The sequence below is a fragment of the Bos javanicus genome, chromosome 10, assembly GCF_032452875.1.
Source record: "Bos javanicus breed banteng chromosome 10, ARS-OSU_banteng_1.0, whole genome shotgun sequence".
Lineage (NCBI taxonomy): Eukaryota > Metazoa > Chordata > Mammalia > Artiodactyla > Bovidae > Bos > Bos javanicus.
The window spans coordinates 33,457,090-33,742,739 of NC_083877.1; the positions used below are offsets into that span (position 1 = coordinate 33,457,090).

The 285,650-nt window shown below is 38.5% G+C and overlaps 2 protein-coding genes and 2 non-coding genes across 4 annotated transcripts; 2 read left to right on the forward strand and 2 right to left on the reverse strand.

The window, feature by feature from the left end:
- Window positions 1-36,930: 36,930 nt before the first annotated feature.
- Window positions 36,931-159,921, forward strand: SPRED1 (sprouty related EVH1 domain containing 1). Its single transcript, XM_061430716.1, has 7 exons — window positions 36,931-37,947; window positions 97,618-97,792; window positions 122,607-122,775; window positions 124,942-124,991; window positions 143,184-143,336; window positions 151,340-151,441; window positions 154,095-159,921. The coding sequence occupies exons 1-7, from the start codon at window positions 37,916-37,918 to the stop codon at window positions 154,743-154,745; spliced, it is 1,332 nt and encodes a 443-aa protein (XP_061286700.1). The 5' UTR covers window positions 36,931-37,915; the 3' UTR covers window positions 154,746-159,921.
- Window positions 58,053-58,186, reverse strand: LOC133256294 (small nucleolar RNA SNORA70). Its single transcript, XR_009739168.1, has one exon. It is a non-coding gene; the product is annotated as a small nucleolar RNA SNORA70 (small nucleolar RNA).
- Window positions 159,922-239,117: 79,196 nt separating the features above from the next.
- LOC133256332 (U6 spliceosomal RNA) lies at window positions 239,118-239,224 on the reverse strand. The gene has a single exon (XR_009739196.1). It is a non-coding gene; the product is annotated as a U6 spliceosomal RNA (small nuclear RNA).
- A 9,123-nt stretch (window positions 239,225-248,347) lies between these two features.
- On the forward strand, window positions 248,348-281,636 carry FAM98B (family with sequence similarity 98 member B). Its single transcript, XM_061430717.1, has 8 exons — window positions 248,348-248,463; window positions 255,657-255,802; window positions 256,912-257,046; window positions 262,907-263,085; window positions 266,418-266,498; window positions 268,112-268,228; window positions 278,491-278,658; window positions 280,820-281,636. Exons 1-8 carry the CDS (start codon window positions 248,393-248,395, stop codon window positions 281,189-281,191), a joined length of 1,269 nt encoding a protein of 422 aa, XP_061286701.1. The 5' UTR covers window positions 248,348-248,392; the 3' UTR covers window positions 281,192-281,636.
- Window positions 281,637-285,650: the final 4,014 nt, after the last annotated feature.

Genomic DNA, 285,650 nt, shown 5'->3' on the forward strand with positions numbered 1-285,650 from the left:
GTCAGCCAAACCCAGACAGAAGCCAGAGGTAAGGAAGCCCAAGTCGTTCAGTCCCTAGACATCAACCTCACAGGGCTCAGCTCAGGGAACAGTAGGGTATGAGTCTGAAGGGGCACAGAATACACAGTACAGTGAAACAGGGATAAAAGGAGAGTACCAACCCTCCGAATAAGAAGAGGCTCTGAAGGAACCGTTCTTAGAATTGAGACTAAACCTTCTTAAGAACCCTCCCCAGTGTAATCACATACTCATCAAGGCAGAAAGGAGCTAAGAAATTCCTCTGTCTCCTCGGAGGCACGAAGGGCCCTCCCTAACTCCGTCATCCAACACGTCTCCTCCTCTGACTATATTCCCTCATGTGCATTTCAGAATCCTCAACACCTGGCTTCTGCCTGGGTGGCTGCTCTTTTCTCCTTCAGCTTCCTGGAAGCTTAAAATTTTTTCTAGAAATTCTATCTCCAAACAAGCTCTGATGACCCTATCCTACGATACCTGGGGGGTGAGTTTGATTTCAAATGTTTTAGAATCTGGTGCACATCTGAACACAATTCAGGGAGGAAAGAATTAAGATCTTTTGCTTTTTCTTTAACCTGTGTCCTGAATGCTCTACTTTGTTTTCTGTTAGTCATTGAAGACTAATGGGACTTTGATCATTTTCATCTTGGAATGTATTGCAAAGATGTTGACTTTGGGATCTAGTCCCCTTGCCTCCACCCCAGCGGATATGCACTCATAAGTCTTGTTGACATTAATGAATAGTTGTGTGTGCACAGTGCAAGGATAAGAGAGACAACCAAGGGGTCAGAGCAGCCATTTCTTTGCTAGAAGCGAGAGCAATAAACTTTGTCCAACCAAGGAACCAGGGGAGTAGCAATGTAGGCTATTCTGTTTTCTTTATTCTATAGGGAAACATTATAAGTTCTCCTAATTAATAGAATCTTTTGTGCATCACACTCAGAAGAGCTTTTCCCTTTCAAGGAGGAATCTAACAGTGCAGCAAACATATGCATTTTTGGCTTCTTTTCAAGCCATATTTATTAACTAAGTGCTAGGGTGGAGGATGGTTTTCTTGCCAACAGGATTCATAGGACACAGCACTTGAAAGCACAGCAAGGAATGAACCATTTCTATGACAAGCACAATCGCTGCCTGTAACTCTAACTGAGCTGGTGCTGTCAGCACTGACCGCATAAACCACAGACGAACTGAAGAGCTTCAGACACCTGGGATTAAACACAGTCTCCCAGTATTAGGAGGTGCCGGGGCCGATCCCTGGGGCCACTTGAATTTAGAGAAAATAGCAGCTGGTCAGACAGAGACCATTTCCGACTTCTCCCCACCATTTTGGACACAGTGATCTTCCTGGGGCTGAACTCTCCCATATCCTGTTGCTGGAAAGGAGTATCCTATTCACCAGAGGGCCTATGCTACTCCACACGCCCTTTGCAAAACAACGTTTCTGGAAGAAATCCAATGACCTATGAAACTTAGGGAATCTGCCAGATACTTAAGACACAGGCAGGTTTTCTCTGGTGCCTCCTTGCCCCCCCTCTTCTGCCCACCTTCTCTCTGGTCTCTCTCAACTTCCAAAGTCAGAAATTTCTCCTTCCCTCGGAGGCAGCCTGAGAGGATGAGGTTGGAATAAAAGGTAGTTACAGAGTTCATGCAAGGTGACAAAGCTGGCACACACTAAACACTTAGCATTATGCAGCCACCCCTTAAGAGTGCTCCAAATCCATCAGTCATCATGGAAAAATTAGAAGCTTTACTGGATTCCTGCCTCTCCAAACAGATCTTCTGAACTTCTTAATGGACTCCGTAATTCAGCACTTGAGCATAGAGCTTCAGAGCAGCAAGTCTGTCTCTACAACACACTGTCAGGCAACTTGGAACAGGCAGAGAGGAACAAGTCAAAACAATCAGCTATTTCATTAAGGGGATAAGATTAACCTTGAATAATGCCCAAGTCTGACTCACGTCGTCAAATATTATATATGATCTCTATGAGCAGGCCATTTTCCCAATTCACTGAAACATCTGCACATTTCAATGGGCTGAGCTTTACCCTGTCCACTGCCCTCTGGCTGTTTTTGTTGGAGATTATATAATTTAGTGAATGATGCAATCAGAAGAATGCTTTCTACCTGCGCTTTGTACATCATGTCTGGTGATTACTGCAACAGGCTAGATGGCTCGGAACCTTAGATTTCAACACCCTAAACTGCTCTGTGACCTTGGGCCTGTTACTTCCCCTCTCCTGGAATCCACTGTAAAAATGGGAAGGAGCACATATTCTTGCCTCTTTCACTGCTGGATTTGAAATACATGGTGAGTGCCATGAAAATAAGTACTAGTCTAAGAGACCAGTGCTCAAAGAAGTCAGGCTAAGAACCCTGGAAAGGAAGCAGCAGGGATAATTTAAAACAAAACTGTTTTGCTTTTTTTATTTATTTGCCTTTCTATTTAACTATGTGAGAAGCTCCGTGTTTAAAAGAGGACTCTGACTTAGATTTTCATTCAGAGATGTGAATTAAGAAAAAGAGAAATTAGAAAAGATTGGGAAGTAAAGAGTTTGCTTTGTTAGATATAAAAAAAGCTCACACTTTACCCTAAAATATATTCCACAAAGATCAATAATTTAAAAGCAAAAAAATGATGTAATGAAAACCCTAGAAGAAAATGGAATATTTTTAGAACTTTGGAGCCTTTCTAAAGATGTCATGAAATCCAGATGCCACAAAGGAAAAAACATTGATGGAATTACTACATAAAATTGGAAAACTGCTTTATAGAAAAACATTAAAGATATACAGAGTCAATACATTAAAGAACAAGAGACAATGTTTCATTCACATGTCAGAACAGTCAAATGTCCTCAACATACAAAGTCTTCTTTAAAAAAAAGATATGAAAATTATGAATATCAAAATGAGCAAAGGAAATGAAAAGGCAATTCAGAAAAAATATTCAAAAGACCAATAAATGTATGGAAACACGTTCTACCATGCTCATAATTAAAGAAACATAAACCAAAATCATATACACATGGATACATGCATGGTAAATCACTTCAATTGTGTCCAACTCTTTGCGACCCTATGGACTATAGCCTGTCAGGCTCTTCTCTCCATGGGATTCTCCAGGCAAGAATACTGGAGTTGGTTGCCATGCCCTTCTCCAGGGGATCTTCTCTACCCAGGGATAGAACTGCTGTCTCTTATGTATTCTGCACTGACAGATGGGTTCTTTACCACTAGCGCCACCTGGGAAACCCATATGTATATGTACACATTATAATATATACATTTGGCATTCCACATTTTTAATCGTTAGAATAAAAACTGATATATTCAAATTTTATTTGTGATTCAAAGTGATTCTTCTAGGAATTTGTTCTGCAGATATGTTCCCAAAAGTATACAAAGACTCTGCTTTAGTATTGTCATAACAGAAATCTGGAGATGGTCAAGTGATGCAATACTCTAGTGAATTGTACTGATGTATGATACAAATTGTCTAAGATTTATTCTTAAGAAAACAAACTCTAGAACAATAAACACTATATTTCCATTTGAGGTCAAGAAAGGATCTATAGTATTTAGAAGTGTGTGTGTGTGTATTGTTTAAATGGACTTTCCATTGTATCAATCTGGGCTGAGGTTTCAACATTAATAATAGTAAGCAATATGTTTCCCCATATTTTAAATAGCATTATTATTCATTCAGAACTTACTTAAAAGTATAAAAAACTTTATATTTTGACTTAGCTCTTCACCCACCTTCAGTCCAAAGGATGATCAGAGTGAGGAAGAAAAAAATTGATAGCATTATAGTTCCATGTGATTCCCTTCCTCATGAGGGAGGCTGAATGGAATGCCAGGAAGAGAGAAAGAAAGAGAAAACCTAAGAAAATGGCAAGCTCACCAAAGGGAGAAAATGCATCTCCCTCATCTCATTGCTTGTCAATCTGCAAAAAGTCAGAGGGACCCCTTCACACTGCTCTTACAACAGAATGTGGTCAGAGAGCTCTTGGGTGAACTTAATCTGTGTTACCTGGAACTCAGGAGCACAGAATGAGGTGTCTGCCTCCCGCCTGGAGAAGAGTAAAAGCCAGAGATGGCGTAGAATGACCTGTAATAGCAGAGCAATGACGGCGGGCTACAAAGGGAGTAGCCATTTTTCCAGGGTTTGGTGGGGCGAAGATGCTAAATTTTTGCATGAGCTAGGCCATCTGTAAGTCAGTCAGGCTAGTGCCATCTTGAAAAGATCTTGCCCCAGAGCTCTGCCTGCTGGGGCAAGATAATTCCAGCAGTAATCTTCTGAGAAAGGAGAGGAATCATAAGACTGCTCTTGAGGGAGATTCGTGAGAGGCGAGGCTGAGAGAGAGCATCTCCCACCGCAGGAACAGTTCAGAGAACAGAGAGCGGAGTCCCTGATTGGGCAGAAGTCTCTGAAAAACCCACAAAACTACTTCATGTAAGAAAAAGCCAGCAGTAAGTATCCACCGCCGGAGGGTTTAGATTTCTGATTACATACCACGCTTTGAGCAAGTCCTGTCCTTTACCTCGGATCCGCCTCCGCCTCCGCAGCCTCCTCCTGGAGGGGCGGGGATGCAGGGTTCACTGCCGGAATCCAGGAGTGAAAAGCTCTTTACAGGAGGGAAAGCCAGCGCGCACACTCCTGTTTCTACCTGCAGTTTTCTGAACCAAGATCAGGCCCAAGGCCCAGGAAGGGGAGAGATTTTAAACTAGATGTGAGAAGGAACTTTTGATTTGGATCATATTGACATCGAAATCATCCGAATTGACATCCAGTATAGTGTAGGGCTGCACTCTAGTTGCAGTGCTTCCTGGTGCCCAGGTTTCTCACAGCAGCAGCTTCTCTTGCTGTGGAGTAGGAGCCCTACTGTGCTTTCCCCCTTGAGTAGCTGTCGCGCAGGGGCTTAGTTGCCTTGCAACATGTGAGATCTTCCTGGACCAGGGATAGAACCCATGTCCCCTGCATTGGCAGGTGGATTCATAACCACTGGACCACTAGGGAGATCCAGATTGACCTTTTAAAAATATTTAAAAACACACAAACACACTGTTTTTAGCATCTAGATGTATTTGTAAAAGTGACAGGGTCTGCCCAATGTATTGTCCAAGGGTTGTGCAGAGATCTGAAGAATGACTCTGAAGTGTTTGGGGTAGAGGAAGAAGAAAACTACTTTTCTGATTTTACCCCACTTAGTCTAGCTCATTCAATATATACCAGTTAGCCATGGTTAAAAACTCCTGAAAAGATAAACAAGAAACTCTTAGCTGTGTTACACAGCTAAGAATAGGGTGTCATACAGGTGTCACACAGGTGGGGGCTTTACTTTCATTCATCTGTACTTTTTGCATTTTTTATAATAAAGACAAGTCACTCTGAAAATTTAAGATGTTTTCAATATGGAGCTAATATGCATTTTGTAGCCAGATGAATTTATGACAACTCTCTGCCCTGGGGCATTTATATTAACAGTATCTTTCTTAGAATCTTCTCCTTTACCTTTAACACAGTTAACTACTGCCTACTTGGCCTAATCAGCTAGGATTGGGTGGAGTTCCCTGGCCACATAGTTGGCCCCATAGTGCACTAGAACTTTCTGGCCTCTATCCTTGGAAGTGTGCTGGAGAATAAATACCCGCAAAAAAAGGAGGCTCCAGACAGCTGATGCAGCGGCCAGTCAGGCTCATGGAACTAGGTGAATCTGCAGGGGCATTCCTTAAGTCTTTGAAGATGCTGATACGTATATAAGGTACCATGAGGCGTTCCCAGGGTGAACAAGTGCAGGTCTACAGAGTTTTATGTCTTTCACTGAGATGCTTATTCATCCTCCCATCAATTCATCCTCCGTTCAATGTATTTTGACAGTCTAGTATTGTGACTGACCACGATGTACCTTACAGTTAGAAACAAATTGCTGACAATGCTGAGAAGAGGAAAGAGAAATTCCCCTCAATGGCCCTTTTTCCTAAGGACTATTTTGTTTTTATTTCTGTAGTCCTTTCATGTCAAGTCGATGGGGTATTTGGTCTGCACTGTGTGTGCGTGCTCAGTGGCTAAGTCATGTCCGACTCTCTTGTGACCCCCATGGACTGTAGCCTGCCAGGCTCCTCTGTGCATGGGGTTTTCCAGGCAAGAATACTGGAGTGGGTTGCCATTCTCTTCTCCAGGGGATCTTCCTGACCCAGGGATTGAATCAGCATCTCTTGCGTTGGCAGACGGATTCTTTGCCTCTGAGCCGCCTGTGAAGCCCTTGATTTGGTCTGCATCTCATGAATACCCATGGCTATGGGAAGGTAGTTTCTTGCCTTCAGATGAATTGGCCTGTGAGTGGGCTGCTCACCTGCTGATTCCATCAAAGAGACAGAAGGAATCTAGGAAAGACCTTGCTCTAAAGTCCAAGCAAAGGCGTCATGCCTTTGAGTTACAGTAGCAAAAAAAAGACAGTCCATCTCAATTTTGTCTTGCCTTTCCATGGAGGAAAAGTTTATGTATTTCACTATATTTACTCTTCTAAAAACTGGTTAGAGAGCTAATCCTTCAGGCTCAGGGTGTAACAACCAAGGACCCCTTTGTATTTGCTCCAGAAAATGCTGAGGAGGCAGTGAAGGAAAGGGGCACCGCAGAGGCTGTGCTGTCACCGTGCCCAGCCCAGTCCTGCCAAGGCCTCTTGACATCCGAGCACCACCCTGGGGTGCCTGCGTGTTGGGTCTTCCCGGCAATTATCACTCTGTCCTATGATAAATCCAAGGCAAGGTGAGAACCATGGATGAAGAGAGTCAGACACAGGGAAGTGAACAATGTAGGGAAAGAGGAAAGAATCAGGAGTCATTTCTGGTGGTAGAATCCATACCGGTGGCCATGAGCCAGGATGACATAAGTACCTGAGGTCAGTGCCGGACAGCAGAGGGCAAAAAAGGTGATGGGGGAAGGCAGAGGAAGGTGTGTCAAGAACTTGATTTGAAAAAAAAAATGCAGAGGCAAAGAAGAAACTTGAAGCATGGACAAATTCAATGTAAGACTGGCAGCCTTTCCTCTTTCAGCATGTTCTCAGTCTACTGAAGACAGCGTTCTGCTAGGTCGTGCCATGACCACCCGCTGACCCCCACACCCCAGTAGGAGGCTGTACTAGTGAAATAACTAAGAGGATCATTAACCTGGATTTCAGAATGTGAGTATAAAGATAAAGGTAGATCCTAACACAGCTCTCTCCAGCTAGTTATGTAGTATGACAAGACTGCTGGGAAAGGAAGTTGCCCAGGGCTGAAATATAACAATTAATTAACAATGCAAAAGAACAGACTCTGAAAGGTAAGGACAGGAAGCACTCTGTAGTCCTATAAATTATTCCTGTTTATTGAGTGCTAAAAGCACAAGTTCCAGACATATATAAATAATATATTCGTATAAATAATTGAAAACACAAGGAAAATTACATAAGCAAAAACCAAATCTAAATTCAGCAAGGCCGCTGGCTTTCAGAATTCTTATAAACTGTGCTTTCACTAAGCCCCATCCCTCATCCAGGAGAATATCGAGATGAGAAATATTTTACTGTTGTGTGTCTACCTCGCCACAGCGTTTCCTTTCTTTGGTTTCCAGTTTCCACACCTAAAAAAAAAGAGGAAAAGAGGAGTGTGAATAAATGAGCTTCAACATCCCTTCCAGCTTTGTGACCATATTATTTCCTTAAAAATTACTATAATATTCACTAACTTGGATCCTGTTTATACTTTTATAGTTCAGGATAACAGCTTGTTTTAGGCTTGATTTTCTGTCTTCATTGTAAAAATCTCCTGTGTAAATCCTAACATCTCTGAGCATGCCAATCATCTCTAAATTTCAATTTTGTAATTTATGGTTTGACTTATCCTTAAACAGCACGTTCTCAACTAACATTGGTAATCTTGGTTTGGTGCTATTTAAACTTACAAATTACTCTCTTTGGCAAAAAGAGTATACTGTAACTACAACCTTAGTTCATGAATTGGCTAAATTGTTTCTCTCTCTTTGGGACATTAGCTTGTTGGCTGTTTCCTCCAGAGGAAGACTTTACAGGATGCCCAAGAGCTCAGGTGTAAATTAAATAAATGGGCTTCCTCTTCTGAGTTGTGCAAAATGCAGAAAGTGCATGCACTCCCTAGTCTTCTTTCCTTTAGCAATGGTTACACTCGATTCTAATGACAAATTCTCAAGTAGCCAACCAGAAGTCCTAGGTAATGAGAAAAGGGAAAGTCAGGTGCTTTCTGAGTTTGGCATAGCATTCAGCATTCTTCCTCGATGACTCTGTTTAAACTCAGAGATAACAGTTAAATCAAACTATCATTTACTGAATAGTGACCATGCAGCAGGCACACATTATCTCTAACCTAAGGCAATTTGGCAAAGTAGATACTATTATCTATACCCTTAGATACTAGTACTATAGATATCAGTAACTACTATAGATACTATACTATAGATATTAGTGTCTATACTACTGACCTTTGAGTCTCAAAGGTTAAATGCCTAGTCTATGGGCACATAAGAGACAAAAAACAGGATTTAATCCTGAGTCTCCTATGACTCCAGTATTCACACACTACTTCTGAGATCCTTTTGAAGCAACACACTGCAGGGGTGAAGCCTGTCGGCCCTAGAAACAGAATACTTGGTTTCAAATCCTTGATCTAGAATTTACTATAATAGCTCTGAGGTCTTGCACAAGTTTCTTAGCTTCTTTGAGCCCTTCCTTTATCATCTATTGATACTACCTACCACATAGGGTTAAACGATACAATATTGTATAATACAATAATGCTAGTCCATGCACTTAACATACTCCTTGAAAGTATTAATAACAAGCAGCTTATGGTGGTGGTTATAGTTGTTGTCATATTGTGCTCCCCCTAGAAGCAGAATTAATTCAAGTTCTGCAATGAAGCAAGGGCCTTTGCCTCAGTATCCACTAACAGCAGGTTCCTAATATGTTTGTTAATGATCTCTGTGGTTTGTTTGCATGCTCAGTCACTTCAGTCATGTCCAACTCTTTGTGACCCTATGAACTGTAGCTTACCAGGCTGCTCTGTCCATGGGATTCTCCAGGCAAGAATAATGGGGTGAGTTGCCATGCCCTCCTCCAGGGGATCTTCCCAACCCAGGGATCAAACCCATATCTCCTGTATCTCTTGCATTGCAGGCAAATTCTTTACCCACTGACCCACCTGGGAAGCTTAATAATATATTTTTGTCTGGGCAAGGGGCTATGTGTTTTTATTTTACTTTTATTTACATTTCCTACATTAGAATGAATATTTTTCTTTACCTTATGTGTATGTGTGCATGTGCATGCACATATATATGTATGTATGTTCTATATATGCAGAGTCACAGTTTATCACAATGCCACAGAAATGTTTTATTCTAGAGTTTATCGTGTGGTATAAGGTAGCATTTCTACATCTGAAATTGCTTATTGACTAGTATCAATACAATACATGTACTTTGAAGAGTAACAAAGAATAGGTACTTTTCATCTTCTATTTTTTAATAGAAATGTTATGAAATATTTATTTATATTTCTCAAACTTTACCTGGAAGGCAAAATTTACATCTTCAAAGACTAGGTTTGGGATCAAAATGTCACATAGTGAAAATATGTGTGTGTGTGTGTCTGTGTGTCCCATATCATTCATTTACTATGTCAGTAGGATGCGGCCAGGAGAAGGAAATGGCAACCCACTCCAGTATTCTTGCCTGGAGAATCCCATGGACAGAGGAGCCTGGTGGGCTACAGTCCAGGGGGTCGCAAGAGTCATACACGACTTAGTGACTAAACCATCACAACCAACATGATGCTGCCAAATTCATCAGTTCAATTCCTGGGGAGATAACAATTATCCTTACATTATATCCAACTTATAGTTGATAAATACAGGCAGTTAGAAACAACTGTTCCCTCCCAAGCTATTCAGTCTAACAGAAAAAAATTAGTATCCATAATTGAGTTGGTTCCCTATGCTATACATGTTCAAGGAGGCAAATGAGATCCTTAAAATATTGCCAAGACTGGTCACAGTCACTTTCTGAGACAAAAATCACAGATATTTGAGGCTTTAAGGGTTATGAACCTTGAATAGAAAGCTGAGGAAAGGTGTATTTATGTCCCAAACCCATGAAGTGGAGTATAATAACCTCTCCATGAGTAGAATGCCATTCTCCTTAGTTAAGAAGATAGCGAAAGGGAAGGTGAAACTCGCTCAGTTATGTCCAACTCTTTGCGACCACATGGACTGTAGTCCATGGAATTCTCCAGGCCAGAATACTGGAGTGGATCAGATCAGATCAGATCAAATCAGTCGCTCAGTCATGTCCGACTCTTTGCGACCCCATGAATCGCAGTACGCCAGGCCTCCCTGTCCCTCACCAACTCCTGGAGTTCACTCAGACTCACGTCCATCGAGTCAGTGATGCCATCCAGCCATCTCATCCTCTGTCGTCCCCTTCTCCTCCTGCCCCCAATCCCTCCCAGCATCAGAGTCTTTTCCAATGAGTCAACTCTTCGCATGAAGTGGCCAAAGTACTGGAGTTTCAGCTTTAGCATCACTCCCTCCAAAGAAATCCCAGGGCTGATCTCCTTCAGAATGGACTGGTTGGATCTCCTTGCAGTCCAAGGGACTCTCAAGAGTCTTCTCCAACGCTGTGCCCTTCTCCAGGGGATCTTCCCAACCTGGGATTGAACCCAGGTCTCCTGCATTGCAGGCAGATTCTTTACCAACTGAGCTATCAGGGAAGTCCAAGAAGACAGTGACACTTGTGATAATACTGACCTTAGGACCTTTGCACTGACTGTTCCCTCTTCCTAGAAGGGCTCTTCCTATAGAAGCCGCATGTCTGACTCTCACTTCCTTTAAGATTTTGCTCACATTTTAGGTTCTCAATGAAGCTTACCCTGATCATTTTGTTTAAAGCTGCAGTAGTCCCCCCTTAGCACTCCCTTTACTCTGCTGTACTGCTTTATTTTTCCATACTATATTCTTCTTCCTTAGGTTTGGTATTTATTGTCAATTATCTCACACCAACATGTAAATTCCATAAGGTCAGGCACCTCTATTTTGTTCATCAGAGATGATGAAAAAAATATTTGTATCTCAAGACCCTAGAGAAGCATCTAGAACATAATAGGTGCTCAACAAATATTTGTTGACTGTAAGCAGATAGTTCCCAATCCACCCTTCTCCCCTACCCTCCCCCTTGGCGACACCAGTCTGTTCTCTACATCTGTGACTCTTTCTGTTTCATAGATAAGCTTGTGTGTGTCATATTTTAGATTCCACATATACATGATTTAATACAGTGTTTATCTTTTTCTGACTTACTTCACTTAGTACAATAATCGCTAGTTGAATCCATGTTGCTGCAAATGGCAACATTTCATTCTTTTTATGCCTGAGTAGTATTCCACTGTGTATGTGTATCACACCTTCTTTATCCATTTGTCTATCGATGGACATTTAGGTTGCTTCCATGTCTTAGCTATTGTGAATAGTGCTGCTATGTATCTTTTTGAATTATAGTTTTATCATTGTATACATTTCTTGGGCTCAGAGATCCTGGCGTAGTGATCCAGTCACACATAGTGGATCCATCTATACATGCATAGACCCAATCACACATACATTGCGATAGTCTGTTCATTTCAAGTATCTGATCAACCGAATCACACACGGTGGTCTGTCCTATTCACTTTGGGGTGATAAGCACTAATCCTCATACAATTAGATCTGTCTCAAACTGTATCACAATTCTCCAGGATTTTTATCCATGGCTTTTGCAATCTGCCTCACACAGAATCCTAGGATTCTGTGTTAAGGTGCTGTCAGAACATTTCACACCAAGAGCACAATAAGTGCAGTATGAAAGAGCTGCTCCCCTCTGGCCAATATTTGAAGTTTATGTGAGGATATAATTTCAGAATCTAGTGCCTTTCTCTGTTACTGTTTCCAGGTTATACTCATCCTTACCCTGTAGGACAGCAGTTCTACCCAACCACAATTAAGGATGATGCCTCTGGCGTCACCTGAGTATCTCCACCTTGTTATCTCCATCTATATAACTGGTATTGTAAGAAGAGAGGAAATATATTGGATTACACCACAACTTACCACACTGATTCATGCTTCCTCAGGTTTTTACACCTTCCCCTTAAAGAGGACCAAGAAGTACAAATGTATATCTTGATTATCATTTGTCATGTACATTTACAACAATTAACTAGATGGGTAGATAGAAATGTTACATCCTTGATCATTTTTAAACAGAATGTAAATGTTGTGCATTTCAAAGCATTTGAGAACTTCTGATTTAAGAATCATTTGAAAATTAATTCTGTCTTCCCTAGAATGAATTGGATCTAGCCCAAGGTGGATGTTAAAATCAAAGCTTCTTCAAAAAGTGTATCTAATTCAAGTGAGAGTAGGCATATATACCCTTACTAAGCATGGATCTAAAATCACTGGAAATGCTGAATGGTTGTTACAGTATTTCAAGCTCTTCGTTACTATAGAATCACTCACAGTACTGAATGGAGTATTACTAAGATAAAAAATTGTTTAAATCTCATGCAAAAGTAACAGGATTAAATGTGTCTTTGATGAATGATATTTAAAGAAAAAATTCTTTAACAAAAAAATCTTCACTCATATAAAACCGTCCAGTCCCTCTTGGCCGTCGTCACTGTGATTTCCTCATCTGTGGCTTCTTTGTCTCCATCTCCATGCTCTGATTGCAACTGTCACTGAGTCACACAGCATGCTCTAGGCATGGAGCCAGTTTGATTACAACAGCTGCTTGTGTGACAGAGAAAGGTGGTTTTCAGGGCCCTAGCAAATGGCTCACCCAAGCTTCTGACTCTGGGGCATACATTTTGACTGTCATTCACAAGATGGAAAATAAATATCCGCCTAACCTAATAAACCAACAACCTGGAAAATACATATGGACCCAGAGTTTGACAACCAGGACATGGTGGGAAGGATCAGATTGATCCCACTCTAGCCTTAACATAAGCACAAATGAACACAAACACATTCCTCAAAAGCAGAATTTCCATGTATACTTGATGTATTTGCAATCATTTTCATTTTCCAAGGTCACTGTTGTGGCTTGCTCATGTTTTAATCCCTCATAAAAACAGTCGCTATTTTTACTCTACATGACTAGTTAATTCATATTTAAAATATTAACAAGTCACCTAAAGGCAGAAAGGTACCTGCTAGGTAACCTCATCCACCCCAAAACCTGCTAATTCAGGAGGAGAAATTTAAGTACTCTTTTAATCTCTAAGACTAAACTGCTCTGTTTTAAATTAGTTTTTTAGTTTCATGGAAACTAAGCCCTGTTTTGCTTTTCTTGGTTTTTACTTATCAAATAATATGGCATTCTATCAATATAGTTAGTACAAAAAAAATTTATTTCTGTAGGGAAGTCCCTGGTGGTCCAGTGGTTAGGACTCTATGCTTCCATTGCTGGAGTAGGGGTTCCATCCTTGGTCGGGGAACTAAGATCCTGCAAGCCACATGATATTGTTTAAAAAAAAATGTATTTATGTAAATAAGATGTCCCTACCATGATGACAACTGTGGAGGATATCACTTTGTATTTATTTTCATGTCTTTATGCTTCCTTTTCTGGTTTGCAACTAAAGTATAACCTGGAACATGGAAAGTCTTTCAGCCTTTACTTTCTTTCATGGAAAGAAGTAAACCTTTTCCTGTGATATATCTGTTACCCTAATGGTGGTTTTCTTTTTTTTTTTTTTTGATTCATATCGTTCATCTGACCAAAACCTTATTAAACTAAGTACTTAGGTATTTTTAGGGGAAAGAAAAATAGACTGAAAAATAATCATTGGAGCTACTATATAATGAATATTTCCTAGGCTCCACGCCTATGCTAGTGCTTTACATGTATTATCTCAAACAAATCTACATGGCTGTTATTATTCTTATAATTACTTTCCAAATGAGCAAAGTTACAGAGGTTAAATTATTTCCCCAAGGTGACCTAATAAGTAGGGACTTCAGCCCAAGGCTCTTTGACCCCAAAAGCCCAGTTCTTTTCCGTTCACATACACAGTTAAAACCAAAGGAAAAGATGCATTTTGCTATTCCAGCCAGCAATTAGGATGGCAAATGAGACACATGTGCCTGAAACAACTTGAATTATTCTACAGGAATACTAGAGGAAATACAAAATGGTTTAGACAAAGGACCACTTTCTAGTGAAATAAACCAATGATAAAAGTAGAACTTGGGGAAGTCAATCCCAGACTGGAAAGAATCTGCAATTTTTAGTCATCCTCATTCTTCCTCCCTCTAGAACATTCATCTCCCAACTTAGCCAGCTTTTTTTTGTACTTTTGTTTTGCAGCTGGGATGGCCCCCAGGGTACTCCGCTTTCCGTAGATTTCTGGTCACAGTAGAAACTTACTCTTCTTTCCTTTTAGCTGAATCAAAGCTGGAGGTTTCCAAAAAGTATTCTGTGTGTGTGTGTGTGTGTGTGTGTGTGTGTGTGTGTGTGCTCAGTTGTGTCCGACTCTTTTCGACCCCATGGACTATAGCCTGACAGACTCCTTTGTCCTTGGGAAATTTTCAGGCAAGAATACTGGAACGGATTGCTATTTCCTCCTCCAGGGCATCTTCCTGACCCAGGGATCAAACCCGAGTCTCCTGCATCTCCAGCATTGCAGGTGGATTTTTTTTTACCACTGTGCTACCTGGGAAACTCTCAAAAAGTATTCTACTAAGAAACAAAGGGAAAAATTAACAGTGAGGAGAAAGAAGGGAAGGAGAGAAAGTAAAAAAAAAAAATGGAAAGAAGAAAGAATATTTGAAATTACAGAAATCAGTGTTAACAAATGCCAGATTTATTTTTTAAGTTTTTCTTTTCTGGCTTTGTTTTGTTATCCAGTCCTAAGGAAAGTCTACTCCATGTCTTTTCAATTTAGCTAATTCAAAGATCTCAAGTTTCTTTCTTTGCCTTTCTTTGGGGGTGGGAGTAGGTGACAGCTAAGGTTTCTCTGTGAATAAAGTGCATACATTATCTTATTTCACTAGAAGGACCAAATACAGAATAGGAAACTGAGGTTCAAAAAAATGAAATACTTTTCCAAGGGTCTTGGGCCAATCAAGAAGATCTGAGCAGGATTACAGACACTTCTCTCACAGTTCTGCTTTACACACTTCAGAATTCTCCCCTTTTTGCCCTGAGGTACTTCCTCCCACTCAGTCCTTTACCTTCCCTCCTCCACCCAAAGGTTTTCCAGGGGAGGAAGCAGAAATTCAGTACTGGGGTAGTACACTTATGACTGGGGCTGAGGTCACATGCAGAGACTCTCAGAATGCTTGGGTTCAATTCCTTGTGGATTATATGTGTGTAACTGTGTGATCTTGGGCAAATGCCTCAACCTTCCTGAGGTGAGATTTCTTCATCTGTAAAACAGGGTTGAATCCTGGTGCTATCACCTTAAGGGTGAGCACGAAATATGTAAATACCCAGGTGAAGTGATTACAGCAGGCACAGATAGGCATTACATAATTGTAAAATGCTGCTATTAGGGAAGTTGCTGTGTGGGAAGGAATAAGAACTTAGAACTTTAACACTCTTCCTAAAACATGACAGAGTGTTACTCAATGCGTGAGTAGTGGGTCAGCTGATGGGTCATCTCCATGGTTTGGAACAATATTGATAAAGAGCAAGGAATATCTCTGAATTCCTACACCTTGGAATTGTCAGTTTAAATACAATCTACTATGTTGATCTTTGAAGTATGAGGAAAGAAACCACATCCTGTTGTTGAAAGATAAACTGAGGCATATCAACATTTTAAGAGTTTATTTGAGCAAAAACTGACTCAAATCAGGCAGAGACAAACCAGAAGTGGTTAGGAGTGCCCCATCAAAAGAGCTAGTGGAAAGACTTTTCTAGACAAGAGGCAGAAGCAAAGCAAGGAAATTATTGATTGGCTGTAATTGACACCACTCTTATGGCAGAAAGTGAAGAGGAACTAAAAAGCCTCTTGATGAATGTGAAAGAAGAGAGTGAAAAAGTTGGCTTAAAGTTCAATATTCAGAAAACTAAGATCCTGGCATCTGGTCCCATCATTTCATGGGAAATAGATGGGGAAACAGTGGAAACAGTGTCAGACTTTATTTTGGGGGGCTCCAAAATCACTGCAGATGGTGATTGCAGCCATGAAATTAAAAGACACTTAGTCCTTGGAAAGAAAGTTATGACCAACCTAGATAGCATATTCAAAAGCAGAGATATTACTTTGCCAACAAAGGTCTGTCTAGTCAAGGTTATGGTTTTTCCTGTGGTCATGTATGGATGTGAGAGTTGGACTGTGAAGAAGGCTGAGAGCCAAAGAATTGATGCTTTTGAACTGTGTTGTTGGAGAAGACTCTTGAGAGTCCCTTGGACTGCAAGGAGATCCAACCAGTCCATTCTGAAGGAGATCAGCCCTGGGATTTCTTTGAAAGGAATGATGCTAAAGCTGAAACTCCAGTACTTTGGCCACCTCATGCGAAGAGTTGACTCATTGGAAAAGACTAAGGGGACGACAGAGGATGAGATGGCTGGATGGTATCACCGACTCGATGGACATGAGTCTGAGTGAACTCCAGGAGTTGGTGATGGACAGGGAGGCCTGGCGTGCTGCGATTCATGTGGTCGCAAAGAGTTGGACATGACTGAGCGACTGAACTGAACTTGAACGTTTGCCTTATTTGGTGAAGCCAAGTTGGCTGTTTGTGATTGGTTGTTCTTAGGCTTCTGTTTCTTAACCTTGAGGCATTTCAGCTTAAGTTTGGGTTTGCTTACAGGAGCTACTAAGGCATTAAAGCCACCTCAGGGACATCCTTGGAGGCTCCAGTGGTTAAGACTCTGTGCTTCCACTGCAGGCGGCATGGGCTGGATCCCTGGTTGAAGAACTAAGATGCCGCGTGCACAGGAGGGCCAAGAAAAAAAAAAAAAAAGGAAGCCACCTCAGTCTAATAGCCTTGTTTAATTAATTTCACATGGTTGGCCGTTTTCTTTTAATTTTTAATTGGAGAATAATTGCTTTACAATGTTGTGCTGGTTTCTGTCATAGAACAATGTGAATCAGCCTTAAGTATACATATGTCCCTTTTTTTCTTGAACCTCCTTCTCATCCCCCCCACCCCATTCCACTCCTCTAGGTTATTACAGAGTACCAGATTGAGCTCCCTATGTTATACGGCAACTTCCCACTATCTATTTTACATATGGTAATGTATATGTTTCAACGTTGCTCTCTCAGTGCGTCCCAGCCTCTCCTTCCCCTACTGTGTCTGCAAGTCTGTTCTCTACGTCTGCGTCTCTATTCTATTCCTGTCCTGCAAATAGGTTCATCAGTACCATTTTTCTAGGTTCCACGTATATGTGTTATTACACGATATTTGTTTTTCTCTTCCTGACTTACTTCACTCCGTATAACAGGCTCTAAGTTGGCCATTTTCTTAGTGTGTATATTTCTTTGAGCAAGAAAGAAACTATACAGGTAAACAGTTGTTTATCTTGGGGCTGGAACAAAATGCTTTCATACTCAACCACAGGCTTCCAACTATCTTTCATTCCAATATAGATGTTATGAAAACACACAGAGAGAAGAAAGACTGAAAGACAGCCCTAAATGTGAAATTCTTCTCCAAATGTACTGTTCTTCTTGAAGGAAAGTGTTATTTGTTTATCAAACAGATATCTATCTATCTAGAAAGAGGACTGCATAAATTGGAGAATTGACATTTCATAATGATGTCCATTTAAAGAAAAGTTCAGTGAATGAGATGTAGCTTCAAGTCAGGTCTGTTTTCAGTGACCTGAAGGATTTAAATGGGTCCTTTTGAAACAGATGAATTGTTTGTGTGATAGATCGAATACGTTTCCAAGTCTCTGATACAAAAAATAATGCTTTAAGAAAAAATAATATTCCTTCCATAAAATGCACTGAGTTCATATGAAGCCTAACTTCTGTCTTACCTATTGACCTTTCCAGTTTTAGGATAGTTTGGATGGGGTCTGGGAAACTGTTTTTAACAGGTTAAAAATTTTAAAATAATTCTGATGCACAGCAAAATTTGGAAACCACTAGCATACTTTTAAAAGACTGCTAGTAGTATATATTCTAGAGGAGGAAATGGCAACCCACTCCAGTATTCTTGCCTGGAGAATCCCATGGACAGGGGAGCCTGGCAGGCTACAGTCCATGGAGTCGTAAAGAGCCGGACACAACTTAGCGACTACACACGCTGTAGTATATTATACTGACATGATACTATTTATTTCATCCATCTCCTTGTCTTGTGCATCTAGGTTTAATCTAAGTTTCCACCACTATAAACTGTGCTGTTATTATTTTTCTTTATAGTAACAGCTAACATTTATTGCAAGTTTCCTAGGTTCCAGCCACTATCCTACACACTTATTTCCTTAGGACAAATTCTTAAGAGGCAGAATTATTCAGATAAGTTTCATATATTTGAAAGGTTTTTGATGCCCACTGCCAAGATGCCACTCCAGAAGGTTTGCTCTGTGGCTGCTTTTGAGTGGGAAAACACTGACAGTTATGTTCCATGAAAACTAGTATTCAGCTATCAGCACCCACAAACAGCGGCTCATTCAAGAGACTTAGAAAAGATGCAGCACAATGTTCTGACTCGGTCATCATATCTTAGCTGCTATTGTTGCTAAAAGTAGCACTCCTGAGTGGCTGCTTCCAGGAATGGCTGTCCTGATCCGGCCACAGAGACTCTATGCCATTTCTGGGAACTGGCACATTTCACAGGCTGTCCCTTCCAGGGCCCATCAAGGCACAGCCGTCTCCGGTAGTCAAGGGAACAGAAGGCAGGGTGGAAGTGCTGGATCCAAGATCTTTTTTAAAAAATACAATTTAATATGAAAACGTTCTGATAGGAGACCAAAAAATATGTACTGACCTATGTGTACAGGTAATGAAGACAATAAAGCCCGTCTACAAAAAAGAATCAGGTAGGCATCCTGGAGACATCCAGTGAACAAAAACGAAATGTTTTTCTCTCCATTGCTCTCTTAATTTTAATGGAATGAAGTGTGTGGAGAATTCTGTGGGATGAATTACATAGTCATACTGCATCTTAGCCTTCTAACATGGAAAGGGGCAAAAGAAAGCATTTGGAGGGCTGGCATTTTTCCATGCAAGGCCAGTGTGAGATGTTTTGGCTACCTAAATAGATATTTTTAAAATTACAGCAGCAACCCATTATAATGCTAGCACTGGGAGACAAAGTCATCCTGTTTTCAAAGAAATCTGGTTGATTTAATTCATACAAATTAGCTCATTTAGGATCTCTGTACAAACAGCAAAATGTAAGCACTGTTTCACCTTTGCAAAGCAGAGGGAAACCACTTGGCAAAAGTGTGGGATTTTGAAACTGGAATGGATTTTCTTTTTCATTGGCTTCTCTAATCTTAAGAATATGGTAACAATAGAAATAATAAATAATTTCAATAGAGATGATCTAGTCCCCATTCTTATAAGTTAGAAAATTAAGACACAGAGAAGTTAAGGAACTTCTGAAGTTCACAGAGCTGGTGAATGGAAGTGTATTGTCTGACTATAAACCAAGACTCAATGTACTGTCGATTCCTTTATATTCTTTCCCTCTTGGCATTCCCATTTCTCAAGGAATTCAATATTGTACATTTAAAAGTTCCTCCTTTGAGGAAAAGTAGTCAGTAGAGTATTGCAACTACTAGCTAAAAGTGTTTATTTTTTCCTCTCTACTTACAATGTGCCTGCTATATGATGAAAACATCTACTCCTTCAAAAGCCTGGTGCATATTAAATGTGTATCTTATGATCGGGTGTGTCTCAGAGCAATCACTTTGTATGGATTTTAGAAAAGCTAATACTGGAATCAATTGGTGTGTGAGAAAGCAATGAAGAGGCAGAAAGAATGGGTTATTTCTTGAGTTTGCAATCAGGAAGATTAGGAGCAGTGATTAAAAACAACAAAAAACTAAGCTGTTTAGGAGAAGGTAATCAGAAGACCCGGAGAAGGCAATGGCACCCCACTCCAGTACTCTCCTGCCTGGAAAATCCCATGGATGGAGGAGCCTAGTAGGCTGCAGTCCATGGGGTAGCTGAGGGTCAGACATGACTGAGTGACTTCACTTTCACTTTTCACTTTTCTGCATTGGAGAAGGAAATGGCAACCCACTCCAGTGTTCTTGCCTGGAGAATCCCAGGGACGGGGGAGCCTGGTGGGCTGCTGTCTATGGGGTCGCACAGAGTCAGACACGACTGCAGCACCCTTTATGTTTATTTATATTCTAATAGCTCTTTCATTTCTAAAAGTTGAAAATTTTAAGGACTATGAAGTCTGCAATGTAGCCAGATAGGAACATGATACTTTGATAGGAAGCAATTTAACCAGGGCAGATGTGAAAATATGGGCTTCTGTGGCAGCTAAGATGGTAAAGAATCACCATGTTGCAGCAAATGGAAAAATTTCCTTCCTTTATATGGCTGAATAGCATTCCATTGTATGTATATAACATATAATTACATATCCTATATATATATACCTATATATACATACATATCCTATATATATTTATCATTCCTTAAGATGATGCTGTGAAAGTGCTGCGCTCAATATGTCAGCAAATTTGGAAAACTCAGCAGTGGCCACAGGACTGAAACCACAGTTTTCACTCCAATCCCAAAGAAAGGCAATGCCAAAGAATGCTCAAACTACCACACAATTGCACTCATCTCACACGCTAGTAATGTAATGCTCAAAATTCTCCAAGCCAGGCTTCAGCAATATGTGAACCATGATATTCCAGATGTTCAAGCTGGTTTTAGAAAAGGCAGAGGAACCAGAGATCAAATTGCCAACATCTGCTGGATCATGGAAAAAGCAAGAGAGTTCCAGGAAAACATCTATTTCTGCTTTATTGACTATGCCAAAGCCTTTGACTGTGTGGATCACAATCAACTGTGAAAAATTCTTCAAGAGATGGGAATACCAGACCACCTGACCTGCCTCTTGAGAAACCTATATGCAGGTCAGGAAGCAACAGTTAGAACTGGACATGGAACAACAGACTGGTTCCAAACAGGAAAAGGAGTACGTCAAGGCTGTATATTGTCACCCTGCTTATTTAACTTATATGCAGAATACATCATGAGAAACGCTGGGCTGGAAGAAGCACAAGCTGGAATCAAGATTGCTGGGAGAAATATCAAGAACCTCAGATATGCAGATGATACCACCCTTATCGCAGAAAGTGAAAAGGAGCTAAAAAGCCTCTTAATGAAAGTGAAAGAGGAGAGTGAAAAAGTTGGCTTAAAGTTCAACATTCAGAAAACGAAGATCATGGCATCTGGTCCCATCACTTCATGGCAAATAGATGGGAAACAGTAGAAGCAGTGTCAGACTTTAATTTTTGGGGCTCCAAAATCACTGCAGATGGTGACTGCAGCCATGAAATTAAAAAACGCTTACTCCTTGGAAGAAAAGTTATGACCAACCTAGATAGCATATTGAAAAGCAGAGACGTTACTTTGCCAACAAAGGTCCATCTAGTCAAGGCTATGGTTTTTTCTGTGGTCATGTATGGATGTGAGAGTTGGACTGTGAAGAAAGCTGAGTGCTGAAGAATTGATGCTTTTGAACTGTGGTGTTGGAAAAGACTCTTGAAAGTCCCTTGGACTTCGAGGAGATCCAACCAGTCCATTCTAAAGGAGATCAGTCCTGGGTGTTCATTGGAACGACTGATGCTGAGGCTGAAACTCCAATATTTTGGCCACCTCAAGAGAAGAGTTGACTCATTGGAAAAGACTCTGATGCTGGGAGGGATTGGGGGCAAGAGGAGAAGGGGACGACAGAGGATGAGATGGCTGGATGCCATCACTGACTCGATGGACGTGAGTCTGAGTGAACTCCGGGAGTTGGTGATGGACAGGGAGGTTGGTGTGCTGCGATTCATGGGGTCGCAAAGAGTTGGATACGACTGAGTGACTGAACTGAACTGAACCGAACTGAACTGAAGACTTAGAGGATGAAATGGTTAGATAGTATCACTGACTCAGTGGACGTGAATTTGAGCAAACTCCAAGCGATAGTGGAGATAGAGGAGCCTGGTCAGACACAATTTAGTGACTGAACAACAATAGAGGAGAAAGTTAGGTATCTGTTTCATAATACCTTTTGAAATAATGCTGGTTTTATTTAATATCTTTGGCTGGGGAAACTGTGCTAAGGGAACAATATGGACAGAAATGCATTTTATACTAATGGAACATATGTAGTCCTCCTTGAAGTATATGTATTGTTATTGCTAGTCGAAATACAACATATACGGTGTTGCTGTGTGAGTCGAGATAAAGCAAATTTTAAAAGTACATAATTAAAAATAGAATATCAAATACAAGAAGAAAAATTTGAAAAGCTTTATCTGCATCTTGAACACCACAGGTTTGCACTGTGTCAGTCCACTTATAAGTGGATTTTTTTCAATGAGAAATAGTACAGTACCACACAATCGGGTTGATTGAACCTGTGAATGTGGAACTTTCAAGATGAGAACTGACTGTGAAGTTATAAGTGGATTGTCTACTGTATGGGTTGGAGTCCCTAACCCCAGCATTGTTCAAGAGTCAGCTGTACTTCTATTTTTTTAGTCTATTTTTCTTAGAAAAGACAGTGACCCATTCAAAATAATGTTTAGTAAATGAGGATTTTCATAACAGTTAATTCACAACAATATTCACCTAAGGGGAACAGCTAAAGAAACTGAGGCATATAGAAATTAATGAGAAACAGTTGGACTTGGAAATTCATTGAAGAAGAAACATGAATAAAATTAAGCCTCATGATTAAGGAAATACAAAATAAAACAGCAATAAGATAACATGTTGGGTGTACTAGACTGATAAAAACTAAAAGAGATTGTTAATAAACACTTTGAGGGACCTCCCTGATGGTCCAGTGGTTGGGATTTCCAGTGCAGGAGTTCTGGGTTCCATCCCTGGTTGGGTAGCTAAGATCCCACTTGTCTCATGGCCCCAAACCAGAACATAAACAACAGAAGCAATACTGTAACAAATTCAATACTTGAAAAAAACACTTTGAGTGAGAGTATAGAGAAAAGGGTACTCTCACACACTATTGGTGAGAAAACTTGATGAAAAAAAATGGAACTGTGTTAGGGAGCTTGGGATCAACAAGTAAACACTGCTATATTTAAAATGGATAACCAATAAGATCCTACTGTATAGCACAGGGAAACTCTGCTCAATGTTATGTGGCAGCCTAGAAGGGCGAGGAGTTTGGGGGAGAATGCATACATGTATGGCTGAGTCCCCTTGCTGTTCACCTGAAATGATCATAACATTGTTAATTGGCTATATTGCAACATAAAATAAAAAGTTTAAAAAAATTTTAAAATGTAACAGTTTTTGGAAGACAATTTGGTATTATCTTTCATTATTTAAAATGTTTATTCTCTTTGACCTTGTAATTTCACTAATATAAATCCAAGAGAAATCTTCACTTTTAAGCTCAAAGATAATTGTATGAGGGTGTTTATTAAAGGATTGCTTCTAAGAGAAAAATCAAAACCTGCAAATAATTTACGACTGATATCCATTTATAGACAGAAACATAAATTATAGTGTGAAAGTGTTAGTCACTCAATTGTGTCCAACTCTTCAAGACCCCATGGACTGTGCCCTGCCAGGCTCCTCTGCCCATGGGATTTAACAGGTAAAAATACTGGAGTGGGTAGCCATTCCCTTCTCTGTCAGGATCTTCCTGACCCAGGGGTCAAACACAGGTCTTTTGCATTGCAGGCAGATTTTTTATCAACTGAGCCACCAGAGAAGCCCAAATTATAGTATACTCACATATACCATATAACCATTTATAGAAATGAACTCTTACTGCTGAAAATACACTCGACATGTTAAAAAGGAAGTAGAATAATATGCAAAACCTGCTTTATTATATGAGTATGTCAATAAATACATAGAAAAGGATCTGAAATTATATATTCTAAACTGTTAATCATGGTCAGCTTTAGGTAAGTGGGATTGGAGTCCTCACTTTTACTTTTGTACTACTTAGAGTTCTAAGTTTTTACAAGAGCACTTGTTTTAATTAATTTAAAACTGAACCAAAAAAGGTAGCTTAGTATTTTGTCTTTCCACTTGAGGATTACTGTGATGATATACGGAAAAGTCTATATAAACTTTCAACTCTGACATATTTAACTTGAGGTAGTTGGTTAAGTCTGGGGATTTCTTCATTTTGATATTGTTTTGTACCGTTTAAATGCACAGCTCTGACTTGCACATGGTGTATGATCACCCAGCTTCACGTGAGCTCCCTTCAAATTCTGAAGAGGCAGTGAGTAACTTTTGTCAACACTGTTGAGGGTACAATCCTAGACATTTTGAGAAGATAAAAGAAATCTTAGAAAGTAAAGCTCCCATTGTCTTAACATGATATACAGGACTCTAAGAACATTTTGGAATAAAATAAACACAACAAAAAAATGTCGGTATAGAGTTATTGCATGCGTTCAGAAAAGATGAGAAAAATGGAAGGCTCAGTGAAAACTACAAGCAGCAGCCTTGGGCATTTAGTGCACAAAAAGCAGACACAGACAGTTCTTGAGTTGGGAATCAAAACAAAGTACATTATGTAAAAGATCCTTTTCTCGGAATATTTAGGTATTAATTAGTAGATTGCTGAAATAAACCAAAAGGACCTAAACAATAAATAACCACCAGAAAACATCATTGAAAACAAACAAGCCAGCTACATAAATACTCATTAGGTCACGGGTGGTATCAAACAAACATACTCCAGGGAAAGTGAAGGTAGGTATCAGTGAAATGGGTAAAATATTTAAATAGGCTGAAATTTGGGGAGTGACTGAAGAGCTTTATCCTCTGGGGGCTTCATCTTCAGCATTGACCTTGCTGTCATATAAAAATGTAAAAAAAGAACCAAACATGTATCTAATTGTCCCTTTGAAGGTAGAAATTTTACAAATAAAAAACATTAGCATTTTTTTTTTTCCTTTTCACGCTCTCCTTGAACACGTGTAAAGACATTTTCAAGAATGGTTTTTCATTTCATTGTTCTTGCTTATGTTTCAAAATAATGTTTTATAGTAACTCAATGTGACATAAATAGGGAAAAAACATGATAGATGGATAAACAGATAGACAGATCTACATAGATTAGATATATAGTGGTCTCTGCCCTTGGTTTCTAGCACAGAGCTCTAAAACCCTTGTAATTTCCTAAATGATAAGAACCCTAGAATGATCTCTTGTTCTAGTGTTTGTCTTTGGCCCCTGTCCCTGACACAGACCTCCCAAAACTCTTGTAAATTCCTATGTGATAAAAGCTCTGGGAGCATCCTTTATTCTAATAAGGTGACTCTGGGTAGGTTCCTGGACAGCTCCTGAATCAGGGACAAGTCATGATTAGAAGCTTGGAATTTTTGGCCCCATCCTCTATCTTCTGGAGAGGGGAGGAAGGTAGAAACTGACTTAAATATTGATCATGCCTATGTGAGAAAGTCTCCATAAAATCCCAATAGTAGAGAGTTCAGAGAGTTTCTGGTTTGGTGAACACATGGAATCTCCACCCCTTTCCCTATACCTTGCTCAACATATCCCTTCTATCTAGATATTCTTCTGTATCCTTTATCATATCTTTTTATAATAATCTGTTGTGCTTTGCAATCCTATGGACTGTAGCCTGCCATGCTCCTCTGTCCATGGGATTCTCCAGGCAAGAATACTGGAGTGGGTAACCATTTCTTCTCCAGGGGATCTTGTGACCCAAGGATCATACCCGTTTCTCTTGCATCTCCTGCATAGCAGACGGATTCTTTACCATCTGAGCCACCAGGGAAGCCCATGATAAACTGGTATGAGTAAATATTTCCTTAATTAGGAGAGCTGCTCTAGTAAATTAAACCTGATGAGTGGCCCTTTGGAATCTCCCATCTATAGGCTATTACCTGGGCTTGCAACTGACATATGAAGTTGAGGGGGAAGTCTTATGGGGCTGAGGCCTTCACCTGTGAAATCTGATGCTACCTTCAGGCAGATGGTGGCAGAACTGAGTTAAACTGTAGGACATGAAGCTTGTATCATTTGTGTGGGGGAAAACCACTATATTAAAAGTGAAGTATTCTGTGTAAAAGTAACAGAGACACATAGAAGAGAAATATACAAGGGAAGAATTGCTTTTCCCTACACAAAAGGAGAAAACTGATTTTTCTCCCCTAAATACTCACCTACTGTGAATCCTCTATTTTAAATAAAGCAAAACCAGTTGTTCCTGTAGCACTTTGTTCATAACTCTTACAGCACTTACCATGGTGATTTACCAACTTACATCTTATCTTCACCAGACATGAATTCTTTGAAGTCAAGGACTGCTTTAATTTCATCTCTAGTACTTTGCCTGGCATATAAATTAATTGATCAATTAATTAATACTTCTAATATAGATATCTTCTGTGCACTTATCAAAGATGGATTTTTTTTTTTTTTGAGAGGTGGACTTAACACCACTCTGTGATGAATTTTGATGACAGGTTTTCTGAAGTGTCTCTCTCTATTCCTTACTGAGTACTTTTTGTTTTATAAAAGAAGATCAATATCAGAAGTGAAGGTGATGAAAAAGAATAAAAAAATCAAGAAATGATTATTGTTAGAATTAAATGAGTTACATTTCAAGTGATTGTCAAGGAAATTTGACATGTAGATATATGAAAAGTATAAAAGAAACTGGAATTATACATAAATAGAATTTGTGAATTTGAATGAAAGCTTGACACAACCTCTAATGTCATTTATACATTTGACTGGATAGGAGCTCCAGAGATAAAAATTTAAAATATAAATTAAAAGTTGTCCTTTTGGAGTAATAAATTACTAACACCATGTAAAATATTTGATAAACACCTATCAGACAGCTCACATTATGTTATTATACAAAAGTAATTTGATACTTGTGAATATTGAGGTTTCATACAAACTTGGAAATGATGGATAACTAAATATAGATATTAAACAGATATACAGAGTTAACAATAATGTCATGGGACTATCAAGAATAACTATATTTCTTTCATGTAGACTAGATCAAATAATGTAGGATTGTAGAAAACAATTTTATTTTACCAAATCAATTCTAAAAAGCTCTATGAAAACTATCAGGGGATATACTTAAAATAAACCAGGACAATAAGTTAGTAAAGAGAGATTGTTCAAAGTACTTGGCACAGCTTGGCAGGGCACCCAGAAGGAAGACTGGGATGACCCAACAAAGGAAGGAAACTTGAAATAAACAAAGATTGGCTAAGACCCAGAAGATAATAAGGGTGTGAAGTGTTTTAGGGCTTCCTGATAAACAGCATTAGAGCTGAGGGTGGCATTCTCTAGTATGAATGAAAGTCAGTGTCTTTTTAGGATTTTAAATCTTAGGGAGAATGAAAGCATCTCTCTCTAGTGATGTAAGGACTGGGCAGATATCTCTGGAATCGAAGTTTTCAGCATCTAATGACTTCTAAACACAGCATTTTTCAATATGGTATATACTCTAGATTTTATCAAAGATACTAAAGGTATTATCATAGGATTCCAAAATGGACAAATTTGTGGATGCTAATAAGGCTACTGTCATGAGAGGTAAACAACAGCAATCATTTTTATTACCTGCCATGACATTTTCTCATATAACATTTTCTCTTGTATTTTCTAAATGCTTCCTTTGGATTGTCCATGTCTCCCTAGTTAGAATGCAAGTTTATGGGGAAAAAAAAAAAGGGTTCACTCCCAGAACTTAAAGTAGTCCTGAATATTCTGTTACTTACAGGTATCAGGTTGGGCTACAATGTTCGTTAGGGTTTTTGAATGCTGTTATGGGAAAACCCCAATGAACTTTTTGGCCAACCCAATATTTGTACCCATTCTCTTCTCTCTAGCCCCTGACTAGTACCCTATTTTCTTATGTAGACCATTGCCAATGACCTTTTTATTGCTCTCCAAAATCCTCACAAATATATCTAGGAAGACATGGAAAACCAAAAGGAAGTATTTAGATAACATAAGATATTACACAAAGCAGATAATAAAAATACTATCTTTTCCCTCTAATACTGACATTTCATCTATAGCTTTCCTTCTGTCACTATCACCTAACCTTCTGCAGTCTATGAACCCTAACTATTAAACTATATATTATATATGTGCACACACGCACACAGAGGCACACAGGTGGGGGCTGGAAGGGCCAATGTTATATGTAAACATAGGATCCTAAGTTTGTTCTTACATGATAGTAGAGCAAGGAGAAGTCAGGACAAATTACAAAGTTTTAAGACTCCCTGAGTGGGTTGTGTAAAACTACCAGGGTTCACACATGCTTAGTAAAGTGTGACAAATTCCAACTGAAGTGCAATCTTGCAGAGTGAGAAGAGAAGGGAAACTTCAGCTTAGAAGCAGAGAGTTGAAAAAAAAGAATATTTTTTAGGAAAATAGGAAGACTTGAGAGAAGAGGGACACAAGGATGGAGAAGGAAAAGAGTAGCTCTCAAGGGCATAGTCCTCTATCACAGAGTCCCAGCACTGCAAGGAGCTCAGAATTCATGGTAGGCTTAATCCAGAGAGAAGCAGAGATAAGATGCTGAGTGGTCTAAATACTAGACCAGAAGGAAGAGGCTAAAAGGAATCAAGAACAAAAATCCTCTTTGGGGGACCAGGTAAAAGGGTTGGAAATAAAGGGGGGAATATTTGACTTTTATACAAAAGTCTGAAGAACAACAGATCTGTTCAAGGTTAGGAAGGCCCATTTTTAGAAAGAAATCTATAGCAGGACTTAAGTTTCAGTGTGCAGGTGAATACTGGGGGATCTTGTTAAAATGCAGACTAGAATTCATCAGGGCTGGGGTGGAGCCCAAGAGTCTACATTTCTAATGAGTTCCCAGGTGGAGCTATGCTGCTTTGAGTGGCAAGGATTTATCTGGTATTAAATAAGGGTATTTAAAGCACTTTTATAAAAGAACAGATCAAGGAATTAGTGCTTTCCAATATAGAGAGCTTCAGTGGGTTTATCAAAGACTTTAATTATGAAATTATCCTCCCTTTAACCCTTAGTTGAGGGCACTGAAAACATATTTAAGATCAAAAGAGGGAATACAGTGCCCCAGTTTAAACCAAAGATAACATTTGAGAACATAATTATTATTAAATGTCTACTTTATTAAGAAGATCACTGTGTTGTTTACAGCTACACATGGGCATGTTCAAGTGCCCCCAAAGAACTTTCTGTGATGAAAGAAATGTTCTATATCTGAACTGTCCAATATGGTAGCCACTAACCAGCTGTGGCTATTGAGCACTTGAAACAAAGCTAGTATAACTGAGAAGTAAATTTTTAATCTTACTGAATTTCATTAAATTGAAACAGCCACAGGTGGCTAGATGCTGTTGTTCAGTCACTCCGTCATATCTGATTCTTTGCGATTCCATAGACTGCAGCATGCCAGGCTTCCCTGTCCTTTACTATATCCCAGAGTTTGCCCAAACTCATGTCCATTGAGTGAGAAGGGGATGACAGGGAATGAGACTGTTGGATGGCATCACTGACTCAATGTAGCTAGTAGCTTCCATAATCATTAAAGCTGCTGGCATCACCAAAGACAATCAGATGATTTTGCCTTCAGATGGAAGTAGTTTTCCTATCAAGGCTCTAGAATTAGTTGCTGCTGCTGCTGCTGCTAAGTCGCTTCAGTCATGTCCGACTCTGTGTAACCCCATAGATGGAAGCCCACCAGGCTCCCCCGTCCCTGGGATTCTCCAGGCAAGAACACCGGAGTGGGTTGCCATTTCCTTCTCCAATGCATGAAAGTGAAAATGAAAGGGAAGTCGCTCAGTCGTGTCCGACTCTGTGCGACCCCATGAACTACAGCCTACCAGGCTCCTTCCTCCATCCATTGGATTTTCCAGGCAAGAGTACTGGAGTGGGGTACCACTTCCTTCTTCCTATGCCATGCTATGCTATGCTAAGTCGCTTCAGTCGTGTCCAACTCTGTGCGACCCCATAGACGGCAGCCCACCAGGCTCCTCCATCCATGGGATTTTCCAGGCAAGAGTACTGGAGTGGGTTGCCATTTCCTTCTCCAATGCATGAAAGAGAAAAGTGAAGTCGCTCAGTCGTGTCCAACTCTTAGCGACCCCATGGACTGCAGCCCACCAGGCTCCTCCATCCATGGGATTTTCCAGGCAAGAGTACTGGAGTGGGGTGCCATTGCCTTCTTCCTAGCCAACTCTTTGTGACCCCATGGACAGTAGCCTGCACCAAGCTCCTCTATCCATGGGATTTTCTAGGCAAGAGTACTGGAGTGGGTGGCCATTTCCTTCTCCAGGGAATCTTCCCAACCCAGGGATCAAACCCAGGTCTCCTGCATTGTAGACAGACACTTTACCATCTGAGCCACCAGGGAAGTCCCTAGAATTAGCTGCTGCTGCTGCTAAGTCACTTCAGTCGTGTCCGACTCTGCGACCCCATAGACGTCAGCCCACCAGGCTCCCCCGTCCCTGGGATTCTCCAGGCAAGAACACTGGAGTGGGTTGCCATTTCCTTCTCGAATGCATGAAAGTGAAAAGTGAAAGTGAAGACGCTCAGTTGTGCCCGACTCTTAGTGACCCCATGAACTGCAGCCTACCAGGCTCCTCCGTCCATGGGATTTTCCAGGCAAGAGTACTGGAGTGGGGTGCCATACCAATCTGCAAAAGAGACCCCAGAAGTATTCAGATCACATTCGGAGAACTGATAGGATAAAGGAATACACGTGCCTGACACCCACAGAACGCAGCTAAGAACAGCCAGGGAATTCAATCCTCCTTTTATCAAAAGCAGAGTTCTCCTACCAAGTCATCATCTATAGTAATACTAACTTGAAATAGAAAGAATATCCCATGAAGGATCCTGTCTTTGATAATAATATAACATTGATATAATATAATATTATGTTTTATAATAACATAATACACAGACACACACATACAGGCTTTCAAAGGAGAAAATTTGAGTTTCACCTCTAGCTGCTGCTGCTGCTGCTGCTGCTAAGTCGCTTCAGTCGTGTCCGACTCTGTGCGACCCCAGAGACGGCAGCCCACCAGGCTCCCCCGTCCCTGGGATTCTCCAGGCAATAACACTGGAATGGGTTGCCATTTCCTTCTCCAGTGCATGAAAGTGAAAAGGGAAAGTGAAGTCGCTCAGTCCGACTCTTCTCGACCCCATGGACTGCAGCCCACCAGGCTCCTCCATCTATGGGATTTTCCAGGCAAGAGTACTGGAGTTGGGTGCCATTGCCTTCACCTCTAGCTACATTCTCACTAATGTATGGCCTTTGGCAAGTCACCTAACCTCTCTGATCTTCAGTACTAATTCTGTCTGTAAATTGGAGTTAATAAAATGCCTAGTGGATAAGAGTGTGAGGAAAGTAACTTCCTGAAGGGCCTTGTAAGTTTTAAAATTCTATGCAATGGCACATTATTTCTCACTAAAAGGAAGTGATATGCCATATTTAAAACAGAATTCAAGGAACTGCCCAGATTCTTTTGTTGTATTGAACTTGTGTTGCATGCACGTGGCCTTGGAAATGTTATGTAACGGATATGTCAATCGTTCATTTTTGTTGAAATGGGATATAACCTTCAAGGAATGAGCATTCCAAAGCCATTTGGGAGAACGATGGTTTAAGGGAGGAGTGCTTTATTTAGTAGCATGGGCCCCCGTAAGCATCCTCCCTGCTAAGATTATACTGAAAAGAAAGGAAATCACAGACTGCTCATTTCCCTTGTACTGCTTGTAATCTCTTGGAAACTTCCTGTAAAAGGCAGTTATAGCATTACATGTAAACTGATTTCACACTTACCGGATACTACCAGACCAACAATTGCAGTCCTTTGGGAGAAAAATAAAATAGCATACTGATTCTTTATACTTTGTATTAGTTTGGAAGAACATGGAAACCCTAGTGATGGAGAAACAGACTCATGCCAGAGGCAAGGAAACTATTTAGAAACATGGTTACCATTTAGTAATTCCACTGAGAGGCCAAGCTCATTAGCCAAGAGACTGGTTACACTTAAAAAAAAATTATTCATTAAACAAAGTACAGCATGAAGAAAGAGTTCCCTTTGATCTAGGTACATATTAACTACAGTTTTAAAATACAAAATTTTAATAACATCTGCTAAGAAGTAATGTTAAGAGTAATTTTAGAAATGGCAATGTGTACATATATTTTATGTACCGTTAGAACTTTAAATGTTGGCATGGCTGTCTCCTTTTGGCTTTCCAAAAATACAAATACCTGCTGAGAGCTTATTAGTGCAAGGAACAGTGTGTGTGAAACACTGAAGTGCAGTAGTGTTGAAGTCACAATCGGAAGCCAGAAGGGACTCCTGATTGCCATCGAAGTGTCAGTCAATACAGCTTCATCTTTATACATGCATAAAGCCTTTGCATGATATTTGAAAAGCCTCCATTACTGAAAATCACTGCTAAAGAGAATGCCAAAAAACATGAAATGCAGCCTCTGCCTTCAAGCCTTTAAAATAAACATGAAGTCAAAAAAGTTGATTAGGAAAGGGGAGATGGTTATCAATACAAGTATAAAACAGTGAAGAAAAAAAAAGAACTTGTGAAAACAAATTCTGAGTACAGAAGAAAGATAATCACTATGGATCAAGTGGTCTCGAAAGACGGAGAAAGCCTTGGAGTGCTACCTGCCATCTATCAGCGCCTCCACAAGAGCAGGACACTTTTCCTCTGCTTGTGAACCCTGGTCTGACACCTGCATGGAACCCAAAACCCACTTGTACTTTGATAATGCTCTATACTGGCAATTAGTTGGCAACTGTGCTGTTGGTTCATGGATGCTTTCGGTAATTAATCGTCTCTGGTCACAAAGAGTTGGACACAACTGAGGGACTTAGCACACATACACACAACAGGCTAATTCCTGTTAGCCTGTGGCTGATTCCTAAACCTGAGGACAACAGTCCCAAGAACCACCTGTGAGCACCAGCTATTGTGACTGGCCTCTTTCCAAAGACCCACCTGAGCAAACACAGCCGAGCAAACATGTGTCCCCTGCCCTGCTGACCCTTGACTTGGCCATTGACTCCTTCTTGACTAGTGTTCTCTGGAAGCTATACCATCTGAATGGAGTTGGGACTTAGGTGAAATTTCGGTCTATATTTATCTTCTCATGTGGCTTGTCAAGTCTTACTGGATCCACCCTCCCTGTTGAACCAGCCCTCCAGCCTTGATCAATATATGCTTTAGCCTGTGATATACCTTGGACTACTCTTTTTTGTGTTCTCTGGAATGAACTCTCAGTAAGCGGTGTGTTCAGAGATGGGGTGACACAAGTAGTTGCAAGGAAAGCGGGAGAAGACAGTGAAGAGCTAAGAAGGACCAGGCACCTGGCATGCTTCTGAAAAAGCAGATTTCTCTGTCCCACTGCCAATCTGCTGATCACAATCTCTGAAGTGGGGCCTAGGAATCTGCCTTAAAGCAGTGCTTGCAGTGTAAAAAAATTTTTATGATGGAAAATTTCAAATATATAAAATAGTACAGAGTAACCAATATTGTTTCATTTAAACACTTGAATACTTCTCTCCACTCCTGATCCCACTGGCTTATCCTGAAGCCAATCTCAGATATCACATCATTACATATTTCTGAAAGATAAGGATGTAAAAAGCACAAACACAACACCAATTCTTTATAATCATCAGTCTCCACTTCCTCAATCTCAAATTTGAAAATATTTGTTTAAATCGGGATCCAAACAAGGTCTCACACAATGCATTTTGTTGTTATGTGTCTAGTACCTCTTAAGGTCCTAACACTGGGATAGACCAGATCAGATGAGATCAGATCAGTCGCTCAGTCGTGTCCAACTCTTTGCGACCCCATGAATCGCAGCACGCCAGGCCTCCCTGTCCAGGGCAGTTGCTAATAGTCAGTCAGACTAGAAGACCTCTGGGCTCTGAACCTCATTGTAGGACCACTTTTGATGTTTTCAGGGTAGAAGACTCAGAGCTCTGGCTATATAGACAATTTTTCTTTTAAAGTTAGTAAGATCTTCACCAACTGGTTGAGAAGACAGTTACAAGTGTACCCTTTAAAGAAGGGCACTAAAGTGTCCTGAGAAAGACCTGGGAAACTCTAAAAGCAGTGACCAGATTGGCGACTGTGTCTTGGTTATGCGATTGAGAACAATTTGGAAAGCCTTAATTCAAGCTGTTGATCATATCTTGCCCCTTAGGTAAGGAACATGTGTATAAGTGGCCAGCACAGTGCCTTGCACATGACAGCCAAGATGGTTTACATATCTTTTCTCAAACCCTGTAATTGATACATTGCCTGATGGACTTGAACCTCAAAGACACAAATCTTCTTCAAAAGAAAAGGAGGCTTTTGCAAGTGATCCAACTTATATTGTACTCACCCATAATAACCCCAAGAGCTATGATTTATTGATGGCTTATTAGGGACCAGGCCATGTGTCCAGCAAGTGTGGTACATGGAAGAAAAGCAATGGTTTTCTGTTATAGGAAGCAACTGGCTACCGAACACTTTACATTGAACTTTCAGAGCAACTGCTACCACCTTGTCATGGAGTTTATTATTATCTCTGTTTTACAAAATCACGGTAACAGTGAGACTTACTGAGTTCTAAGTCTGTTCTAAGTGCTTTCTGTATATTATCACCTCATTAATCAGTACAGCTACTCTAGGAATTAGGTACTATTAGCCCAATTGACACAGGCACAGAGTTTAAGGAACTTGCCTGGAATACAAACTGTCTAGAACACAAATTAAAACTGATGGGACTTGATTCAAATCGGAGCTGCCAAAGTGGTGAGCAGTAGCACTGGAAGGAGAGCCGGCTAGTACCAATACCCGCAGTTAAAAGTTCCTTGCAGAAACAAGACCAAAAACGCAGGTTCAGAGGTAACAGAGGTAACCTCTAACTATGGAGGATCCCTTTATCTCTTCCTGTAATCAGCACAGCCCCTTCCTCCCTCTGAGAAGGAACAATTCTGCTTTGAGGCTGGAAGCAAGAGTTACATAAAGAAACCTTAGAAATCAATAGAGTAGTTTTCTGGGCAGACTGACTAAACTTTATTCCCCCAAACGTTTATTAAACACCTACTGTGTCCAAACAGGCTTCCCTGGTGGCTCAGCAGTAAAGAGCCCGCCTGCCACGACAAGAGACTGGGATTCCATCCCTGAGTCAGGAAGTTCCTCTGGAGAAGGAAATGGCAACCCCCTCCAGTATTCTTGCCTGGGAAATCCCATGGACAGAGGAGTCTGGTGGATTACAGCCCATGCGGTCGCAAAGAGTCGGACATGACTTTGTCACTAAAATAATAACGTCCAAAACACTGTTAGTAGGCTAGTGTGGGGCTCCTGAGAACAGCGACCATGACACTTTCTGGAGATAGCAAGAGGAGTGATGGTTTGTTGAGGAGTTCTCCCACTTTCTTCTTCCTCAGGAACTGTCCTACCCTTCAGGGTGGCAGGAGCAACGACCTTCATTCTCAGGTCGCACAAACCTAAGAACGACAGACAAGCACTGCGTACAGAGCTAGACTGATACCTAGGGAAATGAGTCAGAAACTTGGGACTCAGTCCCCCAGGCCAGATCATGTATAGGCTGGCTTTCTAGGTAGAGAAGGGATAATAGAATTTGCAGACAGGAACTCTGAGTCCTCCGGTCCCGCAGACCTCGACTCCAGCCCGCAACCCCAGCAGGTTTCTGTGCAAAAACCTTTTGAGCTGAATGCACACACTGCCCTCTAACAATGCAAACGTGACAGCTGCCTATTGAATAATCGTTCCGCCTCCGTTAAGCAGTTCGTGCGTGCCACAGAGGCATCTTCTGCGCTATAGTTATGCAACCTCACTCGCAGCGGGAGTTATTTCCTGTGCTTCTGGCTGCGCCAGATTCTTGTAACACGCCTACCCAGGGTTTCAATGGGAGTCGTTCTCCATTAACAACCAGTCTAGCTTACAGAGATGAATGCCCCGCGCAGCATACCCCTTGCGCAGTAAGAATCCAAGGTATTAAAACTCTTTCTCTTCTCGCTCTTTCTCTCTCTCATACACACACACTCTGGGCATGCACCTAGGAGACTGCAGCAGTGCAAGCAGAGGGACAGCAGGCGGAGCTCTCTTTGTACAGTCCCTCTCTCCAACCCCCACCAACTAAAGATGAACTCATGCCAGTTCCATTCTTTGCAAGGAAAACACACACACACACATACAAACACATAGCAGAACAGAGCGGCCTCCAGTTTCCTCCTGGAGCACACTGTCACTCTAGCTTTTCTGTTCAAACAACCAGGATATTCCAAAGCAAGTAACGGGGAGCAGCGCGCCGCAACAATGCAACCTCCCGAGCGGCTCCCCGTGCAGCTCCCACCCCCGCCCCCTTTCGCGGCGTGCCAAGAGTTTGGAGCGCGCGCACGCACACGAGCACGGTGCCTGCGTATCCCTCCGCCTCCCTCCTCCTCTCCCCGCTCGGTGGCTCGACAACGATTTGGGAAATGAAGGGAGGAGGGAACTACTTTCCTGAAACTTGCTATGCTGCACACGACTTCGAGTTGCAGTGATTCGTCCGGAGGTCGCAGCTTTTAGTCCTCCTACTTACACGCCCTCTCAGTCCGGGCACCCCGCGCGGCAACCCCGCCCCGTACCCGCTCTGGCCCTCCGGGAAGCCGGCGGCCTGCAGAAATCGCCAGGGACTACTTCGCCTCCTTCTCCCGCGGGCGCCCCCGGTTCGGGCAGCGGCGGCGGCGGAAGGAGCGGGCGGCGTGAGCGCTTCCGCCGCCCCCCTCGCGGCTCCCCTCTGGCGAGCGTGAGGAGCTGGCCCGCGGAGCTGCTGGTGGGCACCGTCTGGTGGGGCACCCGCGGCGGGTCTCCTCGCTCTCCCGCCTCTTCTCCGGACCCTGCCCCTCGGGCGTGCCGCTCTTCTCCGACCCGGGTGAGGGCGATACGTTCGCCCGACCCTGCCTCACACGCGCCCCGCCGCCCCCTCCTCCCTCTTCTGGAGTCGTCCCGGCCGGAGCGTGTCTGGAGGAATCCGCCGCCGTGAGGCCCCTCTCCCGCTTCTGCTCGTCCGGAAGGACCGGCCCGATCGCCGCCCGGGGCTGAGCGGGCAGCCGGCGGCGAGGCGGGAGATGGTGGGGTGGGCTCCGGCAGGACCGCGTCGCCGCCGCCCGGAGCCTGGCCTCGGCACCCCCCCGCCGGCCCCCACCAAGCGGATCCTTGCTTCCTCCTCGCCGCATCCCTGAGGGAAGCGCCGCCTCTGCTCCTGGGTTCTCAGTCCTCCTGCCTGCTCCTTCCTGGCCGGACCCCGCCGCGCTCCACCCGTGGCCCGAGGAGCCGGTCTCCAGTCCACCTTCGCAGCCCCCCCTTCCTTTTCTGCTTGGCTCCCACCCTCCCCGGCCTCCTCGGATCCTTTGGCTGGACGCTGAGGCGAGGGAAGAGGCTGGGGTCGCCACGGTGGAGGTTGTCGCCGCCACCCCCCTGCGGGGGTGGCCGGAGTTCCCGGCTGGGGGGGCACCATTCCGGGTGAGGCATCCACCATGGTGAGGCCCCTGAGCCGCTGCCCCCGCGCCCCCCCGGCCGCCGCTGCCTCCTGCCCCTCAGTGCTGCTGCTGCTCCTCTGCCTGCTGTTGCTCCTCCATCTCCAGATCGGATCGCGGTGAGGGAAAGATGAGCGAGGAGACGGCGACTTCTGACAACGAGTAAGCACCTCACTGATTTTGATTACTAACCGCCCCCACCGCCCCATTTTCCCTCGACGCCTCCCCAGACCTCCTCGGGGACTTGGGTGCTTGCAACCGTGGAGAGTTCGAGTGCATCTTGTTCTAGAGAAAACATTTGATTTCTTGAGCCATTTTATTTAATGGCAGGAACCCCGGACCCCCACCCCCAGCATTTAGTTGCTTTCTTCTGGGAGAAGGTATTGAATTTGGCCTGGGATGGCAATTGTTTGTCCATGAGATGGAATAATATGGATGGATGGAGGAGGGGTAGCAATTATCCCACCCGGTGACTGGAAGACCTCTGGCCTGTCCTTTTTCACTTTAGCACACCAATCAACATACCTTAAATATCCATTTTGCCTCCTTTATAGCTGTTTCACTTGGAAACTAATGTGTGGGAGCACCTCCTGCATCAAACTGCACTTGAATCTTAATTCGATGAGTCAGTGTTTCTTAAATACCGATTAAGCCTCCCCCCGCCCCTCACCCTTTTTAAACTTACGACCTGTAAAATTTTTGTAAAAAATGGAGCTAGGGAAGCATTTTTATAATTTCTGTAGCTTTGGGGACACCTGAAGTGTGGGCGATGTTGAACTATTCTATTTTGCTTTTGCGAACGCTGGACTTGTCTTTATGAGGAGCATAGGAAAATTTTGAAATCTAAATTTTATCTTTCAGCTACATTGAAACACACCGTTCACGTCGATTTAACAGTGTTTACATTGCTGAACATGTTGATGACTTCATTCATTAACTTGTAGAACATCTCAGCTTAAGTTTTTGTTTATTTGGGCTGTCCTTATGTTTTCCAAGCAAAATACTTTGCCTTTTAAATATTTTGCTGTAACATAACAGCTGCCTGGAGGAATAATGAAGCTGCAACAGTTTTCTATTGAGACGGAATTTAATTCCAAGAGAATATTAGTGTCCGTTTTCTTGTTATTAAATTCAAGTTTTGTTTATCTTCGAAGGGTTGGAAAGAGTTAAGTGAGTTAGGACTAGTCCTAGGACGCATTCCTTTAAGTAAAGAGCATTCCTCGAGTCAGACCTTTCTGAGAGCTTTAAAGTCCAAAGCCTAGGCTTGTTTAACATAAAATAGCTTGAGAAATGCAGAGCAGCGTCCCCCCCAGCCCCCATCCACAACACACTCTTTTGAAGAGCGGGGTGTGGGAGAAGGTGGATTGCTGCAGTGTCAGTGCAGTCTAGAAGCAGAAGTGGCCGCCATGTTCTCTCTCTTTTTGTGAATCGCCCTCATTTGCATAGCACACTTTTCATTCATAAAAAAATAATTAAACATCCATCACCTTGGACATCTTGAAAGGATTTCCCAGGAAGAAATTTGAAGCTCAACTGCCAGTCTTAATGTAAAGTTTTGAGTTCAGAAAGTAAGGAGAAATCGAAGTTATAGGTTAAATTCAAAAATATGCGCCCACACAAACAACTACCCCTGTTCTCAGAATGTTGACACAGTTATGTGGGAAATATCAGTTCGGGGAGGTGCTGGGATCACGTGATCGCCTCCATTCATAAAATACCTGGCTGGCCATTCACAGTGCTGTACACTGTCTCACAGCCTTCCGCAGATTAGACCTACTTTGAGAGAGATCAAGAAGTATCTCAGATAACGCTTAGTTAAGAGAAAAACTGCTAAAACCCGTGAACAGAATGACGGTACTTTTTGCTGATACCTTCTTTTAAGAAAGTAGCCTGGATCAAAATGTCAGGTTCTATTTTGGGGGTGGGGGAAGACTAATTACCATATTTAAAGTAAAATATTGAATACCTCCTTTTATGGATGCAGCTGATAGAAACGCTAATATGGAAATGTGAATTGACACACTTGTAAAATACAGTTTTTAAGTGGACTCTTGTAATACTTACCATGGACAAATTGAGAGTACAAGTTTTTTGTTGTAGTGACTACCAGTGAATGATAACTGCTTTTGCACTAAAAATGAATATAAATATTCCCGGTGATTTAATCTCAGAGATTTTGATATTCGAAGCTCCTAATGACAATATTTATTAATGGTAAAATTGCCTTTAAAATAATTAATGTACTTAGTATGGGACAATTTGGAAATTATCTCTCTCAGACTTAAGAATTATGTTTTCACTAATTTATCCTGGTTTGTTATTAAATTTTTTCCTGCTAGGGGCTTTGTTATGTTAATTTTGATAGGTCAAGAATAGTGTGTTTTAACATACCATTTTTGCCATGAGATGTTAACTCTTCGTGGGGACAAACTCTTGTGGGTTTTACTTTTTTTTGTTTTAGAAAGTGATGTGTTCGTCTGATAATCAGTTTTATTAGAGTCTGCATTGTTAGTACAGTAGGTAAATCAGAAAGAGTGAACTTCTTTGGAATGTAGACTTTATCCTGATAATTTAGGTATCTGCTCTTTATAATGTTTTCAAGTGGAAAATTTATTATTTATAATTACATGTATTAGGAAGAAACAGATGTTATGGTAGATGCCCTTAAAGCCTTAGCATAGTTTGAAATTGCCCTAATATATGGTTTTTATTGGAGTCTTATGTATATTTTTTCCTTTTTCTTTTCTCTCTTTTTTAAAAATCCATAATCAATAGGTAATTAGAGACTGTTCTTAACACTTGTATGTTTTTCACCTGATTTTGACTTTTAAAAAGAGTGCAGATTACCAGTGTCTTAAAAAACCATTAACCTTTTCTAGATAGTCATTGTGGTAAAATCAAGGCCTTTAGAGGCCTCATTTTGAAACCTTCTAGTACATGCTTATTTGAAATTAGAGTTATGTGTAGAGAGAGAAATAAATAGTTCTCAGAGGTTGATTGTGGGTATGTATTTAATCAAGTAAGTAATGTATTTAAACTAAGTAAGTAATTCTGTAAGCCTGTAACACTTCGTCTTACACAATGCCACACTTGGGGAAGGTTGGTGAAAGTCTGCTTTTCTTCTCCAGCCTTCAGTAGGAACTGTAACTGCGTTAAAAGTGTTACTAAAAACAACAAAAAATCCTCCATGCAAGAGTGATAGTTTATTTCAAATGATGCACAAACTGGTCTTTAAAGTGAATAAGTAATGTATTTGCATTTCTGCCATTCACATAACAGTATTTAAACATTTGATACATAGTCAAACTCTCCATGAATCGTGTTCATTTATCTGGTTTTTACTATGTGCCAAGAGTAAAAATCTGTGATAAATGCTTTACACATGTATTATGTAATTTATGTATACACATGTAGTTTCAGCAAAGTAGAGTTGCATAGTAGGGTACTGTCATACCTTAATATATATGAATATTTTCTGGTATCATTAAATATTTCCTAAAACATAATTTTTAACACCTACATTATATTCAGTGTATACCATATTTTAATTGATCTACTATTTTTCTGTTATTTCTGAACAGTGCTGCCTTTGATCCTAAGTTGTGTCTTCATCCAAATCTATACCTTTTTCTCCTTGAAATCGTCTAGAGATTGAATAAAATATGCAAATTTTAAGTTGTCCTACTCTTTCTGCTAAATTGCTCTCTAGAAAAGAAGACTCAACGTATGAGACTGCTTATGCCTTGAAATGTCTGTCCAATTCTCTTTGAAAAAAATTTTTGCCCACTTTGAAGGTGGAAATGAGATTGTATTCCTATTTTTTAAATGTCTGGATAATAAAATTGATTTTTTAGGAAACAGAAAACTTGTTAGTTGGTTGTAGAGCAACTGCACTGTTTTTAAATATAAAGAGGATTAAAATGATCATATAAAAGGCATTAATAATTTATGTAACTCTCACCAGCTTTTATGCGGGGCTTCCCTGGTGGCTCAGATGGTAAAGAATCTGCCTGCAATGTGGGAGACCCAGGTTCCATCCCTGGGTTGGAAAGACCTCTGGAGAAAGGCATGGCAACCCACTTCAGTATTCTTGCCTGGAGAATTACATGAATGGAGGAGCCTGGTGGGCTGCTGTCTGGGGTCACAAAGAGTCAGACACCACTATAATGTAAAGAACATTGGTCTTGGACTTGGGAGTTGAGTTTCTGTCCTAACTGTACCTAATTTATTCTCTGATTCTGGGCGAGTGACAGCCTTTGGGGCCCTCAGTTTGCTAACTTGTAAATCAAGGAATTTGAACTAATCATCATCATGGGCTCTTCTTGTTCTAAATTATCCTAAAGTAATACAGAGATAGACACACTGTAAGTCAGTCTAATGTATTAGACTGCTGCTGCTTCGAAGTCGCTTCAGTCGTGTCCGACTCTGTGCGACCCCAGAGACGGCAGCCCACCAGGCTCTGCCGTCCCTGGAATTCTCCAGGCAAAAACACTGGAGTGGGCTGCCATTTCCTTCTCCAATGCATGAAAGTGAAAAGTGAAAGGGCAGTCGCTCAGTTGTGTCCGACTCTTAGCGACCCCATGGACTGCAGCCCACCAGACTTCTCCATCCATGGGATTTTCCAGGCAAGAGTACTGGAGTGGGGTGCCATTGCCTTCTCCATGTATTAGACTACATAGGCTAATACATGTAACATATGTATTTGTTAATTGGTCAGTTTTATTAGATTGTTGATTTTGATATGTTTAAGCAAATGAAAAACTTCCAGTAGATCTCATAGGATGATGAAGTAGAAGCATGAATTTTGAAGAACCAAGATACATTTGGAAACAGTTGGTGCATTCCTAATCTCTAAAGGCTTCCTCATTTTGAGCTTAATTTAATAACCCTGTGTCTTTGATAATATTCATCACAGATGGAAAACTTTTATTTTCTTAAATAAATGTGGTCTTTAGATGAATAAGTGAACAAAAGGCTTTTGGGGTAGATCTTAAGAGGAATGTATTAAGATACCAGCTCTCATGCTTTACTTACTGGCCTAAAAGTGTCAAAAGTCAGTCTTTTCATTTGGTTATTCACACAAATGTTAATCTAACACTAGAGGATAATTTCACATTTATTCAGTGTAAGAAATTAACTCAGATAATGAATTGTTCTTTTAAGTTTAACTTGCTGTTTATTACAAGTTTTGTGTGATAGTGGCATCTCATTTTAGAGTCTAGAACCAAAGTCTTAACAGACCCACAAGGTGGTGTTTTTGTGGCACTCAGAATGGTCTGTAATGGGAAGGAAAAAAAATTGTTGGTATATTTTTGTTTAAACATAGTTCATTATTTTTGTTAAAGCATAGTTAATGAGTACTGGATCTCAGACTGAGATGGTAATTGATGTAGACATAAGGGCTTATGTCTCAGAGTGCTTTTACTAATCTCTACCTGAAATATGTCTGCATTCATAATTGAAGAAAATACCAGCAACCATAGCAGGGTTAGAGGTACTTGAGACAGCAACTATGTTAGTTTCGCAGGGCTGGTCTAACAAAGTGCTACATGTGTCTCATGGCCATCTTCTCTTAAGGACACTAGTCATAATGGATTAGGAGCCCACTCAACTCCACTATGACCTTCTCTTAATTAATTACATCTATGGTGACCGTCTTTCCAAATGAGGTCACTTGCTGTGGTACTGGGGGTTGGGACCTAACGTCTTGTTGGAGAGATTCAGTTCAGTGCATAACACCAATAGATTCATGTTTTTTCCCCATACAGTACATTTCCTGTTTGGTTGTTTCAAATATCTTGAAATAGCACTTACTGCCATCACTAGTTTGAAATTATTATAGTTATTAAGCCATTGGTAGAGCTTGCATTTTAATATGTTAATACAGGAACATTACTACTCTATTAAAATTAAAAATATTTTAGTATATGTGCTGCCGAAGAAAGCACCAAAATTTAAAATATTTTGATAATTATTTCAATATAATTATAATTTTGTAATCTTACGTATTTTATTTAAAATCTTTAATATTCTGAGAAAGGAGGCCATTGACCTCACTAGAACTGCCAAAGAGGTCCATGGCACAAAAGGTTAAAATCTTCCTACTATGACTGAGGTCCTAAAGACTGAACCCAAAGAAAGAGATATAGAATAGGAAGGTTAAGAAATGTGAACAATAAGATGAACAAGTCCAAGATGCAGCTAACAGTTCCAAAAGAAGAAATAATGGGGGAGAGGAAATACTGAGAGATACTGGCTGAGAATTTTCAAAAAGTAGCAAATGAAACACAATTCAGTGAACTAAAAACAACAAAGCCTCACAGTCAAACTGGATTTATTGTGAGATTGCAAGAATGTCAACATGAGAAAATCAATATAGTTTGTCACATTTGAAGAACAAGGAAAACGAATGATACAATCTTAAATGCCAGATTGTCATTTGGTCTCTGCTTATAGTAGGGAAGTGAATGTCCATACTTTATAGATTTATAATATAAATGTTCATAAATATGGATTTATATTATTTTTCTGCTTCCTAGAATTTTACTTTTTCTGATTTAAAATGAGATTGTATTTGATCCACTTTTTAGGATTGCTTTTAGTTCAAGAATCCTGAGTGACTTTCTTTGTACTTTGCAAATCCACATTTAATAGATCATCCATGTTGCTTGTAAATGTAGGATTGAACAGTAGAAATTACCTAGTATATGAAATTTTAAAATTACTTTGGAAGGCATTTTCTTTCTATATTTAGAGTGTGAAGAATAAGCATTTCTAAATTTAAGAGTAATTGGAAATGAAATTTTAATATCAGTTTTATCATTTTATTGCTAAATGTTATCTGTGAAACAGGTATTATAGTTTCAATAAAGGGCATTATGACTTGGAATGCAGAATTTAATTGTCTCTTGGTATTATATAATGACACTATACTTATGATTAGACACATTTTGTTTGTCTCTTCACTTGATTAGAGATTAATTTCACAAATACGCAGTATTTGTTAATGTTTTAGTATCCAGTAGTTGGATTACCAAACTTTAGATGGAATTTAGTGAACTTTGACTTTTTTGATGCTACTTTTTCAAAGTTATAACTTTTACCACATCAGAATGTTAATGATTAACTTTGGCATAAAATCACCAAACTTCTTTCACTGTTCTGTTGTGAATTACATTGGTATTTTGAGATTGGAATTAGGGATCAGTTCTGGGTTTGTCCCTTTAATTATATGTAAAAGCATTTCAGAATTTTAGTTGCTAAGTTATATATATGGATTTCTTAGTTTTTCACGTCAGATACCATTAGTAACTTTTTCTTGAAACTCAGTTCAGTGACATTTGAGTGCCTATTAGGCACTTGACTTTTCTTTAGCCCTGGAGATACAAAGATAAGTAAAACCTGATAACTGCTTTCACTATCCAGCAAGGGAACTAGATCCCTCTGAAATGTGCTGAGTGCTCTGGTTATGAAGTCTTCAAGGCTTAAGAAGAAAGTAATTTTACCGTTGATGAACTGCAGAGTGGGAGTTGTGTGTGAAGGAGGCCTTCAGAAAAGAGATGGTATTTAGGAGTCAGCCAGAGATGAGGGCAATGGGAAGAGGAGGGGCATTCCAAGAAGAGAGGCTGGTGGGGAGGGGGAACTGAAAAACAAGCATAGAAGATATTTAAGTAATCTGAAACTGAACTACAGTATCTGCAAAATATGCCTATAGTTGAAGCCAGTGAAGAATTGCCCAAGGATAATGTTAAAAAGTAATAGAAAATGAATAGTGAGAATCAGGAGTGTTTTTAAGGGAGAGTGAGAAGGGAATGGCACCCCACTCCAGTACTCTTGCCTGGAAAATCCCATGGGCGGAGGAGCCTGGTAGGCTACAGTCCATGGGGTCGCTAAGAGTTGGACACGACTGAGTGACTTCACTTTCCCTTTTCACTTTCATGCATTGGAGAAGGAAATGGCATCCCACTCCAGTGTTCTTGCCTGGAGAATCCCAGGGACTGAGGAGCCTGGTGGGCTGCCGTCTATGGGGTCGCACAGAGTCAGACACTACTGTAGCGACTTAGCAGCAGCAGCAGCAGCAGCAGCAGAGAAGGGACAATAAAAGACAGAAAAGTCTTGAGAGGTAGGAGAGAAATTAGACAAAATGGGAAGTGATGAAATGGCGACAGCAAAAAGCAAGATTATGTAAGTTTAGGGGGAAGTTTGGAGTTGAGATTATTTATTAAATGAGGTGATGTTGATAATGGAGAAGAGGAAAACAAAAAATAAGGGAAGGTTGTTAATTGGGAGAGCACGGCCCAGGAAAGAGGAGTCTTGCAAACTGTTTAATTGCTTGGGTCAGATACTGTGCTAGATTTAATCCTCCTAATGACCATGTGAACTAAGTATTATCCATAGTTTACAATTGAGATAACCAAGACTTAAAAGAGTTTTAGTAACTTACTTGTAGCCATGCAAGAGAGTGAGTGGTAGAACTGAGATTCAAATTGCACTATATTTATACCACACTGTACCTCATATCGGAGAAGGCAGTGGCACCCCACTCCAGTACTCTTGCCTGGAAAATCCCATGGACGCAGGAGCCTGGTAGGCTGCAGTCCATGGAGTCGCTACGAGTCGGACACAGCTGAGTGACTTCACTTTCACTTTTCACTTTCATGCATTGGAGGAGGAAATGTCAACCCACTCCAGTGTTCTTGCCTGGAGAATCCCAGGGATGAGGGAGCCTGGTGGGCTGCTGTCTATGGGGTCGCACAGAGTCGGACATGACTGAAGTGACTTAGCAGCAGCAGCAGCGGTACCTCATATATTTCATGGCCAGACTAGATTTTGAAGAAAAAAAAAATAAGCTTGAAGTGATAGGTTGACAAGTAGAAGTGACAACTGTTTTGAGGGATTATAAGTTTTGATAAAAAGAACTGGTAGAGGGCAAGTGGGGAAATCAAAAGATAGATTTTGATCAAAGAACACAGACTCCAGAGTGGTAACATGATGGAAGATTAAAGTAGAAACAGGTTGTTGGAGTAGAGGAACCAGGATTTTTTAGGATATTTTAAAAGTTCACTAGTATGGCTGTTCAGTTTCCTGGGTTGGTATCAGAAGTTGAGGTGGAGAGGAATCCTGAGCCAGGGCCATTGTATTTAATTAGTGTGTGGGATGAGCTGCTTAAAATTGAGTATGACTATTGACATCTGCCACTGCAATTTTAAGAAACAGGAGTAAGGGTTTTGGAATTGGAAATTGAAAAGGAGGGTGTCACAGAGGATAAGAAAAGGGAAGGGCTTATCCTGGAGGAGTTGGGAGTATTGGAAGTGATAGGATCTCATATAATAATGGTGTTGGTAATTAGGAAATAGAAAGGAAGCTAGACATGTGAATAAATTATCCAGATTTGGAACTTACCATGAACTTAAAGAATTTTCTGAGAGACTGACCAAAATGTTGACTGATACTATAGGGCTTTATCCGAATAAATGATATTGTCTTTGACAGAACATTTTGTATTTTGGGGATACTTTAATCCTAATACGGTTATAAAGATCTTTTTGAAACAAAATTCACTGAATTTCTATAATTGACTTGGTATTCATAATTAACATGATCTGTGGTTACTACTGACTGTCTCATTAAGACTTCGGCAAGTCATGTAACCTGACTTTGTGCTTGATTTTCCATCTGTAAAGCCAGGATAACATGTCCCTACTTCAGCGGGATGTTAAAAGATAAAACGTAACCTTCCCTCCTCCCTCCATAACATTTTTTGATTAGAGATAAGAGAATATTAAAAAGAACTTTCAGTTCTTGAGGAGAAAGGTACTATGTTCATGAAATAATCAGTACTCATTTTCATTTAGCCTTAAGGTAGGGTTACTTTTTGAAAAGGATTACGGACCTGATGGAAAAATTGTATTTGAGTTTAAATGTTGAAAAGCTGCTTTTCAGAAACACTTAAAATTTAAACATTCCAACACAAAAAAATAATATAAATCTCTATTGTGTATATTTTTCAAAGCAATTTTAGCATCTGAGCACATTTTGGAAATACGTATAAATAGATTTGATGTCTCTCCATCAAAATTGGCTTCCCTGATAGCTCAGTTGGTAAAGAATCCGCCTGCAGTGTAGGAGACCTGGATTTGATTCCTGGGTCGGGAAGATCCACTGGAGAAGGGATAGGCTACCTACTCCAGTATCCTTGGGCCCTTGTGGATCAGCTGGTGAAGAACATGCCTGAAATGTGGGAGACCTGGGTTCGATCACTGGGTTGGGAAGATCCCCTGGAGAAGAGAAAAGTTACCCTCTCCAGTATTCTGGACTGGAGAATTCCATGGACTACAGTCCCGTGTGATCACGAAGCGTTGGATATGACTGAACAGCTTTCACTTTCATAAAAATTAGCTAATTTCAGTGGGGAAGGGAGAAGGCAATGGCCACCCACTCCAGTACTCTTGCCTGAAAAATCCCATGGACGGAGGACCCTGGTAGGCTGCAGTCCATGGGATCACAAAGAGTCGGACATGACTGAGCGACTTCACTTTCACTTTTCACTTTCATGCATTGAAGGAAATGGCAACCCACTCCAGTGTTCTTGCCTGGAGAATCCCAGGGATGGCGGAGCCTGGTGGGCTGCTGTCTATGGGGTCGCACAGAGTCGGACACGACTGAAGCGACTTAGTAGCAGCAGCAGCAGTGGGGAAAAGTCATCTTTTGCAGAGTTGAATGAAGGAACTTTCAGATTATATGGAGGGGGAAAGAAATTACTTTCATGGGAGATGGGAGGAGGAGTCTTTTTTTCAGGTTATTAAAGATTTAGATTTTTAATTTTTTGCCTGTGTAATCAACTAGGAACTCATAATGGGTGACGTGAGCTAGATCTGCTAGCTAGAAGTTTGTTGCTGTGTCTTAGTGCTGACTTTGATTTGGACAGCTAAAGGTCTGTACGCTTATATTTAGTTCATTTTATAATCATCAGCAACTAAAGCAAAAATTTGTTTATATTTTGATTTAGCCTGATGTTTAACATTATTACTCTGATACTGTGTCATTTGTTATTTAGAAAATAATAGCCTTAGATATGTAGTTACTAAAACTTGGTTTAGGATCGAGTTTGAAGTTATCTATGAATCAAAGTCCTAAATGAACATAAATTAGGAGCTTAAAAATACGAGGAAAAATGTGTATGCTTTTTCTCTTGAGAGTTATTTTATTTGATCCAAAAAACTTAATCAACTTAGAGTTAAGAAAATATAACAAATAACTTTAATAAGTAGTCTATCAAATTAAGATATTTTTTCAACTCTATGATAATTTTTTCAAAAAGAAAGGGGAGAGAAGTAGATGAATGAGTGGACAAGCTGGCCTCTCTATAATCACCTGAGTTTTCATTTGCAGTTTTTCCTCATCTTGATACTTCGGGAGAGAGCAAAGTTAGCTTCTTAGTTTTATCAGTTTAGCTCAGTCATGTCCGACTCTTTGTTGACCCCATGGACTGCAGCACACCAGGCTTCCCTGCCCATCACCAGCTCCTAGAGCTTGCTCAAATTCTTGTCTATCGAGTCGGTGATGACATCCAACCATCTCATCCTCTCTCACCCCCTTCTCTTCCTCCCTTCAGTGTTTCCCAACATCAGGGTATTTTCTAATGAGTCAGTTCTTTGCATCAGGTGGCTAAAGTATTGGAGTTTCAGCTTCAGCATCCGTCCTTCCAAAGAATATTCAGGACTGATTTCCTTTAGGATTGGCTGGTTTGATCTCCTTGCAGTCCAAGGGACTCTCAAGAGTCTTCTCCAAAACCACAATTCAAAAGCATCAGTCCTTCAGCGCTCAGCTCTTTATGGTCCAGTCACATTCATACATGACCTCTGGAAAAACCATAGCTTTGACTCAGCGGACCTTTGTTGGCAAAGTAATGTCTCTGTTTTTTAATATGCTGTCTAGGTTGGTCATAGCTTTTATTTCAAGGAGCAGGTGTCTTTTAATTTTATGATTGTAGTCACCATCTGCAGTGATTTTGGAGCCCAAGAAAATAAAGCCTGTCACTGTTTTTTGATTCCCCCCCACCCCATCTCTTTGCCATGAAGTGATGCCATGGTCTTAGTTTTTTGAATGTTGAGTTTTAAATTATATAGGTCCTATTGAGTCTGAATCTGTACTGTGTACTCGGTCCCAGCATACATCATACAAAAGTAGTTTGACTTAATAATTACTGGCTAATGTCTAGTCATTTTTGGTTTTACACTATTTCAGCTAGGTCCTTAGTAGGAAAACTGAGCTGAATCCTTTTAATTGATTTCTGATATCTGAATATCCCCACCAAACTAGTATGTTGAAATCCTAACCCCCAGAGACAATGGTATAATGGTGTGGGGCCTTAAATCATGAGGACGGAGGTTCCACAGAGTCCCTTGCACCATGTGAAAAGTCCCTAGCTGTGAACCAGGAAGAAGGCCTTTACCCAGCCATGCTGGCATCTCGATCTTGAACTTCTCAGCCTCCAGAGTTGTGAAAAATAAATTCCGGTTGTTTATTAGCTACCTTCCCCATTCTGTTGTATTTTGTTACTGCAAGCTGATGGACTAAGACACTGACTTTGTTTTGGGGAGGACAAAACAAGAACAAAACTCAGCATAGTTTTCAGTTGTTTCTAGTACCGTACAGATATATTTTTATTCGTTTTAATAGTGTATATATGAATATTATTTATTTTCCTCAAATGTACTTAATTTCTATACTTACACATGGGTTTTTTTAGTAATCATTATTTTAATGTCTATAATAGTTCATCAAGTTGTACCATAAGTTTACATAGGTATTTTCTTGGTAGTGAACACTTTGGTGTCCAGCTCTTGGCTTATCAATAAAATTGTAATGAGCATCTTTTCTGCATACATTTGTTTTTTTTTCTGTTCAATTAATTTCTTAGGTACATTTATGGGAGTGAAATACTTAATGTCAAAGAATATGTGGCCTTAAATTCTAATTATGAAGTGTTGATTTCAAACAATTGTATTTTTTGCCTATTGTGGATTATTTATAAATGCATTCTCATATTTCTTAGATTTCATCTTTATTCTTTAGTACCTTGTGGGTTTTTTACATAGCTCCCAATATGTAATTAAGTGACAGCTAATGTTGGAATGAGTAGCAGCATTGTCTTAAAATCATTTGATAGATTTAGTCTTGATAACAGCTACTTGAAATGTTATTACTGTATTACCTGCAATTACAAAGGTGAGAAAACTGGGACTTAAGGAAGTTGAATAGCTGGTGGAGACTCCAAGGCCCATACCCTAAAACAGCTTTTAAACTCTTGATTGTAATAGTAACAAATACTTTCTATTTTTTAACAAAGTGTGCATAGGTACATACATGCATTCATACACACACACACACAAAACCTTTTGTAAAACAACTTGGACTTAAGATGACACAAGCTGATTTCTGTATTCTATAGATTAGAATTATAGGATATTTTATCTATTCTGTGTAAAAATAATGCTGCTTAAGACACTTGTAGTTAAAGTGCCAGGTTCTGAACTACAGTGCAATTTATGGAATATTGTCCTTTAAGGATGTGTCTCCTTATTGGTACTAAAGATTTATATTTATGTTCAGCTTATTATTTCATGAAAATAGATAATATGAAAAGGTATAGGATTCTCAGGGCAGTGCATTTCAGGGTTGAGTTGTGAGGCACTGTAGGGGAATTCATATTTGAATCACTGAAGCTAGGTTATAGATAATAAGCGTTACATCATTGCGTCTCAGATTTCTTTCACTGAAGTGCCCCAAATTTATCATTCATGAATTTGGGAATGTATCCCAAAGCAGCTTGTAAAAAGTATATAGTTATTTTGAAATCTGATAAACAATTTCAAAGATACTATGAATATTGCATTTTAGTCAATAATTGAGTTGTTTTTTCAATATGAAATGGAATGTTTTTAATCATTTATATTAGGAAAAAAAGAAAACTTTTAACTGTAAAGTCTTTGTGTATTTATATCCTATGGCATTATATGCCTCTAACTTGTGTGGCACATTTCTGGGAGGAAGTGTACTCTGGTTAGAGGCAGCATTTAGAGTACATTAGGGTGTTGCTCAAGGGCAAGTCATGATCGTGCACTGTAATTACAGCAGATGCCATTTTCAAACAAAAAGTAAGAACGTAAAAATCCAGCAAAGATTAATAGAAACTTTTTGAAGTACAAAAAGAATACAATCACATTGTAGGAAACTTGGAACATAGCAGGAAATTACCCACAGAAGAAGTTTTCTTTTTTGCACTCATGTTAAAAGTTTTATAAAGGCAAAAAATACATAGAAAGGATTTTAAGATTTGTTTCTCTAAAAATGTCACATAGATCATATGATTTATATATATAGTGAGTTACCTGTATCAGAAAGAATAGAATTATGCCAGTTGGCACATTATAAAATCTGGAGATCTATATAGAAAAGAAAAGAAACTCAGATTCTAGTCTCAGTTTTGCCATTTACTTATGTGAGTTAGAGCAAGTCTTTTAGTGTCTGAGCATCTGTGCTTATGAAGACAGTAATCTTTTCTTACCCATAAATTACTTTTTGCATGAAAATTATATAAAAATGGATTTGTGTATGTATGAGTTTTGATTTACCAATGGGGAGAAGTAGTGTTTTTTAGATGATTGGGGGGAAAAAAAATAGAAGTAAGCAGAGAAGGCAGAAAAAGGAAAGGTTTTAGAAGACTTCAGGAAGAAGAGGAAAGCCTAGGAATTAGAATCGAAGTGTGTGGGCCTGATTGGGGAACTAAATGGTATCGGTACATATAAAAAGTATAGCTAAGTTAAAGATTATTTGTTGTTGTTCAACCGCTAAGTTGTGTCCAACTCTTTTTGACCTCTGTGGACTGCAGCACGCCTGCTTCTGTGTTTTTTAGATTTGGTTTCCACTTCAGGAAACGGGAAAGAGGTTAGTTTAGTGTGAGGAGATTTTAAATCTTGAAATGTGTTTTAGTCTATAAATCATAGGCTTTTATTCTACGATTTATTCTATACATCGTATGAATTTTATCCTGATACGTTCTTCCATTTTGGATAATATTAATTGCTGAAGTGTATTAAGTATTTTGCTGTATGTCAAACATGAATTACCTCATTTGACCTTTCATTCCAAAGCAGATTATGATTAACTTTCAGTTCCTTTTTTAAAAACCTTTGGTGCACGAAATTAGACTAATGATTATCTTGGTTCGTACTGTCATCATTGGTTTATGTATGGACCTCTGTAGTCTGTTGTTTTTACTTTTTTATTTACTTGACAAGTATTCACTTAGTATAATCCAAGAATCAGGACATTGATGATAGCTAAAATCTACCTAACATACTGCTGTTATATTCCTTTGACCTCTTCCTCGAGGTTACTTTATCATGTGTTGTGTATATCATTTTGTTGCTGTTGTTCAGTCACCAACTTGTCCATGAGGTTGACTTTGCCACCCCACAGACTATAGCATGCCAGGCTTCTCTGTATCCACTATATCCAGGAGTTTGCTCACATTCATGTCCGTTGAGTTGGTGATGCTATCTATCTCATCTTTTGCCACCTGCTTCTCCTTTTGCCTTCAATCCTTCCCAGCATCAGGGTCTTTTCCAGTGAGTCGGCTCTTCACATCAAGTATTGGCCAAAGTATTGGAGCTTGAGCTTTAGCAGCAGTCCTTCCAATGAACATTCAGGGTTGATTTCCTTTACTTCCTGTTAAAAAAAACCTTTATCATGTATATGTACGCCTAACAGTGTCTCATTATTTTTGAAATCTATAAAGGGGATATGGGCTTCCCTGGTGGCTCAGTGGTAAAGAATCTGCTTGCCAATGCAGGAGACACAGGTTCAGTCCCTGGACTGAGAAGATCTCCTGGAAGGAAATGGCAACGCACTCCAATATTGTTGCCTGGAAAATCCTATGGACAGAGGAGCCTGAAGCTATAATCCATACGTCTAAACAACAACAACAAAAGGAATGTACTTAGTGTATATTAACTCCTGAACTGATTTTTTTTATGCTCAGTAATGTCTTAAGATGTCTCCATTCTTTTTGTTATAGTTTTTTATTCATTTGCCCTGCCATATAATACTCCATTGTGTTACATTACTACAATATAGACAGTCTGTTGTCTAAGAATATTTGAGTTATTTTTAGGTATTTGCTATCATGAGTGTTACCACTGTGAACTTTTTTGCAGTATTCTAATGCATATATGCTAAAGGTTCTCTTTAATGTATTTGGGGTTAAAATAGTTGGATTTAAGTTATGTTGTAAATTTTCAAGTTTACAAGGTAATACAAAACTGTCCCCATGCAGTTCCAATTTGTACTCCTACTGGCAGTGTAAGAGAAGAGGTATAAAAACTACATTTTTATAACAGATGATATTTGCTAACATTTTTTTTTTTTTTTGCTTACTGTGTGACAGACACTGTTCTAAATGCTTACATGAATTAATAAATTTTTAAATTCCCACATCCATCCTGTTGGGCACTGTTACATCTGTTTTATAGATGAGGAAGCTGAGGCATGAGAGGACTAACCTATTAGTACATGATAGGATTCAAACTTCGTTAGGTCGGGATATCTTACCTTTCCAAATGCCCATTTATGGATTTACCTTCTCCTTTCCTTTTCCTCTGTCCCCATCAGTTTCTTGGTCTTTATTTGCTTTTGATAGTGAGTTTTGGTTATTGTTTCTTTATATAATTTTGTGTTAGTGTTGTCCATTGTGTAGTCTTCCTTTAAAAAGCAATTTCTTAAAAAACCAAAGTTTTCTCATTTGTAGAATGAGTAAGATGGTTCAGATGATACCTAGCATTTTTGGCTCTAGTATTTTGTAACTTGACATAGTCTCCTATGTAGAAAATTTTCACATTTTCTGTTTCTTAAATCTTAAGATGTGAAACAGTTTAGAATGCTTTATTTCATTGTAAAATTTCACTTAAAGTTAATTGTTTATGTTTAATAGAATATTGTCAGCTTTCCTGGTGGCTCAGACAATAAAGAATCTGCCTGCAGTGTAGGAGACCTGGGTTAGGAAGATCATCTGGAGAAGGGAATGGCTACCTACTCCAGTATTCTTTCCTGGAGAATTCCATGGATAGAGGAGCCTGGGGAGCTATAGTCCATGAGTTGCAAAGAGTCAGACATGACTGAGTGATTATCTGTACATCAGCAAGCTATTAAGTAGCTAACAAAATTCTGGCATGGACGTGAATGTATACTGATTTCAGCATAGGCTTTTGTGTATACGTCTGTTGAGCTGAATGAAATTTTTTCCTTTAGTGTTTGTAAGTATTGTTCTTGAGGGTTTTTTTGTTTGTTTTGTTTTTTTAAGCCAGTCATCTTTGTACTCTGCTGCCACTTGATCTGTAAATGTTTTGTTTTTTGTTTTACCCTTTAGGTACTGAGTTAAGATAAAATATTATTTTAAAATTCTGATTCTAGTGATAGATGACAGTTTATTTGACAGTTTATTGGGTTAATATTGAATGACAAAGTTCTAGACCCAGTTGTATATACTTAATTATCTGTATATCTTGCCAAAGTAGGATATTATCTCAACCTCAGATCTTTAAGTGTTTAGGTGCTGTAAAAATAGCAGTTAGAACTGTTTCAGTAAAGTCTGTTAATTCAAATCCATTATGTGTGTGCTGCACATGTAGTGGTAGTTAAATGTTGCAGTGCAGTGAGCCCTATAAGCATCAGTCATACATGTGTGCTGAAGTGGCAGGCCGATAGAAACAGCCAAACAGATGGAGATCAGGGTGTTGCAGCATTTCTTACTAGTCAAATTTAGTCCTTCTTCTGGTTTTTACATTGCTGTTAGCTTTGGCACAGTCATTAATATTGATTCTGAGTGAAATAGATAAAACAAACATTAATGAGCATTTCTTATTTGCTGGAGAAAGGATTGGAACTAAATTTTTTTAAGTTTTCTGGTGTTAAGCTGATAAGCTTTGGGGATACAGATGAGTAAAATCTGAGTCTTTTTGCCTTCACAGAGTTCTCAGTCTGATACTGGAAATACATGATTGGTTCTTTGGTAATGAAGGACTTGATTCCCTGCTATTGGAAAAAATAGTCCCAGAAGAGTGAGGAAAAACATTGAAAGTAAAAAGTACTTCATTTTGGAAAGACATGTTTACATGTTATGTATATAACTTTGTGTGTAGTTCAGTAATCTGGTGATTAAAGTAGCTACAGTCTTGTCTTTCAATTCACTTTGAAGTTTTTATGGTAGGATAGATTGTGTCTGAATGTGGAAGTGTTAGTCGCTCAGTTGTTTCTGACTCTTTGTGACCCAGTGGACTGTAGCCTGCCAGGTTCCTCTGTCCATGGGATTTTCCAGGCAAGAATACTGGAGTGAGTTGCCAGTCCCTTCTCTAGGAGATGTTCCCCACCCAGGGATTGAACCCAGGTCTCCTGCATTGCGGGCAGATGCTTTACCATCTGAGCCAGCAGAGAAGCTGTGAATTTCTCCAGGCAAGAATACTGGAGTGGGTAGCCCTGCCCTTCTCCAGGGTATCTTCATAACCCAGGGATCAAACTCAGGTCTCTGGTATTGCAGTCAGATTCTTTACTGTGTAAGAAAGGTAAAAGATTTAAGGACTTCCCTGGTGGTCCAGTGGCTAAGACGCCAAGCCTCCAACACAAGAGCCCTGAGTTCCATTCATGGTGAGGGAACTAGATCCCAGATGCTGCAACTAAGTTCACGTGCTGGAACTAAAGATATAGCATGCTGCAGTTTAAAAAGATCCCGCATGCCGCAGTGAAGGTAGAAATCCTACATGCTGCAACTAAGACCTGGAGTAGCCAAATAAATAAAAATAAATTTTTATAACAAAGGAAAAAGATTTAGTGTCTTAACAACTTAGAGCTGAGAGTAGATGATTATTGTGAACTTAGCCTTTTTATGACTTTAGATTATGTATTATAGATAGTTACATTTATTGATGTTTACTTAAAAGATATGAAATCTTTATATATAAATCTAATACATATAAATCTAGTCTATATAAATAAATTATATATATGAGTGTTTACTTAAAAATACTTTAATCTTTTCTTTTTAAAAATCATTTCTTTGGTTAGCAAGAGCTTTGAAATGAGTCATTTGTAATATTTTAGTCCACGTGGGTCAGGTTTTAGTGTAAGAACATGAGCTGTGTTATCAAAGCTAGATAAATGGTGCAAAAAGCCTAAATTTGATAGGAAGACAAAGGGGGCATTTTAGGTGAAGTACGTTGTTGCGGTTCCAAACTCCTCAAGTAACTTGCCATGAACTTAAGCTACTGTAATTTTTCTCCATTTCTTCTTAATTATTGTATTAAAAACTATAGATTTTATGGGCAGAGAGGACAAGGTAGAAGCATTGAAGGGTTTACATACACATGCTGTTTGGTCATTGTCTCTCATCAGCCTACATCATCTTGAGAATTTTTCTCTATTGTATACTAAAGAGCTTTCAAAAGTTTGTGGCAGATACTGGTAAAGCAAGCATAAAATAGTTCTCATATTGCTGTGTTTCCTCAGAAATTTCATGTGTGTGTACAGTCTTAATTTGAAATAATTTTAGACCTACAAAAAGGTAAGAAAAAATGTACCAAGAATATTCATATATTCTTTGACTGGCTTTCTAAAATGTTGGTATCTTAAATAGCCAAACAGGAAATTAACACTGATAATAATATTATCTACAGACCTTATTTCAAGTTTTATCAGTTGTTCTATTAGTGTCCTTTTCTAGTTCAGGATCCAATCCAGCATTGCGTGTTGTAGCAAGTATTCACGTCTCTTTGTTTCCTGTAATCTGGAATAGTTCTTCAGTCTTTGTTTCATAATTTTGAAACTATTTTGAAGAATACTGACCAAGTATTTTGTAGAATGTTCTTCAGTTTGCAAAATTCTGATGCTCAGTCTTGATTAAATCGAAGTTAAACGTTTTGGGTGACAGTGCTGTAGAGTGAAGGTGTGTTCATGCTTCAGGAGGTCTGTGACGGTGATACGTCCTGTACTAATGATATGAGCTTTGATCATTTGGTTAACGTGATGTCTGCCAGGTTCTTAGTCAGGGCTTCAGTCAGTTGCTTCTTGTTCTGTAGCTTGGCACAGATGGACATTATGCCTTAACCAGTGTGGATACTTGCCAGTGTGCCCTGAGGCTTTCCAAAGGCATTGTGCATACCTGTCTGGGGCCTAGATTGGGGACACTATGCCAGTCATGAGTGTCCACTGGAAAGGGCTGTCTCCAGGGTCCCTTAGAGCAACCCATATAGGCAACATGATGCATACACTGCGAAGAGGCTGTTGTTTGCAGCCATGGTACACCAGGCCCCCTCAGGGAAAAGAGCACAGTCAGCTTAACTGACTGCAAATGAGTACTTCCATTTTGGCTTCACAATATGTTCTACGTTCATTTGATATTTTCCCTGCCACAGCTTTAGAGTCATTGTATTTATCCAAGGAACTCTAGTTTCTTTTATTGGAGACTTATAATGAGAAACTGTTACCTGAGTAGTAGGTGTGCTTATGGGCTTGCCACGTGGTACAGTGGTAAAGAATCCACCTGCCAGTGCAGCAGATGCAGGAGACGCAGGTTTGATCCCTGGGCCAGGAAAGATCCCCTGGAGTAGGAAATAGCAACCTACTCCAGTATTCTTGCTTGGAAAATTCCATGGAACGAGGAGCCTGGTGGGCTACAGTCCGTGGAGTCACAAAGAATTGGACTTGACTGAGCACATGTGTACACACAGATGTGCTTATTGGCATTGGGGTGAGGCTGGTGGAGCAGACCCCATTTTACAAATGAAGAGAGCTAAATTGAAGGTTAAAAGTCAGAAAAAAGTGATTGAGTTGGGACATAAACTCAGGCCTTTTCAGTCCAGAATTCAGATTCTTTCCACTTGCTCTCCTGTATCACTGTAGTTCCTTCCTTACACTTATCATTTCCATTAATTCTACTATTTGTCTTTTTTGGAACAGATAGGCACACTCTAGTTCTTAATATTCAAGAAAATTATTAAATAGTCAGTTCAGTCATTCAGTCCTGTCCGACTCTGCGACCCCATGAATTGCAGCACTCCAGGCCTCCCTATCAATCACCATCTCCCGGAGTTCACTCAAACTCACGTCCATCAAGTCACTGATGCCATCCAGCCATCTCATCCTCTGTCTCCCCTTCTCCTCCTGTCCCCAATCCCTCCCAGCATCAGAGTCTTTCCAATGAGTCAGCTCTTCACATGAGGTGACCAAAGTACTGGAGTTTCAGCTTTAGCGTCATTCCTTCCAAAGAAATCCCAGGGCTGATCTCCTTTAGAATGAATTGATTGGATCTCCTTGCAGTCCAAGGGACTCTCAAGAGTCTTCTCCAACACCACAGTTCAAAAGCATCAATTCTTCAGCGCTCAGCTTTCTTCACAGTCCAGCTCTCGAATCCATACATGACCCTGGAAAAACCATAGCCTTGATTAGACGGACCTTTGTTGACAAAGTAATGTCTCTGCTTTGGAATATGCTATCTAGGTTGGTTATAACTTTTCTTCCAAGGAGTAAGCGTCTTTTAATTTCATGGCTGCCTTCATCATCTAGAGTGATTTTGGAGCCCCCAGAAATAAAGTCAGCCACTGTTTCCACTGTTTCCCCATCTATTTGCCATGAAGTGATGGAATTGGATGCCATGATCTTAGTTTTCTGAATGTTGAGCTTTAAGCCAACTTTTTCACTCTCCACTTTCACTTTCATCAAGAGGCTTTTTAGTTCCTCTTCACTTTCTGCCATAAGGGTGGTGTCATCTGCATATCTGAGGTTCTTGATATTTCTCCCGGCAATCTTGATTCCAGCTTGTACTTCCTCCAGCCCACCGTTTCTCATGATGTACTCTGCATATAAGTGAAATAAGCAGGGTGACAATATACACAGCCTTGACGTACTCCTTTTCCTATTTGGAACCAGTCTGTTGTTCCATGTCCAGTTCTAACTGTTGCTTCCTGACCTGCATATAGGTTTCTCAAGAGGCAGTCAGGTGGTCTGGTATTCCCATCTCTTTCAGAATTTTCCACAGTTTATTGTGATCCACACAGTCAAAGGCTTTGGCATAGTCAATAAAGCAGAAATAGATGCTTTTCTGGAACTCTCTTGCTTTTTCGATGATCCAGCGGATGTTGGCAATTTGATCTCTGGTTCCTCTGCATTTTTTAAAACCAGCTTGAACATCTGGAAGTTCTCATTCATGTACTGTTGAAGCCTGGCTTGGAGAATTTTGAGCATTTCTTTACTAGTGTGTGAGATGAGTGCAATTGTGTGGTAGTTTGAGCATTCTTTGGCATTGCCTTTCTTTGGGATTGGAGTGAAAACCGATCTTTTCCAGTCCTGTGGCCACTGCTGAGTTTTCCAAATTTGCTGGCATATTGAGTGCAGCACTTTCACAGCATCATTCAGGATTTGAAATAGCTCAACTGGAATTGCATCACCTCCACTGGCTTTGTTTGTAGTGATGCTTTCTAAGGCCCACCTGACTTCACATTCCAGGATGTCTGGCTCTAGGTGAGTGATCACACCATCGTGATTATCTTGGTCATGAAGATCTTTTTTGTACAGTTCTTCTGTGTATTCTTGCCACCTCTTCTTAATATCTCCTGCTTCTCTTATGTCCATACCATTTCTGTCCTTTATGGAGCCCATCTTTGCATGAAATGTTCCCTTGGTATCTTTAATTTCCTTGAAGAGATCTCTAGTCTTTTCCATTCTGTTGTTTTCCTCTATTTCTTTGCATTGATCACTGAGGAAGGCTTTCTTATCTCTTCTTGCTATTCTTTGGAACTCTGCATTCAGATGCTTATATCTTTCCTTTTCTCCTTTGCTTTTTGTTTCTCTTCTTTTCACAGCTATTTGTAAGGCCTCCCCAGACAGCCATTTTGCTTTTTTGCATTTCTTTTCCATGGGGATGGTCTTGATCCCTGTCTCCTGTACAGTGTCAGGAACCTCAGTCTATAGTTCATCAGGCACTCTATCAGATCTACTCCCTTAAATCTATTTCTCACTTCTACTGTATAATCATAAGGGATTTGATTTAGGTCATACCTGAATGGTTTAGTGGTTTTCCCTACTTTCTTCAATTTAAGTCTGAATTTGGCATAGTATAATATTTCAAAACAGAAAATAGTCTTTACAGTTCGAAAAATATTTTATTATATGTTTACTGTGGTTAAGGCAGTATGGTGGACATTGGTAGTATTTGAGTATGTGCTTATATGTTTTGGAAAGACATCATGCTGAGATTTTTGTTTGTTTGTTTACAATGGTATTTTTTTCCCCTCAATAAATAGCTGAAGGGTTGAGGTAGATGAGGGATTGGGGCTGTTGTGAACTGATTCATTGTCCAAGAATCTAAATGGCTTAGAGATTTATATATTATATATAAATCATGCTAAATAAATATATAGTATTTAGGTTAATATATATTTATATATACCTCTTTTTAATGTACTGCCACTTAATAATTTTAGTAATGTTATGCAACCATTAAACAATATCTGTTGGCTGAGCACACTTAAATACACACTTTGTTGTTGCTTCTAATTCTTGCATTAACTTCTTGAATTGATACTATTTTTCCCATATTCCATGTGAGCAAAGAGAAGTGACTTGCCTAAGATCATAAAATCTTAATAAATACCATAAAGTGGTTTTAAATCCAAGTTGAACGCTGCCCACTGTGTGAAGCGCTGTTTATGTTATATATGTATTCACACTTTCAGAGTGTCCCTTAGTTCTCAGGTTGAGGGTGTGATGAAAAAGTTTATTCTATATACCTACATATGGGATTTTGAGGTCATTCTGCCAAGGTAGGAAGCCCAGTTCTGTCACTTACCAGTTTTGTGATCCAGGAGTTTTTTTAAATCATGTCTGTAAAATGAGGATAATAATTATATCTGCTTTGGAGGGTTATCTTGAGGATTAAATATAACTCATGGAAAGCATTGAACTGTGCAAATAGCAGGTACTGAAGTGTTAGCTGCCTGTTAATAATAGTAGGGGTAATAGCAGAAGTAACTAATACATTGCAAAGAAACATCAAAAGTTCAACAGTAGAATAAACACTAATAATTGACAGATACTATGATGGACTACTTGGGATAATTTTGTGACTATTGGATAATTCATAGAATCAAAGAAATTGGGAATGAGAAAGGGATTTGATTAAATAGCATCTTTATCTCTGATTTTTTTGAAAAAGGGTACTAAGGCCATAAAATGAAGATCATGGCATCCGGTCCCATCACTTCATGGGAAATAGATGGGGAAACAGTGGAAACAGCGTCAGACTTTATTTTTCTGGGCTCCAAAATCACTGCAGATGGTGACTGCAGCCATGAAATTAAAAGATGCTTACTCCTTGGAAGGAAAGTTATGACCAACCTAGATAGCATATTCAAAAGCAGAGACATTACTTTGCCAACAAAGGTCCATCTAGTCAAGGCTATGGTTTTTCCTGTGGTCATGTATGGATGTGAGAGTTGGACTGTGAAGAAGGCTGAGCGCCGAAGAATTGATGCTTTTGAACTGTGGTGTTGGAGAAGACTCTTGAGAGTCCCTTGGACTGCAAGGAGATCCAACCAGTCCATTCTAAAGGAGATCAGCCCTGGGATTTCTTTGGAAGGAATGATGCTAAAGCTGAAACTCCAGTACTTTGGCTACCTCATGTGAAGTTGACTCATTGGAAAAGACTCTGATGCTGGGAGGGATTGGGGGCAAGAGGAGAAGGGGACGACAGAGGATGAGATGGCTGGATGGCATCACTATCTGGGTGAACTCCGGGAGTTGGTGATGGACAGGGAGGCCTGGCGTGCTGTGATTCATGGGGTCACAAAGAGTCGGACACGATTGAGCAACTGATCTGATCTGATCTGATCTGAACTTGCCCAAACTGTTAAAGTTGCATTGTATCACTCTCAGTGGAAACTTTGACTTTATGGCTGTTAATTCAATGTTCTTTCCACTACAGATTTTTCCCCTAATCTCTGTTAAGGGAAATGATTTATGTGGAATATCATTCTCTTCTTTATTTTTAGGAGTCCTTGATACCTACTGGTATCAAACAGTAATTCCTAAAATATAACCAATTAAGTTGGAGGATAATATATGATTTGCCTCTTTAGAGGGGTTTAATAGGAACAGCAGATAAATAAAAAAGCATCTCTGAAAGCGTGGTTTAGTTCACTTGCTGGGCAGCAGAATATTGGCATGAAATAGTTTATTTTTAGCTTTAGGGTGAGTTCTTTATTTTTAGAAAAGTAAAAAACAGATGCAAAGAAGATAATGATCATCTATATTCTTATCCAGAATTAATCACTAACTTAGTGTATTAAAAAGCAGAGACATCACTTTGCCAACAAAGGTCCATACAGTCAAAATCTGGTTTTTCTAGTAGTTATGTTCTATTGGTTGTGAGAGTTGGGTGATAAAGAAGGCCAGGCACCTAAGAGTTGATGCTTTCAAATTATGATCCTGAAGAAGACTCTTGAGAGTCCCTTGGACTGCAGGAGATCCAACCAGTCCATCCTAAAGGAAATCAGCCCTGACTATTCATTGGAAAGACTGATGCTGAAGCTGAAACTCCAATACTTTGGCTACCTGATGTGAAGAACTGACTTACTGGAAAAGACCCTAATGTTGGGAAAGATTAGAGGCAGGAGAAGAAGGGGATGACAGAGGATGAGATGGTTGGATGGCATCACTGACTTGATGGACGGTAGTTTGAGCAAGCTCCGGGAGTTGGTGATAGACAGGGAAGCCTGGTGTGTTGCAGTCCATGGCGTCGCAAAGAGTCGGACACGACTGAGCAACTGAACTGATGCCTGTTTCCTAGTATCAATGAGAAATGTATTCTTTACATCTTAACTGTAATCTTTTACTTACTACAGCTTTTAAAATAAAAGCTTATAATTTGTGTGATGATGATTAAAATTTGTTTGGTGATGGCTGTTTTCATTTCAGCATTACCTGTTTTTAATTTCACCTGAGGACCATGGCTTGTAGTTTATAAGAGCCTTAATAGCACGCTGTTTTAGTTTTTAAAACACTGTATGAGAACCACGATGCTGATTTAAATCCAGTATTGCTCATAATTTAAAAGTGTCTCCTAAGTTTTAGTGTGTTTCCATGAGATATGAACATTTTGCGGGGCAGGGCACGAAGTAGTATTAGGCTTTGTATAAATGTGTTGTGTTGTCAAGGAGGACATGTTTACTTTGTGAAGTTACAATTACAGATTTGAAACATTTTTCTCTGCAGAAGGGGGAGTCAAGATCATGGAATAATTTTTTTTAATCATTTTTTTTTAAGTAACTGCTATACTTCTACATTTAGACTGATAAAATTGTAGAAAAATGAAAAATATAATTGATAAAGAATATTCCAAATACTATTCTTATTTTACATAAATGAAGCTGGGGATAAAGAGCAGCTTTTTTCTTTACCTTCTAGTCACAGCTTTTTAAATTGCAGAGAAGAACTACAACAGCATAAATTTTAAATTCTTGTTCAGTCACTTATAAGAAAGTCATTTATGCTTACTTAACCTCTTGAAACTTTAGTTTCCTTACCTGTTATATAGGATTAACACCATTTTGCAGGGTTATTGTTGGAATTAAAAATAATAACTTTACTCCAAATAGATTGGGTATATAGTAAAAGCTACATAAGTTTTGCTGTTAAATGTTGTTAGACCCTGGATTGCTTTGTTTCGTTTTGGTACTTTGATTGTTTTTGTGATTATAAAAGAAGAGAATAAAGGTTACCTCTGACTGTTGTGAATTTTTCTAGAATTTTTTTAAGGTATATTATGCACATTTTATCTTACTATTTCTCTAAAACTGGGTCTTCAGGATTTGGCCTCTTACCATGAGTGAAATATATAGCTCTTGCAGAGTTTTCAGCAAGAGTCATATGACCTGACTTACGTTTTTGTTTTTATTTTTTTGACCACATCGCAGGTTGTGTATGAGATCTTAGTTCTCCAACCAGGGATCAGACCTGCACCCCTTGCCTTAGAAGTGTGGAGTCTAAACCACTGGACTGCTAGGGAAGTCCCTTAGGTTTTTTAAAGACCACTCAAATGGTCTTGGCTTCTAAATATGCTAAAGACACTTTTATTTTTAAGTTACCTTCTTCCTCAAAAAAGTCCATTGATATTTTAAACTGAATTTCCAGTAGATAAACAGAATTTAGACAGAATTGTCATCTTTGTAATATTGAGTTTTGCTTTTAGAAAACATAAACTGTGCTTTTATCTGTTCAGGTCATTTATGCTCTTCATAAACATTTTAAAGATTTCTTTCTGTTGATCCTGCACATTTCATTTTAGTAATTTTATGTTTAATTGTTGTAGATTAGCTCTTCTAATAATCTTAACTCACTGGTAAAGAAGAAAGCCAGTTAATTTTTATGTATTTTTTTATATCCAACTGCTACACTGTGCTTTCTTGTTTTTTTTTTGTAGACCTTATTTTTTAGAGAAGTTTGAGGTTCACAGTAAAACTGACGGGGAGGTACAGATTTGCCACACACTGCCTGCCCAAACAGGTACCTAACTGTTACGTTGTCAACCTCCCCCACTAGAATGGAACATTTGTTAGAATTTATGAACCTACACATCAATCATCATTATCACCCAGAGTCCATAGTTAACATTTAGGGTTTATTCTTGGTGTTGTAGCATAGTAATCACAGTTGTTTTAAATTCTTGGTTTGGTAATTCCAACATCTCTACCACGTCTGAGTCTGGTTCTGATCCTTTGTTTCTTTAAATTGTGTTTGTTACCTTTTATTATGATATGCCTTGTAATTTTTTCTTGATAGCCAGACATGATGTATTGACTGAAAAGCTATAAATAGGCTGTTAGTAATGTGGTAAAGTGTGTGTGTGTGTGTGTGTGTGTAGGGGATGGGTAGGAAAGTGTTTTATAGCTCTGTTATTGTGTGTGTGCACATGCGCGTGTGTACCCACGCACTCAGTTGTGTCTGACTCTTTGTCACCACATGGACTGTAGCCTGCCAGGCTCCTCTGTCTATAGGATTTTCCAGGCAAGAACACTGGAGCAGGTTGCCATTTCCTTCTCCGGGGACCTTTCCCACCCAGGGATCGAACCCGCGTCTGCATCTCCTGCATTGGCAGTTGAGCCACAAGGGAAGCCCCCCAGTTCTGTTATTAAGTTTCAGTCTTTTTTTTGCTCCAGCTTTATTGAATTATAACTGACAAAAATTCTTTATACTTAAGATTTACATCTTAGTGTTTTGACATCTGTATACATTATAAAATAATCACAGCAGTCAGTGTAATTAGCATATCTATCACAGCATATAGGTATTTTTTTTCTTTTTTCTGTTAAGAACATTTAAAATGAACAGTTAGCAAACTTCAAGTATATAATTCAGTATTGTTAATTATAATCACATTGCTGAACATTTGGTCTCCAGAACTTAGCTTTTTGTGATCCTGTGTCTCTGGATTGTGAACTTCTTAAATGCTGTTTCTAAGATCTTACCCCTCTTAAGGAGGACAAGATGGCTGAATTGGGTTGTAGTTGGGTATTTGTTTACCTTCTCTTAGGTCAGTTAGGTTCTGATACAACTTTAGGTGGTTATTGTTGTTTTAGTCAACCAGTTGTGTCTGACTCCTTTGCAACCCCTTGGACTGTAGCCCACCAGGCTCCTCTGTCCATGGGATTTCCCATGCAAGAATACTGGAGGGGGTTGCTATTTCCTTCTCTAGGGGATACTCCTGACTCAGGGATTGAACCTATTTCTCCTGCATTGGCATGTGGATTCTTTACAAGCTCTCAGAAGGAGCCACCAGGAAAACCCATTTAGGAGGTTAAACTCTGGTTAAATAATTTCTCCTGAAGTCAAGCTTTGTTAAGAAGAACAGTGTGCTCCAGTGTATTTCAAAATGCTTTCTTTCCCTCTTCTGGAAATATGAGGGAATTTTCCCTGATATTTGCTGTGAGGACTTGTTAGAGTGCCAGGAAGGAAAACTAACAAAAGGGGGGGGGGTGCATTTTGAGGACTGAATTTTTAATCTCAGAATTGTTCACTCCCAGTCTCCAGCAGCCCATCAATACCCCCACCCCCTGCCACAGCACTGTTTCCCAAAGAGCTCTTTGCCCTCAGGCTTCTGATCCGATAAACTGTCATTCTCCACAGTCTCTGCCTCTTCAAGGTTGGGGGCAGTAGTTTGCCCTGTGACCTCACTTTTGTTACTGATCCCAGGAAGTGTTGATTTTTCAGTTTGTTAAGCTTTTTATTTATTGTTAGCATAGATTGGTGGCTTCCAAGCTTCCTATGGGCAGGATTAGAAACAGAATATCCTTATTTTTCTAATAAAAAATTTGTGTTAAAAGCAATCATATAATTTTAAATAAGGATAATTTTTAAATATGTACTTCATTTCTCTTTTCCTCCCTCACTCCTCTTTAATCATATTACTGTAATATTAATTTTTTAACTTCCTCAGAAATGTCCTATAGCTGGCTATAATAGAAGTGCCTCAGATATTTTCACTTAGCAGTGTGTAGTAATTATGGAGCTTTTTAATAGCCTTTACCTGTTAGGTAAGTATTTTTCTGTATTAACTTTGTCGACAAAGGTCCATCTAGTCAAAGCTATCGTTTTTCCAGTAGTCCTTGTATGGATGTGAGAGTTGAACTATAAAGAAAGCTGAATGCCGAAGAATTGATGTTTTTGAACTGTGGGGTTGGAGAAGACTCTAGAGAGTCTCTTGGACTGCAAGGAGATCCAACCTGTCAATCCTAAAGGAAATCAGTCCTGAATATTCATTGGAAGGACTGATGCTGAGGCTGAAACTCCCAATACTTGGCCACCTGATGTGAAGAACTGACTCACTGGATGCTGGGAAAGACTGGGAAAGACCCTGATGCTGGGAAAGATTGCAGGCAGGAGGAGAAGGGGACAACAGAGGAAGAGATGGTTGGATGGCACCACTGACTGAATGGAAATGAGTTTGGCCAAGCTCCAGGAGTTGGTGATGAACAGGGAAGCCTGGCGTGCTGCAGTCCATGGGGTCGCAAAGAGTCAGACAAGACTGAGTAACTAAACTGAACTGATTTCTGTATTTCTTTAGCAATATATATTCTTTCAAGAATATTTTCAAGAGTTAATGTTGAAATTTTTTTTAGCATCTTTCAAGGTAGTAAAGTCTGAAACAATGTATTTTCACTCCCAGATTAGTTTTTTTTTCAGCATTTGAATCTTGGGCTACAAGCTATGTAAAATAGTGTTTTCCTTTTAAAACTCTGCTCATGTTTCTATGTGTTTTTATTTATAGTACACATTATTATGTTGCTATCTGTATTGTCTATCATGCTCTTTAATAATGCATTTTAGATGGTGAACTCCTTGAAGAAAGTGGTGTCTTTTACAGAAAGTAGTCTTCAATAAGAAAAAGCACTATCCCTTCCTTCATGTTTCCTCTTCTTTCTAATTTACCTCCATTCGTCCTTAAGCTCTTAAAAGATCCAGAGTGCACTTGTTTCCTGGGAAGACAAATCACTCTGAGATCCTTGGTAGTCTTCCCTGAATGACACGTAATTGAAACAAGTTTTAATTTATATCTTTTGGGTTTTGCTTGGATTGTAAGAATGTACTTGCTTGCAACTCTCAATGTTGTTAGAGTTGGTTTTGGAGGCTCTTAGACTTACCTGTCCCAAATTAAAATTACTTGACCACAAGGGTACAGGGGAATGACTGCTTCTGGAGGAACGGGCTCAGAGGAGAAAAGTAGAGGAAGGTAGATAATGAAAATTTCCCATTTTAATCTTGCTTAGTACTAAAAATTGTATAAAACAAATATTGTCTTCACAGAGGCTTATCAGTGTGGCATATTTAAAAGTAAGATGGGGTTGTATGTTTTTCTGTTCCTTTACTCAACAATTACATACATACTGATCACAAACTACATCTCTAATTACATTCTACTCAATACAGTAGTAAATGAGGAAAACAACATCCCTGCTCATGTGGAATATAAGTTCTATTAATAGGAGACAGACAATAAATACATAAAGAAGTAAGTAAGATAATTTCAGATAGTCATAAGCATTATGAGGAAAATAATACCAAGAAAAGAAATAGAGTGTAATACATAAGAGTGGAGGGAAGCTGGATGTTGGAACTAGTTTAGATTCAGTTCAGTTCAGTTGCTCAGTCGTGTTTGACTCCTTGTGACCCCATGAATTGCAGCACACCAGGCCTCTCTGTCCATCACCAACTCCTGGAGTTCACTCAAACTCGTGTCCTTCGAGTCGGTGATGCCATCCAGCCATCTCATCCTCTGTCATCCCCTTCTCCTCCTGCCCCCAATCCTTCCCAGCATCAGGGTCTTTTCCAATGAGTCAATTCTTCGCATGAGATGGCCAAAGTATTGGAGTTTTAGCTTTAGCATCAGTCCTTCCAGTGAACACCAAGGACTGATTTCCTTTAGATTGGGTGAGTCTAATTTGAGGAGGATTCATGTTATCTAACACTTAAGGAGGAAACCAGTAGAATATCTCAGAGGAGTCGCCAAGTAAGTGCAGAGGATCTGGGGTAGAGGGAAACCATTTAAAGAGTGGAAAGAATGCTGTTGTGGTTGGAGATCGTGAGTGAGCTAGGAGAGGTAGTCAGAGAAGTGCTGTTTTATGTCTTTTATAAGTCATGGTAATGAGCTGTTAAAAGATTTTAGATTGCCAAGCTGTTTTAAATCAGTCGTTTAGTTATGTATATTGAATTCTTGAGTTAGTGCTTTCTTTTGGAACTTAATTTTTAAGATTATCTAAAGCTGAATACAGGAGAAGGCAATGGCACCCCACTCCAGTACTCTTGCCTGGAAAATCCCATGGATGGAGGAGCCTGGTGGGCTGCAGTCCATGGGGTCGCTAGGAGTTGGACACAACTGAGCAACTTCGCTTTCGTTTTTCACTTTCATGCATTGGAGAAGGAAATGGCAACCCACTCCAGTGTTCTTGCCTGGAGAATCTCAGGGATGGGGGAGCCTGGTGGGCTGCAATCTATGGGGTCACACAGACTCGGACACGACTGAAGTGACTTAGCAGCAAAGCCGAATACAAGAGTAACCTGGCTATATTGCCTGAAGTGATAGGGAATAAAGTATTCTGAATAGAATTTATGTGATAGATTTTAATCAATTTATTCAAAATGAAGATTAGTTTTATAGTTTATTAATATTCTGAGTAAGTAATTATTCCCCAATAGAGCTACACATCAAAACTCCTTCAGAAAATTTAAAATACAGCATTCCTAAGCCTCATCCTTTTGGAATCAAGGCAGTAGACAGTAGACTTTGGGAGTCTGTTTTTTAAAAAGATCTCCATATAATGCTTAGAGAATGAACATGAGTTTTGGAACCTCTGAACCAATGGATTTTTTTTTTTAATAGTAACTTTATGGAGATATCATCCATATAGCATACAATTCACTAATTTAGAGTCTAAAATTCAATGGGTTTTGGTATATTTGCAGAGATGTAGTCATCATTGCAATTAATTGTAGAACATTCCCAGCACACCAGAGGAAATCCCATCCCTATCTGCCATCTCACTGTTTCCCCTCAACCCTCTCCCCAGCTCTAGACAACCACCATTCATACTTTGTGGATTTGCCTGTCTGGATATTTCATATAAATGGAATCTTATAATACACGGTACTTCTATGACTAGCTTCTTCATTAGCATAATGGATTTTTTTGTTTGATTCTTTTTAGAAGAAAATTTTTATTTATACAATGATTTTTTTTTTTTTCCAAAAGAAATAAAGTACGATTGTCAGGAAAAAGCAACTGAAAAAACTGCTAAAATTGGTATTTTATATCTCAGGATTTCTAAAATTAGTTAAGTAAATTATAGCAAAATACCATGTAACAACAGTTGCTAAGTCCTGTCCAACCTCTTCAGCCCCATGGACTGAATGAAGCATGCCAGGCTTCCCGGTCTTATCACTATTTTCCAGAGTTTGCTCAAACTCATATCCATTGACTCGGTGATGTTATCCAACCATCTCATCCTCTGTCGCCCCCTTTTCCTCCTGCCCTGAGTCTTTCCTAGCATCAGGATCTTTTCCATTGAGTCGGCTCTTTGCATCAGGTGGCCAAAAGTATTGGAGCTTCATTTTAGCATCAGTCCTTCCAGTATATTTTCGGTATTGATTGCGTTTAGGATTGACTGGTTTGATTTTCTTGCTGTCCAAGGGGTGCTGAAGCGTTTTCTCCAGCACCGAACCAGTGAAATTTTTGTCTGGAGCAGGTTTGGCCATTAATTCCTTGTCATTAATGTGCTCATTATGAAAGAATTTGTTGGATTTTGCAGTTTTTGTGTTTAAGACCAAAGTGTAATGAAAATAAATTAAAGTGACGTTTAGTTTAGGGACTTAAAGATAAAGTACTAATTGGTTACTTGATGTTTCTTATTTCTTGCAATGTGTTGGAGATCCCAAATGCTGTGTTTATTTGCGTAGTTTTTCAGTTAAAAAGAAGTACAGTCATTAACGTGTATAAAAACTTTTTATTTCTGTTCAACTAAAGATTCACTATTTAAGACAGAAGATAAAAACTGCAGGTGAAACCAGTCTACATAGAAATGAACCAGTATTTAAGAAATCAAGGGACTTGATACAGGCAGGATTTCCAGCTTCTCTGAAAAGATCAAAATATTTTCATAATACTGAACTTGCATTCCTGCAAGGCAGCTGCTAGAATGGAGTGTTATATATTCCCTTTAGATGGCCAGAGTTCCCACCACGACAAGTATTATAAGCACTTAAAGTAGTAATCTTCATTCGTTTTTGACCTTTACTTTAAGATCTCAGATACTATTAGAGGTGTCTTATAGGCCGAATCTTGGGTCTTCTGTGAAATGAGAAGAGAGAAAATTCAAACATTTATTTATAGTTAGTAATTCCTTTCTAACAGTCTTAAAATGCTTTAACAGAAAGATATTAACAGAATCTGAATTATTACTTTAATTCTCTATTCCTAGAGAAATGAGTATTCTACGTTTAGTGTATCAGTCCATTAGTACTTTTGCATTCAAATCAAATTTCCAGTAAACTAGGCTTCTCTTTGGCATTTTAAGACAAAACCATTGTCTTGGTTTTCATAACATTGTATTCCTCAAATTTTCCTGCCTATCTTGGTACTTGACCCATATCACTGACTCCTTTCTTCTTCCTTTTAAAAGGAGGAGTATTTCTTCCGAAGTTTAGTCTCAGTATAGCCTGCTTTTCTTTTTTACAGGCTTTTAATGCATTTTTGAAGCTTCCATTACCAGAATTAGTGGTAATTAAAAAATTACTGCTCTTAAAATTCAAGTTAGTTGTATTGTGATTTCTTTGAGAACAGGGGCTGTGTCTTACTCATTTTTTGGATACTTTTTAATATATTTTCTTGTAAAAGACATCCAGTCTTCTTCCTTATTTCTGATTTTTAAATCAGATATCTATTATATGCTTGGAACTGTTGGATTACTTATGTTCTCCATGGCTTTTTATTTCCTTTGAGTGTTCTCACTATAATTGATGCCAACTCTTATTCTAGATTGACGACAGATTCTTTTCTGCATCCTTTACACTCTGTACCACCACTGGACTGAACCTTTACAAGCTTACAATCTTGGACGTTATTTTTGACTACTGTATTTTTTGTATCCTCTCCTTATTTTCATGAAATTTGATCTATTTCAAAGAATAAATTGAGGATTCTACCTTGAACTTCTACCTGTAAAGACACTGTTGTGTTCCCAGGTTTCATTATTGAAATAGCTTTTGGATTCAAATAACATCTTCCTAGCTGCCTTTCTCTCTCTGCTTTCTGAATCTTCCCAAGTTTCCTGATCGATTTTTCCATATAATTACTCTTAGATATCAATTTAATTGGCTTCTCAAGTGATGCTAGTGGTAAAGAATCTGCCTGCAGTGCAAGAGAGGCAAAAATCGCAGGTTCGATCCCTGGGTCGGGCACATCTCCTGGAGGAGGAAATGGCAACCCACTCCAGTATTCTTGTCTGGAAAATTCCATGGAGCGAGGAGCCTGGCGGGCTACAGCCCGTGAGGTCCCAAAGTGTTGTACATATCTGACCATGTACATACACACACCAATTTAATTATATTCTCCCTGCACAGAAGTCTAGAATAGTTCCCTTTTGAATATGCAAGGCCTTCACCAGTAGGATTCCTGTTTAGTCTAATTCATTTTTGTTGTCTTCAATAATCTTCCAACTCAAGCAAGACGTTATATTGCATACTCTTTTGGCCTATTTTATGACATGCAACCCATTTTGAATAATTTTTTATCTTATCTTGAATCCCAGCTCATGTTATCTTCTTCAATATTGTAATGGTCATCAGTTGTCTTATTATGTCAAGTACACCTCAATTCCTCTTCTGTTCAGAGCTCTGTATTTTGGGGGGGTTGGAAATTATCCCTTTACGTTTAGGCCTTTAGGTTTGAGTGGGTTCATGGATGTGATTGGTTTAGGGCAGACAAATGAGAGACAGTGAGACTCAATTCTAGGACTTTTGAGAATGCTGAAAAGAGGCATTCTCTGCTGCAACTATAAAAATTTTGATTTCTAGAGCTAATTGGGTTGGTGGAGATACATAAGGAAGCTTAACCAGAGCCAACTTTACAATGAAGTCAGTTTTATTTAAAATTAAAACCCTTCCTGTTTGAAGCATTATCAGCATACTGCAAACAGCTCAATAGCAGGGATCCTGGTAAATTCCCATATTAACATTTGTATATTGTGTCCACACGCAGCTAGTTGTGTGTGTGTGCGCACATGCATGCATATGTACACATGCAAGAGAAATTACTTAATGTACAGGAATCCCAACAGCTTTTTGGAACTGTGAAAAATGAGATTAAAAAATTTATTTTTGAGTAAATGAATACATATAAATGTGAATATCATTTTTTATCAGTGAGCTATATCAATCGTGCATTTGCTTGGTTGTAACAGTGATAAAAAGCATAGGATTTCTATTCAGACCTTCGAATCCTTGCTGTCACTTACTGTCTAAGTAATTGGATATGGAAAAATTGAGGAGCTAAAAAACTTCACTACAAGGGAAGAAAAAGTAGTTTGGAAATTGAATCTTAGTTATTTTAGTCTAACTGGAGAAATATTGAGAATGTCTTTGTTTTGATCCCCAAGGGGAATCCCTGTACCTTTTGTTAATTGGCAGGTGCCAGACTTTCTCCTCAGAAGGCTTGATTTGGAGGAGCATATGTCCTGTCTTCCCACTTTTAAATTCTACTCTGCCAACACAAATTATCTGGCACTTATAAACTTTCTCACCTGCTCTTTGTCCCCACAACTCCAGATACATATCAGATGGTTATTTCTAAATGTTCCATCACAGTCCACTTTCTAAATAAGGTTTTACTAGAGTTTTTTTTGCCCCATCAGTGACATTTCAGTTGAGATGTTGTTGGAAGATAGTTTGCTTGTTGAAAACAGCAGTGTTCTCACATTTAGAACTTGTACTATTAAAAATACATGTGTAAGAAACTTTAGTCTTAAACAGAATATTGTTATAATTTAAGTTGCATATAATTAGGTAATACCCGTTTTCTGATCAATGATACCAGTAAGGTGAATTACATTGAGCAAGCACTTCCTTCTGTAAGTGTGTCCCCATCTACTTAGCAATTTCTCTTGTTTTGCATAATAAAGACCTAACCAAATCTTTTCTCCTTTATGAAAAATGACTTTGGGTTCAGCTCTGGCCCTCAGGAATTTTGGTGAAGATAGAACATCAGTTGTGTTAGTAGGCGACATTGTGCATTGTACGTGCCTGTGTGCTTAGCTGTTTGCAGCTCTTCTCTGTCCATGGAATTCACCAGCAGAGAACACTGGAGTAGGTGGCCATTGGCCTCTTCTAGGGGATCTTCCCAACCCAGGGACTGAACCCATGTCTCTGTGTCTGCTCCATTGGCAAGTGGATTCTTTACCACTGGTGCCACCTGGGAAGCTCACAAGGCAACATTGCTGATTGGTAAATGGCATTTGCCTTGGGAGGATTGTGAATGAACTAAGTGTATATACCTGGTGGGAAGCCAGAACTTTGATTTGCCTTGAGTGGGGTATATTTGTTTACCTTGCCAGGACTTGAGGAAGCTATGTCCATGGACTGTAATGACATATTTCGGTTCTTCTTTGGAATGTGGGGCTTATAAACTAAGAGTGTTTCCATACATTCACAATTGTATACCCATGGGATTTCATTCTGTTGTAACTGAACTGAGGATGTTGCAGTTGTCCTTTTGGTATCATCATTACCTGCATGTGAAATACTGTTTATTAGGCGTAGTAGGGGAGAGAGTAATGATGAAACAGGAAAATGTTAACTGTTAAGTTCTTGCTGTATACAAGGCACTGTTGGTGGTACAGGGAAGTTTAAGATGTGATAAATGGGAGGAATAAAAGATAATCTTAGAGGAGTCATAAAGTTAATAAGCGCCTGGTGAAAGATATGTAATGAATACATTGAGTTCATCAGAAGGGGATTTTATAGTCTTTAAAAGACAATAGGAGAGTTAAGTGATGATCTTTTACCAATCTGTAAAGACAATTTCAGGGAGAAAATATGATTGAAGGTAGGATTATACATACATTTATTTATTTCATGGCTACTTATATTTGTAAAAAAGAAAGTACTAGAGATTACCCACAAGTGTTTTAAGATAGAAAGTGAGTATTCCTAATTTTAAGAATGTCTTGTTTCAATAAATTCTTACCTGACAACTTATTTTTGTAATCTTTTTAATAAGATTCTCTGGCCAGTAAGGTAGCTGTTGGCTCCATATAACTATTGAGCACTAGTCAGAATTGACATGTGCTATATATGTTTGTCAGAGAAGGCAATGGCACCCCACTCCAGTACTCTTGCCTGGAAAATCCCATGGACGGAGGAGCCTGGTGGGCTGCAGTCCATGGGGTCGCTAAGAGTCGGACATGACTGAGCGACTTCACTTTCTCTTTTCACTTTCACGCATTGGAGAAGGAAATGGCAACCCACTCCAGTGTTCTTGCCTGGAGAATCCCAGGGACAGGGGAGCCTGGTGGGCTGCCGTCTATGGGGTCACACAGAGTCGGACATGACTGAAGTGACTTAGCATAGCATAGCATAGCATATATGTTTGTAAAATGTGCACCAAATTTCAAAGACTTGGTATGAAAAAAAAAGTAAAATACCTCATTGATTATTTTATATTACCTATTTTAATGATATGTTGGGATATAATGGATTAAAGTATACTATTATCATTAATTGGAGAAGGAAATGGCAATCCACCCCTGGACAGATGAGCCTGGTAGGATACAGTTCATGGGGTCAGAGTCAGATACGACTGAATGACTGACACCTTAACATTAATTCCACCTGCTTTTACTTTTTTTAAATGGAGGTTAAATTCACATACAACATAAATTTAACCATTTAAAGTGTACAGTTTAGTGGCATTTAGTATGTTCATGTTGTGTGCAGCCACCATCTCTGTGTAGTTCCAACCCTTTCATCACCCTTAAAAAAACAAATTCATGGGAATTCCCTTATGGTCCAGGGGTTAAGACTTCACTTTCACTGCTGAGGGCCCAGGTTCAGTCTCTGGTTGGGATAGGAAACTAAGATCTTGCAAGCTGCAAGGCCAGAAACAAAACAAAACAGCTACCAAACCCATATCCATTTAGCAGTTACTCTGCTTTACCCCACCCCTAATCCCCTGGCAACCATCAGTCTGTTTTCTGTGTGTAGATTTGTCTCTTCTGGATGTTTCATATAAACGAAATCATACAATATGTGATCTTTTTTCATTTACAATATTTGTGAGATACCACTTTGCAGGATATCAGTACTTTGTTCTTCTTTATTAGGTGATGTTATGTTCATTATTAAAAGTATGGTAGACATTAAAGTCTCCAACTATTATTGTAGGTCTGTTTCTCCCTTCAGTTTTTTTGGTGTTTTCTTCATATAGTTTGGGACGCAGTTGTTTGTTGCATGTATGTTTATAAGTGTTACATCTTCTTAATGAATTTACTTTTTTATCACTATATGATGACTTCTTTGTCGCTTATAATAATATTAATATAGCCACCTCAGCTCCCTTGGTTACTGTTTCATGGAATATCTGTTTTCATATTTCCATTTTTAACCTATTTGTAGTTTTGGATGTAAATTCACTGTCTTATAAACAGTGTACAGGTAGTATACAGGTTAATATAGTTTAAATTGATACTTTAAATTGATACTAACTTGGCTTTAATAGCCTGTAACAGCTCTGCTCCTGTTCATCTCCACTACCTTTTATGTTGTTATTGTCACAATTTACATCTTTGTACATTAATGGGCCCCTTACATTATATAGATTAATAATTATTGGAAGCAAAAAGAGAAGTTACAGTCCAAAAAATGATAGTTTTATGTTTACCTATGTAATAACCCTTACCAGAGTTCTTTATTTTTTCATATGGCTTTGAGTTACTACCTGGTATCTTTTCATTAAGGATAGTTGCAAACTCCCTCAACCCTTTAGTTATCTGAGAATGCCCTAATTTACCCTTCATTTTTGAAGGATAGTTTTGCTGTATATAGATTGGTTGACATTGTTTTTTCTTTTAACACCTTAGATATGTCATCCCACTGCCTCTGGCCTCCATTGTTTGCAGTGAGAAGTCAGCTGTTAATCTTATTAAGATTCCCTTATATATGATTAGTAGCTTCTCTGTCACAGCTTTCAAGATTCTTTGACTTTCAGCAACTCCAGTTTCTCTCTTCTTTTATCCCTTTATGAATTTAATTTCTTGGATGTGCAGATTTATGTCCTTATCAAATTTGGAAAGTTTTTTGGAGACTAAAGATATTCTTTTTAAAAGTTTTAATTGGAAGATAATTACTTAACAATGTTGTGTTGGTTTGTGCTGTACAGCAATGTGAATCAGCCATAACTTCCCCTTTCTCTTCTTTTCTTCTAGCCTCCCCATTACATATACATATAGCATCCCATAGACTTCTTAGGCTCCTTTCATTTTTCTTTCTGCACCTCAGACTAGGTCATTTCAGTTGGCCTATCTTTAAGTTCACTGATTCTTTAGCTTGCACGTATCTGCTATGAAACTTTCTAATGCAGTTTTCATTTCATTTACTGTACTTATCAGCTCCCAAATTTCTTTTTGGCTATTTCTTATAATTTCTGTCGCTTTAATAATATTTGCTACTATGTTGTTTTCCTGGGTTCCTTTGCCTGTTTGAGTATAGTGAAGACAGTTGACTTAAAGTGTTTGTGTCGTAAGTCCAATATCTGTGAGTCCTCACAGACAGGTTTTGTTAATTTCACTTTTGAATGGCCATACTCTCATTATTTCTTTTCATACTTCGTAAATTTTTGTTAAAAATTGAACAGTTTGAATATTATAACGTGACAACTCTGGAACTTGTATTCTTCCCATTTCAGTGTTTGTTTTATTGCTGGCTATAGGCTGTGGGTGTTTTGTTTGATTGTTTTTCTGAACTGTTTTTTGTTAAAAGTCTTTATTCTTTGGTATATGATTCCTAAAGTCTCTGTTCCTTTTGTGTTTTGATGAAGATTTTCTTAAACACCAGGAGTTTAAAAAGAGAGAGACAGGGAGGGAAGGAAAATTCTGCTATTTGCAGATTATCTCTGTATCAAGGCACTCCTTTAATGCTTAGTCAAGCTGTTTACAACTCTGCCTTACCCATTACTTCCTGCTGTGCTGAGCCCAGATGAAAACTGGTTTTTCGCACATCTTTTCTGAACATGTGTCCTGCCCTGGGTATGCACATGGTTTTCTTAATTTCCTAAAAGACTGTCTCTCCAAGCTTTCTCTCCTATGCTTTTGGTATATCAGTTGTTGGCCTCTTCTGTGATAATTGCCCTCAGCAGAGGCTGGTCGTTTGTTGCCTTACCATGTGTTTGAGGAATACAACTTTAAGACTAAGGTCTGCTGTGCCCTTTGGAACCAAGGACCAGGATTCCATGCTGAGAATGCAGACTGACATTTAAGTGCACTGCTGAGGCGGAGGTGGGAAGTGGGGTTAGGCCACTGGCAAGTAAAAGTACCACAAAGCCTTCCTACCATTTTAAAGTTGCCTTTTGATTTACCATTTGCTTCATCACTGTTAACCTCTGATTATTTTCTAGAGCTCTGACAAAGTTGCCTGACAATTTTTTTTTTGTTTTAGTATTTGTGTTGTGGGATATGCTCTTTGAGCTACTTTTTCTGCCATTTCACTGCCATCCTCCTCCTTTACTGTCTATTCTCAACTACCAGAAAGTTGAAGACTACATATATGGCTTCGATTGTATTTTGATTGGACAGCGCTGCTGTAGGATGCCACATTTTCAGTAAAAGTTGAATCTATTTATGTTGAATTTGAAAGGAAAAAAATGTTCAAAGGTCCCACAATTGCACAATTAGAATTAGCTATTTATGATTACACTTTTTATTCCCAGATTAGTGTGACATTTTCAGAGGAACTCTGTAAACTCCCCTGTATAGGATAGTGTTATTAACATTGTGTATCTGTGTACCTCCTTCACTGAAGGCGCCTCAATTTTTACTCAGTTAGCATTTGATTAAGTGTTTAAGCTACCTTGTGCTGTCTGCTTCTCTCCAAATGCACTGTTGATAAGAAGACCTGAGAACTCTTCATACTTCTTCATTGGATTTTGTTTTTTATTTCTGGATTCAATTATACACATATTTGCTAAATGTCTATTTTATACAGGTACTCATTGGACTTACTTTCACTTGTTAGCCATAACCCACACTCTGAGATGTTGGTGATTTTTAATACTGAGTGTGGAGATACTTATTTTCCTCAGCAGATTATTCTAGTGGTTAATTTGGGTCCATGCCACTGATTCCATATCTTTGGTGTCTCAGCTTGTTGCTTGACCCCTGAAGAACTGGCATTCTGGATTTACGGGATTGGCAGCTTACCCTTGTTACTCCTCTATTCCTTGCCGTTAGATGCCAAAGTGTTATGTGCATTCTTAGTACGTGCAAAGGTTCTACCTAAATACTTGCCTCTAGGTGCGTTTGAAAAGTGAGTGCTCTTTCCCGCTACTAAAAGTAAGGTAAGATGAGCAGAACCATACTCTGGCACCATATTGAGAAGCTGTGGATACTAAATGTAAGAGAATCTTGTAGCTTCCTTAGGGAAAGCTATCTTTTGTTGTCAGTGAAATAATTCCCTCTTCAGAAGTGTCAGTTGAATTTCCCTGAGCCTATTCCCTGACCAGAGAGAGCAGTGATCTCACTGAATGTTCTTGCTATTGCCCCGATGCAGTCAATCTCAGGCATAAACAAACAAGGTTTTCGTTAGTGTCTTTGGTAGCACAGTTGAGATCAGACAGTAGGAATTTACTGGAGACCCTAAGAAACTACAGTAGTAAATTGCTTTGCCTTCTTCCTACTTGGTAAAAGGGAACTTCTCATATAACTACGTCAGTCAGTCAGTTCAGTTGCGCAGTCGTGTCCACCTCTTTGTGACCCCATGAACTGCAGCACGCCAGGCTCCCCTGTCTATCACCAACTCCTGGAGATTGTTCAAACTCATGTCCATTGAGTCAGTGATACCATCCAACCATCTCATCCTCTCTCCTCCCCTTTTCCTCCTGCCTCCAATCTTTCCCAGCATCAGGGTCTTTTCATATGAGTCAGCTCTTTGCATCAGGTGGCCATAGTATTAGAGCTTCAGCTTCAGCATCAGTCCTTCCAATGAATATTCAGGACTGATTTCCTTTAGGATTAACTGGTTTGGCCTCCTTCAAGTCCAAGGGACTCTCAAGAGTCTTCTCCAACACCACAGTTCAAAAGCATCAATTCTTTGGCGTTCAGCTTTCTTTATAGTCCAACTCTCACATCCATACGTGACTACTGGAAAAACCATATTTTTGAAAACTAGATGGATCTTTGTCACGAAAGTAATGTCTCTGCTTTTTAATATGCTGTCTAGGTTGGTCATAACTTTTCTTCCAAGGAACAAGCGTCTTTTAATTTCCTGGCTATAGTCACCATCCAGGGTGATTTTGGAGCCTCCCAAAATGAAGTCTGTCACTGTTTCCACTGTTTGCCCATCTATCTGCCATGAAGTGATGGGACCAGATGCCATGATCTTAATTTTCTGAATGTTGACCTTCACACCAACTCTTACACTTTCATCATGAGGCTCTTTAGTTCTTTACCTTCTGCCATAAGGGTGGTGTCATCTGTGTATCTGAAGTTATTGATATTTCTCCCTGCAATCTAGATTTCCAGCTTGTGCTTCATCCAGTCAGGCATTTTGCATGATGTACTTTGCATATAAGTTAAATAAGCAGGGTGGCAATTTACAGCCTTGACATACTCCTTTCCCAATTTGGAACCAGTCTGTTGTTCTGTGTCTGGTTCTAACTGTTCTTGACCTGCTTCTTGACCTGCATACAGATTTCTCAGGAGGCTGGTAAGGTGGTCTGATATTCCCATCTCTTTAAGAATTTTCCACAGTTTGTTGTGATCCACACAGTCAAAGGCTTTGGCGTAGTCAATGAAGCAGAAGTAGATGTTTTTCTGGTATTCTCTTGCTTTTTCAATGACCCAATGGATGTTGGCAATTTGATCTCTGGTTACTCTGCCTTTTCTAAATCCAAATTGAACATCTGGAAGTTCACAGTTCATGTACTATTGAAGCCTAGCTTGGAGAATTTTGAGCATTACTTTCCTAGCATGTGAGATGAGTGCAATTGTGCAGTAGTTTGAACATTCTTTGGCATTCCCTTTCTTTGGCATTGGAATGAAAAGCGACCTTTTCCAGTCCTGTGGCCACTGCTGAGTTTTCCAAATTTGCTGGCATATTGTGTACAGCACTTTCACAGCATCATATTTTAGGTTTTGAAATAGCCCACCTGAAATTCCATCACCTCCCTTAGCTTTGTTCATAGTGATGCTTCCTAAGGCCTACTTGACTTTGCATTCCATGATGTTTGGCTCTAGGTGAGTGATCACATCATCGTGGCTATCTGGGTCATGAAGATCTTTTTTGTATAGTTCTTCTGTGTGTTCTTGCCTCCTCTTCTTAATATCTTCTGCTTCTGTTAGTTGTCAGTTGAATTTCCTAACTGACCTGTATAGACCTAACATACAACTACATAGCGTACACATAAGGATATAATGTACTAATCTAAATCAGAAAAATGGAACAGCATTTCCTTTTTGCTTTAAATAAGAATTATCAACCACAGCTGACTGTCAAATATCAATTGAGTCCCTATTCACACTTTATCTGGTCGAAACATTTATAAGATACTAATCCAGTGGTAGGCATCGGGAAAGACTTTCTGGAGAGTAATAAATAGAGCTATATAATGTATTATAATTTAGTGCTTGTCCATGTTCACCTGGGCATCCGTATCACCATATTCAGCAGGGCATACCGCTCTGCTAAACCTATGTCTGCTTTCAGAGGGTAGAAATAATTTTTCTCTTACCACCAAGGGACCCCCTCTTAAGCATATCTTTCCTTCCCAAAACCTTGTTCTAAGGTGTGAGAGTAGTCTGGAATCTTTTCTCCTGTCTCTCCACCTTCTGAGTTTGTATCTCCTCTCTTAGGACATGTCCAGTATGAGAATATCTGGTTTTCTTCAGGCAAGACCTTATTTGCTATCTACCCTTCTACAGAGCAGCTTCTTTAGTAAAATGAGCCAAGCATCTTTAGAAGAAATATATGCATATGAGATGATTTGTGGGATATTCTGCATAAATATGTGAAGAGAGCTGGGATTCCAGTCCTTATGTTTGAACAGGTGTCTGTGACTGAGGAGAACTATAAATTGTAAGTAAGTGGGAACAGAGCAAAGGTATTTCTTCTGTCAGGTTGATGGGAGGAGTATAGAGTACAGCAGGTTTTGACAGGGAGGGGAACAAGGCAATTAGATTAATCTGTGTTCCGTGGAAAAGTTGTCATTTTACTCTTAATGGCAAGTTCTAACTCCTGTTAGAGAGACAAATACTGTTTTGAGATCATAGCCCTTCAAGGCAGGGCGGGAGGTGGGGGGAGAGTGTGAGTGTGTGTGTGTGTGCACGTACATGTGTAAGAGTTTGGTAAATGTGTTTTTGAATGGGTTATATGTATACATGGTACAAAATTCAAAAAATATAAAAGGCTTTAATGGAAAGAAAACTACCCTTGTACCTCTCTTATTTCCCCTCACTAGAGAGACAGTTACTACTTTTATTATGTAAAGTGAAAGTGAAGTCGCTCAGTCGCGTCTGACTCTTTGCGACCCCATGGACTGTAGCCTACCAGGCTCCTCCGTCCATGGGATTTTCCAGGCAAGGGTACTGGAGTGGGATGCCATTGCCTTCTCCAGGTGATCTTCCCAACCCAGGGATCGAACTTGGGTCTCCCACATTGCAGGCAGACACTCTACCGTCTGATCCACCAGGGAAGATTCTATTCATATATAAGTGTATGTGTGAATTTGTTTTCTGCCACAAATGGTGGTATACTAAATATACATATGTACCTTTAAAAAAATTTAATAGAACCTAGAGAGATCAGCTCACTTTGATAATATAAAGAGCTTGCTTATTTTTGTCATGGCTATTTGCATTGAATAGGTGTTCCATAATTTAATTTCCTATTGCCTCTTTTTAGATTGCTTTCATATTTTTTTTCTGTTGAAAACAGTATTTTTCTTTAAACTTTGCTTATAAAGGTATAATTTCATACATGTAAAAAAGTGGGTAGAAGTAGCGTTTGCTGAGTCATAAAGTATGTACATCTTAAGTTTTGATAGGTATTTCCAAATAACCTTACAAACAGGTCATACTTCTGTTCTACTCACTAACTTTTGTGTTAACTTATTTCTTGCTGCTAAGTCGCTTCAGTCGTGTCCGACTCTGTGCGACCCCATAGACGGGAGCCCAGTAGGCTCCTCTGTCCCTGGGATTCTCCAGGCAAGAATACTGGAGTCCCTCTCCAGTGAACTTATTTCTTGGTATCTGCCAATCCGATAAGTAAAAAAGGGCCTTTAATTTGCCCTCTTATTTCGAACAAAGTTGGGGGTTTTTAATATATGTATTTCATGGCACCTATATTTTTCTTCTGTAAATTTTGTTCATGAGCTTTGCCTATTTTATTCTGGATTGTTGGTTTTTCTCTTACTGATTTTGAAGTTATTTTTAAGGAAATAGATACTGTGCTTTATTATCTGTTGTTTGTGTTAGACAGAATAATGTGTTGGTCCTACCCTCACCCATAGCCCCCATACTTCAAAGATGTCCTCACTCTAATCCTTGGAACCTGTGAATGTGTTAGGACTTTGCAAATGTGATTAAGGTTATGAACTTTGATATGGGGTGATTATCCTGGATTATCTGGAAGGGTTTAGTCTAATCATACAAATCCTTAAAAGTAGAGAACCTTTCCTGTCTGTGGGACTGCAGTCAGAGAAAGATGTGATTTTAGAAGAAGAGTCAAAGAGAAAAATGTACCTGGCATTGAAGATTGAAGACCACAAATCAGGGCATGTGGATGACTTGTAGAATTGGGACATGATGAGGAAACCCATTCTCTTGCATGACTTCCTGAAAGGAATGCAGCAGTGCTGGCACCTTGATTGTAGCCTTGTGACGCCCTTTGGACTTCAGCTTATAGAAGTGCATACATTTGTGTTGTTTTCAGTCACTAAGTTTTGGGTAATTTGTTACAGCAGCAATAGAAGACTAATACATATTGTTTTACATTTTCCCCCTCAATTTGTTACCCTTTTTTCAAAAGTAAACTTTATGGTATTTTTACTGTGCAGGAATGTTTGTATAATTGAATTTATTTTTTTAATGGCCTCTGAATCTTAAGTCTTTTCTACTACAAGATTATTTTAAAATTTACCATATTTTATTCTAATGCTTTTATCTCATTATGAACTCTAGTATTAATGTTGGTTCCCTGCCTTCTACAATCTGATTTCTGACCACTAGTGAAAACTTTTATTTATAGTTCAGCTCTTCTGACATAGACAACTTCCAAAAATGAAATGATAGCATCAGTGCTGGTAATCAAGGAGTCAGAGGAATGGATAGTAGTCATGCCAGAAGGCAGGGATATACTAAGTGTTGGAGTTTTAAACTACTTTGGCAGGTTGATGATAACTGTTTAGCAGAACCTAGAATGGTTGATTTTAAAAGAATGTTTTGTGAATACCTCTATGTATATCCTTCAGATTTTAGTTTTATTTTTCATTTTTGTGGAAGGCTTCCCAGATTCTTATGACTAAATGTAAATGCTTCCGTTATGTAAGCAGTACATGGAAGATTTAGATAACTGATACTTATGTGTTTTTACTCAAAGAAAAAAGTTCTGATGCGGGCTGTCTCCTGGGTTTGTTATATAACACTACAGGACAAAACAAATTTAGACCATTTCAGAACACAGATAGTGGAACATCATAAAGTTAGTTTAATATATTAAGTCATTATAGAAGTAACATTTATTGAGCACCTAACTATGGACTTCACTGGTGGCTCAGACAGTAAAGTGTCTGTCTACAATGTGGGAGACCTGGGTTTGATCCCTGGGTCTGGAAGATCCCCTGGAGAAGGAAATGGCAACCTACTCCAGTACGCTTGCCTGGAAAATCCCATGGCGGAGGAGCCTGATAGGCTACAGTCCCCGGGGTCGCAAAGAGTCGAATAAGACTGAACGACTTCACTTCACTTCAACTATGAGCCAGGCACAGCGCTAACTAAGCATTTTGCACACATTTCCTCATTTAGTTCTCAAACCCTGCCATAGATGCAATTTACAGACCAGGAAAATGGAGGTACAGAAAGTTAAGTGAATTTGTTCAAGATTATAACTTTTAAATGACACAACTGCCTTTGGAATTTAGGAAATCTGACTTGCTATTAAAACACAGTGTTACTAACTGCCATGTGGTTGCTTCGGATTGATGATTACTATGTAGGAAATTATAACTTATAGTTTTTAAAGTTGCCGATACAAAAGGAGTCTTTCAAGACCTTTGTCTTTTTAATGTGATTCCTTAATTTCCGTATCTGTAAAATGAAGAAATAACCCATCTCATTAAGGTTGATGTAGTAAAAGTTCTGCTAAAAACACAAGTCAGAGTATTCTACTCCTTTGCTTTTTTCACCCTGTGGTCTCTTCACTGTGATAGAGTACTAACTTTGTGCATGATGTGCAAGGCTTGATACGGTAAGGTCTGGTAAGTTAGTTCAGTTCAGTCTCTCAGTCGTGACCAACTCTTTGTGACCCCATAAACCACAGCATGCCAGGCCTCCCTGTCCATCACCAACTCCCGGAGTCCACCAAAACCCATGTCCATCAAGTTGGTGATGCCATCCAACCATCTCATCCTCTGTCGTCCCCTCCTCCTCCTGCATTCAATCTTTCTCCATGTCAGGGTCTTTTCCAATGAGTCAGCTCTTATCAGGTGGCCAAAGTATTGGAGTTTCGGCTTCAATATCAGTCCTTCCAATCAACAACCAGGACTGATCTCCTTTAGAATGGACTGGTTGGATCTCCTTGCAGTCCAAGGGACTCTCAAGAGTCTTCTCCAACACCACAGTTCAAAAGCATCAGTTCTTCAGTGCTCAGCTTTCTTTATAGTCCAACTCTCACATCCATATATGACCACTGGAAAAACCATAGCCTTGACTAGATGGACCTTTGTTGGCAAAGTAATGTCTCTGCTTTTTAATATGCTGTCTAGGTTGGTCATCTTTCCTTTCAAGGAGTGAGCGTCTTTTAATTTCATGGCCGCAATCCCCATCTGCAGTGATGTTGAAGCCCAGAAAAATAAAGTCAGCCAGTGTTTCCACTGTTTGCCCATCTATTTCCCATGAAGTGATGGGACCAGACTCTCCTCATTCACTTTCATCAAGAGGCTCTTTAGTTCTTCTTCACTTTCTGCCATACGGGTGTTGTCATCTGTGTATCTGATGTTATTGATATTTCTCTTGGCAACCTTGATTCCAGCTTGTGCTTCCTCCAGCCCAGCGTTTCTCATGATGTACTCTGCATAGAAGTTAAATAAGCAGGGTGACAATATACAGCCTTGACGTACTCCTTTTCCTATTTGGAACCAGTCTGTTGTTCCATGTCCAGTTCTAACTGTTGCTTCCTGACCTGCATACAGATTTCTCAGGCAGGTCAGAAGATGGTCTGGTATTCCGATCTCTTTCAGAACTTTCCACAGTTTATTGTGATCCACACAGTCAAAGGCTTTGGCATAGTCAATAAAGCAGAAATAGATGTTTTTCTGGAACTCTCTTGCTTTTTCCATGATCCAGCGGATGTTGGCAATTTGATCTCTGGTTCCTCTGCCTTTTCTAAAACCAGCTTGAACATCTGGAAGTTCACAGTTCACTTATTGCTGAAGCCTGGCTTGGATAATTTTGAGCATTACTTTACTAGCGTGTGAGATGAGTGCAAATGTGCAGTAGTTTGAGCATTCTTTGGCATCATCTTTCTTTGGGATGGCATTTATTTTATTTCTTACCTTTCTTTTGCTTATGCATGCCATCCTCTTTTGAACTTAATATTGGTCCTTAAATATGACATTACTCGTGTCATGCTCCTCATGCCCTCCATGGTGTGCACTTTGCCTTTTTCTACCTATGATACTGCTATTTCAAAATCCACATTGGATATGAAAATTAGTCATTTCTTACCATGTACTCCCATCTTTGGTAACATATCTTTGTCCGCTAACTTAGGAGTTTCTATAAGCAAAGAAGCATAACTTTAAATTGTGTTTATGTGTGAAACATATAAATAAATGCTCGCTGGATAAGTGAATAGATGAGTGAGTACTAATGTGGTTATCTTCTGAATATCATCTGCCTTTATATTTAGCTAAGAAAACAAGTTACTGACTACACTGTGAAGTGCTGTATGATAAAATACTTCTATTAAATGCTTCCTTTTTCTCTTGTACCCAGTCTATGTAATAATATTTAATATTTGGATGATAATGTTTACTTAAAATATGCTAGCATGTGAGATGAGTGCAGTTGTGCGGTAGTTTGAACATTCTTTGGCTTTCCCTTTCTTTGGGATTGGAATGAAAAGTGACCTTTTCTAGTCCTCTAGCCACTGCTGTTTTCCAAATTTGCTGGCATATTGCGTGCAGCACTTTCACAGTATCATCTTTTAGGATGATAGGTCCATAGTGGACTGGAATATGTTAGATGGATCCGTAGTGGACTGGAATACTACCTTTCTTAGCTTCCCTTACAGGTGGGTGTGCGTTGTGACAGTGTGATATAAACTGATATGTCCATATAACTATGTTTATTAAGATACTTTATTATATAAAGTTCATTATAATAACTTCCTAGGTATTTTCTCTGCCCATAGTCTGTCTTTGCTACGTTTTTTTCCTGCATTTTGAAGCTGTGTAAATCTTTATTGAACACTCTCCTTCCTCCTTTGGTAGGAAGCTTCTTAGATCAGGGCGTAAATGATGTGTATTGGCAACATTGTTGTAATAAGTGGTCAGTTTTTTTGGTGAAGGTATAATTGAAAACTGTTTAAAGTAATGTTAAATACATCAGTCAAGTTTTAAAAAAATGTGCACTTAGAAGTTTTAAAGCATGAAAAGGTAGGAAGTTGGGTTAAGCTTATGGAAAGTTGGGATGGAGAAATTATCTGGAACAAATCCACACTAAACCAGGATGGCCCCTATATACAAAGAGAAACTAATGAAAATAGATTGCAGTTCACCAACCCTGTACAGCAGCTATGAAAACCTGGTAGCTGTTCCTAGTGGAAACAAGGTCATATATAGCTGAGAAACAAAAACCAATTTGGATTTAACTTCTGGATAGTGGAAAAGAATGTGTGCTCTAATTTAGTAAATAACAGGAATACTTGCTCTGCCAGACATGGGTGATTTTAGGGACTTTCTTACTGTCACAGAAAATAGAATATTCTGTTTGCTAAAATGACTTTAAAAAGAAAACAAAGTTTTATCTCTTAATTGGATGTAAAAAGCTTTAAAATAGGTATGTATGAGATCTTGCAAAAAGTTGCCAGCACAAATCATAAAGGAAAGAAATGTTTGACCATGGTAAGATAAAAATTTCATTCTTCAATGGACATTAAAAAATAAAAGAAGCCATAGTTTGGAAGAAGATATATGTAATTCACATAACTGGCAAATGATTAGTATATGTAATATGAAGCGTTTATGCAAATCAACAGAAAAGGACAACCTAGTTGACAATTGGGATAATATAGAAGAAATGAAGAGGGGATAGTTGAGTGAATATATCATATAATCAGCTTGGTAATCAGAAAGCTAGAGGATTCTCCGAGGGAGAAAAGAAACTGAAAAAGATTATCTTGTGTATTAGACTATTGTTGTTTAGTCACCAAGTTGTGTTTGACTCTTTTGCCACCCCATGGACAGTTGCCCGCCAGGGTCTTCTGTCCATGGGATTTTCCAGGCAAGAATACTGGAATGGGTTGCCATTTCATTCTCCAGGAGATCTTCCTGAACCATGGATAGAACCTGTGTCTCTTGCATTGGCAGGTGGGTTCTTGGCAGGTGGGAGCCACCAGGGAGGCTGTTTTAGATTTAAAAATTCTTCTATAACTGTACTCTTTATTTGTTTTAAAAAATTGCCAAGTTGCATTTGAAAATTCAGTCATAATATGTATTTATTCACAAAATGTAGTAAAGTATAACTTAAGAATTATTCTGGATCATATATAATATGGTACTGCTATTTCAAAAGAAACTACATGGATCAATACAACTGAAGCAAAGTTTATCTTTGTGTTTGATCATCTTTTGCTCTATTGAAATAATAAATTCTAGATAATGAAGCTGATGACTGTTAAGAATTATAGATAATTATCTAATTAGAGATAGTTCAGAATACATCAACAGATCTTCTTGGCTTTTCTTCCAAAATAGAGCCCTGCCCCCCATCAGTCCATCCCTCTTTTGTCTGTTATCATTGTAGTTCAGTTCAACATTACCTCTCACTTAGACTTCTGCATTAATTGTGCAGTTCCCCTACTGTGAGTGAAGGATATATTTAATGTAGCTATTCAGATAAGATCAGAAATTAATGGTTGAGATACAGTTTAGATTTTGCATAAAATAAGGGAAACCAAGCAGTTTATTACAAGAGCATCTTCATTTCATTAGAATGAAAACTTGACTTGAAAAGTGGTTATTATGTAGTTCAGTACCAAAGGGACAAATAGAGCTTTAGATTTTAGCCATTTTGGAAAATAATATTAAATGGTTGTTGTCATATTTGACTTTGTATTTATTTGTTTTTGAAACAGCAAGCTTTTAAAAATTGACGTATTTTGTTTGCTTTGTTTTTTTTGGGGTTTTTTGTTTGTTTATTTTTGTATTTTTTGCTAAGCCACGCGGCATGTGGGATCTTAGTTCCCCAACCAGGGATCAAACCAATGTGCCCTTTGGTACAAGTGTGGCATCTTAATTACTGGACCACTAGGGAAGTTCCTAATTGACATGTGGTTGAGTTACAATATTATGTTAGTTTCAGATATACAGTGTAGTGTTTCAGAGTTTTTGTAGATTGTATTTCCTATAGATTATTACATGATAATATGTATAAGTCCCTGCACTATTCAGTATATCCTTGTTGCTTATCTGTTTTACATATAGTAGTTTGTATCTGTTAATCCTATACCCTAATTTGTCCTTCCCTCTCCCGTTTGATAACCACAAGTTTGTTTTCTGTATCTGTGAGTCTGCAGCACATGGCATTATTTTACTATTTTATGACTGAGTTATATTCTTTTTTATATATAATATGTGTGTGTGTGTGTGTGTGTGTGTGTGTGTGTGTGTGCATGAACACTCAGTTGCTCAATCGTGTCCTATTCCCGTGGACTGCCATCAGGCTTCTCTGTCTATGAAATTATCTAGGCAAGAATACTGGAGTGAGTTGCATTTCCTACTCCAGGGGGTCTTTCTGACCTCGGGATCAAATCTGTCACTTTTGTGTCTCCTGCACTGGCAGGCTGATTCTTTACCACTATGCCACCTGATTAGTGTTTGTATATAATATGTTAACATATGTTATATACACCCACTATCTCTTTTTAATCTAGTCCTATTGTTGATGGGCACACTTGGGTTGCTTCTGTGTCTTGGCTATTGTAAATACTGTTGCTGTGATCATTGGGGTACATGTATTTTTTTCAAATTAGTGTATTCATTTTTTCCAGGTATATACCCAGGAATGGGTTATAAGGTAGTTTTTTTTTAGTTTTTTGAGGAACCTCCATACTAGTTTCTATAGTGGCTGCACCAGTTTACATCCCTACCAGCAGTATACAAGGGTTCCTTTTCTCCACATCCTCTTCAACTTTTTAGATAAATCAGTGGGAACAAATGCTTTTCAACTGTTTTAAAGAAGATCCAGAATGAAATTCTGAGATTTTGACAATAAGAGTAGATTGTCAAGTAGCAGCTGTTGTCTCAGAGACTAACAGATTGCAAATATGATACCAGAGAGAGTAAAAATCCAACAAATGCTAGAATTTTAATTCCATGATGGAAAATACTATTTTTCTTTGTTTTCCACATTTACTAGAGTGGGCATCTATTGTTTACATGACCAGAAAAAAGAAAAACATTTATTGTTATTTTAAATAGGAGACTGATTTCGTTCCTTGCTCTTAAGTCCCATTTATCTAAGGAGTGGACTACAAACAGATTTTTATATGCTACAAGGCAGAGTATGATAAAGTTTGTAAGAGCTGCCACTAATGTCTTTGGGAGTGGTTGCGTATTTGAAACAAAAGAGTTAGTGATTTTATGTGGAAGAACAAGATGACATTTGATTAAAAGCACAGGTGAAAAGATTTAACTGTGGCACTCGGAAGGGTCTGTCAGCTCTCCCCCGCCCCAACATTTACTAAACAGCTTGAAAATTTTTGTGTTAAGTATTCTAGTCGTAGGTCTTAAACTTGAAAGCTGAATTGTTAAATTATAAGCTGATGTTTGTATATGAAATATACAAACTTATACAAATATACAAATGTACAAATTTATTTACATAAGCTTCCGGAGTACTTTAAAGTTTGAATGATCAACTTGGATTAATAAGGGAAACATTTATTTGGTTTGCTTGAAAACATGAGATTCAAAAAAAAGTTTATGTAAGTTATTAGCCAGCTTTAAAACCTCTTTGTTGTATTAAGGTGAACTATGAATCAGGCAACCTTATTTTTTCAGTAATGAAATCTTTATTTTATCTAACTTTCCTAGAAAGGGCAACACATCTCTTTTAGGTGGCACTCTGATAAAACAAAAACAAATTGGGAATAGTGAGGGGAATTATGTCAGGGATTCTTTTGTTTAAAACATATTCTTACACTTATAAGTAACATTCTAAAATTTTTACAGTATTTTGAGTAAAGCCAAGATATAGTTAAAATGTGATTTTTTAATTTATTTAAATTACTTTTATCAGTATTATAATACTTAAGGGACTAGATCTGATAGAGTGTCTGATGAACTATGGAAAGAGGTTCGTGACGTTGTACAGGAAACAGGGATCAAGACCATCCCCAAGAAAAAAAAATGCAAAAAAGCAAAATGGCTGTCTGAGGAGGTCTTGGAAATAGCTGTGAAAAGAAGAGAAAAGGAGAAGAAAGTTTTACCCATTTGAATGCAGAGTTCCAGAGAATAGCAAGGAGAGATAAGAAAGCCTTCCTCAGCGATCAGTGCAAAGAAATAGAGGACAACAATAGAATGGGAAAGACTAGAGATCTCTTCAAGAAAATTAGAGATACCAAGGGGACATTTCATGCAAAGATGGACTCAGTAAAGGACAGAAATGGTATGGACCTGACAGAAGCAGAAGATATTAAGAAGTGGCAAGAATACACAGAAGAACTGTACAAAAAAGATCTGCATGACCCAGATATCCACGATGGTGTGATCACTGACCAAGAGCCAGATATCCTGGAATGTGAAGTCAAGTGGGCCTTAGAAAGCATCACTATGAACAAAGCTAGTAGGGGTGATAGAATTCCAGTTGAGCTATTTCAAATCATCTTTCAAAAAGAAAGATGATGCTGTGAAAGTGCTGCACTCCGTATGCCAGCAAATTTGGAAAACTCAGCAGTGGCCACAGGACTGGAAAAGGTCAGTTTTCATTCCAACCCCAAAGAAAGGCAATGCCAAAGAATGGTCAAACTACTGCACATTTGCACTCACCTCACACGCTAGTACAATAATGCTCAAAATTCTCCAAGCCAGGCTTCAGCAATATGTGAACCGTGAACTTCCAGATGTTCAAGCTGGTTTTAGAAAAGGCAGAGGAACCAGAGATCAAGTTGCCAACATTCGCTGGATCATCGAAAAAGCAAGAGAATACCAGAAAAACATCTATTTCTGCTTTATTGACTATGCCGAAGCCTTTGACTGTGTGGATCACAATAAACTGTGGAAAATTCTGAAAGAGATGGGAATACCAGACCACCTGACCTGCCTCTTGAGAAATCTGTATGCAGGTCAGGAAGCAACAGTTAGAACTGGACTTGGAACAACAGACTGGTTCCAAATAGGAAAAGGAGTACGTCAAGGCTGTATATTGTCACCCTGCTTATTTAACTTCTATGCAGAGTACATCATGAGAAACATAGGGCTGGAAGATGCACAAGCTGGAATCAAGATTGCTGGGAGAACTGTCAGTAACCTCAGATATGCAGATGACAACACCCTTATGGCAGAAAATGAAGAGGAGCTAAAGAGCCTGGAGAGTGAAAAAGTTGCCTTAAAGCTCAACATTCAGAAAACAGATCATGGCATCCGGTCCCATCACTTCATGGGAAATAGATGGGGAAACAGTGGCTGACTTAAGTTTTTGGCGCTCCAAAATCACTGCAGATGGTGACTGCAGCCATGAAATTAAAAGAAACTTACTCCTTGGAAGGAAAGATGACCAACCTAGACAGCATATTAAAAAGCAGAGACGTTACTTTGCCAACAAAGGTCCATCTAGTCAAGGCTATGGTTTTTCCAGTGGTCATGTATGGATGTGACAGTTGGACTATAAAGAAAGCTGAGCACTAAAGAATTGATGCTTTTGAACTGTGGTGTTGGAGAAGACTCCTGAGAGTCCCTTGGATTGCAAGGAGATCCAACCAGTCCATCCTAAAGGAGATCAGTCCTGGGTGTTCATTGGAAGGACTGATGTTGAAGGTGAAACTCCAGTACTTTGGCCATGTGATGCAAAGAGCTGATTTTTTGGAAAAGATTCTGATGCTGGGAAAGATTGAGGGCAGGAGGAGAAGGGGATGACAGAGAATGAGATGGTTGGATGGCATCACAGACTCAATGGACGTGGGTTTCGGTGGACTCCCAGAGTTGGTGATGGACAGGGAGGCCTGGCATGCTGCGGTTTGTGGGGTTGCAAAGAGTCAGACATGACTGAGTGACTGAATTATACGATAATTTTGGAGAAACTGAGAAATGAAAGGAAAATACTTAATTTTACCATCCTAAAATAACTGGCAGTGTTTTTATGTATTTTCTAATAATCTTACAGTTTTATATTTTTAAAATATAAAATATGCTAAGAAGCATTATACAGATTGTAAATGAGAATTAGTAGTAATCACAGATGATAAAATAAGAGTCTGTGCTCTGAGGAGGATAACTGCTTCTGCACTCAAGTTAAAATGTACTCTGATCTTCTAAATTGGGTTATTTTACTCCTTAGATTTCTCCAGTCTTGCAGAATCTAGTATAAAATTCTCAGTTTCCAGTTTACTACATAATCAGGTGAGAAGAGTCAGGATCCTGTAGTGAAATAAACACTTAAATGATTATTGGGACCTTGAATTTTGGTTTTGATCAAAGTTCCACCTTGTGACTTTGTAACTTCACTGAACCTCAGATGTGCTGAGCTTTAAATGCATGAGTTCAATTCACAGATATATAATTTGAAGCAGATACGTCTAAGATAATGTGCTGTTTCTGGATATCCTTTGATTAAATTCTTGGTTAACCAAATAACCTTCATTTACTATTACTTCTATCCCGCCAAGCTTCTTGGGATGATACTTGTTCCAGCTTAGCCCATGAGGAGGATTAGAATTAGATACCTAATTCAGTCTGGTCTTTATGTACCCATACCTCCTCTGGCCAATTCTCTGAATGGAAGATTTTTAACAGTTGAGCCCAGATAGGTAGGAATCAGAGCCTGTAAGTAACTGAATCATAAAAAGCTTAGAATGGTCATATGTAAATTTAAAGACTTTTAGAACTTCTTTGCAAAGAATTATTTTGACCCTAGTAATTAATAGAGAGTTATGTTTGAATTTGCAATTTCCCCCCCCAGCTCCTACCTGGCTTTGAATTACCAGTATGACAAATACTTCAATTTTAAAATCTTTGTTGTAGTACTAATAATAAACTTAAAACGATACATAGAGTCGCACACGACTGAATGACTAAGCACAATAATACATAAGTGTTTATTAGGTGTTAGGCTTTGTTTTAGTTTATTAAAGGTGGGTATTGTAACTCTCTCAAGGACATATAGGTAAGATGCTGAGCTAGGATCCAACTTTATAATGAAGTTTGACTTTAGACTTCTTACTCGACCAACACGGTGCAACTTTCAAAGAATACAACTCTCTGACAGAAAACCACTTGTGTTATGAAATATGAAGAACTTCTAAAAATCAGTAATAAAAGGCAACATAATACAAAATAAGCGACTTAAAAAGAAGGCATACAAATGGCCAGCCAGCATATGAAAAAAAAGCACGACGTCACGCATTCATATACTTACTACAGTGAGTATGGTTTAAAAAGTTGAAAACACCAAATGTTGGCACAGATGTGGAGTAACTGAAACTATCATACGTTGTTGATAGGAATATAACGGTCCAGTCACCTTGGAAAACAGTTTCTTATATAGTTAAATATACTCCCCTATGACTCATCAATTCCATTCCTAGGTAATTATTCAAGAGAAATGAAAACATCTACAAAAAAACATAAGAATGTTTATGAAAGCCTTATTCATAATAGCCAACACCTCGGAACATGAATTGTGATGCATATTTATTTATTCAGTGAGAGGACTGACTACTTAGTGTTGACAGAGAATGAAGCCCTCATGTGACAACACAATAAGTGAAGGAAGTCAGATAGGGAGGGTGCAAGTGGTGCTTCTGTTTGATTCCATACATAAGAAGGCCCAGAGCAGGCAAAACTAATGTGTATATTGGAAACCTTGTGTAGCAGTGGTTACCTTGGTTACCTATTTGATGGGCAGGAGGCCTCAGGGAATTTTCTGGAGTCATGAAAATGTTCTTTATCTTGATGTTGGTTGTGTAGATGTGTATGTTTGTCAGAATTTGTGAAATTTTATACTTAATATCAATATATGTGATTATATATAGAGTATACAGCTCAGTCAAATAAATGTCGATATATAAAATAGAAAAAAAACAAGGAGTGGGTCTCAGACCCAGAGTGCTCAGAGGCACTCTGACAACAGAAGAGACAACTGGCAAAGAACATTCAGAGATATTAAGTAGCACAGAATTATTATGTTGCACCTCAGTTGATAGTTGTAATAACCAAGACATGTGTAATTTTCAGTGTAATTTTCTAAGAAACTCAGTGTAATTTTCTAAGAAATTGGCAAGATATTTGACTTTTAGAAAGAATATAATGATTATTGTATTAGAAGTTTTAGAACTAAAATGCTTAGATGTCAGTTATCTAGAACATTACTATATGAAACATTTCTTAGATTTTATGTAAAACATAGTTGTGGAATATTAGGAAGTAATTTTGAATGGAACTGGAATGTGGTGTACCTCAAGAATAGTTTGCCAAAAAGAGAGCATGAAAAGACCAATTTGCCTGATGGGTTAATAAAACATTTCTTTATATATGTTTGTGTGGTTTAGATTTCTAGTTGTTAGGGAAAAATTGAAAATGTACCTGAGCTAAGCATGTTTGTTTCAGCATTTTGTTTATAATATATTTCAGAAATGTTAGAAGCATAGCGGTGTCACAATTAAATGTGCTAGAATACAACAGTATTTTGTCTGGTTATATGCTAGGAGACGGACATACATAGACAGGTTTGATGGTAGTCTCTGTAGTTTGTCTTTGCTACTGCCAAGTCACTTCAGTCGTGTCCGACTCTGTGCGACCCCATAGACAGAAGCCCACCAGGCTCCCCCGTCCCTGGGATTCTCCAGGTTGCCATTTCTTTCTCCAGTGCAGGAAAGTGAAAAGGGAAAGGGAAGTTGCTCGGTCGTGTCCGACTCTTGGCGACCCCATGGACTGCAGCCTATCAGGCTCCTCCGTCCATGGGATTTTCCAGGCAAGAGTACTGGAGTGGGGTGCCATTGCCTTCTCCAAGTTTGTCTTTAGGATCCTTCATTACTTGTTCCATGGCAATCAAATTTGCTTGAACTACTCAAGTGGTGGAATAAGAGATCTGTAGTCTTTTATTGTGAGATTGATCTTCAAAATAAAAGTTAAACTCTAAGTTAGTTACTCTGGGTTTTGACCTTTTTCAATTAGATTACTTTCTCTGGACTGTCATGGAAGTAGTAAACACTTAGGTACCACACGTTAAGTGATGTGGTCTTTGGTTTCTCAAAGAAGACTGACATATTGGCTGGTTTTTTGTTTATGGAAAAGCTAATTTCTAATCTTTGCATCTATTTTAGTAATAGTTATGCACGAGTGCGAGCTGTGGTGATGACCCGGGATGACTCAAGTGGTGGATGGTTACCACTTGGAGGGAGTGGACTAAGCTGCGTCACTGTCTTCAAAGTCCCTCACCAGGAAGAGAATGGCTGTGCTGACTTTTTTATCCGTGGAGAGCGACTCAGGGACAAAATGGTAATGAATAATGCATCTTTTGCTATAATTTTAAGTTGTACAGAATGAATTTTCTGTAAAATTATGATTAGTATACTGTTATTTATGGCAATTGTTTTTGTCCTAGATTGATGATTGTTTCTGTAACTCTTTTAAAGACAGCACAGTATGCCTGTTTTCTTTGCATGTGGGACTGGTATTATTGTACACATGTTGAAGGGGAGCTGCTTTTCTGATTAGGTTTAATGCAAGAACATTCATGAATAGTCCCCCTAGTTTTAAACCAAGTGCACTTTCTCGCCTTCTCCCCACTGTTACTTAAATTGGAGATTGGCGCTATAGTCCACGGGCCAAATCCAGGCCTGTCGTGTGTTTTTTACAGCCCATGAGTTAAGAATGGATTTTGCACGTTTAAATGACTGAAAAAAATCAGTAATGGTTTTATGAACATGAAATTCAAATTTCAGTGTCCATAAAAAAATGTGTTGGAACATAGCCAAGCTCATTTGTTAACGTTTTGTCTGTGGCTGCTTTCACACTGCAGTGATAGAGTTGAGTAGCTGTGGATATCTGGCCCCTACTCTAGACTCTTGTGTTCTCAGATTCATGCTCCCTTCATCCTCTATCAGCCGAGGCTCATCATGTGACTAGTAGGTGGCCATCCTAGGTTATAACTCTACTATCTTCTACACAGATAAGTGTTTCCTTACATTCATATGTTTTAAATTTTGAATCCAACCTTTGGTAATTTTAGGCATCTACTCTCTTAATTAGTGTAGAAAACTGTTTCTCCTTTATATCATTTATGAGCTGAAAAATAATCATATCTGAGAAGCTGAGAAATGTTAATGTCATTTCTGCATCAAGCAGAACTTAGAAAATGAGAATAAAGTTCTCAAAATTTCCAAGGCTCTTGAAAATAGCTAGAATTCCCTTTAACTATTAATATGTATTTGTAGACTGCTTTGTGAGCTCATTCAGCATCTATAATATTTCTATTGAAAATGTGTTTTAAGTTTTGAATAATATTCATATATAAATATTTTGAATAAACCTACTTTTAATTTTGATTCTTGGTTTCTGCATATTTTTTACTCCTGAATTATTTCAGTAATTTAAAAGGTTAGCTAACTTGTCTGTGCTCCAGTTTCTGTCTCAGTTAAATCTGATTTAATGACTTCCCTAAATCATCTTGAAAGACTTTTAACTCTTAATTTTTTACAAATTTAGGATTCCCTTCTGACGATGTATCTCAGTTAATCAGAATGTGGTTTTAGGCTTATAAGAAACCCCAGTTGAAGTCAGAAGTATGTATAATAAAGTTAACATGTCATCTCTAAAAGTGTAAATGTTTAAATGTGGTTCTGACCTTGGATAACACACTGCCCAGCATATACTGATGCTTATTTAAAATATAGCCTGTAGACTTCTAAGAAAGAGCCCATGGTGACCTGTACTTACATGTAATGCTTTTTGTCCAAGCTATTGATGACTGGGAAGTGTTGGAGAAGTTGTAGGTTTTAGAAACTGAGTAAAACAGTCACAGTCTAAGTGGTTAAAGAACCCACCTGCCAGTGCAGGAGATGTAAGAGATGTGGGTTCGATTCCTGGGTCAGAAAGATCCTCTGGACGAGGGCATGGCAACCCACTCCAGTATTCTTGTCTGGAGAACCCCATGGAGAGAGGAACCTGATGGGCACCAGTTCATAGGGTAGTGAAGTCAGACACGACTAAAGTGACTTAGTACACAGTACACAAAGGCATTTCTTAATAGTAGAGATGGAAAAAGAGAAGAAAGATATCAAAGGTGGAGAAAGAATTGGAGAAAAACATCTTGCCGAGAAAGCATAAGAACATGGAATGATGACCTAGATATGAAATAGAGAGAAAAAAATCAAAATGAAACAGAACCCAGTCAGCCCTACATATCCATAGGTTTCACATCTGTGGATTCAAACAACCACAGATGGAAAATATTTGGAAAAAGATTCCAAAAAGTGAAACCTAAATTTGCCTTGTGCTGCCAACTATTTACATAGCATTTACTTTATATTTGGTATTATCAATAATTTGGAGAATCATTTAAAATATATGGGAGAGGGGATGCATATGGTTATATGCAAATTCAATGCCATTATGTGAAAGAACTTCAGCATCTGCAGATTTTGGTGTCAGCAGGGGCCAAACAGACAAGGCAGATACTGGAACCAGTCCCCTATGGATACCAAGGGACTACTGTATTGGCCATATTAATGAATGTGGACAGTTTACTTGAAGATAATTAAATAAGGAACCAAATTTGCATCACTAGGAGTGAAGGCTAGTCAGAGAATAAGCTCAGATTGATGTTTCAGGTGGTTGCTCAGAGTGTGATTTTTGACATAAAGCTTAGTGAGAATAAGCCTGGGATTTGGACATAATCCAAACTTACTTTCTGTGATGAGACATAAAAAAGTGCCTTTAACATAATCCTAAGGTGTAAAATAATAAACTAACAAGAAAATAGGTCCTTTTGATGGAAACACTGACCTAGGAATCATAACTGTTGTTTCAGTTAGCCGTTTCTCCTTGAGAAAGCTTACTGTTTGTGAAATAGGAAGGATAAATGTATCTCTGTGTAGGATTGCCTTATTTCTGTAGGGAATAGCTGTAATAAAGCATTTGAATTGTATGCTCAAATTGTATGATCAAAGGCAGAGCAATAATACATGGCTATAAATTGAAGATAGCAGTTTTGTGAAGTCTCAAGACAAATGGGAAGTGACACTGATTTAAACATTAATTGGCCCCCTCTGCTGCATAATACACTTCTAAGATACTTCTGAAGCAGTTATAGAATTAAAATATGTATTCATTTTCACTGCATTTTGAGGTCATTAATGTCCATTTCTATAGATATTTTTACCGATTGGTTTTAATTTAATCCATTTTTCTGGGTTCTAGTAATATAAAAAAGATGTTCACTGTGATGGTTGAATCCATAAGTTTGCAAAGTCTTCCCAAGTTAATGATAGTTTTCTTTAAAATCCTTCTTGATGATAAACTGCATTTTAATACTGTTCCTGTGTAATAATCATTTAAAAAATACTGCTAAAAAAACTCTGTTCTCTGTTCATTTTGTCTGTTGGTGACATCTTAGAATCTTCTACCTTGGATGAATTCTAGAAATACAGTAAGATACCTGCCCCTCATACCTCAGGAAAAAACTTAGGCCCTTTAAGAAAGAATAGGTAATTATTAATGAGGTGCCTATAGCCACTGGCATAGCTAATAAATACTAGATATTTTAAAGAGGGCTTATAATAGTCAAAATACTGGTAATAGTGGTGAAGATGAAAGATAACTTTTCTGAAGAGTGAAAGAAGTATTTGGTAGAAAGTTTTTCCAGTCTTAGGTTTACAGTACTTGTTTTAAAAATGTCCTATTATGCTTCCCAGAGGCTTATATTTCACTCTTTTTTGTTTGTTTATTTTGTTTTAATAAGAAAAGGAGCACAAATCGAGAAAGCTGATGAGGACTTTTTCAGAAAGGTGACATTTTGTATAATTGGCTTGGTACTCATTCATTCATTTATTCAGAGTGAACTGAAATTATTTCCTATGATGCTTGCCTATAACTTGCTTGTTTTTGTGAGTTTATTTCCAAGTTGACCTTTTGATGATCTACATTAGAGCTTCCCAAGCTGTATGCCATGAATAGATATAAGTGGCAGGAGCTGCCCAGGCTGGTTACCTTTTAACCACGAGGTTCCTCCTCTTTCCTGATTGCCTTATAATTGTTGTTCTTCTGAGTACGCCTGATGAAGAAGTTGGAAAGCACTGCTTTATGTAATTGGCTTTCATACTTTGTTGATAATTCAGAGAAATTTTTAAAAACACTAGGCTTTGGTGGTGTAGCCCAAGATAATGAAAGTACTATCTTTCTCCCAGACACTTGGAGATAGATATATAGAGTGGTCTCTGACAAGCATAGATTCTCAGAACCCTTTTCTTGATATGTATGAGTTGTATCCTGTGTTTGCTTCTAAATCTTTATAGCTTTAATTTCTCCCTTAAATGCCAACTAAAACTTAACTGTTAATTTGTACAGATAATCTTTACTATAGAGCTTTAGATTCCCCATGATAGAAACTCTCTTTTGTATTCATTTTTATATAGTTGCTCTTCTCTATTAGTGTGACATTTTTATTTTATAGGCTGACATTTTATCAACTTACAATATATATAGGTTAAATTGTTTGACTGTTTTTAGTTGAATTTTATATGATTAGAAAATCTAAAACATTAAATTATAGCACATTTTAAAGTCTTTATAAGTACCTGAATAAACTTTCAGTAATATCAAAATTTTGCTAAAACATTGCCTTCTAAACAAAGTTTTAAATAACTTTGGGGATCTAAATTAGCAATTCTTAAGCTTTTGTAGTAGGACAATAAAATACTATATATTCACTAATTAATGTTATTGTGCTTTTTAAAACATACTGTGCCAAGAGATGACAAAAGTGAAGTAGGCTATGTAGAAAGATACAATCAGACTCTACAACCCCTGGGTTACTTAATATGTTCTGTGGAAAATGGAAGAATTCACGGTGCAATGTTAAAGTAAATTAGAAGATAGCTATCATTATAAACTTAGAATTTATAAGAAATTTTTCTTTCTTGAAGAAAGAAAAAATAGGAAACATCAAGTTTAGAAAGTTGCCAAGGAGATTAAGTAATTTTTTTGATTAATAATTAGGTTGTGGATAAAAAGTGGTTTATAAAAATTAAAATGCCTATGAAATGTGGCACTAGTGGTAAAGAACCTGCCTGCTAATGCAGGAGATGTAAGAGACGCCAGGGTCGGGAAGATCCCCTGGTGAAGGGAATGGCAACTCACTCCAGTATTCTTGACTGGAGAATCCCATGGACAGAGAAGTCCCGTGGGTAGACTGCAGTCCATAGGGTCGCAAAGAGTTGGATACAACTGAAGTGATTTAACACATAACACACACACGTGAGATAACAGTTATATTATTTAAAATGGTACATTTAAAAATATTTTGTTCTTGTTGCACTGGGTCTTTGTTACTGTGCATGGGCTTTCTCCAGTTGCAAGGAGCAGGGGCTACTCTTTAATTATCATATGCAGGCTTATCATTGCGATGGCCTCTCTTGTTGCAGAGTGTGGGCTCAAGGGTTTGCGGCTCACAGGCTGTAGAACTCAGGCTCAATAGTTGTGGTGCATGGGCCTAGTTGCCCCGCAGCATATGGAATCTTTCTCAACCAGGGATCAAACCAGTATCCCCTGCATTGGCAGGCAGATTCTTAACCACTGGACTACCAGGGAAGTCCAAAACTTTCGAACTTTTTAAAAATGGAATTTCTTACAGTTACTAGAGCTTAAAGCAAAATTAGAGTATTTGTTTTTTAGAAAAAGAGTAAAGTGATTATAACATAGCAGTAGCTTTATTAAAAATGAGACTCATTTTCCTTACCACCATGGAAAGCCCCAAAAGAACAGGGAAACATCTTTGTACCTTGGATTGAACTTTATAAAAGTACAGAATAACAGTTTACTACTTAGCTTTTTCCACTGTGCCAACTGTGAATTTTTCCATTGTGAAACTTCAGTCCTTCACAGTACTCTTCTCCCTCTAAAAATCAATTCCATTAATTAGCTCTCCCCTTAGGAACTCAGCAGCTCTCTCTCAAAAGAGACTGGTTCTCCTGTTCACCATAATACTAGAGAGTTAGGGAAATGAGTGGGCTGGGCGTAGAGGTAGTGTCAGCATTTTGTTCCTTATTCTCCTCACAGAAAGTTCTATATAACCCACACACTTAAATTTTTTAATGATACTCTCTGTACCATTCAGAACACCATCCTTTAGCTTTTATTTTCATCTACTGATCTTAGAAATTCCCTCTCAATGCCAGCTTTTCCACATTGGACCCTCAACATCATTTCTTGGCTACTTTACTTTTCTTCTGGTCTTCATTTTATCAGGTTACTCTTCTGGATCTGCTTGTTACCAGAATTTTGTGGTTTCATGTCATTTCTGTTTTATTTCCCACCCCTTTCTGTACAGTTTCATGCTTACTGTATTATCCGTGTGTCCCATTTCACTAGATTTCTTCTGACTTTAGTATCTTTTATTTCTTTTTTAATCCAATGTGAATTTTCCTTGTAAATCATTTAAACCACCCATTTATACACATTTCAGTGGACAATATGTTGCTGAGTTTTAATCTTACCTTACACTAAAGGAATATCACTGAATCCACGTTACTAAAAGGGAAAGTTCAGTATTTAAAGATGAGTCTTTCATGTAATAGCTATATATTGAGCATCTATTTGCTAGATATCACTGTTCTAGGCACTGGGGATATGTAAATGAATGAAGACAGAAACCTCAGTTCAGAAAAGGCTTCTAATATTTTTTCAAAGCACAGTTTTACCTCTTTCTAACTTTTATACTGCTTACAATACTGAACTTTCTAAAGCTTGTGTCTGATAATTCCTTTAGTAGTTCCCCTCAGTTTCCTAGAGACAATTTCATCTCCTTAATTTCACCACAATAAACTTGTATAATCTGACCCTTACTTCTTTGAATCTATCTGCTTGTTTCCCAAAGGCAACATTTCTGCGATATTGCCTTACTGAATTACTCATAGTTCACTAAAAGCATACATTAAACTTGGGGAAAATGTTATCCCCTTTTTTCCATTAACTAAATAACTATGAAAGATAGCATATTGCAGGTTTTATCTGGAATGGAGAATGTGGACATCCATCTTGCTGCTGCTAAGTCGCCTCAGTCGTGTCCGACTCTGTGTGACCCCATAGACGGCAGCCCACCAGGCTCCTCTGTCCCTGGGATTCTCCAAGCAAGAACACTGGAGTAGGTTGCCATTTCCTTCTCCAGTGCATGCATCCACGCTAAGTCGCTTCAGTCATGTCCGACTCTGTGTGACCCTATGGATAGCAGCCCACCAGGCTCCTCTGTCCACAGGATTCTCTAGGCAAGAATACTGGAGTGGGTTGCCATTTCCTTCTCCCTCCATCTTGCTAGTCTTGAGGAAATAATAATGTCAGGAACAATTTCTGTTGTATTGTCACAGGTGAATCACAGACGGACAAATAGGAAATTTGAGTTGGAGGAAGCTCTTGGGCAGACCAGTTTTGCTGTGAAGGGTTGTGATAGAAAGAAATGCTAATGATGGCATTCATTTAGTTTATTTTTTTATTTTTTTTTTAAATTTAAATTTATTTATTTTAATTGGAGGCTAATTACTTTACAATATTGTATTGGTTTTGCCATACATCAACATGAATACGCCACGGATGTACACGTGTTCCCCATCCTGAACCCTCCTCCCACCTCCCTCCCCGTAGAATAACCTGTTCATTTTAGGGTCAGTCCATTGGAAAAGATAATAAATTGTATGGCTAATTTTTTGTACAATGATGAATTTTGTGAGCTCACAGCAGTTTGATAATAGTTCATTCTTGAGTATTATCGATATTCTTTGAAGAGGAAGAAATATGCCTGCTGTATTTCTGTTCTCTTTGGGAGCAAAAAATTAGTACACACTGTATGGTTTCCTGAAAATTTAAGTTTTAGAATATTCTCGTATTACCTTCCTGGTTGCTTTTATTTCCTCTTTTTTAGAAAACATCAGCTTAGCACTTCAGCACTCTCTTTACAGATGACACTATACTTCCTCTTAATTTTTTTCAATTTTTTTTCATATTTTATTTTTTAAATTATGAAAGTATGATAACACATTTAACAGAAACTTGGAAAATACAGAACACAGTTATTAAAGCATACAATTCTACTATATACTACAATTCTTTTTTTAAGTAGATAAAATATGATTTTCTGTTGAAGTTTCAATATCAAACTCTCAAAAGTTAGCAGAGTGAATAGAAAAGTAGAAGGATATAGTAGACCTAAAAAACACTATGAACCAATGCAACATAATTAAGATTTATAAAATATTCATTTAATAGGATGCAAATTCTATTCAAGTTCCCAAAGCAGAAGACATTGGAACATATCCAGGGATGTAAAACAAGGTTTAAAAGATTTCATGGTCAAGATATCATACAGAGTCTATTCTCTTATCACTGTGCAATTATGTTAGAAAATCAGTATTAAAAGGTATTTGAAAATAACCTGCATATTGTTGTTGTTCAGTCGTTCAGTCATGTTTGATTCTTTGCAGTCCCATGGACTGCAGCACACCAGGCATCCCTGTCCTTCATTGTCTCCTGGAGTTTGCTCAAACTCAAGTCAATTGAATCAGTGATGACTTTTTTTTTTTTCATTTACTTCCTATATTACTTGTTTTGAATTAACATCATTTCACTCTTTAGTTATTGATTTATATTGGTTGATTTAGTTAGTGAGGTTCATGATTATCTTGGCTTCATCTTTTCCTTTTATACCTGATTGTAATATATTTCACATTCTTTCCATTACATTCTCATTGCCATTAAGCTATTATAATGGCTAACGTGTATATATGAATGTGCACCCAGTTGTGTCCGACAATCATTTTGTGTAGTCAGTGTTTTTCAGTTGTGTTGATAGGTGCATAGTGGTAGCTCATTGTAGTTTTAATTTGCATTTCCATAATGGTTAGAGTTGAATATCTTTCTGTTTAGTTATTTGTATCTTCTTTGATGAAATATCTCTTTGTGTTCTTTTCCTGTTTTCTCATTGGATTGTTTGTTTTTTTGCTGCTGTGTTTCAAAAGTTTCTCTTTTTATTTTCCAGATACTAGTCCTTTATCAGGATATATGACTGCAAATATTTTCTCCCAATCTATAGATTGTCTTTTTAACCTTCATGGAATATTTTATAGAGCAAAGTTTAAATTGATGAAGTTCAGTCTATCTGTTTTTCCTTTCATGGATTTTGATTTTGGAATCACATTAGAGAATGCATTTCCTTACCCGGGGTCCCTGAAGATTTATACTATTTTAAGTTTTAAAATTTTACATTTCATATTTAAGGCTGTAGTCCATTTTAAGTAATTTTTTTATATATGATGATTAAGTCAGTTTTCATTTCTTTTGCCTATGAATGTCCAGCTGTTTTCTAGGACCACTGCTTGTTCATCTGTTAAATTACTTTTGTGCTCTTTCACTATGAAGAACTACAAGACCTTCTAGAGCTAACACCAAAAAAAAAAAAGATGTCTTTTCTATCATTGGGGACTGGAATGCAAAATTAGGAACTCAAGAGAAATCTGGAATAACCATTAAGTTTGTCCTTGGAGTACAAAATGGAGCAGGGCAAAGGCTTACAGTTTTGCCAAGAAAATGCACTAGTTAGAGCAAACACCCTTTTCCAACAACACAAGAGAAGACTCTATACGTGGACATCACCAGATGGTCAGTACCAAAATCAGATTGATTATATTCTTTGCAGCTGTAGATGGAGAAGCTCTAATCAGTCAGCAAAAGCAAGACCGGGAGTTGACTATGGTTCAGATCATGAATTCCTTGTTGCAAAATTCAGGCTTAAATTGAAGAAAGTAGGGAAAACTGCTAGATCGTTCAGATATGACCTAAGTCAAATCCTTTATGATTATACAGTGGAAGTGACAAATAGATTCAAAGCATTAGATCTGATAGAGTTCCTGAAGAACTATGGACAGAGGTTCGTAACACTGTACAGGAGGTGGTGATCAAAACCATCTCCAAGAAAAAGAAATGCATCATGGCAAAATGGTTATCTGAGGAGGCTTTACAAATAGCTATGGAAAGAAGAGAAGTGAAAGGCAAAGGATAAAAGGAAAGATACATCCGTCTGAATGCAGAGTTCCAAAGAATAGCAAGGAGAGATGAGAAAGCCTTCCTAAATGATCATTGTGAAGAAAGAAGGAAATAATAGGATGGGAAAGACTAGAGATCTCTTCAAGAGAATTAGAGATACCAAGGGAACATTTCATGCAAAGTGGGAACAATAAAGGATAGAAATGGTATGAACCTAACAGAAGCAGAAAATATTAAGAAGAGGTGGCAAGAATACACAGAAGAACTGTACAAAAAAGATCTTCATGACCCAGATAACCATGATGGTGTGATCACTCACCTAGAACCAGACATCCTGGAATGCGAAGTCAACTGGGTCTTAGGAAGCGTCACTAAGTACAAAGCTAGTGGAGGTGATGAAATTCCAGGTAAGCTATTTCAAATCCTAAAAGATGATACTGTGGAGGTGCTGCAGTGAATATGCCAGCAGATTTGGAATATTCAGCAGTGGCCACAGGACTGGAAAAGGTCAGTTTTAATTCCAGTCTCAAAGAAAGGCAATGCCAAAGAATGCTCAAACTGTCACACAGCTGCACTCATCTCACATGCTAGCAAAATAATGCTCAAAATTCTCAAAGCGAGGCTTCAACAGTATGTGAACCGTGAACTTCCAGATGTTCTGAATTTAGCAAAGGCAGAGGAACCAGAGATCAAATAGCCAACATCCATTGGATCATCGCAAAAGCAAGAGAATTCCAGAAAAACATCTACTTCTGTTTCATTGACTACACTAAAGCCTTTGACTCTGTGGATCACAACAGACTATAAAAAATTCTTAAAGAGATGGAAATAGCAGATCACCTTACTTGCCTCCTGAGATATCTGTATGCAGTTCAAGAAGAAACAGTTAGAACTGGACTTGAAACAACAGACTGGTTCCAAATTGGGAAAGGAGTACATCAAGTCTGTATACTGTCACCATTTTTTTTACCTTGTATGCAGAGTACATCATGTGAAACACTGGGCTGGATGAAGCACAAGCTGGAATTAGATTGCTGGGAGAAATATCAATAACCTCATATATGCAGATGATGCCACTCTTATGGCAGAAAGTGAAGAGGAACTAACGAGCCTTTTGATGAAGGTGAAAAAGGAGAGTGAAAAAGCTGGCTTAAAACTCCAGACTAAAAAAATGATGATCATGGCATCTGGTCCCATTACTTCATGGTGAACATATGGGGAAACAGTGAGAGACTTTATTTTTGGGGGCTCCAAAATTACTGCAGATGATGACTGCAGCCATGAAATTAAAAGATGGTTGCTCCTTGGAAGAAAAGTTATGACGAACCTAGACAGCATATTAAAAAGCAGTGACATTATTTTGCCAACAAAGATTGATCTAGTAAAAGCTATGGTTTTTCCAGTAGTCATGTATGGATGTGAGAGTTGGACTATAAAGAAAGCTGAGCACTGAAGAATTGATGCTTTTGAACTATAGTGTTGGAGCAGACTCTTGAGAGTCCCTTGGACTGCAAGGACATCAAACCAGTCAATCCTAATAGAAACTGACCCTGAACATTCATAGGAAGGACTGATGCTAAAGCTGAAGTTCCAGTACTTTGGCCACCTGATGCAAAAAATTGACTCATTAGAAAAGACCCTGATGCTGGGAAAGATTGAAGGCAGAAGGGGAAGGGGATGACAGAGGAAGAGATGATTGGATGGCATCACCTACTCAATGAACATGAGTTTGAGTAAACGGTGGGAGATGGTGAAGGACAGGGAAGCCTGGCGTGCTGCAGTCCTTGGGGTCACAAAGAGTCAAACATGAATAAGCAACTGAACAACAGCTCTTATTAAAAATTAGCTGAGAGTTTTTTTGTAGGTTCTCCATTTTCTTCCATTGCTCTGTCCCTCCATAGGAATCACATACTGTTTCACTGTAGCTGTATTGTAAGCCCTAATAGTGGGCAAAATGATCTCTCCCATTTTATTTTTCAATATTATTTTAACTGTCCTGGTATCTGTGCCTTTCCATATAAATTTTAGAATGAAATTGTCATTGTCTACAAAATTGGTTGGTCAATTTTGGGAGAACTGACATCCTTATTGTGTTGAAAATTCCAATCTATGAGTGTGATTTGTCTCCAGTTTAGGTCTTTCAGTTTCATTAGCATTTTGTAATTTTCAATGTATAGATCCTAAAGATACATTTTGTTAAGTGTATATCTAAGTGTTTGATTTTCCATGGAGCAGTTTATATACTGCTGTCTTTGTAGTTTTGGTTAGTGCATGCTCAGTTAGTGTGAACAGGAATTCACTTCATCAGTCTTGCTGAACTATGAGGTGTTTTGGTAGATTCCTTGGGGTTTTCTAACATAGGCCATTGTTGTCATGTATAAATATGAGCAGCTTTATTTCTTCCTTTTCCATTTGTATGCCTTTTATTTCTTTTTCTTTCCTTATTACAGTGGCTAGAACTTTAAATTCTGTGTTGAATAAGAATGGTCATAGTGGACATCCTTGGCTCTTTTAGATCTTAGCAGAAACAATTCACTCTTTCACTCTTGAGTATGATATTAGTTATAGAGTTTGTTACAGATGATTTTTATTGAGTTGCTGATAATTTTTTATCATGGATGGATTTTGGAATTAGTCAGATGAGTTTTCTGTGTCAGTTGATTATGTTCACATCTTCAGCTTGTTGATACCGTAGATTACACTTTTTTTTTTTCCAGTGTTGACTCAGCCTTGTATTTCTGGAATAAATCCCACTAGATCATGGTGTATAATCTTTTTATATGTTACTGGGTTTGATTTGCTGCTATTTTTTGGAGGAGTTTTGTATTTAAGTTATTGAGAGGTACTGGTCTGTAATATTCTTTCTTTTGGTATTACTATCTTTGTGTGGTGTTGGTGTCAACGTACTGGTGGCCTCATAAATGAATTGTGTAGTACTCCTTCCTCTTCTGTTTTCTGAAAGAGTTTGTGTAAAATTGATGTTAGTTCCTCTGAAAATATTTGGTAGAATTCTCCACTGAAACTGTCTCAGTGTATAGAGATCTCTCTCTCTCTCTCTTTTGGCCACTCGGCAACTTTTAGGATCTTAGTTCCCCAACCAGGAATTGAACCTAGGCCCTTGGCAGTGAATGTATGAAATCCTAATAATTGGGCGGCCAGGGAATTCCCAAGAAAAGTCTCTTTGCAAGTTTTTAAATTACAAATTCAGTTTCTTCAAGGCTTATAGGACTATTTAGGTTCATCTGTTTTATCTTGGTTGAGTTTTGATAATAATGTGATTTTCAAAGAATTGGTCCACTTCCAAGCTGTCTAATTTGAGTGTAAAGGTGTTTTTAGTATCTCAAGTACTCTTTTTTTTTTTTTTTCTTTTTTGGGGCAAGGAATACAACTAAGTCGGAAAGCTAGCTGACGAAGAAGATGGCAGACTAATGTCTGAAATAACCATCTTCTCAAGTGCTTTTTGAAAGGCTATAGGATCTTAGCAGCAACTCATGTTTCATTCCTAAAATTGGTGATTTGTATCTTTATTTTTAGCTTGTCAATCGTACTAGAGATTTATTAGTTTTGCTTTTTCTTTTCTTTTTTTTTTTTTTGTAGATCAGCTTTTTTTTTTTCCTCCCCATCTATTTTCAGTTTCTGTTTCTGTTGATTTCTTTTCTTTGGTATTTTCTTCCTTCAGCTTGCTTTGGATTTATTTTGCTCTTCTTTTTCAAGTTTCTTGAGGTAGAAACTTCAGTTATTGATTTGATACCTTTCCTCATTCCAATATCCATAGTTTTTTGAAAGACTTCAATTTTTTTAATATAAAAGTTTGACTTTATAAATTTTAATATCACTTATTAAATTAATCAAATCTTATATATCCTTTGTGTGTGTGTGTTTGTTTCAACTTAAAGGTTAAAAATCCACAGCTGTCATCATGTATTTGGATATTCTTGTGTTTTGAATGGTTTTTGTGTTACGTGACTATTGCTGTGTAAGTCAGTTAACAAAGGTTCATGGCTGTTAAAGTCTTAAGTCACCAAGATTGATTTCATCAGAATTGTATGGACCTCTCTCCAAATTATGCAGACCCAATGGAGGGTGAAGAGAATTGTTTAAGTTTATTTAGTTTTATTCTTTCAGTTCAGAGTTCTGACATCCTGTGGGGACTTGGGAGAGAGTCAAGTAAAGAAGCTGGGTCACACTGACTGTGCCCAAGAATTTGCCACTAGGAGTCAGAGTAGTAACCTAATTGTGACAGTTCACTTCTCTGTTTTGTATCTCATCTCCTCTTCCCTCATAACACCCCATTTCACTTATATTTTCTACGACTCCAGTTTCCTGAATAGTTACAGGTTTCTAATGGTTTTCTATTTTTTTTCATTCAGCTTTGATAAGTTATAATTTTTCTTGGAAATTGCTGTTTCACTTAGGTTTTCAAATTTGAGATCTTAAAACCTTACACTGATATTACTTTCTAAATCTTTGCTCTGCCTTCCATTTTAATTACATAGTCACAGTGTAATGATCATATTTAGGAAATTTAACATAAATATAGGTCTTTAATCTACAGTCCATATTTCAGTTTTGCCAACTCTTCTGATAATGTTCTTAAAACATTTTTTGTTCTCTCAGTACAAGTAGCATTTAGCTGTCATGTGTCTTTATTCTTCAACCTGGAGCAGTTCTTCAGGTTTTTTTCATGACATTGTTTCAGTTTAGTCGCTTAGTCGTGTCCAACTCTTTGCAACCCCGTGGACTGCAGCACGCCAGGCTTCCCTGTCCCATCACCGACTCCCGGAGATTGTTCAAACTCATGGCCATCGAGTCAGTGATGCCATCCAACCATCTCATCCTCTGTCTTCCCCTTCTCCTGCTTTCAATCTTTCCCAGCATCAGGCTCTTTTCCAGTGAGTCAGTTTTTCACATCAGGTGACCAAAGTATTGGAGTTTCAACTTCAGCTTCAGTCCTTCCAATGAATATTCTGGACTGATCTCTTTTTAGGATGGACTGGTTGGATCTCCTTGCAGTCCAAGGGACTCTTGAGTCTTCTCTACCACCACAGTTCAAAAGCATCAATTCTTCAGCACTCAGCTTTCTTTAGAGTCAGACTCTCACATCTATACATGACTACTAGAAAAACTATAGCTTTGACTAGATGGACCTTTGTTGGCAGGGTAATGTCTCTGCTTTTTAATATGCTGTCTAGGTTGGTCATAACTTTTCTTCCAAGGAGCAAGTTTCTTTTAATTTCATGGCTGCAGGCACCATCTGGGATGATTTTATTGTTGGTGATTTTGATGGCCCCAAAATAAAGTCCGGAGAAGGCAATGGCACCCCACTCCAGTACTCTTGCCTGGAAAATCCCATGGATGGAGGAGCCTGGTAGGCTGCAGTCCATGGGGTCGCGAAGAGTCGGACACAACTGAGCGACTTCCCTTTCACTTTTCACTTTCATGCATTGGAGAAGGAAATGGCAACCCACTCCAGTGTTCTTGCCAGGAGAATCCCAGGGACAGGGGAGCTTGGTGGGCTGCCGTCTATGGGGTCACACAGAGTCGGACACGACTGAAGTGACTTAGCAGCAGCAGCAAAATAAAGTCTGTCACTATTTCCATTGTTTCCCCATCTATTTGCCATGAAGTGATAGGACTGAATGCTATGATCTTAGTTTTTTGAATGTTGAATTTTAAGCCAGCTCTTTCACTCTCCCCTTTCACTTTCCTCAAGAGGCTCTTTAGTTCCTCTTTACTTTCTGCCATAAGGGTGGTGTCATCTGAGTATCTGAGGTTATTGATATTTCTCCCAGCAGTCTGGATTCCAGCTTGTGCTTCATCCAGCCAGGCATTTCACATGATGTACTCTGCATGTAAGTTGAATAAGCAGGGTGACAATATACTGCCTTGATATACTCCTTTCCTAAATTGGAACCAGTCCATTGTTCCATGTCCAGTTCTAACTGTTTCTTCTTGATCTGCATACAGATTTCTCAGGAGGCAAGTAAGGTGGTCTGGTATTTCCATCTCTTTAAGAATTTTTCCATGGGTTGTTGTGATCCACACAATCAAAGGCTTTGGCGTAAGTCAATAAAGCAGAACTCTGTGATGTTTTTCTGGAACTCTCTTGCTTTTTGATGATCCAACGGATGTTGGCTATTTGATCTCTGATTCCTCTGCCTTTTCTAAATCCAGTTTGAACAGCTGGAATTTCATGGTTCACATACTCTTGAAGCCTTGCTTGGAGAATTTTGAGCATGACTTTGCTATTGTGTGAGATGAGTGCAATTGTGTGGTTGTTTCAACATTCTTTGGCATTCCCTTTCTTTGGAATTGAAATGAAAGCTTATCTTTTCCACTCCTGTGGCCACTGCTGTGTTTTCTAAACTTGCTGGCATATTGAGTGCAACACTTTCACAGCATCATCTTTTAGGATTTGAAACGGCTCACCTGGAATTCCATCACCTCCACTAGCTTTGTTCATAGTGATGCTTCCTAAGGCCTGCTGGACTTTGCATTTCAGGATGTACTTGGGTATAATCTCAAAAATGACAGAATGATCTGTTTGTTTCCAAGGCAAACCATTCAGTATCACATTAATGCAAATTTCTGCCCCAGCCAATTATGCTGAAGAAGCTGAAGTTGAATGATTCTATGAAGACCTACAAGACCTTTTGGAACTAACACTCAAAAAAGATGTCCTTTTCATCATATGGGACTAGAATGCAAAAGTCGGAGAAGGCAATGGCACCCCACTCCAGTACTCTTGCTTGGAAAATCCCATGGACGGAGGAGCCTGTTAGGCTGCAATCCATGGGGTCGCTAAGAGTTGGACACGACTCAGCGACTTCACTTTCATGCATTGGAGAAGGAAATGGCAACCCACTCCAGTGTTCTTGCCTGGAGAATCCCAGGGACGGGGAGCCTGGTGGGCTGCCGTCTATGGGGTCGCACAGAGTCGGACACGACTGAAGTGACTTAGCATAGCATAGCATAGAATGCAAAAGTAGAAAGTCAAGAGATACCTGGAGTAACAGGCAAATTTAGCCTTGGAGTACAAAATGAAGCAGGGCAAAGGCTAACAGAGTTTTCATGAAACTGACATATTTTAAAATATTGGCTCCTGCCCTTCTTTTTGTGGTAGCTGAACTGTTATTATTTGGGAAGAAACTACCATTTTGCCTTCTGTTACTTTTTAGATTTTTTTCTAAAGTCCCATTTATCTCAGAACCCAACTTTAAATACAAATTTCTATTAGTAGATAATTAGTAAAAATGTGTTATTTGATAATATAGTTTCATATTTTATAGAATGCCTTGGTGTCCTTTATAAAGGGTTTTATATCATCCAGATACAAAATTTTTTATATCATCCAGAAAACTAAAGGTCATAATAGGAGGCAGCTATTTGAGTTACCAGGTATTGATTTTGTTTGTCAAGTGATTTAACTTTAAAATGCAGTTTTTATTTTTAAAATGAAATGTTTTTTCTTTCATTCAAAGATATTTCTTAAAGTTACCAAGATAATTTCTTTGTCTAGTTACCAACTATACTACATCTTAGATAATGCTTTCTGTAAACATGTAATTATCTACTTGTAAGGTAGCATATGTAATAAAGTTACATAGTAGTTTGAAAGTACATATTTATTTTTACTCTGCTTTCCCAAATTATTACTTGTTATTAGTGAGACAGAAATGTACTTATATCCATTTTTGGCTTGGTCTATTTTAAATGCTTCTGACAAATAGTCCAGTAATTTGCTGTATATTTCCCAAAATAACTTGAAATATATCTTCAGAAGTTTTAGTTAATTTAGTGACTCTCAAACCCATCCCCCTCCTTTTTTTTCTTTATAATATATCCTAGAATTTCTTTCAGAGAAAGGAAGAATGTTGGAGATTGTAATGTTTTCACTCTCTGTAGAATCAATCTGTTAACAAGCTCTTTGAGGTCCTGAGCACCTTTATTTATCATTCAAACTCCTCCCCATCCTGTACTCAAAAAAGTAAATACTGACCTCTCAGCCTTTGTAGCAACTTTTCTATTATGGGCTGGTTGCATCACCTTATGACTAACATCACCCTTGCTGCTAATATGTATTGAAGATCTGCTGTGTGTCAGATGCTATTTGAATACTTTGTGTATATTACCTCATTTAATTCTTAAGTCAGATGGGTAATGAATGGTGAACACTGGAGGGGACCCAGTTACTGTAAGCTTTAGAGCCTCTGAGCTTAAAATTAATTTATATACCGAAATCCCTCTTATGCTTTCTTTTTTTCTTCTTGGGAAGTATATGTGGATCGTTCTGTTTCTACTATAATTCATATTTTAATCATTTTACTTTGGAAATATTTTGCTCATGTGAAGAATATCCATTCTCATTAACCATCTTTCTTCTTTTCCTTTCTCTTTTAGCTCTTAGCCTGCTTCTGTAAGAAAACCACTTCTATTCCTTCTCTGCCTTCATCTATAATAGATTTTGATATATTTAATGCTTACAGTAGATTTGCTTTCCTTAAATTCAGAGTTCACCTATGCATCTGGTTGTTTTTTTATAATACCTATTTAACCTTTCTAGAAGAAAAAGAGTATTTGTTCTTTTTGTTATCACTAGCTCAAAAGACCTTAAGATCTTATTAAAATAGTCATGTTCCAAAAGTATTTATCTAGCTAGAAAAGACTTGTATATCTTAGCCAACTTAGATCTATTCAGATCTATATTAAAAGTGCAAAGCTGTTATACCAAATAACCCTGTTTTTCTTCCTTCCTTAAAGTCCCTTTCCTAAAGCTGATCCAGTCAGTCTATTTGCAGTGATTAAGTTCTACTCAAATCTGATCAGGTCTATTCATATGTAAGAGTCTGAAATTTTCTCTCTCTCTCTTTTTTTTTTTTGGAGGTGATCAGCATAAAAATATTTAAGTGCTTTTGAATTTGTTGCTTTTTCTAGTTAAGTTTTTTTCATTACGCTTTTTTATAGTTTATAGTAAATAATTATTTTTTCCGAATCCCAATAAATTTGTAGATGGTCAAGAGTTCAGAAGTTATAGTGTTGATTTTAAAACTCTTTAATTTCTTCTTTGTTAACTAGCCACATTCTTGGTGGATCCATTAGGGGTTATTAGTAACAAGTTACTTTGCATATGTTCTTTTGTAGTTACTCTTGTTGAGTCACTCTTAATATTCACTTTGCAGTTATTTATGCTCAGTATCTTTTCTCCTTATTATTTAATATATAATCTGTCTTTAGCGTAGAAATGAGGACAGGGCCAATGATCTTCTTTCAGATTTATGTGATTAATACATTCTAATTTATAAGTCAAGCTCTGGGAGTTGGTGATGGACAGGGAAGCCTGGCACTCTGCAGTCCATGGGGTTGTAAAGAGTTGGACACTACTGAGTGATTGAATTGGATTGGACTGAATTTATAAATGTCCTTCATGGTTACTGTGGAGGTCTGATGAAATTCACACTTCTAGAACGCCTTAACCCCAGAAAGAAGCACATTCAACTAAGAAGTAGCAAAGCTGTATTAACAGTTTTAACAACTTGTTTATTTATGATTATACTTTTAATGGCTTCTGGTAGTTGCTTTTAGGGTACTCTTCTTAAAATTATTCATTTTGTGCTAAATCTTCATGTAGGAAAAAATAAAAGTTCTAAGAGTAAGTATAGGTCATGTATTCTGGGAGAGCTGTAACCACTTCAGGCCAGTAGAACACCTGTTACTTTACTGGATTAGTAATTAATAGATATGGGACTTCCCTGGTGGCTCAGCAATAAAGAATCCTCCTGCCAATGCAGGAGACACAAATTCAATCCCTAGGTCAGGAAGAACCGTTTGGAGAAGGAAATGACAACCCACTCCCATAGTCTTGCCTGGGAAATCTCATGGAGAGAGGAGCCTGGTGGGCTGCAGCCCATGGGATTGTAGAAGAGTTGGACACAACTTAGCTACTAAACAACAGTAACAATTAATAGATATAACTCTCTATTGACTAATAATTTATCTGGTTAGCTTATTTTTCCTGCAGCATAAATAATTCACCTGGCACCTTTGGGTTGGTTGATTGTCATCCCTTGGCAAAAATGTAGTTGCCATTTTCTACATTTTCTACAGTTCCAAACACAAATGTGGTAAACATTGAACTCTGCTTCCTATATGCCTATTACTGTTAATATAATACTATGGTGATCTTACAATACAGAATTAATATAGTGATAACTGCAATGAACTAAAGTCAGAACATATTGTTCTGATGTAGTTGAGAAGTGGAAGTAGAAGATGGGAAGAATTCACTAATTTTAAAGAATCCTTTCAGCCCTTAAAGTTATTTTTATTTTTAAAGAATGGAGATTTAGTATTGATGTTGGGTAAAAGCCTTTTTAATCTCGTTGATCTTTTTTAAAAATTTGAGATAGATGGGTTTTATTCCTATTATTTAATAAAACTATTATTTATATTGTCCTTAATGTTATGAGTACATTTATTTTTTAAAGGCTACTTAAAGTCAGAAGCAAAACAGTTTTTTAATATCTTGCATGACAAGAGATTTTTATACTTCAGATGTGGAGGCTTTGATAATTATGTAAATGCTGAGTGATGCAGAATGTTCTAGGAAGCATATTTTTTAAATTACTTCCAAAAATCATGAGTCATTTGTTGTGTCAATAGATTACCTGCATTTTTCTTTCCTGACACCTATTCCTAAATTCAGAATAGCTACACTGTAGTAGCCTTTCCCTGTTTTTCATTTGCTGAATCCTGTCCAGCTCTGCCACCCCATGGGCTGCAGCACACCAAGCTTCTCTGTCCTTCACTATCTCCCAGAGTTTGCTTGTCCTAAATAATAGTTATTTTTGTGGTATGCTAAATATATACTATGCACAGTATGATATATTTTATATCCTAATGTTACTTTGTAGGTAAAAATTAATGACATAAATTGACATCTACTTCAGAATTAGTTGGCATTTTGTTTTTGTACCAAGTTGGTATGGTGTGTAACCTCAATATTTATATAACTTTCAGGTGGAACACATTTTTGCATAAGTACTTGTATGAGTCAAAGAGCTAGTTCATTATCCTTACTGTTTCCTCAGTGTATTTAAAAACTCATTTTAAAAACTTCTTTTTCTTAAAAAAAAAAAAAAAACCTTCTTTTTCTGTGTGTTTTGGGACCCTGTAAAAAATAGATGCTGTTTGTAAACAAGTGGTATAGATGAGTATAGATCATGTTGAAATTTTTCTAGCAGATAGTAGTTGGAAAAGAACTTAGGGAAGTTTTGAAAAAGAGTTAACAGCATTTTCATCTATTAAAAATTAATTTAGTGACAGTTTTCATGTAATAAGACTATGGCACCACACTCAGGTTTTTATGTCCTTCCCTTTTTTGACAATTGCAATTGAGCAGTTTTCCAAAATATTTATGTCTTTTCCACTGTTTATGAATTAATATGGTATTTTATGAATTAATATAAATTAACTTATGAAGTAATAAATTAAGTAAATATGTTGCAGTAATCTATAATACCAATTTTAACTTCTTGAATTCCAGAACTTAATTATGAATTTTATTATTATTATTTTTACAAAATGGTTTTTGTGACAGTTTGTAAAGTACAAGTGCTAACACACTTTGCCTGTAAGCAAGCAGGACATTATTTTGTTTTATTTGTCATTTATTGCAGAATTAACAAAACTTACTATCAGATGATTTTTTCAGTGATATGCTGGTAAAAGTTTAACAATAAGCTTTTGGTGGGGGAGTTGGTAGAGAGAGGCAGTTTATAGCTTAACATCAATATGAGATATAATAGAATCAATATAACATCACATCACTGCATATGGAGTTGGGAAGAAGTGATTAGTAAGTACTATACCAGTATTTTTTCTTTTATTACCTGTGCTTTTGGTGTTATATCCAAGAAAATGTTGCCAAATCCAATGTCATGGAGTTTTTGTCCTATGTTTTCTTCTAAGAGTTCTGTTGTTTTAGGTCTTCTTTAGGTCCTTGATCCATTATGAGTTAATTTTTACATGTGGTGTTAGATAAGGATGAAACTTCATTCTTCTGCATGTGGATATCCAGTTTCCTAGGACCATTTGTTGAAAAGACTTTTACTTTCTTCCATTGAACAGTCTCGTCATTGTTGTCAGATATTTTGATGTAGTTTCCTTTTTGTTGGTAATTTTTGTCTTGAAAAGATGTTCAGTTCAGTTCAGTCACTCAGTTGTGTCCAACTCTTTGTGACCCCATGAACTGCAGCACGCCAGGGTCCATCACCAACTGCCAGAGCTTGCTCAAACTCAGGTCCATCAAGTCAGTGATGCCATCCAGCCATCTCATCTTCTGTCATCTCCTTCTCCTCCTGCCTTCAATATTTCCCAGCATCAAGGTCTTTTCCAGTGAGTCAGTTCTTCACATCAGGTGGCCAAAGTATTGGAACATCAGCTTCAGCATCAGTCCTTCCAGTGAACATTCAGGACTGCCTTTAGGATTGACTGGTTTGATCTCCTTGCAGTACAAGGGACTCTCAAGAGTCTTCTCTGACACCACAGTTCAAAAGCATCAGTTCTTTGGTGCTCAGCTTTCTTTATAGTCAGACTCTCACATCCATACATGACTACTGGGAAAAACCATAGCTTTGACTGCATGGACCTTTGTCAGCAAAGTAATGTCTCTGGTTTTTAATATGCTGTCTAGGTTGGTCATAGCTTTTCTTCCAAGGAGCAGGTGTCTTTTAATTTCATGGCTGCAGTCACCATCTGCAGTGATTTTGGAGCCCCCCAAAATAAAGTCTGTCACTGTTTCCATTGTTTCCCCATCTATTTGCCATGAAGTGATGGGACTGGATGCCACGATCTTAGTTTTTTGAATGTTGAGTTTTAAGCCAAGTTTTCACTCTTCTCATTCACTTTCATCTTCACTTTCTGCCATAAGGGTGCTGTCATCAGTGTATCTGAGGTTATTGATATTTCTCCCAGAACTCTTGATTCCAGCTTGTGCTTCATCCAGCCCAGCGTTTCACATTATGTACTTTGCATATAAGTTAAATAAGCAGGGTGACTATATACAGCCTTGGCGTACTCCTTTCCCAATTTGGAACCAGTCTGTTGTTCCATGTCCATTTCTAACTTGTTGCTTCTTGATCTGCCTACACATTTCTCAGGAGGGCAGGTAAGGTGGTCTGGTATTCCTGTCTCTTGAAAATTTTTCCATAGTTTGTTGTGATCTACACAGTCAGAGGCTTTGGTGTAATCAGTAAAGCAGATGTAGATATTTTTCTGGAATTCTCTTGCTTTTTCTATGACTCAACGGATATTGGCAGTTTGCTCTCCTAAATTTTGTTAAGTGCTATTTCTGCTTTTTCAGATGAGATCGTGTGGATTTTTTCCTTGCATTCTGTTCATGTAGGATATTACTTTGATCAGTTTTTATGTGTTTATAACTGTCCTTGCATTTCGAGAATAAATCCAGTTTGGTCATAGTATGTATCGTCCTTCTAATGTACTGCTGAGTTTGGTTTGCAAATGTTGAGGATTTTTACATTAAGGATTTTTGCGTCCTTCATATTCATAAAGGATGTTGTTACATAGTTAGTTGTCTTGTAGTGTCTTTGTTATCAGGATAATGCTGTCCTCATAGAATGAATTAGGAAGATTTTACTCTAGTCTTTTGATAAAGTTTGAGGTGCTGGTATTAGTTCTTTAAATGTTTGATATAATTCACCAGTGAAGCCATTAGGCCCAGGGTTTTTCTTTGTCACGAGATGTTTGATTATTGATTCAGTCTACTTACTAATTATGTATTTATTAAGATTTTCTTTTTGTTTCTTACTTGATCTGTCTTGTTTTTCTAGTAATTTGTCCATTAAATCTAGGTTATTTGATTTGTTGGTGTACAGTTTTTCACAGTACTCTCTCATAATTCTTTTTATTTCTGTAGAATTGGCGTAATAATGTCTCCATTTTTGATTCTGATTTCTCTTTTTCTTCTTAGTCCTTCTAGCTCAAGATTTGTCCATTATTAAAATCATTTTGAAGAGCCAACTTTTGGTTTCATTGATTTTTCTCTATTATTTTTCTGGTCTCTACTTTGTCTCTCCTCTGATCTTCATTATTTCCTTTATTCTTTTTGCTAGGTTTGGGTTTAGTTTGTTCCTTAAATTTTAAAGTTATATTGTTGATTTAAGATTTTTCCTTTTTTTTTTTAATGCAAGTGTTTATACTTATACATTTTCCCCTTAGTACTGCTTTCTTTGTTTCCTTTGTCTTACAACTTCCCTTATGGTTTCTTCTTTGATAAGTTGGTTGTTTAATTCCCAGAATATTTTGAGTTTTCCAATTTTCCTTTTGTTATTGATTTTTAACTTTATCTTAATTTGGTCAGAAATACTTTGTATGATATCCATATTCTTTAATATAGTGAGATTAATTTGTGGCCTAACATATGGTATATCCTGAAAAATGTCCCTTGTGCATTTCAGAAAAACGTGTGTTCTGTTACTGAATAGAGTGTTTCGTATGTCTGTTTGGTCTAGTTGATTACTGTGTTAAATTCTCTATTTCTTGAAGGATAAGGTCCTTTCTACTCACCTTGGCTTTTGTAATTTGTATGCAGGCTGTGCCAGGAACATGTGCACAGCTGTCTGCCCTATGGCTGGAAATGGGTATGAGGGTTGGTGCTGCTACTAAGCTAATAGCTGAAATTGACCAAAATTAACTGCAGTTTACTGTCCATGTCTTTTCCTGAAAATTACAAGCTTTCAGCAGACTCTAAGGTTCCAACATAGTTTCATCCGATAGATATTGCCAGCCAGTTTTGTCTAGGTAGGGAGATAGATACCTGGGGCTTCTTAAGAACTCTGCCATCTTTCCAGAATCTTCTTTAATCCCATATTAATTTCTGAATCAAGTGACTTTGTGAGTAGATTAAGTAACAAGACCTCACATTAATGGAGGGATGCTTTTATTAAAATATAACAACAGCCCTTTTCTCAACTAACTTTGTATTTAAGAGTTATGTTAAATTCATTTGATACATGTATAGTAATTTTTGGCATTTAACTTTTGGCAGGTGGTTTTGGAATGTATGCTTAAAAAAGACCTTATTTACAATAAGGTCACTCCAACATTTCACCACTGGAAGATTGATGACAAGAAATTTGGCCTTACCTTTCAAAGTCCTGCTGATGCTAGGGCTTTTGATAGAGGCATTCGGAGAGCTATAGAGGATATTTCTCAAGGTAGGTTGTTTTGACTGTTTCCTTAATTTATTAGTTACATATAGTAGAAGTGACTTCAAGGGCTCAAAAAGAGAGGAGCAGTCAGAACTTTCAAAATCCTGCATGTGTGTGTTACTCATATCCTTGTTTTGGTAATTATAAGCAGAAAATGTATAATAATTAAATATATGTTGACTCTAGTTAATCTATGACAAAACCTTTCTTAAGTCTTTACCTGATTTCATTAATAAGGATTGGCAGAGACTGCAACCTATCCCTTTGTGTATCTTACCAGTCTGTTAGATCATAAACTCTAAAGCTTGCAAGTTTAAAAGGGAGGAAGAATATTTACATGTAAGACTGGGTTTTGCTTAATTAAACAAAATGAAATCACTTCAAAAGTCATTTCTTTCCCCCAAAGAAGTCATAACTAAGATTTAATTTGTTTTTTTAATTAAGAAAGAAAATATATCTGTTAGTAGAAATAACCTTCTTATACAAAGCAACTGAATGAAAACGTGTTGACAGCATGTGACTTGTACATTTTGAAGATGGGACTTTAGTAAAAAAATTAGAAAACGTGAACTAATTATGAGACAAGCCAGAAGCAAGAACATCAAAAAACTTAGCACAAATATGTATTGTTAGTGAGTGAAGCTGTAGTTAAATAATGTTTTAGCTACTTTAGAAGACTAGAATTTGGAAAACAATTTTTGATTTTTTATTCAGAAAAAAATTCCATGAAATGATGGCAGTCATTTTATTCTTAGTACAAGAACCCATAAATTCTCCCTATATCAGTGTTCTTACTGTTGGCTGAACATGTGAATCAACCTGGGAGGCTTTTGAAAAATAGAATAACTGGTCCTCACTCCAGACCACTTGAATCCAACTACTTGGGGAATAGAGCTGAGGCATTCCTTTTTTCTTTAACGTTTCTGTGCATTTCAAATGTGATGAGAAATTATCAACTTATATATCATGAATTTAGGCAGGAGGTGGGGGAGGTGAATATGAATCTTTAGATTCTCCTGTAGTGCTTATGGTTCTTAAACTATTGCAAAAAACTTAAAAATAAAAAAATATATGATGCCAAATGCCTCATCCAGCAGAGATTCTGACATTACTGGTTTGAGATTGTACTCTGGCATCAGTATTTTTTTTTTTTTTTTAAGTTTCCCAGTTAATTCTGATATTTAGCTAGTGTGGAAGAAGCAGTACTTTAAAAAGAAAATTGTTATCCCTGGCTGCTGGAATTTTGTGTTTTGAATTAATTTTATGCCCACACTCATACCCCCATAAGAGCATACTTCTGTCTCTAGGATCAGATAGAATGGTTTATCTTTTTTAAAAAGTAGTTAATAAGGAGAAGCTCATAAACACCTCGCCAAATAGAGTAGACGACAGTACTCAGCCTATCTCATTGTTTTTGAACTTTAAAAAAATATATACTTGGTAGCATTATTACCAGCCACTATTACAGATTTTAAAAATCACACTAAATATTTCTTACTTAGCCTTCTATGATAGTAAGAATAAACTATGCAGCCCTTTCCATAGGTCAACTTTCTCTTCAAGGGTAGCAAATAAACTCAGGATACTTTGCTCAAATAAATTCTTATTAATTTGTTGAAACTAAAGGCACTCTTGAATGTGATAAAAAGTTCTATAGAATCATTGGTGCTCAAAAGTCAATAACAACAAATGACTATTGATTATCAATAGTGGATTCAAGCTCATTTGTTTTCTTTATTACTAAAGTGACTAAAATCCTAGCTGAGGTACTGAATACTGTTTCTTAGGTCAGAGTGTTTAGAAAAATTGAATAAATCATGTGGGTATCTCCTGAAGAACAGAGGAACGTAATGCATATACTCTTCTCGCAGTTTGAGTATTTCAGAGAAATCAAGGGGAGGACTTAGTAGAGATAGTGCACTTTCACAGAATACATCTCTTTAATAAGTAACTGGAAATTTACCTGTAGAAGAGGAAAACAATCACTTTATTCTCTGTTTTTCTTAACAAAGGGGCAAGTATGAGTGGCCAACATCTGACTAGTTGCCGGGCAGTCCAGAATGATCTCTGATCAATCTTCTATAGTATCTTAGTGATACTATCAATTAGTCAGCAACTCTAAAATCTAAGACAAAAATTCTATGCTTAATCAACTTTTACTTGTTTTCTTAGGATGCCCATCATTTAAAAATGAAGCTGAAGGAACAGAAGATAATTTACAAGTAAGTAGTTTGACTTCAAAGGAATTTCAAAACCTGAAGGATGTGGTGGAAATCACTAGCCTTAATAAATGAACAATTCATATAAATTCTTAGGAAATTTTTAGATGCCATATTTGTCAGGAAATTTGTGTGTATGTATGTGTGTGTATATGTATACATATATACATTTTACATTTAGAGAGAGGTTGATTTTGTTCAGTTTTTTTTTTATGAAAAAAACTTGAAAGATTTTATTTATAATAGCATCAAAAAGTATAAAGTTCCTAGGAATAAATCTAATAAAAAACTTGAAAGAAAAAAACTTGTTAGAAAAGCCTGATTATAAAGACTGAAATTTTCACAATTAGAAGATTCAATATTGTTTAAATTGCAATTTCCCCTAAAATTGATTTGTATGCAAACCCATTCAAAATCACAAATGTTTTTGTATAGAAATTTATGATGTGATTCTAAATTTTTTTTTGTAAATTAATTAATTTATTTTAATTGGAGGCCAATTACCTGACAGTATTATAGTGGTTTTTGCCATACATTCACATGAATCAGCCATGGGTTTACGTGTGTCCCCCATCCTGAACCCCCCCTCCCACCTCCCTCCTCATCCCATCACTCAGGGTTGTCCCAGTGCACTGGCCCTGAGTGCCCTGTCTCATCAATTGCCTTGCATCGAACCTGGACTGGCAATCTGTTTCACATATGGTAATATACATGTTTCAATGCTGTTCTCTCAAATCATCCCACCCTCACCTTCTCCCACAGAGTCCAAAAGTCTATTCTTTACATCTGTGTCTCTTTTGCTGTGATTTTGTTCAGTTTTATAAGGAATTGGCTCATCAGACTGTGAGAGCTGGCAAGTCCAAAATCCACAGGGCAGGCAGATAGGCAGGCATCTTGGAAATTCTGGCAAGAGTTGATGTTTTGGTCTTGAGTCTGAAGGCAGTCTCAAGGCAGACTTCCTTCCTCTTTGTGGGACCTCAGTCTATAAGTCTTTTCATAATGGGTCCCTCCCACTTTATGGAGGATTATCTCCTTTACTGAGTCTACTAGATTTAGATGTTCATCACATATGAAAATTACCTTCACAATATTTAGACTGATGTTTGCCCAAACCACTTGATACCATGGCTTAGTCAAGTTTACAAATAAAATTAACCATCACAGATATCCCATTCCATACATAAGGTACTTGTATTAAAAATTCATAGAAAAATAAGTGCGAAATGTTGATAAGCTTGAACACCCTTAATCTCAGGAGGTAGTACAAATTAACATTCTTTAGTTACCAAATTGTCAAAGATTTTAAAAGTTAATTTTACCCCTCACTGGATCTTTCCATGAAGTTGACAGATTGACCCTCTGCTAGAGAAAATGTAGCTTGGTAGATTGTTTTTAGAAAGCAGTTTGGTAATACATATTTAAAAGCCATAAAAATAGAAACATTCATGCCTGTTGATCAAGTAAATGAATTTGAAAGGATAGAGACACACACAAAAATTTTATAAACAGATTTTTGAGCGTGTGTGAAATACTGATAATAAAAATTATCTAAATAGAATGGAAATGGTTGAATTAATTAAGGTATCTTTGTCATAAGACCCGTAAAAAAATTTTATTATTTGTAATTTACTTGTAATATATTGAGTAGTAAAAAACATAATTATGTGGTGTTATGATCCATCATTACTCAACTAAAATGATAAATAATTTTGTTGGTTGCTTTTGGATTGTGGGATTCTGAGCTGTATGGTTTTCTTTTTAGTACTTTTAATATCCTAAAGTACTAGTACTTTTAGAATAATAGAGAAAAAAACCAAATTTATATGTATACCTTATATAAATTTTCATATTATTATAAACATAGAAATCACCTAAAGATGTGGCAGACTGTTTTATGTACATTTACAATCAGAAAATAAAAATGGTTTTCATTTTGAAAATGTGAGAAGTATAGCAAAGTTCAAAAAATAAAACATAAATATGCTGTCTTCCATGATAACCATCATACATATTTTTAAATGTAGCCTTTGAGTGTTTTTCTGTACAAGTCAATAGGTATGCATGTGTTACCATATCATTGTACTATAGATTTTTTCCGAAACTTCACTTAAATAGGGAATATTTTTATGTGCCCTTAGTGTTTCAAGTTTACGATTTTCAATCTTTTTGTGTCTGTAATTTGCTTTCAGTGGATGTATCCTAACATATTTATTATACATTTAAGAGTTCTTATTTGTGTTGTAATATATGAATCTATTTATTTTATTGACCACTAGTTATTATTTTATAGTGAATTTCAGTTAATTAGGTGTAAGTAATAAAATACAAAATAAATATTTTTTTAGTTAATTATTTTCCAAAGTTCTATTTTGTTCTGGTATCAACGAAAATAATGCTGGACTGGATGAATCACAACCTGTATGCAGGACAATTTAGAACCAGACATGAAACAACAGACTGGTTCAAAATGGGGAAAGGAGTACATCATTCCAAATGCCAGGCTGGATGAATCACAAGCTGGAATCTAGATTGCCAGTAGAAATATCTGCAACCTCAGATGTGCAGATGATACCAATTAATGGCAGAAAGTGAAGAGGAACTAAAGAGCCTCTTGATGGAGGTGAAAGAGGAGAATGAAAAAGCTGGCTTAAAACTCAGCATTCAAAAAAGTAAGATCATGGCATCCAGTCCTATCACTTCATGGCAAATAGATGGGGAAAACGTGAAAAACCGTGTCAGATTTCATTTTCTTACAATCCAAAATCAATGTGAACAATGACTGCAGCCATGAAATTAAAAGATAGTTGCTCCTTGAAAGAAAAGCTATGACCAACTTAGCATATTAAAAAGCAGAGACATCAGTTTGCTGATAAAGGTCTGTATAGTCAAAGCTGTGGTTTTTCCAGTAGTCATGTGTGGATGTTAGAGTTGAAACATAAAGAAGGGTGAGAGCTGAAGAATTGGTGCTTTGGAACTGTGGTGCTAGAGAAGATTCTTGAGAGTCCCTTGGATGGAACAGAGATCAAATCAGTCAATCCTAAAGGAAATCAGTCTGAATATTCATTGGAAAGACTGAAGCTGAAGCTCCAATACTTTGGCCACCTGATGCGAAGAACTGACTCATTGGAGAAGACCCTGATGCTGGGAAAAATTGAGGGCAAGAGGAGAAGGGGATGAAGAAGGGGATGACAGAGGATGATATGGTTGGATGGCATCACTGACTCAATGGACATGAGTTTACGCAGACTTGGAGACAGTGATGGTTAGAGAAGCCTGGTGTGCGGTAGTTCATGGGGTCACAAAGAATCGGACACAACTTAGCAACTGAACAACAATCACAGCAATCAAAGAAAATATGGGGTTGGAAATGGAAAAGCGTTTTCGGAATTGCTCCCTATGAAGAGAGTGAATTTCTTTAAAATTCATCTATTAAAAGAGTTTTTTAACATTCTGCTTTGGTTTTGCTTCATTTCTACATATAACATTGTATAGAGAAATAACTTCTGCAGGATTTGTTTGCAAACTTTGTACATATCACAGTCAATGGTTTTGTAAAAACGATTGTCTTCTTTTCATAATCTTATTTCCTTCTAGTGCCATATATGTCAAGTCTTTGGTATGGAGTAGTAAAATGGGCAAGGTATGAATGAGGAATAATAAATTTATCGCAAGAGGCAAAAAAAAAAAAAAAAGTAAAAATTTAGAAATAGAAAGGGATCCAGGGGATCTTCCTGACCCAGCTTTCGAACCCGGGTCTCCCACATTTGTAGGCAGACACTTTACCCTCTGAGCCACCACAGAAGCCCAGAAATAGAAAGGAGGAGCCCAGTGAAGAGAATTACTGTATAACCAAAGCAAGAAGAGTAGTTACTCTGTTGCTGGCTTCTTGGAATCTGTGCTTCATAGTAGAGTCTCTCTATTGCCCCCAGTCCAGCAGGTTACACAAGCACCCCTGAAACAGTTATTTATATTTTATCTTCATTAGACACTTAAGCACTTGCTTGGTTTTTATTTTCATAATAAAGTAGAAAATGTGCATTGTCACTAGAGACTCTAAAATAGGCTTCCACTTAAATGTAATTTTACAAAGAGCAATTTTTATGTCAAATTTTAATTCTTGGTTTTTACTTACTGTGATGTTTTTAAAATAGGTTCTTAAATTATGTTCCTTTTGATGGGATCTGAATCTTGTCCCTTTGAGAAGGTGCTATACTTAGTGGGTTGTTACTGAACAAAAAGCATATGGTAGGAATGACAAGAGTATGACTTCCAAAGGTAGGCCATAGGAGATATTGCAGCTTCTTTCTGGCTCTCGGTTCACCATACTGGAGGATGCCAACTGTCGTGTCATGGGGACACTCAGGCAATTCTGGAGATGTTCTTGTGGTGAGGACCTGAAACTCTGTGACAGTAAACATGTTCATGAGCCATCTTGAATGCAGGTCATTCACCCCCAAAGGAGACTTCCAATGACTGCAGTCATAGCTAATGTCTTAACTGTAACTTCTGTAGGGAATGTGAGTCAGAACCACCTTGTTAAACTGTTCCTGAATTCATAACCTAGAGAAACTAAAATAATAAATGTCATTTTAAGCCTTTAGGTTTGGGGATAATTTATTCCTGATACAGATTTTGCTACCTGTAATGGGATGTTGCCATAACAAGCACTTTAAAATGTGGCATATAATTTGAACTTGGGGACAGTAGTTAGAAGCTTAATGTTAAGCCTTTGAAGAGACTGCCAATGACGACTGAAGTGAAAATGAAGAAAACCATATTGGAAACTAAGAAAGGAAATCACTGTTATATAGTAGCAGAAAGTGGAGCAATACTGTCACCTATACTGATACGTGAAATAGATAATGTTCTGCTTCTGCTTATTGATAAAACAGAAGTTGGCAGAAACAGGCTCAGGAAGGACTCCTAAGCAAACAAATAAAAAAAGAAGCAGGACTTGCTGGTTTTGAAAAATCTCATCCTCTCAATATGTTGAACTATGCTAAAATTAGGACTTGGCTTCCCGGCAGAGGTAAGTTTAAGGCACTCAGATAAGTTTGTCTTAAGATGAAGCCAGTGTTTTGACTATAACATCCTTTGTTAACATCTTTTCTATATAATCAGAAAGATGTAAGGTGAGCCTCAGAGAACCTTTAATTAAAGTAAGAGGGCTTACAAACAGATTAAAGGTATTCTTAGCAGAAATTTGAAGTAGAAAAGAGTTTAAGTCAGATTTATGACTACGCTTTTTATCTAACAGAGTGAAGCTCGGTAAGATTGACAAGAGACTTACAAAGTTTTCAAAAGAGTTAATTAGCAAAAATATCACCAACCTAAGGCGTGACCCCTTAGATCCCCCAAATTCCACTGGCACAAAGCAGGTTTAAAAATGTCGTACATGTAAAATTTGACTACCTTTCATAAAATGGAAAGATAACTCAGACATAGAACCAAAATCTCAAAGGGCAGAGCCAACAGCTTTGGAGAATTATTTCCATATTCAAGGAACTTCTAACATATTCCCACCTTGATTATAGAATTACTTTGGATCAGCGACTCTCCCGTTTTCTCCTACTTTGAACCAGAAGGTTTTATAGCAGTTATCCTCTACCTGCCCTGCCATTGTATTTTGGTTGTATGTGGAGCAGATCATTTCTCTCTTTAGTTCACAGGTCCTCAGAATGAGAGAGAGGAAATGTACTTATTCCTGTTAGTGAACAGCTAAGTTGCTCCCAAATTTCTCACTTAAAGAAGCTATCAGATAGTAAATGTTCTTTGTGGTAATTTATTATGCAGCCATAGCTAGCCAATATCTAAGCAGAAAAGGAAGATGATTAGAATGAAAGCTAATATTTATAGTCATGTTCATTTTATCTTACTCCCATTCTGAACTTCTTTAGATATACATCTCCCTTAGGCTAAATCCCATCTTTCAAAAGAAGATTGTATTACATCTTGGTTTAATAGTGCTTTTATAACTAAAAGTATGTTTGGGTAGGGAAAAAATCAGTTCTTATTAGTTTAAAAAAATTCTGAGCCTGATGATGTATATGTGATATATTAACTTTAATTTGAAGGATACTGAGAGGCTAGCGAAATGTGACATTTTTGAAAAGAATCAACTTCCGGAATTAAACTGACAAAAGTCTTAAGTTTACCGTAGTGCCAGTTCTCAAGTACCTCATTCTTATTTTGCAGTGTATTGGAAGTTATAAAGTGTTCTAATTAAGTTAGCCACCTTATTAGGAATAAAGTTTCATAATTCACCAATGGACTTGACATACATAACATTTTGAATTTTAGTGCAGGTTAACTGTAGTTTATCATAGTGGTTATGTTGCTGCTGCTGCTAAGGCACTTCAGTCATGTCCGACTTTGTGTGACCCCACAGACGGCAGCCCACCAGGCTCCGCCCTCCCTGGGATTCTCCAAGCAAGAACACTGGAGTGGGTTGCCATTTCCTTCTCCAATGCATGAAAAGTGAAAGTGAAGTCGCTCAGTTGTGTCTGACTCTATGTGACCCCATAGACAGCAGCCTACCAGGCTCCTCTGTTCATGGGATTTTCCAGGCAAGAGTACTGGAATGGGGTGCCATTGCCTTCTCCGGTGGTTATGTTAGGTTTACTTTATTAGTAATTATTTGCAAAGGTAACTAAAATGGCGTTAAAAGAATAACCCACTATCTTTTTAACCCCAAGAAAATAACTGTTATAGTTACATCATAAATGTTTTTAAGACTTGAAATATGAGTGGAATCCTCTCCATTTTGAATATTTATTAATTTGCTCTATAAAGATTTGAATAGCTGTTTTGTTCTAATAACTACACTAAACATTTGATTATTTACAGTAGACAACTTTGAGCTTTCAGCAGTTATCTTCATCAGTATCAAAAATCACTGGAAAGGTATTTACCTTTCTCTTTCATATATGTCTTTGAAGGATGTCATAACATCATTATTTGGATTTAAAATAATATCTTGCCCATCTTTTATCCCTAATGTTTAGTACAGTGTTGACCATATACCTGGCTGGTACTTAGGAAAAGTTTATTGAAGAAAAATCTTCAAAACTAAGGTGTTTTTAGAAAAACGAAAAACCCCAAGTAGTAATAACGTATGAGTGTTCTTTCTTTTCATTTGGTTTCTTTCACTATTTTAATAAGCCACTTAAGATGGGATTTTTTTGTTTGTTTTCAAATGCTAGCTTATATTTGCTTTAAGATTATTTTAAATTGTTTTTCCAACCAGAGTTATTAGTTGTAACAGCTCTTACTGTTCAGACATGCTAGGTTTGTAACAATCCATAAAACTTGCCTCACGACTGGTTGTGATTATAAGAACAGGATCTCAGATTCCATGCTTTGGGCAGAAGAAGGACACCTAATTGATCTGAAGTGAGACCATATCATATTATCTCTTAACCACTGAGAAATACTTGACTAACTTATCCTTTTTTAGAATTAAGTAGTGTCATTTTTCAGCCAGATGATTAAAAGGATTGTAATGTACCTTTATTTTTTAAAGTCATTTGCTTTAGTTAAGGAGCATATGAATTGTTCATACATTCATTTTCAAAGGTGGTAGGTAGCACTTTAACATGGGTCATTAAGTACTATCTTATAGTTCAGTTCCTGTAACCTTTGTATATTTTAGACTGAGTTTTATTTGATTACTAACAAGGGAGAAAAACTGTATATAATCTTTTTGCATAATGTTTGTCATTGAATTTTTTTCTTGACTCTTAAACTTCATGTAGACTCTTTGGATAGTTAGAAAACTACAAAGAAGAAATCAGGAATCATTTATCCCTACCCCAGAGGTAATTGCTGTTTTAAAGATTTTGGGTACTTCTGCCTCAGTTTTTCTGTTGTATTCAAATACCAAGTAGGGAAAACCACTAGACCATTCAGGTATGACATAAATCAAATCTGTTACAATTATACAGTGGAAGTGACAAATAGATTCAAGGGATTAAATCTGATAGAGTGCCTGAAGAACTATGGATGGAGTATAGGAGGCAGTGATCAAGACCATCCCCAAGAAAACAAAAGGCAAAAAGGCAAAATAGTTGTCTGAGGAGGCCTTAGAAATAGCTGAAAAAAGAAGAGAAGCTGAAGGCAAAGGAGAGAAGGAAAGATATATCCGTTTGAATGCAGAGTTGCAAAGAACAGCAAGGAGAGATAAGAAAGCCTTCCTTAGTGATCAATGCAAGGGAATAGAGGAAACCAATAGAATGGGAAAGACTAGAGGTCTCTTCAAGAAAATTAGAGATACCAAGGGAACATTTTACGTAAAGGTAGGTACAATAAAGGATAGAAATGGTATGGACCTGACCGAAGCAGAAGATATTAAGAAGAGATGCAAGAATACACAGAAGAACTGTACAAAAAAGATCTTCAGGACCCAGATAACCACGATAGTGTGATCACTCACCTAGAGCCAGACATCCTGGAATGCAAAGTCAGGTGGGCCTTAGGAAACATCACTATGAATAAAGCTAGTGGAGGTGATGGAATTCCAGTTGAGCTATTTCAAATCCTCAAAGATGATGCTGTGAAGGTGCTGCACTCAATATGCCAGCAAGTTTGGAAAAACTGAGCAGTGACCACAGGACTGGAAAGGCCAGTTTTCATTCCAATCCCAAAGAAAGGGAATTCCAAAGAATGTTCAAACTACCGCACAATTGCACTAATCTCACACACTAGCAAAGTAATGCTCAAAATTCTCCCAGCAAGGCTTCAACAGTATGTGACCGTGAACTTCCAGATGTTCAAGCTGGACTTAGAAAAGGCAGAGGAACCAGAGATCAAAGTGCCAACATCCATTGGATCATAGAAAAAGCAAGAGAATTCTAGAAAAACATCTGCTTCATTGACTACACCAAAGCCTTTGACTGTGTGGACACCAAACTGGAAAAATTCTGTAAGAGATGGGAATACCAGACCACCTTACCTGCCTTCTGAGAAATCTGTGTGCAGGGTAAGAAGCAACAGTTAAAACTGGACATGAAACAATGAACTGGTTCCAAATTGGGAAAGGAGTATGTCAAGGCTGTATATTGTCATCCTACTTATTTAACTTATATGCAGAGTGAAGTGAAGTGAAAGTCACTCACTTGTGTCTGAATCTTTGCGACCCCTTGGACTATACAGTCCATGGAATTCTCCAGGCCAGAATACTAGAGTGGTAGCCTCCAAGGGATCTTCCCTATCCAGGGATTGAATCTAGGTCTCCTGCATTGCAGGCAGATTCTTTATCAGCTGAGCCACAGAGTACATCATGTGAAATGTTAGGCTGGATGAATCACAAGCTGGAATCAATATTTCTGGAAGAAATATCGATACCCTTAGTTATGCAGATGAGACCACCCTTATGGCAGAATATGAAGAAGAACTAAAGAGCCTCTTGATGAAGGTGCAAGAGGAGAGTGAAAACGCTGGCTTAAAACTCAACTTGAGAAAACTAAGATCATGGCATCCAGTCCCATCACTGCCTGGCAAATAGATGGGGAAACAATGGAAACAGTGACAGACTATTTTCTTGGGCTCCAAAATCACCCTGGATGGTGACTGCAGCCATGAAATTAAAAGACACTTGCTCCTCGGAAGAAAAGCTATGAGAAACCTAGACAGCGTATTAAAAAGCAGAAACATTACCAACAAAGGCCTGTCTAGTGAAAGCTGTTTTTTCCAGTTCAAGTATGGACGTGAGAGTTGGACCATAAAGAAAACTGAGTGCCAAAGAATTTATGCTTTTGAACTGTGGTGTTGGAGAAGACTCTTGAGAGTCCCTTGGACTGCAAGGAGATCAAACCAGTCAATCCTAAAGGAAATCAGTCCTGAATGTTCATTGGAAGGACTGATGCTGTAACTGAAGCTACCTGATGTGAAGAACTGACTCATTGGACAATATCCTTTAGCTGGGAAACTTTGAAGACAGGAGGAAAAGGGGACAGCAGAGAATGAGATGGTAGGATGGCATCATTAACTTGATGGACATGAGTTTGAGCAAGCTCTAGGAGGTGGTTATGGACAGGGAAGCCTGGTATTCTGCAGTCCTTGGGGTTGCAAAGAGTCAGACACGACTGAGTGACTGAACTGAACTAACTGAAAATCACCATTAGAATCGATCTCTTCTCCATTTTGATTGTGTCCTTGATCGGATTTTTGTTTGTATTGGTAACAGTAGAGATTGTGGTGATTGAAATTTAGTAAAAAGTCATAGAATTTGAACCCACACAGTCTGATTTGAGAGACCTTGAATTTAGCCATTATATTATGTAACTACGACTGATCTGATCTGATACTACGGTTTATTTAACCATTCATGTTTCTTTGAACATTTACTTAGTTTCCATGGTCATATACATTAATTTTTGTTGGTATTTCTGAATGTGACCTTAGGATAAAATCCTAGAAATATATTCACCAGTTAAAGGATTGTCTAAAAATTTTTAGTTTGTAGGAACTATACAACTACAGCCTGCCTATTAACTAAGAAACAGATTTACAGACAATAAACAATCCCTGAACACCTAATACCACTTTTAAGCCAAACCTAACTTTTTGCGTACACCTATGGCTGATTCATGTTGATGTTTGACAGGAAACAACAAAGTTCTGTAAAGCAATTACCTTCAATTAAAAAATAGACAAATTTTTTTAAAAAAGAAAAAGAAAACATAGGTTAGTATTTCAGTTGATTAATCTAGGTTGAAGAACTTGTTTTTCTTGTTTTTGCTGGACATTGTATCTTGGTATTTTTCTCATATTCCTTCCATATTATTTTATCACTGATTACTGTGTTCAGATTGCCTAAACAAAATACTGTATATGCTATTAATGTTGTAAGACAAAGCTCATAGACTTGTAAAATTAAAAATTCAAGGTTAGTTTATTCCTAAGATAATGAAAAATAATTAAAAGAAACCTAGGGAACATGAGACATTTGTGGTCAAATCTAAAATGCGTTGCTGCCACATCAAAGTATAAATAGTAATTTTGTTGGGCTTGTAGAATTACTAGTAATATATTCCCCCTTTCTCTGCTTTCTAAGTTTGCATGTGCTCAGTGCTCAATTGCTAAGTTGTGTCCTAGTCTTTGTGACCCCATGGACTATAACCAACCAGGCTTCTCTGTCTAGGAGATTTCACCAGTCAAGAATACTGGAGTGGGTTGTCATGCCCTTCTCCCGGTAATCTCTGGATCCAGTGTTCGAACCCATGTCTCTTATGTCCCCTGCATTGGCAGATGGCCAACTAGCGCCACCTAGGAAGCCCAAAATACAAGATTTCTTACCAAAGAACATTTCTGTTTTTTTCCATCATGCTAAAATAAACTAGTAGTATAATTATTTAAAACTTCTCTTATTAGATATGACCCAGTCACACACTCAGACCTGTGATTTGTGATATATAAGAATTAAAGTTTGGAGCAGTTGATAGACTGTAATACTCATTTAACTACCTTTCTTCACACTAGATTATTTATTGGGAACAATACATTTTATTTTATTTTTTTAATTTTATTTTATTTTTAAACTTTATGTAATTGTATTAGTTTTGCCAAATATCAAAATGAATCCACCACAGGTATACATATGTTCCCCATCCATTTTAAAAAGTTTGCAGAACAATGCTATTTTCTCTGCCTCAGAATTAATTTAGGGAGACAGGACAAAAGGAGGAAAAAAGCAAAATCTGTATTTATTTTCTCTACGACTGTCTTCTAGACTTATGTTCTAATTGAGATGGAAAATAGATGGGGAAACAGTGGAAACAGTGTCAGGCTTTATTTTGGGGGGCTCCAAAATCACTGCAGATGGTGACTGCAGCCATGAAATTAAAAGATGCTTACTCCTTGGAAGGAAAGTTATGACCAACCTAGATAGCATATTCAAAAGCAGAGACATTACTTTGCCAACAAAGGTTCGTCTAGTCAAGGCTATGGTTTTTCCTGTGGTCATATATGGATGTGAGAGTTGGACTGTGAAGAAGGCTGAGCGCCAAAGTATTGATGCTTTTGAACTGTGGTGTTGGAGAAGACTCTTGAGAGTCCCTTGGAGTGCAAGGAGATCTAGCCAGTCCATTCTGAAGATCAGCCCTGGGTGTTCTTTGGAAGGAATGATGCTAAAGCTGAAACTCCAGTACTTTGGCCACCTCATGCGAAGAGTTGACTCATTGGAAAAGGCTCTGATGCTGGGAGGGATTGGGGGCAGGAGGAGAAGGGGACGACAGAGGATGAGATGGCTGGATGGCATCACTGACTCGATGGACATGAGTCTGAGTGAACTACGGGAGGTGGTGATGGACAGGGAGGCCTGGCGTGCTGCGATTCATGGGGTCACAAAGAGCGGACACGACTGAGCGACTGAACTGAACTGAACAGCTAAAATTATTAATTTATACTGCATCCTTTTGCCTCTGCACACAAAAATTGCTATATTAATCTTAGAGAAAGAAAAAGCTAAACGATCTCTGAGCAACCATAGGAGAGTAATTACTATACAAGCCTATGAGAGTGAAGCAGGTTTCCACTGTACATTAAATATTGGCGTAGTTTACTTTTTAGATAATACAGAGGAGCCAGTGTACTAAAAGCATTGGATGTATGTTACAGCTATAGACAACTTTTTAAAAGATGAAGATTGTGCATATGTATGTACATTCTTTGTGGCATTCATATATTAAATTTTCTGCTCTTGTGGAAGATTTTCCACCACCTAATTTGAGGTTATATCCCTATTCCTGTAGTTAATTACTTCTTCTAAAGAGTTACAATCCAATTAAAAAATTCAAAAGTTAGCCAGAATACTTTTTGCCTTTTTACTCTTACCCAAATTTTTAAAAATGTTTTGGCTTTTATTAATTTTAATAACAAATAGTACAAATTTTTTTAATAAAATGACAATTTTTTTCGTATGAGTTTGGCAAAAAATTAAGTGCTTTATCTTAGGCAAGTTACATAATCTCTTTAAGCTTTAGAGTAGAGATAAAATAAGCCAACTACCTTGAAGGGTTGTTGTGAGGATTAAATGAATTAAATCATGGATCAACAGACATTTAGGTGATTATAGAATATTGACTAGAGTTCCCTGTGCTATGTAGTGGTCCTTGTTGTTTATCTCTTTTATATATAGTAGTGTCTATATGTTAATCCCAAACTCTGAAAAGGAGTTTTTCTAGTAGAAAATAGAAGATAGTCTTTGTGGGCAGAGGAAATGACATGTACAAAGAATCAGAATTGTGAAATGTCAGACGGTCCTGGAGAGAAACAGGGTAGTAAATAATCTTAAACAGAAAGTGATTATAAAACCGTGGAGTAGGAGCCATGGTAAAGTGACAGACCTGTACATGCATTTGTTAGTGCTTTTGTTCATTCTCAAAGTTTCTTGTTCATGGAAAGAAAACACTAAGTTTTAGTGAGGCCTAGTTCATTATTATAGAAATTAAGTAGCATATCCACAAATAAGAAAGTTGTGATAATGCCTAGATGTAGAACATTGTTTGTGGATATGTAAATTGTTAAAAGCACCTTGGAAAATAATTTTTATTTTATAAATCAGAGCATACATGTGTTTTATAATTCCAGCATCTCTACCTGTGGTGTAGGTACCAGAAAAATTCTTTTAAATGTGTATCATAAGGCCTGTAGAAGAATGTTCTTAGCACTGTTGTTTGAAATAGCAAAAAATTAAGTGTTTTATCTTAGTCAAGTTACATAATCTCTTTAAGCTTTAGTTTCTTCTTGTGGAGTAGAGACAAAATAATGCCAACTACCTTGAAGGGTTGTTGTGAGGATTAAATGAATTAAATCATGTAAAGTACTTGGGACGATGTCTGATACATAGAAAATGTTTAATATATGTTAGCTGTCAACACTACAAGTGAAAAGGAGTGAGCTATTGCTACATATGTCAACATGAATAAATTTCATGCAAAAAAAGTTAAGCAAGAAAAGCAGGTTCCATAATGTCCCAAGTAGCATGGTATCAGTCAAAATCCAGAAATATCTATAACTAAATATTGTTTAGAAATAGTATTTGTGTGGTAAAACTGTACAGAAGCGTAAGAAATTGGAAATAAACAACTACTTCAAGATAATATTTTCCTATACAGGTGGTATAGATAGGGGATGCTATTGTCGTATTGATGTTATTTGTTGTCTTGGTTATTTCTCTTTTTGAAGTTGGGTGATAACTATGCACATATTTACTTTATTACCTTTATGTTATCATATCTGTAGTCCTTTATATAAAATATTTCCTAAGGGAAATGTCAGTGGTTTGGTGTATATCCTTCCTTATACTGATAAAATTTTAAAATATCTATTTATCCATTCAACTTGACAGATAGGATCATGTCATATTAACAATTGTATACCTAGCGTTTTTTTTCATTTAGCAATTTTTGTGAGTACTGCATACAGATCTTTTTAATGGCTTTTAGAATTTATCATATATATATATATCATAAATTTTTAACCAGTCCCATGGTCATACAGCCATAGGATATTTTCTTTGTTCTTATCTTTTTTGTTAAAAAAGAGTGCTAAGATGATTATTTGTTTATGTATGTATCTGTATAAAAGTTTCTCAAAGAAGAATTGCACTCTCACCAACAGTACAAAATATTTCTCCATACCCTTCCCAGTATCGAGTATTATTATATATATTTTCCATCTTTTCTAGTCTATAAAAAATTGGCATCAAAGTTTTAAATCTTTAATTGAAGTCCACCAGGTTTTCATGTATTTATTACATTTCTTTTTCCTATGAAATAAACGAGACTTTATCTTGTATCTCAGTGCTTCTAGAGTGAGAGAGCCCATTTCTATGGATTGCATAAATTGTTTGTCTTATGAAAACATTCCTCAGACAGTAGTGATTCTCTGCCCTCTATTTTCCAGTGTGTATAGGGCTCCCCAACAGAGCTTCGATAATTGGATACCTTATACGGATTTTGAGTAGGAAAACCAACAAATTTTCATGCCTAAACTTTAACGAGGCAATCATTTAGAAACCTGCTAAAATAAGAGGCAAAAAAATAATGAAAGTTTGCATTAAGAGAGTAGCTAAGTGGGTATGGAGAAGAGAAAATGGATTTGAAAAACACTCAGAATTTTAGCTTGTTTTTGAAAATTATTTTATTTTATTGACCAAAAGAGATATTCTGCCTGAATCTGAAGGGTTTGAAACAAGGCTTGAACAATGTCTCAGTTTATTATTTCAAATACAGAGTGGTGGGGGTGGAGGGGGAGGGGATCTACTTAGACTGGTTCATTAGTTAATGAATTATTTGAATATTTTGATAGAATATAATTGTGTTATGTTTTAAAATACTATGATTTTACATGAAAATAAAGGGAGAAAGTATATACCTATATTTTAAAAGAAACCCACCTTATAAAAAGTGAACAACTCTTGAAAATTGGAAAAGCATTCATTATCATACTCAGGAATAGAATTAGCATTCATTTTATATCCTTTAAATCTTTTATCTTTTCATGTTTAAAATATGTAAATAAAATTTTATATATGGACTTTTTAGCATTAATTCTCCACAAAGTAGATATTATTCATAAGCCTAATTTCAAATGACCACTTATTATGTTAAGTGGACATACCATAATTTACATAACCATCCCATTAATTTGGGACATTAAAGTTGTTTCTTCATTTTTACTATTAAAAAATTTTCTGAGGAAAATATTTATGTCTAAAGCTCTTTCCATTCAGTACATTTTTTTTCTTTACTAGATTGAGTAAATGTTCAAAATGTATACATGTTTTTAAAGCTTTTGATATATTTTATTAAAAGTGCTATTCAGAAATGGTTGGCCCAGATTTTACTCCTGTGTATAGAATTAGCAGTGAATGAGAATGACCATTCTCCTATCACCACTTTTTTTTTTTTAACTTCATCAGTTTAACATACATCTAAATTTAAGCTTGCTGAAAGAGATACAGTTAAGTAGTAGAAAAATGCCCTTTTTCTGTTAGATTCTCTACAAATGTTAGTTTCTCACAATTCACAGATAGTATATCCCTTATTATAGATTGTAGACTGTACATTGAAGGTTTATTTGTTTTACCAGACTCCTGAAAGATGTTTTAGTTATTTTATTAACTGAGACACTTTGAGGTGTATAGCTGTAAATTTACTGTGTAGTATGAAATAATTCTTTAGGTTAATTCCAGGTAGTTTGGTAAGCATTTAATAGTTGAACTAAATCATTTATTACCCAACTATCATCCACATGTTTATTTGTTTAATAATGAAATAATACTTTTTATATTTCCCTTTAAAAATGTATTTAATCAAAAAGAAATGTATTTACTGTTTAATGTACAGAATATAATTAACCTTAGTCATACAGTAAAACACTGGGTCATGAAACCATTTTATATTTGTTCAGATACATATTTTTAAGTAAGTTTTATTTTACAATTGTTAAATGATTTCCATTAGATTAGAATGCAGTAAAGACGACCTGATCCAAATAGTTGTCACCATAAAAAGCATAATTATTTTATGACCATTCCTGATACTATGACTAACACTGCAGTTTGTGCTTATTTATAGTTTTTAATCTCTTTGAGTTATCTCAGCTGACCCTGAGATTTTTAATACAAATATTGTACCCACTTTATAATAAAAAGGAATTGTGATTTAGAAAAGTCAGTTGCTAAAATTTTATACCCTAGGTGGATAAGACAGGGTTTCAACCTAGGCCCTTTCTCTAAACCTTTTTGTTGTTCTTGTTGTTTTCTTCTATTCAAGTTGTTTATGATTTTTGACAATTACTTGGGTCATTTATTTTGAAAACTCTCTGGAACAAATACATTTCGTGAATTTCTTTTATTCTTCTCAACTTTTATCATGCATTTTGAAAGAATGTTTGCTGAATACCATTATCTAGCCAACTCCTTTGCAGTAACTGAGCATTGTTATAACAGGGGGCAACTATTAGGAAAATTATATAAAAATAGCAATTAACTGGGTTTGACAGTTAGTTTTCAGTAGGCAGTAGATTCTCAGATACATTTTTAAAGTTTAATTGCTTCCTGATAAAATAGCAGCTTTTAGTTTTCAGAGCATTTTCGTATATATTCTCACTAAATCCTTCCAGTAGTCCATGTAATAAAACTGTATAGGTATTATAATTATTTAATAATTGAAAAAACTGAGTTCCAGAGAAATAAAATGTCACAAAACTACTTTGTTTCAGAGCAAGGGCCATATGTGCACTTATAAATTTATCATATCTTGCCATTTAATGAGTATTATTGTTGAATTTTAAAGTAAGCCAAATTTTAATGTTTTTATTTTTATAAAATAAATTGTAAAGGTTTCTCCTTTTAAAAATATTAGCCCTGTTATGATTACTGTAAATATTTTAGAGTGAGGCAGTAGACGTATTACTGTCATTTTACTTGGTTGTCACTGTTTCTTCCCAGATAACTATATACTAATGGGAAAAATAATAGCAAGTAGTTATATCATTTCTTAAAAGAAACAAAACCTTCTCAGGACTTTCTGTTTTCTGATATGCTAAGTTTCACTTATTCAGTATTTATTTCACAGAAATATTGTTTATGAAGTTTCAAAGCATTTCATTCATGACTCACTGATTGACATATCTCCTTTCCTAAGTCTGTATATGATTTGAATCCTTCTAAGTAATCCATAAATTAAGGCTAATAATTAATTTCCTTATTGAACAAGATCACAGACTACTATCTTCCTTCTTTGACCCCTCATATCATACAGTACAGTCTTTGGTACTGTGTAAAAAACAATTTTTAAAGAAAATTTTCAAAGTAACAATTTTACTGATTTGCATTTTCTTCCTCATAATTTCTTCACTCTCTGTGTACATATTACTTTTAGTTATAATTAACAGCTTTACTATAATCAGATACATCTCTCACATGGCATGGTTAGCCTTCTGATTCATCCTATATTGTTTTCTATAAGACGGTCCCTTTTGCTCATAAACTTGAGTTTTTTTTTTTATTTTAATTCATATTCTGTTATTTTGACATGGCTTCATAATGTGTATTTGATTTTGGGGAACTGCCATACACAGTGATGGTGCTACATATTGACCAACTTGCTGAATTCTTGTTAGTGAAGGTATTTTATTTTGTTGTTTTCATATTCTGGAAACTAATGAGTTGGGGATTGTTCCCATTAGGCAGCTGAAGAAGATACTTCCAGTTCTCTAGTGAAAGATCATCTTTTCCATCAAGATACCGTGGTTACCAGTGAGCCTTACAGAAGCTCAAGACCTTCTCCCTTTGAAGGTCTGAATGCCAGAAGTGTCTACCTACGAAGCCAAGCCAATCAGGTGAGAAAATAAATAATCTTTTCCAGCATCAGGGTCTTTTCCAATGAGTCTGACTAGAAGCCTGACTAGAAGCTTATCACTTTTGTGGATCTTGTTAAAAGAACTAGTTTTTGGTTTCATGATATTCTCCATTAATTTCCTGCTTTCAATGTAATTGATCCCTACACTAATTGTTATTGTTTCTTTTCTTTACCTTATTTTGATTGAATCTTCTTTTTCTCGTTTCCCAAGGTTCAGTTCAGTCCATTCGCTTAGTCATGTCTGACTTTTTATGACCCCATGGACTGCAGCACGCCAGGCTTCCGTCTCCATCACCAGCTCTTGGAACTTACTCAAACTAATGCCAATCAAGTCTGTGATGCCATCCAACCATCTCATCCTCTGTCGTCCCCTTCCCCTCCTGCCTTCAATCTTTCCCAGCATCAGGGTCTTTTCCAATGAGTCAGTTCTTTACATCAGGTGGCCAAAGTATTGACGTTTCAGCTTCAGCATCAGTCCTTCCAATGAATATTTAGGACTGATTTCCTTTAGGATGGACTGGTTGGAATTCCTTATAGTCCAAGGGACTCTCAAGAGTCTTCACCACCACCACAGTTCAAAAGCATCAATTCTCCAGTGCTCAGCTTTCTTTATAGTCCAGCTGTCAATCCATACATGACTACTAGAAAAACTATAGCTTTGACTGGATGGACCTTTGTGGCAAAGTAATGTCTCTGCTTTTTAATATGCTGTCTAGGTTGGTCGTAGCTTTTCTTCCAAGGAGCAAGCGTCTTTTAATTTCATGGCTGCAATCACCATCTGCAGTGATTTTGGAGCCCAGAAAAATAAAGTCTGTCACTGTTTCCATTGTTTCCCCATCCATTTGCCATGAAGTGATGGGACTGAATGCCATGATCTTAGTTTTCTGAATGTTGAGTTTTAAGTCATCGTTTTCACTCTCTCACTTTCATCAAGAAGCTTTTTACTTCGCTTTCTGCGATAAGGGTGGTGTCATCTGCATATCTGAGGCTATTGATATTTCTCCTGGCAATCTTGATTCCAGTTTGTGCTTCATCCAGCCCAGCATTTCTCATGATGTACTCTGCATATAAGTTAAATAAATAGGGTGACAATATACAGCCTTGACGTACTCCTTTCCCAATTTGGAACCAATCTGGTGTTCCATGTCCAATTCTAACTGTTGCTTCTTGACCTGCAAACAGATTTCTCAGGAGACAGGTTAGGTGGTCTAGTATTCCACATCTCTTTCAGAATTTTCTAGTTTGTTGTGTTCCACACAGTCAAAGGCTTCAGCATAGTCAATAAAGCAGAAGTAGATGTTTTTCTGGAACTCTCTTGCTTTTTTGATGATCCAACAGATGTTGACAGTTTGATCCCTGGTTCCTCTGCCTTTTCTAAATCCAGCTTGAACATCTGGAAGTTCACAGTTCATGTACCGTTGAAGCCTGGCTTAGAGAATTTTGAGCGTTACTTTGCTAGTGTGTGAGGTGAATGTAATTGTGTGGTAGTTTGAACAATCAAGGTAGAAACTTTGATTATTAATTTTAGATCTTTGCTAAAAATACATTCAATGCTATAAATTTCCCTCTGTGTGCTACTGTCACTGTATCCCACAGCATTTGATAAGTTGTGTTTCATTTCTTTTTAGTTCAAAATACTTTTGATTTCTCTTGAGATTTCTTCTTTGACCCATGTGCTTAGAACTCTGTCGTTTAGCTGCTACTTATTTGGGGATTTTCCAGGTATCCTCTTACTGAATTCTAGTTTAATTCCTCTGTGATTTGAGAACACACATTGTATGATTTCTACTCTTTTAAGTTTGTTAAGGTCCATTTTATGTCCCAGATTGGTCTGTCTTGGTTAATGTTCCATGTAAGCTTGAGAAAATACGTATTCTATTCTTGTTAGATGAAGTTTTCTTTAGATGTCACTGTATCCATTTGTTTGAAAGTATTGTTTAGTTCACCTCTGTGCTTACTGATTTTCTGCTTGCTGAGTCTGTCCATTTCTGAGAGAGGGATATTGAAGTTTCCAGCTATGGTAATTGGTACATCCATTTCCTTGCAGTTTTACCAGTTGTTGCCTCATGTAACTTGATGCTGTGTTGTTAAGCATGTACACATTAAAGATTGTTATGTCTTCATGGGAGATTTAACCCCTGTATTAAATAATACCCTTCTTTATCACTGGTAATTTTCCTTGTTTTGAAGCTCCCTCTGTCTGTATTTGTATTTTCTTTTGGCTAGTGGTAGCATGGTATATTCGGAGAAGGAAATGGCAACCCACTCCAGTACTCTTGCCTTGAAAATCCCATGGGTGGAGGAGCCTGGTAGGCTGCAGTCTATGGGGTCGCTAAGAGTCGGACACGACTGAGTGACTTCCCTTTCACTTTTCATTTTTGTGCATTGGAAAAGGAAATGGCAACCCACTCCAGTGTTCTTGCCTGGAGAATCCCAGGGATGGGGGAGCCTAGTGGGCTGCCATCTATGGGGTCGCACAGAGTCAGACACGACTGGAGCGACTTAGCAGCAGCAGCATGGTATATTATACTTCATTCATTTACTTTTCCGTTAACAGTAAACTGCGTTACAGATAGTGGGTGAATTCTATATTAGCAGTAATCCTAATTCCTCCTTCCATTTCTTCTGTCATTGCTGTCATCCATTTCACTTTATATGCATATACCTGTATATGTATAGGTATGTAAATATATGCTGATTTTTTAGCAAACCTCTCTCTTAGCTCAATTAAGAATAAGAAAATTAAAAGTTTATATTATTTTCCCTTGTTTCTCCTAAAATTTTCCATTGTCATGTAGATCCAAGTTTCTGACCTATATATTTTCCTTCTCTCTAAGGAACGTCTGATAACATTTCTTATAAGGCATGTCTGCCAGCAAGAAATTTCCTCAATTTTTGTTGCCTAAGGAAGTCTTTCTCTCTCACTTTTTAAAAACTGATCTTTTTTTTAATTTAAGGTGTTGCTTTTACATAATAGTTTATGCCTCTTAATCCCCTTCCCACATGTTGCCTGCCGCTTCCCTGTCCCCACTGATAGCCACTCATTTGTTTTCTATATCTGTGAATCTGTTTATTTTCTGTTATATACAATATTGTGTTAAATTTTTTAGATTCCACATATAAGTGATGTCATACACTATTTGTTTTTCTCTGCCTGACTTACTTTACTTAGTGAAATAACCCTCCAAGTTTATCTATATTGGTGCACAGGTCAAATTTCCATTCTCTTTCCATGACTGAGTAGTATTCCAGTGTGTGTGTGTGTGTGTGTGTGTGTGTGTGTGTGTGTACACTACATCTTATCCATTTGTCTGTTGATGGACACTTGTTTTCATATCTTGGCAATTGTAAATAATGCTGCTATGACCATTCCTTTGTGGCTCAGCTTGTAAAGAATCCACCTCCAATGCAGGAGACCTGGGTTCAATCCCTGGGTTGGGAAGAGCCCCTGGAGAAGGGAAAGGCTACCCACTACAGTATTCTGGCCTCAGAATTCCATGGACTGTATAGTCCATGGGGTTGCAAACAGTTGGACACAGATCTTATAGATAGAGTGCCTGATGAACTATGGACTGAGGTTCATGACATTGTACAGGAGACAGGGATCAATACCATCCCCGTGGAAAAGAAATGCCAAAAAGCAAAATGGCTGTCTGAGGAGGCCTTACAAATAGCTGTGAAAACAAGAGAAGCGAAAAGCAAAGGAGAAAAGGAAAGATATAAGCATCTGAATGCAGAGTTCCAAAGAATAGCAAGAAGAGATAAGAAAGCCTTCCTTAGCGATCAATGCAAAGAAATAGAGGAAAACAACAGAATGGGAAAGACTAGAGATCTCGTCAAGAAAATTAGAGATACCAAGGGAACATTTCATGCAAAGATGGGCTCCATAAAGGACAGAAATGGTATGGACCTAACAGAAGCAGAAGATATTAAGAAGAGGTGGCAAGAATACACAGAAGAACTGTACAAAAAAGATCTTCACGACCCAGATAATCACGATGGTGTAATCACTCATCTAGAGCCAGACATCCTGGAATTCAATGAAGTCAAGTGGGCCTTAGAAAGCATCACTACAAACAAAGCTAGTGGAGGTGATGGAATTCCAGTTGAGCTATTTCAAATCCTGAAAGATGATGCTGTGAAAGTGCTGCACTCAATATGCCAGCTAATTTGGAAAACTCAGCAGTAGCCACAGGACTGGAAAAGGTCAGTTTTCATCCCAATCCCAAAGAAAGGCAATGCCAAAGAATGCTCAAACTACCGCACAATTGCACTCATCTCACATACTAGTAAAGTAATGCTCAAAATTCTCCAAGCCAGGCTTCAGCAATATGTGAACTGTGAACTTCCTGATGTTCAAGCTGGTTTTAGAAAATGCAAAGGAACCAGAGATCAAATTGCCAACATCTGCTGGATCATGGAAAAAGCAAGAGAGTTCCAAATAAACATCTATTTCTGCTTTATTGACTATGCCAAAGCCTTTGACTGTGTGGATCACAATAAACTGGGAAAAATTCTGAAAGAGATGGGAATACCAGACCACCTGACCTGCTTCTTGAGAAATCTGTATGCCGGTCAGGAAGCAACAGTTAGAACTAGACATGGAACAACAGACTGGTTCCAAATAGGAAAAGGAGTATGTCAAGGCTGTATAGATGATCAGTGCATTATCAGTCACGTGATCAGTGTATGATCAGCCAAGTTATCAGTGCATGATTGCCAAATCATCAGTGCATGATCAGTCACGTGATCAGTGCATGGTCAGTCACGTGATCAGTGCATGATCAGTCACGTGATCAGTGCATGATCAGCCAAATGATCAGTGCATGATAGCCACGTGATCAGTGCATGATCAGTTACGTGATCAGTGTATGATCAGCCACGTGATCAGTGCATGGTCAGACACGTGAACAGTGTATGATCAGCCACGTGATCAGTGCATGATATCCAAGTGATGAGTGCATGAACAATTACGTGATCAGTGTATGATCAGCCACGTGAACAGTGCACGATCAGTCACGTGATCAGGGCCTAGAGCTGCGTGATTACTGTCTGCTCATCTGCTTGACAATTGCCAGCTGAGCTGCACGATTCCTGCCTGTCATCTGCTTGACAATTACCAGCTGTGCTGCGTAATTCCTGCCTGCTCAGCTGTGCAGAGTACATCATGAGAAACGCTGGGCTGGGAGAAGCACAAGCTGGAATCAAGATTGCCGGGAGAAATATCAATAACCTCAACTATGCAGAAGACACCACCCTTATGGCAGAAAGTGAAGAAGAACTAAAAAGCCTCTTGATGAAAGTGAAAGAGGAGAGTGAAAAAGTTGGCTTAAAGCTCAACATTCAGAAAACGAAGATCATGGCATCTGGTCCCATCACTTCATGGGAAATAGATGCGGAAACAGTGGAAACAGTGTCAGACTTTATTTTTGGGGGCTCCAAAATCACTGCAGATGATGACTGCAGCCATGAAATTAAAAGACGCTTACTCCTTGGAAGGAAAGTTATGACCAACTTAGATAGCATATTGAAAAGCAGAGACATTACTTTGCCAACAAAGGTCCATCTAGTCAAGGCTATGGTTTTTCCTGTGGTCATGTATCGATGTGAGAGTTGGACTGTGAAGAAGGCTGAATGCCGAAGAATTGATGCTTTTGAACTGTGGTGTTGGAGAAGACTCTTGAGAGTCCCTTGGACTGCAAGGAGATCCAACCAGTCCATTCTGAAGGAGATCAGCCCTGGGAATACTTTGGAAGGAATGATGCTAAAGCTGAAACTCCAGTACTTTGGCCACCTCATGCGAAGAGTAAACTCATTGGAAGCGACTCTGACGCTGGGAGGGATTGAGGGCAGGAGGAGAAGGGGACGACAGAGGATGAGATGACTGGATGGTATCACTGACTCGATGGACCTGAGTCTGAATGAACTCCCGGAGTTGGTGATGGACAGGGAGGCCTGGCGTGCTGCGATTCATGGGGTCACAAAGAGTCGGACACAACTGAGCGACTGAACTGAACTGAAACGACTTTAATTTTCACATGAATATTGGGGTACATATATCTTTTTGAGTTAGTGTTTTTGTTTCTTTCAGATATTTACTCAGAAGTGGAATTGTTGGATCATATGGTAGCTCTATTTTTAGTTATTTGAGAAACCTTCATACTCTTTTCCACAGTGGTTGCACCAATACATTGCCACCAGTCTCCTTCACTTTTGAAGGATAATTTTACAGGTTACAGAATTCTAGGTTGGAGGACTTTTCCACTTACCACTTAAACTATTTCACTTCACTCTTCTTGTTTACTTGGTTTCTGCAAAGAAGTCCAATGTAATTTTTTTTTTAAGTAAATTATTTTTCCTCTGGCATCTTTCAGAATTTTTTTTATCTTTCTTTTTTTGTTTATAGTTTGAAAATTATATGCTTAGATGGTTTTCTTTTCTTTTTCATTTTCTTACTTGATACTCTCTGAGCTTCTTGGATCTGTGACTTGACATCTGACATTAATTTGGGTAAATTCTTAGTCATTATTATTTCATATATTTCTTTTGTTATTTTCATTCTTTTCTTCTTCTGATCATTTTGTCTTGTGTATATGTACAAAATTACACATTTTGAAATTCTTCTACCATTCTTAAATATTGTTCTTTTTTTTCCCCACTTTTTGTTCGCTTTCCTTTCAATTTTGGAAATTGCTATATTCACATACTCAGTGGTGTTTTACCCAGCCATGTCCAGTCTACTAGGCTTATCAAAGGTATTCTTAATGCTCTTAGTGCTTTTGATCTCTAGCTTTGGGGTAGAGCTGGTGGTGGTATTCTTTATTAGGATTTCCGACTCTCCGTTTGCATTGCTCATTTATTTTTGTATTCTATCTTGCTTTATATTTTAGAGTGCTTAGCATATTGATCGTAGTTGTTTTAAATTCTTAGCCTGCTGTTTCTAATATCCCTGTCATATCTGGTTCTGATGCTTGTTGTGACATTTCAGAATATATTTTTGTCTTTTGGTGTAATTTTTAATATTTTTTTGATTGCTAGGCATCATGTGCTAGGTAAAGGAACTACTGTAAATAAGCCTTTAGTGATAGAGTGGTAATGTGTGTGAGGAAAGAAAGCATTTTATGGTTGTGATGAGGTATCAGTCTTTAAGTCTAAGGTTTTCCCTCTGGATTGTGCATTTCAATTATATATATATTGTTTCTCCCCCTTTAGGTGGATCAGGTGGTTTGAGATGATCAGGGTTGGGTATATATCCCCTCCTGACTCTGATAATATCATAGTAGGTTAGGCTCTGGTTCATTAGTGTTTCCTGAGGACAAGTCTTGTTACAAAGAGTGTTCCAGCACATTTCATAATGGTTCTTTCTCCCGTCTCCATGCTGGAAGCATGCAGGGATTTTTCTGATACTTACCGTGTAAACTTGGTTGAGCTGTTAGAGGTAAACTGACAGAAGCTTGGGAATGTCACAATTACTGCCTTCCCCCTCCCCTAGGAGTGTTTAACTCCCAGTTTTCTATCCTGAGCCTCCAGCAATTTGTCAATTACCGTTGAGATTTTTTTTTTTTCCCTACCCTGCACTGGTTTCCATGGTGATATCTACTCATGAGTCTCTGCAGTCTTAGGTGTGGGGTTTGTCCTGTCTTCGTCTCTCATGGATCTAAGAAGAGTTGTTGATGCTTTTATTATTATTCCCCCTTTTTTTTTTACTTGTAATTACAGCAGAATGGCAACTTCAAGTTCCTTACATGCTGAAACTGAAACCAGAAGTGAAGTGTATGCTACTTTTTAAATTTCATTTTAAATGTATTGAGAAAGATCTGAGTTTAAATAACAAACAGGATGACTCATAATAATTTTTATTAAAACCATTTTGAAAAACCTTACTACTAATAGATTATGGAGTTTTGAAATACATAGTTTCATTAAAAATAAAATAAGAAATGTGTTCTTTTGTCACTAAACTAGGAATTGTTTGTATTTTAGATAATGTTCAGTCATCCAGGCCTAGACATTCAGGACAGAAGTATAGAATATGGACAGCGGCAAATGCCCAAGGAAAGTGGAGGCCTGAAGTCCCAAAATAAGGTAAGAAATCTTAGTTTTATCCTCTGATTTGGCATGTAACTAATTAACATATGAGTGAAATTTCCAGTCTTTCTAATTCTCCATGTAGTTGAATTATACTAGAGTTATTTTTTAGTGTTATAAACTTGCTTATTTTTTATATATACTTCTAAACCTCATTACTTAAATTTCCTCCAGATTTCTGGTTTGAGTCTGGGAGATTGTTACAGTGTGTTTATCACCAATAGGAATTGTTGTAACTTTCTGCATCCATCACTCCATCTTTAGTCCACACATGGATTTTTTTAGCTGCAATTCCAAATATCTGGAGAATGAAAGTTTGGAAGCCCAACCTAGATCATGGGCTTACTTATAAACTAGTCACTGTGTCTTGTCACACTAGTCACTTGTATGGGTGAAGGGAAGGGTCATTTTGATATATGCCCGAAAGATGTACTTTCCCCCCTGAAACAGCCTCCCAGAAAGGTGAGAGAGTGTAGTGTGCTTTTCAGTCATTTTCAGAGACACGTATAACCAGACTATGAATACGTACACTTTGTGTTAGTTTGCTAGGTCTGTCAAGAAAATACCACAGACAGAGTGCCTTGAACAACAAAAATATATTTGCACACAGTTCTGCAAACTGGAAGTCCAAGATCAAGGTCTTGATACATTTGGGTTCTTTCATGGCCTTTCTCCTTGGCTTGTCAATGGTCACCTTCTGATTGTGTTCCTTTTTTTCTCTTTACACACACATTTCTGGTGTCTCGTTCTTTGTGTGTCCAAATTTCCTCTTCTTATAAGGACACCAGTCAAATTGGATTAAGGCCTACCCTAAGGACCTTAGTTTAATCACTTTTTTAAAGGCTCTATTTCCAAATGCATTCACATTCTGAGATACTGGGGTTGGGGCCTCAACATATGAAATTGGAGGAAACACAGTTCAGCTCAGTTGAATTCAGCTGATGTTCTACCCTCTGGTCCCTCTTCTCACATGCAAAATATATTCACCTCATCATAACACTCTGAAAGACTTAACCCATTCTATTTTTTTTAATATAAATTTATTTATTTTAATTGAAGGCTAATTATTTTACAATATTGTATTGGTTTTGCCATGCATTGACATAAATCTGCCACGGGTGTACATGTGTTCCCCATCCTAAACCCCCCTCCCACACTTAACCCATTCTAGTACTGTCTCTAGGTCCAGTGTGTGCATACTAAGTCACTTCAGTCTTGTCCATCTCTTTGTGACTCTATGGACTATAGCCTACCAGTCTCCTCTGTCCATGGAATTCTCCAGACAAAAATAATGGAGTGGGTTGCCATGCCCTATTCTAGCGATTCTTCCAACCCAGGGATTGAACCCACATCTTATGTCTCCTGCATTGGCAGATGGGTTCTTTACCAGTAGCACCACCAAGATCTCATCTAAATACCATCTAAGTGTGAGTGAGACTCAGTTTGATTCATCCTGAGGCAAAATTCCTCTGGGCCCTTGAGGGAAGTGGCCCTACTCCCTTGGTGATAGTGTCATTCCTGAGAATTTCCCAGGGCTTCAAGTTCAGTTCTATTTTGTTTTTAAAATTACACTTCAGTTTATCACTTTCCTCTCATATTTTACTATAAACGGCAAGGAGGAACCAGGCCTGTATCCTTAGCACTTTTCTTAGAAATTTCTGCTAAATATCCAAGTCCATCACTCACAAATTCTGCCTTCCGCTAGAATACAATTCACCTGCATTCTTTGCCACTTTATAACAAGGGTCGTCTCTCCACCAGCGTCCAACCGTGTATTTATTTCTTGTTTCCATCCAGGACCCTCACCAGAAATGCCTTTAACGTTTGTGTTTCTACCAGGCCTCTCTTCACGATTACCTAGACTTTTTATAACACACACCTCAAAACTCGTTCAGCCTCTATCCATTATCCAGTTCCAAAGGCATTGCCACACTTTTGTAAGCACAGCATCCCACTCCTTGCTACTGAAATCTGTATGAGTCAGGGTGCTCCAGAGAAATAGAACCAACAATATGTATATATAAAGAAAAAGACATTTACTTTAAGGAATGGCTTATGTGATGTTGTTAAGTCTCTAAGTCATGTCCGACTCCTTGGCAGTCCCATGGACTGTAGCCCACCAGGCCCTTCTGTCCATGGGATTTCCCGGGCAAAAATACTGGAGTGGGTTGCCATTTCCTTCTCTAGGGGATCTTCCCAACCCATGGCTGAAACCCACTTCTCTTGCTTGGCAGGTGGGTTCTTTCCCACTGAGCCACCTGGGAAGCCCTCTGGGAGGCCCTACTCATATGATGGCATAGGTACATACATACTCAAAATCTTCAGAGTAGGCTGTCATGCTTAAAACCCGAGCAAGAGCTGTAGTCTGTATCCAAAGGCAGTCTGCTGGCAGAATTCTTTCCTGCTCTTTCTTGGTCAGTCTTTGTATTATTAAAGCCTTGAACTGATTGGATGAGGGCCACCTATGTCATGGAAGATAATCTGTTATGCTTATATAGTCCACCCTTTGAAATATCTCTTCCAAGAAACATCTTCACTTAAACTTGCAAACTAATTGACCAAGTATCTGGGCACTGTGGCCCAAGCAAGTTTAGGCAATATAATTAATCTTAACTGTTATTATTGCAATTTTCATCTCTTTCATTTTTAGGTCCCTTTGAAATCAATTCGACATGTCAGCTTTCAAGATGAGGATGAGATTGTCAGAATAAACCCTCGCGATATCTTAATACGTCGCTATGCAGACTATAGACATCCTGACATGTGGAAAAATGACCTGGAGAGAGATGATACTGACTCCAGTGTTCAGTTTTCTAAACCAGACAGTAAAAAATCAGACTATCTGTACTCTTGTGGGGATGAAACTAAGTTAAGTTCGCTCAAAGACTCTGTGGTATTTAAGACACAGCCTTCCTCATTAAAATTTAAGAAGTCAAAACGAAGAAAAGAAGATGGTGAACGTTCTCGCTGCGTATACTGCCAGGAAAGGTTTAATCATGAAGAAAATGGCAGGGGAAAATGTCAAGATGCTCCAGACCCTATTAAGAGATGCATATATCAAGTTAGTTGCATGCTCTGTGCAGAGAGCATGTTGTATCATTGTATGTCAGACTCAGAGGGAGATTTCTCTGACCCCTGTTCGTGTGACACTAGCGATGACAAGTTCTGCTTACGATGGTTAGCCCTAGTAGCTTTGTCTTTCATTGTTCCATGTATGTGCTGCTACGTCCCTTTGAGAATGTGCCATCGTTGTGGTGAGGCGTGTGGGTGCTGTGGTGGGAAACATAAAGCTGCTGGATGAAAGCATCCAGTGACGAAGTGAGCTTAAAATCCTTGTGTCCAGGAATTAGCTAACTTGGATTTGTGGAAGCTTTTGGCAAGCATTATGCAGTCTTGCCTGGTATCCTTGGGGCCACACGTGGAGGAAGCAGAACTTATCGATTCTTGGCATTTCAACAAATGCTCGCCATGCCCTTTTCCCTGGAGTGCATGGCATGTTTTGTTAACAGGTTGTCAAGAATATTTGCAAAAGGAAACCATTTCTGGTTATTGGCAATATAAAGTGAACATAAAATATGATCCAACTAAAAGGGATTAAATTTTTTTGGCATTTTTGTATATTTATGCATTAGGTGATGGGACCTTTAAAGGTTTAAATTCATTAAGATATAAACTAAAAGTGCACTAGGGGACAGTTGGATTTCAATCTAAGAAAAGTTAACACTTGGGAATTGTAAGAAGTAAAACAAGTGCAACTAAATCATTTATTAGTTGTTTTTTGAAAGCAGTTTTATGTATAAATAACAAATGTTTATATTTAACTAAATAAAAGGTACGAATTATTACATATAAAGCTTTTCTTCCCCTTCCTAGTTCTGAAGTAGATGTACATATATCTACTGTCACATTCCATTATATTTTGAATATTTTACTCATCTAGTTAATAACGTTTTTATTCTATGTGAATGATTTTATATTTTCATCGTCATTTCCCTTTGGCTACAGTTTATATTGAGTTATATCTGTACATTCTGGTAATCTAAAATCCTTATAAAATATTCTAATAGCCTTGAGTGACCAACTTTTTTTTTTTTAAGCACAGATGTAATTGTCTAATGTTATGATGGGAACATAACACTTATTTTTATATAAAAAGAGACTGAGTAAACATTATAGAAAAAGTGAGGTTTTGGGTTGTTTTGTTTTGTTTGTGGTATTCAACCAGCAAGTTGTTTTCTTTCAGAACTTCCTCCTTTCAAAGAACTATATTGCATTTACAAATGTTTTACAAGGTGAAAAGTGCAACTGGATAGAGTCAAACAGTTTCCTCCTGAGATTTCCACTACCATTCTCCTAATCCAGAGTATGTTCAGCTGTGTTAATAATATTTTAGCTCAATCCTCAGTGCTTATTGTCACATAACAATGATAACTTTTCTCATTTTATTTAAACTGACCAGAAGCAAAATTATGCTAAAGAGTGTGCTAAACTACCCCAGAAAAATATTCAATCCAACATCCTGAATGAAATATCTCGTATGTTTAGATTTATTTTCTCTTGCAGAGCATAGTCCTACTGGATGTTTTATTTGCAAAGTAGTTGCATAAATGTCCGGCAAGCTGTTTGGAGTACTTTGGGGTCAAATTGTCTTTTTTTTTTAAGTGTTACATTGAAACTCTAACCAAGTAAGGGGTTCCTAAAGAACATTCCCTTAAAGGGATAAAGTTGAGAAGTGTGCCTTTTTTTCAATGGCTTGAAGTTTCAGAAATGATCAAAATTAAAATCACACTACTGTTTGAAGCTCATTTTCTATGCAGGTTTTAAAATGTCATTTACATAATCATTCTTTTTACATATCACACTTAAAAGCTTGTGTTAGCTTTCTTCTTTTGCCCCAGATCAAACTGAACAATGTACATAACACTGTCTGTCTGTAAAATACTTTTTTTTAAGAAAGCATTTATATTTATATGACAGCTTGAACTGACAACATTGTGTATATAGATCATCTTGAAGTATTATTTCACATTGAAAAGAAGAAAAATATATTGATAACTATAGATGTTATGAAGAAGAGGTTATTTCTAGTTTTGTACTAAAAATCAATTGGTTGAACTAAGTCCAAAACACGACACCGTAGCAGCAGTTTTAAGTCTTATTTTTACTGTTTATATATTTGGATGCTGCTACGCCAGATGATCTTCATCCCTGAAGTTTTCAGCTAAACTTGGTTTCCTAGAATAGACTGTTAACTTTCAAAATTACTTTTTATTGATAAAATGGAAATACTGGTTTTCCTTGTGACTGAATTTTCATATTTGTAAGTGCTGAGTTTATAATTCAGGTTTGAGCAGGTGTGAATAACTGAAGAAAATAACTTGCTGGCTATATAGGAAAATGCTGTGGAAATGAACTGTGTATATACTTCTGGGAAGAACAAATTTAATCATTTCTTCTGTTGAGCACTAATCAGTATAGTGCAACTCCTGGTTCTGTACTGTATTTTATATGCAACATATATGCTTTAATATTTTAATGTTTGTGCATTAATATTTTCAATTTGTTTAACCACTTTGCTGCTAAGATCTTTCCGTCCCATCCCCAATTTTTCCTTTACAATTTTTAAACAAGTTTCTTCATTAAAAACTATGGTGATGAAATGGTTTTTATTTTACCTTGAATTTTTATAGTTTAACACACCAAGGTTCCAAATCAGTCTAGAAGGCTAACTCATAATGTTACCTGAATCCCTTATGTGGAAATTTTCTCTTGAGTAAATTAGAATTATTATGTGAAAACAAATGAATAGGTTAAATTTCTCATTCTTAAACGTATAGATACGTTTGGGAGCATTTTCTCAGTCTGCATACAGATTTGACACTGCCAATTGGCTTGTCCTCTAAAATCGTTCTTTTCAGTTTTAATCTGATCGTATAAGCAAATGGCTGAGCAAAACTGTTTAAGTAATAGTAAATACTGAAAGTGAAAACAAGAAGATTTTGATCTGATGGCTTGTTCAGAATTAATAATTCTTAAATGATTTTCCTCTGACTTGACAGGGGAATCACTTGATTTCTGAAGAAATACGAGGTATGTAACTTCAGCACCACCTACTGGATGATTTATAGACCATATGTGAGGTGGCAGTTGGGATCCGACAGGGTTCATCAGTACTGCCAGTAAAGGGCTATTTAAGGGGCGGCCACCTCCAAATGGAGAAAGCAGGAACAAGAAATATCTCAAAAGAACTGTAAAACCAGTCTTTTCCCTAATGTGTCTTATTGGTCCTGAAAGATTTTAAGCACTTTTTTCCTTACGTATCCTGTTTTAAATATTTATCAATATTTGGAACTGGCAATCAAACTTAATGGATGTGCCGAAGCATTTATAGAACCAATTCTTTTAACTTGTAAAAGCCATTGCTAAAATGGTATTCTTTTCCTCCCATTACCAGTCAGGGAGAACTTTTTAGAAAAAATAAACATCACTGTATTTCATCATGACAACTTCAGAGAGTGTGTGTGTCTCTGGGATGATATTGGGCAAGGGTTAGAATTTAAAGGGGAAAACTTAAAACTACCTATTTTCATTGGTTATTCAGCAGTGCCTAAAATGAACTTTTGAAGTAATACAAATGCGCTTTCAATTCATGTGTATAGTGCCATCTGATATCTTGGGTAAGTCTTGCTTTTTCTTTTTCTCTCCCCAGCCCCTCTTAAGTGATCACCACAGAGATGATTCTTCTTATTTATATGTCTCCAAAATGCAGGAAACATGTACTTCCCTCCACATTCAGAGAAGCTTAAGGATGTTTGTTTTATGGAAATTCACTTTAGGTTTTGTGATACACTTTGGAATATGTGTTTTAAGATTGGGTTTTTTATTTTAGCCCAAAGAGACATTAAATAAATATAACATTTTACTACATAAAAATTTGAAAGCTTGTTACCTGGAAAACATAAATTCTTAACTAAATATTCTCATTCTTGATTTCCAGGATCACATATCTAAGTATATGGGGAAGCACTAGAAACTTGCATCATTGTTGCACCAAAAAAAAAGAGATTGGTCTATACTCCGCAATAATAGCACCATAAGGTGTTTTTCAGTGAGTCAAAACATCTAAAAAGAAATCACAACCTGAGATAATTTATATAAGCCAAAAATTTTTTTTTCTTTTTAAGGGCTTTTAAGGTATTAAGGTACTGTTTGCCTAGCAGCCAGGTGGTTATAAAACTTTCATATGCTTTGATACACTGATGTTAGCCGTTGTTCCTGAAAGCTCCTTAAATTGCATAAGTTGCTAGTTTTGAGATTTTTCAATAATAATCTAGTTGAAAAGCCTTTGTATTAAAATACACATAGATTTTTGTGAACATTGCCAGTATGTAGTGTCATTTGCTTTCTATTTTTGACCTCAAAAGTGCCTCACTTGTATATTATTTCCATTGAAAGCTTGACTGCATTCTTTCTAATAAGCAATGAAAAATTGTTTAACTCATGCCATAATGTATCTCCTTAGATATAGTTGACTAGCTTGCCAGTTTTGGATATATAATGTAAATATGCATATATAAGTTTGTAACTGTTTTTGTTACATCATACCCATGTAATTGGACATATCAGATGATATCATAAGAATTTGTTTTAATTACCTGATTAAACCTATCATGAAATATAAAAGGACTTTTTCTTACTCTTCTAGAGGTTAACAAACTATGAGATAGTAATTCTTACAGGAGAAAGCACTAATAGAAATGGAAGTTTTTGATCATAATTTTAAGGTGTGTTTTAACTGAAAGTTCATGTGTAGTTCATTTTAATGACTTACTTATTCACTCATGATTATCTCCAGATTTATTTTGTAGTTTGTTACCTGATACATTATTTGATTTTGGAGCATGTTACAACTAAATCTGGATTAACTTCATTAAATGATACGTGGGAAATTTTTAACCCACAAATATTACTCTTTTACACACACACACACAGACATATATATATCATAATACCAGCATTTCACTTAACCTAGTACTATAAGCAAGAATAAATGAAAAATTATTAGTACAATGTTCAAAAAATCATAGTATTTAAACACCAGAATAACTTTTGAATTGCTTTATTACATTTATATATATTTGAAAGATCAAGAATTAACTTTATACCTGTATCATGAATTATGAAATACAGTCTCATGTGTTTATTTAAAGGTTTTCAGATTTACTTTATATTCTTCACATCAAGTTAATACCCACAAGTAAGTAGAATAGTTTTACACAAGAGGAATTGAAACTAGGGTTTCTGCTCGACTGTCAATACAGTGTCAGGCACACAGTGGTCCTTAAAGAAAAATCAGCATTAATAATATGAAAGCAGGAGTCAACTCAAAATTTAACTACTCTTAAGATTTGCAGTTTTAGAGGGATCCTTAAAATAATGAGAAAATATATTCATAATAAAAGTCTAACAAAATCATAGTTGAAATGGTGTTTTCTTTTGTCTAGCAATCTTAATTTTTGCTACATAATGTTTTTAATTGATTACTTTTAGTTCTCAAATAACCCTGTAATGTAAGTATTATCCTCATTTTACTAAAGAGATTTAAGCTTCAAGAGGTTAAAAATGTACACAAGATCAAATTAGAGGTACCGGGTTTGAACTGTCGTATTCCGAATTCCATGCTTTTAGTCACAGTGCAGCTTCTAGTTTTGTTAAAGAGTCACAGATGCACTTAATAGAATAATCATTGTTCTGTTAAAAAGAAATTATATTTAAGCTAAACAATGTTGATTATTTGCCTTAAAAGACAAAACCTGTCTTTAAACCAGAGTTGCATTTAGTATCAGGGCTGCTGTTTACATGTGATGATGAGGTATGTCCAGTCTTCCTCAAACTTAATTCTAACCTGTAAATAATACAATAACCAAGCAGCTGCATACACTTTGGAATGAAAGTAAGATAGGAAGAATTCCATTTCCTATACCAGAAATAATGTCTTCAACTTCTCCAAATCAATGAAGGGAAGATTCATGGAGAAGAAATTTCAATAGGATATTATAATTCTTTTTGAAATTCTTACCCAGAATGACCAGCAAGCTTACATGTTTGTCTTTCGTCAGAGGAATCCATGGTGTTGCACTCTCAAATTTTAAGAGAAAACAAAGTTGTATGAATGTATAAGCTTCCAGCTGGTTAACAATTCTTACTCAAGTTCTTGTTAAGTTATCAAAGTAAAACATACAGATAGCCTGAAACCCCAAAGTTCTTAGAAAGAAATAGGGGTTCAAATCAAATTATTTAAGATTACTGAAAAAACTGAGTTCACTGCCATTTTAGGACTGGAAGACCCCTAGAAATTAATACAATACTCTTATTTTACAAATGTAGGAACAGGTCCAAAGAGGTTACAATGTTAGTACAAGGTCATCAAATTCTGTAGTAACACGGCCTGCACTAAACGTAGCATCGAACTTCCTACTGTGTGTCTCTTGCAAGCACCATAAATTCAGTAAGCCCAAAACTTACTTACCCCATTCCTTAAACCATTTTTCTCTCTTCTGCCTTACTGGATGGTGATACCACTGTACATCCAGGAATCTAAGCCCGCAACCTGGTTATTGTCTTTAGTCTCTCATTTTCCTTTCTGTTTGACCATTGTCTCAGTTTTCTGCAGCTCCATGTCCTAAGGGCCCTTCAGATCTGCTCACGTGTCTATCCTTCCTGCCACTGTCCTAGTAGAAGTCACTTCACACTGCTGATGCTGCGGCTTGGTCATTGAATCACTTGAACATCTTTGTTTTTAACAAAAGATTGACTATAGTGTAAGTATGATTAGAAGGTGAAAGTAGACTGCAACAAAATGGTGATAAATTGAGGTCTTCTGATTGAGATATCCCCAAATTTAGACAGTGGTTTGTGTAGGATTGAGGAGTCAAATGATAGTGACTTGAAAGAATACTTCAGCGCCTGGAACCAACTGGGGAACTAAGAGCAACTTGATCAAGTGCAAACAAATGATAAACTTCAAACTGTATATTCCCCTTTCCTTAACACCCATTCCTTTTTTTCAGTAATACATGCTTGTTTCTTGTGATGGTTGTTTTCTGAGAGCCTTGGTGAAAGAAAAGTCTGTTACTGGAAACCTTTGGAATCTTATTGTTGATAATATTAAAAGTAAATCAGTAGCTTCATAATCAGGTGAGCCCATACTCTAAAAGTTTTCTTTACTTTTTACAACTCATTTTTACCCTAAAGCAACATCAAAAATAGCCTTCGTGGTACAGATTCTTTTTCTTTTGAATGTTTCATCTCCAGACCAGGCCAGTTGTTTTAAGGATGTTGGGGAGGTGCCGTTTCATGTAGAGTAGTCAGAGGCTATGTAAATTTTAAGTAGGAAAAGAATTATCTAGGTTGAAGGAAGAGCAAATGTAAAGGGTCTGAAGAGAAAGGAGTTTGGCTTATTGAAAGAACAGCAGGCTAGTTGGACTAGAGGTGGCAGAATGAGGAAACTCATGAAAAGAGGTAAAGTCACAGAGTACTAGGCACCTGATCTTGGACCTTGGAAAGCATGGGAAAGAGTTCAGATTTTATTCTGAGAGTGATAAAAGTCCACTGAAAGTTTTTGAACAGGGACATTTCATGATCTGGCTGCTATGTGGCCTTTTTTATTTTTTAAATGATTAATAAGTTTTTATTGCTTTATATCTACTATTCCTCTCTCTCCAACTGAGAGTATTTTATTGTAATTAGCCCATTTTTGCTTCAGCATTGTATACTGGATGTGTTGGATAGAGGGGCAGATCAACTGACTCTTATATCTGTGGAGAAGAAATATGTCTCAAAGAAGAGAAATACAGGAGATCCAGGACATTAAGCTGGATGCATCACTAGTAAGGTTGCCTCACTTGGAAATGGATTGATTGTATTCTTGGTGTAGTTAGAAAGGATAAAAGGAATAACTGATGACCTGAAATATGTGCTTTTCTACATTTTCAAGCTTCCCCTGGGGGTAGGTTGAGGCCATAAGACGAATTCTAGCCAGATGATTTGAGGGGTCGTGGTGTGTTTCATATTTGGGGAAGGCATTTAAGAACCAGTGTGCCTCCTATGTCTCTTGCTCTGCTGAGGATTTCTTGGAAGTCCGTGGAAAGCTGGTGTAACAGTGGAGGAAGACCACCTGAACTTCTTCAGACCTGACTTGAGTAAGAAATAAACCTTTATGTTAAGGTGCTTTCAGATCAGATCAGATCAGTCGCTCCGTCATGTCCGACTCTGCGACCCCATAAATCGCAGCACGCCAGGCCTCCCTGTCCATCACCAGCTCCTGGAGTTCACTCAAACTCATGTCCATCGAGTCGGTGATGCCATCCAGCCATCTCATCCTCTGTCGTCCCCTTCTCCTCCTGCCCCCAATCCCTCCCAGCATCAGAGTCTTTTCCAATGAGTCAACTCTTCGCATGAGGTGGCCAAAGTACTGGAGTTTCAGCTTTAGCATCATTCCTTCCAAAGAACACCCAGGGCTGATCTCCTTCAGAATGGACTGGTTGGATCTCCTTGCAGTCCAAGGGACTCTCAAGAGTCTTCTCCAACACCACAGTTCAAAAGCATCAATTCTTCGGCACTCAGCCTTCTTCACAGTCCAACTCTCACATCCATACATGACCACAGGAAAAACCATAGCCTTGACTAGACGAACCTTTGTTGGCAAAGTAAGGTCTCTGCTTTTGAATATGCTACCTAGGTTGGTCATAACTTTCCTTCCAAGGAGTAAGCGTCTCTTAATTTCATGGCTGCAGTCACCATCTGCAGTGATTTTGGAGCCCAGGAAAATAAAGGCTGACACTGTTTCCACTGTTTCCCCATCTATTTCCCATGAAGTGATGGGACCAGATGCCATGATCTTAGTTTTCTGAATGTTGAGCTTTAAGCCAACTTTTTCATTCTCCACTTTCACTTTCATCAAGAGGCTTTTGAGTTCCTCTTCACTTTGTGCCATAAGGGTGGTATCATCTGCATATCTGAGGTTCTTGATATTTCTCCCAGCAATCTTGATTCCAGCTTGTGTTTCTTCCAGCCCAGCGTTTCTCATGAGGTACTCTGCATATAAGTTAAATAAACAGGGTGATGATATACAGCCTTGATGAACTCCTTTTCCTATTTGGAACCAGTCTGTTGTTCCATGTCTAGTTCTAACTGTTGCTTCCTGACCTGCATACAGATTTCTCAAGAGGCAGATCAGGTGGTCTGGTATTCCCATCTCTTTCAGAATTTTCCACAGTTTATTGTGATCCACACAGTCAAAGGCCTTAAGGTGCTTTGGGGGCTTTATTTATCTTGTTTTCTTTCAGCAACATATTTTAACATGATCTAAGGTGTAATCATTTTCCTGAATCATTTTAGAGCGTTGATTCAATTTTGGCCAGTGAAAGCAATTAGAAAGTGAATCACTGTTTGTACAATTTGTGTTAGTAGACCATTAATCTGTTCCCATCGTCACTAAATAAATCCTAAACTTTAAAGAGTATCTGTCTAAAGAAGCAAAACTTTGTTGACTGTCTTAGGTTGTTTATGTGACTTTGTCTAACACTGAGTACAGGAAAGAGTCATGCAGGATATAAAGCTGAAGATTTTTAAGTTTGCTGCCATATCCCCAGTGGCAATCCCTGGGGATGAATGAAATATGATCAGACTTTATCTTATGAAGTCTCATATGTCATGTCAAAAAGTTGAAACTTTATCCTAATGATTATAAAAATCCATGAATGCAAGGGGGATGTGATGATCAGATTTACATTGTTGAGCAGTTATTTTATTAAATTAACCAATATTAAGGAGACCCTAGGATGAGCAAGACAGACAACTGCTTTCAGGGAGCTTTTATTCTAGTTCAGGGAGAAGATATTCAATAAACAACTAAATCACAGAGTTGCAAGTTACATCCCTGGGTGGTCAATGACATCTCAAGATAGCTTTTGAGATGAAATCCAACTGTCACTAGGCAACCAGTCATGTGAAAATTAGAGAAAAGTACATTTCAGGAAGAGGGAACAGTCTTCTGGTAGAGACTTTTGGTGTTCATATCTGACTTGTTTCTTCTTGGCACACAGGAGGACACTCTTCCCCACCATCTTGCAGGTGGGTGGGGTTATGGACAAGTTCTGGAAAATGGAGTGTGAGAGGAAGTGATATAAATAATTTTCAGACTGATGGAAGACCCTCTAGCACCCTCTTCCTCTACCATAGCAGTCATAGATAAAGCTGCATATTGAGATGATAGAACTCTTGAGACTGAGGCAGTCTGAATTACTGAGTCTTTTCATGGACGAGTTAATTCATGGATAAAAATTACCTAGCCCTTCTGGATACTTTGTGTGACTTGGGGATTGTGTCTCACAGTGGCATAATCTATCCCCATCCTGTCTAATGCAGGCCCTGAGCTGGGAACAAGCTTTACTGGGGTTACAGGAAGAGCTAGAGGAACAGAACAGGAGTACAGTGAGCATGGGGAGAACATCAGAAGCCTGATTACATAAGGTTTGCGAAACCAAGGTAAGGAGATTTTACTTTATACTAAATATGAGAGGAAATAATTGAAGGGTTACAATTCTAAAGATTACAAATCTAAAGATTATGCTGAGAACTACACGGGGAACTGACTGGGGAGGAGGAAGGCAAAACAGAAAGGAGGAAAGCCAGTTGGAGACTGTCAGTCTTTGTGAGCTATTCTTGTTTGGATCAGGGTGGTGGTAGTGAGGATGAAAAGAAGTGGACAGACTTTACATATGTTTTGCAGGAGACCAAAAGGACTTCCTAGTGGGTTAAACAGTGGGTGGGAGAAGGGAATCAGTAAAAGAGAGTAATTTGGGAGCTTAAATCTGGAGAGGTGTTAATGTAGACAAGCCTGGGAAAAGGGCAAGTCTTGGAGGGCTGGGGAAGCTGTATCACATTTGCAGTGACTGTTAGACCTCCAAGTAGGGAAGTTGACTAGGGACTTAAATATATGAATATAGTTTTAAGGAGCAATTAGAGATGTAAAATTTGTGTAGAAATTATTTTGCCTTGACATTGTGGGGCTCATAGTAAATAAGCTTCATCTAATGAACACGTTATACCCCAGAGTTGCAGGACATAATTTGTTTTCAAACATGTTTAGAAAATTTCTAAAAGTTGACTATACATTGGGCCAGAAAACAATTTTGGTCTAAGACAGATAGAGCTCTGATTTCAATGAAGTTAGGAAACAAAAAGATAATTAGAAAAAAAAATACATATATACAGAACATTAGAATCATGTTTCTAAATAGCATGTGGTTCAAAGTGGCTTAAAATAAAAATTTGAGATTCTTTAGACCAGGACAAAAATAAAAATAACAAATATAGAAGCATGAAAGATGCAGCTAAAGTAGGATTTGGAGAGAAATTTATAGGTTTAAATTCTAGTATTAGAAAAGAAGAAAGTCCTATGAACTACTAAAAAGCCAATATGTAAAGTTAGAAAAGTAATGGTATAATAAGGATGGAGAACATTTATAAAGGAAGAAAATAAGAGTTGACCTGAGATAAATAGACTGACAGGTATTTCTCCAGGAAAAATGAGTTTATTTGGAATCACCTGAGAATTGCATTTCAGGGTCTGAAACCATGGTGGGCAACATGCATGTCTACCTGGCAAGGGAAGGAGAATAATTTTATAGAAAGGAAAATGATGTTGGGAGGGCTGACGTCCATGGCTTTTCACTGGGCTGAGTCTTTGCCAGGAGAGACAAGGGGTCATTCCTGTTGGTCTCTGCCAGCACCGTAGAGCATGAGAGCTCGCCATTCTGGTCTCCTGACTCTCTATAACTAAGGTTTCTGTTTATTAAATTTTTTACAGAGTGTAAGGTTGAAATTTAATAAACTAGAAAACATGCAATATAGAAGCTCAACTAAGCCAAAAGTTGGCTTAATTGATAAACTTTCAGCAAAATTGGATCAAATAAAGGACAAATAAGCATGATTAGCATTTTATTTCCAACAAAAATATATTTCAAAAACAAAGCTGAAATAAAGACTTGTTCAAATATATGAAAGCTGAAAAAATTCATTACTACCAGACCTACACTCTAATAAATGTAAAAAAGTCAGCCAGGATGAAAATGATACCAGATGGAAATCTGAATATAAACAAAGGAATGACAAGCTCCAGTAGTAACTACATGATCAAATAAATTCTATACTCATATTTAATTTTTTATGAGAATATTGATGGTTTAACCAATAATAAAAATAATACAGCATGTGGTATATAAGAGATGTAGAAATAAAAAGTATGACAATAACCCAAAAGCCAGGAGGAGAGAAATGAATTTATAATGTTCTTAGATTATATGTGAAATGTTATTGCTTGAAGACAGACTGGTAAATATTTATACTGCAAATTCTAAAGTAACCTCTGAAATAGCAAAACCGAGTTATGCAAAGATTTCTCCTATCCTTCAGGGCGATAGCCTTATATGGTATATGTGTTTTCTCAGTCTCTTCAGTTTATTGACTCTGAGACCTTAAGGGCTGTAGCCCATCAGGCTCCTCTGTCCATGGGATTCTTCAGGCAAGAATACTGGAGTGGGTTGCCATGTCCTCCTCCAGGGGATCAAACCTCTCATCTCCTGTGTCTAATGCATTGAAGGCGGTTTCTTTACCAACTGAGCCACTTGGGGAAGCCACAGCCTTATATTATTAGGCTGGAAACTAGTTCTCCAGACTGGGCCCCAGCACATAACCTGCAAAACAAAAACAGTCTTTAAGTTGTTTTCTTAAAGTAGCCAGCCTTTGGATCATTGGCTGTCAGCACCACAAGCAAAGGACTTTGAAACTATAGTTTCCTTAGGCAGGTCTTCTAGCTTCACTAATCAAAGTTTAAGGAAGGAAGTCAATAGAAAACTTCATGTTTGCAGTCCAGAGCAATCCTTTCAAGTATATGGAATCTTCAATGACGAAGTATAATTTCCACTGGGCAGATTTGACGTTAATTTAAATGTTGTTTACCCTTTAGCGCTACAGAGTACTCTTCATTTTGATTTGTATTTGCTAAATAAATGAATGTTTGGTTATGTGGAATCAGTAAATGAATCACAGAAAGGGGAGGGCCCCCGAGGCTCCCCCCTACAACCCCACATTCCCACCTCACCGTGGTTAGAAATCTGTCCTCACAGAGCTTGTCATGTGATTGGGCTGCTTTTGCCTTGCTTCTTCTACACTATATCATGACAACTGGCTACTTTTGCTTTTCTGAATTTTTTTAAAAATTGGAGTATAGTTGCTTTACAATATTGTGTTAATTTCTGCTATACAGCAAAGTGAATCAGCTCTGTGTATACATACATCCCCTCTTTTTTTGTATTTCCTTTGCATTAGGTCACCACGGAGCACTCAGTAGAGTTCCCTGCGCTGTACTGTCAGTTCTCGTTGGTTACGTGTTTTCTACATAGTCGTGTACATATGTCAATCCCAGTCTCCCAGGCCATCCCACCTGTTTCCCCCCTTGGCAACCATACATTTGTTTTGTTCTCTATGTCTGTGTCTCTCTTTCTGCTTTACAAATAAGTTCACCTGTACCATTTTTCCAGATTCCACATATATGTTAATATACGATATTCATTTTTCTCTTTCTGACTTACTTAACTCTGCATGACAGTCTCTAGATCAGATCCATCCACATCTCTGCATATGGCACAGTTTTGTCCCTTTTTGTGGCTGACTAGTATTCCATTGTGTTTATGTACCACATAGTATTCCTCTGCTGATGGACGTTTAGGTTGCTTCCATGTCCTGGCTATTGTAAGTAGTGCTGCAATGAACATTGGGGTACATGTGTCTTTTTTAATTATAGTTTTCTCTGGACATATGCCCAGGAGGAGGATTTCTAGTTCATATGATCATTCTATTTTTAGTTTTTTAAGGAATCTCCATAATGTTCTCCATGGTGGCTATATTAATTTACATTCCCACAACAGTGTAAAGAGAGTTTTTTGGTCACTTTTAACTTGATCTCGATTCACAAAATTATCTGAACTCACTTCTAATACGTTGCTCGTAAATCTTACTGTGCATTCTGCACAGACCTTGCATGTGCCAAATCTATCATTCCCCACCTCCCACAGTAACTAAAAGATACATTCATTACTTCAATATTTACCCAGTGTTAGGGTCCCTTCTCTGAAGAAATTCTGGACAGATATTTGAAAGACTAAAGAAGTGGAGAAAATGTAGTTAGACAACTTTTAGTCTCTTTTCAAAAGGTTTCAATTTACTGCCTCCTCTAGAGAAATTTGCTTTCCTTCTCAGTCAGTAAGATGCAAATAATAATATTTTCAAATACTAACCCATATGGTTGAATATGTTGTTCTGTTTCTCTACTTGGTAAATTATTATGGTTCATAAAAATATTTTATGCCAGCTTTCTTTAAGAAAATTTTAAAAATGCAGTAATGCCACCTAATATTTAAATAGGATATGATTTCACAAATGAAGTTACTTTGTTTTTTGCGTGAATGAATGGACAGAAAGGAACAGGAAAAACATCTCCAATCTCAAGTGTTATATACCTTGTTCTCTACCCTTAACTTTGAGAATAGTGCCTGAGGGTGGAGGGTGAGGTGGGAGACAGGGCAGGGAGGTAAAGACAAGAAGACTGAAATTTAGAGTGGAGAAAAAAGAGAGGGAGTCTGGGCTCTGGTCCTCTGACCTTTCTTCATTGGCTCCTCAAATCACCCTTGAGGATGATTTGAATACTGTCGTCCCAAAGATTCCACCCTGGGACCACTTGACTTGCAACTCAGTGCACATTTCTGGGGAAATCTTGGTTTGGTGGGGCTTCCACCCTTGTGCTGCTGCTGCTGCTGCTAAGTTGCTTCAGTCGCATCCAACTCTGTGCGAGCCCATAGACGGCCTCCCAGGCTCCTCAGTCCCTGGGATTCTCCAGGCAAGAACACTGGAGTGGGTTGCCATTTCCTTCTCCAATGCATGAAAGTGAAAAGTGAAAGTGAAGTTGCTCAGTCGTGTCCAACTCTTAGCGACCGCATGAACTGCATCCTACCAGGCTCCTCCATCCATGGGATTTTCCAGGCAAGAGTACTGGAGTGGGGTGCCATGCCTTCTCCACCACCCTTGTGCAGTGACACCCAACTCTATAACTCTGGCTCAGACATTTCTCATGAGTGTAAACTTGTGTTTCCCAGTTGCCAGTGGACACACCTGTCTGACTATCTCTCCCATAGAGCAAGAGTTGGCAAGCCATCACCTGTGATCAAAGTCTGTCCTGATGCCCATTCTTACACAGCCTTCCAGCTAAAAATGCTTTTTAATTTTTAAATGATTGAATAATATTTCACAACATGTGAAAATTATGTGAGATTCAAATTTCTTTATCCATAAATTAAGTGTTCTTGGAACGTAGCAATGCTCATTTGATTGACTGTAGCTGCTTTATACTACAGTAGCCAAGTCGAGTGGTTAAGTCTAGTTGTGGCAGACACCATATGGTCCACAAAGCCTAAAACATTTACTCTCTGGGCCTTTATAGAGAAAGTTTGTTGATCTCTACTGTGGAGTGATGCTGTGTGATTCCCCAAGCTACATCATAAAAGTTGATGCTGCTCTCTGTTGACAGGAATACTCAACTTCGAAGGCTTCAGTTATCACATGCTGAGCCCTTCTTGAATTCTAGACCCACAGAAACCATGAGCAATAATAAAATGATTGTTGTTGCTAAACCGGTACATTTTGGAATGATTTGTTACACAGCAGTAGGTAACTTAAACACTGCCTTTACTTTTTATTACTACAACCAGCCTCTTCTTCGCTCCCTCTTGATCATTGTGTTATCATTTCCAATCATCCGTTCCCTCCCCTAAAGAGAACTTTGCATCATCATCCCCGTTATGTCTTCCATTGTTTGGCTTGGCCACCTGGCTTGCTTGGGTCAATAGAGATGTGAGTGGATGTGGCTTCTAAGAAGAAGCTTTTAGAGGTGTACCCTCTGCCATGAGAATAAAGCATCTCCTAGAGGGGCTGGTGGTCTTCCTGAGTCCTAAAATAGGGAGACATGGGGTTTGCACCCAGTCCACCTACAACCTAGGGTAGAACCTCAGAGATGCAGAGCTGCTGAATCCCAGCTGGTCCATTGCTGATATGTAACATGAATGACAATAACCTTCCTTGTTGCAAACCGTTGAGAGTTTGAATTTTCTTGTTCCTCAGTGTGACTTAGCAAAATGAACTTCTACTATGTGCCAAGACCCTGCTGCCGCTGCTGCTACTAAGTTGCTTCAGTCGCGTCCGACTCTGTGTGACTCCATAGACAGCAACCCACCAGGCTCCCTGTCCATGGGATTTTCCAGGCAAGAGTACAGGGGTGGGTTGCCATTGCCTTCTCTGGCCAAGACCCCAAGCATATACAAAATACATTTCAATGGATTGCTCTGGTCCCCTCATCTCCTGCCATCACTTGACAGTCTCTCCCTAGTGCTGCCATGTTTTATGTGCTTTGCACACCCTATTTTCTCTGCCTGGAATGCCCTTGGCTGCCTTTCAAATTATACATGCTCCTCAAAACTTCATATCATCTCCTTTGTGGTGGTTCCCCCAAAATTCCCTAACAGTCTTTCCCAGCATATTCTCCAGTGGTTGTTCATATGCCAGTGAACACTTATCTTTGTATGGTGATACCTATTTCTGAGTCTTTGTACCCTGCTAGACTGCCATCCTCCTAAGGACAGGAAGAGTGTCTTTTCCATGTATGCATAAGTCCCTGACCCTTGCACAAACCCTAGCACTGAGAGTACATAAGGAACATGTTAAACTGTGACCACAGACAGAGGGAGTCCTGAGGGTGAGGGACTGGATTTAAGGGAAAACCTTCTGTTTGAAAATCTCTCCTTTCTTGCCTCCAGCATTTTCCCGAAGAACAAATCAAATTCAAATAACAATCAGGAGCAAGCTTAAAGGGTGAAGGAGTCATGGATAAGTTTGGGGGTTGGTTTTATATATATGAGGCTCAGTTTGTTTGCCAGTTTGTTTATTTTAGTACTACCATACCACCCATCATGTCCTTTCCCTTTAGTAGTTTCCTTGTCCTCAAATCCCCCAACCAGTGAGTTCCAGGCAGCCACACAATTGACAATATCCTAGTGCTCCTTTCAGAGAACTCCCAAGGCCTCTGCTGGAGCAGACGTTTCTGATTCACTGACACCCCCTTTGGGGGCCTCTGTTAGAGCTGGGGCAGCTTTCTGAGAGAAGACAGTTGAGAGAGTCTAGTGTTGCTCAGTCCCCACCAGGGAGGGGCCGAGGTAAAGGGATGGGGCCTCCTCTGCCCTTTAGTGCCCACAGCACATGGTGTGGAGCATGGCACCTTTTGCTTGATTGGTGAGAACTGCTGGTCAACAGAAATGGATTGTCCCGCGAGCATGATCAGGACACATTTAGGTGAGTCTTGAGTTTTCCATGTGTAACAACCAGTAAGAAAGGAACAGAGTAACTGTCAGTGTCGGGAGTATTACTTGTTATGTGCTTGTGTTACTTAACTATAACTCTGGCTCTGCCTCTAGCTAGCTCTCTGGGCCTCAGCGAAATGAGTGGTTTGGAAGTCACTGAGAGCTAATGTTCCCTTAAACCTCTGAGATTCTAAGATTTCATAATGGATTTAGCAGCTGCAGGGTTTTGATGATGTGCCCAGAAACACACACCACAATTGGATCAAGATTGTGAAAGTGCCGATCTTTAAATAAGGATGAGTAGGGGAACTGATGAGATTTTGGTGAGGATAAAATAAAATGCTGGATGTGAACATGCTTTGGAAATGTCTATGCATTTTGCATGACGTGCTGCCCACATTGAAGAGTGAAATGCTGCGTTCAGTAGCTTGCTATTTCCTTAACAGAATTAGTGATTAATTCATACTAGTGATAGCCCACAAAGAGAAATAGCTGGAAGCAGGTTCTATTGAAAGATGGTATAAAGAATAGAATCGTCCTCAGATTATTTATGGTCTTCTGCCCTTTCTTTGCTTCAGGAATCAGTGGTTGTCATCACCATCTGATCAGTCTGCAAGTTAGAAACACAGTCCTCTTCTGGACCCACCCTCTCCTGCATTCCCACTCCCAGGGCTGCTGCTCAGTGAGACCTCCTTGGTCCAAGCTGCCATTGCCTCTTGCCTGGACTCCACCATTCGTCTGCTCCACCCACACCCATCTTTGCCCTGGCCCATCTTCCTCAGCCCCTTCCCTACTCTTCAAGCCAGATGGTGTGTCTCCCCTGCTCAGCTCCCCTCTGTGGCTCCCCACTGGCCCTGGGACAGAAGCACAGCCTCTTAAGACTGCCGTGTGCACTCTCCAGCCCCTTTGTCCTCTAGCCTTGAGCCATTCAGGCTTTTTTCAGCACAAGCTCCCTCCTCAAGGCCTTTGCTCAGGCAGCCCTACACCTGATATATCTCCCACCAAGTCTCCTCCTCTGATGAACTCCTATTCATCTTTCAAGGAGCCCATTTCCTCAGGAAAGATTTCCCCAGATTCCCTGACTGATTGCACTCACTCATGGCTTCCTGTGTGCACTTTACATTTATTTGTGTGATTATTTGATAAATCATAAACTGTACTTCCATGAGATCAGGAACTGTGATTATTTTTGTTCATCATTTGAATTTCTAGCACCTAGCAAAACAAGAGCTCAATAAATATTTTTTTAAATGAATAATATTAATCATTGCCTTCTTCTCCTAGTCCTTCCCCGAGTCCCAAGTATACCAGGACCAGAATACTCCATGTTATTAGATCAGTTTTCCTTGGTAACAACCGCCACAAGGGGCACTGAGGTCATTTTGTACTTGGCATTGCAGGTAACTTGAGTGCAGAGTGAACACTGAAGGGGAATGAAAAGTGCTGTAGATGAAGTAAGACATACCTGCAGCCCTAGTGTCCAGGAGACGTTCTGCGTGTTTGTCTATGAAGGGCCTCTGTGGACAGAGGGTATCTACCCGTTGGTCCCTGAGCAATATGGGCCCTTCCAGTTCTGAAAAACAACAGAAAGGAAATTCAGGAACCCAATGCCTGAATCACATGGTCTGGAAGTGACCAGAAAAATCATGGGCATGGCTTAAATTGTATCCATGGGGTTAAGCAAAATCAGCCCACTCAAAAGAATTATTAAGGCAACTATGAGAAAGAGATTAGAGTTGGTTTTTGCTGTACCTTTAAAGTCCTGCTTCTTCAACAGAATGATTATATTTGTGTCTGGTATTTTTTATCTTTATATCTCTATATGAAAGACACACCTTCTCAACCTCTCAGTTTCACTCAGGACATTAGACCAACCTTTCCTTCCTTCTTGATACTTTCTTCCTTTAGCTCTAGGAATACTCCTTTCTGGTTTTCCCTAGACTCTTGGTTCTCCTTTTCAGTTTCCTTTGCTAGCTTCTCCTCTGGTAACCTGCTAATGTGTATCCCTGGGCTTGAGCCTCAGCCCCTTTATCTTCTCTGAGTGATCTCATCCGGAAATACGGCTCTAATTACGATCTGTTAACTGAAGGGCTCCCAAATTTATATCTCTGACCTTTCTGCTAACTCCCAGACTTGCATAACCAAAACAAAAAAAACCACACACACACAAACATTCTCAACATCTCCATTTGGATGTGGTGCTGGCTACTTGCTCATCTGTCCTGTGTCCTGCAAGGCCGACCATTATGTAAAGTGTGAAGCATCACCAAGCTGTCTTTCCCAACAGGAGGCACTGGCATCAGATAGGAAAGTCTGAGGGGAGGAGTTTGAGTAGGCATGCCCTTGTCTTCTGCTTTGCCCGCTCACCAGCTGCCATTATCCTTTCTGGCTTCTGATAAGCCCACTCTTCTTCCCCTTGTCCCGTGAGGCCTGGAGCTGGTCGCAGTCACTGTTGTGTGCTGTGGCTTATCCAGGGAGCTTCCCCACCACTTGTTGGTCTCCTTTCCTCCGCTCTTCCAACAATCCCTTTACTCAGCTCTCCTCAGGGCTCCAGTTTGAATGTATGTCTGATTTTTGCCTGACTAATGGAAATGGATATCTCCTAGGCTTCTCAAACTTAACACAGCCTAAATAAGACTCCCTCCCTCCTAAACCTCACAGTATAGTATGTTACGTGGCACCAGCGTGCATCCCCTGTCCTACTGTAAAATGCCAGCATTTTGCTGAGGCCACGTGATTTTTGTATGAAGGTTCTTCATCTGTAACTCTCATCTTTAACAACTACAATTGTAGTTGTAACAGTTAGAAGTCTGGGGCTTATCCCGAATGCTGTTTAGTCCCTTCGGAATGAGAATTTCCTACCATTTCTCACTACCTTTTGAACCCTTCAATGACATAATGTTATTCATCTTTATCTCATCGCCCAGAGCAGTATTTGAAATACAATAGATGACCAAAATAGGCAGGCTGGATTTTTTAGTTAATAATGTTTGTTAGATTTCGGTCTACTTAAAAGGACCCTTTTTGTTCTTGTATATCTAAACTTTTAATAAAAGTGTAAAACATATCTGATTTGTGTGATCTTAACTTACCTAAAAGTCATTCTTTTTCAACCTTAGTGTTCTACAGCTTTTAACTCAAGTTATTCTAAAGTGCAAGGGATGAGGATTAACTAGGAATGTTTTTGGCTTTTGAGTTGTTTTTGAGCTGAATAAAGTCCACAAAACTACTGGGAGACTTACATGACCAGCTGTTATGTGACCCTGTAGAAGGAAATGTGCATTTGAAAAAAAAAAAAAAGAGAGTATAAACAGTAAACATGCTGGGAGGTCAAGCTGAGAATGGGAAGAGAAGGACTGGGAACAGGAGGGCTGAGACAAGGGACTATTTCACACCAGCTCTGAAGGAGCTAAGCATTTTTCCTGATGTCTTTAAAAGAAATGTTAGCCGTTTGGGGGGAAGAGCTGACTGTGGCTATTTATGAATGTCATGTTGCTAGGTGACACCACAGGGATGAGCACCATGCTAACCTATCACTGATTTGCAGAACTAGCCATGAGGGGATATACGGGGGTGGGAGACAGCATCCAGGAAGGGATGCAGAGGCATGGGGACAAGAAGGGTGTGGAGTGCATGAATCAGCTTTAGAAAAGCCTTCATTTCCCCCTCTCCATTCCTGTAAAATGATCTGTGCAGGAGCTTAGGCCCAACCTTTCCCCTGCTTTCTCATTCGGGGGCCCCTTTGTTGCCAGCAGCCTTTTCCTCTCTTATGACATTTGGCCTCCTCTGGGAGAACATCAGCTCTGCTTCCTGCAAAAGCCAAGTCGGGAAATCACCAGGGAGGAAACCCAGGAGTCAGGCTCCCCATGCAGCTCGTCTGAGAACGGGCATTTCTTCTCCCTGTGCATACGAGGCGTGGGAATGTGTGGGAGGCCGAGGGTCCTGCCTGAGTGGAACCCAGGGCGCGAGAAGGATGCTGTGTGTGCTGCAACGTGATGAGAGTGCCTTCCGAGCAGCTGACCACCTGCCATTTAAACACAGTTTTTAGCCACTGAAATCATAGTGACCTGAAGCAAAGCCAATCACTATTTTGAAAGGGGCTCCTCATGTTTAGTTCATGCAGCTGGCCGGAATCAGTGAAGAGCCACCCCTGGGATATTAGCCAGCATCCTGGGGCTGGAAGAATTTATGAATGCTTTGGGGCAGGGTGGTATGTGTGCTTGTATTTTGTAGGCCTCTGTTTCCTGAGATTACTCCCACCTTAGGGACACAGGCTTAAGGATAATCGCAAGGTGGATACTTTGAGCCTTGGCCAAAACACTTGCTGGAACTAGGAATGCCTTATCGCTGAGACTGCAGTGAGTCTTCTGCACCTCCTAGTGGCCACAAGTTTGTGCAAATTAGGTCCCTTGTTCCTCCTGCTGCAGCCGCTGCTCCTTGGGAAGATGGGGTCGGTGCTGTTCTGTCTCATCTGGTTTCCCTGCTTTTGCTTGTGGTATGTGCAGTGCACTTACAGCTCCATTCCAGGTCTCCGAATTAGAGAAGAGGTTATCCTCAGTGATTCTAGTTCTTGAATGTGATCTCTGTCAAGAGCCCTCTGTTAGTCATCTTTATGCAAATTTTTAAAGGATGATTTCTCATCATGAATAACAAGATGGCTTCTAAGTGAAATATTAAAAACAAAACAAAACACATCTTTCTTCTTCCTGCTGATACCCCTGCTCTCCAAGGCAAACGGCTTGGTAAGAGAGAACAGGGCTGGGCTTTTGACCCTTTTGTCCTCATAGCCTGATTGGTGCTCCATGAACACTATATGTGGAGGCCTTGTATTTGAGATAGCACACTAATTTTGAGATAAAAAGATGTGTTATTATTAAAAATTTCAAACCTATTCAAAGAAGATGGAATAAGTATAATAAACATTCAATATGCAAAACACCCATCTTCAACCATTTTCAGCTCAGAACTAATCTTACATATATATACTTTAACTTTCTCCCCCGCATCAAGTTTTCTAAAGAAAATTCTAAAAGGATTGTAAACATCTGTAAACATTTCAGCAGGTATCTCTAAAAGATAAGGACTCCTATAAAAATATAAGTAATACCATTATCGCAGTTAAAAACAGTTAATAGTAATTCCTTAATATCAACCAATATCCACACTGACATTGGTATCTTCTTGTATGTCTCGTAATTTTTAACAGTTTGCTTATTTGAATCAGGACCCAAATAAAGTCCATACATTGTGATTAGTTGGTATGTCTCAAGTCTTGATTTCTTTTCCTTTTTCTGCCTTGCAATTTATTGTTAAAGAAATGGGATGGTTTGTAGTTTCCCACAATCTGGATTTTACTGCTCACATCTCTGTGTATATAACATCTCCCAGTATATACTTGGTATTTTCTGTAAATTGGAAATTGAGTCAAAAGTCTTGGTCTGAGGAAGGGTTTTGTTTTGCTATTTTTGGTGAGATGACTTCATGGGTGGTAGGTGCAAAATACGTTGTTGCTTTTCTTTCTTTCTGTGATATTATCAGCTGTTAGTGTTCTGTCTGGTACCATTAATTCATCAGGGGCTGCAAAATAATGCTTTTCTAACTCCTTTGTTCTTTCTTCATTTATGAAGTGAGATTCTCAATAAAAGGGAAGTTCTCTCAACAACTATTTGCTTACCCTGAGGCCCAGATCATACAAGACAGGCAAGATAATGTTTGATTTTTTTCCCTTCACTTACGAATTTTCAAAATAATAAGGTGGTTTCCTAGAATCCTTCTGAAGCAGAATTTTTTTTTCTTTGAAGCATAAGGGTTTTGGTTTTGTTTTGGGTTTTTTTTGAGTATTTTTTAATCCAGAGACTCTCGGATTTAACATATTTGACATGCTTTAATCCTTTACACATCATTGTCTTTATTGATGTTCCCATTATCCTATTTTTGGTTAGTGGAGGCTGAAGCAGTTTAGCTTCCCCAATATTGTCCTGCTGGTGGTGGTGGTATACTCACTTATTTATTCACTCATCAAAGTCATCAAACTTTCCCCCACTGGTTTTAGCATCCCTTTCTAAACTGTTGACATTCCACCAGAAGGTGAAGCTTTCTCTTTCCCACATTTGTTTATTATTTATTTCATTATGTAATGTGAAAATTTTTTTCAAAAAAAATTGACCATTTTTATAAAATGTCTGTCATTATTTCTAGCATCAGTTTTTCTTAAGTATTTTTATTTGATTTTACTATAGTCATTCCAGCTCACTTGTGAGTGTTACTTGCATATTTTTTTATCTTTTAAGTTTCAGTCTTTTTAACTTGTCTCTAAAGTTTAGCTCCTAAAGACGATATAGTTTAATTTTATTCATTTTTTGTCCAGTCTAACAATCTTTACTGTTTGACTGGAGTACACTTCATGTAAGTGTAATAAGGCAATATTTTTCCCTAGATGACTGGCTAGTTTCACTTAGCACTATCCCAGTGCCATCCGTGTTTCTGTGTATGGCAGAATTTTCTTCCCTTTTTTTTAGATTTTTAAAATTTATCTTTTATTGAAGTATAATTGATCTTACAATGTGTTAATTTGTGCTATGCAGCAAAGTGATTCAGTTATACATATATACATTCTTTTTTAATATTCTTTCTTATTATAGTTTATCATGCTGCTGCTGCTGCTAAGTCGCTTCAGTCGTGTTCGACTCTGTGCGACCCCAGAGACGGCAACCCATCAGGATCCATTGTCCCTGGGATTCTCCAGGCAAGAACACTGGAGCAGGTTGCCATTTCCTTCTCTGATGCATGAAAGTGAAAAGTGAAAGTGAAGTCGTTCAGTTGTGTCCGACTCTTAGCGACCCCATAGACTGCAGCCTACCAGGCTCCTCCGTCCATGGGATTTTCCACGCAAGAGTACTGGAGTGGAGTGCCATTGCCTTCTCCGGTGCTATACAATAGGATCTTGTCATTTATCCATTCCATATATAATAGCTTACATCTACTAACCCCAAACTCCCCCTCCATCCCTCCCCCCTCCCCTTCCCCCTTGGCAACCACAGTTCTGTTCTCCAAGTCTGTGAGTCTGCCTCTGTCTCATAGACAGGTTCATTTGTGTCTTATTTTAGATTCCACGTGTAAGTGACATCATATGTATTTGTGTTCCTCACTCTGACTTATTTCACTTAGTATGATAATCTCTAGTTGCATCCATGTTGCTGCAAATGGCATTTTTTCATTCTTTTTATGGCTAAGCATTCCGTGGCATATATATTTACCACATCTTCTTTATCCATTCATCTGTTGATGGACTTTTAGGTTTTTTCCCTGTCTTTGCTTTGATCACAGGGGTGCATGTATCTTTTTAGATTATAGTTTTGTCTGGGTTTTGTCTCTTTGCCCAGGAGTGGGATTGCTGGATGATATGGTAATTATGTTTTTGGTTTCCTGAGGAACCTTCATACAAGCTTACATTCACACCAACAATGTAGGAAACACGTTTTACTTTTTTTTTGTTTAATTTTTCTAGTTGTTATAAATGGAGGAGGAGTTCTGAAACAACCCAGTCTACCAGACCTGGAAGCAGAATTCCACTGAAAGGAAATGTGAAGTATGAGATCTGTTTTATGAAGGATGATGTGTGCCAAGTTTGCTAATGTTTCCTTGGATGCCATATTAGTTGTTTATTATTCGCTCTTTAACAGATTAAAAAATTAACATTCTTATTCTATTTCTACAAAGTAAAAGGTGATATTTAACAGTAATCAAGGAAAAACTTTTAAGAAATTTGTGCTATGGAGAGTTTTGAAAAGGAATGTCTGAAAAACATTTCCATCATCTCAAAACTTTGTTGTCACACATAATATCAGGTTGACTCTTGTAAAATCTCTCATTTGCACAGCTGTTAAAAACTGGAACTCATGGCTTTCTAACCTATTTAAATTTTCTAGCTAAAAAAAATTTCCAGTGAGTCTTGAAGTCATTTGTTAAAAATACAACATTTTCCAATTGTTTGCCCAACAGCAGCAGCAATGGAAATTTGCTAACCAGATTTCTCCCTTCTCCCCCAAAACCCTTTGTAAATTGGCAGATGAAATTTAAATAATATGAACCATAGTTTAGTAAACATAGCCAATAATGTACTTCTTTCATTTCGATTTACATATCTTTGTGAATTTTTTCTAGTTATAGCTTCTGTAAAAATCAAGTAAAAAAGCTGAATTTACTATCAGATATTTGAAGCATATTCAGTAATGTTCAAATTTATTTCTTAATGAAATAAAGTGATTTTGTATTGTTTTAAAAAATGTTATTTTGAAATATTGTTATTTTATCCTTTCAAAATATGCCATTTAGAATGCACACGATATATAAATATTGCAATATATATAGCTTATAAGTAAACGTACATATATTAGGAGCAATGCTCAATACTATTCACTGATGGGTTTGTGAACAAAAAGTTTGGATGCTACTGCTCTAGAGAATATATCAGAGGCTGTGCACATACTAAAAAATTCAGTGTTTATATTTCAAAGACAAAACAAACTGTTAAAAAGGAAAACAAACAGCTGGTTAGCATTCCTCTGAATTGCAGAGCCAGGAGGAAGTTGGAGTTTCTGCTTCAAATTACTTTTCTTCTTTGTTTTAGACAAGCAACATGGTTTCCACAGAGCTCTACTGTGGTTGGAGACATTGTCAGCCATTGCTAGGAGCACAAATTTTGAGATCTGGTAAAACCAGGTAAACTCAAGGAAGTTATAGAAGCTCTGCACACCTCATTTATCTAGCAGGAGCCAATAGCAGTTGTTGTTATTGTTGTTCAGTCATGAAGTCGTGTCCAACTCTTTGAGACCCCATGGACTGTAGCACAGGCTCCTGTCCTTCCACTATCTCCTGGAGTTTGCTCAGACTTATGTCCATTGAGTCAATGATATCATCCAACCATCTCATCCTCTGTCGCCTCCTTCTCCTCCCCTCAATCTTTCCCAGCATCAGAGTGTGTTCCAATGAGTCAGCTCTTCGCATCAGGTGACCAAAGTATTGGAGCTTCAGCTTCAGCATCAGTTCTTCCAATGACCATTCAGGGTTGATGTCCTTTAGGATTGACTGATTGGATCTCCTTGCAATCCAAGGGCCTCTCGAGAGTCTTCAGTGCCACAATTCGAAAGTATCAATTCTTTGGCACTCAGCCTTCTTTATGGTCCAACTCTCATATCTGAACATGACTACTGGAGAAACCATAGCTTTCACTATACTAACCTTTGTTGGCAAGTTGATGTCTCTGCTTTTTAATATACTGTCTAGGTTTGTCATAGCTTTCCCTCCAAGGAGCAAGCATCTTTTAATTTTTATTTAATTATTTTTGCCACCTGACATCTGAGCACCACTTCTGTTTACAGTTGTCCCCTTGCCCATCCTGGAAATCTCTGTGGAGCCAAAGAGGCAAGTAGACATGAGTGTCTGTAGCAGAAGTGAACACCCATTGCTACCAGAAGCTGCTATAGTATCACCTTTCCAATCCTAGTTCTTTACCCTTCCTATCAATTCTGGGAGCCAATCAATAGTCTTAAAATTAAACAATTTTCTATCTTAGTTAGCTTGAGTCAATTCTGATATGTCTAAGAAACATGAGATACACTATCTCACTGTGATTTGTTGTTGTCAATTCTGTTTTTAAAATTATCATACAAAATGTGTTTTTTGTGTACAGTGTTACAAATTTTCCTTCTCCAATGCATGAAAGTGAAAAGTGAAAGTGAAGTCGCTCAGTCGTGTCCGACTCTTAGCGACCCCATGGACTGCAGCCCACCAGGCTCCTCCGTCCATGGGATTCTCCAGGCAAGAGTACTGGAGTGGGCTGCCATTGCCTTCTCCGGTTACAAATTTTAGTACCTGCATAAATTTGTGTTACGTGTGTGCATACTAAGTTGCTTCAGTCATGTCTGACGCTTTGCAACCCTATGAACTGTACCCCGCCAGGCTCCTCTGTCCATGGAATTCTCCAGGCAAGAATGCTGGCATGGATTGCCATGCCCTCCTCTGGGGGAATCTTCCTGACCACCACCACAATCAGAATACAGAACGGTGCTACCCTGTTGAAAACGCTTGCTGTTCGTTTAGAGTCAGGCCTATCCTCTCCCTGGCCTGCGCACCAACTAGTGATCTGCCTGCAAACCAGGCAGTACTCTAGTAGTAGTTCAGTTCTCCAGGCCTTTGGTATGCCCATTAGAAATCAGACCCATGTGAGCATAAGAAGGCAAACCCAGTAGTTCACAAAAACTTGATGAATTCACTTTCTGAGCTCATTCCTCTCTGCAATTTTCCAGTAATTTCTGGGCCCCTGAGCTCCCTTCTTTGGTCCTCTGGCCAGAATGCTGTGGCTTTAGTTCCCCAGCTCTGCTGTCCACTGGGTCAAGTGGTGGAAGACTAGAGAGAGAAAAAGACAGGCAGCTGGAGTCAGCCCACTCTCTCGGGATCACAGCTCCACCCACTGAACAGAAGGCTCCCTTCTCTCAAAGTCTGGCTCCCTTTGAATTGTAGCCTCTGTCATGCTGCCACAGGATTGTGGATGCAGGAAATGGAGAGAAGGGAAGCAGAGGGAGGGGGACCTCTGCATCCCCTCTGAGCTTTAGGAGTTCACTTTCAGCTACAGAGCCAGATCTAGAGGTCCCCTCCTGGAACTCTGTTCATACCAGTGTCCACTTCCACGTTCCAGACTGCCTTGAATCCAGGCCCTGGGGATATCAGAGAGGAAAACAATAGTAAACATTGTCAGTTTGGTCGTTCTTTTAATCTAGTTTTCTTTCTCCACCCACCTGCTACCACTTACCTTGTGCTGTGCTGTGCCTAGTCTCTCAGTCGTGTCTGACTCTTTAAGATCCTATGGACTGTAGCCTGCCAGGCTCCTCTGTCCATGGGGATTCTCCAGGTAAGGACAATGGGTTGCCAGGCCCTCCTCCAGGGGATCTTTCCTATACAGGGATCGAACCTGGGTCTTCTGCATTGCAGGCAGATTCTTTACTGTCTGAGCCACCAGGGAAGCCCCCACTTACCTTACAGATCCCTCAAATAGCTGTTCCATACATTCTGGGAGACTGGGATTTGCCAGGATTCAACATTACATGTTGTGTCAGAATGCCTGCCAGGAAATTAAGGCTCATGAAATATTAGATATTATTATCTTTTACTGACTTTTTCTTATTTTCATCAATTCATCTACTAACCAAGATTAGTTGGAAACATCAAATTTCTTCTGAACTGTATAAAACCAAAAGACTGACTTAAAAACAATTCTGGGAATTTTTTTTTTTTTTTTAATCCATGGGATTCCCTGGTGGCTTAGATGGTAAAGAGTCTGCCTGCAATGTGGAGCCCCAGGTTTGATACCTGACTCTGGAAGATTCCCTGGAGAAGGAAATGGCAACCCACTCCAGTATTCTTGCCTGGAAAATACCATGGATCGAGGAGCCTGGCAGGCTACAGTCCATAGGATGGCAAAGAGTCAGACACACTGAGCAACTACCCTTTTTTCCACAAAAGACTGACTTTATATATCCAGAGAAATTATCCATCAAGAAAAAAAAAATATTAACATTCAAAAAATAAATAAATAAAAATAAAAAATATAAGAAACTAATGAATATACCAAAAAACAAAAAAAAAAAAACAAAAGGTCAAGTCTGGCCCAGTGAGCATATGCCACACACACGCCACAAAAACAAACTTCAACTCACTAGTGAACAAAGAAAGGCAAATGAAGTCAACAACCAAGGCCTTTATTCCCCATGAAATTTCTAACGGAAAAAGTGATGCTACCAGTGTCAGGAGGGCCCCCAGCCCCCTTCCATCCACACATCTCCCCTCCCCCTTCCTCCCATAAAATAAAATAAAATAAAAACAGTTCTGTCCAGGATCATGTGTGATAATGTCTCCTATTGAAAAGACTTTCTAAGAAACATTTTTCCTCCCTCCCCCACACCGTTTTCAACTTGATTTAGAGGTCATGTGTATTTACAGTGGGGATGAGCTATTTTAATCGTATCTATGTCACAGAACAAAGTTATCTGAAGACACCATGCCCCTGGTCATTTTTAGATTCAGATGGAGATGCGAGGAAAGGGTAGAGCGGACACTCTGGCTCATGGATGGTATGTTTCTTCCTTTTGAATCCTTGTATTTGAGCACAAGCCAATTAGTGTGGAGACTTACAGAGTTCATATTTGGGTTTTTTTTTTTTTTTTTAAATCTGTAACTTAGCCCAGAGAACAGAGGACAGGATTTAGAGTCTGGAGAATTGAGTTCTTCTAGACTAGATATTGGCAAACTATAGCTTGTAAGCTGAACAAATCAGGCTGATCCACCACCTATACATACATACATATATATCTAAAGTCATAAAGAATGTAGCAAGTAAATAAAATTTTATTGTAACATAAGTATGCTCATTTTTCTCATCTTATTGAGAAATAATTGATATAGATCACTGTATAAGTTTAAGGTATATAGCATGATGGTTGGATTTGCATGTATTGTGAAATGTAGAGGTTGTCGACTAGGACAGTTTGAGCACTGCACAGTGTCAGAGACCTGGGTGCCTTCTGTTTGTTGCTCCACTGTACATGCCTTCCATTCTCAGTGGTCCTATGGCCCTTTAGTTATCATGGCTAAAACTGTAATCACTACATCTGAATTATGACCAACAGAAAGGAGGAAGAGAAGGAAAGGAGAGCACGACCCCTTTGTTTAAGGATGCACTCAAAAGTTGGACACACCACTTCCTCTTTGCTTTAGGCAGAATTAGCCACATGACCACACCTAACTGCAACGGACAGTGGGAATGTCTTTATTCCAACCAGCCATGGGCTTAGTTGAAAATCATGGGTTTCCTTACGGAAGGAAGAAAAAAAATAGATAATAGAGCACAAGTAATATCAGTCACACGTGAACATTGTAATAGCAAACAACAAGCAATGTGACAGTCTCCCATGTGCGCTAAGTTGCTTCAGTCGTGTCTGACTCTTTGTGACCCTATAGACCGTAGCCCCCCAGGCTTCTCTGTCCATGGGATTCTTCAAGCAAGAATACTGGAGTGATTTGCTGTGCCCTCCTCCAGAGGATCTTCCCGGGAATCAAGCTCATGCCTCATACGTCTCCTGCATTGGCAGGCAGGTTCTTCACCCCTAGCGCCACCAAGGTACTTTTAAATAGTTCACTCACTAACTCTAAGCTATCATAAGTTATTTTGAATAGAACTGGCTTTGCTTCCTGACATCACACTGAACTGACTATCTCTAATCCTCCTACCAAAAAAGAGACCAATCCTTTCTGGAGCCTTTTTGATATCATTTGAAAGCCCACATTTGAGAAAAACCAAATAACTGTGGCCAGTTGTCTCTATTTCAGAGACTTCCCTTTTTAGGAGGAAAAATTCTAAAATAGTTTCATGTGTATTGTATTTTTAAAATTGGCATAAATGCATGCTCATTGAATCTACTTAGTACTTGGGTTTGTCAGCTTGGGTTTTTTAATTGGTCATGTGGGAGAGGAATTCCTTGAAATCTTTTATTTATTTTCTGCTTCATATAAAGCACACCATGTTCCCAGGCTCAAATGTTGTAAAAGAAATCCTCACTTCCAAAATAACATATTGTCTGAAGTGGTTGCCCTAACTCACTCTTCTGGTTAATGGAGGCTGACTCATTGTGTGCTGGCAAGACTTCCACCTTCCAGTTTGAAATCTGTAGACATTAGGACAAGCTTCCTGTTCGGTCAGACAGTAGCTGAGCATCGAGTGGAAGTTGTGGTTTATCTCTCTGGTGTTCAAGATGGAACTCACTGTGGGAGACCTTAGGTGTTGTTCTGCTTGTTTGATGAGCATGGCTCCAGGAACCTCTCTTTACTCATCCTCTGAACCTCTTCCCTGGCAAAGATCGAAATTCTTATATTTCCGCCAAAAGTTCTCTCCTGATCCACTTTCAAGTCTGTCTGGTTTGTACCTGGACATTTCACACATGTCATCACAAGGTGAGTGTAACAATTCGTATGCCTGTCCCTCAGGATCTCATCTGTGATCGAAACTCTCCTACATTTTCTTGAGTCGCTCCCTTCCTCTTCAACAGATCAGTCTCTAGACCCCCTGCTACACAGTCTCACACATTTTCTCCCCTAGCTTTCCTTCACCTTCTACCTCTATTTTTTAAAAAATCCTTGTTAAATGTGCTCCCTCACCCCACTCTCTGTTCCTGATACTGTAAACAGTGGCTTTTCTATTTTCTTTGATCTGGAATGTCATGATGATCTCAATCTACTCGATGTCACTCTCCATTTCTACAAGTCTTGCCTCATTCAAAATGCTATTGACTTGAATGAAGGTCAAAAGCCCAAGTCAGAGGAACTCAAGGAGTTGATGATCATTCTTTGTCATAACTCTATTTTAAAGTATACCACACGTAAGATAAAAGTACAACATATGCCAAACTCATTAATTCTGGGGTGGTTTTCTACTCCTTTTTCTCCAGTACTGTTTTAGAGTACCGTGTTGAAGGAATAAGGTAGGAGTTTAAGTCAGTTTTTGAATGTTTCTCTCTTTTTCTGGTCACCAGTTTTTTAAATTTATCTTTTTGTAGACGTGTACTTGATTTACAGTGTTGTGGTTCTTTTTGCTGTACAGCAAAGTGACTCAGTTATACACATATTCTTTTCCATTGTGGCTTATTCCAGGATATTGAATACAGTTCCCTGTGCTATACGGTAGGACCTTGTTGTCTATCCATCCTATATTCAATAGTTTGCATCTGCTGATTCCCAGACCCCAGTCCTTTCCTCTCCAATCCCCACTCCTCCTTGGCAACCACTGTCTGTTTTCTATGTTGTTAAGTCTGCTTCTGTTTTGTGGATAAGTTCACTTGTACCATATTTTAGGTTCCGCATATAAGTGATATCATATTGTGTTTTTCTTTCTGATGTACTTCGCTTAGTATGAAAGTCTCTAGTTACATCCATGTTACTGCAAATGGCATTATTTTGTTCTTTTTAATGGCTGAATAGTATTCCATTGTATTATGTACCACATCCTCTTTATCTGTTCATATGTCAATGGACATTTAGGTTATTTCCATATCTTGGCTATTGTGAATAGTGCTGCTGTGAGCATAGAGGGGCATATATCTTTTTGAATTACAGTTTTGTCTGGATATATGCCCAGAAGTGGAATTGCTGGATCATGTGGCAGCTCTGTTTTTAGTTTTTTGAGGAACCTCCATATTGTTCTGTATAGCAGCTGCACCAGTTTACATTCCCACCAACAGTGTAAGAGGATTCCTTTTTTTCCCACGCACTCTCCAGCATTTGTTATTTGTGGACTTTTTAATGATGGCCATTTAATGATCGGCATGAGGTGGTACCTCATTGTAGTTTTGATGTGCGTTTCTCTAATAATCAGCAATGTTGAGCATCTTTTCCTGTGCCCGTTGGCCGCCTGTATGTCTTCTTTGGAGAAATGTCTGCTAAGGTCTCCTGCCCATTTTTCGATTGGGTTGTTTATTTTTGTTGTTGTTGTTATTGAGTTATATGAGCTGTTTGTATATTTTGGAAGTTAAGCCCTTTTGGTCACTTTGCTTGCAAATATTTTCTCCCATTCCATAGGTTGTCTTTTTGTTTTGTTTATGGTTTCCTTTGCTGTGCAAAAACTTGTACATTTGATTAGGTCTCTTTTATTTTTGTTTTCATTTCTATTGCCTTGGAAGACTGACTTAAGGAAACATTGGTATGTTTTATGTCAGAGAATGTTTAACCTATGATCTCTTTCTTCTAGAAGTTTTATGGTGTCTTCTTATATTTAAGTCTTTAAGCAATTTTGAGCTTATTTTTGTGTGTGATGTGAAGGTGTCTTCTAACTCCATTGATTTACCTACAGCAGTCCAACCTCTCCAGTACCAATGATGAAGAGACTGTCTTTTTCCCATTTTATAGCCTTGACTCCCTTGTTGAAGATTAATTTATTGTAGGTGTGCTGGTTTACTTCCAGGCTCTATTCTGTTCCATTGATCCATATGTTTGTTTTTGTGCTGATACCATACTGTTTTTATTACCGTAGCTTTGAGGTATTGTCTGAAGTCTGAGAGAGTTTCACCTCCTGCTTTTTCCTCAGGATTACTTTGGCAATTCTGTGTCTTTTATGATTCCATATACATTTTTTGGATTATTTGTTCAAGTTCTGTGGAAAATGTCATGGGTTGTTTGATAGGGACAGTGTTAAATCTGTAGATTGCTTTGAGTAGTATTGCCATTTTAACAATTTTAATTCTTTCAGTCCCAAGAGCATGGGATATATTTTCTAGTCACCACTTTTAAAGATTATGAGTTTGTGCCCCTATATTTATCACTTGATTTTTACTTATTTGGGGACCATTTTTCTTAGGTTTTGAGGGATAGAATTTAATATTTAGCTTCACCCCATCACCCTATTCCAGAAGGCTTTATTATCCCTCAGGCTTTGAGCAGGGGTAGGAGGAATGAACTAGTCAACTGATTATTTCTCAGTATCTCAATAAGACCTTACCAGTTCTATATTAACATCAATGCCAAGAAGTAGTGATAACAGCAATTAAGATAAAATGAAAGATCGTGGAATCTATTAGTGTTCTTATCCCATCAAAAGTGATTTCCAAGGGCAAGGACAGAGCAAAATTAAACTTCCCAAGAAGGATGCTAATTAGTTGCAAAATAGACTCGTCTGCCACGCTTCACATACTCAGGCTCATCCTATTCCTTTTTTTTTTTTTAAATCATGGTAAAATAGACATAACCATAAAATAAAATTTACCATCCTGACCATTTAAAAGGGTATAATTCAGTGGCATTAAGTCCATTCACACTGTTCTGCAATCATCAGCACCATCCATCTCTTTCCATCTTGCAAAACTGAAACTCTGTACTCATTCAAGAATACTTACCCATTCTCCTTCACCTCTAGCCTCTGGAAACCTATTCTACCTTCTGTTTGTATGAATTTTTCTACTCTAGGTACCTCATGTGAATGAAATTAGACAGTAATTGTCCTTTTTGTGGATGGTTTATTTCACCTAGCATAATGTCCTCAAGTTCATCAATGTTACAGTGTATGTCAGGGTTCCCCTCCTTTTAAGGTGTATGTATACCATATTTTGTTTATTCATCTGTCAGTGGACACTTGGGGCTGCTTCCACCATCTGGCTTTTGTGAATAATGCAGCTATAAACATTGACGTACAAATATCTTTTCAAGATTCTGTTTATAATTTTTTTATGTATATCCAGAAATAGAATGGCTAGATCACATGGTAATTTCTAGTTTTAATTTCTTAAGGAATTACCATACTATTTTAATCAGTTTATTCCTCTCAACTTAAGATGAAATCTCGAGACTTTCCTGGTGGTCCAGTGGGTAAGATTCTGCACTTTGATGGTCAGGGGCAAAGGTTCGATTGCTGGTCAGAGAACTAAGATCCCACAGACTGTGTGCATGGCCACAAAAGAAGAAGAAGAAGAAAAGAAAAAAAGAAATCTCATGCCAAGGAGCAGTCCACCCTGAACTGAAGTTTACCTTTGAAGGACTGTCGAAAACAAAGTCTAGAAGCTGGTAATTTAATGGTAGCTCCAAGTTGGAAAAACTGTATTGTAGTTGCAAACAATTTGGCAAAGCAAAAGGGAAATAGAGAATATGAAACGAATAATGACAATGGATCTGGATATAATTACTCTTTCCCTATTTGGAACTGTGCTGTGGATAAAGCTCACTATTTTCTATTGCAGGTGTCCCTGAAGAGGTTCTGGGTGATTAGCACTTGGCAGAGGCTAGTATGCTCTTTTCAGAGAAATACTGCCACAGGAGTGAGATGAAAACAGTTTAGAGTCTGTTCATCATGGTTTGGTATCCTGTGGATTTCACTGGAATGAATCACTAAATTGGGCTTCCAGAATGCTACCCTGAGAAAAGTGGGCCAAGCTCCCTTTAAATTAAAAGCAAGGGTCTGGAATACATCTTGTGTTTCTGCCAGGCAGAGGGCTGTCTGTGGAGTGGTTGAATCTGCAAGATGGTGGGCTTTCTTCCCACAGCTGCTAGGGGACTTTTCTGGGAAATGAGAGAACATATTTGTTTCTTTTCATAGGCAAGGTTAGGCCTGAGATTGCTTGTTTTCAGGTTCTAGACTTAGTTTTTACTGATAAAATTTAACTTCCAGCTTTAGAAATTGGGGCTAGGGGTGGGGAAGAATGCTATTAGAGGTTTATATTTTAAAAAAGAAAGAAGGAGAAGGCACATCAAGCATCTTAGACATCAAATGGCTCTTATAAAACTATATTCTGATGGGTTAGCTATAAATGATCCCAAAACATGTGGATTAAATTTTCCAAGAACCACATACAGATTTAAAAATCAGAAGGGAAGAGATCTTGGCAATTTTAGTTTGGGACCTTCCCAGACTCCCAGTGCTTTCCTGTTCTTGGTGCCTGGTGGGTTTCTAGAATCACACTCATTTTGGGTTTTTTTTTGTTTTTGTTTTTGTTTTTTTTGTGATAGTGACTCACAGGATGGTTGACTGAATAGTTGTCTGAGAAATGAGGCATTGCCAGGGGCTAAATTGAGCAATTCAGACTGAAAACTGTCCTCGAACTCTGAGCATTCAAGTTGTCTCTCTGTATCCCCAGATTCACCAATGACTCAGCCATTCCCATCCTCTTTACCACTTGGCACATCAATGTAAAGAACACCGGTCATTCTGCCACTTATCCTCACCTCCCCACTCAAAATTAGCACCTTTGTAGGAGCACACTCACCTACCTCCTGCTTCACTCAGGTGAAATGGTAAAGGATATGATTGTTGTTGTTCAGTTGCTAAGTCATGTCCGACTTTTTGCAACTCTGTGGATGGTAACCCACCGGGCTTCTCTGTCCATGGACTTCTCCAGGCAAGAATACTGGAGTGGAGAGCCATTTCCTTCTCCAGGGGATCTTCCTGACCCGGGGATCAAACCCCTGTTTCTTACATTGGCAGGCAGATTCTTTACCACTGAGCCACCAGGGAAGCTGAAGGATATCAGACAGAAAAGAAAAAGGACACAGCCACTGGGTTCAGATCTCAGCGCCACCACTGCCTTGATCTTCTTCCTCAACTCTGCAGCCTCATTCATACCGTAATGTTGTGAGGATAAAAAGAAGGGATATAGGTGAAGTGTCTTAAAGAGTGCTGCGCACATAGGAGGTGACTAGTAAATGGTATTAGGTTCTGGGAGACAGTGCATGATTCCGTTTGATTTATTTTTTCTTTTTTGTCATGCCATGCCCTGCTTCCAGAGGCTTTCTTAACAACTTTTTCCCCTAGTGGTCTTGAGTTATGTTCCATTCCCCAGACCAGAGTTAGAAAATACAAGAGTACATAAAAATTGCCACGGGTGCTTTTAAAAGTGCAGGTCCCTGGTCCTGTGTCCAGGAGCTCCAGATTCTTTAGAACTGGAGTGGGAATCCATATCTCAAACAAGTTATCTCTGGTGATGCTGGAGCAGCCTCTAGACCATCCCCTCTGTAACCATGGGACACGTGTCTTGTGAGCCACACATGTGGTCATATACAATAATGGCTTAAATTCAGGGTCTCTCTGGTAATGCATTAGCCCTCAATTAATCAATAGGATGTCGATTTGAAAGCACGGTCTATGTGGAAAAGGGGCTAGCTGGCAACCCTAGAAGAGGGAATTCCTGAGCAGGTCCTGCCATAACAGTGACTACTCCCATTCATCGGGCTCTGCTCTTCATTAAATATGCTTGAATGGAGGGATTTACTCTGTGACTTTGATATAATCAATGAGAGCATTGGTTCCTAAATACTGGTCTCAGACCATCAGAATCGGCAACACTAAGAAACTTGTTAAAATGCAAATTCTTGGGCCCTTCCTCAGAACTTACTGAGTCAGAAACTGCGAGTAGCACTCACCAATCTATGTTTTAATAAACTTGGCAAGTGATTCTGATACATGTTAAAGTTTGAAAATCACTGATGTAGAAGGACATAATCATTATTCTTACAAGCAAGTGTCTAACAATAACAGTGAGAACACATATATCATTTTTGGAATTGTCTGTTCCAAAATGTGTTAAAATAATATGTATTATATGTAGTGCATACATACACATGCTGGTCCGTGCAGAAAAGTATTCTGGAAACGTACATGGAACTTACTATAGGGCCTCTGGGAAGATAAACTGGAAATGGGAGTGAAGAGAGAGAGAACTGAACTTTTCATATGACACCTTTCTGAATTGTTTGATACATTTTCTTTAAATATGTGCATATATTATTTTTAAAACTTTAACAACCACAAAAGAAGTTGAAAAAAATAACATAAATATGTGTCTGATTTTGAGAGGGAAAAATAATCACAAAGAAAGAAAAGATAGATTTACATAACAATATAAAATTGTTATAAATCAATATACTACCAATACCAACACACACATGTAAAAGCAAAGTGTTGCAGAAAATGGATAGTCTCCTGGCAAGGCTAATCAAAGGAAAAAGAGATATCACAAGTTACTAACAGTAGGAATGAAAAAGAACATAATACATATAAATTAAAAAGGCAAAAGAGGATATTATAAGTCTTTTTTCTGACAAATAATTTGGAATTTTAGTTGAAGTGCACAAACTGCTAGAAAAACATGATTTAACAAAACTTATTTAAAAAGAATGAGAAGATCTAAAAACTTATGTCTATTGAAGAAACTGAATTCATAATTATAAACATTCCCAGAGAAAAAACTACAGGCCAATATAACATCGGTGGATTATACCAAACATTTAATAAAGAAATATCTATTACTGATAAAGGATTAAAATGCTTATTAAATAAAGTTCTTTTAATGAAAAAAAGTGCTTTATTAAAAAACTAAGAAGACACAAATAGGTAACTCGTAGGAAAAAAGGAAAACACTTAAATTACCAGTAAACTTACTAAAGTATTCTTTCTCACAAATAATTGCCTCAAAAAAGTTATTTTTGTGCTCTTGAAGATGGTACAAATTGCCAAATGCTGTGAACTTTACAGATGGGCTTCCCTGGTGGCATCTTTACTGGGAGAATCTGCCTGTAATGTAAGAAACCTGAGTTCAATCCCTGGGTCGAGAAGTTCCCCTGGAAAAGGGAATGGCTACCCACTTCAGAAATCTTGCCTAGGGAGTCCCATGGGCAGAGGAGCCTGGCGGGATACAGTCCATGGGCCACAAAAAGTTGGACACGACTAAGCAACTAACATTTTCACTTTCCCTTTTACGGAAGGCAATTTGGCAATATGTAACAAATACATTTGATTTAACACTTCTAGGAATTTATTTAAGAAAATGAACATAGGTAAAGAGGAACTTTTTATTTATTAAAATGTCCATCTCTGTGCTGCTAGTAATAATTTTCAGAATTTTAAATGTCCAATGATAGATTAAATAAAATAAATTTTGACATATTTGTACAGTGGCATTTTACACAGCCATTGGAAAGTAATGTCAAAGAATAGTTAGTATCTTGAAGAATGTTTGTGAAAAACAAAGAAAAATTAGGTTAGAAAATAGTATTACCTTGCTTTTCTTCCACACCTCTGCCCACCACACACTCATAAGAAAAAAATGGAAAAAGCATATAAAATATCCAAGTAGCTCTTCTGAATGGTAGGAGTCTAGGTGATTTTTTTCTTTTTGCTTGATAATAGTTTCCAGGTTTATAAAATGAATACTCACTAATTATATAATAAAAATAAAAATTATTTGATAATACCCATGAGGTTAAAAAAGAAAACTTAATGAAAACCTATTGTATAGCACGGGGTTGGGGGCATAAAGGAAGATGGAATCTGCTTGTAGGACATATACTAAGTTAATCTTAAAAATGCATTCCAGTATGCATTGCTGCTCCTGCTGCTAAGTCACTTCAGTCGTGTCTGACTCTGTGTGACCCCATAGACGGCAACCCACCAGGCTCCCCCGTCCCTGGGATTCTCCAGGCAAGAACACTGGAGTGGGTTGCCATTTCCCTCTCGAATGCATGAAAGTGAAAAGTGAAAGTGAAGTCGCTCAGTCATGTCCAACTCTTAGTGACCCCATGGACTGCAGCCCACCAGGCTCCTCCATCCATGGGATTTTCCAGGCAAGAGTACTGGAGTGGGGTGCCATTGCCTTCTCCGCCAGTATGCATTAGGTACAGTCAAATGCTGTTTGATTCCACTTATATGAGGTATTAATACTTCAGTTCAATTCAGTCGCTCAGTCAGTTCAGTTCAGTCGCTCAGTTGTGTCCGACTCTTTGCAACCCCATGAATCCCAGCACACCAGGCCTCCCTGTCCATCACCAGCTCCCGGAGTTCACTGAGACTCACGTCCATCAAGTCAGTGATGCCATCCAGCCATCTCATCCTCTGTTGTCCCCCTCTCCTCCTGCCCCCAATCCCTCCCAGCATCAGAGTCTTTTCCAATGAGGCAACTCTTTGCATGAGGTGGCCAGAGTACTGGAGTTTCAGCTTCAGCATCATTCCTTCCAAAGAAATCCCAGGGCTGATCTCCTTCAGAATGGACTGGTTGGATCTCCTTGCAGTCCAAGGGACTCAAGAGTCTTCTCCAACACCACAGTTCAAAAGCATCAATTCTTCGGCACTCAGCCTTCTTCACAGTCCAACTCTCACATCGATACATGACCACTGGAAAAACCATAGCCTTGACTAGACGGACCTTTGTTGGCAAAGTAATGTCTCTGCTTTTGAATATGCTATCTAGGTTGGTCATAACTTTCCTCCAAGGAGTAAGCGTCTTTTAATTTCATGGCTGCAGTCACCATCTGCAGTGATTTTGGAGCCCCCAAAAATAAAGTCTGATACTGTTTCCACTGTTTCCTCATCTATTTCCCATGAAGTGATGGGACCAGATGCCATGATCTTCGTTTTCTGAATGTTGAGCTTTAAGCCAACTTTTTCACTCTCTTCTTTCACTTTCATCAAGAGGCTTTTGAGTTCCTCTTCACTTTCTCCCATAAGGGTGGTGTCATCTGCATATCTGAGGTTACTGATAGTTCTCCCGGCAATCTTGATTCCAGCTTGTGCTTCTTCCAGCCCAGCGTTTCTCATGATATACTCTGCAAAGAAGTTAAATAAGCAGGGTGACAATATACAGCCTTGACGTACTCCTTTTCCTATTTGGAACCAGTCTGTTGTTCCATGTCCAGTTCTAACTGTTGCTTCCTGACCTGCATATAGGTTTCTCAAGAGGCAGGTCAGGTGGTCTGGTATTCTCATCTCCTTCAGAATTTTCCACAGTTTGTGGTGATCCACATAGTCAAAGGCTTTGGCATAGTCAATAAAGCAGAAATAGATGTTTTTCTGGAACTCTTTTGCTTTTTCCATGATCCAGCAGATGTTGGCAATTTGATCTCTAGTTCCTCTGCCTTTTCTAAAAGCAGCTTGAACATCGGGAAGTTCACGGTTCACATATTGCTGAAGCCTGGCTTGGAGAATTTTGAGCATTACTTTACTAGCATGTGAGATGAGTGCAATTGTGCGGTAGTTTGAGCATTCTTTGGCATTGCCTTTCTTTGGGATTGGGATGAAAACTGACCTTTTCCAGTCCTGTGGCCACTGCTGAGTTTTCCAAATCTGCTGGTATATTGAGTGCAGCACTTTCACAGCATCATATTTCAGGATTTGAAATAGCTCAACTGGAATTCCATCACCTCCACTAGCTTTGTTCATAGTGATGCTTTCTAAGGCCCACTTGACTTCACATTCCAGGATATCTGGCTCTAGGTGAATGATCACACCATTGTGATTATCTGGGTCGTGAAGATCTTTTTTGTACAGTTTTTCTGTGTATTCTTGCCACTTCTTCTTAATATCTTCTGCTTCTGTTAGGTCCATACCATTTTTGTCCTTTATGGAGCCCATCTTTGCATGAAATGTTCCTTTGGTATCTCTAATCTTCTTGAAGAGATCTCTAGTCTTTCCCATTCTGTTGTTTTCCTCTATTTCTTTGCATTGATTGCTGAGGAAGGCTTTCTTATCTCTTCTTGCTATTCTTTGGAAAACTGCATTCAAATGGGAATATCTTTCCTTTTCTCCTTTGCTTTTCGCTTCTCTTCTTTTCACAGCTATTTGTAAGGCAGAATAGTCAAATTCCTAGAATCAGAAAGTACATTGGTAAATGCCAGGGGAGTGGGAGGAGTGAATAGGTGAATGGGGAGTTAGTGTTTGATGAAGAAAGAGTTTCAGTTTAGGAAGGTAAAAAATTTGGGAGATGCCAGTCAAAAAATGGGCCAAAGAACTAAACAGACATTTCTCCAAAGAAGACATACAGATGGCTAACAAACACATGAAAAGATGCTCAACATCACTCATTATCAGAGAAATGCAAATCAAAACCACAATGACACACCGGTCAGAATGGCTGCTATCAAAAACTCTACAGACAATAAATATTGGAGAGGATGTAGAGAAAAGAAACCCTCTTACACTGTTGGTAGGAATGCAAACTAGTACAGCCACTATGGAGAACAGTGTAGAGATTCCTTTAAAAACTGGAAATAGAACTGCCATATAACCCAGCAATCCCACTGCTGGGCATACACACCAAGGAAACCAGAATTGAAAGAGATACGTATACCCCAGTGTTCATCGCAGCACTGTTTATAATAGCCAGGACATGGAAGCAACCTAGATGTCCATCAGCAGATGAATGGATAAGAAAGCTGTGGGACATATACACAATGGAGTATTACTCAGCTCTTAAAAAGAATGCATTTGAATCAGTTCTAATGACATGGATAAAACTGGATCCTATTATATAGAGTAAAGTAAGCCAGAAAGAAAAACACCAATACAGTATATTAACACATGTATATGGAATTTAGAAAGATGTTAACAATGACCCTATACGCGAGACAGCAAAAGAAACACAGATGTAAAGAACAGACTTTTGGACTCTGTGGGAGAAGATGAGGATGGGACGATTTGAGAGAATAGCACTGAAACATGTATATTATCATATGTGAAATAGATTGCAAGTCCAGGTTCGATGCATAATACAGGGTGCTCGGGGCTGGTGCACTGGGATGATCCTGAGGGATGGTATGGGGAGGGAGGTGGGAGCGGGGTTCAGGATGGGGAACACATGTACACCCATGGGCTGATTCGTGTGAATGTATGGCAAAAACCACCACAATATTGTGAAGTAATTAGCCTCCAATTAAAATAAATTTTAAAAAATTCGGGGGATGGTGAGAGTTGCAGAACAATGTGAACGTACTTGGCAGTACTGAACTATAGTTAAATACGGTTCAAATAGTATGTTTTATATTATGTGACTTTTACCACAATAAAAAAACCTTGAAAAATGAAAACTTAAAATAGCAATAAAAATATAACTTTACTAGGAGTATCTTCATTTGCTTGATGACAAATGCTTAACCCAATTATTTCAGACAACATATGGATAAAGTACATACTATATCATCCTCATTTTACAGATGAGAAAGCCAGGCTTGGAGACACAAATTAACTTTCCAAAGGTCAAAGAGCTGGTGAGTAGAAGAACTGGGGGCAGAAGGAAGCCTTTCGGAGTCTAGAAGTCTACGTTTGAAAACCATCCCCAAATGCTGGTTGGCCACTAGTTAACCCAGGGCCAGAATCTGAAAACTTTTTATAACAACTGTAAAGTCCAAGAAGCTGATTTGGAAAAAATGATTGGTGATCTATTCTGTGCGGTGCCAACCAGAACAAAGATGGGTTGACTCACCTTTTTGTCTGTCATTCAGAAATCAGAAGATCTGAACCAAATGAAAAAAACAATGTCAGTCTTTCCTGAGTTGGCACTTTCCCTCGAAGCAGCCAGTGTTGTCCTGGTTTCCCATCTGTAGCTCTTTTTTCTCTATTCAGCAGAATAAAACACTTTCAGGAAACAACTGGGCAGGAAGTAAGAGAGGACTGAATTTCATCCTGGGAGGTTTGATTCCCACAAATGAAGTGCTGCGGTGGGAGCAGTCGGGAAGCATTGTCAGGGCATGGGGACCGTTGTGCTTTATGAACTCCATCTGTTTAGAGCATCTGCGAGTCACGCAATGGGGCAAGGAAAGAGTCTATTTCATCCCAGCTTATCCCTATTAGTTGAAAGCCTGCTAGAAATTGAGAACTAGCTGAAAATTATGTGCATCAACTCCTCACGCAAGGACATCAGATCTGAGAAGGTGACTCAAACCATCTCACGTGAAGTGGGGCTAAAAGTGGAAAACGTGTTCTGTGTATGTATTAGCCAATGCAAGAATGAATGGAGCTCACCTCACTTGGTGATAAGAAGAGAAAGGGAAATATGGGGCTCATGGGGAAAAGTATTGGGCTTCCCTGGTGGCTCACACATTAAAGAGTCTGCCTGCAGTGCAGGAGACCAGGGTTCAATCCCTGGGTCGGGAAGATGCTCTGGGGAAGGAAATGGCAACCCACTCCAGTATTCTTGCCTGTAAAATCCCATGAATGGAGGAGCCTGGCAAGCTACAATTCATGGGGTCACAAACAGTCAGACACCTCTGAGCAACTTCACTTGCTTTCACTTGGAGATGAGTAGAGAAAGTGAAATGGGGGCTCATGGGGAAAAGTATTGTCGAGTAGAGGAAGAAATCATTCTCGAGACTTAGAGAAAGGACAAACTTCTGAAAAATGGTTTACATTAAGAACCAGGAGAAAACCATTTAGTGTGCCCCTAGACGACAGAAAGGCATGACACTATGAAATGGGAACAAAAAAACTGGGAAGAGGATATAGCTGACATGAAAAAAAATGGCATAAATGAAAAGGGACATAAAAGGAGAAAAGAGAACAAACAAAAACTAAAACTCCCATAGTAATCACGCATTTATTATTTATACAGGAAGCTTTTAATGTTCACATATGTACAAAGCACAGAAATAGAAGCTGTAAAAAGCAGAGTCAACATGGTAAAAATTACATCAGAGACATGGAAAACAAACTGGAGAAGACACTCAAAAATGCAGGGAGCACAAAGAGATGAAAATGAGATGACTGACGTCGAGGACAGGAGTGGAGATCTATTTCAGCAGTAGCAGATGCTTCTGGTCACAAAACAAAAATAAACACAAAAGACAAGATGATTGGAGTACAAATTTGATCAAAGACAAATTTTCCTAAGCTTAAAAAAATTACAAAAATTTTAAAGATTACATGGTGTGACATGTAAATGTAAGTAGTTTACCACACTCCAGGAAAAATTGATGAAAAAAAATAATTATTTTCAAGCATAACATGAAAATTTTTAAAAAACAAGCAATGATTTTTTTTAAATGATTTTAAAAATATTCATACAAGGGGAAATTATCTATAGAGAAATAGTACTCAGACTGCCCCAGACCTTTGATTTGTAAAACAAAATGCCAGATGAAATGTATCAAAATTGCCAAAATTTTTAAGCTAACTGGTTGTAAATGAGTAAGTTTATATACAGCAAACTGTATATAAAAATGCAAAGATAGTTTAAAATATGTTAGAGTTCAGAAGATATCATGAAAATTCCTGTAGCTTCTAAATTATTGAGTTGTTGTTGTTGTGCTCAGTCATGTCCAGCTCTTTGCAACCCCATGAACTATAGCCTGCTAAGCTCCTCTGTTTGTGGGATTTCCCAGGCAAGAATCCTGGAGTGGGTTGCCATTTCCTCCTCCAGGGGATCTTTCCGACGTAGGGACTGAAACTGAATCTTCCGTGTCTCCTGCATTGAGCCACCTGGGAAGCCCTAAATTATTGAGGGTTTGAGGTAAATATCACACATCTTATCTCCCTAAGTTCTGAACTGATTTAGAAATAATCAGAAGTTGGGGAGATGGGCAAAAATATACCTTTATGTTGTTAATAAAGCTCATATTGGAGAATATACCTTATTTCTGTGGACTACTGGCTTTCCTAACTGAACCCTAGAACTAAGCTGTAACCACAAATTTCTCCCCTATGGGGGTGTCTGCCCTGGAAATACTCAACGTGGAGGGGCTGAAAAGAACAGATGCCGAAGCCAGGCTTGGTTCCGAAAGGATGGGGCAATGCCAAACATGACTGGTTTTTAGGCCCAACTTGCTGGACGGGTAAGTCACTGCTCCCCTCACCCAGCAGAGACGAAAGGAACCAGGGATATTCTACCCATGACATGGTGAGTAGGGAAGAGGCATCTCCTCTCCCCATTGCATCAGTCCATATCTCTTCTTCCTGCACCCTCCCCAAATGCAGCTGTCTGAGAAATAAAACAAGAAAACTGAATATTGGGGAAGTTGTGATATAAATGGACTGACATATATGCTCCCTACTGGAATCTATAATAAGGGGAAAAAAAGATAAAATTTGGTTATTCATTACAGCATTGTGTACTGTTTAAAACTAGCTCTGTGCTATTTGTAATAGTAGAATACTGTAAACAACTTAAATGGTTATCTTTAGTAAATGGAGAAGTTATTCTGCTTTAAAAGCGATGTTTCAAAAAGGTTTTTAACCATCTGGGGAAATGCAGCAGTCATGAGAATAAATAGCACAGAAATTGCATATAGGTTTAGGTTGTGTGTCAACTAGAATCCATTGTGAGTGACTTTTTTTTCCAGACAGATTTTGAGGCCACATCTGGGCTCAGTGGGAAAGAATGGTGTGAACAAAAGTGGACGTGCGATGTTGTTGTTTGGGGTGGGATGAGGGTCAGGGTAGAGAATGGTGTGCTACCCTGCCAAATATTTACCATCCATCTTAGGATATAATTTCAACTAAAATGCAATTATAAAAGAAAAAATGATGAGAGGAAGATAGACCAAAATGTAAGTAGGTGCGGCCTTGGGGAATGATGATCACAAGTGGCATTTTTCCTGCTTCCTCCAAGTGTTGCTGTTGTAGGTCTAGAGCTGGCTTCCCTGGGTTTGAAGCCTGGCTCTGCTAGCATATGTCAGCCTCTCTGTGCCTTGGGTTCCTTTTCCAAAGAAATGATGATAATAAGTACACCTACTTCATAAGGTCAGGACTCAGGCAGATGGGCTAGAATGCAATGCATTGAAATATATAATGTGTATAGAACATTTTCTGGCTTACAGTCACATACATGGTTTAACCATTATTAATGGTGGTAGTAGTACAGTGAGCAAATGTTATTTTTACAATGAGATAAGAAAAAAACAAGAAAGATTGCATAAGTATGAGAAAAATGTTTGACTTTAAAAACCATTTCCTTTTATGTCTGCATAAAGTAATTTAAAAAGCAGAGACATTACTTTGCCAACAAAGGTCCGTCTAGTCAAGGCTATGGTTTTTCCAGTGGTCATGTAGGGATGTGAGAGTTGGACTATAAAGAAAGCTGAGCACTGAAGAATTGATGCTTTTGAACTGTGGTGTTGGAGAAGACTCTTGAGAGTCCCTTGGACTGCAAGGAGATCCAACCAGTCCATTCTAAAGGAAATCAGTCCTGGGTGTTCATTGGAAGGACTGATGTTGTAGCTGAAACTCCAATACTTTGGCCACCTGATGGAAAGAGCTGACTCATTTGAAAAGACCCTGATGCTGGGAAAGATTGAAGGCAGGAGGAGAAAGGGATGACAGAGGATGAGACGGTTGGATGGCATCACTGACTCAGTGGACATGAGTTTGAGTAAACTCCGGCAGTTGGTGATGGACAGGAAGGCCTGGCGTGCTGTAGTCCGCAGGGTTGCAAAGAGTTGGACATGATTGAGTGACTGAACTGAACTGAACTGAAAGTAATTTAGATATATTGTGTGTGATTAACATACACCCCCCCCCCCCATAACAAGCAAATGTCTTCATTTGCAGTAGATGCCTATAATTGTGTTTGCTCAGCATCTCTCTGCCCCTGTTCTGAAAAGAACAGCCCCCTTTTGCTGGCATCATCCTTCTCAGCAGGGGTTTGTGCATAAGCTCTTACAGCTGATCGACTCAAGAGAGGGGACTAGACCCAAGCTGAGCCAATTAGAATCCTTCCTTGGAGAATTTGCAAATGAGATTATGAATCCACCTCTCTTTTTGGTACTGAGAGCCATAATTTGAGAGCATTGTCAGTCATGTTGCCCACCAAGGGGAGCTGGTTGGAAAAGGTACTACTGCACAGAGAGGGAAGAAGAGATGAATGGGAGTTTTAATATACATGTATATGTACATATACCATGCTGGTGGCTCAGATGGTAAAGAATCTGCCTGCAATGCAACATATATTTGTTTGTGTGTACATGTACATTCTATCTATCAAGGGTATCCTGATAACAATTAGGTCTTTGGTCCCAGTTATTCCACTGATCCTGCCTTTTCTGTAGTTTCCTTGTTTAACCCTTATTCTGTTTATGAAGAAATCCCAGTACCATACCAATAAATTCCTTTTTTGCCTGAGGGAATATTGAATTGGTTGCAACCAAGAATGATGACTAATTTATATAACAGCTTTACTAGTAATAGAAAAAATCTTAACAATATAAGGGGATGGTTAAGTAAATTATTCCACAGCCATATTATGAGAAACTATGCAGTCATTAAAATAAAACCTTCAAAGAATATTTGAGAACTCATTTGGGATGTTATTAAATGAAAACAGGAGAGCACCTAACATTGACAGAGGGATGGAGCCTGAGAGCAGTCCAGGAGGAAGAAGCAGCATGTGCAGAGACCTTGAGGGTTGATGAACTTGGCTTGTGAAGGTAACAACAGGAGGCTAATGTACCTGGAACAGAGAAAGCAAGTAGGGATATGGAATGAGGCAAAGATGGAAGGATTGGTGCTATGGGTCATTGAGAGACGTTGACATTTTATTTCGGAGCAATGAAGAGTCATTGAACGATTTTTTAAAAGAGGGATAACAGGAACAATTTATATTTTTAGCTTCTGGGAAGAGAACATATTAGAGATGGGCAAGATTGGATGCAGGGGAAATGGTGAGCAAACCCTGGAGAATTACTGGAGAAGCCATATAATTTAGAATCTGGAGAATTTTGAGAGCGAAAGGGAGACTTCTTATCATTGTAGCAGGGCCATAGGTTCAAGCCAGGACTTCTCTGGTCAAACCAAGACAGGTGGTTGCCAAGCTATTATAGTAGTCCAGGCAGCAGACCACGGTGACTTGAGCTGGGGTGGGGAGACTGACGGGGGTTCTGGCCACGTGTACTTAGTTGCTCAGTTGTGTCCGACTTTTTGCAACACCATGCCTGCCAGGTTCCTCTGTCCATGGGGATTCTCCAGGCAAGAATACTGGAATGGGTTGCCATGCCCTCCTCCAGGAGGAGGAGTTCTGGCCATGAAGGGGAACTGAAGGTTGAATATGCCTGCATTTGGCATAATCCTCTTGTGGTATTCCTTGCTTTGTCTTACTGTGTCCAGTAGCTTTTCCCGGTGATTTCAGTGCCTCCAGATCGATAGTTCTCAAAATTTAGTGTGCGTCAGAACATGGTAGACTTTCTAAAGCACAGATTCTTGGCCTTCACTCCTGGAACTTGTGATTCAGTAGGTCTGAGGTGGTGCCTGGGAATTTGCATTTGCAACAAGCTCCTGGGTACTGCAGGTGCTGCTGGGCTGGGTACCATACTGGAGAACCATTACTTTAGATATACGCTGATTGAGAAGCTGACTCAGGTTCTCTCTGCACTGGCTCTGCCTAGTTTCCATTAGGTTTCTTGTTTTTGTTTTTTAAATCTCTAATGTATCTTTTATTGCATGCATACAATTATGAATTGCTGTATCCAACTGAATGAGGTATTTCTGTAATCTAGTCAGGAAAGCTGTAGTTATTCTTTTTACTTCTTATACTTGGTTCTGTAATATCACACTGGGCTTAGTGTTTCTTTGATGGTGGTGGTCTTAGAGTTTCTCACCTCTAAATGATTCCTTTTGTGTGTCTTTTTTTTTTTTTTTTTCAGAATGCTGCAGTTTCCCTGTACAGGTCAGTTGGTGACCAAGTTCACATTCTGCTCTTTGCAACTACTCCTTGAAGCTGTTCTTTTTCTTCAACCACATTTCTTAAGGTCATCAGCCCTCTCACATCTCAGGAATCTCATCCTTACCTTCCTGACTGCAAACTCAGCAACCTCTCTGGTCTTGCAGATCCCTGTGGATCACAGGACTGCACTGACCACAGGCAGCTCCCGCTGCAGCACAGTCTGTCGCATCTCTCTGGCCTGGCGTGACTCTCTGCTTTGTCTCAAGTCTCTTCTGTTCTCTGCTTACTTAGGGTCTTATGAATCCTCTGGATTCATCACTCATGAATCCTGATAAGTCCACGTAGGGAGGCATAGCTTCTGAGAACAGTGTTGCCAGGGAGACTTCAGCCTAGAAATAGCAGCCACTTTTCTCAATAGTCTTCCTGTTCCCGCTTTCAAAATCATTCCCCTTTTTCACAGCTTCAGGGGTAGAGACAAAACAGCTGTGCTTTATGTTTGAAAACTGCAACTCACATTCAAAATGCTACAATCCCTGCAGAAAGCCTGTTTTCAGCACTTTTTCTTGCAGGGGGCGGGGGGGAGAAGTAGGCACAGTTTATTCTTTTAATATAAATTTGTGTGTATTTTAATTACACAAGTAATACTTGTTCATTGTTGAAAATTTGGAAGATGCAGAAAGCAAAAATAGGAAAATAACCACTAATGGTCTTAAAAAAAAAAAAATCCACCAGATATAACCCTTCAGCACTTTTTAATCCTCTTATCCATGTTTTTTACCCACAAAAACTTTCCTTCAAATACAGTCATATTCAGAAGCCCATTAAGTAAACATATGAGGCTGCTTGGATTGGAAGGGAGGCAGGAGACTTGAGGCCCCACTGCTCAATTTGAGCTTCAATGCCCACTGACAGACCAGTGGGCCCATCTCCTGAACCCTCAGCCTTCCACAGGCCTGGGTGAAGATGCTGTTCTAGGTCATTCTTATGCAAAGCTTGGACCCTACAGATTGACTGCCAAAGGCATTCTCCGCTTGGCACCCTGGCTGCCTGGGGGCACGAGGAACAGATGCTGTCTGGGGGTTGATGCGCCCTTCAGCTTCCACATGTTTTATCGTTTCTTAGAGTCCATGTCACCTCCAGTCTAAAGCAGAGATTGTTAGCCTGGGGCTCAAACATTCCATGCAAAGTATATATCCATAGCTTTAATTAGTGTAGGATTTGTGCAAATCCTTTTTTCCTTCATAAGTGATAGTTTTACAGATCTCAACAATTTCCAGTTCAGCAATACAATTGAAATCTTTGCATTTGAACAACTAAATGGTTGAAGTACTAAATATCTAGAAACAAAGGAGAAAACAGTTTGAATAGAAAAAATTTTTTTCCATTGCTTTTAAGCTTGGAAACGTATGATGATGGACAATCCATCATATTTTTTAAGCAACTGATTGGCATTCTTCTTCCTAAATTTAAATTGTCTTACATCTCATATTTGAATATCACAATTATGAGATAATTACATAGTAACTTTAGAATAAAAATGAATGGTAATGGCACTGATTTCTTATGAAGATTATAAGATTAATCTCATAAAGATGATGCTTTTTTTCTGTTACTAGTATAGTTCAGTATGCTGTAAGCTATGTGAAAAGGCATACTTCTAAAATTTTTGTAATTTTACCTATTTAAAATGCACTGAAGTAGATTTCTTTTAAATGAAATCCCACAACAAGGGCATCGTTTTAAAAGGTGATAGCTGAAGCTCCAATACTTTGGCCACCTGATGTGAAGAGTAGACTCATTGGAAAAGACCCTGATGCTAGGAAAGATTGAGGACAAGAGGAGAAGGGGTCAACAGAAGTTGAGATGGTTGGATGGCATCCCTGACTCAATGGACATGAGTTTGAGCAAACTCTGGGAGATACTGAAGGGCAGGGAAGCCTAGCATGCTGCAGTTTATGGGGTCGCAAAAAGTCAGACACGACTTGGTGACTGAACAGCAACAGCAACGGTGCTTTTGGAATGTTAGCACTTTGGTGATGTGTCTAAAGGTCTGTATTTTGTTGTTTCATAGGTTCCATCTGATCTCACATGTATTTTGAATTTTCTAAAAGTTAGGTCCATTGTGTATTGGGTGTCCTCAGCTAAGCACTTACCCACACAGGAAGGTAGGTCTCATTCTTGGACTGATGGAGATGCAGCTGATAGAAACCCTTCTCAGCTCTAAACATTCCCTTGGCCAGGCTGAGCACTCTGCTGCACTTAAGGCTTCTTCTCATGGTGAAACAAGGCTCAGTGACGACTCTGCTTCCACCAGGATTGCGTCACCCTGCCTGAGCGTTTTCACCCCCTCACAACATGCAGAGTAGTCTGTGCCCCATTTATCTCTTACTTCGTGCTCATGACAAAATTATGACAATTAAAAGAACAGATTGAAATGAGACCCTAAACTTCCTTCCCCTTCACGGTGACCTCAGTTAGTTTGTTTCTTCTGTTGCTGTTCACTCATTCAGTCGTGCCTGACTCTTTGCAACCCCATGGACTGCAGCATGCCAGGCTTCACTGCTCTTCACTGTTTCCTGGAGTTTGCACAAACTCACATCCATTGTGTCGGTGATGCCATCCAACCGTCTCATCCTTTGTCATCCCCTTCTCCTGCCTTCAGTCTTTCCCAGCATCAGGGTCTTTTCCAATGCGTTGGCTCTTTGCATGTCTGAGGTTACTGATATTTCGTTTCTTTTAATGTCTTTTTATTTTCAATGATTGTTTCTAGTGTATTCAATATAAGTGCAGCATTTGGCTCTCTCCTGTTAGTGGATGTGCGAGAAAAGAGAAATCCATGGTTAAGAATTGTAAAGGACAAAATTAAGGAGAGAGGTGGCATTGCTGTGACTTCCTCCAGTGTGCAAGAGTGTCCCTCTGCTCCTGGGGGCTGCAGACCCTGCTAGCCACTCCATGGCGATTTCTGCTTCTGGTTCAGCTGGGTTTCACTGCCTGCCAGCTGGTGGCTCCTGAGTGAATTAGAGAATCACAGTCAGTCAGTTCTGCATCTCTTTGAAATCAGTAGCATTCAGGACTTTTTGTTTCATGTTGTATGGCTTTACATGAAAAAAGGTCCTTGAAACATGGAAACAATAGTTAATTGACATTCTTCATTTCCTTTTCTTGTTAGTTGCCTGCTCTCTTTAAGATGAAACCTTTCCATGTTCTGCTCAAGAGAACACAAGTGAGGCCAAATGGACCGAGCCTTTGAAGCTGTGGGTTCAGGGCACATAGTCCATGCCAGTGGTCCACTCCTGAGGGTCCCAGCTCTTTTTGAGCACACCTCTGCTGATCTGTGCTTCAAAGCCCTCATGCTACAAGAACGTAAGCAGTTCTTTTCACCTCTTGAAGCAATTTGGACATATCTTAGAGGCCCTGGGGCCCTAGAAATTTCTTTTGTGTTGTAGACTAGCCCATACGTACTGGACTTCTTTGTGCATAAAGTCTTGCACACTGTTAGATGCTTAAAACGTGTTGATTGAATAAAATAACGAATAGGTACTTCTGTGTATGACACCCTACTGATTTCGCAGAAAAAATACATTATTTCCCTTGGCATACTATCCCTTCAGAATCATTCAGTACTTGAAAATCATTCCTGAAGATATAAACACTGTGTCTAATAACAAAGTATTTCTGTTTCACCCCTTCTTGGGGGACAAACTGAAAATCTGCAGGTATAACCACGCCTCTTCCTAGAATGTAACACTGTTTGCTTGTTTCAGTCTAGGGGCAGAGCTGTGATTAGTAGTGATGTGGAGGCATTGAGTCTATCCATTTGGAGCCTTACAGAGAGGCTCCAGCCTGACAATTTGAACTAACAGTGAAAATGTGCTGTTATTTGAGGAACTGACATCCATGGAGGGAGCATGGAAGCATACGCCAGGGATGGTGTAAAGAAATGTTTAACTCAAGGAGTTAGTGGAGAATAAACAAAGACTAAGTTTCCTGCTATAGGAGTCTATGATTCTTACTCTAAATTTTAAAATACTCTGGTCTTATGAGCCAATCATCTTAGTTTGTGTTTAAAAAAAAACTAAATGTAGGACAATGAATCCGTGCAACTAAGCTGTAGTATCTGGCTCAATCTCCTTCTTGAGCTAGAATATCTCACTCCCGCTCCTACTAATCCACCATCCTCCTACCACCCCTTGGGTTTCTTTCCTCTTCTAGTCCATCTATGGCTCTCAGGTCACTGCCAGGCACTGCTTTTCCTAGACAAGATGCGCCACCGCCGCCCCCCCCAGGTTGGCACAGTTCACCAAGTACCGCCTTCCTGTACCTGCCACCTCTTGCCCTACATTGTCCTGATCTGCTCCACTCTGACTGCTACCTTGCCAAAGTGGGAAGAGAATGGTAAAATAGAAACCAGATCGTTACTACCTAGTAAACGCTTTCACCAGATCATAACACAGCAGCCCCTGTGTCTGTCTTCTGATACAGTTCTTTCATTTGGCCAGATAATGCAGTCACTTATATGCTTAGTCACTCAGTCGTATTCGACTCTCTGCAACCCCATGGACTGTAGGCTGCCAGGCTCCTGTGTCCATTGGATTCTCTAGGCAAGAATACTGGAGTGAGTAGCCATTCCCTTCTCTAGGGGATCTTTCCAACCCAGGGATCGGACCCAGGTCTCCCATATTGCAGGCAAATTCTTTACTGTTTGAGCCACCAGGGAAGCCCAATGTAGTCTATTCTTGCTCCTCAAAAACTGGGAAGCAGTCTGAACCAGAAAGCAAAGCCCCAAGAAATAAGGTGGAACAACTGACATAAGGAGATCAGGGTCTCCTGGGGTAGAAGGAACTGATACCATAAATCCTATACACTGAAAGAGTCAAAGTTAGGAAGTCCTGTTGAGAGGAACCTAAAGGGTCCTTTGAAATGAAGTTGCCCTAAAGCAGCAGGAAGATGGAATTACTGGACAAATCTAATGCTAGCTTAGGAATGACATGATGCTTTGACATGATCCCAGCTCTCCTGGGAGTGGCTAAGTTGTGATCTGAAAGGATTGGTTTCAGAGAGGCCTATGAGAGTCTGAGCTTTCTCTATGGAGCAGAATGCTGGGAGGATCACCCTTTTTCAAAGAACTCATAAAGTAATCGGGACTGTGGCATGTACTACTGTAGCCAGAGTTTCTGCAGCCTAGCTGAAACTGAGCTAGGATTAAAACAGAGGTCCTTTCCATCAAGCCAAGTTCCTAAATCACTATGAATCCTAGAGCTGAGTGGCATATATGTTAATGACTGACACAGGATGTCTGGGTGGGATTCTAGAAAGTAGCAGAAGGGTGAGAATGATTTGGGGGGACTAGAATCATGGGGTCTGCCTGGTGCTTCCAAAATCTACATGAGTAGTCAGAAATTTAGCATTCTCTGCTTGTGAAAATTTGAACTTGACAGAGTTTGTATGTAACAAGACTGAAAAATTTTCCCAAAATTCTTCTGTGATCTCATATCCACGTCCTTACAATGTTTCACCATCTTATTTCTGATTCCAGTTTTGCAGCATACAGCAGCATATGACTTCATCACTCTAAGTAATAGGGCCTACATCTATTTCATCATTTCAAGAAAATATAATCCTTGAAAATATTTCGCAAATTGTACAAAAAGAATAGACTAAGGTGATACCTGTGACACACTTAGCTTTTGCTCATTTTAGGTATAAATATACTAATTCCATTGTGAAAGTGCTAAATCTTATCTAATATAATTTTTTTAGCAAGCACTTTAGAATGACATGAAAATTACTTGGTTCTTAAAAAATAGCTTTACATAATAATTTATTAGAGCAAGGAATAATTTGACACTATTTCTTGGAGGAAATAAAAAAAGTATATTTTAAAGATAACACATACAGACTCGAGATAAAATTAAGCTTTCAGAAATCTTTATTATGTTCCCTTCTAGTTTAATGATCATTAGATTTATCTTGCAATCAATTTGAAATAAACCATGAAACAATAATGAATAGAATTGGCTATAACTTAAGATAAACCTGGCATCCTAAGTTAATAATAATAGGATTTATGATAATGAAAAATGAGTCCTGCTGTCGGCAGTATGATTTACATAAAGCTTGGGCTATAGGGTATTGAAAGTTACAGGTAGGAGAAATAGGACTCATGATAAAGGCATTCTTTCCTTAGAGAAGAGAGTGGCAGTATATGAGATGGATGGCCTCACCAACCCAATGGACATGAGTTTAAACAAACTCTGGGAGATAGTGAAGGACAGGGAAGCCTGTAGTTCATGGGCTCACAAAGAGTCGGACACAACTTAGTGACTGAATGACAGCAAATACTATTCTGTAACATATACTCCTAAATTTAATGTTGATTCTATTATAAATCTAAGTTTCAGATAAATATTTATGGAGTGATTTTCCACTTGTTTTGGTTGGTTGCAAGCAGCAGAAACTAACTTAAACTAAAAATGAATTATTAGAAAATTGGGGTAGCCCCTGGAATTGAAGGAAGAGCTGACATACTATGCTGGAGTTTTGAGTTGTGTAACACCCCTTGCTTTCTCTTCAGTGTGTGGGAACAGGTGAGAGATGTATATTTGTTGTTTAGTCGCTAGGTCGTGTCCTTCTGCAACTCCACGAGCTGTAGCCACCAGGTTCCTCTGTCCATGGGATTTTCCAGGCAAGTGTACTAGAGTGGATTGCCATTTCCTTCTCCAGGAGAGGTATATATATATATATATATAGGATTTAATAAAAGGGAGACTGAAAAATTACCTTTACTACCTAATAAAGCCAGTTGTGGTTTTAAATCTGTGGCTAATCAAGACCTACTGTTAGTTACACTTTAATCTGATTCATGTGTTAGTTCTAGAGTTTGATTAGTATGCATCTTTATAATTTACTCTAAATTCTATCAGACCTTTCCCATGACTAACACAAGTTCCAAATATCTTCTATCTAGCATGAAACTTTTAAAAAATCCTTACACTTTTCTTCTCTTCCTGAATTCAATGGCTGTTTCAGTTGAGGGAATCAAATTGTATATTTGTTGCTACAATCAGTCTTTCCTTCTGCATCTCACTAACTGGAAGAGAAATGTTTGTTTAGACACCTCAAGCTTCTAAGAACACAAAAATCCCTTTAGTGGTATCTTTCCAATCCGAAGTTTCACTTTGCTCTAAAAAGTGTCAAAAATTTCTCCTCCCAAAAGGTGTTTTCAGAAGTTACTGCTAGCTCAGCAGAATTTACATTGATCCACGATAGCATTTGCTTGTTTTGTTTTTAAGCAATACTTTGAACTCAGACACTGCCACCTTTACAAAATTTCCAGTTCCAATCCAATCAGATTAGAACTAGCCAATGAAATCTAAGCAAAGTGCTTTTAATCAATTTAAATTAAGTTCACATGATTCCTAACTCATGGCAGGGCACCTCACAACTCAAATCCTCTCTCCTAGCAAACTAGCCAGTTCGAAGGTGTTATCACTTCTTTTATGCATGGGGAATAGATTTTAACTGATGCATTTATTCAGGGTTTAGATGTTTGCAGGGCTTCACTGATATCAGCGTGAAGAAATGTGTCTCAGATTATAAGACATTTTGTCTCATTTTTTTTTCAGTCTTCCAAAGGATTAAGATTTATTTTCTTTAATGTCATTTGCCTGGAAGGACACAACACTGTTTAGAAAAGTGAGGTCGGCTGTTGAAAATAGCAGTTCCCAATCTGGCTGATGAGCTGCATTACCTGAGTAGCCTATAAAAGCCGGCCTCCAGTAGGTGGAGTCACTGGCTTGGGGAGCAAGGATGAAGCTTGATGTTGTCTTTGCTGGAACAGTGGCTCTGACTGTAGGAAAACAGAAGAGACTCAAGATTAGAGGTGTGACACACACCTGTGAATGGTGGCTTACAGGAACAGTGTATCTTAGAAGTTCATGGGATGGCCAACTGGTAAGAAGAATTTTTATGTGCACATTTTGAGGAGAAATGAAAAACAACTTAAGTAGTAACTTCTGAAAATACCGTTTGGGAGGTATTTTCAGAAGTTACTACTCCTTGTCAGAATTTACAAGGTTACCTCGTTCAATCTCCTTACATTCCCCCTCCTCCCCTCACACTTTTGAGATATATTTAAAATTTTTATTAATATTTTTAGAAGTACAACTGCATGGGGGAAGTTAGCTGGCTTATACAATTCTTTAAATTCAAAATGCATGTAAATATTTAGTACCAGAGTGGTTTCCAAACCTTCTCTTCACTAGAGTCATCTGAAAAGCTTGAATATGGAGAGATTTCTGGGTCCCATCTCTCTTACTGGGTCAGAATCTCCAAGTCTGAAGTCTGGATATGTCTTTGGAGAGCAAGCCCTGTATGGTGTGGGGTTCTGAGTGGTAGGCATCCCTGCTTCGGGGCCAGCACAGTTGAATTCATTCAAATAATCAGTGTTTTCGTCCTTTTAATCAAAGAATACAAAAAAGCTGGGAACCAAAATGCAGCTGAAATGATGCTTCACAGTAGTAGTTTTCAAAAAAATGTTTAAATTAGAAATCTTTGTTTGAAGAAATGTTAGCTTGGTCTTTAAGCTGTGAGAACAAGATAAGCTGGAATTCCTGCAGCTGCTGGTGGTTTGGGAGGAAGAGGTAACTGAGAGTAGCTGCATTCTGGGACTGGGAGGAACTCCGCGGCTCTTACGGGAGCATTTACAAATCTGTGTTTCGCTGGGTTCTTTGCGTCTGCCTTGCTCACTGGACATTTCCCAGTAAGTTTTGGCTGTGCCGCGTCTTCCTTGAAGTACACAGGCTTCTCCCTGGTTGCGGTGCCCGGGCTCCAGAGGACGTGGGCTCAGCAGTTGCAGCATGAGGCCTTAGTGGCGCCCCCCCACCTCAACCATAAGCACCTGGGATTTTTAGCTCTCAAACCAAGGACTGAACTCTCAGCCACTGGACCACTAGGGGGAGTTCCCCAGTTTCTGTTAATATTCTCATCATTCTTGCTGTCAGGAATTAGAAGCCCAGAAATCAGGAGGCTGCTTCTTAGGGACCCCTACAGCTTCTACCTTCTCTCCTTCTTTGTTCCTTGGGATACAAAGAAACTCTATACATGTCTGTGACACTCTATACATGGTCTTTATTTCCAGGCAGCATGCCACAGCTTGGAGTTTTACCTGTTGATCTTTCTCTGTGAAAGAAACTGGATAAGCTAGAAAGCAAGTTGATGGTTCAAACTAAGCAGTAGCCCCTAGATCCCTCTCTGTGGGCATCTCTCTCCCCAAATGAGGTCTTTTCTTCAAGTAAACTCTCAGAGGGCCCAATCCTACCAGTTCTCAGATATTTATAGTCCCTTCACTTCTCCCATTAAAGGCTCCACTCCCTAACACCTTGATGATTTTATTTTAGAGACTGGGGTGAGTGGTTTGACAGAACTTCGTGCATCCTCCCCTCCTCCCTGGGCTATTATTTTATCTACTTTATCAGCAATCATTATCCACACTGCTCTGCTCTGGGGTCGTCTTGGTGTTCTCCATCACTGTCCTATGGAAGTCCTTACTGATCACCCAGAGGAGGTGGGAGCGAGGAGGAGGAGGTGGGAGCGAGGAGGAGGAGGTGGGAGCGAGGAGGAGGTGTGATCAAGGAGGAGGGGCTTGGATTTTATGGCAGCTGCTCAGCTCTGATAGTGACCAGAGTCACATGTCAGACTAGACAAGTCACTCAACTGCTCTGGGACTGAGAATTCATCTGTAAAATGGGTCTAATTAGGTCATGCCTAGGGCTCCTTTAAGAAAATCTTAAGACTTGATCTATGATTCTTTTTTTCTTTTCTTAATATTTTATCAGTGGTAAGAGCATCTTTTCCCCCCTTTCAGTCAGTACACTAGCTGTCCCTGCCCTTCACTCCTCCTGCCCTAAGACTCATTTACAGTTTTATCACCTTATATTAGACAACAGTAAGAGCATCCAGTGTTCCCCATTCCCTCCCCCACAGAGACAAAATGTCTTCCCTTTAAAAGCCTATTCCTTTACCATGAAGTTCAAGGTCTCCATCTGTTTATCAAACCAACTCAGCAGCTTAAAATACTTCATCATCCTTACGGATTTTATGGATCAAGTATTTGAAAAGAATACAGGGGGGATAGTTTATCTCTAAATTTGGGGCCTCAGCTTAAGACAACTCAGAAGCTAGAAGCAGTGGTCCTGGGAGCTAATGTTGGCTGCTTGCTGGGACACGTGCTGAGACTTGCATCCCCATAAGGGCTTCTTCGGTTGGACTATGCTCTCTCACAGCAGAGTGGCTTCCCACTTCTTACGTTGCAGACCAGAGCACCAAAGGCCACTTAAAATAGTTGGCATTGTATAGCCTTTGACACTCTAGCCTGAATTATAGCATTACTTCCACTGTGCCCTACTGGTCTGTCCGTCACATGCTCTTCCACATTCCATGGAAAGGTACAGACTCCACCTCTCAATGGAAGTGGCGTCAACGAATTTGTGGACAAGTTGGTTTTTCCAGGCAAGGTTTTACTGGGGCCTCTGCTGCAAGCAGAGGGGAGCAAGTTTGTTTGTTTGCTTGTTTGCTCCCAGAGGAGGGGCGGAGCTTGTTCCCAATGTGGGTTGAGGGTAGAGGTATGTCAAGGGGTTGGGCTGGAGGGGTGGCCTGGGTGGTTTGCCCACCCCTTAGGTTGCGGTGTGTGCAGGGTGCGTGCCCAGTACCCTGCTTTTGCTCCAGGCTCTTCAAAAGTGGCATTTTGGATTTTTGGTCTCTTTGTATCCTTTGTCCAGAATTGGCCCCAACTGCACATACATGCATTTATTTTAGCCCCATACAGTTTCTTTGTATTTTGTTGCTTAAAAGAGAGGTGTGTCCAGGTGCAAGCATTGCAGCCCTTTGGCAAAGGGTTCCAGGTCCCAGTCTGTCTCATTCCCCTGAGAGACTCTACAGCATTATTCTTTTTTTTTAATAATCTATACAATGCATTATTAGGAAAATTTAGAGAATTTAACACATAATAAAACAGCATCCCAAATCAGTAAGAATAGACTTCAACAAATAGTTTTTGGACTTTTGAATAAAAGTAGCTCTGTATCTTTCACTCCTCACAGAAATTAACTCCAGATGGAGATCTGGATGCATACATAATCTTAGAAGAAAATACAGAATATGCTCTATCCATATTTTGAAATAAGTCATAAAAATATTTATCAATTTAACTATATATAAATATAAAATAGTGTCTGTTTAAAAAAAGACACCAAAAGTAAACTAAAGACAAGTGACCAACTGGGAGAAGATACTGAAATGGATATAAAAGACTGATATCTATCCAAACTATATGAAAAACTCCTCCAACTAATCCATGAGATAAAAAGACAAATCATTCACTGAAAAATGAGCAGTGTTGGCAAAAGGCAATTCACGTGTCTAAAGTAAATACATGAAAAGATGTCCATCTTTACTAGCATCAAGTTTTTCCTAAATATAAACAATAAAGATGACAATTTTCACAGATTAATTTTAAAATTTAATCAAAAATCAAATGTCCTTAATTATATGGAGAGCAGATACTCATTCACTGCTGAGAAGGAGAAACTTTAAACTGCCAACAGCCATTTTGGAAGTCAAATGAAGTAATCTCTTTAAAGCTGCCTAACTCTGGCCCAGCAAGTTAAAGCTTAAGCGTGCAATAGAGAAATCGTTATATGCATACAGTCATACAGGATGACACTCTTTTACAATTGTTTGAAAACAAAAAAAAAAAGGAAACTACCGTAGTACCCATTATAGGCTAAATAGATTGTGGAACACTATACAAAAGTCAATAGTCTACACCCTTATTTGTAAGGGGTAAGGAGCCAAAGGTCTCTTCTTCTGAAACTTCTTCCTGCTGGACAGGGGGCTCAGACCCTAGCCTATCCTAGAGGTGTAGAAGTCCCTTGCTGACTGTTCCAAGGACCTGTTAGGGACCTGGGCCACTTTCTGCTGAAGGGGCTCAATTCCTTGAGCCATCACGAGCCTTACTTCAAACTATTGGAGCCAAACAAGGACTAAAAAGGAGAAGAACAAGGGCCATTAAAGGGCCTAGAAAGGGAAAGAACAAGGTTAAATTTGGGCTTCCCTAACTGTTGACCAGACCAGGAAAGCAGTATTGCCCCTGCCCAAATTATGAAGCCACTCTGTCTTGTTCTGCCTAGAAGTCAATCAAGGGCCAGAAGATTGTCAAGAACCACATCAGCCAAGGCAATGAGAGGTCCCAAGTTCCAGTAAGGCTTCAAATAGGAACCAACCCACTACATCATTTTCCTTATCTGTTGATGGTGCTTTTTTTTTTTTTTTTTAAATCAGCCAAGACTTTACTGGGGTCCCTGCTGCAGCAGGGGGGAGTGAGAACAAACAAGAGTTTCCCTCCAGTGCTTGTCTTTTGAATAGATATATCAGATCTTCCACTGGCTCACAGGTATATAATGTTCTTCTATAGCAACCTGTGGGGTTTCTGGAGATAAAATCTTTATCTGGACAAATGTACCCAACTGGATATCCCTTGGAGTTTGACAGCAGTCAGATCAGATCAGTCGCTCAGTTGTGTTCGACTCTTTGCGACCCCATGAATCACAGCATGCCAGGCCTCCCTGTCCATCACCAACTCCCGGAGTTCACTCAGACTCACGTCCATCGAGTCAGTGATGCCATCCAGCCATCTCATCCTCTGTCGTCCCCTTCTCCTCCTGCCCCCAATCCCTCCTAGCATCAGAGTCTTTTCCAATGAGTCAACTCTTCGCATGAGGTGGCCAAAGTACTGGAGTTTCAGCTTTAGCATCATTCCTTCCAAAGAAATCCCAGGGCTGATCTTCAGAATGGACTGGTTGGATCTCCTTGCACTCCAAGGGACTCTCAAGAGTCTTCTCCAACACCACAGTTCAAAAGCATCAATTCTTCGGTGCTCAGCCTTCTTCACAGTCCAACTCTCACATCCATACATGACCACAGGAAAAACCATAGCCTTGACTAGACGAACCTTTGTTGGCAAAGTAATGTCTCTGCTTTTGAATATGCTATCTAGGTTGGTAATAACTTTCCTTCCAAGGAGTAAGCGCCTTTTAATTTCATGGCTGCATTCACCATCTGTAGTGATTTTGGAGCCTAGAAAAATAAAGTCTTACACTGTTTCCACTGTTTCCCCAATCTATTTCCCATGAAGTGATGCAGTAGGGAAGTGGTTAAAATTACTTTATACATATCCTTCCATTTTGGTAATAGTTGGTCTTTGGAGAATCCTCTTTCCAGGTTTTAAGAAGAACTTGATCCCAGGGCTTTATCTATGCAGGAACTTCTCCTTCCTCTGTAGTTCTAGTGGGAGCCAGCAGTGAATATGTCCTAGATTAATAATGTATCTCAGGGCCTGGTTCATGTCCTTATCCAGTAGAATGTCACTAGTAAGTAAAGGCATCCCATAGGTCATTTCAAATGGAATGGGCTAAGTCTTAGATCACTCTTGGGGGCTACACGGACCCTGAAAAGTACAATAGGAAGCACGTTGGTCCAGGGTTCATAAGTTTCTTGGCAGAACTTTGCTAAGGTTTTCTTTAAAGAATGGTTCATCTTCTCTACCTTCCCTAAAGACTGGGGGTGTGTAGCTTGTAGGCTATCCCTAGGGGCATTATGAGCCCCTCTGTGATTTGGGGTATAAAAGAGGACCTATTATCACTCTAGAAGAACCTTGGAAGTCAAGACTGAGGAATTTTTTCTTTTAAAAGGGATTTACAGATGTCCATAGCCTTTTCAGATCTGGTGGGGAAGGCTTCAACCCATCCTGTGAAAGTATCAGCAAACACTTAAAGATACTACTATCTTGATCATGGGGACATTCGGGTGAAATCTAACTGCCAGTCCTTGCCTGGATATGTCCCTCAGTATTGGATTGGCCTGAGGAGCAAAGGGTGAATTGAATGGATCTGTGGGTTATTGTGGGCACATAGGTTGCAGGCAGGCATTACATTTTTTTTTTTTAGCTGTTTTAAGCTTCCTCCCTAAAAAAGCCTTTTGCATCAAGTCCCATAGTGCGTTCCTCTCATAGAGGGTGGCATCCTGTAAGCTCTTAGTGAGTTTCCATTGTTGGGCCTCCAGGATTTTTTAATACCAGCCTGTGCTTCCTTCTCATAGCCCCATTTCAGATCATTCTCTTGCTCATGTGGGGACCACTAGGGGAGGCGCGGAGGCGGGGGTAGGGTGGGGCAATCACTGGAGCCATAACTTGTTCAGGTTCCTGCAGTCGAGCTGCGCTTTTGGCAGTTGGATCAGCTTTGCTCTTCCCTTTCCTCACAAAGATTCCTCTCTCTGATGGCCCCAACAGTGGATTACTGCTACCTGGGTTGGAAGCTGCACTGCTTCTAAAAGAGCCAGAATCAAATCTTTATGTTTTATGGGGGAATTCTTAGCAGTTTAAATTCCCCCATTTTTCCTCTTTCCAAAAGTTTCCTCTTTCCAAAAGGCAGCATGAGTATGTAGCACATGGAATTCATATTTAGGGATTTTATTCACTGACTGATTTTATTCCCTGACTTATATTTAGAGTCAGTGAAAATGTTTAATTTCTTATATTTCCCTAAGTGTGAAGCTCTCATTAATGCAACTAGTTCAGCTTTCGGGCTGATGTCTGGAGTGGCAGGGCCTTGGATTCTATGACTTCATTTGGACTAACTATGGCATACCCTGACTTTCAGGTTCCCATTTCTACAAAACTGTTCCCATCAGTAAAACAGTCGACTCCAGGACTGTCAAGAGGCTCAGCTAGAAGATCAGACCTACTGGAGTAAGTTTATTCTATGGTCTGTATACACTGATGAACCAAGTCTCCACTCTCGATTGCTAGAACCAGAGTTGCCGGGTTCAGGGTTTGGCATACCTTTAATGTCAGAGATGTCCATTAAGAGGGACTGGTATCTTGTTGTTGTTTTAATGTTTATTATTTTTGATTGTGCTGCGTCTTTTTGCTTCTTGCTGGTTTTCTGTGGTTGCGGCAGGCAGGGACTACTCTTCGTTGCAGCGTGCAGGCTTCTCCTCGTGGTGGCTTCTCTCTTTGCAGAGCGTGGGTTCTGGGGTGTATGGGCTCAGTAGTTGTGGTGCATGGACTTAGTTGCCCTGCAGTACGTGGAATCTTCCCAGACCAAGGATCAAATCTGTGTTCCCAGCATTGGCAGGCAGATTCTTAACCACTGGATCTCAAGGGAAGTCTGGGCCTGATATCTTGTTAACCTTCCTCCAGTCAACCAATGATGTCCTTTGACTTCCAGCACACATCGTACCTGATGAGGTGTTAACATATCTAATTGTTGTCCCAGGGTGAGCTTGGAAACCTCATTAACCAACAGGGCTATGACTGCTGCTGCCTGCAGACAGCTTGGCCATCCCAGGGCCACTGAGTGCAGTTGTTTTGAAAAGTAGACCACTGGTGTCTGATACAGTCCCAGCTTTGGGGTCAGGACTCCTAGTACTATCCCTGAGCTCTTGTGAACATGTAGGGTAAAGGGCTTGTCCAAAGTTGGAAGTCCCAGTGCTCTGCTCAACTCAGTGTTTAGAGTATGAAAGTCCTGCTGGTGGTCCTTATTACATTCAAGGAGTTCCCTTTCTCCTCCCTTAAGAGTCTCATAGAGGGGTTTGCTCTAAGGCTATAATTTGAAATCCAGATATGACAGAACTTGGGTTTCACTGGTGGCTCAGTAGTAAAGAATCTGCCTGCCAATGCAGGAGATGAGAGTTTGATCCCTAGAAGATCCCCTGGAGAAGGAAATGGCAACCCACTCCAGTATTCTTGCCTGGAAAACATGGACAGAGGAGCCTGGCGGGCTCCAGTCCGTGGGGTCACAAAAGAAGCCACAGGACTTAGCGACTAAACAACAACAACAAAACAGAACCCAACCTTCCTGAGAAAGCCTTAGAGTTGTCTCTCTATGGTTGGAGATGATAATGCACTAGTTGCTATTTTCCTATCTATGGCCAGGGGTCATGCCCCTGGGCTCAAAACAAATCCTAAATATTGAAGCTGTCACTGTGAGATCCGAGCCCTAGTTATATCTCCTTTTTGCCAGAAAATTTAAGACCCTAATAATGTTTTGATCAGAATCTTGTTTGGTGTCATTTCTTACAATAGACCATCAACAGATTGTAGCAGAGTTCCCTTCTCAAGGCCCAGTCCCCTCAGTTCCCTCGCCTTTCCAAGAAGATGGGAAGTCCTAAAAACCCTGTGGAAACGCTGCCTATGTAGGTTGGGTAGCCTTGAGGGTATCGGGGTCCCTCCATTCAAAGGCAAAAGGATACTGAGAGTCTGGATGTAGGGGAATAAAGAAAAATGCATCTTGGAGGTCCAAAACCGAGAAATACTAAGGATTCCCTGGCACTTGAGTGAGGCTGGTTAATGGGTTTGAAACCAATGGGTGAAAAGGGATGCCTTCCTCATGCATGGCTTGCATTATACAGGCCTATACGCCCCGCTAGGCTCTTGATGAGGCAGGATCTGGGTGTTCCAAGGGGATTGGCGGGGCCTGATGAGTCTGTGTTTTAGGACTTTGTTGAGCAGCAGTTGGATTCTCCTCAGGGCCTCAGGCTTTAAAGGACATTATCTCTTCCAGGATTATTTTCCCCAGGCCTTAACCTTTTTCATTGGTGGCACACACACATTTTTTCCCTTCCGGGCAGCAAGGTATCCCAAACTTCAGGATCTACCTGTTTTCTAATTTCTTGGGGAATGACTTGGGAATATTTTGATGCCCAGCAGATGGGTCATCTGGCATTACTTGTAGATGCATTCTCTGTTTGGGTTCTTTATCTCCTTGGACTTCACTCTGTCCTTAGACTATAGTAGCTTCTGATTTATTTAGTATAACTCTTCCAAGAAGAGGAAAGGACATTCTGGCATATACAAAAAGGAGTAAGTAACAATAATGGACCCGACTCTGCAGGCAACTGCTGCTGCTGATAAGTCGCTTCAGTCATGTCCAACTCTGTGCAACCCCATAGATGGCAGCCCACCAGGCTCCCTCATCCCTGGGATTCTCCAGGCAAGAACACTGGAGTGGGTTACCATTTCCTTCTCCAATGCATGAAAGTGAAAAGTGAAAGTGAAGTTGCTCAGTTGTGTCTGACTCTTCGCGACCATGGACTGAAGCCTACCAGGGTCCTCTGTCCATGGGATTTTCCAGGCAAGAGTACTGGAGTGGGGTGCCATTGCCTTCTCCCTCTGCAGGCAAGGAGAGACATAAATCTCCTTCCTTTTGGTTGTCTATCAACTCCTGTCTCAGTACAGTCACGGTTGAAGAGGGGGCTGGCTGGCCAAGTCAGAACAGAGCAGGTGGTTCCAGTGTCTATAGAAAATTCAATTCTCCTCTCTGCCACGTTGAGAGTGACTTGATGGAGTAATGAGGATGGGTCGAGTGGGATCTGGAAGTGGGCAGAGAATTGACCCCATCGGTCAGTGCAAGGGAATCGCTCATTTGAGAGAGATTTGCAAGGAATGAGGGCTGGTTGGGGTTGCCCCTCCAGCATCCCACAGAAGGGGCATTCAAGACATTCCCCCTGCCATTGCCGTCCTTTCTGACAAAAGACACACTGATTGGGCCTGGGTGGCTTCTTGGTGGTCTCTCCAGCCTTCATCTTTTTCCTGTGTAACCTCTCAGACCTTATCATAATTTACAGACTTGGGCATACACCTTTTCATTTCTTTTGATAGACAAGTAATATTTCATCCTAGCCTGGCTTGCATGATCTTTCATAGTCCCAGTGTGGGTCATGTCCTGGAATTGCATCTCCACCCCCCTGATAAATTTAATGGGGTGTGGTTTGGGAGCCAGTATTCTTGCCTGGGAAATCCCATGGACAGAGGAGCCTGGCAGGCCACAGTCCATGGGATCACAAAGAGTTGGACATGATTGAGCATGCACGCAAAACTTACTATACCAAGAAAAATATTCTGTCAAAGAGTTGCGTTTAATTTACGTTGATACTAGTTTAACTGGGGATTGACAAAGTTGTGTCCTATAGAGCAGTTTGAGTAATGGCATTGGTTTCTGTTGTGAGAAGGAAAAGGAAAGTCTATCTGCACTGTTAGGAAAGTACTAATTGAAGAGAAAAAGCTCTTATCTGTCAGTAACTCTGTATATTTGAATCTCTATACCACGGGAGAAGATTATTCAGAGACGGCTTTTGGGCTCTGATCACACAAGAAATAAAACAATAGTAACTAGATTCTGGCACTGATAAATCACGTTAATTCTAATAGTTAAGTATATTTATAATATCAGTAGAATGTCTTTTAAAAAAGAAGCATACAGTGAGCCTACCAGCAAGTTTTCTTCAGGGAGAATCTTCTTTAATGTCAGGGATTTTTATTGGTCTTCATCCAGAACCTTTGAAAGTAAGCAAGGCTTCTGAGTCCTTAACATAAGGCTAAGCAGTTTGGTGGAGGAAAAAAATGACAGACTTCTGTTTTCACAAAGACAACCAAATCATTTCCTTCTGGGAAAACAAACTTTATCAGATATAATATTTCTGAATTTGTTTTCCTTTCTAATTGCTTGTTAGTGTTTCTCACAAGATACACATCATGATTCACGAAGTCCCTAAGAGGTATGGCAATCTCATAACACTGTCTATGAAGATTTTCTACAGTTGAACCAACACAGAATAGAATACTAGCCTTTGTAAAGGCAGCATTGAGATTCGGAACTCAAAAAGTTTATGTGCAGCGAGATAAAAAATATGCTGAAAATGCTTTATATTCCACCATCATGATCAAAATCTTTATCATCATAAATTCTTGAAACTGAAAAAGTGAAGTCAAAGCTCAGTTAGCATTTTATAGCTGTAGAACATCATTTCTACCATTTAAAATAAGACTGCATTCCTAGCATTAGGTATGGATCAGGAAAAGAGTGTAGGTTGAACTGGATAAAAATGATTGCCAGTTAATAACTTCCTACTGTGTGGAATAAAACAGGGGAAAGTCTGCTTCTAACTTCATGATGATTTTTTTGTAATACCATTTTTAAAAATATTTACTTCTTTTATTTTTGGCTGCCCTGGGTCTCTGCTGCTGCGCACGAGCTTTGTGTAGTCAAGGAGAGCAGGGGCTGCACTCTTAACGTGCACGGGCTTTTGTTGTGGTGGCTTCTCTCTGTTGCAGAGCGAGGGCTGTAGGTTGCATGGGCTCAGTAGTTGTGGCTCACGGCTTCAGAGTGCAGGCTGAGTAGTTATGGCACGTGGGCTTCGTTGCCCCGCCGCACGTGGGATCTTCCCAGACCAAGGATCAAACTAGTGTCCCCTGCATTGCAAGGTGGATTCTCAACCACTGGACCACCAGGCAAGCCCTGTAATACCATTTTTTATACTTCACGAAATTCAACATAATGTTATTAACAATTGTCTATATTTTCTCTGAAAACTATAAGACATTGATGAAAGAAACTGAACAACATATTGAAATGCATGGAAAGATAGTCTGTACTCATGAATTAGAAGAATTTATATTGTGAGAATGTCCATACCACCTGAAACAATGTACAGATTCAATGCAATATGTATCAAAATACCAATGGCATTTTTTTTTTACAGAAATAGAACAATCCTAAAATTTGTGTGGAACAAAAGACCCCAAGTAGCCAAAGTAATAACGAGGAAAAAAAAAGCAAAGATGGAGGCATCACGCAGGAAATTCCTGATTTTAAACTTTGCTACAAAGTTATAGTAATAAAAACAGTATTGTTGTTGTTTTTTAGTCACCGAGTTGTGTCCAACTCTGCAACCCCATAGACTGCAGTGCACCAGGCCTCCCTACCAAAAGCCTTATGGTATTGGCATAAAAACAGACACACAGATCAGTAAACTAGAGTAGAAACCTAAGAAATAAACTCATGCATGTATATCAATTAATTATGATAAAATGAATATTGTATATATGTGTTTACATATATAATGGATAATTGCATCTTTATCCATTGATGGACACTTAGGTTGTTTCCATGTGTTGACTATCGTAAATATGCTGTGATGAACATGGCAGTGCAGATATGTTTCAGAGTTAGTGTTTTTCTTTACTTCGGATATATTCCCAGAAGTAGAATTGCTGGATTATGTGGTAGTTCTATTTTTAATATTTTTGAGGAAACTCCATACTGTTTTCTGTAGTGACTGTATGAATTTAAAATTCTACCACTAGTACAGAAAGTGTTCCTTTTTCTCCACATTCATACCAGCATTTGTTATTGCTTATCTTTTTGATGCCTGCCATTTTAAAAGGTATGAGGTGATATCTCATTGTGGTTTTGATTTGCATTTCTTTAGTGATTAGTGATGTTGAACACTTTTTCATGCACCAGTTGACCTTTTGTAAATCCTGTTTGGAAAAATGTCTTTTCAGGCCTGTGGCCTATTTTTGGATTCAGTCCAGTTCAGTTGCTCAGTTGTGTCCGACTCTTTGCGACCCCATGAATCACAGCACACAAGGCCTCCCTGTCCATCACCAGCTCCTGGAGTTCACCCAGACTCACGTCCATCAAGTCAGTGATGCCATCCAGCCATCTCATCCTCTGTCGTCCCCTTCTCCTCCTGCCCCCAATTCCTCCCAGCAGCAGAGTCTTTTCCAATGAGTCAACTCTTTGCATGAGGTGGCCAAAGTACTGGAGTTTCAGCTTCAGCATCATTCCTTCCAAAGAAATCCCAGGGCTGACCTCCTTAAGAATGGACAGGTTGGATCTCCTTGCAGTCCAAGGGACTCTCAAGAGTCTTCTCCAACACCATAGTTCAAAAGCATCAATTCTTTGGCACTCAGCTTTCTTCACAGTCCAACTCTCACATCCATACATGACCACTGGAAAAACCATAGCCTTGACTAAATGGACCTTTGTTGGCAAAGTAGTATCTCTGCTTTTGAATATGCTATCTAGGTTGGTCATAACTTTCCTTCCAAGGAGTAAGCGTCTTTTGATTTCATGGCTGCAATTACTATCTGCAGTGATTTTGGAGCCCCCAGAAATAAAGTCTGACACTGTTTCCACTGTTTCCCCATCTATTTGCCATGAAGTGATGGGACCAAATGCCATTAGTTTTCTGAATGTTGAGCTTTAAGCCAACTTTTTCACTCTCCTTTTTCACTTTCATCAAGAGGCTTTTTAGTTCCTCTTAACTTTCTGCCATAATTTCCTTACAGGTATTTGTTTTTTTTATATTTCTGTGTTGTTTTTTTTTGGATTTGGTCTTGCTGAATTTTTCTAGATTGTTCAGTTTGTTGGTATACAGTTGTTCATAATAACTTTGAATGTTTCTTGTTTATCTGTATGACTTTTCTCCTCTTTCATTATAATTTTTTTTTCATTATAATTTTATTGATTTAGATCCTCTTTTTTCCTTGACTAGTCTAGCTGAAGATTGGTCTTTTCAAAGAACTCTTTAGTTTTTGTTAATCTTTTCTATTTTCTTGTTCTTCATTTTATTTATTTCTGCTCTAATCTTTGTTTCCTTTCTTATGCTAACTTTTGGCTTGGTTTGTTGTTATTTTTCTAGTAGTTTGAGACACAGAATTGTGTTATTTGGCATATTTCTTGTATCCTAATGTAGAAGTTATTGCTATGAACTCCCCTCTTCTGCTGTATCCCATGAGTTTTAGTATGTTATTTTTCCATTTTCATTTGCCTCAAGACTCTCTCTCCTCAAAGGCTTTTTTAAAAAATTGAAGTATAGTTGATTTATAATGATCTGTTAGTTTCAGGGATTCAGCTATACATATCATACATATATGTATGTGTATGTGTGTGTATATATATGTATGTATATATATTCTTTTCAGGTTCTTTTCCCTGATAGATTATTATAATATGTTGAATATAGTTTACTGTGCTATACAGTAGAAACTTGTCCCCACAGACTCTTAAAGGTATTGCTTTGATGTCTTAATCTTCAACATTGCTGTAGATATTTAATTCCAAATCATTTGACTGTGACCTTTTTATTTTTAAATTAACTTTTATTGGAGTTATAGTTGATTTACAATATTGTATTTCTGCTGTACAGCAAAGTGAATAAGTTATATGTGAATATACATATATATATACACACATATATCCACTCTTTTTTTTAGCTTCTTTTCCCATATAAGTCATTATAGAGTATTCACTAGAGTTCCCTGTCTACATAGAGCGTTCTTACTAGTTATCTATTTTATATATAGCAGTATGTATATGTCAGTGCCAATCTCCTGATTTATCCTTTGCCTGGCTTGGTAATCATAAGTTTGTTTTCTCTTTGCACCCGTGACTCTATTTCTGTTTTGTAAATAGGTTCATTTGTACCATTTTTTAAGATCCCACATAAGTTGTATCATGATGTCTGTCTTTGTATTACTGTATTCGGTCTGACAGTCTCTAGGTCCATCCACATTGCTGCAGATGGCATTATTTCGTTCTTTTTATGGCTAGGTAGAATTTCATTGTATATATGTACCACATCTTATTTATCCATTCCTCTGTTGATGAACATTTAGGTTGCTTCTATGTCTTGGCTAATGTAAATACTGCTACAGTGAACTTGGGGTACATGTGTCTTTTCAGATTTCAGTTTCATTCGGATATGTGCCCAGGAGTTGGATTGCTGGATCATATAGTAGCTCTATTTTTAGTTTTTTAAAGGAGCAATCCCCAGCCTTTTTGGCACCAGGGACTGGTTTCCTGGAAAACAGTTTTTCCACAGATCAAGGTGAGGATGTTTTCAGGGTGATTCAAATACATTACATTCACATTTATTACATTTACTGAAACATTCCACTTATACATGCCCTTTATTTCTATCATAATTACATTATGATATATAATGAGATAATTTTACAACTCACCACAGCTCAGAATCAGTGGGAGCCCTAAACTTGTTTTCCTGAAACTAGATGGTCTTATCTGGGGGTGATGGGAGACAATGACACCCAAAGTATGTTGCTTATATCCAGTCTATTCCTTTATCTCATTTTGGTTGCTATCACTGCAGAGAATCCTGCTTCACAAAGGTATTTTGCTGGAAATGGAAGCAAGATTTTCAGTGATCTGTGTCAATCTCAGGATATTCTGCCTTGACTTTAATCCAGAATGTATGAAGATTTGAAGTTGATAGCTCAGTTGATAAAGAATCTTTCTGCAATGCAGGAGACTCCAGTTCGAATCCTGGGTTGGGAAGAGCCCCTGGAGAAGGGATAGGCTACCCACTCCAGTATACTTGGTCTTCCCTTGTGGCTCAGCTGGTAAAGAATCCGCCTGCAATTTGGGAGACCTGGGTTCGATCACTGGGTTGGGAAGATCTCCTGGAAAAGGGAAAGGCTACCTACTCCTGTGTTGTGGCCTGGAGAATTCCATGCACAGTCCATGGGATCACAGAGAGTCAGACACAACTGAGCGACTTTCACTTTCAAACTTACTTTTAAGGCCGCCGTCATTTGTAGTCTCAAACAGTTGCTCTTCTAGCACAAAGTCAGTTCACCTGGCTTATCCTCAAATGGATCTTGGATATATTCCTCCTAGTTTGGAGGTCTTGTGTGGTTGGGAAGTAATGTTCAAACACTTTTGAAATCTGACATAGGTGATCAGGTACCAGCTGGGAGAAAGAAGGCCCTGGCTCACTCTCTTTCAAAATCTGTTAATATTTGAAACATATCAAAAATCCTAATGTTCACTTGTCACCCCCATAATCCCAGTTTGGCTTTAAATGTAGTCACTTTATCTGCCAACTTATACACAGTTGTTATTCTCCCCTAAAGTGACCGATTGAGTTCATTGAGCAGGTTAAATATGCCACACAAGTAAGCAAGTTTTGTGACCTATTCTGTGCCACTGAACTATGCTGCCAGTGGTAACTGTTTTCCTAAAAGAAATCTCTGGAGTTGCTCTCATAACTCAAAGACTCTGGCCAGAAATCCACCTTTCGAAAGCCATCTCCCTCTGTGTGCTCTGTGTCCATCTCCTCATAGAGCTGCACGAACAGATGTGAGTTAAGGGCATATACTTTAATGTGGTTGATAATTTTAAATGCATCCTGCAAAATGTTAAGTTCAGGTGACATTTTTCAGCTAGCCAACATTTCTCTATGGATGACAAAAAGAATGAACAGACAGAGCCAAAACAAAAACAACACCCAGTTGTGGGTGTGACTGGTGAGGGAAGCAAGGTCTGATGCTGTAAAGAGCAATATTGCATAGGAACCTGGAATGTTAGGTCCATGAATCAAGGCAAATTGGAAGTGGTCAAACAGGAGATGGCAAGAGTGAATGTCAATGTTTTAGGAATCAGTGAACTAAAATGGACTGGGATGGGTGAATTTAACCTAGATGACCATTATATCTACTATTGTGGGCAAGAATCCCTTAGAAGAAATGGAGTAGCCATCATGGTCAACAAAAGAGTCCAAAATGCAGTACCTAGATGCAATCTCAAAAATGACAGAATGATCTCTGTTCGTTTCCAAGCAAACCATTCAATATCACAGTAATCCAAGTCTATGCCCCGACCAGTAATGCTGAAGAAGCTGAAGTTGAATGGTTCTATGAAGACCGACAAGACCTTTTAGAACTAACATCCAAAAAAGATGTCCTTTTCATTATAGGGGACTGGAATGCAAAAGTAGGAAGTCAAAAAACACCTGGAGTAACAGGCAAAGTTTGGCCTTGGAGTACAGAATGAAGCAGGGCAAAGGCTGATAGTTTTGCCAAGAGAACGCACTGGTCACAGCAAGCACTATCTTCCAACAATACAAGAGGAGACTCTACACATGGACATCACCAGATGGTCAATATCAAAATCAGATTGATTATATTCTTTGCAGCCAAAGATGAAGAAACTCTATACAGTCAACAAAAACAAGACTGGGAGCTGACTGTGGCTCAGATCATGAACTCCTTACTGCCAAATTCAGACTTAAATTTAATAAAGTAGAGAAAACCACTAGACCATTCAGATATGACCTAAATGAAATCCCTTACGATTATACAGTGGAAGTGAGAAGTAGATTTAAGGGACTAGATCTGATAGAGTGCCTGATGAGCTATGGATGAAGGTTCATGACATTGTACAGAAGACAGGGATCAAGACCTTCCCAAGAAAAAGAAATGCAAAACAGCAAAATGGCTGTCTGAGGAGGCTTTACAAATAGCTGTGAAAAGAAGAGAAGCGAAAGGCAAAGGAGAAAAGGAAAGATATACCCATTTGAATGTGGAGTTCCAGAGAATAGCAAGGAGAGATAAGAAAGCCTTCCTCAATGATCAATGCAAAGAAATAGAGGAAAACAATAGAATGGGAAACACTAGAGATCTCCTCAAGAAAATTAGAGATCCCAAGGGAACATTTCCTGCACTATGGGCACAGTAAAGGACAGAAATGGTATGGACCTAACAAGCAGAAGATATTAAGAAGAGGTGGCAAGAATACACAGAAGAAATGTACAAAAAAGATCTTCACGACCAAGATAATCATGATGGTATGCTCACTCACCTAGAGCCAGACATCCTGGAATGTGAAGTCAAATGACTGTAGGAAGCATCACTATGAACAAAGCTAGTGGAGGTGATGGAATTCCAGTTGAGCTATTTCAAATCCTGAAAGATGATGCTGTGAAAGTGCTGCACTCAATATGCCAGCAAATTTGAAAATCTCAGCAGTGGCCACAGAACTGGAATCAGTTTTCATTCCAGTCCCAAAGAAAGGCAATGCCAAAGAATGTTCAAACTACCGCACAGTTGCACTCATCTCACGCGCTAGCAAAGTCATGCTCAAAATTCTCCAAGCCAGAATTCAACAACATGTGAACCGTGAGTTTCCAGATGTTCAAGCTGGTTTTAGAAAAGGCAGAGGAACCAGAGATCAAATTGCCAACATCTGCTGGATGATCACAAAGGCAAGAGAGTTCCAGAAAAACATCTATTTCTGCTTTATTGACTATGCCAAAGCCTTTGACTGTGTGGATCACAATAAACTGTGGGAAATTCTGAAAGTGATGGGAATACCAGACCACCTGACCTGCCTCTTGAGAAACCTGTATTCAGGTCAGGAAGCAACAGTTAGAACTAGACATGGAACAACAGACTGGTTCCAAATAGGAAAAGGAGTACGTCAAGGCTGTATATTGTTACCCTGCTTATTTAACTTATATGCAGAGTGCATCATGAGAAACACTGGACTGGAAGAAGCACAAGCTGGAATCAAGATTGTCAGGAGAAATATCAATAACCTCAGATATGCAGATGACATCACCCTTATGGCAGAAAGTGAAGAAGAACTAAGGAGTCTCTTGATGAAAGTGAAAGAGGAGAGTGAAAAAGTTGGCTTAAAGCTCAACATTCAGAAAGCTAAGATCATGGCATCCAGTCCTATCACATCATGGCAAATGATGGAGAAACAGTGGGAACAGTGTCAGACTTTATTTTTTGGGGCTCCAAAATCACTACAGATGGTGACTGCAGCCATGAAATTAAAAGGCGCTTACTCCTTGGAAGGAAAATTATGACCAACCTAGACAGCATATTGAAAAGCAGAGACATTACTTTGCCAACAAAGGTCCATCTAGCCAAGGCTATGGTTTTTCCAGTGGTCATGTATGGATGTGAGAGTTGGACTGTGAAGAAAGCTGAGTGCCAAAGAATTGATGCTTTTGAACTGTGGTGTTGGAGAAGACTCTTGAGAGTCCCTTGGACTGCAAAGAGACCCAACCAGTCCATTCTGAAGGAGATCAGTCCTGGGATTTCTTTGGAAAGAATGATGCTAAAGCTGAAACTCCAGTACTTTGGCCACCTCATGCGAAGAGTTGACTCATTGGAAAAGACTCTGATGCTGGGAGGGATTGGGGGCAGGAGGAGAAGGGGACGACAGAGGATGAGATGGCTGGATGGCATCACTGACTCGATGGACGTGAGTCTGAGTGAACTCTGGGAGCTGGTGATGGACAAGGAGGCCTGGTGTGCTGTGATTCATGGCATCACAAAGAGTCGGACACGACTGAGTGACTGAAGTGAACAGTTGTTGATATTTTTTTGTAATGTCATTAGGGTTTTCTATATACATTATCAGGTCGTCTGTAAACAGAGACAGTTTTACTTCCTTATTTCTGATTTGGATGCCATTTATGTCTTTTTCTTGACTAAGTGATCTGACTACGACTTCTAATAATTTGTTCAAAAAAAAAAAAAAAATTAGCGGGCAATCTCATCTTGTTCCTGATCTTAGAGAAAAAGCTTTCAGCTTTTCATTATTGAGTATGATGTTAGCTGTGGGTTTGTCTTATACAGCCTTTATTATGTTGAAGTATATTCCAGCTGTACCCACTTTGTTGAGTTTTTTTTTAATCATAAATAGATGTTGAATTATTATGTCAAATGCTTTCTATGCATCTATTGAAGTGATTATGATTTGTATCCTTCATTTTGTTAATGTGGTGTATCGCACTGATTTGTAGATATAAAACAAGGTCTTGCATTCCTGCAATAAATCCCACTAGATTTGGGTGGATGATCCTTTTAAAGTATTGGTGATTCAGGTTTGCTAATATCTTGTTGAGGATTTTTGCATTTCTGTTCATCAGGAATGTTGGCCTGTTTGCACTTTCCAGAGTGTCCTTGTCTACTTTTGGTATCAGGGTGATGCTGACCTCATAAAATGAGTATGGAAGTGTTCTTTCCTCTTTGATATTTTGAAAGAGTTTGGGAAGGATTGGTATTAATTCTTCTTCAAATATTTGGTTAAGTTCACCGTTGAAGCCAACTGATCCTGCACTTTTGTTTGTTGGGAAGTTTCTTTTTTTTAATTAGGAAAAAAAAGGTATTTGGCCACATCGGGTCTTAGTTGCAGCATACGGGGCCTTCTTTTTGTCACGCGGGGTCTTTTGTGGCAGCACATAGATTCTAGTTATGGCACATGGGCTTCGGTAGTTACAACAGACAGGTTCTCTAGTTGTGGCACATGGGCTCCAGAGCGTAGGACTCAGTAGTTGCAGTGCACAGGCTTAGTTGCTCCACAGCATAGGGGATCTTAGTTCCCTGACCAGGGATTGAACCTGTGTCTCCTGCATTTCAAGGTGAATTCTTAATGACTGGACCATCAGAGAAGTCCCTGTTGGGAAGTTTTTGATTGCTGGTGAAGTTTCATTACTAGTAATCAGTATATTCAGATTTTCTGTTTCTTCATAACTCTGTCTTGGTAGGTTGTTTATTTCTAACAGTTTATCCATTTCTTCTAAGTTGTCCAATTTGTTGGCATATAAATGTCCATAGTAGTCTTGCAATCCTTTGTATTTCTGTAGCATCAATTGTAGTTTCTCTTTCATTTCTGATTCTGAATCCTTTCTATTTTTCTCTTGGTGAGTCACCTAAATATTTGTCAGTTTTTTTATCTTTAAAAAAATACAGCTTTTAGTTTCCTTGATTTTTTTCTGTTGTCTTCTAGTCTCTATTTCATTATCTGATCTACATTATTTCCTTCCTTCTACTGACTTTGAGCTTCATTTGTTCATTTTTAGCTTCTTGAGGTGTCAAATTAAGTTGTTTATTTGAGACCTATTTTATTTTTTCATTTAGGCACTTATCACTATGAGTTTCCTCTTAGAACTGCTTTTACTGCATCCATTAAATTTTGGTATGTTGCACTTCTGTTTTTATTTCTTTCAAGGTTTTATTTTTCTTTTTGTTCTTTTACCCATTTGTTGTTTGGTAGCATGTTTTATCTCTGCATATTTGTGATTTTTTTAGTTTTCTTCTTATAAGTGATATTTAGCTGCATACCATTGTGATTGAAAAAGATGCTTGATATGATTTCAATCTTCTAAATTTAATAAGATTTGTTTTAGAGCCTACATTACTTTGCCAACAAATGTCTGTCTAGTCAAAGCTATGGTTTTTCCAATCATCATGTATGGATGTGAGAGTTGGACTATAAATAAAGCTGAGAGCTGAAGAGTTGATGCTTTTGAACTGTGGTGTTGAAGAAAACTCTTGAGAGTCCCTTGGACTGCAAGGAGATCCAACCAGTCAATCCTAAAGGAAATCAGTCCTGAATATTCGTTGGAAGGACTGATGCTGAAGCTAAAACTCCAATACTTCGGCCACCTGATGTGAAGAACTGACTCATTGGAAAAGATCCTGATGCTGGGAAGATTGAAGGCAGGAGGAGAAGGGGACGACAGAGGATGAGATGGTTGGATGGCATTACCAACTCAGTGGACATGAATTTGAGCAAGCTCCAGAAGTTGGTGATGGACAGGGAAACCTGGCCTGCTGCCATGGGGTTGCAAAGAGTTGGACAGAACTGAGGGACTGAACTGACTGACTACCTCAGGTGGTTTTGTTGCTGCTTCTCCTTTGATTAGCAACTGTTCTGCCCTTTGGAACTCAGAGAAAGTCATGGAGTCCAGAGTCCTGCTACAAGGAATAGGGAATCGAAGGCCTCCATGCCCAGGAGTCCCACAGGGCCCTGCTCAGCATCAAACCTACATGGAAGGGACTAAAACCCAGCCAAAACCCAGTTTGGAACTTGAACCCACATAGCTGGGACTCAAACCCAGCCCAAAGGCACAGTTTTCTAGCTAAGATCACAGACCTGGTTTCAGGACCAAATGAAGCTGAGGTTCTTGATGTCTCATTGCAGAAAGAATTCAGTAAAAGACAAAGTGATAGGTAAAAATGTGAATTTATTCAGAGAGAAACATACTCCACATATAGAGAGTGGGCCATCACAGAGAGCAAGTGTAGTCTCAAAATGTGGTGTGGTTAGCTTTTATGGGCTGGGTAATTTCATAGGCTAATGCGTGAGAGGATTATTCTAACTATTTTGGGGGAAGAGATGGAGATTTTCAGGTCTAGTCAGTTGATTTGTCTTGGACCCATTTGATTCTAATCAGTTTGTGTTGTGTCCTCGGGCTGTCTCATTCTTTCAAAGATTGTGCCCTGCCCCCTTACCCTTGTTTCAGTATTTGTCTTTCTCTTTCTGATGTTCATCATTTAGTATAATAATCTCTAGTTGTATCTATATCACTGCAAATGGCATCAAATGGCATTATTATTATTATTTTTATGGCTGAATATTCTTCCCTGGTGGCTCAGAGGGTAAAGCATCTGCTTGTGATGCAGAAGACCCAGGTTTGATCCCAGGGTCGGGAAGATCCCTGGAGAAGGAAATGGCAACCCACTCCAGTATTCTTGCCTGGAGAATCCCATGGACAGAGGAGCCTGATGGGCTACAGTCCATGGGGTCACAAAGAGTAGGACACAACTGAGCGACTACACTTCCACTTAGTATTCCATTGTATATATGTGCAGGAAAGCCTGGTATGCTGCAGGCCATGGGGTTGCAAAGAGTCAGACATGACTGAGTAACTGAACAATGATATGTACCACATCTTCTTCATCCATTCACCTGTTGATGAACATTTAGGTTCTTTCCATGTCTTGGCTTTTGCAAATAGTGCTTCTGTGAACATAAGGATGTATGTGTTTTTTGAATTATGATTTTCTCTGGATGAATGTCCGGGAGTGGGATTGCTGGATGGTATGGTAGCTCAAATTTGCCTTGATTCATGGACCTGACATTCCAGGTTCCTATGCAATATTGCTCTTAACAGCATCGGACCTTGCTTCTATAACCAGTCACATCCACAGCTGGGTATTCTTTTTGCTTTGGCTCCATCCCTTCATTTTTTCTGGAGTTATTTCTCCACTGATCTCCAGTAGCATATTGGGTACCTACTGACCTGGGGAGTTTCTCTTTCAGTATCCTATCATTTTGCCTTTTCATACTGTTCATGGGGTTCTCAAGGCAAGAATACTGAAGTGGTTTGCCATTCCCTTCTCCAGTGGACCACATTCTGTCAGATCTCTCCACCATGACCCACCCATCTTGGGTTGCCCCACGGGCATGGCTTAGTTTCATTGAGTTAGACAAGGCTGTGGTCCTGGCGTGATTAGATTGATTAGTTTTCTATGAGTATGGTTTCAGTGTGTTTGCCCTCTGATGCCCTCTTGCAATACCTACCGTCTTACTCGGGTTTCTCTTACCTTGGGCGTGGGGTATCTCTTCACGGCTGCTCCAGCAGAGTGCAGCCATTGCTCCTTACCTTGGATGAGGGGTATCTCCTCATCGCCGCCCTTCCTGACCTTCAACGTGGGATAGCTCCTCTACACCCATGGTGACTGCAGCCATGAAATTAAAAGACACTTAGTCCTTGGAAGGAAAGTTATTACCAACCTAGATAGCATATTCAAAAGCAGAGACATTACTTTGCCAACAAAGGTTTGTCTAGTCAAGGCTATGGTTTTTCCAGTGGTCATGTATGGATGTGAGAGTTGGACTGTGAAGAAGGCTGAGCGCTGAAGAATTGATGCTTTTGAACTGTGGTGTTGGAGAAGACTCTTGAGAGTCCCTTGGAGTGCAAGGAGATCCAACCAGTCCATTCTGAAAGAGATCAGCCCTGGGATTTCTTTGGAAGGACTGATGCTAAAGCTGAAACTCCAGTACTTTGGCCACCTCATGCGAAGAGTTGACTCATTGGAAAAGATTCTGATGCTGGGAGGGATTGGGGGCAGGAGGAGAAGGGGACGACAGAGGATGAGATGGCTGGGTGGCATCACTGACTCGATGGACGTGAGTCTGAGTGAACTCCGGGAGTTGGTGATGGACAGGGAGGCCTGGCATGCTGCGATTCATGGGGTTGCAAAGAGTCGGACATGACTGAGCGACTGATCTGATCTGATCGTATGGTAGCTCCATTTTAGTTTTCTGAGGAGCCTCCGTAGTGGCTGCACCTATTTACATCACTATCCACAGTGTAGGAGGGTTCCCTTTTCGCCACTCTCTCTCCAGCATTTGTTATTTGTAAAGTTTTTAATGATGGGCATTCTGACTGTTATGAAGTGGTCCTCATTGTAGTTTTGATTTGCAATTTTAAATAATTAGTGATGTTGAGCATCTTTTCATGTGCCTCTTGACCATCTGTATGTCTTCTTTGGAGAAATGTCTATTGGTCTTCTGCCCATTTTTTGATTAGGCTGTTTTTTTTTTGTCGTATAAAAAATATTTTCTCCTATTCTGTAGACTGTCTTTTTGTTTTGTTTATGGTTTCCTTTGCTGTGCAAAAGCTTGTAAATTTGATTAGGTCCGATTAGTTTATTTATTTATTTTTTATTCCAGCCTTGGGAGACTGACCTAAGAAACCATTGATACGATTTATCTTAGAGAATATTTTGCCTATGCTCTCTTCTAAACTTTTATGGTGTCATGTCTTATGTTTAACTCTTTAAGCGGTTTTGAGTTTATTTTTATGTATGGTGTGAGGGTATGTTCTAACCTCATCGATTACATGCAGCTATCCAACTTTCCCAGAACCTCTTGCTGAAGAGCCTTTTCCCCATTTTATATTCTTGCTTCCTTTGTCAAAGATTAACTTATTGTAGATGTGTGGGGTTATTTAAAGGGCTCTTTGTCTTCATGCTATTATCGCACTCTATTGTCTGAAATTTGGGAGAGTTATGTTTTTTCCCTCAGCATTGCTTTGGCAATTCTGGATCTTTTAGGGTTCCATGTAAAATTTTGGATTATTTGCTCTAGTTCTGTGAAAAATGTTATGGGTAATCAATAGGGATTGCATTAAATCTGTTGATTGCTTTGCGTAGCATTGCCATTTTAACAATATGAATTATTCCAAGGGCATGAGATATCTTTCCATTTCTTTGAATCCTCTTTAATTTCCTTTTTTAATGTTTTATAGTTCTCAGCATATATTTTTCACTGCTTTGGTCAGGTTTAATCCTAGGGGTCTTCTTGTTTGTTTGCTTGTGACTTTATTTTTGCTTATGGCCGTGTCTGGTCCTCATCGCTGTGCGTGGGCTTTCTATGCATGGGCTTGTCATTGCAGTGGCTTCTCTTGTTGCGGAGCATGGGCTCTAGGGTTCCCAGGCTTCAGTAGTTGTGGTGTGTGGGCTCCATAGTTGCTACTCGAGGACTTTAGAACATGGGCTCAGTAGCTGTGGCTTTGTTGCCCTGTGACACGTGGGATCTTCCTGGACCAGAGGTCACACCCATGTCCCCTGCATTGGCAGGTAGATTCTTAACCACTGGACCACCAGGGAAGTCCAAGATGACACTTAATTTTAAAAGAGAAAACTGAAGTGTAGTTTGTAGAGCAGCAATGATAATGATGTGGAGCAAGGCCCTGTGGGCCTCCTGGACATGGAGGCCTTTTTGTCCCCCATTTCTTATAAGCAAGACTCCAGCCTCCAAGACCTTCTTGTGAATTCGATTCAAACAGTTGCTAATCAAGGGAGGAGTAGCCACAAAACTGCCAGAGGCAAGATTAAAGGGATCAGAGAAACTCAGAGACCCCCACCACCTAAAACCCTAGTGAAGTGAAGTCACTCAGTCGTGTCCGACTCTTTGCAACCCCATGGACTGTAGCCTACCAGGCTCCTCTGTCCATGGGATTTTCCAGGCCAGAGTACTGGAGTGGGTTGCCATTTCCTTCTCCAAAACCTAAAACCCTACACACACCCTAATCTTGTTAGCAAACCCACCCACCCTATTGAAATTTTGCAGAAGAAAGAAGAATGCAAGACTGTTACTTCTTTGATCCTTATGACATACCCCTGCCTAACTATATGTTAACTGTCGTTCAGTTGGACTCTTTGCAACCCCAAGGGCCACAGCACACCAGGCCTCCCTGTCCCTCACCATCTCTTGGGAGTTTGCCAAGTTCATGTCCATTGCATTGATGCCTTGTTGTGGCGAAGGGGCTTGCATAACTCAATGAAGCTCTGAGCCATGCTGTGCAGGGCCACCCAAGACAAACGGGTCATAGCAGAGAGTTCTGACAAAACCTGATCCTCTGGAGGAGGGAATGTCAAACCACCCCAGTACACTTGCCATAAGATCCTCATGACCTGTATAAAATGCCTGACTATATAGCCTCTCTCTATTCCAGGGATTGGAAGTGGGGGTTGCACAGTTCTTGAGTTGCTAGCTACTTTGTTCTTCCTTTTCCTGGCAAAGAAAAAAAGCCACTCTTTCCTTCTTCATAACTCTGTCACCGTATTTCTGTACATAGAGAGCCAAGATTTTGGCAGCAATGACATCTCCAGAGATTTTTGTCTGCATCTACTGGGGCAGAGAGGTTGGCGGCAGCAGTAGGTACAGGTGCCATTTTAAAAGGGGCTATTTGTTGACATTCCCCTTCTAATATTTCTTTAGTTGGCGTGCTGCTGCTGCTACTGCTGCTAAGTCGCTTCAGTCGTGTCTGACTCTGTGCGACCCCATATATGGCAGCCTACCAGGCTCCCCCATCCCTGGGATTCTCCAGGCAAGAGTACTGGAGTGGGGTGCCATTGCCTTCTCCACCTTAGTTGGTGTAAAGAAATGCAACCAAAAAAAAAAAAGAAATGCAACCAATTTCTGAATGTTGCTGAATTAATTTATTAGATCTAGTAGTTTGTATGTGGAGTCCTTATGATTTTCTATATATAGTATCATGTCATCTGCCTATAGTGACAGTTTTACTTCTTCTCTTCCAATTTGGATACATTTTATTTCTTTTTTTAATTTATTTTTTTTATTGAAGGATAATTGCTTTATAGAATTTTGTTGTTTTCTGTCAGACCTCAACATGAATCAGCCATAGGTATACATATACCCCCTCTCTTTTGAATCTCCCTCCCCAGCCCACCCCTCTAGGTTGATACAGAGCACCTATTTGAGTTTCCTGAAAGTGAAAGTGAGTGAAAGTGAAGTCGCTCAGTCGTGTCTGACTCTCTGCGCCCCCATGGACTGTAGTCTACCACACTCCTCCGTTCATGGGATTTTCCAGGCAAGGGTACTGGAGTGGGTTGCCATTTCCTTCTCCAGAGCATCTTCCAGACCCAGGGATCGAACCCAGGTCTCCCATATTGTAGGCAGACACTTTACCATCTGAGCCACCAGGGAAGTTGAGACATACAGCAAATTCCCGTTGGCTATCTATTTTACATACAGTAATGTAAGTTTCCATGTTTCTCTCTCCATACATCTCATCCTCTCCTCCCCTCTCCCCATGGCCATAAGTCTGTTCTCTATGTTTGTTTCTCCATTGCTGCCCTGTAAATAAATTCTTGAGAACCATTTTTCTAGATTCCGTATATGTGCGTTAGAATACGATATTTATCTTTCTCTTTCTGACTCACTTCACTCTGTATAATAGGTTCTAAGTTCATCCACCTCATCAGAACTGACTCAAATGTGTTCCTTTTTAAAAAATATGGAACGCTTCATGAATTTGCATGTCATCCTTGCACAGGGGCCATGCTAATCTTCTCTGTATTGTTCCAATTTTAGTATATGTGCTGCCGAAGCAAGCACCATTTTATTTCTTTTTTATGTCTGATTGCCTTACTATTTTGAATAGAAGTGGTAATAGTGCACATCCTTTGTCCCAGATTTTAGTGGGAAGACTTTTAGCATTGAATATTATATTGGATGTGGGTTTGTCATAAATGGCTTTCATATGTTGAGATATATTCCTTCTATACCCACTTTGGTAGGAGTCTTTATCATGACTGGATGTCGAATTTTGTCGAATGCTTTTTCTGCATCTCCTAAGATGATCATGTGTTTTTGACTTTGGTTGCTGTGGTGTGTTACATTGACTGATTTGCCTATGTTGAGCCTTCCTCGTGAACTTGGGATGAATCTTACTTGGTCATGGTGTATGATTTTTTTTATGTGTTGTTGGATTTGGTTTACTAATATTTTGTTGAGAGTTTTTGCATCTATATTCATCAAAAATATAGGCCTATACTTTTTTTACTTGGCAATATCTTTGTCTGGTTTTGGTATCAGGGTGTTGGTGGCTTCATAGAATGTCTTTGGGAGTATTCTCTCTTCTCTAATCTTTTGGATGAGTTTGAGAAGGATCAGTATAGGTTCCTCTTTGTATGTTTGGTAAAATTCACCATGAAGCTATCTGGGTCCGGACTTCTGTTTGTAGGGAGTTTTTCTTTTAAGTTATAGGTTTCATTTTTAGTTATTAGTCTATTCAAATTATCTATTTCTTCTTGTTTTAATTTTGGTGGTTTGTATGTTTTTAGAAAGTTGTCTATTTCTTCTATTTTATCAAATCTGTTGGCATGTTTTGGCATACTGTCAGTTGAGATTTATCCTTTTTCATATTTTATTTTATTTATTTGATTTCTGTTTCCTTCTTGCTGAGCCTGGCCAGAGGTTTGTCAATTTTGCTTACCCTTTCAAAGAGCCAGCTCTTAGTTTTATTGATTTTTGTTTTCTATTGTTTTTTAATTTCTATTTCTTTATCTCCTCCCTGATCTTTATTAATTTTTATTTCCTTTTTCTGACTTTAGTTTTGTTTGTTCTTTTTTCTAATTCTTTTAGGTTGTACGTTAAGTTTTTTATTTTTTCTTACTTTCTGAGGAAGGCCTATATTACTATGAACTCCTAAGCTTTAATTCTAAGAACTTTTTTTGATACATCCCATAGATTTTCTATGGTTGTGTTTTCATTGTCATTTGTCTCCAGGTATTTTTTGATTTCTTTTTGATGTCCTTATTGACCCATTGGTCTTTTAGTAGCATTTTGTTTAGGACCTATGTAATTGGGTTTTTTTCTCATTTCTTTTCCTGTGATTGATTCCTAGTTTCACGCCATTGTGGCCAGAGAAAATGTTTGAAATAATTTCTATCCTCTTACATTTTTTGAGGTTAGTTTTGTGCCCTAGTATGGGGTCAATGGCACCCCACTCCAGTACTCTTGCCTGGAAAATCCCATGGATGGAGGAGCCTGGTAGGCTGCAGTCCATGGGGTCGCGAAGAGTTGGACATGACTAAGCGACTTCACTTTCACTTGTCACTTTCATGCATTGGAGAAGGAAATGGCAACCCACTCCAGTGTTCTTGCCTGGAGAATCCCAGGGACAGGGGAGCCTGGTGGGCTGCCATCTATGAGGTCACATAGAGTCGGACATGACTGAAGTGACTTAGCAGCAGCAGCATGGGGTCAATCCTAGGGAATATTCCATGTACACTTGAAAGAATGTGTATTATGGGTTTTTTTTTTCGGGGCAGGGGGTGTAGTATCCTGAAAATGTCAACTAAATCAAACTGTTCTATTGTATCATTTAGGATCTGTATTGCCATATTGATTTTCTTTCTAGAAGATCTATCCAGTGGTGTGTTAAAGTCTCCTGCTATATTCCCATCAGTTTCTCCCTTTGTGTATTTAATATTTATTTTATAAGTTTGCATTCTCCCATATTAGGTACATATATGTTGATGCCAAAGAAACTTTAAAAAAAAATGTATTTTCTACTTAGTATACCTTTCACAATATCCAGTGATTATAGCTTCCACTTCACCAGGCAAATCATGAAAGCTTTAACAAAAATCTTGCAAACTTCCTGAAATTATAACTGTTCCTATCACCTTCAATCATCAGACAAGGCCAGTGGAACTAATAAAAAAACTGCACTCAAGCAGAAGAATTAATTACATGAGATTGAATGAATTGATAAATATGGTTATAATTTTTTATGATTTGGTCTAAAATATTACTAATTTTTAATCATTTTTTCCCCAGATACAAGGAAAATTTTTTTTAAACTTAAAACAATTTAGTAAATTAAAACCTTGTAAGCAGAATTGAAACATTTTTCTTTTTCTCCCTGATTTCTCCAAAATTCAGAACTCTCAAACTAAGCCCTTTTCCTGAAGCTAAATGACTTGATATAAACTTCAGAGAACTTGCCACAGCTCATATTTAAACAGTCCTTATGCGCCACTTCAGAAAGTTTACTTGAACACCTGATGACATCATTAGCGGCATTTCAAACTGCAAAGGAAGCTTTCACTCTGACATCTAGAAATCTTAATTGACTGTCTCTTGGACCCAGAAACTGGTTTATAAGTTGCTCCAATTATGAACCTTTGTTTTTCTTTTATTTCCAGGAAAGTGCCTCTTGTTAAATACCTGACTGTTTGCACCATGGGCCTAGTTTTGGGAGCCGAGTTATTCATCACCTCCTACAGTGAGATGTAGTCCTTAGTTGTTCAGTCATGTCAGACTTTTTTTACAACTCTCTGGACCACCAGGCTCCTCTGTCAGTGAGATTTTCCAGGCAAGAATACTGCAGTGTGGGAGTGTGTTGCCATTTCCTCCTCTAGAAAATGAGAGGTAACTATTTAACTAAACTGACCTATTCTCAGAACTAAAAACTGGTTCAGACAAATGGAGGGCTCTTCTAAACCATTGTTTCTTCACAGTTACCAGCTCAGCTTTTAATATGTCAAACTTTTAGGAATGTTTTAGAAGATGGCGCTATTGTGGACCTAAGTGAAAGTCGCTCAGTTCAGTTCAGTTGCTCAGTTGTGTCTGACTCTTTGTGACCCCATGAACTGCAGAACGCCAGGCCTCCCTGTCCATCACCAACTCCCAGAGTCCACCTAAACCCATGTCCATCAAGTCAATGATGCCATCCAACCATCTCATCCTCTGTTGTCGCCTTCTCCTCCTGCCCTCAATCTTTCCCAGCATCAGGGTCTTTTCCAATGAGTCAGCTCTTTCCATCAGGTGGCCAAAGTATTGGAGTTTCAGCTTCATCAGTCCTTCCAATGAACATCCAGGACTGATTTCCTTTAGGATGGACTGGTTGGATCTCCTTGCACTCCAAGGGACTCTCAAGAGTCTTCTCCAACACCACAGTTCAAAAGCATCAATTCTTCGGCGCTCAGCCTTCTTCACAGTCCAACTCTCACATCCATACATGACCACTGGAAAAACCATAGCCTTGACTAGATGGACCTTTGTTGACAAAGTAATGTCTCTGCTTTTTAATATGCTGTCTAGGTTGGTCATAACTTTCCTTCCAAGGAGTAAGCGTCTTTTAATTTCATGGCTGCAGTCACCATCTGCAGTGATTTTGGAGCCCCAAAAAAGAAAGTCAGCCACTGTTTCCCATCCATTTGCCATGAAGTGATGGGACCGGATGCCATGATCTTTGTTTTCTGAGTGTTGAGCTTTAAGCCAACTTTTTCACTCTCCTTTTTCACTTTCATCAAGAGGCTCTTTAGTTCTTTTTCACTTTCTGCCATAAGGGTGGTGTCATCTGCATATCTGAGGTTATTGATATTTCTCCCAGCCATCTTGATTCCAGCTTGTGCTTCTTTCAGCCCAGCGTTTCTCATGATGTACTCTGCATAGAAGTTAAATAAGCAGGGTGACAATATACAGCCTTGATGTACTCCTTTTCCTATTTGGAACCAGTCTGTTGTTCCATGTCCAGTTCTAACTGTTGCTTCCTGACCTGCATATAGGTTTCTCAAGAGGCAGGTCAGGTGGTCTGGGATTCCCATCTCTTTCAGAATTTTCCACAGTTTATTGTGATCCACACAGTCAAAGGCTTTGGCATAGTCAATAAAGCAGAAATAGATGTTTATTTGGAACTCTCTTGCTTTTTCCATGATCCAGCAGATGTTGGCAATTTGATCTCTGGTTCCTCTGCCTTTTCTAAAACCAGCTTGAACATCTGGAAGTTCATGGTTCATGTATTGTTGAAGCCTGGCTTGGAGAATTTTAAGCATCACTTTACTAGCGTGTGAGAGTTGTGTCCAGCTCTTTGTGATCCCATAGATTTTCCATGGAATTTTCCAGGGCAGAATACTGGAGTGGGTAGCCTTTCCCTTCTCCAGGGGATCTTCCAAACCCAGGGATCAAACCCAGGTCTCTCCCACATTGTAGGTAGATTCTTTACCAGCTGAGCCACAAGGGAAGCCCATAAGTAGGCTACCCCAAAATATGCCTCAATGGCATACTGATTATTTTGAATTAAAATTTTTTAACAAACAGCCAATGCAAGAGGGCCACTCTCATCCTCCTTTCTGTCTCCCTGAAAGCAGGAAATAAATCTGCCACGTGAAAGGTACACCCCACATCTGGAAGTAGAAGGACACTCCTATTTCCAGAGATAGAAAATTCAGGCCGAGAAGCCTATATAAACAAATATTATATCTTTAAATTACTTTCCCAAGCCCAAACTCTGTTAAATGTGATCAGTTGTAATTTTGGTTACTGTAACCAAGTTTCTTTATTGATTATTTTGTAACCAGATGTTTAACCATGCCTTTTAAGCCTTGTAATTTATGGACAGTTATATTGTATTCTGATGCTGTTGCAAAAGTGCTTCATCTTCAAAACAATTCATAGGAAGATTATAGAAGCAGTTACAATAGTTCTGCATAAAAAGGATGTTTATGCAAGGATTCCAGCCCATATGGACTTAACACAAGGAGCTGTTCTGCTCTTGGGGCCTGTAAAGCAGGTATCCAGAGGTTTTTACTCCCTGATAGGTAGGGTCAATGCCCCTGCTTAGCCTTGAAGCAGCTATAGGAGACACCGTCTGTCACCTCTCTGTTTCCCATACAATTATGGGAGTAAAATCTCTGAAGAGGGAACGAGACAAGGGAACAGGGTAGGGCAAAACCATTAAGAGAATGACACAACTATTGAGAATATGACAAAAACTGGTTAAAACCAATTAGGTCCAAGATGGCAGAAGAATCGCCTTCTGTAGACCTTGAGCCTCATCATACACTCACTGTAATATGTTAGCTAAATGACACACCACAGGCACCATGACAGTTCTGAGGCTGACCACGAAAGACCAAGAGGTGAGTGGTGGCCAAATTCCTGGAAATTTCCACCCCTTCCTTCAAATAGTTGGAATAATCCTCCCTCTTATCAGCCTATGAAATTACTCACCCCATAAAAACTAACCACCCTCCACACCTTGGGGCTCCTTGCTTTCTGAGGTGGCCCACACTTACAGAGTGTGGTGTCTCCTAGGGCCGCTCTCACCTTTTGAAAGAGACTTCGCTCTGTCTATGGAATGTGTCTCTCTCTAAATATGCCTGGTTTCCCACTTAGAGCAGCCTTGCCTGCCCACTGGTATCCTTCACAAGTGTCCTGTATTAATAAGTCTACTCTTTGTCTAGAACTTTGGCTCTCACAGAATTCCTTCTGTGTTGTAACACAAAAACCCTGAGCTTTATTAAGTCCTGAGACCAGGTGTGTGATTTCAGCTGAGATTGTGGGTTCAAGTCATCTGAAGTGTGACTGTGTTCAAGTCCCAAAATGAGGTGTGTGGTTTCAATTACATCCCCAAGGGATCATCTAACTTTGATGGTAATCAAAACATAACCTGCTTGAGACCATATCCCTGAGATCTGTGTGCTCAAATGGGACCCCAGCCTGGAATGTACTCTTTTTGTCCCTCTTCCTTGCAATGCAAATTTCCTGGACCAAATCCATCCCAGCCCTGAGGAACTCAATGGATCTGGAGCAGGTTATTAGCTATTTTGGCAATGAAAGGACCTAACAAGAATAAAATGGATCATCAGTGCTTTCTAAAGGAAAGAATTCAATGATAACATATTTAAGATCAATTAAAAATTAAATGGGGTAACTGGGGTTTTGTCATCCAAAACGGAGCTTGATGGCCATTGTGGATGTGTTTTCAGACATGTTCCTGCATTACTGAGAACTTGAATTTTCTGATCTGGGTCACAGTCAAGGATACCACCAGCCATTTTCAAAGCAGTATCTGCCAGCAGCTGCCAGCTGCAACCTTCTGGTCTCAAAATCTTTCCCTGAAACTGTGCAGCTATTTTGGATACCAACTAACCTTGCTTAACAAGCATTCTTCTTGCCAACTCCAATCCTACTTCCTGAAAAACGACTTCTATAACTTGGTGGTCTTTGCCTATGTAAGCCTCCCCTTTTTTGTGGTAGTCAGGTGTGAACACAATTCAAGTGCTTCTTGCATCTGTGTCTCCCAGGCTATGGTCCTCTGCTTGGCTTGAATAAAATGCTCTTCCATTCCTTAAAATAGATCGTTTCTTGATTTTTGTGTTGACGATAGCATGAGGTAGAGGCCATGATTCGGATATCCCATTGGTCCAGCACCATGTGTTGAAGAGGCCTGAACTACAGCGGTGGCTTTGTCACACTCAAGTGGCTGTGTAAGTGCAGCCATCTTTTCATGAGAGGAACTGGTCTATAAATTCTTTTTAATAATGTTCGTATTGATTTTTTTAAAGATAATGTTGTCCTCATAAAAAGCATTGCAAAATACTCCATGTTTTTCTAGTCTCTGGAAAAATTTATATAAGATTGGTGTTATTTCTTTTTTAAGTATTTGGAAAAATCAGGAAAACGCTTTGGGCTTGGAGCATTTTTTGTTGGTGGTTTTTAATTTGTCATTCTTTAACAGATATAAACTATTCATTTAAAAAAATTCCCTTGTATCATTTTTGTTAAACAGTGTTTCTCAAGGAATTTATCAACTTTAAATGTTCAAATTTATTGGCATGAAATTATTCATAACATCCTTTAACTATCTCATAACTGATGATGAAGTACCTGTGTCCTCTTTTTCATTCCTAATAATGGTTGTTTGCTTCTTCTTTTGTATTTATTTATTTTTTCCTGATCAGCTTGGCTAAAGGTTTGTCAATACCTTTAGTCTGCAAAAAGACTCAAATTTATCTTCATTTCTTTATTGTATTTTCTCTCACTTCTGTTTCTTTGGATATAATTGTTTTGCTTTTCACCTTGCAATTGATGCTTAGATAATTAATTTTCAATCTTTTGAAATTGAAAAATCTTCTAATATGTGCATTTAATGTTATATATTTTCTTTTAAGTATGGGTCTATCTGCATCCTTCACATGGTATTTTTATGGTTATTCAGTTCAAAAATATTTTCTCATATCCATTTTTTTCTAGTTTAATTCCTAGTTTAATCTGATTATTCAGAAGTAGTGCATTGCTTAAATTCTGAGCATTAAATGTTGGGGATTTTTAAAATTTTTCTTTATTGATTCACTGTTTAATTCTAATGTAAGAGAACATACTTTTTATGATTTCGGTCTTTTATTAAAAAAAGTATTTATGACTGCATCTGGTCTCGATTGACTTCCCTAGTGGCTCAGCAGTAAAGAATCCTCCTGTGATGCAGGAGATGTGAGTTCGATTCTTGGGTCAGGAAGATCACCTGCAGAAGGAAATGGCAGCCCACTCCAGTATTCTTGCCTGGAAAATTCCATGGACAGAGGAGCCTGGTGGGCTACAGTCCATAGGGTTGCAAAGAGTCGGATGCTACTGAGCACGCATGGTGGTCTTGGTTGTGGCACAAGGTCTCTCTCTAGGTGCCAAGGCTCAGTAGTTGTGTGGACTTAGTTACTGGGTGGCATGTGGGATCTTAGTTCCTGACCAGGGATCAAACTGCTTCCCCTGCATTGGAAGGCAGATTCTTAACCACTAACCTGCAAATAATTTTATACTTAAACCTGGGTATATGGTAGAGGAGTCATTATTTTTTATAATTTATTTTTAATTGAAGGGTAATTATAATACTGTGTTGGTTTCTGCCATACATCAACATGGATCAACCATAGGTACACATATATCCCCTCCCTATTGAGCCTTCCTTCCACCTTCCACCCCATCCCACCCCTTCAGGTTGTCACAGAGGAAGAGTCATTATTATGGGTAAACTTCTCTCTGGGTTTTACAAATTTATTGCCAAGCTCTTTATTAGTAACAATGATTAGGTAGGTGAGAACATAACTGACTTCAGTGGACTAGGGCCAAGGATGTTATACCATTCTGTAAGGCTTGGGATAGTCCTTTAAAAGGATAAATTGTTGTGTGTTTATTTGGATATTTATTTGGGAGATACAGCTGTTAATGATTTTATGCTCTATGCTGACTCTCTCTTATGAGCCTTAAAATATTTTTGTATCCTTTAGATAGACACTGAATTCTCCATAAATAGTATACAGAGGGAATACTGTTTGTTTTTTAGTTGTGACCTATGGACTCTAGTTCCCTGACCAGGGATTGAACCCGGGCTCCCTGCATTAAGGGCAGGGAGTCTTAGTCACTGGACCACCAGGGAAGTCTCACACTCACCTATATTTTTTCAGCTGTGCAACACATAGTCTGCATGTGTTGAAGAGGATTCTACAGATAGATGCAAGTATCTGATCATTTCTTTGATCTATGTTACATAATGAAACAACATTTTGTCATATATCTCCTTGTCTTTATTTCTTCTTTAAGTTGGAGCTTTATTGTGTATTTGAATTAAAAATTATTTGTGTAGGCACATGATATTCCGTACAATTTTAGCTCAAGGTAATATTTTATTTCAGAATTTTTTATAAAAAGAGGGCAGGAATCTGATCCATCAAAAACAACTTGGGTAGAATAACGATGTTTGATAAGACACAACTCAAGCCTTTTTATTACTACTATTTGTTGTTGATATCATTTTTAAAAGCTATTATAGTATGTGTATATAAAGTCGTTTTAGGCAGAACAGCCAACTGTCTGCAGGTCAGGAACGTTTGTATACCCTTCCTAGGCAGTTCAGGTTGAGATCCGGCCGGAACCTTGGGACCGCGGCACCGGTTTCCGGCGGGCTCCTTAGAGTGTGGAACAGCCTCGGGCCGAAGGACCATGAGAGGGCCGGATCCGGGTCCCGAACCTACGATGGAGGGGGACGTGCTGGACACACTAGAGGCGCTGGGGTGAGTAGTCCTGGGATCGCCTTTCCCTGGAAAATGTAAGCTGTCTCTCCCCGTGGACGCCGCAGTCTCCCTTATGTGGGCCTCCCGATGGGCTCCTGAGGCTTTGTGCAGGCCTTCTTCCCTGCCTCACTGCCTCCGGCGCCGACGGAGTTAAGAGGGAGGCGGGAGAGAAATCCGTTTGGGGGGTGGAGCAGGCCTGAAAAGCTAGGGCGCGTGGCCCCCTTTCCCGAACTCCTTGTTTCGAAACTCAGCAACGGGGACCCACGGCGAAGGCGCAGAGGGGCCTGGCTGGCAGCATCCCTTTGGGAGAAAGTGTCGCTGCCCCGCGGGGGGTATTTTTGAGAGGCTCTGGAAGTCTAGAGTGCAGCTGTTGTCTCCTGCCTCGTACAACATGTGGCTTAATTAGGGCCCCGGGGCAAATCACTCCTGCTTCCTTGACCAGAGAAGGAGTTTTAATTCAGTGTGAATCCATCCATCCAACCGTTTCTTCCATTCATTAACAACATATTAATTAATTTGATGTTAACCTGTATTCACTAATGTGTATTTTACGTGCTGGGCCAAGGAAAAAGAGTTTTCTGAAACTCCTAGTAGCTTAACTAGTCGTGGAGTGTATAGTCTACTGGTGTTTGCAATTCAGAGTGGTGAGTGCTGTGAAAGCTCCTGGAATGATGTTAATACTTAAAGGCATGGGAATAAATGCATGCAAGATAGAGTCTTCCTCGGCCATAATCCTGTTTTTCTTCACAGCCTTTATCCCTATTCCAGATTATCTTTTCCTGCACATTTGTTATTGTCTCTTGAATATCCACCCTCTCCGCCCGCTAATACACAAAAATCAGCTCCAGGAGAACAGGTGCTTTACCTGTTTTGTTCCTCAGACCATCTTACAGTCAGGTCTGGTTCAATAAATAGTGGTTGAATGGATGGGTGAATGAATGAAGAAAGGTTCAAAGCACAGAGTGCACAGAGGTAGGCATAGGGCCAGGCAGTTGAGAGTCAAAAAAGGGAACTTGAAGTAGGCTGATACTGCTGGAGGGCAGAGAGCAAGGACCAGTGTTGAAGACTGGATTGATGAGATTTAGATGAGGAACAGGGCTTGCAGCACCTTTTAGGCCATGTTGTGGATTTTGTTCTTTGTCATAACAGAAGTGCAACATGATTAATAAACTTAAAAAGGGGAGTGTTTAGATGTCTAGTTTAAAAAGTTCTGTCAGCATGGTAGAGAATAGATTGGAGAATTTTTTAGTAGTCTAGTCAAGAAGTGATGGTTACTTAGTGGCAGTAGATATAGAAAGAAGTACATTACTGGTCTTGGGCCCCAGGTGGCACCGTGGTAAAGAATCTGCTTGAATGCTGGAAACACAGGTTTGATCCCTGGGTCAGGAAAAAGTAGGAAATGGCAACGCATTCCAGTATTCTTGCCTGGAAAGTTTCATGGACAGAGGAGCCAGACAGGCTACAATCCATGGGGTCTCAAAGAGTCTGCATGCCTGTACACATTACTGGTCTTAGTGATTAATTGGATTAGATACTAGAGCTGAAGGAGATGATGATATTGATGATTCACTGATAAGTATTTATTGAGCAATAAAATAAAATGATACACTTTGGAATCTCAGTTGGACAAGGAAGAAAGTGAAGACAGCCAGGAGCTAGTAAATACAGAGAATACAGAGGAACCATAGAAACAGAAGTAGAGATGGTATCAAGTGTGGTCAAAAGAGCAAGTTGGAAGGTAGAATAAGTAGGCTGTGGTCAGGGAGTGACTTGTTCAGGTTAGTGATTTTGGATGTGATTTAGTTCCAAGTGATTATGTGTAGTGGCAAAGGTTGGAAAAGAGGCTGAGAACTCAGGCTATTAGAAAGGATATACATATGGATTTTGAAGAAACTCAGTATCACTGAAAAACAATAGGAATGGAGAGGAAACTGAGCACAGGGAATGTTGACGAGTGTCCAAGAGATTGATCAATGAAAACCGTGAGAGAAGAGTGTGGCACGTCTGATGGGCCTGAGCCCAGTGGAGAGAGCAGGAGATATGAGAAAATGGAGTCAATCAGAAAACAGGCAGAAGATCTAAGTAGACATTTCTCCAGAGAAGACATACACATGACCAAAAAGTACGTGAAAAAATGCTCAATGTTGTTAATTATTGGAGAAATGTAAAAGCTACAATGAAGTGTCACCTCACACTGGTCAGAATGGCCATCTTCAAAAAGTCTACAAGTAATAAATGCTGGGGAGGATGTGGAGAAAAGGGAACCCTCATACAGTGTTGGTGGGGATGTAAATTGTTAAAGCCATTATGGAGAACAGTATGGAGGTTCCTTAAAAAATAGAACTTCCATATGATCCTGCATTCCCACTCCTGGGCACACATCTGGAGAAAACCATAATTGAAAAGATATATGAATTGCAGTGTTCATTGCAGCACTATTTATAATAGCCACGATAGGGAAGCAACCTAAATGTACATTGACAGAGGAAAGGGATAAAGATGTGGTGTATTTATACAGTGGAATATTACTCTGTATATTCTCTCTGTATATATACTCTGTATGTAAAAGAGTGAAATAATGCCATTTACACAACATGGATGAACCTAGAAATTAAGTGAAATAAGCCAGTCAATGATAAATATCATACAGTATTGCTTATATGTGCAATCATATAAGTGATACAAAAATGAACTTACATACAAAACAGACCCACAGGATATAGAAAACAAACGTATGGTTGCCAAAGGGGAAAGATGTTGGGGGTAGGGATAAATTAGGAATTATATCTATAAACTAAACAGGGACCTACTGTATGGCACAGGGAACTATACTCAATATTTTATAAAAATCTATATGGGAAAAGAATCTGAATAGAAAGATATGTTTGTACATATAGCTGAATCACTTTGTTGTACGTCTAAAACTAACACAACATTGTAAAACAACTTTTCAATTTAAAAAAAGATGATAGGGAGCAGTGAGTGATATGGATGCTGTATTGGGAAGCAAGGAGCACAAAAACCCCACTGTTTGACGTTTGGGCACTTACGAGAGAAATACCCAAAGCTCGGAGTAGTGGTTATAAATCTTTCTGAGAAGACATTGACAGAATAGGAGAGTTGTTCTTTATGGATGGAACATAGCAGAAGAGTTTGGAAAATAGGAAGAAGTGGAGAGCTGAATCAGAGACAAGCCAGGAGGGTGAGTAAATGACGAGGGGAAAAAGGGGTCTCGTATTTTATATGCTGGCTTATGAAAATAGAAAAAAAAGTAATTTAGACCTTGACTCTGTCCTTTTGAAGATCTGCCAGTGGCCCTATTGGACTGAATTTGGTTCACCCAGCTTTAAGTAGTGTCAGATCAGCAACTATGGTTCCACTGTGTATGGCCCTGGGGGAGTCTAGGCATAGGGGAGTTGTCTCCAGTGTTTGGAATTAGAGTGGTACTTTCCTAATTGAACAATTGATAGAACAAACTGGGCATGATAATACGTCTCTTATAGGATATTATTATAATTAAATGTGTTAATATACATACAGCATGTAGCACTGGCCTAAGATTAGTTTATAAATGTTAGTTGCTATTATGAGTATGATAGTTATTAACTATTCATGTTAAATGCATTTATTTTTCTTTTTTACTTTTGCCTGTTTTAATGAGCTGAGGCATTAAGGATTGTGTATTCAAGATTTAGTATTTTGGGTGATTTAGTAAATTTTTGTTGAATTTTACAATTGGCATTTCAGTAAAAGTAACATCACCAATAATTAGTTAATTTTTTTTGAGAGCTCATGATTGTTGCTTTATTGCAGAAATGAAAGCAAGTAGGGAGAAACAAGATGTTTACTATGAAATCTGAATGAGAGGCTCTGTAAGTCATGGTAGAAAGGTAACACCAGGGGAACCGGTCTTGGTTAGAGGAACAGAGAGGTGGTCTAGTGCTAGCCGACTGCACTGCCTGGCCAGGTTATTCACTTTGTTTCCCTATTAGTGTGGACAGAAGTTCGAGTTCACATGGAGCATTTTGGGTCAAATCTGGTTTTAAAACAATGTCATCACTTATCTTCTGATATTACCTTCTGTAGTATAGTGTTAGTTGCTCAGTTGTGTCTGACTTTGTGATCCCATGGATTGTAGCCCGCCAGGCTCCTCTGTCCATGGGGATCCTACAGGCAAGAATATTGAAGTGAGTTGCCATTTCCTTCTCCAGAGGATCTTTCCAACCCAGGGAGTGAACCCACGTCTCTTGTTCTGCTTCCTTGGCAGGCAGGTTCTTTACTACTAGAGCCACCTGGGAAGCCAGAATTAAGATAACATTAACTAAAAGCATTACTGTAAAGAGTGGATGATTGTAATATTCTTCTGGCCTGCTGCATAAGGCAGGTATCCTAACTTCATTAAGCCCTAATTTCTTATCTGCAAAATGGGGACTTGAAAAAACCCTTCCTAAGATATGACCAGAGAATTCAGAGAAAAAGAAATGCAAATGGCCTTTAAACGTATGAAAAGAGTACAGTCTTGCCATAAGAGAAATGTAAATTAAAACTATATTGAGATAACCATATGGTCAACTATCCAAATGTTTGGCAACTTGGGTGAGTTATGGGTAATGGATATTCTTGTATTTTAATTGTATAATCTTTGTATAGGAAAACTTTATAGTATCCAGCAAAGTTACATACCCATTTACCCTTTGATCCAACAATTGCACCTCTAGGAATCTATCCCAGATACACAGTGACAAAAATTTGCCCGATTTTTTTTTCTTTGCCTGATTTTTGATAATAGCAGAGCACTACAAAAAAACAAACTATCCTTCAGTGGGGGGATAGCAAATAAAATATGGTACATCCAGACAGTGGAGTACTATACAACCATAAATATGATTGAAGAGTATCTCTGATTTCTAATATATATATAGATATATGTGTGCATGTATATATGTTAAAAAAAGGAATCAAGCAGATAGTAGGCTGCCTTTTATCTAAACAAATACATATTTGTGTGGGTGCATGTATGTATGGACTCCCAGGTGGCACAGTGGTAAAGAATCCACCTGCCAGTGCAGGAGCTGCAGGAGATGTGGGTTTGATCCCTGAGTCAGGAAAATCCCCTGGAGAAGGAAATGGTCACCTTCTTCAGTATTCTTGTCTGGAAATCCCATGGACAGAAGAGCCTGGTGGGCTACAGCCCATGGGGTAGCAAAGAGTCAGATGCAACTGAGTGACTAAGCACTCAGTGTGTGTGTGTGTATATGTATACATATTTTAAAACATGGTTTGACACCCCAAATTAATACATGTGATTTCCTGTGAGGAAGGGAGGAAACAGAGCAGAGGGAAGAGCATTAAGTTTACAAGCAGGATTTGTCTAAACACACCATGTGTAGTTTTCGACATTGAAGCCATATAAACATTTTACATAATGATAAAGCAAACCTAGGATGAAATCAAAACATAAGACAAATCTCTTTTAAGAAAAGCAAAATGGAAAAAATCTGTCAATATATTGTGTAGGATTTAATCACATGGAAAGAAATTGTTTTTCTATACACCGAAGAATTCTGTGGTGTTGGAGAAGACTCTGGAGAGTCCCTTGGACTGCAAGGAGATCCAACCAGTCCATCCTAAAGGAGATCAGTCCTGGGTGTTCATTGGAAGGACTGATGGTGAAGCTGAAACTCCAATACTTTGGCCACCTGATGCGAAGAGCTGACTCATTTGAAAAGACCCTGATGCTGGGAAAGATTGAGGGCAGGAGGAGAAGGGGATGACAGAGGATGAGATGGTTGGGTGGCATCACTGACTCGATGGACATGAGTTTGGGTAAACTCCGGGAGTTGGTGATGGACAGGGAGGCCTGGAGTGCTCTGGTTCATGGGGTCGCAAAGAGTCAGACACGACTGAGCGACTGAACTGAACTGGAATGGATTCTAGAAATAAAAATATAAATTGTTTTCAGTAATTTTATTAGTAATAATGCTGTTTTTTTCTATTCTGAAACTATGTAATTTATATTTATTTTTACATTTGTTGTTGTTTAGTCACTGAGTTGTGTCCGACTCTTTGCAACCCTCATGAACTGTAGTCCACCAGCTCCTTTGTCCATAGCATTTTTCAGGCAACAATGCTGGAGTGAATTGCTATACTAAGATTCTATAAATGTCATAAGAAACCAGAATTTTCATTGTAAGAGAAAAATAGATTAAAATGTAAAGCAAAATAAGTAAAAACCCTGTAATTCTAAATCTGAATTGAAAACAGCAGTGTGAACTCCTGATGTAATTTCTCTTAAAAGAGTACAGTTGCTGTGACTAACCTTTACTTCCAGATTATGTACTCTAAGTAAATACCATTGAAGAGAATCAGGGCTTCTTGGAGAAATGGCTGGTTGCAGGTAAAAGGCAAGAACATATTATCATAGAAATCAAGAAAAATATTCAAAGAATTCTGGGAACTAGTCAGAGAACTCATTGACTAACATGAATGGGCTCCCACTAATCAGAGATAGGACAATTTGATTATCAAATGAGAAATAACTGCAGTGGGTTAAAACCCAGCAAATGTGCTAAAACTTAAAAAGTTTGTAACATGGGAAAAAAAGCTCAGGTACACTAAGAACAATAAAAGAAAACTGATATCAAACTCAATGAAGATAATATGTAAAAGTGCTTTGAAAATTTAAGGTTCTATTCAAATACACTTTGTAGCAATGTTTAAAAGTATAAACTTATAAAAAATGGTTAAGAGTAAAATAATCTCATACGTCCTCTTTGGCTTTAAGTTTTTAAATTTAAAATTTGCATCCGTTCTCCTTTAATGGTTACTTTTTTCTTATTCCTGTAACTAATATAGTTATTACTCTGTTTGACTTTGTTATATGTAATATTTATCTTAAAATAGGTTGATAATTTTACTAAAAAACTTTAAAACAAAAAAATCAAATGTTAATTATGTAGAGCAGAAACAAGCAAACTATTTTTATAACAAACCAGATAGTAAAACTTTTAGGTTTTGCTGGCCATGCTTTCTCTGTCACAAATACAGGGAAACAGTCAGATACATGGATACATTTATTGTCTGTGTTCCAAGAATATTTTATTCACAAAGACAGGCAACAGACTTTGATTAAAAAGTATTACATGTATTAGGGTTTTGCTTATTCTTTTAATCTTTTATATTTTCTTTTTTAGGTATAAGGGACCACTGTTAGAAGAGCAAGCGCTTACAAAGGCAGCAGAGAGTGGACTGTCTTCACCTGAATTTTCAGAGCTCTGTGTTTGGTTAAGCTCTCAAATAAAATCACTGTGCAACTTGGAAGAAAGTATCACTTCAGCTGGTATTGCCATTTAGTTTTGTTTTTCTGTTTACTAGTAAAATTATATGATAGGTTATGATTTACAGTTTTATCTATAATGTGCTCACTGTACACAGAAAAGTCATTAATACAAAGAACTTCAGTATGTGATTTAAATATCTTTCAGTTTAATTTCATATTGATTAACCCAAAATTATTTCTTAAATTTATACAAAATTATAAATAATTATTGTTTATCTGCTGTCTTGAACTTAGTATTGAATTTGGTTATTATAAAGTTTAGCTTTTGAATACTTCTTTTTTGGAATTAAGATTTTTTTTTTTCCGCGTAAAGTATATGTAATCCCTAATTTAAGTTATATTGCCAAACCTATAACTCAGGACATGGATTCACATAGGCATACATTTATAAAAAATTCCTCTGCTAGTTTACAAGTTTTGTTTAATTCATTACTATTGGTAGCTGGAATTCTTGTGGGTCTTTGATAGAAAATAAAAATGTGTTGGGCATTTGCTAGAAGATAAAAGTAGCATTCCCTTCTGATGCTATTCTTACTTTTCAAATTATTTTTTTTTTCCTTGCCAAATCTAATAGAATTCACCTGAAGTAAAGTAAAATAAGCTGCGTTCAGAGCTTATGACATAAGTTCCCATGTAATTCGATTATGAAAGAAGGACAAGTGCTGAGGTTTAATTAGATGATTGCATTTATTATCTGAATCCATAGAAATACAATAGAAATGAATCATTTGCTCTGAAGCCAATTAATAATTATAGCCATAATAATGCTATAATATTTCGGTTACTACATAAAATATTTCCATTTTATCTGCTTTTATGGAAAGCCCTTTGGAAGATACTTATCAGAGATTTAAATATAAAAAGATTTATAATTTCATGATTAGATACTTATGTTCTTGAATTTAAGTGTCACTTTCTATGTGTAGAAATATGTTTTGATTACTTTAAACTAAGCTTAACTAATGTTATTTTTGGTCACACATTTAAGGATTTAATGTTGAAGTGAAAATTTAGAATTGATATAAAATTAAAATCAACTAGTAGATTTGATAGTATCAGATTATATGGTAAATATTTAGTAAATGTTTTATGCCTCTTCTTTTTTAAAGGGAGAGATGATCTAGAAAGCTTCCAGCTTGAAATAAGTGGCTTTTTAAAAGAAATGGCATGTCCATATTCTGTACTCATATCTGGAGATATTAAAGACCGCTTAAAAAAGAAGGATGATTGTTTGAAACTACTGTGTAAGTTATATTTCTTTGAACAGTTTAAATGCCTGTGTTTGATCTGGTTTGTGTTATTTTCCAGTCGAGATTTATGAACTATAATTAATGAAGCATAGACATTTTGTGTATTAGAAAGGTTTTAATATTTGGCTTAAAATGTGAAACTGACTCAGATATTTGTATAAATGTAGGGTAAATTCTACTGATGTACTCTCTAAGATTTCCATAACACTTAAAATTTATTTGGCCAGTATAGATTACCCTGTGTTTATGACTCGTACTTTAGCAGTTTTTCCTTCACCTAATTCATCCCTTGACATATATGACTAGTTGGCTAAAGTGTTGATCTCCAAAGTCCTGTTTAATGTTAAAACTCTCAGAAATTAGGCTGCTAAGCAAATTATTAGATGATAGGCACTTAGTGATAGTTCAGAAAATTTATTGATCACTTTTTATTGTATTAGAAACTGCTCTAAGCGTTAGGGATATATCAGTTTAAAAGAAAATTGTGCCCTTGTGCCACTTGAATTCTAGTGCATGTGGCCTGTTTTTCATCAGGGATGAATTTGGAGTACAGATTACCTATATCTAAACAATTACTACAAATAACAGATGCATTTGTTTATATTGAGTCCCTTAGATTTTTTTGAAATTTAGTTAGTTTAATTTCATGCTATTTTGAAAGTTCTACTAACAGTGATTCTCTTGAAAGAATTTTTCTAACATCTTCTATTATTGAAGATTTCTATTATTTTAGGTTGTACCATTTATAAAAAGATGCACATGATCTATTCCTTTATGCTCTAGTGTTAAGATGTTAGTTTCATTAGAGCAGAAATCATGTTTATATATTTAGTGGTGATGATCAAAATCTCGACAGTTGAATTATCTTGTACGTTGGGGAGAATAAAAATTGCTGCTGCTGCTAAGTTGCTTCAGTCATGTCCGACTCTGTGCAACCCCATAGACGGCAGCCCACCAGGCTCCCCCGTCCCTGGGATTCTCCAGACAAAAACACTGGAGTGTGTTGCCATTTCCTTCTCCAATGCATGAAAGTGAAAAGTGAAAGTGAAGTCGCTCAGTCGTGTCCGACTCTTAGGGACCCCATGGACTGCAGCCTACCAGGCTCCTCCGTCCATGGGATTTTCCAGGCAAGAATACTGGAGTGGGGTGCCATCGCCTTCTCTGATTATGTGCCCCCATTTCTTAACACTCTTTCCTTGTCTTCCTCCCATTCAGTCTGAGTCACTGATTTAATGAACCATTATTAATGGGAGGGCACAATAACCCATAAGTGTACTGGGACAAAAGGAAGCTAAGAAGCACTGGCCGTGAGGAACTTGCATACTCTTTATAATAGTCAATGAGAAATATGTAAATCATGTTTCCCTTTTTGCCTTTGCTTCTAAGAAGCTCAGCAATAATAGTACTGTAAGTTTCTGATCCAAGTAAAGTATAGAGGAACTATAAGAGAGGTTGGTATAGTTTTTTTTTTTTCTGATTTATAAAAATACATGCTTGAGAGGTAGGGTGAAATGGAGAATTAGTGTAGGGAGAATTAGTGTAAATTAGTACAGAGTTTCAGTTAAGGAAAATGAGAAAGTTCTGGAGATGGATGGTGGTGATGGTTATACAGCTATGTGAATGTACTTAATGCCACTGTATACTTAGAAACAGAATAGTAAATTTCATGTTACTTGTTGGAAAGTTACATTCTCATCATAGGAATCTTACAAAGTAGATAAATATGTAAAAAAAAAAAAATTATTGTTTCACTCCCCAGAGAGAGTCATGAATAACTTTTCAGTGTATTTCCATTTCCTTCTTTTTCCTTTGTACACACGTTTAAGATTGAGATTTGTTACATGTGTAATTCTTGCTCTTCCTCTTTTTCATTTAACGTATCTATTTTCCAATCACTTAGTATTTTTTGAAGAAATAATTTATGTTGGCTACATAGCTTTCTATACTATGGACATTTTTATTTAATAGATTTCAAATTTAGAGGTTTTTGGATTTTTATATTTTAATTACTTTGTTCATATTTTTGGTTGCTTTTACTTAGACAAAGGTTATGAACATTAAAAAAAAATTATATAGCCATATTTTGTTCCAGAAAGATTATAACCTTTTAGCAATCTTACCAGCATCTATTTCATCTTTTAGTTTTAATACCTTTAAAACATACTGCTTTAATAAGTGGCATGTTCTTAGAATTATTGGCATTGTGTGTACCACTAAAAGGGCGAAATTCCTTACTATGTGAAGAGCTTTTATAAAGATAAAAATTCACTGGGAAAATATGTAAAGTACATAAGGCATGAAATGGCATCCTATAGAAAAAAGTTTTTAAAAAATTGCTTCTAAACATTTAAAGATGCACAAAGTTAGAATTGCAAAAAAAAGAAAACATTTTTCACTTACTAGGCTAGCAAATACCAGGAAAAAAAAGTCGTAAGTAAGCATTCTCATATGCTACTTACAGGTATTGAAGTGTGTTGGGAGAATAATTGGGACCATCTTTTGGAAAGGCAAATTTTCAGTAACACAGGTAAAATTCACCTGTTTTTTAAATTGGCAGTTCAGAGACTACTAGTTCATACTGATTGTACCAAGATATATGAAAAGAATGTTCATTATGGCATTGTTTATAGTTGTTAAATAGAAATAGTACATCTTCGAGTGATACCATGATCAGTTCAGTTCAGTAGCTCAGTCGTGTTCGACTCTGCAACTCCATGGACTGCAGTACACCAGGCTTCCCTGTCTGTCACCAACTCCCAGAGTTTACTCAAACTCATGTCTATCAAGTCAGTGATGCCATCCAACCAACTCATCCTCTGTCATCCCCTTCTCCTCCCGCCTTCAGTCTTTCCCAGCATCAGGGTCTTTTCAAATGAGTCAGCTCTTCGCATCACGTGGCCAAAGTATTGGAGTTTCAGCCTCAGCATCAGTCCTTCCAATGAACACCCAGGACTGATTTCCTTTAGGATGGACTGGTTGGATCTCCTTGCAGTCCAAGGGACTCTCAAGAGTCTTCTCCAACACCACAGTTCAAAAGCATCGATTCTGTGGCGCTCAGCTTTCTTTACTGTCCAACTTTCACATCCATACATGACTATTGGATAAACCATAGCCTTGACTAGATGGACCTTTGTTGGCCAAGTAATGTCTCTGCTTTTTAATATACTCAATGGCACCCCACTCCAGTGCTCTTGCCTGGAAAATCCCATGGACGGAGGAGCCTGGTAGGCTGCAGTCCATGGGGTCGCTAAGAGTCGGACACGACTGAGCGACTTCACTTTCACTTTTCACTTTCATGCACTGGAGAAGGAAATGGCAACCCACTCCAGTGTTCTTGTCTGGAGAATCCCAGGGACAGCAGAGCCTGGTGGGCTGCCGTCTATGGGGTCGCACAGAATCGGACATGACTGAAGCAACTTAGGAGGAGGAGGAGGAGGAGGTTGGTCATTACTTTCCTTCCAAGGAGTAAGTGTCTTTTTTTATTTCACGGGTGCAGTCACCATCTAGAGTGATTTTGGAGCCCCCCAAAATAAAGTCTGCCACTGTTTCCCCATCTATTTCCCATGAAGTGATGGGAGCAGATGCCATAATCTTAGTTTTCTGAATGTTGAGCTTTAAGCCAACTTTTGCACTTTCCTCTTTCACTTTCATCAGGAGGCCCTTTAGTTCTTTTTCACTTTCTGCCATAAGGGTGGTGTCATGCCACCCTGATACCATAATAGAGCCTTTAGAATGAGAGTAGATAAAATGTGTAAATATGGAATGATCTCTAGAATATATTGGTAAAGTAATACACAGAAGATGTATACTCTTGTTTCTGTAATAGAAATAAAAGTGTATATATGGTAGAAACATATACTAAATATACATATATGCCTAAAAAGATACCCAGAAACTAACATTGGTGATTGCTTTGGGGTGGGGAGTCTGAGAATCTGTATGGGAAGAAGAGTTATCACAGTATTATTGTCCATCTGCGTGGATTAGCACTGTAAATACTAGACTAAACTCTTGTTTGTACTCTTATGTACAACATGTTTCTGTAGAACAAAGACAGACTTCATCTGTGGTTCCAAAATATAAATTTTTGAAGAATGGTGATCTGTTTTAATGAAGTTTTAAAATCAGAGGGACCTTGGCATAGTCGTCATAAGCAAAGTTTGATATGCATTGGTCTTAACTTTTTGTGGATTCCTTAGACTATTATGTGTAGATTACATGGAAAAACCTTAAATTAGTGGCTCTCAGTCCTGTCCGTGAGAATCACCTTGGGTCTAAAACCACAGATTCCCAAATTGTACTTCAGATGTTCTGGTTCAGAATCTCTAAGGGTGGAACCCTTGTACTTGTACTTTTAAACAGTTTCTCAGGTATCTTTTCCTGCTCAACTGAAGTTGAAACTATTGTATTAAATTGTGTGTGTATAAATTTAACTGAAATGAAAACAAATGAACCCCCAATATCTGCCTTTACTGTTCTGAAAGTTAATTTAAAAAAGACTAATGATTTAATTTTTTGCTTTGCAAAATGATGTGGTTTTTTTTTTTTAATTGAAATATAGTTCATATAAATATTATGTTAGTTTCAGGTGTACCACATAGTGATTTGACCTTTGCATATGTTGTGAAATGGTCACTGTGGTAAGTCTAGTAACCATCTGTTTTCCATAAAAAGTTATTACAATATTATTGACTGTATGCTTTATATTTTATATTACATCCCTGAGGCTTATTTCTTTTCTAACTGGAGGTTTGTGCCTTTACCTGTTATACCCCCACCTCCACATGCTGCTCTCTGGCCATTTCTTTTTACTTCTCAGTATGTGAGAGTCTGTTAGCATTTTGTTTTATTTTTTCCATCTAAGATTTTTGAGTAATTTTTAGAAAGATGACTGTTGAAAAGATGAAATGGTGACTGAAAGGACTTGTGAACAGTCTGGAGTGGTCTATCCTAAAGGCAGTTTTACAGATTGCTCTATCTGCTTATAGATCACTTAAAGCTATACATTCTCCCTTGGCTTGAGCTCTGCGTATCAGAGAGAGAGTAATTTTTCAGCTTTATACATGCTTGAAGATTTTAATGTTCTTTTACTGATGGGGCCCTCATACTAGACTTTAGATTCTGTGAGTAGGCACTATTTTTTAAATTTCCTTCTGCCCTCTTTATTATTTCTTTGTGATAAGAATACTCAATGTAGGATTTACTGTCTTGGCAAATCTTTAAGTATACAACACAGTATTGTTAACTAAACTGTTACAATGAAACTGTTAACTGAATATAATACAGTATTATTATGCTGTAAAGTAGATCTCTAGGACTTACTCATCTTATGTAACTAATATGTGTCAAACTTTGCTTATGAGGACTGTGCCAAGATCCCTCTGATTTTGAAACTTCAGTAAAATGGATTGCCCGTTGTTCAGAAATTTGTATTTAACAAATATCCTGTTTCTTCCCTAGATTGGTGACCACCATTCTACTTTCTGTGTTAGGAGTTTTAGATTCCCCATAAAGATGGAATCATTAGTATTTGTCTTTCTGCATCTGGCTTGTCTCACTTTGCATTTTCCAGGTTCATCCATGTTGTCACAAATGACTGGGTTCCTTTCTTTTTAAAGCTGGGTAATATTCCTTTGTATACACATTCCACATTGTCTTCATCCATTCAGCTGTTGAAGGACACTTAGGCTGTTTCCATATCTTGGCTATTATGAACAGTGCAGCAGTGAGTGTGGTAGTGAAGACCTCTTTGAGATCCTCACTTCAGCTCCTTTGCATGTGTACCCACAAGTGGGATTTTTAAAGCATTCTTGTGCATTTTAACATTATTTGTTTTTCCCTTTTTTTATTGTAGTATTTTTAAGTACAGAGCTTCAAGCTTTACAAATACTACAGAACAAGAAGTGTAAAAATTCTCAATTAGATAAAAATAGTGAAATTTATCAGGAAGTTCAAGCTATCTGCGATACCCTTGGGATTCCCAAGTCAACAACTTCTGACATTCCGCTTATGCTAAACCAAGTGGAATCAAAGGTATTGTATTTGTTTTATTTTTTATTTCCCCCAAATTCAATTAAATGCTAACATGTAAACTCTGGGAGATGGTGAGGGACAGGGACGCTGGCATGCTGCAGTCCATGGGGTTGCAAAGAGTCAGACATGGCTTGCCGACTGAACAACAACAGCAAATGTATTAAATTTTATTTATTTATTTTTGGCTGTGCTGGGTCTTCATTGCTGCGCAGGCTTTTCTTTGGTCTTGGAGAGCGGGGGTTATTCCCTAGTTGTGGCATGCAGCCTTATTGTGGTACACAGGCTTCTCATTGTGGTGGCCTCTTGTTGTGGAGCATGGGCTCTAGGGTGCATGGGCTCAATAGTTGCGTTGCGTGGGCTTAGTTGTTCCATGGTGTGTGGGATCTTTGTGGATCAGGGATCAAACCTGTGTCTCTTGCATTGACAGGGAAATTATTTACCTCTAAGCCACCAGGAAAGCTCCTGTACATGTATTAAGGATGGAAATACAGTTGACCCTTGAATACTGTGTGGGTTAGGGGTGCTGATCCTCTGTGGAGTCAGTAATTAACATACAACTTCACAGTTGGCCTCTGTATCTTCAGTTGGTATTTGTAAATTCAACCACCTATAGATCGGATGGTACTGTAATTGTATTTAGTGAAAAAAATTCATGTAGAGGCAGACCAGCATAATTCAAACCCATGTTGTTCAAGAATCAACTGTATTTCCTTTAAGTACAAGATATACATTCTAATTAGAGAGACAATTATCTTTGTGTAAAGCTAAATTTTTCACATAAAACGAGATAGTATGCTTTTCGAAATAGTATGACTTTATTTGCCTATTACTAGTATTCATGAGGGAGAAGGCAGTGGCACCCTACTCCAGTACTCTTGCCTGGAAAATCCTGTGGATGGAGGACCCTGGTGGGCTGCAGTCCATGGGTTCTCCAAGAGTCAGACACGACTGAGTGACTTCACTTTCACTTTTCACTTTTCTGCATTGGAGAAGGAAATGGCAACCCACTCCAGTATTCTTGCCTGGAGAATCCCAGGGATGGGGGAGCCTGGTAGTTTGCTGTCTGCGGAGTCGGAGATGACTGAAGCAACTTAGCAGCAGCAGTATTCAGGAATCAGATCTTAATGAGGAAGTGCTAGGCTTTCTGAAAGTTTGCTGTTTGCCCTGATAGAAATCTCTTTGCAAAGTTAAGGGTCTGGTTTCTAACCAAGGTTGAATTACAGTATAATGAAAGAAGTAGAGTTTTTCTTTAAAGGCAAACTAAATTTCTTTTTAATGGATGCTGTTAATAAAATTTCAATGTGATTGTCTTTGGCAGTGAGCAAAGAAATCTGCAATATCTGATGGATAAGTGTTTAGGAAATGTTTGTTGTATAGTTAATAAAAGAATGAGTACCTTGATGGAGTAATTAAGAACAACTAAGAACAACCAATTAACTAACAAGTAATTAACAACAACAAAATGATATCTCTAGCTTTTGAATTTTTTTTTTTTCAATTATAAAACTATCCTCATTCCCAGTCAAGGCATAAATTAGAATACCGCCCCTGCAGACCAAATTCTAGCCTAATTTCTAGGTTTCATAGGAGTCCTCTAGGAGAATAATACAGGATTAATTTTTCAAGGAAAAGAAAATTTTCACCCTCAAGAATAGATACTAAAACTCTGTTTTTAGACTTGCTGTTTTAAACTATATTCTTGAATAAAGTACTCTTTTGTACTGATAATTTATGAGCTGAAAACAAGATTCGTCTTAATGAATGTAAGAGAATTTTAGTATCATTAAGATAAAAACACAGTATTAAAAAGTTTTGTTTTGTTTTTAGAACTAGCAAACCAAAAAATAAGTCTATGAATCCCAGCTCAAGAATATTGTTCTGTAGTTCATAAATTGCTCTTCAGAATTTGTCTCTCTGGATTAAGAATTATCTGGGGTTACCTAATACCTGGGGCTGTTTCAGATTGAGACAGATTTCTAGACTTTTCCTAATCTTCCAGTGCATCCACATACTGATCCAAAAGATACAATTGAAGTGCCATAAAGTATGCCTATTTAAGGTGTACAATTCAGTGGATTTTATTTACAGAGTACATCATCATCAAAATCTAATTTTAGACCATTTCCATCATTCTCAAAAGAAGCCATGTACCCAGCACTTAACAGCCACTTTGCATTACCACCACCAATTTCCAAGCTAATTTTTTGTTCATAATTTTTAATTCTTTTTGAAAAGAGATCCCCCAACATTAAGCTTCATACTCCTCAAATGTGACCTGTTCCTATTTTCTCTATTATATTATAAACTAAGCAACTGTATATATTTCATCCTGTTTGAAAGACTTCTGATATTGCTAAAGCAAAAACAAATGTCTAAATGTTGTTCACCGAAAATAAAAATGTTTCAATTCAAATCAGTGGCTTTGCAAAAGTGATGAAATGTGCTGTATGGTGACTAATTGAGGGCTTACTCTTTCATTGTCTTGGTGAACAATGGAATGTGTACAAAATATTTAATTGAGTAAAACCAACATACTCAGGGCTTCCCTGGTGGCTCAGATGGTGAAGTATCTGCCTGCAGTGCAGGAGATCTGGGTTCGATCCATGGGTCAGGAAGATCCACTGGAGAAGAGAACAGCAGCCCACTCCAGTGTTCTTGCCTGGAGAATCCCATGGACAGAGGAGCCTGGTGGGCTGTAGGCCATGGGGTTGGAGAGAGTCGGACATAACTGAGTGACTAACACATGCAACCTACTCAGCAAAGGTTTTATTTATTTTTTGTCAGGATGTAAGAGTGTGCTGTCCTAAGAATGTGAATTTATTTCACACGAAACTTAGATTCTCATAATAAAGTCTTTTGGTAGTTACTTCAGTTGTCCATGTACGTTATTTCTTACTCTGGAAAAGGTGTGCTATGGCTTGGATTAATGTAACTTGCTTCCTTGAGGAAGATACTTTGCACTGTACTGAAAATCTTTCTTAGTATGTGAAGTGAAGTTGCTCAGTCGTGTCCAACTCTTTGCGACTCCGTGGACTGTAGCCCGCCAGGCTCCTCTGTCCATGGGATTCTCCAGGCAAGAATACTGGAGTGGGTTGCCATTTCCTCCTCCAGGGGATCTTCCCAACCCAGGGATTGAACCCGGGTCTCCTGCATTGCAGGCAGACACTTTATCCTCTGAGCCACAAGGGAAGCCCTTAGTATGTGAAGGTATGTTTTAATGATTTCTTGTTAACATTTTATTAATTCTCTGGCATTCACAACATTTTAAGCATGAATAAGATTGTTTTAAATTGGGGATATACATTTTCACAATCTTCTATGTTTAATTTTAGGTGAAAGATATTCTCTCAAAAGTCCAGAAAAATCATGTGGGAAAACCACTGCTGAAAATTGATTTAAATCTGGAACAGGCGGTAAGGCATCCCCCCCTTTTTCATTAGTTTTATGTAATTAGCTATATTAATATTAGCTTAATTTTATGAATGGACATCTAGATTTTTACATGCTTTTAAAAAAAATTTTATATATATGTTTTTGCTTTAAAAAAAATTCATTTATTTTCATTGGAGGCTAATTACAATATTGTGGTGGCTTTTGCCATACATCGACATGAATCAGCCACAGGTGCACATGTGTTCTCCATCCTGAACCCCCTCCCCACTTCACTCCCCCCTCCATCCCTCTGGGTTGTCCCAGAACACCAGCTTTGAGTGCCCTGCTTCCTGCATCGAACCGGCATTGGTCATCTGTTTTACATATGGTAATACACATGTTTCAATGCTTTTCTCTCAAATCATCTTGCCCTCCCTTTCCCATATAGTCCAAAAGTCTGTTCTTTACATCTGTATCTCTTGCTGTCTTGTCAGTTCAGTTCCGTCACTCAGTCGTGTCGGACTCTTTGTGACCCCCATGGACTGCAGCACACCAGGCCTCACTGTCCATCACCAACTCCTAGAGCCTACCCAAGCTCATGTCCATCGAGTCAGTGATGCCATCCAACCATTCTCATCCTCTGTCGTCCCCTTCTCCTGCTGCCCTCAATCTTTCCCAGCATCAGGGTCTCTTCAAACGAGTCAGCTCTTCGCATGAGGTGGCCAAAGTATTGGAGTTTCAGCTTCAACATTAGTCCTTCCAGTGAACATCCAGGACTGATCTCCCTTAGGATAAACTGGTTGGATCTCCTTGCAGTCCAAGGGACTCTCAAGAGTCTTCTCCAACACCACAGTTGAAAAGCATCAATTCTTGGCACTCAGCTTTCTTTATAGTCCAACTCTCACATCCATACATAACTACTGGAAAAACTATAGCTTTGACTAGATGGACCTTTGTTGGCAAAGTAATGTCTCTGCTTTTTAATATGCAGTCCAGGTTGGTCATAACTTTCCTTCCAAGGAGTAAGCGACTTTTAATTTCATGGCTGCAGTCACCATCTAGAGTGATTTTGGAGCCCCCAAAAATAAAGTCAGCCACTGTTTCTCCATCTATTTGCCGTGAAGTGATGGAGTTGGATGCCATGATCTTAGTGCCATCTTGTAGATTTTTTATACTGGAGAATTAAAATGGATTGATATTCTAGAACAGTAGGTCCTAATGTTTCTTCATTCAGATTATTAATTAAAAGAAAATTGACCAAAAGTATTTACAGTGCCCAATATGTTAACATAGTGGTAATTTGAAAAGTATAGTAGCTCAGTGTCAGTAAGATGGGAAGTTATTATTTTCTGTCCTTACTGGTTCAGACTACTTTGCAAATAGACCTTTCACTTAAATTAATATATTTGATTGAAGATCAGGTAAACTAACAGCTGTTGAGTTTAATTTGCATGTTTGATATCTGTTGAATATCATGAATGTTCTATCAAATATCTTTATTATTTTAACAATTTACTGTTAGGTCTTATGGGATCAAAATGACCATCAAGTACCATCTTTTTGAATTAGTAGGAAACATTGACCACAATTTTCAAAATTCTTTTCTGTGCATAATGAGTCTAAAGGTTATGATTTTTGTTTCCAATTTCTTTAGGAAAAACTGGAAAGAATCAACGATGCTCTTTCATGTGAATATGAGTGCCGCCGGCGGATGTTGATGAAGCGATTAGATGTAACAGTGCAGTCCTTTGGATGGTCTGATAGAGCAAAGGTTAGGCTGTTTTCCCACTCGTGTCCTGTAGGTGGTACTCTGTGACAGCTCTTCAGCCTCTCTCGTCTGTTATGTAATGATGCCGCATTTGCACTTTATTGCTCTATCTGAAGCTCCTGCCTAGACCAACTGCTGGTCTTAAATAATCCTGGTCTCTGTTCATAGATATGTTAATTTCTGACCGTATCTTTCACATTTATTTAAAACTCAGTTGTTATGATTTATGCAAGGATACGAGGAAGTCTGGTGTGCTGTAGTCCATGGGATTGCAAAGAATTGGACACGACTGAGCCACTGAATTGAATTGAACTGATACATAAAAGAAGGCATCATATGTGGTAGTGAGATAGGTATAATGAGCAACTGGTCAATTAGGCAGCACTGATGTCTGAACAAATCTTAAAGGTGTCTTAAGGCTGTGAACTGTGTGCCAATTGAAAAGGGTTGCAGGGTGGGAGCATTCCCAAGTGTGAATCTCTTCAGATAGTTTTCTGGAGAGCTATCGTCCATCATTCCGTTTTTATGCCTTTAATCTGTACCCAGGCTTTATCTGGGATCATCCACCCCACCCTGCATTACAGTCTGGAATCACTCCAGACAGTAAGCTGGGACAAATAGAGGAAAACATTTGCTTCTCCTGTTAGAGGGATCATTGTCCTATGCTTCTGGATATCCAGTGTCTGAAAACCACTGGTTCATGTGGATTGTCCAGTTTTATAGTTGTTTCAAGTGATAGGGTAAATCTGTGCCTGTTATTTTGATACTATTATTATATTCTTTGGGTAAGTGGGTGGTTCTTCTGCCCCGTATTGTATCAGCTGAGGTCACTTACGCAGCTTCATTCAGTGGGTACCTGGGCTGGGGTGGGTTGAAACATCTAAGATGGTTGTCTTGCATGTCTGGGTTCTGCTGTTAGCAAGGGGTCCCTCACTTGTCATCTGTGCTCTTAGGTGGTCTTTCTCCATGTGGTGCCCCGTATTGGTTTCCTGTGGTTGCTGTAACAAACTACCACAAATTTAGTGATTTAAACAATACACATGTATTCTCTTACAGATCTCGACATCAGAAGTCCTAAAATGAAGGTATTGGCAGGGTTGCAAGTCCTCCCAGACACTGCAGGGCAGAATCTATTTCCTTGCATTTCCTACTTTCCAGATACCACCTGTGTACCTGAGCTCTGGACCTGATTCTCCATCTTCAAAATTAATAGTGTGGGATCTTCAGTCTTTCTCTTTCTGCTTCCATTGTCATACGCCTTCTCCTGTGTCTCGCTTATCGAGATCCTTGTGATTACACTGGGCTCACCCAGATAATTGATCTCAAGATCCTAACTTAACTTGCATTTGTATCTGCAAGGCAGCATATTCACAGGTTTCAGGGAGGATGGAGACATCTCTGGGGAGCCATTCTATTTACCAGATGTTTTATCTTCCTTTTAATGGATTTAATTTTTTTCCTGCATTGTATTTCTTTACCATATGCTGCTGCTGCTTTTTTCTTCCTTTCCTTTTTTTTTTGTTTTTAAAAATCAGGTATTCTGATGAGTCCTTTTTTTCTGTATTCTTTCATCCTAATGGCTTGTATCCTCCTATTGCAATTTGGGCCACTTGCATGCCTATCCTTGGCTACTCCACTATTTCCTAGATCCCATGGTCTTCTCTTTCATTGTTTTTTCCCTCAACCTGCTACAGTAAATGCACAAATAACTTCCTAACAAAGGACACATAGCAGTGATTTTTCTGAATCCTTACATTATGAAAATATGTTTATTCTGCTGCCACATTTGATTGATAGTTTAGGTAAATATAAAATTCTAGGTGGAAAGCATTTTCCCTAAGAATATTGAAGGCGTTACTTCATTGTTCTCTAGCATGTAGTGCTGCTGTTGAGAGACCGATGCCGTTCTCCATTCTTTTGGATGAGCTTTTATTTTTCTCTGAGAGCTTTTAGACTCTCTTCTCTATTCTTAGAGTTCTGAAATTTCACAGCATATGTCAGTCAGGGTCTTTTTAAACTCATTGTGCTAAACATTAGGTGGGCCTTTCAATTTATAAACTCAACTTTTATATTTCTTTTATATTTTCTCTTTCTGAAACGCTTATTCCGATATTAGACTTTCTGAGTAGATCCTCATAAGTTGCTTTGTTTTTTTTCTCATTTTCTCTTTTCCTTTTTGATTCACTTTCTTGGAATTTTCCTCAATTTTATTTTGTGCTTGTCATTAAATTTTTGTTTCTGCCATTTTTTCCTTTCTGGGAATTTTTTTTTCTTCTTGAGTTTTCCTTTCCTGTGTTTTTTTTTTTTCTTGTTTTATTTTTATGACTGTGCTATCTTCTTAAATGGGGATGAAGACAATTTTTTATAAAAGGTTTTTTGTTTTGTTTTTTCCCCTTCATTATTTCCTGTCTCTTTCAGGGCAATTTTTGATTTGTTTTTCTTGGTCTTGGTCTTATGGAGGCTTTCTTCAAATGGATTATGGTCTTTCGTTGTCCATATTTAAGAGAAGACACTGAAAAACTGTTTGGGAACTAGTCATTGATCAGGATTGTTGATGTCAGGTTTTGGATTTGGCTACTGTGAACTGGAATTCTAATGCTCACTTGTAGAAGTGTGACTGCTCATTTTTTTAAAGAAGGGAAGCCTCGTATTTTCTGTACATTATTCTCATTTGGCCAGGGGAGGAGTGGCAGCATGGCACCAATGGTTGGAAGAATAGATTATTCCACAAATAGACTGAGTTAACCCCTATTTTTGGCTCCTGATCTCATTTTCTGAGATGTTGGTTCTCTTCTTAACTGTATCCCTCTTTCTAGTCTCTTTATTGTAGTATATGTGTATTTTTTTAAATAATTTAGTATGTGTAATCTGACTCATTTACCTAGAAATACTCCCTTATATATATACATAGTTTCCTTCCAAACACCTAGCAGACAGATACAAAAAAAAATTAAAGAGTGATTAGAACAGGATAAATTTTTTTTAGCATAGTAATAGAATAGCTGTAAGGGAGAGTTGAGGACTGTCTTATGTGTATTTTCTTTCAATAAATATTTATTTAGCACCTCACATGTTGCACACATTACAATGTACCTGGTTCTGGATGAGCATCTCATTACCTTGTATGATTAGATGTAGAACATTTTTAGAATATTTCACTGTCTGTAATATCTAATTGGCTTCTCAGAAGGTTAAAACCTGTTTCTCTTCTGCATGTGTACCAGGATAAATTTTAGACATGTGTGTCCATGTGTTTGGAGTAACCATTGTATGCAAGAAACCTAGATGCTCCGAGAGGTCTGAGTTACCAAAGAAGTAGATGACATGATTGCTGACTTAAAGAAAGGAAATAGAATTTAGATGTATGAAAAGTATGAGTTTTACTGACCCCTGGAAGCTTAACAGAGGTTGTATACATATTGGGTATCCAGTTTAATCTGCTAGAATTTTAATGAGAAAAGGAATTTAGGAATATAAAGAATACTGTGAAAGGTAGTGCATTAAAAGTATCTTAACATACTAAATTGGAGGATATTTTCAGTGTTGTCCTTAAGCTTATAGAAGAATCCAAAACAAATGAGTTTTGACGTGCTCTTTGAACATTCAGAGTGGCACAGACTTATGATAATGTATACTCTTGACTAGCCTTAAACTTAGAGACTTTGAGAAAATACTTTTAGGAAGTACCTTGATATTTTTATCTTGGTGTTTTTCATCATGTTTTAGGACAAGGAGATTATGTTTTCATTTTTCTTTATTCTGGAAGATTTTTTAAATGTTTTTTTCTTAGATTATGATCAAATTTTGACCTTTCATGTCATCCTTTTCAGTTGTACATACGCATTTATACCCTGAGTTTTCTTTGTTAAAATTTAATGTTAATGTTAAATTGTTAAATTTAATGTATCTTTATATTATTCTCCCTATTTCATGTGTCTGATATTGTTGAATGATTGATCAACAGTTGTTCTATAGCATTTAAAATCTTTCCACATTTTATCATATGGATATACTGTATTGATTTTGAGGTTTCTGTTAATTTTGTCTTCTTAGAGCCTGTAATGAAGTCCTTGACAACTACATTTTTGTTCATGTACATGATATATTCCTACAAATGGAATTTCTTGATCAAAGAATATGCATTTTAAAAATGCTCTTCATACACCCTGTATAGAGTTGCCCTTCAAGAAGATTATGCACATTTATTTGTATGGTTAATCTGATTTCTCTATGTTGCTAGTATTGAAATAAAAGTATAATTTTATAGTTCGATTTTTTTTTTTTTTTACTGAATATAGTATGATCATTGTCCCATATCTCTAAAAGTTCTATTTCAATATCCTTTTTATATTAATTTTTAATTGAGATATAATTCACCATCTTAAAGTATATAATTTAGTGGGTTTTAGTATACTCTCTGAATTATGTAACCATGATCTGATTCTAGAACATTTCCCTCAACCCCAACAGAAATATTCCTTTCAGTGGTCATTCACAGTACCCTCACCTTCCTTTCAGTTCAGTTCAGTTGCTCAGTTGTGTCCGACTCTTTGTGACCCCATGGATCTCAGCACGCCAGGCTGCCCTGTCCATCACCAACTCCTGGAGTTCACTCAGACTCACGTCCATCAAGTCAGTGATGCCATCCAGCCATCTCATCCTCTGTCGTCCCCTTCTCCTCCTGCCCCCAATCCCTCCCAGCATCAGAGTCTTCTCCAGTGTGTCAGCTCTTCGTACGAGGTGGCCAAAGTACTGGAGTTTCAGCTTTAGCATCAGTCCTTCCAAAGAAACCTTCCTTTACTATAATCTAGTTTGTCTCTCTTTGGATTTGCCTGTTCTGTGTATGTCATACATATAAGGAATTATACAATGTGTGGCTTTTATGTCTGACTTCTTAGCATAATGCTGTCAAGTTTCATTCATGTTTCCCCACATAACTGCACAATCAGCCTTTTGTGTCTGCAGATGTGAAACCTGTGGATTCCTAAATGGAAATTCACTGTGTCAAAGGTTATGACTCTTAATGCTCTTGATTCACATGGCCAGATTGTTTTTTAGAAATTTTGTATGAATTTAAACTCGTACAAATAAGGTCAATGCCATTTTGCTCTAACTTTAGCCCCTTTAATATTTAGAATATTGTCAATTTTATGGCTAACTTGATGGTTAAAAATTACTAAATTGTTTTCGTTTATTTGTCTTGTTAGTAAAGTTGAACTTTTTTTCATAAGCTTATTAGTCATTTAAATTTCCTATTTTTTTGAAATTTCTATTTGTGTCTTATATTTTTTTCCCCTGAGGCCTTCCGGTTTTCCTTCTGATTGAGCTTTTTATATATTAAGGAAGTTAGCTAGTTGCTTTATTTGTTGAAAATATTTTCCCCAGTTGTTATGTCTTTTGATGTGCAGAAATTGTAGTCTTTATAACATAGTTAAGTTTTTCAGTTTTAAAACTTTAAAAAAATGAACTCTTTTTAAAAATTTTTACTTTTTTAAATTGGAGTACAGTTGATTTACAATGTTGTGTTTCTGTTGTACAGCAAAGTAAAACCATTATACATATGCCTACATCCAGTCTTCTTTAGATTCTATTCCCATGTAGATCATTATAGAGTACTGGAGAGAGTTCCCTGTGTTATATGTAGGTTCTTACTAGTTGTCTGTTTTATGTACAGTAGTATGTATATGTCAGTCCCAGTCTTCCAATGTATTCCTCCCTCCCTTCGTCCTTAATAACCCTAAGTTTGTTTTCTACATCTGTGACTCTATTTCTGTTTTGTAAATAGGTTCATTTGTATGATTTTTTTAGATTTCGCGTATAAGCAGTATCATATGATATTTGTCTTTCTCTGTCTGACTTAACCTCACTTAGTATGATAATCTTTAGGTCCATCCATGTTGCTGCAAATGATACTAGTTTGTTCTTTTATATGGCTGGGTAATAGTCCATTGTATATATACACCATACCTTCTTTATCCATTCCTTTGTTAATGTACATTTAGGTTGCTTCCATGTCCTGGCTATTGCAAATAGTGTTGCAGTGAACATTGGGGTGCATGTGTCCTTTTGAATTACAGTTTTCCAGACATATGCCCTGAAGTGGGATTGCGGGATCATGTGGTAGCTTTACTTTTAGTTTTTTTTAAGGAATTGCCATACTGTTCTCCGTAAAGAAAGTGAAAGTCACTCACTCATGTCTGACTTTTTGCTACCCCATGGCCTGTATAGTCCATGGAATTCTCTAGACCAGAATACTACCCATAGTAATGTTATATTAATTTATATTCCCACCAACATTGAAGAGGGTTCCCTTTTTTCCACACCCTCTTCAGCATTTATTGTTTGTAGACTTTCTGATGATGGCCATTCTCCCAGCGTGAGGTGATAGCTCATTGTAGTTTTGATTTGCATTTGTCTAGTAGTTAGTGATGTTGATCATCTTTTCATGTGCTTTTTAGCCATTTTTATGTCATCTTTAAAGAAATGTCTCTTTAGATCTTCTGGCCATTTTTTTTTCACGTTGAGCTACATGAGCTGTTTGTATATTTTGGAGATTAATCACTTGTTCACATTGTTTGCAAATATTTTCTCCTATTGTGTGGGTTTTCTTTTAGTTTTGTTGATGATTTCCTTTGCTGTACAAGCACTTTTATTTGTCATTTGTTAATTTTTATTTTCATTACACTTGCTAAGTCACTTCAGTCGTGTCCAACTCTGTGCGACCCCATAGACGGCAGCCCACCAGGCTCCTTCATCCCTGGGATTCTCCAGGCAAGAACACTGGAGTGGGTTGCCATTTCCTTCTCCAATGCATCAAAGTGACAAGTGAAAGTGAAGTCGCTCAGTCGTGTTCGACTGTTAGCGACCCAATGGACTGCAGCCTACAAGGCTCCTCCACCCGTGTGATTTTCCAGGCAAGAGTACTGGAGTGGGGTGCCATTGCCCTCATTACACTTGGTGGTGGAACAAAAAAGATCTTGCTGTGATTTATATCATAGTGCTCTGCCTGTGTTTTCCTTTAAGAGTTTTACAGTATCCAGTCTTACATTTAGGTCTTCAATTCATTTGAGTTTATTTTTGTGTATGGTGTTAAAGAATGTTTTAATTTTATTCTTGTACACATAGCAGTCCAGTTTTCCCAGCACTACTTCTTGAAGAGACTGTCTTTTCTCCATTGTATATTCTTGCCTTCTTTATCATAGATTAGATGACTATAAGTGCTTTCTATCCTTTTGATTTATATACCCTACTATTTAGCATTGTAGTATAATCTGAAGTCAGGGAGCCTGATTCCTCCAGCTCTGTTTTTCTTTCTCAAGATTGCCTTGACTTTTTGAGGTCTTTTGTGTCTCCATACAAATTGTAAGTTTTCTAATTCTGTGAAAAATGATATTAGTAATTTGTTAGGGATTGCATTGAATCTGTAGATTACTTTGGGTAGTATAGTCATTTTGAATATTGATTGTTCCGATCTGAGAACATGGTATATATCTTTCCATCTGTTTGTGTCATCTTTGATTTCTTTAATCAGTATCTTACAGTTTTCCGAGTTCAGGTATTTTATGCTTTTTGTGCTCAGTCATGTCTGACTCTCTATGACCCATGGACTGTAGCCCACAAGGCTCTTCTGTCCATGGGATTCTCCCAGCAAGGATACTGGAGTGGGTTGCCATTTCTTCCTCTAGGGGATCTTCCCAACTCAGAGATTGAACCTGCACCTCTTATGTCTCCTGCATTGGCAGGCAGATTCTTTACCACTAGCACCACCTGGGAAGCTCTTAGGCATTTTCATGTGATGGTAAATGAGATTGTTTCCCTAATTTCTTTTTCTAGTCTTTCATTGTTAATGGATAGGAATGCAAGAGATTTCTGTGTTTTAATTGTATATTCTGCAGTTTTGCCAAATTCTTTAAGCTCTAGTAGTTTTCTGGTTGCAGCTTTAGGATTTTCTATGTATAGTATTATATCATCTTCAAACGTGACAGTTTTACTTACTTCTTTTCCAATTTGGATTCCTTTTATTTCTTTTTCTTCTCTAATTGCCATGAGTAGGACTTCCAAAACTATGTTGAATAAAAGTGGTGAGAGTGAACATCCTTGTCTTGTTCCTGATCTTAGAGGAAATGCTTACAATTTTTCACCATTGAGAATGATTTTGCTGTGGGTTTGTCATGTATGGCCTTTATTAAGTTGAGGTATGTTCCCTCTGTGTCCACATTCTGGAGAGTTTTATCTGAAATTGGTGTTGAATTTTGTCAAAAGCTTTTTCTGCATCTGTTAAGATAATCATATGGTTTTATTCTTCAGTTTGTTAACGTGATATATCAGATTGATTGATTTTACCTATGTTGAAGAGTCCTTGCATCCCTGGGATAAATCCCACTCAATCATGGTGTCTGATTGTTTTAATGTGTTGTTGGATTTGGTTTGCTAGTATTTTTTTGAGGATTTTTGCATCCATGTTCATCAGTGATATTATCCTGTAATTTTCTTTTTTTATATCTTTGGTTTTGGCATCAAGGTGTGGCCTCATAGAATGAACTTGGGAGTGTTCCTTCCTCTGCCAAGTTTTTGAAATAGTTTGAGAAGGATAGGTGTTAACTCTTCACTACATGCTTGATAGAATTCACCAGTGAAGCTGTCTGGTCCTGGACTTTTGTTAGACGTTTTTATATTACTGATTCAATTTACAAATTCTGATGACTTGTTCATATTTTCTGTTTCTTTCTGGTTCAGTTTTGGAAGGTTGTGTCTTTCTAAGAATTTGTCCTTTTCTCTAGGTTGTCCATTGTATTGGCATATAGTTGCTCTAGTTAAACAATGAACGTTTGTTATATTTGGAATCCCTTGTTATAGGTTATGCATTATTATTATTATTTTACAAATAGACAATAGTTCATTCCAGCACCATTTAAAAAAATGTTTTCTCATTGATCCTTTTTTATGTTTTAATATTCTTTATTTTTTAGAGCAGTTTTAGGTTCATAGCAATATTGAACAGAGGGTTCTGAGATTTCCATTTGGCCCTTGCTTTCACATATACTTAGCCCCATCATCAACGTCCACCACCAGTGTAGTAAATTTTTGCAGTTGATGAACCTACATTGATACATCATTATTATCCAAAGTCTGTAGCTTACATTAGGTTTCACTCTTGGTGCTGTACATTCTGTGGGTTTGAGAAGATATGCAAAGAGGTATATCCACCATTATAGTATCATACAGAGTATTCTCACTGCCCTAAAAATCTTCTCTTCTTTGCCTATTCTTCCCTCCCTCCCCACAACCTTAGCAACCCATTGATATTTTTTTTATTATCTCTCTAGTTTTGCTTTTTTCAGAATTTCATATGGTTGGAATCATACAGATTATTATTTTCAGATTAGCTTCTTTCATTTAATAATAGGCATTTAAGTTTCCTCCATGTCTTTTGTCTCACTGATCTTTGCTGCTTCGTCTTGTATTCATAAATTTTGAGGCCGGGAATCTTAACTGCCCCTTTTGTTTCATCAGTTCATTCCCTCCCTTCAACAAGTTCCATTTAATTAGAGTGAGGTAGGATAGCGTACCTGTACAACCAGTCTAAAAGGATGTTTTGAGGATTAAAGAAATGATATTAAATGAAGAATATCATAGCACTTTTAACAAGTAGTCAGTGAATGTAAGTTGTTAAGGCAATGATGAATAATTTCATATTACCTGTTAATAGATGATAAAACTCTTTCCAAAATTCTTTTAGTCATTTCATACACATTTCATTTCTGAGTTAACTGTAGATATCCCTTACCTCCCTGCTCCACTAAAAATACATCCCAAGAGGACTGCGGTAAATGTATAAATTAATTGCAAGGAAAACTGACAATACTCAATGTCCCCATTCAGAAACATGGTATTTCTCGCCATTTATTCAAGCTCTCCTTTTGTTTTTGTAGATTTACTAATGTTTTCTTCTTAAAGTTTCTGTATGTGTGTTTTCAGTAAAGCTATTTTTAGGTATTTTGCTCTTTGGTAATAGGAGTGGAATCTTTTTTGTGTTACTTTTAAAATGAGTTGTTATGGGTAGTTACATGGTCTTTTAGCATTTCTTGGTCTCTTTTTTTTCCCCTTCATTCTACTAACAGATTATCAGATATTTGAATGTTTTGCTGTTTTTTTCTTTGCTTGTGTTTTATCTTTTTTTTTTTTTTTCTGAAGATCATGATTGCCATTGCTCTTTCACTGAAATGTTCTTTGGTTCCTTTTTCCCCCTGACTTTTGTCATTTAGTTAAAAACAGATGACATAGCAAGAATTTACCAACCTAAGCGTTATGCTTTGTCACCCAAGACAACAATAACCTTGGCACATTTACTTGCTGCCCGTGAAGATCTGTCCAAGATCATCAGGACAAGTAGTGGATCCAGCCGGGAGAAGACAGCATGTGCCATTAATAAGGTTGGTTTTTCTTTTAAATACAGTGGAGAAAGAATTTATAATATCCTTGATTGATGTTTTTACAGATTTTAATCCATTTTTCATCCCAGTGAACTCTTAGAAAAGAGAATCAGTTTAGGCTTACTAATGTTTTCTATGTGCATGTTTATTTGAATTTCTGTATTCATAAATCACAGTTTTATCTGAATTAGAGGAATTAAGAATTATTTTTATCAGTATCATTAGCCAGAATTATTTGCCTTCTTTCCAATAATCTTACCATTTTTTGTCAGTAAAAAATCTGTAGGAGTCATTTTGTATACTCACACATACTCGTGAGATCCGTGGTTTAGAGGAAAGCGTATGTGCTTTAGAGTCATACAGGTTTGGGTTCACATCCGAGCTCTACTATTTACTTAGAGAAATCACTTCTGCAATTTAGAAATTGCAAAATCTCTTGAATGTTCCATTTCCTGATTCAGAGTATGGGTCCATTTCTCTGACAGTGGTCTTAAATCAACTCAGACTGTCTGAATTTTTTACTCTACAACAGTGGCAGCAACAATAAGATAATTTAGAATGTTTATATCAGCTTGTCTAGCATATACTCTTCAGTTAGAGTACTCTATGACAAACTTTACTATAAAACAGCCGAAAGAAGTACGGGACTTGGGTAATTTTACAATATCACTTCTCAGTGCAGTGAGAAAGGTGTCCTATATCAGGAGATGGTTGTATACAGTCAGTTTGCTAATTATCGTTAAGTTAGGCACCAGTGTTTGGGCCTTCCTGTTTCCATTTTAGATCAGCCTCCTCTATTCTGAGGAGAAGGCAATGGCAACCCACTCCAGTGTTCCTGCCTGGAGAATCCCAAGGACGGGGGAGCCTGGTGGGCTGCCGTCTATGGGGTCGCACAGAGTCAAACACGACTGAAGTGACTTAGCAGCCTCTATTCTGAAAGTGTTCTGTTTTTAAATATGTTACTTTATATCTTGCATCAAGGTCTTTCTGGATCAAGAGTTCTCTTAAGTGATATTGCCTGTCTCTTTTCTGAGTTTGTAATTGATAGTCTAATTATTTGAGGGCAGTCTTACTATCAGATCTTGGAACAGCGTCCCTGTATATCCACCGACATTGAATGTTTGGTGGAGACAGCATTGAGGACACCAACCAAGAAAAGCTGGTTTTGGATTTGGTGATTAGGACAGTATTACCAACTTTATAGTGTACTTTGAAGAATATATGTGTACTTTGAAGCTTGTCCAACAGTGAGGAATTTGTACTTTTTTGTCTTCATTTATGATACTAAGTAGTAAAACATGATCTTGATTAGAGGATCAGGAAAGTAGAACACAAATGATAGGTCATTTTGGCTGAGGCACATTTGGTTTATCTTTACTGAAAGACACTAGCAGGAAATGATTTGCTTCCTATTGGTCTCTGTTCATGGACATATAAAATAGTTCCTTTCTACAGAAGTTTGGGTACTTGAAGCAAACTCTTCCTTAGTTTATCCTGTGAAATATTATGAAGCATGGTTAAGGAAGTGTATTAAGTCTTTATTTTTTTTATAATATAGTAATTAGTATCATTGAAAGTTAGCGTAAGTTTCTCATAAAAAAAGGAATAGTTCATGAAAAATCCTTATAGCTCTGTGCAGTTGATAACCTTCATCTCTGCCCGTATTACACCCATGTGTTATCATATGTACTTCATACTTTGTTGAAATAAAATGTGCTTAGAAATAGTCTTTTATGGCATAGTCTGTTACCAAACCAGTGGCAATAGAAAGTCCAGAGTTGTGTAAGTGAATATGGATAGGAGTTAAGTTGTATAGGGTATGAAGTTTACGTACATTGTAAATGTTTTGCTAAAAAGTTTTCTTAGTGTGATGGGTACTACATTTGTTATAAAATTTACTAAAAAGGTTTAAGCAAGTTCTTAAGTTTCATAAATATTCTCCCACACTGTTTAAAATAACAGCACATTGTGAGGAATTTGTCACACATCACTTTTATATTTTCAATATTAATTCATATTGCCATGTCTGGTACTTTCATGTCCTAAAATATTTGGCTTCTGTTTCTTTATTAGAACAATAACTTCAATATTGCTTGCATCCTTTAAGTAAGTTTTAACTTTTATAATATTGGAAACTGAAAGAAAGTATTTCTTTATACAGGTGCTGATGGGAAGGGTGCCTGACAGGGGAGGACGGCCGAATGAAATTGAACCACCACCCCCTGAGATGCCGCCTTGGCAAAAGAGACAGGAAGGCAGTGGAAGGGGTGGTTGGGGTGGTGGAGGTGGCAGAGGAGGTGGTGGGAGTGGGAGAGGTGGTGGGGGAGGAGGCGGGGGATGGGGAGGGGGAGGAGGCGGAGGGTGGGGAGGTGCTGGGGGAGGGGGTGGTAGAGGAGGTTTCCAAGGCAGGGGAGATTATGGTGGGAGGGGAGATTATGGTGGAAGAGGGGGCTATGGAGGAAGAGGAGGCTATGGTGGAAGAGGTTATGGAGATCCGTATGGAGGAGGTGGTGGTGGATATAGAAGATATTAAAAGCCACAAAATTTAGATAGCAGTGCTTACTTCTTGATAGGTGCATTAGGCATAGTATTCTAAATAACTACTTGAGTGTCATCTTTGAAGTAAATACCATGTTAGATTCCCTGATGGTATCATTCTTGAATTGGCTTGATTGATATTGGCCTGACTATGTAAAAGAACATTATTTTATACTACTGTTTGATCTCTTAGACAAAGTGATGATTTTTTCCACACTCTGTGTACTCTTGAGCATGTTCTGTCTTTTTAAAAAACAAAAAAATGAGGAAAAAATATTTTTAAAAGTGTAAATATATTATTACCATCAAACTTGGAAAATGGAAAGTATTTTATTGTCATGATTGAATTTAGATTGTTACCTGTATTTTATTCAGGTCTGAGACACATAAATGATCCCACTTGTAGTGGAAAGGAATATAAACTTATTGCCTCATCTGTAGTCCTGTGGCTGTTTTGTATTTGTTAATTCTATTTTACAAAATAGGAAAAGAGACTGATAATTGTGTTCAGTAAGAAGTTCTCGTGACTTGTGTTTTTCTTGTATATGAGCAATTCCTCTGGCCAGGTTTCCGTTAAAATTCCAATAATTGAAGCCCAAATCTATTTTTTGCTGCTGCTGCTGCTGCTAAGTTGCTTCAGTTGTGTCCGACTCTGTGCAACCCCATAGATGGCAGCCTACCAGCCTCTCCGTCCCTGGGACTCTCCAGGCAAGAACACTGGAGTGGGTTGCCATTGCCTTCTCCAATGCATGAAAGTGAAAAGTGAAAGTGAAGTCGCTCAGTCATGTCCGACTCTTAGCGACCCCATGGACTGCAGCCTACCAGGCTTTTCCGTCCACACACATTTACTTTCCAACTGGATTTGAAATCTGTATGATTTTGTTTCACAGAGCAGAATTAAAGACTGAGGTCAGAATTACTGTAAAGGAACAAAGACATGTACCAATTTTACATGGTATTGTGAGAAAAATTTCTGCAAATTGGTTTATCATTTGTGCCATCGCTTTAGGTATCCAGATATTAAAAGGCAGGCTGCTGTGTGCTGTACAGGATTAGGACACTTATATCCAGCTTTATCGATCAAAGGTAGGGCCATGGTATCCTTTGGTAATTCTGATTCACAGCTAGATTTGGGAAACACAGGGTTAGAGAAGGTTTAAATGTGATTTGTTGGTTGGAGCAGTCAAAGGCTTGGGAATCAGGAGTTGTAAATTTAAATCATGGCACTAGTGCAGGGCAGGGGCTGTAGGCTTAGATGGCCAAAGCTCTTAGAGATTAATTTGTCCTCTTTTGTCAAACGAGGAATGCGACACTTGAGCCCTCTCAGGTTGTTTTATAAAGACCTAAGTACAAGTCCAATTTGTTGAGAGTTTATAGAGGCCTGTTGTGAAAGGTGTAAAAGGCGGCCCAAGTAATATATTTTTCTTATAGTATATAAAGAGGAAAAGATGTAGTCATATAAATTTTTTCAGTTCCACTTTAAAATCTGTAGACTCCTGGTACATTAACAACTTTCTGTAGTCTAACCAACTCAAAAGATAGAAAGCTGAGTATCTGTGGACAAATGGATTTGGCAGTGTTACTCTTGTTTTACAGTAAACCCCATGGTGAAATCTAAAATGTTAAAACTTTAAATATTGTGTATACCATAGTCTTGGACATGTCTTTTTCAAGCTAACCCTTCAAAGAAATTTGTTCAGGAGAGGAAAACATAAAATTATTTTGTTTACTTGTAAACTTTTAAAAAAATTTATATTTATTAAAGAGAGAATTTCTTTTGTGATAGTTGAAGAAAAAGTCTTTCCATATAAGGAAATACTTTTATAAGTAGCTATGAACTCTGAAAAATAAATAACTTAAAAATATATAAGCAAAGACTGCTGCAGTAAAATATTTCAAAAAATTATTAGTTAAAATACTCATTTAAAAGCTTTAGATTTCTGCTTCTTTTCAGGAGCTTTAGTCACTGATACAGAATGAGTTTACAAGTACTTTCAGCTTTTTTTTAATCACTAATGGTAGAAAGATTAGTTTATTAATTTCTGTAGGATTTCTTGGTACCTGCATAGGCTTGCTGTTGGGTTATCTGCTTCTCACTGTAAATCTTATCCAAGTTTAGCTCTTGCTCCTGGAATCATGCTCAAGCTGGAACCACTCTTATTTACACATTCTTAAAAACTACTTGAATGAAAAGTAAAGTGGTCCAGACCCGAATATCTTTTTCTTTCCTGTGGGGTAGACTTTTCATGATAATCTTCTCTTAGCAAAAACTTCTTTTGTAGAAAATTACTCAGTAATATCTAGAATAGCAGTAAGGTAATTTGGGGCCTTAATGTCATAGGTCATAATGTGAAAATGCTTTATAAATTGAGTGCAGTCAAATGTAGAGTATGGTGAATGGCACTTCATTGCTTCCTGAAATCTAACACTTTTTTCTGTGCTATCTCATCATCATTCTTTTTGCCTAGTTTTTAATTTTATTTTTTTCCTGCCCCCTCATTTTCCCTCCCCACTTTTTTTCTCCCTGCCTTGGTCTATTCTGTGGTACCTAATAGCACCTATAGACATATTACCAGGAGCGTCTAGATTAAAGAAGTAACTGATGTCCACCCATGCATAACTACCGCACCGTTAACACATAAGCTCTCAAAGATGGAATGAGGTATTTCCTTTTAACCCGTTCCCTCGTTTTTTGCAGATCAAGGACATCTTGCCTCACTGAACAGAAAATGTTTTAAACCAAAACTATTTGATTACATTTTTGTGTGTCAAAAGAAGGTATGGCTAACACCCAAAATATTTGAGATGGAAAATGTTCTGAGCAGTGATGCCATCTATTCCTTGTCAGGGACACAGGGGTGGAAGGATTTGGAATGGGAATTGGAGACAGAGGAGGGGAGGTAGTTTAATCTCTCCTCTTAAGGGGCAGGTTGTTATTGTAACTTGATTATTTTCTATGAAGTGTTGAAGTATTGAATTATTTTCTATGAAGATTTGAAAAGACACAAAAGGCAAAGGAGAAAAGGAAAGATACTTTGCATTTGAATGTAGAGTTCGAAAGAATAGCAAGGAGAGATAAGAAAGCCTTCCTCAGTGATCGGTGCAAAGGTATAGAGGAAAACAATAGAATGGGAAAGACTAGAGATCTCTTCAAGAAAATTAGAGATACCAAGGGAACATTTCATGCAAAGATGGGTACAGTAAAGGATAGAAATGATATGGACCTAACAGAAGCAGAAGATATTAAGACATGGTGAAAGTGAAGTGAAAGTGAAGTCACTCAGTTGTTTCTGACCCTCAGCGACCCCATGGACTGCAGCCTACCAGGCTCCTCCATCCATGGGATTTTCCAGGCAAGAGTAACTGGAATGGGGTGCCATTGCCTTCTCCCTAAGATGTGGTAATAATACACAAAAGAACTATACAAAAAAGATCTTCATGACCCAGATAACCACAATGGTGTGATCACACACCTAGAGCCAGACATCCTGGAATGTGAAGTCAAGTGGGCCTTAGAAAGCATCACTACGAACAAAGCTAGTGGAGGTGATGGAATTCCAGCTGAGCTATTTTAAATCCTAAAACATGATGCTGTGAAAATGCTGCACTCAATATGCCAGCAAATTTGGAAAACTCAGCAGTGGCCACAAGACTGGAAAAGATCAGTTTTCATTCCAATCCCAAAGAAAGGCAATGCCAAAGAATGCTCAAACTACTGCACAATTGCACTCATCCTACACACTAGCAAAGTAATGCTCAAAATTCTCCAAGCCAGGCTTCAACAACACATGAACCACGAACGTCCATATGTTCAAGGTGGATTTAGAAAAGGCAGAGGGACCAGAGGTCAGATTGATAACATCTGTTGGATCATCAAAAAAGCAAGAGAGTTCCAGAAAAACATCTATTTCTGCTTTATTGATTACACCAAAACCTTTGACTGCATGGAGCACAACAAACTATGGAAAATTCTTCAAGAGATGGGAATACCAGACCACCTGACCTGCCTTCTGAGAAATCCATAATGCAGTTCAAGAAGTAACAGTTAGAACTGGACATGGAACAACAGACTGGTTCCAAATAGGAAAAGGAGTAAGACTGTATATTGTCACCCTGCTTATTTAACTTATATGCAGAGTACATCATGAGAAATGCTGGACTGGGTGAAGCACAAGCTGGAATCAAGATTAACAGGAGAAATATCAATAACCACAGATATGCAGATGACACCACCCTTATGGCAGAAAAGTGAAGAACTAAAGAGCTTCTTGATGAATCTGAAAGAGGAGAGTGAAAAAGTTGGCTTAAAGCTCAACATTCAGAAAATGAAGATCATGGCATCTGGTCCCATCACTTCATGGCAAATACATGGGGAAACAATGGAAACGGTGACAGACTTTATTTTCATGGGCTCCAAAATCACTGCAGATGGTGACTGCAGCCATGAAATTAAA

Coding starts and splice junctions, on each gene's coding strand:
- SPRED1 (XM_061430716.1), top strand. CDS start 37,916: ATGAGCGAGGAGACGGCGACTTCTGACAACGA. Junction 97,793..122,606: donor AGCGACTCAGGGACAAAATG/GTAATGAATAAT, acceptor AACTTTTGGCAG/GTGGTTTTGGAATGTATGCT. Junction 124,992..143,183: donor GAACAGAAGATAATTTACAA/GTAAGTAGTTTG, acceptor TGTTCCCATTAG/GCAGCTGAAGAAGATACTTC.
- FAM98B (XM_061430717.1), top strand. CDS start 248,393: ATGAGAGGGCCGGATCCGGGTCCCGAACCTACGATGGAGGGGGACGTG. Junction 263,086..266,417: donor TAAACCAAGTGGAATCAAAG/GTATTGTATTTG, acceptor GTTTAATTTTAG/GTGAAAGATATTCTCTCAAA. Junction 268,229..278,490: donor GATGGTCTGATAGAGCAAAG/GTTAGGCTGTTT, acceptor TTTGTCATTTAG/TTAAAAACAGATGACATAGC.